The sequence below is a fragment of the Diabrotica undecimpunctata genome, chromosome 1, assembly GCF_040954645.1.
Source record: "Diabrotica undecimpunctata isolate CICGRU chromosome 1, icDiaUnde3, whole genome shotgun sequence".
Taxonomy (NCBI): domain Eukaryota; kingdom Metazoa; phylum Arthropoda; class Insecta; order Coleoptera; family Chrysomelidae; genus Diabrotica; species Diabrotica undecimpunctata.
Window position 1 is genome coordinate 55,112,184 of NC_092803.1, and position 268,866 is coordinate 55,381,049.

The following is a 268,866-nucleotide window of genomic DNA, read 5'->3' on the forward strand; positions in this document are numbered from 1 at the left end:
AAGGTTTTTCTCCAGTGTGCACTCTCGAATGATATTTTAAATAACCTTTTATTGTAAACCGTTTAAAACAAATTTCACACTTGTAAGGTTTTTCCCCAGTATGCACTCTCATATGTATTTTTAAAGTACTATTTTCGCTAAACTGATTAAAACAAATTTCACACTTGTATAGTTTCTCCCCAGTGTGCAAACTCGTATGTCGTTTTAGATTATGTGACTCAGAAAACTGCTTAAAACAAATTTCACACTTGTAAGATTTTTCTCCAGTATGTGATCTCATATGGCGTTTCAAATAAATGGACTGATAAAATGGCTTAAAACAGATTTCACACGTATATGGTTTTTCTCCAGTGTGAACGTATTTGTGTTTATTTAAAATATTTTTTTGAGCAAACTGTTTAAAACAAATTTCGCATTTGTAAGGCGTTTCTCCAGTGTGCAGTCTCAAATGTGTTTTCAAGCTTGCTGTTTCTCTAAATTGCTTAAAACAAATTTCACACTGGTACGGTTTTACCCCAGTGTGAATTTTCATGTGTTTATTTAATGAACTTTTATTGGCAAAGTGCTTAACGCAAATTTCACATTTTAATGTATTTTCTTCAACTGGTTGGCTCATATGTTGTTCTTTATTATATCTATGTGCGGGTATTGTTTTCATACTTTCCAATGTGTTCTTCTCTTGGGAAAAGCCTAAAATAAAAACTAACATATATTTTTCCGTCAAAAAATCTAGCTAAAACATACTAAATTTGACACAATTTAAATGTTAGTTACTTACGAGCAAACCCAATTGTATAAAATGAGAAAATAGATTTTTACAAAGGTATTACAATTGCAATAGTACAAGCATAATATTAAATTACAGAAATTACAAAATATGATTATTTAAACAGCAATTCAAAACAATTTTATAAGACTAAAAAATAAAAATAAATGATTGAGTTAAATATTAAACATATACATAAGTGGTTTTTAAAACGACCGGTGAAGTTGTCAAAAAGATATCAATCATAAGCGAGGTGATATGAACACTCCAATATTATTTAGAAGTTGGGGACAACTGCAAATACCATTTATGGTATTAGAAAGTAGTGTAAGGTATCTTTGTTTTCTCCGGTTCTCAAGAGAAAAAATGTTGCCAAACAGTATAATTTCTATAAATATGAAGCTTAAAAGCGAGACGTAATTTTATTTAGATTGTTTAAGCTTCCTAATCTAGATTAACACTTTGACTGCCATGTATATTCCTGAATATACAGTGGCTGAGCTCACCGCCACGTGTATAGTTTCATATAGACAGTCAATAAAGATCGTTTGGCCATGTGTATCCTACAGGAACACACTTTACGGGTATTTCTAATAGGATATAACTTAGCGTGGCTAGCGCAAATTAAAAATGATCTTAGCCTCGCAAAAAAAAATACTTTGTCATTTTTCTATTATTGTAGCAGTTGAATTATAGCAGATATTTTTATAAGTTAAACGCTAAGTAATTGTCAATCTTGACATAAAAGAGTTTATTGTGATTAATAATGGGTACAATAGATACAATAATAACACTGCACTATAAAATAAAATAATAAAACATATTTTAAATTATACTCAAATTACTATTTTAGCAAAATTCTGTACTCATCAAAAAACCTCACGTACACGGATCAATATGGATCAATACTCCTAAAATCCATGCGCTTGCTGATGTACCTTCTAGAGAATTAAAATGAGGATCTGAAGGTTCCATTGACACGAATTGGAAAACAAAATCCTGGAATGAGGACCAATCGTTGGGCGATTCTTGGCTCCAAACCAACAGCTGACGGAGGATTGCATGTGGGTCTCCGGGTTAATAAGAAGTAACAGAAAGAGCTCAATAGGCCATAATGGCTTATTAGCTTTTTTAGTGCACATTACCTCGTTGGAAGAGGGCAAAACAAAAGAGGCGGAAAACATTGGAGAACCAAAACCGGCAACCAGTACTTCTAAACCGCAGAAGGCCTAAGTAATGGGAATCTCTACAGAGAGAAAAAAATTACAAAAGGGACTGTTGAAGGCCACAAAAATGAATAAACAACAAATTCAAGATCGTACAGATCAATTTGCAGCACAAAAAAAACAGCATCGGCAGTATTGTGACATAAAATAGCTGAGAACATTGAAAAGGTGCTTATTCAAGAAACGTGGATAAATAAAGTTAAGACATAGGGACTAAAACTTGTATCTTTTGTAGGTCTGACATTAACCTAGTACCAGTTATGGAGCTCTGCATGACAGCTATGAGAATTATACTGAACTGCAGTGGGTTAGTTATACAGATGACTGTCGCGTCTCTGTACCTTCCGATTAATTCTAATGAACAACTTCAGGGGGATAAGGTCAGATTGGTTATTGAAACGAACCAGACAAAACTCCGGGACCGGATTGCATATTTACTGGACTACTCTAAGAAGGACTGGAAATAGTTATGGGTCCCCTGATCGCAATATTTAGAGCTAGCCAGGCTCTGGGACACACTCAAACAGATGTGTAACAGATTATATCTTAGCAAAATCGAGTCAATACATAGTGCACTTGTGAGAAAGAAAATCAACAACACAACATGTAAGTGGGCAACTAAGGGTACCCTCAATGGGGGGTGTATTGTTACCAAAAATTATCGAATATAGCTCTTGATGACCTGATTCATGGGCTTAACAACCAAGGAATCTGGTTCCAGGGTTTCGCAATCGACAATGTTATAGCGACTAAGGGAAATAAACTTAAAAGAACCAATGAGGTCAAGTACCTAGGGGTAACTCTGTATTCCAAACTCAATTGGGGCACTCATCTGTTGGTTTTACACAGTGATATGACTGACAGTTACTAATGGCTCAGTACTTTGGTAGAAAAAGATGGCTTTGCAATATTGTGCAAACTACCCTACAAAGATAAACGCTTCTAAATGTAACAGGAGCCTTGAATAGTACAGGAACGGCATCATTAGGGGATATCACAAGCCTCCCTCCATTGAAATTAAACATTTCGGTGGTAGCCTTTATTACCATCCTAAGATTTTAAGAAACTAATAATTTGAGGCGGAATTATGTATTGAATAATCACACAAATACTACTGGGACTATAGGTGAGGAATCCATCTCTATGATGAACTCAGATATTATAACACTAGAACTAATCTTCACTGAGAAGATTAACACAATTATGCGATTTAGAGAACAAAAAGGAATAAATATTAATGGCGACTTTATGGTTCACTGCTGGATCTAAAACTGTCCATGGTACCGGATCAGGAGTCTTTAGGCAGACATGTAATTATAATAAATCTTACAGCCTAGGTCAATATACAACTGTATTCCAGGCTGAAGTTTTTGCTTTGGTGGCCTGCATTGATGAAATCATGGATGGAAACCCCAAAGCAAAGAGAATCAACATTTATACACATAGCCAAATGGCTATTCTGGCAGTAAGCAACCTACTCACCAAATCAAAACTGGTAAAGAACTGCAAAGATCTACATAACCTGGCAAAGGATAATAAAGTATCTTTAATATGGGTGCAGGGTCATGAAGGGGTGCATGGGAATGAACCAGCAGATTTGTTGGCAAAACAAGGCTTGAGAGAAACCTTTGTTAGCCCAAAACCATTCTATGGCATCCCTAAAGATGCTACAAAGAACTAGGTTCAGAAGTAGTTGACAGAGAATCATCAAAAGAAATGGATAGTCTCTCATGGGCAAACCCAGACTAAGAAAATAATCAAGAATATTGATAGAAAAATTCTTGGACAATTTGATGAATTTCAATAAACAAGAGATCAAAACGGTCACCCAAATGGTGACTGGTCATTGTCGTTTAACAAAACACCTATACAAATTAGGTTAGGTAAATGAACCATATTGCATTCACTGGTCAACTGAGAATTAAACCAGAAAAGATGATAAAACTACCAATAAGGAAAGTGTCAGCCTTTATTGAGACCACAGGACTTATAGTTTAATGGAAAAAACAAGGTATTCTATAAAGGCCTTATGACCAAGTGCCAGAGATTAACAAGTCTCGCCTGAACTAAGAAGAAGAAGAGATGTGCGCTGTAAGTTTTCTTCTTTTTATATATCCCTTTTCTATTTTCTTTTGTTTCAAAATTGTCATGATTTATTCATGTCCTATTCTGTCAAACGCCTTATCATAATCTATTAAGTAGATATCTTTATTCACATCCAAACAGTGTTGTGTGAATACATTTAAGCTGAATAAAGCCTCTCTAGTTCCTACTCCATTGCAAAATCTGAATTGCGTGTTACTTATGCTAGGATCTAATTTTTTGAAAATACAGTTGTGTAAATTTTTCAACAAAACCTCAATATAACAAAATATCCGCAACATAACAAAACTATACTGAAATGACAGCATTACCTGTACTGGACCCAAGAGGAACACTGTTGCAGGTTAGAAAAACAAAATATGTTCTTGGAAACTTCTCCAACAGATAAGAGTATGGTGAAGACACGTAAAAGGAGGAGAGTATAAAATGGTTTGTCTCCAAGAAAAGACGTGGAAAGAGCAAAGAATTTAACAACTATGTGATGGATACAAATTGTATATGGGGAAAAGTAACATTATTAATGGAGTTAGTATAATTGCCAATATAGAAATAAAAGAATTTGGCTAAAGAAATAAGAAAAGCTGATATAAGTTTAATGATTACATGTCTGTGATGCAATTAATACTGGTATCAGTAGTATGACACAAGAAGGAAATTCATAGAGAAATCAACGAAATTTTGTTGTAACAAACAAGAAAAGTGATTATTATTTAAATGGGAATAAGCCACAATTAAAAGTTAAAGTACATTTAATGACATTTCAATTTCCACTTCGGAAATCGTTCTCTATACAAACATAGTAAATTGATATGCAACAGAAAAGTGATATGCAAACTAAATAATTTTTAATTTCGATCATTAATATTTAATAATATCTAATAAATGTAATATTGATTATTATTAAATTTATAAAAAAAAAGAAAATCAGTGAGAGATTCAAACTCTGATTATCCATGTTCAAAAGCAGAACCAATACTGCGTAGCTACCACTCTACATCTTGCATCAAACATGTAAGTTATATTTAAGTTGCTACAGCAACAGCTAGTGTATTATGTTCAGCGATAGAAAAAAGAAGTTTCTTAATTCCCTCATTATATTTATTCAAAGTATTTCTTATGATTTCGTTAGTGGTATTAAAAGTACCAAAGATATTATCTCTACTCTAAGTAAAAGATATAAGAAAAAATCCTAAATTGAATTTAAAAACATTTTATTTCTACTTCTAATTGTCTAAAGATATTATTTTAGATAAAGAAGAATATCATCATTCATTCCATGTTTAGACAATCTAATTTCTAGTTAAAAAAAGGTTTATCAACAATGAAGACATTTTGACTGTGTTTCAAATACTCCTTCCTGGTTTTGCATCCATAGTTAACAAATATTGTTCTGAAACTATTTTCTTGTGGCATTTTAAATTAATTACTATTTAAATGGGAATAAGCCACAATTAAAGGTTAAAATACGTTTATTGACGTTTCAATTTCCACTTCGGAAATCGTTCTCAAAATACAAACATTAGTAAATTAAACAAATTTTGTTTTTTGTTACTTAGTGAAAAATTCTTCTAATAATTTAATTTTACCTGACTCATCTATATTGACAATTCAGACATACCTTATACATTTTAAAGTAGACGACTTTAAAATAATATTGCCAATATTGTTGAGTTGCGTTCCTGGGACGACTTTACTTATAAGATAGTTCATTTGATTACATGAAATCAACTTTAACTTGAGAATATCCGTCAGAAAAGATCATAACATGTAATTCGTCTTTAAAAAGACAAATACATGCCTTGATGACAGTAAAATTCTCCTGTTAGTGATTCCATAGTAAATTATGAGGGAAAAACCAGGAAAAGACCTCATAATACTATCCCGACATGGTAAGTATTTGATCGTGCATTTAGTTTACCTTTAATAAACACCAAATTCCGATTTTATATGTTTGTTATTTAAAAAACATAAATGCTGTATTCTCTATATGTTACTGACTTACCAATACTGGTATTTTCCTTTTAATAATTTCCTCTTTCAATATGGGTAACCAGATCCTACTACATTCTGCCGAGGAATTCGCGACACAATTGGTCTCATTTAGCATAATTAGAGCCGCTTCTTTGATTTTTCTCTTTTTACCATCCGTTTCTTTTAGGACTATATTTGAATCATTCCAATATTCCAATCAAAAGTTTAAAAGGATAGGAAATAAATTTAACATTTCAACAACATTCAAAACAACAAACACTTTGAGATCTATTTTGTCCAAAACCAAACCTAACAATGTACAAGAAAGGACCAAGAATTGCATTTATAAAATACCTTGTGAATGCGATCAGTTTTATTTAGGTGAAACATCAAGACCATTAAATGTTAGAATAAGTGAACATCAATCCTATATTAAAAATAGAAAATTTGATAGATCTCAAATATGTAAACACGCATGGGATAATGAACACAGGGTTCAATGGAATGATTCAAATATAGTCCTAAAAGAAACGGATGGTAAAAAGAGAAAAATCAAAGAAGCGGCTCTAATTATGCTAAATGAGACCAAGTGTGTCGCAAATTCCTCGGCAGAATGTAGTAGGATCTGGTTACCCATATTGAAAGAGGAAGTTATTAAAAGGAAAATACCAGTATTGGTAAGTCAGTAACATATAGAGAATACATCATTTATGTTTTTTTAAATAACAAACATATAAAATCGGAATTTGGTGTTTATTGAAGGTAAACTAAATGCACGATCAAATACTTACCATGTCGGGATAGTATTATGAGGTTTTTTCCTGGTTTTTCTCTCATAATTTACTATGGAATCACTAACAGGAGAATTTTACTGTCATCATGGCATGTATTTGTCTTTTTAAAGACGAATTACATGTTATGATCTTTTCTGACGGATATTCTCAAGTTAAAGTTGATTTCATGTAATCAAATGAACTATCTTATAAGTAAAGTCGTCCCAGGAACGCAACTCAACAATATTGGCAATATCATTTTAAAGTCGTCTACTTTAAAATGTATAAGGTATGTCTGAATTGTCAATATAGATGAGTCAGATAAAATTAAATTATTAGAAGAATTTTTCACTAAGTAACAAAAAAAAAACAAAATTTGTTTAATTTACTAATGTTTGTATTTTGAGAACGATTTCCGAAGTGGAAATTGAAACGTCAATAAACGTATTTTAACCTTTAATTGTGGCTTATTCCCATTTAAATAGTAACAGTTTACAAAGTTATCCCCATACTTTGAAGATAAATTCTATCTGAAGGAACTGACAAGGAGTATTTAATATGGTGTAAATGAATAAGAACTTTGAAGACTAATACAAAAGTTGTCGAGATTTTGAAGTTTTATGATACAAGGATGTTTCCAAACATCAATAGACTTTTTTGCATTGTAATTGCTATTTCTGTCACTACTACCAGTACTGAGTGCTCAGTTTTAACTATGAAGCTAGTAAAAACATATTTAAGTCATAAAACTGGATGTGCCCTACTGCCAGGATACTGGAATATTGATGTCTGTTCAGATACTCAAACATTCAGATAATGTAAAAAAAAGTAGAAAAATCAAATCAATCAATAATTTGGAATGTTGCATTTTAATAAATATTTCTATACTCAAGTTGTAACATTCTACTATTTTTGACAACTAAAGATTTCAAATAATGCAATTTAAAAGTAATATATTAATGTTGTGTAAAACATAATCTATAAACTTTTATTCATAATACAGTTTTTCAAATACTTACATATTCATTAATAATACTTACAGAAATACTTTATCTGGACCATTGTATTGTCATCATTTTTTTCATTAATGACAAACCACTTACTCAAAAGATAAGTATATTAAGTAAAAAGTTATAAAAAAAATTATAAAAATGATTATTAAAAAAAATAAATAATTCATGGGTGGACTGAATTTCTAGTGTTTTGTAGGAAGGGGTGGGGGTGAACTTAAAAGAGTGGACACCCCCTGAAATAAAACTCTGGCTACATCACTGGTATTCGCCCAAAGAATGGTTGGTTTTAAGACAGTGTTAATCAGTTATTTCTTTTAGCTAAGTAAGTATAAATGTTGGCATATTCTATAATAGTTTAAAAAATTAGATGATGCATGTTACATAATTAATGGTAAAAAATAATATGTTGTTAAATATAAAATGAACATTGACTGCCAATATAATACATTCATGAATCACTAGCTGAAGCAGAATGCATTGATATATGCTTCAGGTTGAAAGACTTTAAGCCCAAGATAAGTATACTAGTACCAATGAATATTTAAAATAGTATATGAATATAGTCAAAACAGTAATTAGACCAGTGGTCACATATGGATGTGAAACGTGGACCCTCTCAACCACTGATGAAAATTAACTAAGAATATTTGAGCGCAAAACACTAAGGAAGATATTTGGACCAACCCAATGCAGCGATGGTTCGTGGAGAATTAAAATGAACCACGAACTGGTTCATTTTAATTAAAGAAGATATGAATATAGTATGCCTCACATATTCCTTGCTAGTACTCTTAGTTTATTTGCTAATACTTACCACTTGGATTTTTTGTTTGTCTTTCTTTAAATGACGTAAGTTCATGTTCCTCTTGTTCTATTTCAGTCATTATGGGAAGTTTCTTTAAGGCTGCATGTATACTTTCTCCTAGTCGTAGAGGTTCCTCCTTAAATTCAAGTTTACAAATATCAAAAGGACCATTCTCAACAGGATTATAATATATTTCTGCTGATTCTCCTTGATACGTCTCATCATTAACTTCTTGTTTTACTTCCATTTTTTTAACTTTGGTTTTGTTTATCAAAAATAATTTAACATATAAATAAATCAAAGATTAACTGAAATCACCTGAAACATCGAGACACCTGTCAAACAGCATAGGGAATAGACCTAACCCTCTTATCTATGGGAATAGACATACAATACAACATACAACAACAACGCACAACACACACAACACAATATACCATTTTTCAAAGTAAAACCAAAGAATATAGACGCTTATAGAAGAATTGTTTACTGTTATTTTTGAAAGTTAGCAAAAAGAGGGACATAGATAAGGAAAAGTGGGACGAGTGGAACGCACGTGGTACCGTACCACTAAGGAGCGGTCATGTCAGCTGTGGCTCTACCATTGCTTCTAAAATATGAAAGAGTGGGGCAATAAATGCAACTTTAGATATTTTTATATGTAGATGCCGCGTGGTCGTAGAATAGGATTAAATTTTTGCGTTTTATAAAAATTTTTAAAGAAAATAATATTATTTTACCTTTTAATAAATTAATCTTTTTAAAAAAATTATTATGATTCAAAGTTTTAATTGAAATATGTACAAATCTTAAGTATAAATCAGTTTAAGACTATTTTGTAATAATTTCACCAATATTCATTCATTGTGAAAATTATGTTTTAGATACTACTAGTTGTTATTTTAAAACAAGATTAAATAGTACCCATACAGCGTAAAAACTTTCACATATAGGTACTATTCATTAAAATGTACTGTTAAATGTACTTTGTTGTTATTGAAAAATTATGGATGAAATCGAAGTTTGGAAGTTTTGGCGAAATGTAAAATTTCATAATTTAGTAAAAAGTTTCTTTTTTTAAATTGAAATTTTTAAAAATGTTTTGTTAATTTCTGGGCAGAAAAACAGTATAATAAAAAGTTATGTGACGGTTTTTTTTTGTGTTGGAACAAACCAATTTTTAATTCAAAGTTATACAATTAAAAAAATAAATACTTTGAATATTGTAAATATCATACATTTTTAAGTTTTAAAATTAAAAATTTAACAATTTAATATATTGACAATAAAGATTTTATTGTGAAAAAACAAAAAAAAAGACAACAAAAAAAAAGTTTGCAAATCAATGGCATCGAAATTTGTTTCGGCGTAGATGCAAAGTTACCCGTTCGTACTCCTTTCCCACTTCCCCCTAACTACATATTTCATTATGAAATTTTCATGATAGTTTTAAGCCGACGGCCACGGCACCACGCTGTGAGTTTATGCAGCCACCCTCTTAAACCGTAACCAAATCGCCCATTTGAACTGCTCTTCTATAAGCGTCTATATTCTTTGGTAAAACACTTACACCTCACGATTTATACAAAATGACGTCACTTGTATTTAAAATTTCCAAAACGTCAACCTTAGAGTTCAAATGTTTCTAACACAGCTAATAATACGAAACCCGAAACACATACGGAACTGCTCGATCTTTCATAGGCGTCAACATTGTGTAATAATCAGAAAAATGTAATCATCATTATATTGAAAATTTTAGAATTATATTGATTAAATAACCAAAAACATTTGTTATTATTAATAATATAAATTTTATGAAATAACTCTTCAAGTCTTATATTGCACAAAATAATAATTTTAATTAAATAGATTAGATAATTTGTACGCAACTGATACCGGAATACTTCAAATTTTATTGACAGTTAGCGTGTGGCAAAAGTGTATAAAGTGTTGCCGCTTTTTTGGAGTAATAATTTTGTTTATGTTTTGATTTCTTACACAATTTGGTCATAATATAATACATAATTAATAAATTATATTTATAAATACGAGTACATATTAAATTTAGATTAATATCTTTAAAATCTAATTATTGTTGTGTATTTTGATTGTGCTATGTCAAAACAAATAAATAGTCTGTAGAAAGCTGATAAGCTTTCATAAAAGATAGATAATTTTGAACAAGAAATAATGGCTAATGGAAATCTTGAATGACGTGCAATTTACTAGTGTTTTCACATAAAAATGCTATATACAGTGTTTTTCATATAAGAATGCGTGCACGTCATTCAAGATTTTCGACGTCAGAACCCCAGAGCGTTGCCAAAACATCAGAATAAATAGTAAGTGAGGAATTTTTAAAATGTCAACTATTTGTCAAACTATTATTTAACAGTAAATACTCTTAGTTTTAAGACTACTGCAACACACTAAAATACATAAGAAATCATTTTAATACAAAATTATATACTCTAAATCTTAAACTTACCTCTATTTGGAGCAATAATAGTAAAAACGTCCTGCCATTATTTCTTGTTCAAAATAATCTATCTTATATGAAACCTTATCAGCTTTCTACAGACTATTTAGTTGTTTTGGCATAGCACAATCAAAGTACGCAACAATAATTAGTTTTTAAAGCTATTAATCTAAATTTAATATGTATTTATAAATACAATTTATTAATATATAATATATTATGATCAAATTGTGTAAGAAATCAAAACATAAACCAAATTCTTACTCTAAAAAAAACGGCAACACTTTAAACAATTGTGCAACACGCTGAACTGCCAAAAAATTTGAAGTAAGCCCATGTCAGTTGCGTACAATTGTGTAATATATTTAATTAAAATTATTATTTTGTGAAATATTAGACTTAAAGAGTTATTTCATAAAATTTATATTATTAATAATAACAAATGTTTTTGGTTGTTTAATCAATATAATTCTAAAATTCCCAATATAATGATGATTGCATTTTTCTGATTATTATACCATATTGACGCCTATGAAAGATCGGACAGTTCCGTATGGGTTTCGTATAATTAGCTGTGTTAGGAAAATTTGGACTCTAAGGTTGAAGTTCTGGAAATTTTAAATATAAGTGACGTCACTTTATAAAAATTGTGACGTGCAAGCATTTTTATATGAAAAATACTATACCAATGTCACAGGGATCATGAAAATGATGATTTAGACAACCAGTGTTGTAAGTTCTATTGTTTTGAAGCTATTAAATTCTCAAACAAGGTTTTTTTTCACTTTTTGGTCAAGTCCAAAAAACAAAATTGTGACTCTAAAGTGTACCACTAGTCACTAAAAAATGTCAAAAATTACCTTACCTGCTAGATTGGCAAAAACTAGCCTCGGTTTGCTAGATTTTTACCCTATTTTTTGTTGCATTTGAATATCCCTTAACTATTTTTATTGGGAACTAACCACAATTTTAATGTAAAATATCTTTCTTTAGATTTAGATGTTTCGACTTATACTTCGCAAATCCTCTTTAACATAGATTCAAATTAAATACAGTTTTTACACCAAATCAACTATTTTGAGACTATACGTCCGAACATGGCTTAACCAGTAGCGGATAGAAGGGAGATTCGGGATTTTCCCTACCCCCAAGTAAGTTTAAAATTAAATAAAACCTATTATGTGTCCTTTAGTTTGGGTTCTTTTTTTGTCGTTTGATTGGTGTTAACCCCCCCCCCCCCCCCCCAAGTCAAATATCTAGATCCGCTACTGCCTTTAACAGGAGCTCATAACATTAATTTTTTTAAACTTGGCAATAGTGAATAAATATACGGTACCTACATTTTAATTAGACGTATACAGGGTTGGCCACTCAAAGGAGGCCCTGAAATTTGTGAATATGCTAAAACAGATCGATTATTATTCTAAGGGGGTCATCTTTGTCAATCCCTTCCATCGAGTAACCCAACCCTTAAATTTTAAATAGGGAATAAACCATGTGTGACATATTGTTAAACAGGTATGTCGCTGTAGAATTCAGACATCCATATTTTTTTCAATATTAACTATATTCTTGTGAAAAAATATCAGTTTATTGAAAGTGTTACATCTCTTAAAAACTAAACGTAACGCCTAATGTTTTGCTAGTGTCAATTTTTGATCATGTCAAAAACTATATTAACTTAAACCTACAACAAATATTTTAGTTTATTCGTAAAGAAAAAAACCGTTTAGGTATGGTTTTTAAACACTTCAAATCAGCAAATTTATTTGTATATGTATATATATATATATATATATATATATATATATATATATATATATATATATATATATATATATATATATATATATATATATATATATATATAATCATCCTCTTTATCTCAAAGGATCTAGAATTCTCTCCCTGTATTATAACAGTGGCTTCTAAGTTAGACATTGTCATTGTAGTTAGTCGGATAAGTTTCTCTGGTATACCAAACTCATGCAATGATTGGTATAGCACTGTTCTCTTGACACTGTCGTATGCGGCCTTGAAGTCGACGAATAGGTGATGGGTTTCAATATTGAATTCTAATGTTTTCTCGAGAATCTGTCTTATTGAATGAATCTGGTCAATTGTTGATTTTTCTGGAGTGAATCCAGCTTGATATTTACCAACTATGCCCACTGTGTAAACTTGCAGCCTTTCGTAGAGAATATTTGCTAGTATTTTGTAAGCTGTTGTTAACAGGGTTATACCTCTATAGTTGTCACACTGGAGCTGGTCACCTTTTTTATGTAACGGGCATATCACGCCTTGAGACCATTCACAAGACATGGTCTCATTATTCCAAACAAGAAGTAAAAGCTTGTGCAGTGTCTGTAGTAGGGCATCGCCACCATTCTTGTAGAGCTCACTGCAAATTTGATCAATGTCTGGTGATTTATTATTTTTAAGCTTTTTAATGGCTTGGGCAACGTTTTCGATGGTAGGCGGTCTTTCGTTTGGGTTGAAAGGATTCCAATCATTTCGATTTGCTAGGGTGTTATCTGCTTCTTCGATATGATGGTCATTAAATTTTGCATCGAAAAATTCAACCCATCTGTTTAGGATTGAGGCCGTATCATTTAGGATGTTTCCTTCTACATCCTTATTCTTGCCTTAAACTCTTTGCGCATTTTGTTTAGATTTCTGTAGAACTTTCGAGTTTCATTTTGATTTCTTAGCCATTCTGTGCTTTCCAACTGCTTTTGCTCAAATTGTCTTTTTTTTTCTTCTATGTAATCGTTTTTCTTCTCTTCTTAGGGTCCGGTATTCTTCCTTTGCTCTTCTTGTGCACCCAGCTTGATTTATCTTTAGGTATGCCCTGTTTTTGTTATCTGTTGCTTCTTGGCACTTCTTGTCAAACCATTCGTTTTCTTTAACTGGTTTAGCTTTCCCCAATATTTTTGTTGCTTTCTCAGTTATTATGTTTTTAAATTTTGTTCACAGTTCCTCTACATTTTCCCCCACCTCCAGGCTCTCCTTTTTCCCGTCTATTTGTCTCCTATACTCTCTCGCAACGGTTTCAATGAGCAGATTATCAACATTAATTCTGTCTTGTTTCGTGTGTTTATCTTTCTTTAGGTTTGATATTCTCCCTCTGATTTTTGCCATTACAAGAAAGGGGTCACTGTCAATTTTTGGCCCTCTTTAGCTTCTGACGTCTATGAGATCGGAAGAGTACCTTGCCATTAACCAGATAGATCACATCCCTATCAGGATGTGATCTATCTGGTTAATGGTTTCGTTATCAGGGGATTTCCATGTTCCTTTGTGTATCATTTTATGGGGAAATCTTGTTCCTACTACTATCATGTTTTTAGTACTTGCAAAGTTTATTAGTCTCAACCCGTTAACATTTGACTCTTCATGTAAGCTCTCACGTCCTATAGTTGGCTGGAAAAATTGCTCTTTGCCAATTTTTGCATTAAGGTCCCCAGGAATGTTTTTCACGTCATGATACTATGGTATTCTTTAAATTTTTGTTTAGGATTTCAAGGTTTGAATCTTTGTCTATTAGTGCAGTACGTTTTATCAGTTTTTGTTCGTATTCGATTTTTCGCTGTTTTAGTTCATCTATATTGTTTTTGCCTGGCATTTATAAGTTTTTTTTTTCTGTGTTGGTATTAATTCTTATTTGAGTTCTTAGCATTCTGTGATCTCTACCACTGTTTATCATGTTTAACACTACTGTATCTAATATTAGGTTTCTGTCGTTGCATAATATCGTTAATTTTTAATTTCATTTTTTGTTGTCCCATTCAGGCTTTGCCAGGTCTATTTTCTAGTTTTTACATAACGTATTGGTTACATATAGGTTGTTTTCTTCTACATAGTTTACTAGTATTTCTTCTCTATCATTTCTTTCTAATAATCCATAGGGTTCCATTAAAATTTCATTCTGGTTTACTTCTTTCCCTATTTTTGCGTTGAAATCGTCCATTAAGATTATATACTTTGCTTTGTCTGTTGTCACCTCGGGGGAACAAATAAGGGTCTAACCACCTTCTGTTGTCTCCGGGTGCTCTGTAGAGGGCTTCGAATATACTGTCAAGAGCTCCTCTACTTTAGTCCATTTTCGGGTTATGGGCTTGGAAAATATTTATCTTCGGTGTCTTGCCTTGAAAAAGGCAAGATATTTCTTACATGACAATTTCTTCGTCGAAATAAAACACCAAGTTAAGTTGAAACAATTCTCAGCCGCAGAGTATGGAAAATAAATGCAGGAAGCAGAGCCCCGAGAGCACTAAGCTCTCGGAGAGCCCGTGAGGGACTGACTTGGCTGACTTGAAAATCACCAATATTTATATGCGCTGTTCGAGCGATAAATAGAGATTTCCAGGTCAAGAGCCAATGGGAAAATTCGAGGCGGGGCGATGCGCATCGAAATGCGTACTAGTCCACAGACTATCGCAGTCGATGTCATCCCCCCTCCTCTGAAGACTCTGAGGCTGGGAAAAATATTTATTGAATAAAAAATACTATAAAAATACATGTGAAAATACAAAAGAAAATATGCATAAAAATACAAGTAAAAAATGTTCAAAATAATTCACACAACACTGCACTACTTACAGGGGGAGGTCGTTGGTGATGACGGCATCTCAAGCTCCTACAGGTCCATCCTCGGTCGGTGTGCCAACTCCTCCAACGGGTTCGTCTTCTTTTCGGTCGTCCGGATCCCATCTGCCATATCCAACGGGGTTTCGTAGGGTACCAGTGTGCCGAAGCCTACGTGGTCGTCCGACCACTCTCGGTAAGGGGGCGATGACTGGGTCTACTCCGGGACTTTTATCGGCATCTGGGGCTTTTAACTTCGAAGAAGCCTGGCTCGTCAAAGGTGTCTACACGTCGATGGAATCAGGTCTGCAGAAGGCCTCGATGTCGGAGTGTTAGAGTATTGCTTTCTAACACTACGTGGTTCTCACCATTCTTCTCTTGACTTCATGACCTATGTTGAAGTCAATGGTGTGTTGCCTTCTGTGAATTCGAGCTGGGTCGTGGGTTTGGATTTTAACCACGTTGTCGGGCGCCATGTCACCTCGGGGGAACAAATAAGGGTCTAACCACCTTCTGTTGTCTCCGGGTGCTCTGTAGAGGGCTTCGAATATACTGTCGAGAGCTCCTCTACTTTTGTCCATTTTCGGGTTATGGACTTGGAAAATATTTATCTTCGGTGTCTTGCCTTGAAAAAGGCAAGATATTTCTTACATGACAATTTCTTCGTCGAAATAAAACACCAAGTTAAGTTGAAACAATTCTCAGCCACAGAGTATGGAAAATAAATGCAGGAAGCAATTTCTTCGTAGAATTGCTCTACTTTCTCATCTTCATGATCTGATGTCGGGGCATCAGTCTAAATAATTTTACATGATGTATAACGTTGGTTAATCTGGATGTCTATTGTTATTACCCTTTTCGGTATAGGCTTATACTGTGTGATGCTGAATGTCACTATTTTATTAATAAGTAAACCTACGCCGCCTACTGCTTGATTTTCATCTACTTTGTAGTATAGTTGGTGGCCACTTTTTAGTTCGATACGTTGCTCTCCTTTTCGTCGTACTTCTGCCAGTCCTATCATTGTCTAGTTTATATTTTTAGTCTCTTCTTTTGATTCTAGCAGCTTTTCATCCGAACTTAGTGTATGTATGTTGAATGTAGCTATGTATCATTCAGTTCTGTGATGTTTTTATAGACGTTTTATGTGTATGTTTCTGTTAGCTCTTATCGAATTTTCTTTAATATATAGTTCTGTGAAGACTATCCTTTGTTTTGCTTTAAAAAAATGTGTAAAAAAATTTAGTGCCAAATAAAAATTAATATTAGTGTACTAAAAAAGCTTCCGATGTTCGGACATTTAGCTCTACATCAATAATAGTATTATCTTTATGGTAAGCTTACTGAAATCATGAAAATGAACGACACCCATAAAAACTTTGGTAATAATACTTTTTATCTATCGTTAGAGTTATAGTTTTTTATTATTTTTTCGTGTGTAATTTGTCACGTGTGTAAAAAAATCACGAATTCGTAACCAATCCGCATGTTATTAAAAACATAAAATTGTGCAGTTTTGTTGCTATATAAAGACCAATGGTGGGCATCTACATCTTTTATGTTTGTGAATATAAAATATAAGCAAAACTTGAAGATTTTAAAATTTTATCATGTTGATTTTTAACCGGAATATTATGATAATATTTTATATTTTATTGTTTACAAACGTCCCTATTTATGCAGGTGAGCAATAAGTTTTTGAATTTTATGCATTAACTTTGTAGTTAGTAAGTATAGCACATTGTAAACGAATTTTTCATTGTGCATCAGTCATCATAAAAAAATAGTGGACGTTACAAATATCATATTGTTAACTGTGTGTTTAAAAAAGTGTTTCTAGAGTTTTAACTATGACGGAAAATTCTAAAAACAAATTTACCTACCCATTTAATAAACTGACTTACCTACGTACTCTATGGCGCACTGACAATGAAATCTAATTAACCATTTGCCTCCAAGTAGATCAATCTTTTGCTATATTCTGATTTTCAATTTCCTCAAATACTCTTTAACCCCATCCAGTAAAGACTAGGTTTCTGCGTGCTGGATACCTAGGTATTGGTTGTGTACTATCTGCGTAATCTACCGATACTTGCCTGGTTGTTGTCATGTACGTCGAAAGGTCAGTATTACCATACATTAATTTCACTTAATTATTAATTGTTACTTTTTCTTTTATCTACTTACTCTATTTATTTCCCATAAAGTACTGTCTTTCTTATTGCAATGCTGAACTCTATCCAATTGATCCAGTCGAAATAGCATTTGACCTTGCATGCCGAACTGCTCCAAATTTTATTATGCTAAACTTTAGTAAGGTGCAATAGTAGTGTAAATTTAAAATCCCGAGTGAATTCCGCCGTTGCGTCAGCCATCGTTTTAATTGAGCATCAGCTGAATATCTCCGCCACTTTCCACTTTTCGACAAAAATGCTAGGAACTAAAATTGTTACAAATGAAATTTCCTACAATTTCTTTTTACAATTTTTTTCGCGCGGTCGATATTTTTCGAGTAGAGGGAAGAGATAGTGGACGGGGAAAAGCATAATTATCGATCTTTACGACATGAATGTACACAAGCAAAAATGAAGAGAAACCTAAACTATTACATTTTGTACAATTTTGATCTTTTTAATTTTTTTGCTAAAATCAATATTTAAAGTCGTAGGTTCGTTCCTGTTTATGGCTTGCTGTTGATGACGTCACCGTCTAGGGTTCTTTAGGCTTAGAACCTTAAATATTGATTTCAGCAAAAAAAGTGAAAGTCATCAAAATTGTATAAAATATAATTCTCCCGATTTGTGTTTGTGTACATTCATCTTGTAAACTTATTAATAAACGAGGTAATTCGAAAATTATACTTAACAGTATTTTATACAAATTTATTTTATATTTTATCACCAATATGCTTATTCAAATAAAAGTCACGTTACAAAGAACATGAAAACAATTTTCTACTCAAAATAGTCCCTAGCATTATGACTTCTTCTTCTTTTTATGTGGACATGACTCTGTCTGTTTTTTAATGTGCCTCCAGTAAGTTGTAGTTCCATCGTTTTTGTGGTCTTTCTACTGATCATCTTTCTATTAGGGAACCGTCTCTTATCATTTTTACTGCTCTATTTGTTGTCATTTGGGGCTTATATTATCGTTCTATTCTTGGTGTTCTCTAACTTGCATTTACGTCGTATATCTGCACTTCTAGCTCTGTTCCATAGTGTTTTACCATCAAGTTTTTATCTCTGCTGTTTCTAACGTCCTTTTTGTCCTCACTGTGTAAGTCGTGTTTCTGTTGAGTATGTCATTATTGGTCTAATCACTGTTTTGTAAATTATGCCTTTTATTTTTTCCTGATATTTTTGTTTCTCCATATTGTTTCATTCGGTCAACCTGCCTCTGTGTTTGCTCTATTCACCTAATCTTTTACTTCTGTTTCTAGCTTTCCGTAGCTATATAATGTGATGCCCAGATATTTAAACTCTATCATTTGTTCCAGTTTTTCGTAAAGAATTTTGAATCTCCTAAAATTTTGAATAACGCTGGGCCCATACCGGTTTCTTAATATTGTTCTGAAGCTATTATCTTGTGGCATCTTATGCGTCTATATTCTTTGATAAAACATACAACGTCGCATCGGGATCAGGAAGACGGTAAGGAAATAAACGACACTAATTCTCAAGTATTTTCACTCAAGGACTCAAGGAATCTCCCTGTCTTAATTCCATTGCTATCTTCAATAGGGTGAGTTAGTTCTTCTTTTACTTTTACTTTTATTGTGTTGTGTTGGAAGATATTTTCGATCGTTTTGATTACTCTAAGAGGTTGATCTAAAAGATTGAGATCTTTTTTGCGTACAATAAGTGGATAACGTCCTTTAATTTGAGCCGGTTAAATGCTTTCTTTAGGTTCACGAAACGAGGATATGCCGGTTTGTTGTATTCTAACGATTTCTCTTGCACTTGCCTCATTATAAATATAGCGTCGGTGCATGATCTTCCCGACCTAAAACCTTGTTGTTGTTCAGTTTATTTGTTATCACTTTGGTTGTTAATTTTAGTGTTGTGTTTAATAAATTATTTCCTTTGTCATTTTCTGGGTACGATTTGTCTCCCTTTTTGAAGAGAGATATTAGGCTACTTGATCTCCATTCTTAAGGAATTTTATTTTGTTCTATTATTTTTGGATTAGTTTTTATAAAAGGCATTATAAAATATTATTTTATAATGCCAAATATAATTCTATAAAAAAAGGAACTGACTGCCAACATAAAGGATCCACTAAGCCAATTAGATTAAGTACTGTAGTTTGGAATGAATTTGATCTACAGAGGTCAAATCATTCACTAATAAATCACAATAAATCCTTTAACAGATTTTTTTAAGTGTAAGTGTATTGACAAAATTACATCCTAGATTTTATTCATGAAATTTTTTTTCTAATGAGCCAAGTTTTGTGATGAGAAGTACGTAAGTGTCTTGGTGGTTCTCCGTAAATTCTCCGTTCTAATTCATCTAAAAAATTGTTTCAATCAAGCATATGAAATAGAAATCTTTTGAACAGTCAGAAATTTTCTGTGGTAAGCACTACTTGATAATCATTATTGTTCTCCCGCCACTATATATCCTTGATGTATCCTTTCTTCTTTCTCCTTATCTAAACATGGGGCGACATTGGTCTGAATAGGGGCTAAAATATACAAACATTACAGTAAAGAAACTATTGATAAGGCTTTAGTAAAAGTCAGAATACTGGAGCTTGCGACGAGATGCTACAGAATACAAAGTCGATTATGGGATGTTAAATAATATCACAGTCGCCATATTAGAATAAATCGCATACAATCAATATTCACGATTGCTGAAGAACCAGCCTTACATTCTGCTGTAAGTTTTGTGGTGATTGGGAAATGTACATCAGCCACTGCAAAATATCACTGGAAATAAAAATATCCAGAATCATGTTTGCTTTAGCATTAAGTGTTTTATTATTATCATATATTATTTATAAGTCAGAAAGGGTGTGGCTCCAGTGGGCCGAAAATGGCCTAAAAGGGAACTCATATTGCAGTGGTAGGTGTTGAATAGCAGGATCAAGGTATAACCATACTCGCCATGGCTAAATGGATGCGCAGACATGTTCACTATATTATATCATATAATAAACATTGTAAAAAAAATATTGTAGTATTTTTCGTTAAAAAACAGATATTGTAATAGATTGTAGTGATTTGTGATGTAACAGACCGTATTCAATAAACTTTAATTGACTTACTTTATTTAAATTAAATATACTACAATCGATGTTTTTTCTATCCGTGTCAATGGCCGTAGCTGTCGAGACATGTGAATTTTAATAAAAATAAAAATATATTTAAACTGTATACTTTAAAAAAAATTGTGTACCTCGTGATAATAAATCTCATTGGTTGATGCGGAGTTATTTTTGTTTAAATAATAAAAATTATTTTTATTAACATAATAACTCTTCTTCTTCTGATGGTCAATCATTGACATGATTGACCATTATGTCAATCTGTATTTTGCAAACTGCTGCTCTGAAAAGTTTTGTAGTTGTTGTGTTGAAACACGTACGTAGATTTTTCAGTCAGGAAATCCTTCGCCTTCCTGGTCCTAGTTTTCCTTCTACTTTTCCTTGAAGAATTAATTGCAGAAACCCGTATCTTTCACTGTTTCTCATGACGTGACCGAGGTATCCGATTTTGGCTGTTTTTATTGTGGTTAAAAACTTCTTTCCTTTTTACATTCTCAATAAAATGTCCTGACTAGTAACGTGGTCAGTATAGGATATCTTCAGGATTCGACGATAAAGCCACATTTTGAAAGCATCAATCCACAACTTAAGTCCGTATAACAGTATAGGAAAGATATAACATCGTAGTAACCTGAGTTTTATAGGTACTGATAAATCATGGCATTTGAATAGCTTAGCCATTTTTTGAAATGCAGATCTTGCTTTTTCTATCCTACATTTTATTTCTAGGAAATGGTCACAATTATTATTGACGTTCGTACCAAGGTAGTTTCTATTGGTTGACCATTCATACTGTTTTTTTTTTCAATTTGCTGTTCCTTCTTAGAGATCATTATACATTTTGTTTTCTTAACTCGTTGACTGCCAAGCACGTGATAACTCGTGGTTGACTGTCTGTTCTTAGACGCCAACCACGAGTTATCTCGTTTTTCTAAATGTTTTTCGTGGCGCCGAGCAGGAGATTATTCGTGGAATATGCATGGAGATTTTATATTGAGGCGCCTACAAAAGATTATTAAAATATAGGTGGACATCAGAAAACAGATTTATTTATTATTTTTGGTTATGGTAAAAGGACAAAAACCAAAAATTCCAAAATGAAAAAGAAACATACAAAGTTCAATAAAAAATTGCTCAAATAGTCCTATTCCTGTTGATATTCTTTGAAACAGGGTTCTACACATAAAGGAGCTTTTCTTCACATGCACCACATCTGTATCTTGTTTCTCGACAATGACTACGAGTGGCATATATGCGGCAAGCTCTTGTTGGTCGTCGTTTCTTTTCTGTTGGTGGTATACTTTCAAGGTAATGAAATTTTGTTGTGCGATTTGGTGCAGCTTTTAGCAAATTATCACCAAGGAGCATCGAAATAAACATCTCTCGAAATGGTAAAGATTTTATTTTGCTGCCTGTTGACTTACGGCAGAGCAAGTATGCATTGTTTATGTATATTTCGACAATATGGAAAGCTACTTTTTTCGGCCACCTTATGATTTTTTATAGCACTGTAGTAGCTTAAAATTTGATCTGACTGGTTGACTGGTCTATACCTGACATTCCAGTGTTGTAATCCTTGATTATGTTAGGTTTCCAGGCAACTTTCCCACTTCTGGCATGGACCTCGACCATTTCTACTTTGTGCATATTTAAAATCATTAAAACTTCGCGTTTGTCTTTCCACTTACACACAATTACCGATTTATTTCTTTGCCATACACACTCGCCCTTTTTAAGTTTTTTTGAGATCACGTATTTTTAATTACCTTTTCAATTATTGTGTAAAGTACCACAGACGTATGTTTTTCTGGCTGTCATACGCTTGGCAATGGCTACTGAAATGTAAAAATTATCCATACAGACAATATATCCTTTGTCCAACTATTTATCCAGTAAGTGCAATACGACCTCTGTAGTATGTCCCATATCAACAGTGGCGTCGTTGGCTTTAGATTTGCCACAATAAATTCTAATTTTCAAAACCACTCCATGGGATTCACACAAATTATATAGTTTCACACCATACTTATGTTTTTTTTATGTACTGTCGAAAAAATAATCTACCAAGCCAGAGGATCATTGATTCATCAATGCATAAGAATTTATCGGGAACATAATTCTCTTCCATTATTTTGTTAAAATGACTGAGGACTGGCCTTATTTTGTATAATCGAATAGTAATTAAAATCTATTTCTACTCATTACTAACTCACAAAATGACATTTTTTACATAATATTTTAAGACCAGTAATGTTCAATTGATGGTAAAGTACATCTGCCCATGTGTAGCAAAAGGGCAGTTCAGTTTTGTCAGTTTTAACCCATATATTCATTCGAGAAGACCTTGTAAGCGTATTTTTCTTAATTTCTTGGGCTGCATACAAATTTGTTTGTTGAACCAACATGTTCAAAAATGCATCAGAAAAAAAGAAGTTAACCAGATTGTCGATAGTCAGTTTACCTTGATCTTTTAGCCCAACATCTTGTGTAAAAAAATTAAAAGTTGGTGGGTCATTCTCAACATCACACCATTCTTATTCGTTGGATATTTCAGCAGTTGGCTCTAGAGTAGGTTGTTCCAATTGTAATTGTGACAACGGGCTCTCGTCACTTGCTGTTTTGCTTATTGAACTTGTTGAACCTTGCTCATTTGATAGTTCATAGTCCGAGTCATCATCTGAATTATCCTTCAGGAACTCTTCCCATTCAGACACGTTCATGTTCGCATAGTTCCCGAGTTCCTTTGAAGTTAAGCCTCGGTTTCTGGATATTATTTATAAAAAAAAACCCGAAATCGAAAACGAATTCACCAATAAAACAACATCACCAACAGAGATACTAAACAACTAAACACGTGGTTCTGCAGACTCTGCTATCCTACCAGAGGTTCGACGGCGACGACAGCCGAAAACTACCAGAATCTCTAAAGTGCACGTAAAAATTGTTTCCAGATATCTCGTGGTTGGTGGGAGACCGCGAGATATCTCGAAACAATTTTTTACAAAAAAAAATGAGTGGAAAGCACGTGAAAATGTTAAAAATAAAGTTTTTCAGCATATTTGATTCAATATTTTGATTTTCATATCGTGGCGTCCTGGACCCGTTTCCTTGACAATGCCTTGACAGTCAACGAGTTAATATTCAGTGAAGTTTCATATCTATGACTCACCATATTTGCTCCACGTTACATTCTTTTTTGTAACCCTTTTAAACCTAAACCTAAATTTACCAATAACAGCAACATGATGTGATGATACGTCAGCATCGGGGTAATTTTTACCTGATAGACATCCATTACGGAATCTCTTGTTCACCATTATGTAATCAAGTTGATTCCTTATTATTTTTCCTGGTTAATCTTGCAGAGAGACCCAAGTATACAAACGTCTTGGAGGCAGTTTGAAGAACGTATTTAGTATTGCAAATTCTTCTTCATGTACAAATAGTTTTAATCTTTCTCTCTTCATTTCTCTTCTCTAGACCAAAATCACCAATTAATTTACCGATTTTTCTTTTACCAATTTTTGCGTTCAGATCACCCATAATAATATGTATATCTTCTTTTTTAATTTGTTTAAGTGAATTTATCAACAACTCATAGAATTGCTCTACCTATTCTTCTGGTTTACCGCTGATTGGGGCATATACTTGTAAAACATTTAATTTGACCGGAGTAGTATTAAGTTGGATTATTATTATTCTTTCAGAAACAGGTATAATATTTGTAACATATTGACGTAATTGAGGAGATACGATTACTCCAACCCCATACAGATGTTGACCGTCATCATTTCCCGAGTAGTATACCATATGGTTCTCAACAATACAAGCAGCACTATTTGCCCACCTCATTTCGCTTATGCCCATTATATCTACTCCAAGTCTGGTCATTTCTTGAATGATATTATGAAGTTTCTTCCCTGATAAATTGTATTCACATTCCAGGTACACATTTTGATAATCAACTCTAAAGTTTTAGAGAAACTTTTAGTGACCAGTTCTGTCACAGGGGTTTCTCTGGGTTACGACCGGGGACGTCCTATGATCAAGAGGTGGATTACCTCCCCTGCCAAATCTTGGCTTCCGTATTCCATGATTATTAGCTGTTTCCACTTTAGTTGTGTTAGCCATGGTAGCTTTACTAGAGATATCATTAGGGACCTCAAATGCAGTAGTTTCTCGTTGCCTTATGCATTCTGATGCCATTGACCACTTTCTTGGTTCTTTCGCCTTCGAGACCAATTTATCAATCTCAGGACAACAGAGTGCCATTTTACTTACCAGCTCATCCGCCCGAAGACGTTGGCCAGTAAATGGTGGATTGCTTATCCCGTCAAAGACTCGGAGGTCAGAGCCTCGTTGGTTATCTAGGAGGATGCACCAGATGACCATGATATAGATCATCATACGAGCAGGCGAGGTTGACATTTAAATAGGAGAGGCTATATGTTGCGCATTACTAGCCCATTACACCCCATAATAATTCAACAACCATAATTTCAATTTAGGCAAGATAACATCTAAACCAAGACTATTAAATTGTACTACCTTTAAAGAGAAAATTAGATGCAAAAAAAAAACTATACTCTTTATACAAGGAACCAAGCATTAATAAAGCAATTAAAATAAGGTGACTTAAATAATTGGAACATCTAGAACATTATAAAAAGATACAAGAAATAGAGACAAAACAAAAAGAAATAGTAGACAAAGCCGAAGGTAGTGGAATGCAGTTACGCCAGATATCAGAGCCATAAAAATAAAAAAACTCAAATAAAGAAAGCAACAGAGAAAGAAAAATGAAAAAATCTAAACGCTATAGTACTATACGTTCTGAAAACAGTCTATATTTACTTATTCTACTCATATTTTATTTTGCAAATCTTTCTTTATATCTGTTGAAATGTAGTTTGTTCTTCTATTCTTAATATTTAAATTGTTATAACCTCTTCTATGATATAAGTAGCAAAACATAATTGTTCCATCGTTACTCAGTTTACAATGATTTACCAAACCTTCTACTAATGTGCTTGTCTTTTTAGGAAGACATTTTCGAATTTTTGGTGGAAGGGAGACATCTATCGAGAAACATCCATGGATAGTTTCACTTCAGGATTCCAAACGTCATTTCTGCGGTGGATCTCTTATAAATGATGACACAGTTTTAACAGCAGCACACTGTATTATAGGGTGAGTTGAATATATTATTGAAAAAATGTATAAATATGATAGCAAAAGAGTTCTATTGGTGCATTATTTTAAACCATTTACTATTTATAACAAATTTATTTGTCAAAACGTCAAAACTCCACCAAACACGTATACCATTAAATTTATCCCAGAACATTAGGTATTTTGAACAGGAATCATACAGAAAAAGTATAATAATTGTCTTATAGTGCTAACATATAAATAGCAGTAAATAATACATCATACAATTGATGACATGTATATAAACAAGTAGAAGTTTCTAAAATATAAATATTCGTTTTGTTTATGAATATGCTTAAAACGTTATAAATATAATATGTAATTGCTGTTTATTTTTAATCTATTTTGACTTTTTTCCTAGAATTGAGAAATGTGATGTTGAGTTTGTTGCTTTTTCCTTCGATTAATAAGTGTTTAGCACGTAGAAATTGTCAAAAAAAAATATTTTAATAAGAGTTAATTTTACCTTAAACAAGGTTGTTTTCATGAATAAGTAATAAGTGAGTAATTAAAATTACGACAGGGATGGACTACTAATATTATAAACTTTACATAATAAAAGGCAGATATCGAGCAAAGGCAAATCTTGTCCACGTAGTTTGGCTCTCCGAGCTGCTTTAAGGGCATCTGAAATAAGCCAAGCAACGTTTTTTTAATTGGGAGAAAACTTTCTTCCGACGGAGTTTCCGTCGAAAAAAACTCGAAGTTGATGGTTAATAAAAAATTTTGTATAACGTTTTAGACTTACTTCGTCAAAAATTTTGGCTATTCGGCACGACAATGAATGTTATATACATTAATACAAAAACTAACACTAGACAAAGGACAAGCAGTTGTAAAACTATTTCTAAGCTACATTGTGGGCAAACGGCAGGAGACAGAAGGGCTCCTGATCTTAAGGGAAATGTTAAAGTGACATCTGACATATGACAACTTAGATGGGCAGTCACAATTATGGTGATCTGGTCTTTTAAAAAAATTTTATTGTAAACTCAACATTGACCAAAAGTCCAACTGTCCACTAATATAAGAAAAGTCAACTGATAAAATATGAAATTATTTTAGTTACTATATATGTAGACTGTATAAACCAGATCTCACACTTAAACATGTCAATGATAATTATTTAGGTGTTAGTTTGGGAGCAAACGCAGTGGATATAGAATGTGTATGTAAGAACTAGGTATACTAAACAATCTGTTAGAGAGTGATTGATTGACTTTTCCCTGAAAAGGAATAATTGATATTTGAAATTGAAATACTTGGAAATAAAAATCAAAGTTGAAAACAAAGTGTGGAAACTGAAGTATTATACAAATGGTCCAGTCCAACTTTCAGTAAATGCGAAAACTATAAAACTAAAAATGTCAAAGCATGACTCAAGACCAACTGACCAACCGTGGGAGATGTTAAAATATATATCATATATAAAAATTGTGAAAGTTATTTAAATTAAAGTATGAAATTAATAAAACTGTTAATTGATATACTCAGTGTAAGAAATCCAAACAGTCGAGCTGGGTCCCCTTCAAGGTGAAGCTGTAATAAATTTTTAAAAGATCGGTTTAAATTTAGTACAAATTAAATTAATTTAAGTATTAAGACAGTGATAGTTTCCATTTGGCTCTTTTGTAATTGTCAAATCTTCTAATAAGTCCAACTCTAAGTAGTTTTTCCTCCTACTACTGTCATAAAAAATAGATCAACCAGTATTGATATTAAAATTATGTTTTTTATACAGTAAATGGTGACCAAGGAGAGTTTGGTCTGTTTAAATGATCTGTGATTCTAATACTTTCGAATGGTTGTACCTACATAAGAGGCATCGCAATCATCACATCTCAATTTATAAATATGTACAACTCTTATCCAGAGTCTCATCCTGTCTTTGATCTTAATTAAAACGTAACCTTAAGTGTTGTGTGACTTTAAAGATATTTTGATGTCCTTAATTGTAGAAGTAAAAAGTTTTAATATATTTTGTAAATGTTGCTAATATAAGTAAAGGAGAAAAACCACATGTTATTTGTGGCATTGAAGCAAGCATTGTACTGAATAAGTAAGCTTTTATGCAAGTTGAAGTTTTGCCATTATTAAGTTATACTATTTAGAAGCTTATGGATAATGTTAGGATCATAACCATTATTGAATGCAATTTGCTTAAGAGTACCAAGTTCTAAATTGAAGTTTGCATTAGAAAGTGGAAATTTGAGAAACTGTAACTGTTGAAAGCAGCCATTTTGTGTTGGGTTGGATAATAAGATGTCTTATGTATAACATGATCTGTTTGAGTAGGTTTTCTGCAAATATTGTACTCTAGAGAACCATTTTTACGTGATATAGTCATATCCAAGAAGTTCAAGTTCTTGTCAGATTCTAGTTTCAAGACAAGATAGTGTTGTAGTTGTATATAAATAATTAACCACACTCTGTTCAAATTCAAATACACAATAATTATAAAACAAAGAGGCAGAACAGAGAAAATGGTAATTATGTAAAACTTGTTTGAGCTGAATTTTTGTCTATTTTAAATAAACATTTGATTAAAGTGTCTCTTATTTTGATATCTTGTATAATAATCTAATGTTCTTTATTTTATTAGAGATTCTGACTCTTTCCATGTTGTTGCTGGAACTTCTCATTGGGCCGATAAAGGTTCTACCTTAAAGATCAAAAATATAACACAACATGAAAAATGGATGAAACCTGGATCAAAGTATTATGATATAGCAATTATAAAGGTATGTATAAATGAATAATTTTACATAATGAACTTTCTTTTGTTATTAATTATCGTTATTTTATAGGACCAAAAGTCTGTAACTTTGTTTTGCAGAATTCAGAATAATTGTCAAAAGAATTTATAGAGTCTTGTGTAAAATAAACAAAAACTAGATGTTTAATATCAGTAGGTAGGTAGTTTATACTGATAGAAAAGCACTCTCTCCTTTCTCATTTTACCTAGTTATTGTAAATAAAAAATTGGCATAAAACTGGCTATTTATTTGTGGCCTAACAAAATATTTTATCAGAATTCCAAGTTTATTAATATTAGGATTATTTCAATTATTTATTAATATTAGGAATATAAAAGAAACGATTATTTTAATAATTCGTTAGTTTTATATGTATAATAGTAAATTTATTTCATGATAATAAAATGATGAAAATCCTAAGTTTATAATAAAAATGCATAAAAGAATAATATAATTAAGATATATATATATATATATATATATATATATATATATATATATATATATATATATATATACCTAAAATTTTATTTTTCGCTATAACTTTTACGTTTGTGTTTATTTTTGGACAAAAATTTACAGTTGTTAATGTAACTAATAGAGAGCGCCACCATAAATTTGCGCTTAATGTTTTTGCTCTTTAAGTTAGCTCTATTTGTGTTAAAAAATATTAAAAATACATTACTTTTACAACGAAAATGTATACTAGTTAGTAACCTGAAAATTCAACCGTTTTCGAGATAAATGCATTTTATAAGTCAGCTGCACAATAATTCTTAGTTTGATATTTGTGCGGTAAAGCACTGAATACCTGTAGATAAGCATAATTCATAGTTTATTCTTATTAAAACAACTCAAAGATGATAATGTAACATCACAAAATGCTTTGTTATATGTGCTAAATGTCGTATTGGAGAAAAGATATTTCATCTTCTTCTTTAGGTGCCATGTCTGTATTCAGACGTTGGCCGTATCATGTCCCTTTGCTATCACTTCTTAAGTTTCTATAATGGCGTTGTATTACTTTTTCTCTATTGTAAAATGCTAAAAACCCAAAATATGTGGTTTATGCAAGATGGTACACAACCACATTCTAGAGAGAAGGCAGTTCTGATCGTTGGATTAGTCGTGGTAGTCATATTCCTTGGCAATGTGATGAGATATTGATATAATTATTTAATTCATAAAAAATCCGAAAAGAATACTTGTATAATTGTTCATTATGTAAATTGTTTACCCATTTTTATTAGGACAAATAGAAACTAGAGCACAGGTATTGAATAACACATATGTGTCCTGTTTCATAATATTTTTGCTACAAATCTAACCTGAAAGATTCAGCATTTTTACAAAAACATCATCGTTGTCCTAATAACCGATATTGATATAAATATAGTAAGCACACAGGCAATTTAGTTCAGCATAATATTAGTTCGTTAGTAAATCATAATAGTCCGCTTGTTCGAGATGTATTTATAGTTACTAGTAAGCTGTAACGTAATCATATAAATAAGAAATGTTCTCGATATATTCATCCATTATACATTATAGCCACCACGTAGCCCCGAATTTAATCCGCTTGACTTTGGTGTATGGGGGGCATTAAAACAACGTGTGTCATAAACATGCGCAACCAACTATGGGAAGAAATAAATACTGTAGCAGTTTCTTTAGAACCAATGATGTTATTTTATATGAGACGATCTTTTATGGAATATATTGACAAATGAATTAAAGAAAATGGACATATCGAACGCTTACTTTGACAAAAAGTTATGTTATTTAGTTTAACTATTTTTTCTTAATTTGGTTTGTAAAAAAAATGTTTTGATTATGACTTTAATTTAACATAAAACGTAAAATGTTTGATGTAAAATCCTATTATTCTGTTATTTTGTCAAATCCTATTATTAATTATTCTGCTCATATATTTATTTAATTTAATATTTCGTTAACTATTAACTTTAATTAAAGGTATTTTATACCAAAATTTAGAAGTATTAATGTTTTTGTCTATTTTTTCTTCGTTACCTGGAGTAATTGCCTTGGATCAGAATTTTGCAGCTGATTTTTAAAATGCGATTATCTCGAAAACTGTTGAGTTTTGAAGTTATAAACAAGTGTACCTTTTTTTTGATAAAATAATGTATCTTTAATAGTTTGTATCGCAAATACAGGTAGCTTAAAGAGCAAAAAAAGTTATGTGCAAATTTATACAACATATGTGGCATAAGTGGCGCCCTCTATTAGTTCCATCAAAGTGTGCATCAAATTATAATTTCTAATATTTAAAAGTACCCAGTAAATGTAAATTGTAAATTTTTATACATAAATGTTTACAAACCTGAAAGTTATAGCGAAAAATAAAATTTTAATTTTGCACTTACCATGTATCTTTCTTAATATCAAGTATATATATATATATATATATATATATATATATATATATATATATATATATATATATATATATATATATATATATATATATATATATATATATATATATATATATATATATATATATATATATATATATATATATATATATATTATGAGACATCTGACACCTGATGTCATACCAACATAGAAACATATGATAATTATAGAACAATTATAAAAAAAAAAACAAAGATATCTATTGCGCGTCTCTCACCGTACAGCTCATCCGATTGTACAGCAAAGTATTTTACACCGGAAATTACTTAAGTGTTATTCAAGATGTAATTGTTTACGTTTTTATGTTTTTGGACGTTGACTTCGGGATTCATTAATTGTACTCACAGAACAGTTCTCAAGAACTTATTTTAAAAATCTGTCACTCCTGTATCAACCATCGACAGTAAAAACCGTATTGTTAAATTCAAATCAACTTTATTTTCGAGTGGTGTTCGAATTTTATACAATGTTAAAAAGATTTTTATGAATTTGTGCAATATTTATGACAGTCTCTGTGGATGTGAACCCTCTATAAGGGTTTACTACATTAATACACTTTTCGTCTCAAACCAGGCACCTTATTAATGAAATTTTTACGTTGTCAATGTGTAGTAAATTGCCTTGTGGTTTTTTCTAAACTAATAATACAAATTTTTGTAGTATATCAGCATTACTAAACTTGAGCATAAATGCAAAATAGTTAAAAATATGCGCCTAAATATGCACAAATTTAGTCAAAAATGTGCATTAAACATGCATTTCTTTTAGAAAATATGCAATAAACATGCATTTTTTTAAACTATGCATACTGTTAACGAAAACATATTTAACCCTTAACTTGTATTGTCTGGTCATTTTGGACCCAACCGGATAAATTTCTCTTCGTATTTTGTTCGCACAAGCGCCAAATAACAGCATCTTTTAGGAGTTCTCACAAATCATACACATACGTCAAGCTGTTAATTACCAGTCCATAAATAGTACTCTAAGTAGGTGGTTTGACTGTTTGGGGTCCATTCGACGATACCAGATACGCATATATTGTTACAACTATGGATTCGATTGTTATTGATGGAAAACGATATACAAGTGAACAGACGCAGACAATTTTTTAAACGATGATGATGGTGATATTAGTGACTTACAACTATAGACAGTGATCATCACAGTGACCCAGAATATGATATTGTGTGTGATAGCCATATTCCAGAGAATTCGATGATTAATGATCCAAGGTCTTTAATAGTGACCATTCGAGATATCAGCGATCAGAGTCCTGTACTATCAGTAGTAAGTAGTGATGATGATAGCGAAAGTTGTTAAGAATCATCAAGGTACGTTTTTGCCAAAAATGGATACAAATGGTCAAAAAATTCACCAAAGTTATACAGTTATTCACATTGTACATTTTTCTGGTTAAAAGTCTACTGCAAAAGACTGTGCCGAAAAAACGCCGTCTAATTTGTGGAACATTTCAATTAACGATGCTATTATAAACATAATTGTGGAATGCTCAAATAAAAAAATTAGCAATCTGTCATGTTTATATGATAGTGCAGCTTCTTTTGTCGGGAATACGGACTTTTTAGAAATAAAAGCACTCTTTGGACTTTTATGTCTCACGGGAGTCTTTAAATCGAATTATAAGGATGCTGAAGGACTATTTGCAAGTGACGGCACGTGACGGACTATTTGCAACCTAACAAATATGGTGTAAAAGCGATGTGTCTCTGTGATGCGAAGACTCAGTATTTCTTAAATGTCTTTATTTATGCACGTAAAAGTGAAGTACCCCATCCTCAGAAGCTTTCTGTTCCAACAATATCAGCACTATCTCTTATTGAACCGGTAAAGCAAACTGGAAAGAACATAAGTGGAGATAACTGGTTTACCTCAATTGAAGTGGTAGTTCATTGCTCGCAGAAAAACTATTTTATGTTAGAACGGTACTTAAAAACAGAAGAGATATTCCATATAATATAACTCCATAAAAGATGCATTTTATTCGTCTACATTTGTTTTTCTTCATCAAAAACAATGGTTTCTTCTGTTACTATTCAAAATAAGTATGTGCTTCTTCTGTCCTCAATGCGACATGATGACAAAATAGATGATATTATAGAAACCTGATATCATGTTTTTTTACAATTTCACTAAATCAGCGGAAGATAGTCTAGATCAGAAATACTCTACATATATTACTGGTAGAAGAACAAGAAGATGGCCATGTGCGATGTGGTATGCTATTATGAATATTGTCTCTGTAAATTCGTTAATCCTTTTTCAAACTGGTACTGACAGTGACATAACACTGAGATAATTTGTGATTACTTTGGGATCATCAATGAATAATGCACATATGCAACGCCGCATAACTCTTACGAGGTTACCCAGAGAACTTCCGGTGATAATTCGTAAAGTACTTAAACTTGATAATTTATTTACACTAATTTTTTTTAATTGCCGTATTACCAAATTCCAGTAAAAGCCTGAGAAGGTATTCATTGAATTCTTGCAGGCAACGGTAAGGGAAATCTTTTTTGGACATCTTCGTCACGGAGCAAGGCCCCAGGGTAGTGCCGAATTAACCGTGTTCCGGTTAAAACCTTAACCACCGCTCCAGAAAGGTAGTCATGTCACTCAATTAACAACTAAAATAAAAAACTAAAAACTTATAAATAACCATACCTATTACCGTAAATCAGAAAATATTTCAGACGTTAGGCCATAAACTAATAAATAATATTAACCATAAATTTCAGATCCCTGGTTTAATTTTCTCCTCTGTCCTCCTGCTCCTTTTTCTTCATCGGCCCATAGATCAGACACTGTACTTCTCTCCATTATTTCTCTCCTCTCAACATTATGTTTACCATGTTTTTTTTTTCATTCAGCTCGAAACCCATTCGCCTTAGGAAATCTTCCCTCTCATTTTCCATCTCTGACAGTTAAAAATGTGAGCCGGAGCGTCCGGTACCCCACAAACAGTACAGTGTGCCGAGGCAGATTTGCTTATTCTATTTGTGAGGGTGCTAAAACTACCATGTCTGGTCAGAACCTGCGTCGGGAAGTAGTCTAGTTTCCTGAACTTACATTCCCACTACGGCCTCTGATCGGGAATAAGCTCTTTCGTCCACCTTGCCTTTCCGCTATCACTCGCCCATTCTCTCTGACACTCTAGTATTATTCTTTCTCTCTCATTCTCATCTATAAGCATAAGCATTCCATCCATCCTCCTCGCATACACCCTCGCTCGCTCTTTGCACAACAAATCGATAGGAATCACCGCTCCAATCACATATAGAGCCTCATTTGAAACCGTGATATATGCGCTAGATACGCTGAGGAGCATTCACCTTTACGAAGTCTCCATCAGCTTAGCGTATTTTGCAGTAATCAGTACACTACACCACACGGAAGCAGCGTGTGTTACCATCGACTGGAAAACTCCATTTAGCACTTTTCTTTTGGTGCTACCTGGGCCTCCAATGTTTGGCATCAGCCGTATCAACGCCTCAAGATTTCGGTTCGTCTTCTCTATCGTCTTTTAGATGTGTACTCCGAACCTTAGTCCTTCCGACAACCAGACTCCTAGATGCTTAATGGATTTAACCGGTGCAACCTCTACACCTTCCACTATAAAGCAAAGAGAGGATTTTTCCTGGCTCCCTTTGAGAACTAACACCTCAGTTTTCTGAGGCGGTAGCTGAAGATCGTTTTCTCTGATCCACCTAATAATGCGACGCAGGGCTGTGTTAGCCGCATTAGCCATGTCCGTTTTCTGACTCGCCTTAGCAACCAGTGCGAGTTGGAAACACCCTACGCCAAACTGATGCTGGTATCTTTTTCTCTTATGAACCTGTTAGTAAAGTATCTGTCAATTACATTGACCAGGTACTCACTGACGCCCAATTCTCTCAACCTGGACATGATTTTTTCCGATGATGTCATTTTAAAGGCATTCTTGACGTCAGCAGGATAAGATCGGCGGGATAAGAGCCACCCATATCTTTGTATGCTGCGTAACTGAAGAGGCTTCTTCTTTGACTGCATCTATGGTGGACCTTTTGACCCTAAAACCATATTGGCGGTTGCTCAGCGCATGCTTTTCTTCTAGTTCTCGCTCAAGGCGGCCTTTTACAAGCTGCTCGTCACTGGTCCATCTTACATGGCTCTCGAAATGCCACATGTTGTTATATACCTTTATAAAAAGGTATATAAAAACCCAGTCGGGCTATGTTAAATAGACAAAACTTTTTCGGAATAAATATTCCATCATCAGTGTCAGGTTAATACATGAATGTATCCACTAAATATGGGGGTAAAAACCCTTTAAAAATTACTAATTGAAATTTAGTTTACATTATTTCTTATATAAAATTAAGATGGTAAAGTTACCGTTGGATTGGTAGCATGGCGACATATGACTCTACATTAAGTTGCAAGTCCTGAGACGGTATGTCTGCGAGGACTTTAGAGTTTCAGAGTGTATTTTATGAAAGAGTTGCTTTCATAAAGTCCTCGCAGACATACCGTCTCAGGACTTGCAACTTAATGTAGAGTCATATGTCGCCATGCTACCAATCCAACGGTAACTTTACCATCTTAATTTTATATAAGAAATAATGTAAACTAAATTTCAATTAGTAATTTTTAAAGGGTTTTTACCCCATATTTAGTGGATACATTCATGTATTAACCTGACACTGATGATGGAATATTTATTCCGAAAACGTTTTGTCTATTTAACATAGCCCGACTAGGTTTTTTATATACCTTTTTATAAAGGATTTTATTAAAAATTTTTTAATTTTATTTAGTTACTTTTTTATACTTGAATAAAATATCGGTTCTGAATTTACCCGATGATACCAGTTTCGAGTACAAAAATGATGATACCAGTTAAGGCTTAATAATGGTATATCAATTAATAAATGTTTTAATAATTAGATAACAATATAAATAAATTTAACAACTAAGTAGGTGATTATAATGTACTAATTAACTGTAATGAAAGTAGTAAAAAAGTAAAATTCTATTTTTTTAAATTATGGAAACAATACATCACCAAATGATTTTCAAAATTTTTCAATAATGACTTAAGGCTTCTATCTGTGTACATATAGTTGTAAATTAAGAAACTTTTTTCCACATCAACGCATGTAATGGGAGCATATTTTATTGGGAGGCATTTGTCGGTGTCAGTTTTTTGTTCAGCGATCTTTAAAATGCATAAGTAACAAAATTGGACATATTTTTTATATTCATCGAGTTATATCTCAGTTTAATAAATTTGAATAGTAAAAAATGCAATTGTAATGGCATGCGGTCACAAAATTTACAGAGATTTTTAAAAATCGAATGCACAAAATCGCATTAAAAATTCAAATCCATCTAACTTTGTGAAAAATCCATAGTATTATTAGTTTTTAAAATTTTTAATGAATTTTAGTTAGCAGAAAAAGTGAAGTTCTCCGACAAGATTAAAACCATACTTCTACCAGAACAAGATACTAAAGTACCAGTAGGAACAGCACTTGTAGTTGCAGGCTGGGGATATATTACGGTAAATACAGAGCCAAAAAATATTAAGAATTTCATAAAGTGATTTTTTAATTACATTACTTAGCAGCTTTAATATTTTTAACATTTAAGTTTAAAGTCAGTTCGAAATTGTACTTTTTATTCTCTTTTACATATTTTCTTTAAATATCTTTGGCATTCTATAATAGAAAATCCACTTACGTGGGAACGTATGTGTTAAAGTTAGTATAAATATAGTTGTCTAAGTGTTTTTTTTTTGGTATTAGGTGGATAAAATGTCGGTTTATAGCTCAATTTTTTTACCGTACGTATAAAAGCCGTAAGAATTAAAAAAAAATGATGACACCACAATTATTCTACCAGCGGATAAGGGAAATGCAACCGCGATAATGGAAAAAATTCAATATAAGGAGAAAATTAAAGACCTAATAACAAACAAATAAACCGAATGCTAAGAATAAGCTGGACCAGCAGAACTACGAATGAAGAAGTACTGAGAGCAATGAACACACGTCCTCATCTGGTCAATACTATCAAAATTAGAAAGACGTCATATCTAGGACACATAATGCGCCATAGGGAATTTGAGCAGTTCCAAGTAATATTAGAAGGTATTATTGAAGGTAAAAGGGGCATAAGACGAAAGAAAAAATCTTGGCTACGAAACATCAGGGATTGGACCCACACAAAAGGAAATGAATTAATTCATTAAGCTCAGAACAGAGACAAATTTGCCATATTGATCGCCAACATCAACAGAGAAGGCTTCTCTTCTTAACGTGCCCTATCAAGTCCCGTTGACGTTGGCGATTAACATGGCGAAACTGTCTCTGTCTTGAGCTGTTCTAAAGAGTTGCTCAGCTTTCCTCATTCCTGTCCACTCCCTGATATTCTTCAACCAAGAGGCCTGCTTTCTATCAATTCCTCTGCGTCTTTCGATTTTACCCATCATAATAAGTTGAAAATATTATATCGGTCTCCCCTTACTAAGTGTCCAAAATAGGCCATCTTTCTACATTTGATGTTATCAAACAGCTCGCGAGCAGCATTTGCTCTCTCAAGGACTGCCACATTTGTCAGCATAGCCGTCCATGGAATTTTTAGTATACGTCTGTGCAGCCACATTTCAAAGGCCTTGACGCATACATAGACGCTTTGAACGTGAAATAAAATCTTTTCTGTCTTTTTCATTTTATTCGGATCTACTCTGTATGAGTACGAGAAACAAATTCGTTAGGATTTCTGCCTAGATGAATAGACATGTCGTGGAATGCAAATTTTAGATTTCCCATGTCTTCTTTAACATCTTTATCATCGTCTGGTCATGTCTTGCAATTTTTAGAAGGCTCCAGATTAAAGCAGAAATCTGAATTTGTTTCGAAACTATCTTACCGATTTTTCTATCAGATGTCGCTATTGCGTCCATAACGAAGTCATGTTATTGTTACTTCTAATAAGACAGAGAATTTTATTTTTCACGTTAAGAGCGGCTATGAATAACTATTCTGATGAGACTTTTTAAGTCGAAATACGTATCAATAGATACATAGACGCTTTGAACGTGAAATAAAATCTTTTCTGTCTTTTTCATACCATGTGTTTTGTTTTCGAACAGTTTATGTATCAATGGCATTTAAAAGGCATTGTAATCCCTTTATGTCATCACTTAAAATAACTGTATCGTCTGCATATCTGATTGTATTTATCAGAATTCCATTAACTTTCACGCCCCATTCCAAATTATGCAGCGCTTCTTTAAATATTCTATCTGAATATAAATTAAATAACAGTGGGGATAGTATTCAACCCTGTCTGACACCTCTTTGTATTTTACATATTTCTGTTGATTTTTTGTTTATGCGAGCTATCGCTTTTGACGCTAGTACAGAGAAGGCACTTAGGAGTAATAACAAACAGACCTTATGCCAAGTTAACAAAGGATCCAACAGGATGTATAGAACTTTATTTAAATTTAAATATTCTTTAAAAGATTATTAAAGCAAATTAATTACACCTTTTAACAGTAAGATACCTCATTTTTATGGAGTACCGATAATTCAAAAAGCGAATACATCACTTACTCACCTATTTGTAATATCATGAATCACCGGAGCTCTTTTCGCTGTAGTACCGTGATTATTATATTGATTAAACTTATATATTCTTAAATTGATTATAACTAGCGATTAGCTACAGGAAAATGTTTAAGTAAAATATGAAAATAATTTATCAGGATTAATTTGAACAGTATTATAAAAATATTTAATAATTATTGCAAAGTTGGTTAAAATTCAAATACTTATAAATATAACGTAAAAAAGTAGTTATAAAAGTAATTTATAAAATTCATTTTTAGACCAATGGACCAATATCAAATATTTTGAAGGAAACCACAGTTTCAGTTACAAAGTCGGATAGTGAACGTTTAATACATGCTGGTGATAAAAAGTCAGGAATTTGTGAGGTAAATTTTATTTAAATACAGTATTTAGTGCCAATAAACATAATAAATTGATTATATCGCATATCGTTGAATTTAAGAAAAAAATATGAAATCCATTTTTTTAATGTTTAACTGCATGTCATATATAACATATTTTCCATCAAGTGATCTTTTTATGCGTTACATCAACTAGATGATAAAGCTGATGTCGTCGATGTTTTTTAATTGGAATGTAGCTTACGCAAAACATCGGGTAAAGGAAGGACAGATGGATCAAATTTTAGAAAACTAAAACCTGTTTATTTATTAAATAAACAACCGAATCTAAAAAAAAATGTAAACATAACTTAGCATTAGTATTTGTTTTGGTATAAGTAAAAGCTAGAAATAATAATTCTGAAACCTAAAAAAATATAATGCACTTTCATGCCATCGGCCCATCTCTACTCCACTGTGGAGGCGAGATGGACCACTCTTTTTTACATCTTTAAAGAGAAGATGGAAAATCTGCATACAGACACCTGTGACTCACACAGGTAGTTTTGGGTTCCTAATACTCTAACGAAGCTGTGCCAGGACGAAATGCCCGAGGGATTTAGACATTTGACACTTCGTCCCGTCACCACTTCGAGACGATCGGCATTCAACTAAAAACAGGATACATCAGGATGGAATGGCCGGTTAAGGCAAACATCTCTCTTGGTGCCCCCATTATTCTTCTTCAAGTGCCCTCTCCGATACGGAGTTTGGCAATCATCATTGCTATTCGTATCTTTGAAGCTGTTGCTCTAAATAATTGGTTAGATCTGCACTGGAACCAGTCTCTTAAATTGCGCAGCCAAAGATATACGTCGTCTCCACTGCGCTTTGTTTGCCCTGAATCTTTCCTTGGATAATTAACTGGAGCAATCGGTACTTTTTCCCTCTCATCACATGACCAAAATAGTCCAACTTTCTTCTCTTGATGGTGATCAACAGCTCCCGTTCTTTATTCATTCTTCGAAGAACTTCACTATTTGTTACTTTGTCTGTTCAAGGTATGATCCTGATGCCCTGCTATCACCCAATTCTCATTCTTTCTCCAACACATTCATCGAGAAAACCACACGCACACGAACCACCAAACACTTTCAACCCCCTACCTTAGCGAGGCTGCTATCTCTCTCGCGTCGTCTGTCTCTTATTCACTCCTATTTCGTCCTGCGATAGTCCGAACACCAGCGGAGTGCTACTCGCTTGTTTTAGAATTCTGTTGCGAGTTCCCTATCCTCTCGTTCTTTTAAAGAGAGCAGCTTCCTGATAAATTTGTAGATTCGTGTCCACCATCACTCATCCCTCATCATTTTCTCCACCATTTCTCTCACGGAATCAAACATTCTGCAGTTACACTCTCCTACAAACTTCTCTTGTTTATCCGCCCAATGCTCACACTCCAACATCGTGTGTGTCACAGTATCCGAGAGATCACAGTTAAAGCACTGATCGGACTGAGCCCTCCTAAACCTGAAAAAGTAGCTGCGGAAGTAGCCATAGCCTGTGAGCATTTGCTTAAGACAATAATCCAGCTGCCTATGCCCACAGTCCACCCAGCTTTGAAGGTTCTGGATTAGTGACTTCGTCCACTCCGCCACATCACGTGTTGCCTCCCACTCTTGCTGCCACTGACCGATTATAACTAATCTCTCGGTCAGTCTTATCTCATTCATCTCTTGCTCTCCAATGTTCCGCCCCCTGCGACTATAACTCCTGGCCTTTTCACCTGCCAGCACATGCAAAGGAACACAGCCGGTGATTACCCACAGAGCGGCAGCTAACCCAGTCCTGTAGCAGACATGCTACCCGCAGCAGACTAGTTCTGTCCACGCGTACCATGAGCCTCTTGCAAGTTGAGCTCCTTTCGGTTTTGTGTCCACCGATATAAGGGATTATCCTTCCCAGCGCAGCCATTCTCTGAATAGCTCTGCGGGTCACCCCCTTCAAATATTCCCTCCAACTCCCACCCTGCTCAGTCTCGCTCCCGCGCACTCAAATTCAACCCTATCTCTTTTTCTGTAGCATCTGAGTACTACAGCCTCCGTCTTATCCTCCGCGAGAGAAAAATCATGCTTGCTCATCCAATCCTCAACGAGGACACACGCACGCGTAATCCGATAATCCGAAGCAAGAGTTCCTGCCTGTCCTATGCCGCCACCAGCATAGCAAGGTCATCCGCTAATGTGAAGCGGGTCATACCCTCCCCATATTCACAGTTTAAAACCCCGTCATATGTCAGCTTTCACAGCATCGGACCCAGAACGGAGCCCTGCGGGACCCCAGCCGTTACATCCACCATCATACCATTTTCCTCCACAATATTCCCCTCGGAATGATAATCAGCGACCACATTCCTCAGATAAACAGGACCCTCCAAAAGTTACTTGCTTTCAAAGAGCTCATTACGTGACCCCAATGTAATGTATTAAAAGCATTTTGGACGTCAAAGAGAATCAGGATGACCCATCGATGATCAGCCCCAATTCCTCGTGCTGCCCGAAGCATATCGGTCACCTCATCCACTGTACTTTTATCCTGGCAGAAACCATATTGTCTTAAAGAAAGGCCTCCTTTAGAAAGACATTACAATCACCTCCTCTATACGTGCACATAGCATTCTCTCATACAACTTTCTGATACAAGAAAGAATGCAAATAGGACGATATTTTCCTACCTCGAAATTAGGTAGAAGCACGAGCCACGAGGTTGTCCGGGGATCCCAAAAAGACTGTGCGGCAAGAAGAGCATTTATGTGATTCAGCTGCTACTTAGGCAACAAACGGCTCAGACGTACAACCGCCTTGGGCAAGACACCATCTAGACCGAGAGCCCTGTCAGACTTAAGGGAACTCACCGCTACAGCCAGTTCATCCAAAGTAAAGGGAATCCCATGCTCGCCTTCTATCCTTCACCCCAGATCGTCCAGCTTGTCACACAGTCCCCTCCAGTGCCTCTTCTTCTCTGATCGGATCCTTCTATTCAACTCCTTCTTCCTCGAAAGGTAAGATGTATCCACACGTTCCTCCTCTTCCGCGCCCCGACGTATTCTCGCCCTTGTCAAGTACCGCTGAAGGGCCACGCACTCTCTTCTCAAGTGCTCTATTTCGACACACCACCAGTAAGGCATTCTCCCGTACGCTTAACCCCAATTTTACTCATATGGATCGCTGCTTTCATAATCTGCTCGAGGCCTTCCACCGAAGGTGTAAGACGTCGAGCCCCATGTACCTCTCATCTAATACTCTCATCATATACACCCCAATCCACCTGATATCTCCTGCATCTCGACAGGCAAGGTTTGGGTCCACTCCCAACGTACGTCCCCCGTCTTGCCAATCGAGAAGCCGATGAATTGATGCTCCGTGCCGGTATACTCCGCCAGTATTGCCCAGTCCTTGACACATCGGGTGGTATCTTGCCTCACCTCTTCCATATCAGTTGTGTGGAGTGAAGGTAAACAAGCAGTGTGTAAAAAAGTACATGACTGTGAATCATTCAGGACAAGTAGTTTTAGTCCATTAGTTAGATTATGCATGCTTTGTCCGAAAACGATATCACGTCAGCTTTTCATTATCAAGGAAAGCAAAAAATTTTCAAATTACTTTCTGGTGATACTGATTTACAAAATGAATCGAAAACTTTTGAGGATACAAATAAAATTGCATTAAATACTCTCTGATATTTATGTTTTAAGAAAGGCCGTTAGTATATGTATGTTTTGTTTATGCCGGAAAAAGAGCGTTCATTTATTATTGCTTCTACCTACTTAATCTGCAGCAGAACAATACTGTTATAGAATATAGTATCAAGTTCAACATTGGCTAAGTAATAATTTTAACTCTACCGAGTGGGGTTAGGAGCTTGAAAAAATGTTTAGAGCCTATCCGGGCATTACAGCCGCTACTATTAGAAAATCTATTAAAAACGATTAGCTGTAACTGCAAAACAGACTGCTACAAAATATGTAGCTACGTTAAACATCGTTTGAAATGTTCTAATTATGGTACTCATTGTCAAGGCCAAATATGGAAAAAATGCAGTAATTTTCAAGACATCTACAGAAATCGAGGTGCATATTGATTATGATGAGAAGGTAGATACGGAAAAAGAAATTAAGGGTGTCTTACTAGAATCCCTTAAAAAACGGTCTATAGCTAATATAAACTTATAGCCAATTAGTGCTTGCAGCATTAGTGCAGGGGACAAAATGCAACTTTGTCTGACTCCTTGTTGTATGGAGATTTCGTTGATGTAACTGTCTCAAATTTTTACGATAGCAGTTTGATTCGAGTAGAGATTTTTAATGCCACCAATATCTTTGTCATCTATTCCTATGTTTTTAGCATCCGCATTACTTTTACATGGAGTACTTTATCGAATGATTTTTTTAAGTCCACGAAGTATGCAAATGCATCTTTTATGCATCAGTATTTTTATGTTATTGTTATCTTTATCTATTAGTTTCAGCATTTTATTTGGTGTATCATTTGGACCACAAGGTTTCCTAATTTAAGCATTTTTTAAAGTGTGTCCTACCTCTGATATTATCATTTCTGGGTCGTCAGTACAATTTTGGTAGAATTCAGTAATATTATTTCTGTCATCTTCAAACAACTCTGATATATACAGTTGCCATTCTCTTCTTATGTCGTTCTAATTTACAATAATTAGATTGTTATTGTCAATTCGTACGGAAGGAACTCGCTTGTTAAATATGTTCCTTATTTCTTTAACTTTTTGTGCACATTAAAAAAGTCGTGCCTAGATATTACATCCTCCATTTCGTCGCATCTTTTCTCATCCATTTTTTTGGCTAATTTTATTTCCCTTTTTATTCTTCGCTGTAGATGTCTGAATTCTATTTCATTCGATTTTATAAGTCGACGTTGTTCCATCAATGTCAAGATGTCTTCTGTCATCCATTTATTTTTATTCATTAAGTTACTTTTATAATCATTGTTTGTGGAAATTTTGTTAACTTGGCTTTCAAATTGATTGCATAGTTCCTCTTGATTTTCTAGTTATTCTCCGATGTTCTTTGTTCTATTGTTTAATTCTTTTTTAAAGTTATCGCTTATACTTATATCGTCAAAGTTAATTATATTGGTTTTTGGTTTTTGTCATTGGATTTGTTTTAACCGTAGTTTAATATCTGCAACAAGTGGTTGTGATCAGATCCAATATCTGCTACTGGAAATGTAGTAACATTTTTGACGGCATTTCGAAAGCGTTCACTTACAAGCATATAATCTATTTGGTTTCTTGAAGACCCAGGGTTGCTGCCATTATCAAATGGAACTTTCCAAGTATATAGTGGTAACTTGTGTAGTTATGATATAGACAGAGATATAATCGCTGTCCTTGACCTTTAGGTTGGCCAAGACCATAAGGACCTATAATTTGACCTCTTCAATTTTTGCATTGAAATCGCCTATAATATATTATATTTCATGTTAATTAGGCTTCTGTAAGATGTCTAGGATTTGATCAGAGAGCTTTTTGACTTCTTCGTCATATTTCCTATCTGCATGATTCATTTCATTTTTTAAATTTCATTGTCAAGTTTTCCAGCCGCAAAGAGACTTCTGAAATTCCATGTGGATATTCTTAAATTTTCTTCTGTCTAGGTTGTAAACATACGAACACCTCTTCACGAGGTTTTCGTATGTTTACAACCGGAGAATCCTCGTGGTATAAATATAGTTTTCCCACTACTGCCGAATCTTGGCCTCCGCTCTCCATAATTAGTAACAGTTTGCAATTGAGGCTATGAGTGCAATAACGGACTAATCCCAATATTAATAAGTGTTAGAATATGGGTTTGAAAAAAAGTGAAAATTAGGATATCCACTATAACCTTATTTAAGAATATTTTTTGGTTGGAATGAATGGATTTATGTTAGATATTACTTACTTGACAAATTTGATCACAATTTTCGGAAACACACCTAGGTATATTCGATTTTTTAATGTGGGTTGGTCCACTTTGCATTTAAAATAATTTTAGTTAGTGAATGGGTTATCCCACAAAATAATACACTCGATATTGAATCACAGACTTTATTACCACAGAATATGTATAAAAACATCAAAAGTTAGAATGTCTAATCCTCTTCGTCGTCAAATGGGCCAATTACTTCACCTACGGCTGCTTGAGCTTAAGATCTCAGGTTTTTATAAAATTCATGGTGTATACGAGGTATCTTAACTGTAGGTCTCTTTTTAGCTTCATTAATGGTATTACCATATGGATACAGAAGTGGCAATTCCATTGTATTCTTGGAAACAGATTTCCTTTTATTAAGCTCCACTGTTTCAAAATAAACATCCTCATTGTTTGAATACTTATATTAAAGAGTATTGGGAAAGTCTTTCCTCAATCTTAACCATTGAATTTTAAGCCACTCTACCTAGGTTTTTGATTCGGAAACTTTTCCGTTGGAAAAAAAAATTGATTTGTCCATGTTTCTTACTGTGAACGGATTTTTCTTTCTAGCGTGCTTCATCACTGCATGCCAGTCTTTGGTTATAAATACATGTGAATGGAATTTCTTCTTTTTCTATTATACCAAAATCTTGGTCAGATAGCAAGTACTTACCAGAAACTTAAGGTCTATTTCTTCCACTGTAAAATCTGGAGATGTAGTTATATAATTGCGTAATAATGACATTTTTATATTACGATTCTGGCCGCCACCTTGGTCAGAATACATAGTCGTTTCGATTTTACGAAATTTTTTATCCAAATGAAATGCAGGATCCTAGAGGTGACACATCCCACACAAATATAAATAGGTTGTTAGTTCCATTTCAGGAATATTGAAGCAGTAGGTCCATAATTGCCGCTTGTAGTAACAAACTCCTGCAGTAAGCACAGGTGACCGATGCGTTTCTTTTTTTTTTTGCCATTTTGGTGTCTCTTTTTAAAAAATCTCGACCACTCTTCGCCTTCTTTTGAAGTTTATTTTCAATTTCGAGTTATTTAATTATACACTATTGGCTGACTTTATTTTTACTTTAAATAAATCACACTTCTTATAAGAGTCTGTTGAACGTTTCTCGAAAAAAAAAATAGGATAGGGGATAGAACAGAATATATATTTCACAATAATTAAAATTCACAATGACAATTTACAAAAAGATCCAAAAATATCAAGCCAGAATGATAGACATCTAACTATCAGCAGCACAGTGGACTAACCGCACATGGTCCACTTTGCTTCTCTAAGATCCTATCAAATATGGAGTTCCAAAACTACTTTAGTGCAGCCATCTAGTAACAAATAGAAAAATGTGGATTGGTCCACTATGCAGCTGATAAATTTCAACTAGACAGTTAATATTCTACAATAAAATAATTTTTTAATTTTTGTGGGTTGGTCCGTTATTGCACTGATAGCCTCAATTAATGTGTGAATTCTATGGTGATTTTCCTGAGACTTCTCTATAAGTCTTTAATGCAATGGTTCCCCTTTGCCTTCTGCATTCTTATGCCGTTGATCATCATTCAATCTTCGCTTATCCACTGCTGGACATAGATCTCCCTCATAATTTTCCATCTATTTCGATCTTGTGCCTCTTGCATCCAATTCCTATGACAACGTTTTAGATCGTCAGTCCAACGTGTTGGTGGACGACCTCTACTTCAGTAGGCATCATCTCTTGGTCTCCATTCCAGTATCCGCTTTGTCCATCTATTGTCTGTCATTCGAGCCACGTGACCTGCCCAGTTCCATTTGCAACCTGCCGTTGATCATTTGTTGATTAATCCCCCTTCGGCGCCGATTTCTCAACACCGGGACAAAATAGTGCTCTGCCAGTTACCAACTCATCCGCCTGAAGCTGTTGGTCAGTAAACGGGGAATTGCTTGTACTGGCAATCACTCGCAATACCCTGCTACTCACAATAAATCTGGTACCACGTTTCAGACACGGTACCCGCTGTAGTAGATATTGTAGTTCTTTTTTTCTAGGATTCTTGAGTGAGTCCATATTATTAGCTGTAAAGTAAAGTCTGCTTTGGCTTAATGCATTTCTTGTATGAGTATATCTGTTACTCCAAATTGATAACGGCTTCTTACATTCCATGTGCAAATTTTCAAATCATTGTTCTCATTTTGTTTGCGAGTTTTTGTATCTTTCATAACATGGGTTTATTTACACAGTTAGATAGTTAGACCGACGCGAAATTACCCTTTTAGATGGCCCTTTCACCTGCTCCCGTCAGTTCTAACCTAACTTTCCACTCGGGTTGATTACCGCAATCTTCAGTAGGTTTGCTCGGTTTCACAGGAGGCACCAGCGTGAACGTAAGGGCCAGCGTGAACGTAAGGTGTATTTCTCTCCACATGTACTCAGTTGGAGCAAGGTGTATTTCTCTCCACGTGTAATATGTCCGAAATATTCCAATTTTCTTGTTTCAATTATATTTAAAATTTCTATTTCTTTATTCATCCTTCTCAGAACCTCTTTGTTTGTGACGTGTTCTGTCGATATTTTCAGAATTCTTCTATACACCCACAGCTTTAATAATTCCAGTTTTTTCCTTGATGTCGCATTCAAGGTTTAAGATTCGATTCCATAAAACAAAGTCGAAAAAACATAGCACCTCGCCAACCTAACTCTTAGTTCCAATTTTAAATCCCTTGTACACAGCACTCTTCTCATTTTGTTGAAATTTTTTCCAGCCTTTTCTATTCTGATTTTGATATTATGAATGTAATCATTGTTCCCAGATATGCATATTTGTCCACTTGTTCGACGTTGGCTCCGTTTATTAGAAGATTCTGGTTATTTGTTTGGGTTTTCGATATTCTTATAAATTTTGTCTTCTTGACGTTCATTGTTAGAGCGTACTCTTTTCCATACTCTGCTATTCTGGTCACCAGTCTCTGAAGATCTTCAATATTTTCGGCTAAGATCACAGTGTCGTCCGCATATCTAATGTTGTTAATGGGAACTCCATTTACCTTTATTCCAGCTGTTTCACCCTCAAGAGCTTTTTTCAGGATCTCTTCGGGGTAGGCATTAAAAATAATTGGCGACAATGTCTCACTCCACGTCTATTTTAAATTTCTTCTGGCAGCTGTTCGTTAACACGTACTTTTGCTCGCTGTTTATTGTATAAATCTGCTATGATCCTGAGGTCGTTGTAGTCAACCTTCTTTGATGTTAGGACATTCATTAATAATTGTTCATGTCGTACTTCATCGAATGCTTTATTATAGTCAATAAAACATGCATATATATCTTGATTGATGTCCAGGCATCTTTGTATCAGTATATTAAGTGAGAAAAGAGCTTCACGCGTTCCTAGGCCTTTGCGAAAACCAAATTGTGTATCACTAACGTCTATGTCTATTTTGTGATATATTCGGTTATGGATGACTTTTGATAGTAACTTTAGCACATGTGACATCAAGCTAATGGTGCGGTAACTGCTGCATTCTCTTGCGCTTTTCTCTTTGGGGAGACAAATAAAAATCGACGTTAACCATTCTTTAGGTAATACGCCTGAACTATAAATTTGGATCAAGAGTGTCACTAAAACATCAATGTGCTTCTTATCTAGAATTTTTAGGGTTTCTATAGGAAGCATGACAGGTCCAGGGCTTTTCCTACTCTTCATTGTTTTTCATAATTTATTGTTTTTCATAATTTATTGTTTTTAATATTTATTGAGTGTAATATTTCTTCTTTTGTAATATATGGACCTATTTCTTCTGACGTGAGTTCTATGTGCTCCAGATCTCCTCTTTCATCATCGAACAGTTCGTCGATATGTTCTGCCGATCTTTGCACTTTCTCGTCCGTCTGTGTTATAGTAGTCCCATGTCTATCCAGAACCGCACCAGTGGGATTTTGTTTTCTTAGTCCTGTCAGTTCTTTAACGTTCTTGTATAGGTTAAACAAATCATATTTATTTTGAAGGTCTTCGATCTCTTTGCATTTCTCTTCAAAGTATTATTCTTTTGCCTGCTTTATCAGCTTCCTGATCTCTTGGTTTATCTCTTTGTATTTATTGTTTTCTTTGTTTTTAAATTGTCTCCGTTATTCCATCATATTGAGTATCTCGTCATTTATCCATTCTTCTTCTCTCCTTGTATAGCTTCCTATACACTTTCCGCTTTGTCCCTTTCCAATCATCTTAGCATTGAGATCACCTGGGACTATCGTGATTTCTCTTGTTTTCGTTATTCTCAGTGCCTTTTCGATATCTCGGTAAAATAATTTCACTTCTTCTTCGACGGCATTCGCCATAGGAGCATAAACTTGTATAAAATTTAGTTTGGCATCAGCAGATTTCACCAACTTCAGTAACATTAGCCTTTCTGAGATAGGGAAATAGCATTTCACCGCTCTATTAGATTTTTATTAACTATTGCTGCCACTGCGCTGTGTCTGTGTTGGTTATTCCCGCTACCGAAATAATATATTGTGGCTTAGTCTGTTGAAAAACAACCTGAGTTAGGCCACCTGGCTTCACTGATACACAGTACATCGATATTCAACCTGTTCATTTCTTGAATAACATTGTGCATTTTACCGGACTGAAACATGCTCTGAACATTCCAGGTTCCTATTCTTGTGTTGGACAGTCTTATTTTTGACGTGACAACGTCTTAAATTAGGTTGTGGCTCGGAGTCACTCATGAAAAAGTGTAACGCCCGCTCACGTCTGTTACGATGAGTCACCGAACGAGAGAGAGGCCCGCCGGACCGGCGAATGCCTTGCGTCTCTCTCCCACTCAAACATGATCGGTCAACACAGAGCGCGTGTTCCAACAGCAGAAACACTTCCTTTCATTTCATATTTCTCCTATCATCGTCCTATCCTCAACAAAAGCACTCAAATAGAAATTAGTTAAGTTTAAGTTTACATGTACAATGTTTTAGTAAACAAAATATATTTCTATAGTTAAAATTTGTGCAATTCTTATTTTCATTCAATTCCTTGTTCCTATTGTGCAATTTAATAATATTCATATCAATAAATATTCTACCGAGAAAAAGACGTTGTCACGTAAAATCTTCGCCCGTAAAACCGACTTTACAGGCAACCGATTTTTTTTCATCTACGTTTTTTTGACAAGGAATTCGCTGATTAACGACCTGAGAGTCCTTGTCTTCTTCTCCCCTGCCGGATCTTGGCTTCCGAGGGCCATGATCAGTAACGCTATTATTAGTTTCTAAAACCATGATGATTGTACTAGAGATATCCATGGATTAGGAAGTGTGGGATTTTTTATACCGGCAATCGGTCGGTGAAATTTTCGACATATCTGGCTACCCTCACTTAGTTCAGCCTGCAGACCAATGCAGTTGCCCGGGGTGTGGCACTTGAAGCCATAAGTGAGAGCCATAAAGTGTCTTATGAGGACCAGTTATCACGAACCATCTCCCATCTATGACGGTGGATGTGGTCGTGCCGATAAAAGGTTCTACCTCTATAACACAACCCTACTCTCTCTACACAGTTGAGTAGAAATGTCTAAGTACAGTAACCTGGCACCAAATTAATGTTTTCGCTTTCTGCTCCTGTATCCTCTGCTTATATAGTTGTAATCTATAATGATTTAAAGGTTTTTGCCATTTCTGTCCATTTTCATAGAACAATGTTTTTTTTTATAAATATAGTTAAAAACAGTAATACTTTGGTTAAAGTAAAAAAGACAAAATTAACTTAAAAATCAAGAAACGTAATATTATGCAATCTCAAATGCCTACTTCAGTCGCAAACCACACGCATTCCTGGACTGTGTTCTATCACGGCCGAACTAAATAGATCTGCAATTTAAGTGCATATTTTTATTATCACATAAATGCCAAACTTATTTTGCTGAATTGCCTGGAATGTTTTGATCGAATTTCCTTTACATGCAACTAATGGTTCATTACCTGATATATCTTCATTAAAATTAAAAAATTTTCTTTTAAAATTAAAAAGTTTTCTACCCGATTTTTCCAAATTTCATCTACTTATGTAAATTGATGCCTGGGTCACTGTCAAAACGCATTACCTGCGAGTATTTTGTTAATACTTCAAGGAGTAGTGGTGCTTGGAATATAATACGACCACTTTCTTTATTTTACACACCTTTAGTTTATTTACGATGACACTTAAAATTTACAGCTAATATTAAGAAATCAATGTTTGGCTCGAAACCAATCTTTTATAATATTGTCAATTAATTCCAAAAACACGTTACATTTTAATGTTGGTCGTATCTAAAATTTGGTTTAAAACTATGTCAGAAAAAACTATGAACTTTTATTCTTTTTAAAACTGACGCATAGTGTTTCTTAGTTCTATTGGCAGCTTTTTTTTTATTTATTTTGACTATTCAAATATTATTAACACTTTTTTGTTGAATCTGAATATTTTAGATTAAATTTCATTACTTATATTTACAAATATTAACATCCAGCTAACATAAAAAATAATTATAAAATATTTTAGGCTGACTCTGGAGGACCCCTAGAACTAAATGGTACACTAGTGGGTATTCTATCGTTTGGTCCAATATTATGTGATGAAAATCAACCTCCTGCTCGATACACAAACGTGGCCTATTTCCGTGGTTGGATAAAGGAAACACTGGAATCTTATGAATAAGCGGCAAGAACGTAAAATATATATGATTGAATTATAATTATCTATTAAATATTAAATATTACAGATAAAAAGCTATTACTTTGTTAACCTTAATTGAAATGTTTGATAGTATATATATATATATATATATATATATATATATATATATATATATATATACTATATACTATATATATATATATATATATATATATATATATATATATATATATATATATATAAATATATATATATAAGAATTACTGGATATTAGTGACTGTCAATATAAACAAACAACACAGTTTATTAGGGTTGCAGTCAGAAAATTGGCCGGGATGTCCTCTCTTGTGACTTTTTGTCTAGCTTTCGGAATGGTTTTATTCCTTTTTCAAGACACTGTAATAAGAAAAAGTGTAAATATTTATAAAATATCACAAATCTTCAGTGCAACTTACTAGTCGTTGAGATTATTTATAAAAGCATAGACACTCAACAGTAATAACACACACATAAAATATAAAATAGTGGACAAAATACATTTTAAAATTCTTTAAAATTTAGGTAAAAATAGTAAAAATTTTGTTGTCATCTTTTACTGGTGTGTTTTAACTCTGGCACATAGAGAACAAAAAGAAAAAATTCTATGATTAAAAAGTAATTAGGTGTACTTTATATCATATTTCTTTTTAAGAAATACTAGAGGCCCATCTTAGGTGATTTTAATTTTTAAACCTGTCTTGTTTATGATGAGTTTAAAATGAGTTTATTTAACAGCCCTATAGGATAGGAGTTCTCTTGTAATATAGATCTCAGCTTTTTTAGTCCCTTGTCTCTGAACTCGATGTGTGACAAGTTGATAACCCTAGTTTTCAGGGCCAAAACCAAATTTGTTTTCATCTTGGATGGATGTTGAGAATGAAAAGTAACCGTTTAGTAACCGTTTTATAAACTTTCATTCTCAACATCCATCCAAGATGAAAACAAATTTGGTTTTGGCCCTGAAAACTAGGGTTATCAACTTGTCACACATCGAGTTCAGAGACAAGGGACTAAAAAAGCTGAGATCTATATTACAAGAGAACTCCTATCCTATAGGGCTGTTAAATAAACTCATTTTCGGTTCTCCTTTTCCTTCGAATTTTTCTGACAACCAAAATTTTCATAACAATGAGGTCCGACAATTGACATTGACACAGAACACATCAGTGATACCATCTAAAATAACTTATGGTTGCCTAACCTACATTCCAGTTTTGACACCGAAGCTAATGAACATCTTCAAAAATGTTAGTGATTTAAAAATTACAACCAAAAATGTAAAAACGGTATCGAAGTTATACACAAAAACAAAAGATCCTTTCACAATACAGGAGTCATCGAATGTTGTTTATTCTATACCGTGTAATAATTGTAACAAAATATATATAGGAGAATCATCTCGTAATTTTCACAGTAGGGTGATCTCACATCGTAGCGATATAAAAACCAAAAAAATAAATGCATGTGCATTGACAGAACATGCATTAACGTTAAAACATGAATTTAATTTCGAGGATTCCTGTATTTTGGCAAAGGAGAAGAACCATTCAAAAAGTGTTTTCTTGGAAATGTATTTCATAAAATCGAGTACATCTTGCATCAATAAAAAGTCAGACATAGATAAACTGAGCAACATTTATTGTTACTTACTGGAAAAACATCCGAAATAAAATTAATATCTACCTGCACCCGTACCCACACAAATTACAGTTATATGCATAACATGTTGCATACCATTAAGACAGGTTTAAAAATTAAAATCACCTAAGATGGGCCTCTAGTATTTCTTAAAAAGAAATATGATATTAAGTACACCTAATTACTTTTTAATCATAGGATTTTTTCTTTTTGTTCTCTATGTGCCAGAGTTAAAACACACCAGTAAAAGATGACAACAAAATTTTTACTATTTTTACCTAAATTTTAAAGAATTTTAAAATGTATTTTGTCCACTATTTTATATTTTATGTGTGTGTTATTAATGTTGAATGTCTATGCTTTTATAAATAATCTCAACGACTAGTAAGTTGCACTGAAGATTTGTGATATTTTATAAATATTTACACTTTTTCTTATTACAGTGTCTTGAAAAAGGAATAAAACCATTCCGAAAGCTAGACAAAAAGTCACAAGAGTGTTCATTAACATCCCGGCCAATTTTCTGACTGCAACCCTAATAAACTGTGTTGTTTGTATATATATATATATATATATATATATATATATATATATATATATATATATATATATACAAAATATTATAATATTATATATATATATATATATATTTTATATATATATATATATTTTATATATATATATATATATATATATATATATATATATATATATATATATTATATATATATATATATATATATATATATATATTATGATTTGCAAATTTGGACCAATTATATGTTTAAGTGATTGAATATGCCTTAGGCTTAATTTTGCAAAAACAAAAAAATTTATTTTATTTATTTATCAATAATTATAATAAGTGGCTTTAAGGTATTCTTTAAGCAGTTGCTTTTGAGGAAAGGATGAACAATAAGAAAATAAATTAAACCAAATAATTTTGATATTGTTCTGAAGCTATTTTCTTGTAGCATTCCAAGGTAATTACAATTTAAATGGGAATAAGCCACAATTAAAGGTTAAAGTACGTTTATTGACGTTCCAATTTCCACTTCGGAAATCGTTCTCAAAAAAAATAATTTTTACTTCTTGTAAATTTTTATATCTGAATTCAAAGATTTTATTTATTGTGAAATGAAATCACTAAATAAAATATTAAAAAAAAAACAAATTAATAATGATTTAGTTATGATCGTGGTTGAACGTCTTTGTTGATTATATGGCAAACAAACCTTTTATTTTCAACAATTCTCTACTTTTTTTCTTACGACTGTAATCTGCCCGTACTCTCACTTGTTCTACACAGGCCTGCTATCTCCTCTGCTTGTCAACGTCTCTCGCACACACTATCGCCACAACAGTCTCTCCAAAAGTACCTAGACCAAACTCCTATCTCACATTTACCTAATTTCTTTCTAGTCGAAAGGATTTTTGAATTTTCACAAATATACTATACACAAGTTTGTTTATTACAGCATGTACTTTCATTGTCCACTACTACCAATCATTAGGGGTCGTTCCACAGACACCAAACACCTTTCACAATTATTATTTGACAAGAACTCTGTTAACTTTCACTGCAGGATATGAAACAAAAACAACTTGCTTCTTCCGACGTTCAAATCACAGTATTCTTCCTTTTTTTCTGGCAAAACATCACTTTAATCCCCCCTTCTCCTTTTCTCCAATCCGACACACATATCCTGCATACCACGCCATCCCTTTCGACCAATAAAATTATGTGACTTTTCAACCACAAGCTTACTGTTTGGTATTTCCAAACCACATAACCTTGGCATTTCTTACTTTTACATAAATAAGATTTTTTCTTTGTTTCCAAGTTTCTAGAGACAATACAGCTAATACTGCTTCGGTTATTGTATACTTATGCCTGGCCACAAAATTTTTTAATTCTTTGTCCACTTTCTTTTTAAACAAGAGACTTAAACCTTATATTCTAAAATTGCTGTCTTTGGGCTACAAACATTAATCGTTTATGAGAATTCCTCTATTGTTATCATATATTAACATATAAATATTCCTATTTTTTACTACTCGAGCTTTTGGTTACAATTATGTTCAAGAGATAAAATAAAAATAAAAAATCGGTTGCCTGTAAAGTCGGTTTTACGGGAGAAGATTTTACGTGACAACGTCTTTTTCTCGGTAGAATATTTATTGATATGAATATTATTAAATTGCACAATAGAAACAAGGAATTGCCGCTATAAACTCAGTTTCTCAACTTTTGTGTCAATCTAACAATTAATCAATCAATCATAGTTTACGATAATGAAATATTAGTGTACAATTATTTACCTTTATTGTTGTAGTTGTTGTAAATGACGAATCTACTCACGAATTGAAGACAAATCTCACGATCTCACGGTTAAGGTCTTACATCTTACGATTTTTAAATTTTTTTTAAATTTCAAGTGTTTCTAATAAAATGCATGGGAGGAAATCAGCTTTTTTTAAATTGTCACCTTGAAATATCCATAAATTGACTGTATTTTTGTATCAAAGTGGGCTACTCCAATTAACTCAATTAATATACACAAAATAATATAAACAAAGCTTAAAAGGTTCTTTATGCTTTGAAAGTGGTTTATATACAACTGAATTGTAATGTATATTTTACCGCCTTTAATAAATATGAAGTATAGACTAAATTTTGTGTAAAGAACAAACATTCAACAGACCTAATAGTAAAAACATATTGATTTAAGTGTGAATTTGAGATAATGTGCTGACAAAATGTTAAATCCTAAGAAAACAAAATTATGTTTTTATGTATATTCATTGTACTTAATACTCTTGGGTAAAATACCTCATATCATATATGTCTTTAGACACAGTTAATAATTTTCATTGAAGTTTAAACTATAAAGAATGTTTACAATCATTGCTCAATATTAAATGGATAAATCCATAGCAATATTATAAAAGAATATAGGTCCCTAGGTAATTTCCTAAAATTATATCTGATACTGGTGGTTCCCCCTAAAATAGGACACTGTAAGCACTCCACATTTTCACTACAGACACAGCTGACGATACTTTCAACGATTTTCAACTTTAGCGATTCAACGCGCCTAATTCTCTAGTGCCGCGCGCAGCGGACCGATCATGTTTGAGTGGGAGAGAGACGCAAGGCATTCGCCGGTCCGGCGGGCCTCTCTCTCGTTCGGTGACTCACTGTAACAGACGTGAGCGGGCGTTACACTTTTTCTTAAATGACTCCGAGCCACAACCTAATTTAAGACGTTGTCACGTCAAAACCATTTGATAAACTGGAGCAAATAATTTGTAATAAACTCACCAAATAAAATTAGGTGTGGTAACTAAATTTGCTGCAAAACGTATTTAAAGAAAATTATTAAACAAATGTTTGATCTGAGAAACGTTTCTCCTTCTTTTTTGAATTCTTTTATAAAATTATTTGAGAAATCATTTAACAAAAAAAAATGAATTTTGATAAATTATAAATAAATTAGAATAGCAACCAATAAAAAAGTACAAATAATCTTAATGTGATGAATGCCAACTTCAAGAGAAAGTTAGTTTGTAGTTTAATTTGTTTTTTATAATAATTAAATTTTTTTTAATTTAATACTAAAAAAAGAAGATTTATTTATTATTCACAAATACCCGAAAAAATGTAACAAGTATATGGAAACTAAAATACAAATGTGATATTTTGATGGTTTATGAATGAATTATAAAGAAATAATATAACTATAAATTTTACTTAGATTTTGAATTTCTGATCTTTGTTTAAATTATTATCACTTTTGCTATTACACACCATTTCTAAAGTGGTCATTTTTACCTTCATTACACAAAATTTTAATATTATCAAATTCTATAATATGATATTTGTCGATTACATGCTCTGCCAAAGCATAAGTTTGCTTTGGCAGTTTTTATTCTACAATCAGTCTTGTGGGATTTTTTGATAGATTTCTCTCGGTCTCACAAACATACACAGCTTCACACTGAGTTTAATAATTGTTACATACTACATTTGTTTTATCTAGTTTATCTACGGGATATTTAGTTTTTGAATACAAACATAAAATATACGTTTTTTTTTGCAGAAAATTTCGTTAAAAAACCTAATTTTATTTCGTGACTTACTACTTTTTTTATAATTATTCGTTCCACTTTATCAGATGATTTGTACTTTTATTTTTGCTCTTGAAAATAATTGTAACCCCAGTTGGCTAAAGTAGTGAAAAATAATTATCTAATAGCCCCTTTTGATTGACTCCAACCTATTCCGAACACAGTTTTATTTTTTCCAAACGAGTCAACTTCGTCAAGTATTTTTTTTCTAATATATATATATATATATATATATATATATATATATATATATATATATATATATATATATACTACAATAGCGATAAACGCTTGTAACCAACGCTGATCAGTTAGAATACAAATACAACTATTTGGGTATGGAGCGGAAGACAGAACACAGAAGTGTGGAAGTGTGGCTTTTCCTATACATTCGCTATTTATAACAGTAAAAAAAGCTGTATAAAGGGTTATTTATCAAGAATTTACTATAACTTGGTTAATTAAGAGACTGTATATTTAATATTATTCTAACAAAAAAATATTTAGACGGTGGTCTCCAATAAACACCATACGCTGCGTTATTATAGCGTTGCGTCACACATGGCGCATGTATGCTTTTACAGCAGTTACAGCATACGATAAGACACCACATCCATTATTTTTTATATAAAGCACACAGACGAGACGTATGGCACAAAGCTTTAGGTGGCGTAACTTATTTATTGGAGATCATCTTAGCTGTCTATATTGTTTTAATATTATTAACGTAAATACGATCCAATAGTAACTTGCTTGCCGAATTTTCGGAATGCAATTAGGATTACAGAAATGTTTTGTACTGGCTTCCTATATTCATTGAAACCAAACAATAACACATCCAAACTAAATCCAAATATTTTGACTACATAAGCGACAGTTTAAATAATGTTCTCCTACCGTTAGCAGCACCATGTCTGGAAACAACTCTACCAGAAATAATTCAAGTTCATACGCAACTACTACTAAGTATGTCAAAGCCAAAGCGAAATACCTGAAAAGTGATTAAGACTAATTCCTGCTAAAACAAATTTACTACTAGTCGAGTATATTAAGACCATCCTTTTTAGACCTAAAAACATATTTTTTGCCTCAGGAATTTTCAATAATATAATATTGAACTTATAACCGAATTTTCTACGATTACTATAAACTCTGTTGAAATTCCCGTAGCATAAGTAACCCCTGTTAAAAAAAATTATAATGTCCATGGTTTGGCAATCATTACATCATAAGAATTTAGAAAACTTATTAATGATCTTAATCTACAACTTGCTTTACCAATGTCATAGCCTAAGATCCCATTGCAGGATCACTATGATCATAACGTAGTTAATCAAACTTACATAGAATAGGAAAATACATTGATAATAGGTTGCCAGTTAAAAAGTGGCCTCAAATATTTTTAATTCAATTAATAGTGATTAATGTTTGACAAACATTTCATTTCGTTCATTAATTTTTTAAATAATATACGCTGTTCATAATGTATATGCATTTTTTATATCAAATTAAAGCCAATCTTTTTCTTAATTTAAATTTGTTAAATTCTGGTACTGAAAACTGTGAACGTAATGCAGATGCCACATTATTAAAAATTTCAGATTTTTCTAAACTAAATAAAGTATTTGAGTCCACACCAGCACATACTTGCAGAACATGGAATAAACTTACTGAGATGGATACTAATTATAGGTCAAATGATATCTTCTTCTTCTTCTTCGTCTAGCCATTCACGTCCACATCTGAACATAAGCCTGTTCAAGTCTTCCTTTCCATTGTTTTTTATTGTACGCTACTTGTAGCCAATTTTTCCCGGCAGTCCTTTTCAGATCATCTGTCCATCTCATAGGAGGTCTGCCTCTGGGTCTTTTGTGTTGGTATGGTCTCCAGGTTAAAATTGGTCTGTGCCATTTGTTTAGATCGCTCCTAGCTACATGTCCAGCGTATTCCCATTTCAACTTTAATGATTTTTGCACCACATCGGTGACTTTGGTTTTCTGTTTGTTTTCTTGTCCTTAAGTGATATACCTATACTTGCGGTTATTTAATTAATAAAACTCTTCAGGTTCATATATTTGTGAACATTATTTAAAAAACTATAAAGATTTATATGATAAATCTCTTTATTGTATGCTCTTTGCATATATATATATATATATATATATATATATATATATATATATATATATATATATATATATATATATATGTATATATATGTATTGAGATGATATTAAACATAGGAGAAAGAAGAATAGTGTTTAAAAAAAATAATTTATAAGTTATATACTAGAGAATATTATAGAATATATTTATATGAGGGCATTCTTAAGGAATTAACATTATAATGATTAGTTAGAAAAGTTTAAAAAGTATTTTAACAATGCATTTGGTTATTTTAATAATTAAGATATTGTAGATATATTTAAGTGAGCCATGTGCATAGGCAACCAAATATACTCTGAAAGTGACAGTTAACTGTAGGTTGCGAACTTAGAAGTGGGGTTATTTATTGGTTTGAGATGTTTAATTTACATATAATTACGGATTTGAAGTAGTGTAGTATGTTAATTTAGGGTGTTTAATTTACGTATAAGTTTATATTCTGATCTGAAAAGCCTAAATGTCAATAAAATTCCCAATAGAAAAGTAAAGAATCCTCTAGAACACGAAAGATAACCTTGTTTGCGAAATAGACTATTCGAGAAGATTCATATATTTAGGAAATAGAACAATTCGAATATGATTTCTTGCCAGATGATTCTGGAACATTGAAAAGATATAAATACTCGGTGATTTGGATTCAAAGAGGTCAGTAAGTCAGTCAGTCAGTCAGTCAGTAAGCAGTCAGTATATAGTTAGTCAGTTGGGGAGATTTTCAAGATAGTAAAGTCAGTATAAAGAAAAGAGGACACAGTTAGTAAGCAGTCAGTATGAAGTCAGTATAAAGTCATTAAGTCAGTCAGAATTAGGAACAAAGTATAAAGTATACAATAATCGATGATGTAGTATTAAAATTAGATAGTATTGGAAAGTATATTAGAAGAATATTGATTGGAGATTAGTAGAAATAAAATTATAATGGTTATATGGTCAATGGAGATTAGAAGAAATTAAAATTATAATAGTTATATGGTGATTGGATATTGGTATATTAAAAAGAAGAATAAATATAAATGCTATTACGAAGAAAAATATTTTAAATTGGTGGAAGCTGATAATTGGAAAAAGTAATTTCACAAAAACAAGAATAACCGAGGCTGAGAACGAAGACATTGAGTGGTGATTAAAATCTTTATTTTGGAGAACAGTTTCACTTAGGCATTCAGTGAGCATTAGTGTCATAAGAATTTCAATATTAAGAAAGTTTGTTTAACATTTGCATTGTCTATATAATTTAATTAGTGTCATAAAAATTTCAATTTAAAGATAGTTTATTTTAAATTTTACATTGGTTATGTTAAATATATATGTGTGTTTCATAATAGATACAATAAAGATAATTTCAAAAAGTGCATTTCAAACTAATTCTTTGAGAACCGCGATAAAAACCCTATATATATATACATATATATATATATATATATATATATATATATATATATATATATATATATATATATATATATATATATATATATATGTATATATATATATATATGTATATTATTAAAAAACACTCATTGCTCATTAAAATAAAATAATTTATAAATACGTTCAAATTATCGGGTATAGTGGTCTATAATAAAAATCTTTCTTTTTTCTAAATTACTCAATATTTCGCTATTTATTTAAAAGCTTCCTCAGGAGTAAACTAAAAACAATTTGAACATTACAAAAAATGGCGTACAAATACATTTTAAAACACTTACAGAATTTAAAAGATTTCGAAAATAAAAACTAACATTGAAGTATTTGAAATATTGAATGTCAAGATTAAATTGTCTTGACCAAAAACTGACAGCATCAGGCAGATATATAAATTACTATTCAAACCATACCACCCGTCAAAAATATAATACCGTACTAGGTATGAAAAACAGGATAATGTCCATTGTTGATGATAACTTTTTACAAAAAAATCTGAACATAATATACAAAATTTTTCGTAACAACGGATATCCTAAACAAATTTAAAAAAAACTGATTTACAGCACTAATTTCTATGACGGTCCCGTCCATGATTCTAATAACAAATCAATCAAATATAAAAAACTTCCCTTTATTAATGGTCTAACTCATTCTGTCATATCCATATTCAAAAATGTTCCTAATATTAGTATAGCTAAATATAATACCATGAACAGCAAACAACTTATTTCAAAAATCAAAGACCCAGTACCAACCTTATATAAAAGTAATGTCGTTTATGAAATACCGTGTTTAGGATGTCAAAGAGCTATATTGGTCAAACATCACAATGGCTAAAACAACGCATCACACAACATAAAAGTGATTGCCGCTTGAGAAAAAATACTTGCGCAGTGGTTGAACACTATGAAAACACTGGTCATATGCTAGACTATAACAAAGCTCACATTTTGGCACAGACTGATAACTACAAAAGTAGATTATTTCTTGAAATGTATTACATTAATAAAAATAAAAACACTTTATCACTTTTACACATCAAATAAATTCTTCTGACTTTTCTTTTATTGTTATTTTTATTTTTACATTTGAAATAATTTTAATTTTTCATCGTATAGCTGTAACGAACGTGCTTAAGACAATTTAATCTTGACATTCAATATTTCAAATACTTCAATGTCAGTTTTTATTTGCGAAATCTTTTAAATTCTGTAAGTGTTTTAAAATGTATTTGTACGCCATTTTTTGTAATGTTCAAATTGTTTTTAGTTTACTCCTGAGGAAGCTTTTAAATAAATAGCGAAATATTGAGTAATTTAGAAAAAAGAAAGATTTTTATTATAGACCACTATACCCGATAATTTGAACGTATATATATATATATATATATATATATATATATATATATATATATATATATATATATACTGTAATGAACACTTTTTTATAAAACTGAATAATAAGGGAGATACAACCCTTTAAAGAGGTGAATTGAAATTCTTATTTTTTCAAATATCTTCATATAAGTTATAGAGCGACGCCTATGGGTTTATTCAGGCCATGGACTCAGGAGTGCTGACATTGTCAAAGACATTGAACTTAGGAGTGCTGACGCTATATTTCGTAATATTGTGAATTGTATAATTGCAAATGTACATGTTTTATTTTAACTAATATTTTATTCAGTTTAGAATCTGATTTTATTGTAATTAGTCGTTTTAGCTTTAATAAATTCTTTTTTAAAAAAGGACTTTTGGCATTCCCAAATTTGAGTGGCGCAGTCAGTAGCTAGGTCAAACGGGCTTAACAAATATAAATTCGGTTCGTTTCAACGATTTATTGACACAATTCGGAAGTGTTATATTCCTGTGGGTGGATTGAGTAGCCCTTTATAACAGGAATCGTGTTAAGTGGACTTTTCGAGTGAATATCGAAGATACCTGCCTAGTCAAACCTTCTGAGTGAACCAGCTTACATGGAGTGGACAATTGTTCTCTGGTAAGTGCTTATGTGGTATAGAGAGCCTAAAATTCTAATAAATTCTGATTCATCAGACTCAGATTCTGACTCAAAACTCCCTATTAAAGATAATTTTTGTTCTAATTCCTCCTTAATAAATAATCGTACTTTTAATTTAAATTTTTACTTAAAAAATAAAATAAAAATGGCAATCCCACAATTAAAAAAGGAATATCTTGACATGATTCCAGATTTCCACGGAGAAAATACATTACTTCCTAGATTCGTGGAAATCTGTGAAAAATTGATTAATAAATTTTATAATACAGTTGATTCAGATGATTTTCAGAATGAATACCTTATGTCTAGAATATTAGCAAAAGTAAAAGGTGAAGCTGCTATTAACATTTCAGCATGTGTAGTTAGGACCTGGCAAGATCTTAAAGATGCCTTGCTAAATACATACGCTGATAAAAGAGATATTTATACTCTTAGTATAGAAATGTCAGAATTAAAGCAAAATAATGAAACTCCCTTTGAATTCTTCAATAAAGTCCAACATCTTTTGAATTTACAAATATCTTTGATTACTACACGTTCTAATGACCAAGAATTATTAATTTTATCAAACTATTTTAGAAATTTAGCCCTACGAGTATTATTACGTGGTCTAAAAGAACCACTTGGCACCTTCATGCGAACTAAAAACCCTAAAGATTTAAATTCTGCACTAAGTATTTTAACTAACGATTTTCAAATTTATTTAAATGAAAATAATTCTTCACAATCTAGGCAAACAAAGCCAAATTTTCAAAATAATCGTAATCCAAGACCAAATCTTAACTTTCAACAAAAATTTCCTCAAACGAACAGATCCTTTACATTCAATGAACCTCGACAAAGAATTCCAGCCCCACCTATAACAAACTCCACAAAATTTCAACAAACAAGACAACCATTAGCATCAACCTCTTTTTCAAATAATAACAGAGGAACTAATATTTTTACAAATAACAGAAGTAGTAATGTCTTTAAATCAAATCCAAATAAAAGATTTCAAGCCCCAACTCCAATGAGTACCACTAGTCAAAATACTTTTAGACCAACAAATTTTGGAAATCAAAGACGGTTCAATAATACATTTTCAAGTCAACCACAAAATACCATAGCTGAGGAGCTACATAATATTGGCGATACCGAGGAAGTTGAATTAACTAATGAGAATCATTTTTTAGAGAACAAAGCCTCGGAAAATCCATAATTACTTAAGTTGAACTTTTAAATCTGATAAATAACGAAAGTGAATTGCCGTACATTGTATTTCCTGAGCATAATCTTAAAGTACTAATACACACTGGGAGCACAAAATCGTTTGTAACCCCAGAAGTCGCTGAAAAATATTTTAAAAATTCAATTTTTCGTAAACCCTTTCAAATTTCAACAGCACTTGGAGCAAAACAGGAAAATTACTGTACTGAAATTCCCTTATCGAAAATTTTTAATACTAAAAATAAATTAAATTTAAGTTATTGCGTTTTTAAATTCCATGACTATTTTCACTGCTTATTAGGCCTCGATAATTTAAAAAAATTAAATGCAAAAATTGATTTGGCCAATAACGTTTTAATTACTTCGCAGAGTAAGATAAAATTGAAATATTATAAAGCCGGGAATAGTGGCAACACGAATTGTATAGTAGTGCCGCCACGAACCGAGCAAGTTATCAGTTTAAATGTTGAAAATATAAAAAATGGCGATGTAATTATACCATATACACAAATCGGTAAATTAGAAATTCCGGAATGCCTTACGACGGTAGAAAACAATAAGGCCATTTGCACGATTTTGAATTCTTCTGAATCTTATTTTAAATTGGATGTAACTTCCCCAATCATGGTGGAAAAGTTCGCTGAATACGAACAAATTTTAAATCCAAATTTTATTCCATAAATGCTGAAGAATTCAAATTCGATATATCTAAAGTTCGAACAGATCATATGAATTTTGAGGAAAGAAATTCAATATTAAAGTTAATAAAAGAATATTCCGATATCTTTCATGTCGAAGGTAATCAATTAACTTTTACTAATAAAATTAAACATACAATAAAAACAACAAACGATATGCCAGTATATTAAAAATCCTATAGATATCCAGAAATTTATAGGAAGGAAGTGCAAAATCAAATCCAGAACCTGCTGGATCAAGATATTATTAGACCTTCGGATTCCCCTTGGTCCTCTCCTATATGGGTGGTCCCAAAAAAAATGGACGCCTCCAAGAAACCTAAGTTTAGAGTCGTAATAGATTATCGACGTCTTAATGCTATCACACTTGGTGATAGATACCCTTTACCTAACATTAGTGACCTATTGGATAAACTTGGACGGTGTCAATACTTTACGACACTCGACCTCGCTTCAGGGTTTCATCAAATCGAGATGGATGAACGCGACATTCAAAAAACTGCATTCAATACAGAAAATGGTCACTACGAATTTTTGCGAATGCCTTTCGGACTCCGTAACGCCCCAGCGACATTCCAACGGGTTATGGATAATATCCTAAGAGGTATACAAAATGAAAAATGTTTGGTTTATCTTGACGATATAATTATATTTAGTACAAGTCTACAGGAGCATCTAGTTAATTTAAAAGAAGTGTTTCAAAGATTAAGAGAATCAAATTTCAAAATTCAAATAGATAAATCTGAGTTTTTAAAAAAGGAAGTAGCATATTTAGGTCACATCGTAACGCCACAAGGTGTTAAGCCGAACCCAGACAAAGTAAAAGCGATAAAAAATTTTCCAATACCCAAAAATACTAAACAATTAAAAGGATTTTTAGGACTTTTAGGTTATTATAGAAAATGTATCAAAGATTTTTCTAAACTTACTAAACCACTAACTACTCGTCTGAAGAAAAATGCTGAAATCAATGTAAGTGATTCAGATTACATCCAATGTTTTGAAACTTGTAAACAACTTCTCATAAATGAACCCATATTACAGTATCCTGACTTCTCCCGTCCTTTCAATCTCACTACAGATGCTAGTAATTTTGCGCTAGGAGCCGTACTTAGTCAAGGAAAGATTGGATCCGACTTGCCAATTGCTTATGCAAGCAAAACTTTGAACAACTCAGAAATCAATTACTCAACAATTGAGAAAGAGTTACTGGCAATAGTATGGGCTGTCAAATATTTTCGCCCGTATTTATTTGGACGACGCTTTACTATTATTACCGATCATAAACCACTACAGTGGTTATTTTCATTGAAAGATCCCAACTCCAAACTAGTAAGATGGCGCTTGAAGCTAGAAGAATATGACTATGAAATCATTTATAAAAAAGGATCTTTAAATACAAATTGTGATACATTATCCAGAATAGAGCTAAACGTCAATGAAACAAAAAATTTGGAAAACACAAAAAATATTTTTGAATATATGGAAACACTTAATGAACAAGCTCAACAAGATCTTAATAATGAACCAGATACAGAATCGCTGATTGTTGAAATAGATGAAGATAATAGACAAGAAGAAAATCCTGATGACGGTGAGACGATACACGCCAATGTAGAAAATCCTACCCCCGGAATTCCTATTTCCGGAAACCCTGTAAACACGGGAATTAACCAAATTTTTATCTCTGAAGTTAATTTTAATCCTGCTAGTCCCACTATAATCAAATTATTTGATAAAAGACAAAGAATTCTTGTCCAGTTCTCAAAAAACAATTTTGAGCGTGATGTTATTGATTTTATTAAAGAATATACCATACCCAAAGTAAAATATCACCTTTATTTTGAAGACCTAGTATATGAGAAATTTAGCGTTGTTATCCAAAAATATTTTAAAAATTCTCAAATATCATTTATTAATTGCACTAAGAAACTTATCGATGTTCCTATAAACGAAATTAAAGAAATAATTCAAAACTATCATGAAGGCAAGCAAAATCATAGAGGTTTAGATGAAACGGATAACCGAATTAAATCATTATATTCTTGGCCCAATCAACGAGCTTCTATACAAACGTATATTAATGAATGCGAAATATGCCAAATAACAAAATATGATAGGAATCCCATAAAGCCAATATTTAACATTACTCCTACAGCAATTAAGCCATTTCAGATTTTACATTTAGATTCCATAACTCTTGAAAATACCAAATTTCTAACGATAGTCGATTCTTTCTCTAAATATGCCCAACTTTATAAACTTAATTCTGCTCAAGGTATCGAAGTAGCAAACGCTTTGATTAGATTCTTTACACATCATAGTATTCCAGAACAAATCATTTCAGACAATGGTACAGAACTAAAAAACTCAGTCATTAAAGACTTATTAGCATTACACAAGGTAAAAATCCACTTTATCTCCTCCCAGCATCCAGAATCAAATGGTATAGCTGAAAGATTTCATTCAACTATTATAGAACATATCAGGTTACTAAACAATCAAAATGAGTATAAATCTGACCCAATAGAACAAAAAGTAAACTATGCATTATTAGCTTACAACAGTACTATCCACGCCGTAACAAAAATGAAACCCCGTGAACTAGTTACGGGACATTTAGACACCAACTCCCCATTTAACATTGACCTAGAGCAACAATTAATTAATAATTATATTTCTAATCATAAGGATAAAATGAAATTACTATATTCTAATATTAACAAAAAACTTCAAGAAAATAAAGCAAAAGTTATAAATAAAGCAAATGAAACACGCGAGGAATTACCAAAAGAAATTCCTACCGAAGTATTTGTGCGAAACAGACAAATAAAAGGAAAAACTAAAAATAAATATCAAAAAGAAAATATTAAATCCATTAATAAATTTAAGAAAACAGCAAAACTCATTAAGCGGCATAAAAATACTACCGAAAACATTCACCTTTCAAATGTAAAACGACCTAAACGGAAAACTTATATTTTTCCAGGTTCGTCACAATCGGACATACAACAGCCGAAATAAAGGATATCACCCACAACCTAGGAATTCTACCTATAAAATTAGGAACCGCAAAACTCCAAAAATCTAGTCATACATTTGTACATTTTTATAATTTAAAACCACTTGTAACTGAATATGACAACCTGAACAAGCAATTTGAGTATCTTAAAAATAACATTTCTAACAACGAATTCTTTAGATCAGAGACGTACAACTACGTTAATATTATTCAATATATCAAAAATAGCATAGAAGAAAAATTTAGCGGTCTAAATATTCATATTAATTTAACAAGAAGGAAAAGAGGCTTGATTAATGGCTTGGGTTCAATAGTAAAAGCAATCACAGGTAATTTAGACGCCGAAGATGGCAAAAAGATAAATTTAATACTAGAACATTTGAAAACTAATCAACTAAAATTAGAACATCAGATACTTAATCAATATTCTCTCAGTCAACAAATCATAGATAACTTCAATAAAACTATTCAAGATATTCAAACAAATGAAATAATCCTTAAAACAAAGATTTTTGAAATAAAAGACATTGTCGATTTTCAAACCAAATTTGAGAACGTTATTTATCTAAAAGACATGTTTAATGAACTCATTATCACATATAATTCCATACTTGATGTAATGGAGACTGTAGAAAATTCTATTACTTTTTGTAAGCTCAAAACCTTACACCCTAGTATTATCAAATCTAGTGATCTATTTCGAGAGTTACAAAGAATCTCTTTATTTTACAAAACACAATTACCATTTGAATTAAAACACGAAAATATTTTAGATTTTGAATCCATTCTGGAAATCACCTGTAAAATAGAGGAAAACCAAATTCAATATTTTCTAACAATTCCTATCGATTTTGAGAACATCTTTGATCTCTACTATTTATTACCTATACCCACACAAATTGAATCAGAATTTGCAATAATAATACCTAATACAAGATATTTGCTAAAAAATAAAAATACAATAATACCTCTTAACGACATCTGCACCCACGGTAAAATTTTCCAATGTCCAAGCCGTCTACAAAATAACCAAGAACACATATGCGAAAAGGAAATAATCTTACAAGAAAACTCCAGTAATTGTCAATATATTAAGGCAGACATCCAAGGCAATCACATCGAAATCATACCAGAGATGAACCAGTTTTTGGCAATATTTCCTATGGAGGAAAAATTAACTTTCAAATGCTTTGAAGGAATTCAAATTAAAACACTGACAGGCATCTTTCTGATCGAAAATACACAGTGTACAATCCTTTTCAGAAACCAAGAATTGTTGTTCCAAGATCGAACCTTTGGACAACCAATATTAATCACCGAGCCGAAATTAAAGTTTAAAGAGTTAAGCGTTTCACCTATGAAAATAACTTTGAAGAATTTAAAATTTGGAAAAAATCCCACAAACAGAATCACACCCATCATGGAACAAAGAGAAAATTACCACATTCCCAGCATTTGGACGATCATATTATATCTTGCCATCGTTGTAATAATCATCTACATTATTTATAAGAAAATAACGATAAGAACAAGAAAAGAAACCAAAAGAAAAGAAGACATAAGAATGTCAAACATACAGGACCCAGACGATTCCAGTTCGAAAATTCACCTCCCACAAGGAGCTTCAATCTAGGGGAAGAGGAGTTATAGAGCGACGCCTATGGGTTTATTCAGGCCATGGACTCAGGAGTGCTGACATTGTCAAAGACATTGAACTTAGGAGTGCTGACGCTATGTTTCGTAATATTGTGAATTGTATAATTGCAAATGTACATGTTTTATTTTAACTAATATTTTATTCAGTTTAGAATCTGATTTTATTGTAATTAGTCGTTTTAGCTCTAATAAATTCTTTTTTAAAAAAGGACTTTTGGCATTCCCAAATTTGTTTTAACAAGATTTTTAATTATAGAGAGTCATTACAGTTGATGGCAAATGATCAAATCTAAAACATGGAATATCTCAAAATAGGGATTGTGTCAGTTACGACTTCTATTCTTAGCAGGGCAGTATAGTTCTATATAGACTATCTTTTGTTTTGCTCTAAAAAAATTGTAAACAAATTTAGTGCTAAATAAAAATTAATATTAGTATAATAAAAAAGCTTCCGATATTAGGACATTTTTCTCTACATCCATAATAATATTATCTTTATGGTAAGCTTACTGAAATCATGAAAATAAACGACACCCATAAAAACTTTGGTAATAATACTTTTTATCTATAGTAGAATTTTAGTTTTTTAATTATTTTTTCGTGTGTAGTTTGTCCAAAAAATATCACGAATTGGTAACCAATCCGCATGGTTTTAAAAACATAAAATTATGCGGTTTTGTTGCTATATAAAGACTAATTGTGGGCATCTACATTTATTTTTATGTTTGTGAATATAAAATATAGGCAAAACTTGATAGATTTTAAAATTTTATTATGTTGATTTTTAACCGGAATATTATAATATCATTTTATGTCTTATTGTTTACAAACGTCCCTATTTATGCAGGTAAGCAATAATTTTTTGAACTTTATGCATTACCTTTGAAGGTAGTAAGTATAGCACATTGCGAACGAATTTTTCATTTTTTATCAGTCATCATAAAAAGTAGTGGACTTCACAAACATCATATTGTTAACTGTGTGTTTAAAAAAGTGTATGTTCCTAATGTTCCTAAAGTTTTAATTATAATGGGAAATTTTGAAAACAAATTCAATAAACTTACTTATCTACGTACTCCATGACGCACTGCTAACAGAGGTCCTGAATCTAATCAATCATTTGCCTTTAAGCAGATTGACCTTTTGCTATATTCTAATTTTGAATTTTCTCAAACATTCTTCAACCCCATCGAGTGAAGACGAGGTTTCTGCCTGCTGGGTTCCTAGGTATTGGTTGTGTACTTTCCGCGTAATCTACCTATACTTGCCTGGTTATTGTCATGTACGTCGAAAGGTCAGTATTATCATACATTAAGGTCACTTAATTATTAATTGTTACTTTCTCTTTTATCTACTCATCCTATTTATTTCCCAAAAAGTACTGCCTGACTGCCTCTCTTATTGCAATGCTGAACTTTATACAATTATTCCACTCGGAATAGCATTTGCCCTTGCATGGCAAGCTGCCTCAAATTTTATTATTATAAACTTTAGGAAGGGACAATGGTAGTGTAAATTTAAAATCGTGACTGAATTCCGCCGTTACGTCAGCCGTCATATTGATTTTAAAGGAGAGAGAACCGTTTTGCTCAATTTAATATTAACTTTACGACATGAATATACACAAGCAAAAATGACGAGTATGTTTGTTCTTCTATTTTTAATTAGGGAATAAACCACAATTAAAGGTTAAAGTAAGTTTATTGGCGTTTCAATTTCCACTTTGGAAATCGTTCTCAAAATACAAACATTAGTAAATTAAACAAATTTTGTTTTTTTGTTACTGAAAAATTCTTCTAATAATTTAATTTTATCTTACTCATTTATATTGACAATTCAGACATACATTATTCATTTTAAAGTAGACTACTTTAAAATAATATTACCAATATTGTTGAGTTGCGTTTCTGGAACGACTTTACTTTTAAGATAGTTTATTCGATTACATTCAACTTTAACTTGAAAATATACGTCAGAAAAAACATAGCATATAATTCGTCTTTAAAAAGACCAACACATGCCATGATGACAGCAAAAATCTCCTGCTAGTGATTCCATAGTAAATTATAAGGGGAAAAATGAGAAAAAAACTTTATAATACTATCACGACAGGGTAAGTATTTGGTCGTACATTTAGTTTATTTTCAATAAACACCAAATTCTGATTTTATATGTTTGTTATTTAAAAAACATGAATGATGTATGGTCCATATGTTACTGACTTACTAATACTGGTATTTTCCTTTTAATAACTTTCTCTTTTAATATGGGTAACCAGATCCTACTACATTCTGCCGAGGAATTTGCGACACAATTGGTCTCATTTAGCATAGAACCGCTTCTTTGATTTTTCTCTTTTTGCCATCTGTTTCTTTTAGGACTTTATTTGAATTTCATTGAACCCTATGTTCATTATTCCATGCGTGTTTACATATTTTGAGATCTATCAAATTCTCTATTTTTAATATAAGATTGATTACACTCATTCTAAGATTTAATGGATTAAATAAAACTGATCGCATTCACAAGCTATTTTATAAATGCAATTATTTGTCCTTTCTTGTTAACTGTTAAGTTTGGTTTTAGACAAAATAGATCTCAATGTGTTTGTTGTTTTGAATGTTGTTGAAATATTAATACTATTTTTTATAACAAAATTTAAAACCCACAGTATGATGGAGATATGTAGTTGATGTATTCTCAATATAGTCACATGGATCAGAGTTGTTTGACACATTCCTGAATGATATAAACGATAAAGAAGAGAAAATAACATTTATTAAAGAAAAGGAATATAATAACACACTAGCTTTCCTTAATGTTTTAATCTGTAAGAAGGATACTGGATATGAGACTCAGGTGTATAGAAAACTAACACACACCAAGAGATATTTAAATTTTAAATCAAATCACAATATTAATATTAAAAAAGAAATCATTAAATCCTTATACGATAGAGCCAAAATTACTTGTTATAACGAAAATTAATTGTTCTCGGAGGAAAAACATTTGTTAAACAGTTGTTTTATTAAAAAATTATTATCCCTTATCGTTTATAAATAAGAAATTTTCAACAATCGACCGAATAGAACAGAACAATTTAGAACGAGATCCTACAACATACACAAGGAATAATACGAGAAAAATAACAGTACCATACATAAAAGGATTATCAGAAAAAAGGATAGGAAATAAATTCAACATTTCAACATTCAACAAACACACTGAGATCTATTTTTTCTAAAACCAAACCTAACAATGAACAAGAAAGGACAAATAATTAAATTTATAAAATACGTTGTGAATGCTATCAGTTTTATTTAGGTGAAACATCAAGGCCATTAAATGTTAGAAGAAGTTAACATCAATCTTATAATAAAAATAGAGAATTTAATAAATCTCAAATATGTAAACACGCATGGGATAATGAACATATGGTTCAATGAACTGATTCAAATATAGTCCTAAAAGAAACGGATGGTAAAAAAAGAAAAATCAAAGAAGCAGCTCTAATTATGCTAAATGAGACCAAATGTGTCGCAAATTCCTCTTCAAAATGTAGTAGGATCTGGTTACCCATACTAAAAGAGGAAGTGATTAGAGAAAATACCAGTATTAGTAAGTCAGTAACATATAGAGGATACATCATTTATGTTTTTTAAATAACAAACATATAAAATCAGAATTTTGTGTTTATTGAAAGTAAACCAAATGCACGACCAAATACTTACCGTGTCAGGATAGTATTATGTGGTTTTTTTCCTGGTTATTCCCTCATAATTTACTATGGAATCACTAACAGAAGATTTTTACTTTCGTCATGGCATGTTTTGGTCTTCTTGAAGACAAATTACATGCTATGATTTTTTATGAGGGATATTATCAACTTAAAGTTGATTTCATGTAATCGAATGAATTATCTTACAAGTAAAGTCGAGCAGGAAAGTAACTTAAGAATATTCGCAATATCATTTTAAAGTCGTCTACTTTAAAATGTATAATGTATGTCTGAATTGTCAATGTAAATGAGTCAGATAAAATTAATTTATTAGAAGAATTTTTCACCAAGTAACAAAAAACCAAAATTTGTTTAATTTACTAATGTTTGCATTATGACAACGATTTCCGAAGTGGAAATTGAAACGTCATTAAACTTACTTTAACCTTTAATTGTGGCTTATTCCCATTTAAATGGTAATTACTTTAAAATGCCACAAAAAAATGCTTCAGAAAAATATCTATTCTTAATATTTAAATTTTTATAACATCTTTTATAATATAAATAGCAAAACATAATTTTCTCGTCGTTACTCAGTTTAGAATGATTTTTTAAACTACATTTACCAAACCTTCTACTAATGTGCTTGTCTTTTTAGGAAGACATTTTCGAATTTTTGGTGGAAGGGAGACATCTATCGAAAAACATCCATGGATAGTTTCACTTCAGGAGTCTCAAGGTCATTTCTGTGGTGGATCTCTTATAAATGATGACACGGTTTTAACAGCAGCACACTGTATTATAGGGTGAGTTGAATATAATATTAAAAAAATGTATGAATACCATGGGAAAAGTGTTCTATTAATATCATCGCGTGCCTTAGTCTGTGGTCCAATGAGCACGTCGATACTCATCGCCCCGCCTTTCTACCTCATACTCAATTTACGATTCGCTGATGTACTTGGAAATACACATGTCGATACGAAATAATGTGTATAAAAAGGGTGCATTTTCCAGGCAATGGGTAGTCAAGCCTTACTCCGCTTACTCCTGCTTGCCCGGAGACTCTTCTGCTAGAACCTTTTTTCAACATCAAACCAAGTTTTATTTAACCAACCCACCCAATTGAGATGTAAACGCAGAGACAACTAAGGATTCACTGGCCGAAGTCCTCTGTAGAGCACCTAGGGAGCCGATATGGAGTTATTTCTTGTGAAGACCCTAACCTCCTTATGGTGGTTATCACATAATCACAATAGTGATTATTTTAAACCATTTACTAAAATATTTATTTGTCAAAACGTCTAGCTTCTAGTTCTATCATTAAATTTATCCCAGAACATTGGGGAAGATATTTTTAATAGGAATTATACAAAAGAAATATTATTTGAGAACTAGAACTCAAGCAAAAGAAGTATAATAATTGTCTTATAATGCTAACATGTAAGTACCATAATAAGTAAATGTTACATCATACAATAGATGACATGTATAGAAACAAGAAGCACTTAGTTTCTAAATTATAAATATTAGTTTTGTTTATAAATGTTTAAAACGTTATAAGCGTCATAAGAAGAAAAAGTTTGGGTCCACGTGTCACCATTGAAGAGCAATGCGGTAAAACAAAAGTTTTATTTTTGTATTTCGAAGTTATTTTAGCACTGAATATTTATTTTTTAGGCTATTTATTTAAAATCTATTTTGGTAAGTTTGATGCTTCTTCCTTTGATTAATTATGTTTAGCACGTAGAAATTGTAAAAAAAATTTGAATAAGAGTTAATTTTCACTTAAACTAAGAAAATTACGACAGATATGGACTTTTGCCACTAATATTATAAACTTTACAAATAAAAGGCAGATATCGAGCACTCTTGTCCAAGTACTTTGGCTCTCAGAGCATCTTAAGGAGCATCTGAAATAAGCCAAGAAACGATTTTTCAACGTTGATATAAATTTTTATATAATGTTTTAGACTAACTTCGTCAAAAATGTTGGCTACTCAGCACGTCTAAATTGTTACATATGTTAAATACATTTACACAAAAATTAACACTAGACAAAGACAAAACAGTTTAAAAATTATTCCGAAGCTACATTGTTGGCAAACGGCAGGAGACAAAATGGCTCCTATTCCTAACGGAAATGTTAAAGTGACATCTGACTTATGACAACTTAGATGAGCAGTCACAAGTATGGTGACCTACTCATTTCAAAAATTTTATGGTAAACTGAACATTCATCAAAAGTCCAACTAACCAACTAATATAGGAAAAGTCAACTGAGAAAATATGAAATTATTTTAGTTACTATAATTTATGTAGACTGTATAATCAAGATCTCGCGCTCAAACATGTCAGTGATAATTTAGGTGTTAGTTTGGGAGCAAATGCCGTGTGTACAGAATGTGCATGTAAGAACTATACTTAACAATATGTTAAGGTCCATTCGCTTAGTTCGGGCATATTTTGACAGATTCATAGCTGGAAACCTACAACACAAAAGTTCCTATCTCACATTTTTAACAGCATAAAACTTTCATTATAGACTCTTTCATTGAAAAAACAAGAATTGTTACAAATAGTGGAAGTGTATACTAAACGCATAAATTTTTGGGTAGTATATATTTAAAAAATATATCGCACCTTCAGAACTATAGAGCATTAACTGCAAATAATATCTTTCTGAGATAATGGGAATTTAAAAATATTTTAACACTAAAAAATTTTTTTACTCTTAAGATATTAAATGTTAAACCAAAATTTTTGGAAATAAAAATAATCAGTAAGATAGTTTCGAAACAAATTCAGATTTTTGCTTTAATCTGAACCTTCTATAAATGCAAGGTATAACAGAAGTTGATAAAGATGTTAATAGAGACATGGGGAATATAAAATTTGCATTCCACGACATGTCTATCAACTAAGCAGAAATCTTTAACGAATTTGTTTCTTGTACTCATACAGAGTAGATCCGAATAAAATGAAAAAGACAGCAAAGATTTGATTTCACGTACAAAGCGTCTATGTATCTGTTGATACGTATTTCGACTTAATAAGTCTCATCAGAACAGTTATTCATAGCCGTTCTTAACGTGAAAAATAATCTTCTCTGTCTTTTAGGAAGCAACAATAAAATGGCTTCGTTATGGACGCAATAGCGACATCTAATAGAAAAATCGGTAAGATAGTTTCGAAACAAATTCAGATTTCTGCTTTAATCTGAACCTTCTATAAATGCAAGGTATAACAGACGTTGATAAAGATGTTAATAGAGACATGGGGAATCTAAAATTTGCATTCCACGACATGTCTATCAACTAAGCAAATTTGTTGAAGATTTCTGTTGTAGTTTTTTTTCTCCTCTTCATCCATTGCATTGACTGACATATTATTTTCTGCATTTAAATCTTCATTCACTACGCTTGCTCAACTTGTAAGTTTTTATCAACATTTTTTTCGATGATGGTATCTTCTTCGGTAATATTTTCACCGCTTGATTCATGTGGCAGTACCGGCCACCATGTTGGATCATCAATGCTGTCATCGCTGAATGCTGATAATAGTAAAGATTCATCCTGTAAAATAAAATAATTGTAAAAAGCGAATATTACTGTAGTTGGTACTGGCAACATAGGTACTAAGAATGATGATGAATGACCTAGGTATTTACAATTGTTTGATCATCACTGCCAGTTCGATGGTCTTGATCTAGGTTCACACCACTACAGCCAGCAAAACTACTGGTGATCTGAAATAAAACAAAAAGTTTAATATCCCGTAACTACAAATAAAACTAATTGTAAACACCATATCATGGCACTAGTTTTATTAATTTAATTTTAATTAGATATTATTCCCATTTAGTAGCACAGGCTTCTCGCAATCATTGGGGCAGATAATTATTTAAGTTAACAGTTATTTTAACAGTTATTTAAGTAGGAACAAATATTGAATTCTAATAAAAATGAATGCGCTACGAACATACCTCAGAGGCTATTTTTGCTTGAAACAGCTCTTCTCCACGACTTGCAGCTTTGTCAGTTAACATTGTTGATGGATTTCCATTCTTCCACGTATCTCTCTCTGAGATTATTTCTGTAGGACTATCTTCTCGGCCAACTCTTTCAAACTCTGAAATTTCTGTTTGAATTTCATTTTCTCTTGAGAATAAAGTCCCTTCTTCTAGCAAGGGTGGTAACTGAATTAAAATTTAAACTAATTAATTATCAATTTAAACTACCTATATAACTGTGCATTCATTGAAACTTGACATACTTAAATCTTTAAATTCGTGTTGCTAAATACCCAAATAATAAATAAATAAATAAAAAACACTCAGTATTAGTCGTTCCTAGGAAGGCCACCCATCAGAGGAACAGTAAGTAATTATAGGTTATAATATTGGTAATAATAATCATACTTACACGTTCAGTACACTTATTTCGGAGATCTTCTAAAAATTGCAGTCTTCTAGCACACATTTTTCATCAATATCAAACTTTTGCTACAGATTACTCAGAAATAAAAGCTACACCAAACGAAATCAAGATGTAAATGAATAACGAAGGCACAACAACAGATTAGTTGGTACTAACGTACTTTACTTAAAGGCAAAACACGCCTTTATTGGCAGCTCTTGATTGATGCATGTGTAACAGTGTTGCCATATTTACAAACTGTAGGGAATTATGTGCAAATAATGCCTTATAGTTTTGAATACGTGAAAATGGTTTGTAAAATAAAGAATTATTTGCAAATAATCCTTTACAGTTCCCAATTATTTTTTTAATTAACCAATGACATACAGCATTTAGGGGTATAGAGTGCAAGTATTAACTAATGCCTTATAGCTCCAAAAAGAGAATTTTTTTTTAATAATTCCTCATAGTCAACTCAGTTTAGGATTTTTTAGCAGTTAATGCCCTATAGTTCTCAAGGTGCGATATTTCAGTTACAATTTAACATATTGTAGTAAATATTTGTATTATATATGTATTATATAATATGTAGATATTATATAATATAGAGTTGTTTGTTTTATTTAATATAGTTTTATTGTAACTCAAATATTATATTTTAAATATACATGGAAAATTTTATGGGTTTAGTAGACACGTCCACTATTTAGAATAATTCTTCTTTTTTTAATGGAAGAAGTCTGCAATAGTAGTATATTTGAGTTATTAATACTGAAAAGTAAAAATTTTTGTGTTGTAGCTTTCCGACTATGAATCTGTCAAAATATGCCCGAGCTAAGCGAATGGACCTTACTATAGAAAAGGAGAAAGGGAAATTGAAATATGAAATTAAAATATTTAGAATTAAAAATTAAAGTTGAAAACAAAGTGTGCAAGCTGAAGTATTATACCACTGGTCCAGTCCAAATTACAGTAAATGGGAAAGCTATAAAATTGAAAATTTCAAAGCATTACTTAAGACCCACTGACCAACCGTGGGAGATGTTAAAATATACATCATGTATAAAAATTGTGAAAATGGTATATCTAAATTACGAAACGCGCCAGCTTTAGATCAATTAATCACGAATAAGCTTATTTAGCAAGTTATTGATGATTCTCTTTGTCAACCATTTTCCATCCATTCCTGAATGTAGGTCTCTCCCAATTGCTTCCATCTTTCTCTATCTTGCGCCAATCTAATCCACTGTTTGCCTGCCACTGCTCTTATGTCATCTACCCATCTTTTTTGAGGTCCTTCCATGCTTCTTGTTGTCGTCCTTGATCTCCATTCAGTCCATTCTAGAATTCTCTGTATCCACCTGTTGTCATTAGATCGGGCTACGTAGCCTGCCCAACGCCATTTCATTTTTGTAACTTCCTCCAGAATATCCCTAATCTTGGTTCTAAGTCTCGGTGTTTCTAATCTTGTCTCTCAGTAATATTTCAAGCATGACTCGTTCCATTGCTCTTTGTGTTGTATAATTCTAATATCTAATTTTTTAGATTTTTTGGTAAGGGCTACTGTCTCTAATCCGTAGATACAAACTGAGTATGCATGTGTTATACACCTTTTTATTTCAGTTTAGAGGAATGGAGGTGTTTTTTTTTAAGATAATGTTCAACATTTTCATGATATGACTTTGTATTGTTGTATTTGTGTGGTCTCGGTTCAGTATTTTTGTTTTACTGTAGTTCATGTTTAAGCCTACCGCTCCTGAAACTGCATTTAATTGTTGTAACATATCATTTAGTTTCTCTCTTTATAATCTCAAGTGGTTTAAGTATGATCCGTCGACGTTGATATCCTTGTTTTTCCATTCTAGTTTCTTAAAAACGTCTTCTAGAGCAAGGCTAAATAGTTTGGGAAAGATGGTGTCTCCTTGTCTTACTCCCCGTTGTAGTCTTATGGGATTAGCTTTTGTGCTTTCGTCTAGCTTTATCCGCATGGTGGCGTTTTCACATATTGATGATTGAAATGTCAATATTAATTAAAGTATAAAATTAATAAAACTCTTAATGGATATACTCAGTGCAGGAAAGCTAAACAGTCGAGCTGGGTTCCCTACGAAGTGAATAATATCCACTTTATCCACTATCCACTTTATCAACCAATAAAAATTTGAAAAATCGGTTTAAATTTAGTACAATTTAAATTAATTTAAGTATTGTGAGACAGTGAGAGTTTTCATTTGTCTCTTTTTTAATTGTCAAATCGTCTAATAAGTCTAACTCCAAGTAATTTTTCTTTCTACTAATGTCATGTCAAATAGATGAAGTAGTATTAATATTGAAATTATGTTTACTAGACAGTAGATGGTGACCAAAACTTGAAGAGTTTGGTCTGTTCAAATGTTCTGTGATTCTAGTAGACAACTTTCGAATGGTTCTACCTACATAAGAGGCATCACAATCATCACATCTCAATTTATAAATACCACTTTTATCCAAAGCGTTCATTCTATCTTTGGTGTTAATTAAAAAGGAACCCAAAGTGTTGTGTAACCTAAAAATATTTTGATGTCCTTAATTGTAGAAGTAAAAAGTTTTGATATTTTTTGGAAATATTACTGATATTAATAAAGGAGAAAAACCTGATGTTAAAGCAAGCATTGTGATGAATAAGCAAGCGTTTCTGCAACTTTAAGTTTTTGCTCCACTTAGGAGCTTATGGATGATGTCAGGATCATAACCATTATTGAATTCAATTTGCTTAAGAGTACTAAGTTCTAAATTGAAGTTCTCATTAGAAAGTGGAAATTTGAGAAACCTATAACTGTTGAAAGCAGTCATTTTGTGTTGGGTTGGATGATTAGATGTTTCATGTAGACCATGATTTGTTTGAGTAGGTTTTCTGTAAATATTTGATTCTAGAGCATCTTTTTTACATGATATAGTCATATCCAAGAAGTTCAACTTGTTTTCAGATTCTGCTTCTAGTGTAGAAGAATGTCTATGAAGAACCTATGGAGGTTTGAAGAGAAGAACGACGGCGAAAAACGAAATTAAAAATATTTAAAATAACCATTCAGGTAATATAGAAAATAGAGAATAAATACAAACACTCACAAAAAATTTTGTATATGAACTATAGAAAAAAAAAAACAGACACCTATGTAGAAATTAGAAAACGTGCACTAAATGTCAAGTCTGAAGAAATACTTTAGAAAAAATCGATTATGCACTCCTACAAATTCAAAAAAAACAATAAAGCTGCAGAGAATGATGAGGTTTTATCTAAGATACTAAAGTAAAAGTATCATTGAACGAAAAAAAAATAACTGGTAAATCTCTTTATCAAATGCCTTACAGACGAATGGGGAAGATCATTGGCCATACTGATATTCAGTGAAATCAAGAAGATCTGCAAAATTTTCGATGAATAAGTTTACTGTCCCAAACATATAAACTTTTTATGAGGATATTATCAAATACACAGGACAAAAAATTTGAACTATACCGTCCAAAGGAGCAGGCCGAATTCAGGAAACATTACCGTACGATAGAATACTTATACACAGTAAAACAAATGACAAAAAGACAAACCAATATATACCTTTATGTCAATGGAAATTGGCAAAATAAAATAAACTGTTGAACAGAGTACGCTTGGCTTTCAATCAACTGTATATCCAATCAACATCAACCCCCTTTTCATTTACCAGATCTGCCGTTATTTTAGAGGATATATATATATATATATATATATATATATATATATATATATATATATATATATATATATATATATATATTAGAAATGATTATTTCGACCAAAAAATAATTTATAAATACGTTCAAATTATCGGGTAAAGTGGTCTGTAATAAAAATCTTTCTTTTTTCTTAATTACTCAATATTTCGCCATTTATTTAACAGCTTCTTCAGGAGTAAACTAAAACAATTTGAACATTACAAAAAATGGCGTACAAATACATTTTAAAACACTTACAGAATTTAAAAGATTTCGCAAATAAAAAATGACATTGAAGTATTTGAAATATTGAATGTCAAGATTAAATTGTCTTAAGCACGTTCGTTACAGCTATACGATAAAAAATTAAAATGATTTCAAATGTAAAAATAAAAATAACAATAAAAAAAAAGAAGAATAATATTTCTTTGATGAATTATTAAGGTTAGTTGTTATCAAGATGAATGTTGGCTATTTTGAATATTTATAAATTTTGTTCAATATGTTACAATATATGTTACTTAACTGTCCAGTGTCCGTTTTATAATTTAAAGTGTTTTTATTTTTGTTAATGTAATACATCTCAAGAAATAATGTATTTGTTAATGTATTACATTAACAAAAATAAAAACACTTTAAATTATAAAGCGGACACTGGACAGTTAAGTAACATATATTGTAACATATTGAACAAAATTTATAAATATTCAAAATAGCCAACATTCATCTTAATAACAACTAACCTTAATAATTCATCAAAGAAATATTATTCTTCTAACTTTTCTTTTATTGTTATTTTTATTTTTACATTTGAAATAATTTTAATTTTTTATCGTATAGCTGTAACGAACGTGCTTAAGACAATTTAATCTTGACATTCAATATTTCAAATACTTCAATGTCATTTTTTATTTTCGAAATCTTTTAAATTCTGTAAGTGTTTTAAAATGTATTTGTACGCCATTTTTTGTAATGTTCAAATTGTTTTACTCCTGAAGAAGCTGTTAAATAAATGGCGAAATATTGAATAATTAAGAAAAAAGAAAGATTTTTATTACAGACCACTTTACCCGATAATTTGAACGTATTTATATATATATATATATTTATATATATATATATATATATATATATATATATATATATATATATATATATATATATATATATTTATATATATATATATATATATATATATATATATATATATATATATTATATTATATATTTATGAAAATGTTAGGTTGATCTCGGCAGTATACGGAAAATCTGCTGCCGAGCAAAATATATACTATGCATGCAATAACATCCTATGTATGCAAAATATATACGATAGAGCTCCTCTAAAGTTGAAAACAAAGATGTACAGTGACTGCTAATAGTCACCATATAAGGGTCTGAAACACGATTGTTTCAGATTATTGACAAGAAGACAATAACTAAAGTAGGCCAAAGAGCTATAGAAAGAAAACTTTTAGTTATAATTTAGAGATAGAAAAACTAAGAAATGGATTGGGCCATGGACAAAAGTCTAAGACATAGTTAAAAGACTATGTTCCTCAAAATGAAGCTGTGCCGGACATATGGCTCTATTTTAAGAAAGCTGTAGTGAAATAGTTACTAAATGGAGACTATGGAGAGAAAGAAGGATCGTAGAACAACCTAAACAGAGATGGTAGGATGATCTAAAAAGGATCTAAAAGGTGGGGTTAAATTGATACCGGCTAGCGCAGAATAAAAAAAAATAGAGATCCATGAGAGAGGCCTACATCGAAAAGATAGAGGGCTGCTAAAAAAGAATAAGAAAAAAAAGTAGAAGATTGAATGTAATCTGAAACTATTTTAATTGACCCTGGAGGACATAATTTTCGCGCCTATTGTGAAGGAAGTTAAAAGAGTTATTAAATATAAACAATTAAAAGCGTTAGATTTGGTCTAATTTGTGATTGATGGTGATAGTATTGTAGTTGTATATAAATAATTAACCACACCCTGTTCAAATTTAAATACAAAATAATTATAAAACAAAGAGGCAAAAGAGAGAAAATGTTAATTACGCAAAACTTATTTGAGCGGAATTCTATTTCGTCTATTCGGTCTATTCTAAATAAACATTTGATTAAAGTATCTACTATTTTAGTATCTTGTATAATAATTTAATGTTCTTTATTTTATTAGAGATTCTGACTCTTTCCATGTTGTTGCTGGAACTTCTCGTTGGGCCGATAAAGGTTCTACCTTAAAGATCAAAAATATAATAAAACATGAAAAATATTTCAAGCCTAATGGATCAAAGATTGAACATGATATAGCAATTATAAAGGTGTGTATAAATGAAAAATTTTACGTAATAAACTTTTTTTTGTTATTAGTTATCGTTATTTTATAGGACCAAAAATGTGTAACTTTTTTTGCAGATTTCAGAATTGTCAAAAGAATTTATAGAGTGTATCAGAATTCCAAAGCAAAACATTTTTTATCCTTTTGGTTGGAAAGAAACTTTGTTTATTAATAATAACAATATAAAAGAAGCGATTATTTTGGTCGTTCGTTAGTTTCATATGTATAATTGTAAATTTATTTCAAGATAATAAAACTATGCATGACCTAAGTTTATAATAAAAATGCGTAAAATAATAATAAAAATAATATTATTATGAGATATTCTTCTTTTGTATCTAAAAGCTATCTATTTTGTAAATATTTAAACATTCTTTGGTCTTCAATAATTTATTATCTACATGATAACTCTACAACTTGATATCTGACACCTGATATACCAACATAAAAACATATATTATGATATATGATAATATTAGAACAATTATAAAACAAAACAAAGATATCTATTGCACATCTCGTGCCGTACTGCTGATCCGATTCGACAGCAAAGTATTCTATTCTAAGTAGCACACATGATACTATAACAATCATATAGTATCATGAATAGCAGATTCATTTAGAAATTTTAAATTACTATCGTATCATTTTTGTTTTTCTGGCCAAGGCCCTCCTGAACCACTGGATGATTTCTCAGTGACTACCTGGCCAACCCATTTGAGATACCAACTATACCTGATGTCTGATATATCACAGTGAATTACTTAAATGTAATTCAATACGTTATTATTTAGGTTTACGTTTTTATTTATTTATTTTTTTACGTTCACTTCGGGACTCCTTATTTGTACTTAAAGAACAGTTCTCATGAACTCTTTTTAAAAATTCGTCACCCCTCTATCGAAAATAAAAAACCGTATTGTTAAATTCAAGTCTACTTTATTTTTAAATGATGTTATGATTTTATACAATAGCAAAAAGATTTTTATGAATTTATGCAATATTGATTACAGTCTCTGTGGATGTTCCTCTATAAAGGTTTACTATATATTTTCGTCTCAAACCAGACACCTTGAAACTTTTACGTTGTCAATGTATAGCTAATTGCCTTGGTTTGTTCTAAACTAATAATAAAAATCCTGTTAGTATAATAGCATTACTAGACTTAAGCAAACATGCAAAAAGGTAAAAATATGCGCATAAATATGCACTAATTTATCTAAACATATGCATTAAATACGAATTTTTTTAGAAGATATGTATACTGTCAAAGAAAACATATATTTAACCCTACTTGTATCCTCGAATCATTTTGGACAAACCGGATAAACTTCTCTTCGTATTTTGTTCACACAAGCGCCAAATAACGGCATCTTTATAAGTTTTCCCAAATCATGCACATGCGTTAAGCTGTTAAATAGTACTGTAAATAGGTGGTTCGACTGTCTGGGGTCCATTATGATTCGACGATATCACATACGCATATATTTTTATGACCATGGATTCGATTCTTATTGATGGAAAACGATACACAAGTGAATAGGCCCAGACAATTTTTTTAAACGATGATGATGGTGATATTAGTGACTTCCAACTATAGACAGTGACCATGACAGTGACCCAGAATATGATATTGTGTGTGAATGCCATATTCCAGAGAAGACGAAGATTGATGATCCAGATCCTTCAACAGTGACTATAAATGAGATGCTCGTTGGTTTTAAAGGTCGTTATATTATTACATAAAAATATACCTAACAAATATGGTCCAAAAGTGATGTTTCTCTGTGATGCCAAGACTCATTATTTGTTAAATGCCTGCAGGTAAAAGGTAGGTTAAATGCAGGTAAAAGAGAAGTACCCAATATTTCGAACAAAATCCCCAATATAAATACCCAATATTTCAATATTTCCGAACAAAATAGATGCACTTCATTCATCTAAATATGTTTTTACTTCATCAAAAACATTGTTTTCTTTTGTAACGAATCAAAATAAGTATGTACTTGTCCTGTCCTCACTGCATCATGATGACAAAATAGATGACATTATAAAGAAAAAAAAATCGGTTGCCTGTAAAGTCGGTTTTACGGGCGAAGATTTTACGTGACAACGTCTTTTTCTCGGTAGAATATTTATTGATATGAATATTATTAAATTGCACAATAGGAACAAGGAATTGAATGAAAATAAGAATTGCACAAATTTTAACTATAGAAATATATATTGTTTACTAAAACATTGTACATGTAAACTTAAACTTAACTAATTTCTAAGGAGGATTATTACCTATTGGTAAAGTTGAAAATTAAAACATTTACTAAAATTGGAATTTGAAATTCTTGCTAAACACAGTTAAATTCTAACTCCGCGCGTGGTGATTGGTCGGTTTAGTTCGTTTGTTTGGTCGCCCTGTTTTGACAGGTTAGAGGTTATAATTTGTTATTTTAAATGTTTGACTAGCAATACGCGCTGTTTCTTCTCAATCGACTGAATTACGATTGATTGCAGAGTGATTTAAACTAATAATTTACTTAACACTATCAACATTTGTCAATAGTATGACATAACCTATAAACTCAGTTTCTCAACTTTTGTGTCAATCTAACAATTAATCAATCAATCATAGTTTACGATAATGAAATATTAGTGTACAATTATTTACCTTTATTGTTGTAGTTGTTGTAAATGACGAATCTAAGCACTCCACATTTTCACTACAGACACAGCTGACGATACTTTAACCACACGTGTGAACTTGTATTATGACGCTTTCTCGGTTTTCCAACGCCAAGAACGCTCGAGAAAGACAGAGACACAAGCACGCACCGATTCAACGCGCCTAATTCTCTAGTGCTGCGCGCGCAGCGGACCGATCATGTTTGAGTGGGAGAGAGACGCAAGGCATGTGACTCATCGTAACAGACGTGAGCGGGCGTTACACTTTTTCATGAGTGACTCCGAGCCACAACCTAATTTAAGACGTTGTCACGTCAAAATTGATATCATGCTTTTTTACAATTTCACTGAATCAGGGGTAGGTAGATAGTCTGGATCTGAAATGCTCTACATTTAATACTGGTAGAAGAACAAGAAGATAGTCTGGATCAAAAATGCTCTACATTTAATACTGGTAGAAAAACAAGAAGATAGTCTGGATCAGACATGCTCTACATTTAATACTGGTAGAAGAACAAGAAGATTGCTATTATGAATACTGCCTCTGTAAATTCGTTTATCATTTTTTAAACTGGTACTGATAGTGACATAACACGAAGACAATTTGTGATTAGTTTAGGAATATTAATGAATAATGCACACATGCAACGCAGCATTAAATATTTGATTTTTGATGGATTTTAAATAATTAGCCGGCCAAAAGTCAAATTTCAAAAGTGACGTTAAAAATTTAAGAAACGTCCTCGAGATACATGATGGTTTGAATTAACAAAAACTAACTGTCCAAACTCTAGAACTGTTCACCATGCGCGTGCGCAGACGCAGGCGCGCGGCAGGTAGCTTGTCAATAATGTTTTGTTGTCTACGCCCAGTAATACACTTTTCACATATTTTGTGATATTCAGCTTATTTTTTAAAGTGATTGTTATGAAATTTCTAATGAACAAATACTGCATGTAGGTGAAAAAATATTTTCTGTTATAATTTGTAAGCAAATATTGTAACCAACGTATTTCTCAATGCTTACCTGAAACACTAAGGATTGACGACCGCTCTCCAACTGATTGCGTCGCTTGATTAAATCGAATTGATTAAAACAAAAGCTAGAACATGTCACCCCACCATTTATACATAAAAAATGACTTAATAAATTTATCGCTAGGGTACACACGCGCCATAGTATTAAGTTTAACCAACTTATTTACAAAATAATTTCAATTATTTTAATATGCCGGATTTACATCACGACTTTGTATGAGCCGTTAATAGGTAGTTTTACCTTATGGACAACTTCAAAGGCCTATTATACTAAAAAAATAATACTTGTAGCTTAAGAAAATGTTACTTTCTCCGTTTTTGTTTGTAATCATTAGTATATAATCAGTATATTTATGAACTTTACTAGTTTTACTAATTTTTACGACAAACTTATGTAATATTTGCCGTGTTCTTAATTTTTATTTCATTTTAGTTAGCCGAAAAAGTGAAGTTCTCCGACAAGATTAAAGCCATACTTCTACCAGAACAAGATACTAAAGTACCAGTAGGAACAGCACTTGTAGTTGCAGGCTGGGGTCTTATTAAGGTAAATATAGAGCAAAAACAATATTCAGAATTTCATAGAGTGACTTTTTAATTATATTACTTAGCAGCTTTAATATTTTTAGCATTTAAGTTTAAAGTCAGTTCGAAATACTACTGTTTAATCTCTTTTACATTTTTTATTTTCTTTAAATATCTTTGGAATTCTATAATAGAAAATCCACTGACGTGGGGACGTATGTGTTAAACTTAATTTATTAAGTTTACTTTTCTAAGCGTTTTTTTTGTATTAGGTGGGTAAAATGTCGGTTTATTTAATACATCAATTTTTTACGTCCTATTTAAGACGTATAATATGTCTGAATTAAAGTCCTATTGCAGTTAAGATTCTCTTTGAAATTTTTACATTATTACTTTACTATTGAAACAATATTTTTAATAAAATTGATCAATCCATGGATTTGATATCATGTGTCATGGATATTTGTGTCATGGTTCTAGTCATTTTTATAGATCAACGTAATTCGATTTTTTACAAACTCATTATTTACACTAATTAATATCTGAAATGTTTAAATATGGAGAATCAGTATTATTTAACCATTTGGACAAGTTACGAGAAAATATAGAAACATATACCGAAAGAATAGACCGAAGCGATAATGTGCCTTATTCACAAAGGCGACAAAAGTTTACGCCACAATGCTACTAAATGTTGCATAAATAATAATTGCAGTATATGTAAAAAATAAGCTATATATTTCAAAAAATAGATAATGAAATTGAAGAATATCAATGTGGATTAAGAAGAGGACGCAACAAAGTAGATAAAATTCTCCTGTGTGAAATAGAATAAGAAAGTTACGAATCTGTGAAATAAATATACAAAGTACTACGTGAAATGGAGATAAATGAAAATCTAATAGGAATCATAAAATTGACATTCCGAAAACCAGAGAATGGGGTCTAACTAACTGAAAAAGAAAGAGATAAGTTTAAAGTCAATGAATGGGTGCAATATAGAACTCTCTGTCATCACTGTTGTTTAGTATTCTTCTAAAAGTTATCATCAGCGTCAGCGAAATTATCGTCATATGGAAGATAATTTTACAGTAAAATTCTGGCTTATTTCCAACCAAAATAGTAAATTGAATTAAGATGCCACAAGAAGATAGCTTTAGAATAAAACTAAGAAACCGGTATCGGCCTGGCTTCATTCAAAATTTTAGGAGATTGGAAATTTTATACAAAAAACTGGCACATTGTCAAAATTCAAGGGCTTAAAGTCAGGTTTGGCATATTCAAGCAGAAGATTACAAAAAATTCTACACAGAGCCAGTTTATCCATGATCCGGGAAAGGTTACAATTTTATAGATCAAAATAATTTTTTCTTGGTCAATAGGTACATTATAATGTAAATATACCTACTATCGGCACCTTTAGCACGTTAAACACAATGGAGCTTCATTTTTATTAGTTTAGTAACCAAATTACCTCAATAACGTGTATTTAGATTATGGTTTGGGCTAATAAAATCTATCACAATTACACATAAAATATTTATTTTATCCTAAAACAAACTTATAATATTTTAAAAAATTAATAAAATGAAAAGTGTCCTAAGTCCCCATTATCGGCATTCTAAATTAAATGCACATTTCTAATTTTCGGCACATCAAAGATCCCTTTTTGCGCATGTCCAGCTGATCGTCAGTGTCACATAATGAACAATACCAAGATTCCTGTAAAGGTTTAGATGTTGAAGGTTCGCTAATTAACATGCTTTTATTTTCTTGCATTTCTTGTGTGGAAAATAGATCCTTCGTGACATTCTTCAATTTAGTCTGTGTCCTGTGATTAGAAATTCTTTTATTCAAAGTTTGTGAAAGAGCAACTTTTTTTTTCTTTTCGTTTTCCAATTCTTTCTTTTGTATGCTACGGCAGGTACCTTATCCTTTATCACTTTACGATTAGCAATATTTTCCTTAGGTGTAGGCCAAAATAAAATTTTTTTGAACGGAGTTGGAATAGATTTATCCTTTATCACTTTACGCTTAGCAATATTTTCCTTAGGTGTAGGCCAAAATAAAATTTTTTTGAACGGAGTTAGAATAGATTTATCCATAAAATTCTTGTCTAAATTCGAACTTGTCTCAGTATTAGAATCTGACTGATTCATAGATGGCGATGTAACTTGAAAAGTTTCGATTTGTTGAAGTTATTGTACCAAAGGTGGAGAAAGCTGCTGTGACGAGGATTTACAGAGGGAGAAGGGATTATGAAATTCCGTTTATAGAAGATTTTGTTCCAAAATGTGGAGAAAGCTGCTGTGACGAGGATTGACCGGAGGAGAATGGATTAGAAATTATGATATGAATATCTTCAGCGACGCCTACCGGGAGAAATAAATTTGTACAGTCAATCAATTCTGTAACATCAACCGCATCAGGGGTTATCTCCTAGGTTATCATTGAATTCGTTATTTACAGTCGTTTCCTGGTCGCCCATTTCATTATGAATTTTCACTTCTGAAAATGAGTCATTCTTAACAAAGTCGACTGGAAGGTCATTGGAAGGCTTGTTCAATGGCTTTGACTTTCATTTCCTTTCATAATGAAAGCTCAAACAATCGCAGCATATTAATTAAGATGCATTCTTCTACAACTCTTAGGGCGACTTGAAATTCTGTAGGTTATCGTTGTTCTTGTATCTTTTGACAGTTTTGTGCTCCCACGTCTTCTTTAAAGTATTCTCTTAACTGTATCGGTAATATTTACCATTTTTTGAAAAGTGCTTTCCAAAATAGGTGCAAATAAATCTTTGGTTATCTTTTTACCTTAGTTTTCCATTCTCCACCAATGCACGCTCTTTTTTTATTAAGGTTTTAATGATCGAAAGACTGCAACATCTAGAGGCTGTAAAATGTGTGTTGCGTTTGGACACAGAGCTATTAGAATAATATTATTACTACAAAATTCACTTGGATCCATCGTTAAGTGTGATCTGTGTCCGTCCAAAAACAATATAATCGGAAACTACACTTTTTGAGCAACTAATCAAGGGTGGAATATATTAGCGATGTACTCAAAAAAGTTTTCGCCAGTCATCCACCTATTTTCAGACTTTTCTATCCCCCAGTGAGCCGGTATTTTCTCGATAACTGATTTGGGAATTCTTGTATATTTAAAAATGGTTATGAGTGATAAAAGTTGACCGGAAGCAGTACAGGTAACCGAAGTTGTCAGACATTCCTTCTCGTCGTCGCTAACAAACGAATAAACTGTTCTATCCCCCTTTCTAACCAACACTTTGTCTCCCTTAGGCGTCAGGAAAAAAAGCCGATTCATTACAATTGAATACACGACTAGGATCAAAAGTTATGTTGCGATTGTTTGTACTTTCTAAAAAGGTCCCTACTTCAATAAACCATCGACGAATTCGATTTTCTGTTATAGTGTTTCTAGCACAAGTTAGGTTTTGAAAAATTATTGTAGACAGTTCGGGATGCCTTTTTAAAAATAGTTCGTACCATTTACGTTACTATCCACGAAATTATTAGGCCTTTTAAGTTCTCTAAGCAATAGCTGCACACTATCCAACAACTGCGTTTTTGTTCCAGGAAATCCACAGGCTGCAATCCGAAATAGCCATGCTACTAGTAGGTTTTCTTCTTCTTCTGTTAGTGTGGTCCCTGGTCCAGATTTCTTCTCTAAAGAAGTTCTACCCTTTACTTTATCCTGTAGAGTTGATCTGGGTACCTTTTATAACTTGCTAGCTGTTTTAAATGGCATTCCTGACTAAACAGCTACAACAGGTTGGTTTATATCTTCCGCAGAATATTGGATTCGCTTTCTCTTTTCCATTGCTAATTTCTGAATTGTAGTCTAAAACAAAGAATTTGCAATTATCGGCACGTATAGGCATGTAATATCGGCTATTTGTCCTAGTAAGTTTAAAGATTACGCTAAAATTAGCTTATATTCACTCTAATGCGTATAACCAATTATAGGTACTCCAGCCGATGATTGGATCATCTGCTAATATTTACGTACCTATTATCGGCACCCTCAAAATACTGCAAAAGGCTATAGAAAAACAGTTTTTGGCCAACAAATAATCAAAATGAACAATTTCTCAGCATATAAAACATAATAAAACGCTTATTCGATATTTTAATTAGAAATTATAGCATTCTGTAGCTTACTTAACACATACAACAAGAAACACTTCCCACGAGAGTTTGGCGCCAACTAACCAATATATTTTTAAATTGTGATTGCAGTTTTCGTCTGACAATTGACATATTGTTTATAGGCGTAGATAAAGGTCCTTATGAATTAGTGAAATACTTTCGTCCAATAATCACGCTCAAGAATTCTTATTTTTGTCGAATGTGTAGAATTACTGCCGATAATTGGGGCAGCGTCGAAAATAGGAGCGTTTACCTAAAGTATTGAATATTTACTTTTCGATAATGACATATTAGCAACAGTTGTCAATCTATCAAATTGATATTTAAATGGTGTTTAAATGCAAAGAAGAATTCAATACTGTCAAAAGGTATATACTTTGCTGTTACTCATCTATCTATTCCAAAAGTAGACGTCATTATCATCATTAGACATCAACCCACGAAAAAGAAGAATATAGAGTACTATGTAAAATTCAATTAAAATCTAATAAAATTGAATAGAACATAAGCAAAGAGAACCAAAGGCAAAAAAAAATGATGACTCCATAATTATTCTACCAGCGAATAAAGGAAATGCAACTGTGATAATGAATAAAGTTCAATATGAGATCAACATTGAAGACCTAATAACAAACAGATCTTATACCAAGTTAACAAAAGATCCAAAGAAGACTTTGAAAAACAGGATATACAGAACTTTATTCAAGTTTACAGATTATTTAATAGATTATCAAAGAAAATGAATTACACCTCGTGACAGTAAGACACGTCATTTTTATGGAGTCCCGAAAATTCAAAAAGAGAATACACCACTTAGACCTATTTGTAATATCATGAATCACCGTGGCCCTTTTAGGGCTCCAGCTTTAGGATAATGGTTAAACTTATATATTCTTAAATTGATTATAACTGGCAATTAGCTACAGGAAAATGTTGAAGTAAAATACGAAAAGAATTTATCTGAATTAATTTGAACAGTACTATAAAAATAATTAATAATTATTGCAAAGTTGATTAGGGTTCAAATATCTGTTACAAATATCAAGTAAAAGAGTTTTTATAAAAATAATTTATAAAATTCATTTTTAGGAAAATGGACCAAGATCAAATATTTTGAAGGAAACCACAGTTTCAGTTACAGAGTCGGATAGTGAACGTTTAATATATGCTGGTGATAAAAAGTCAGCAGTTTGTACGGTAAATTTTATTTAAATACAGTATTTAGTGCAAATAAACGTAATAAGCTGATTAAATCACATATCGTTGAATTTAAGAAAAAATTATGAAATCTATTTCATTTAATGTTGAACAGCATGTGATATATAATTTCCATCAGGTTTTATTTTTATGCATTACATCAGCTAGAAAAACAAGCTGATGTCATCGATGTTTTTATTAGAAGTGTAGCTTACGCAAACGTAGGGTAAATGAAGAACAGATGAACCACATTTTAGAAAACTAAAACCTGTTTCTGTATTAAATAAACACCCGAATCTAAAAAAATTGTAAATAAAACGTAAAATTGGTATTTGTTATGGTTTAAGTAAAAGTTAGAAATAATAATTCCTAAACCTAACAAAAATATAATGCACTGGCAAGCCATAGGCCCATCTGTCCTCCACTGTGGAGGCGAGATGGATCACTAAGAGAAGGAGGGGTGGACCAAGCTAAATCTTTTTCTTTTTATTAGCAATAGACTTTTCGCACTTGTTACAGAGATTAGCGACGCCAGTACAAGTTTCATGTAACCAGCGCTTAAAAAAAATACATAAATTCGGTATCAGATTCGTGACGAATAGGGTATCCGCTGTAGTAGATATTGTAGTTTTTTTTTTCAAAATACTTGAGTCAGTTCATCTCATCAGCTGTGAAGCAATGATGTCTGCGTTGGCTTTATGCATTTCTTGTATGAGTAGATATGTTACTTCAAGTTGATAAAGGCTTCTTACATTTGGATAGTTAGCCCAACGCCAAATCTCCTTTTCGGATAACCATTTCACACTCTCTCGTTGGTTCTAATCCAACTTTTCATCCAGGTTGATTATCGCAATCTCAAGTAGGGTTGCTCGATTCTACAGGAGCACCAGCGTGAACGTGAAGGTCACAGTTGAGTAGAAATGACTATGTGCAGAAACCTGGAAGCAACTCTACGTTTTCGCATTATACTCCTGTACCCTCCGCTTAGTATAATTATTGTAATCTATAATAAGTTTTTTGTCATTTCTGTCCATGTTCATAGAACAATATTTTTATTTTTTATAAATATAGTTAACAACACTGATACTTTAGTTAAAATAGAAAAGACCAAATAATATTAACTTAAAATAAACACACGTAATATTATGGCATTTCTTAGCAGAACTAAGTAGATCTGCAATTTAAGGGCATAAGAAGTTTTATTATCACATAAATGCCAAACTTATATGCCATATTTTGCTGAATTACCTGGAATGTTTTGCTCGAATGACGTTTATGGTCAACTAATGAGACATTAACTAAAATATCCTAATTAAAGAAAAATGTTGGTAAGTTTTCTACCCGCTTTTTCCAAATTTCCTCTACTTTTGTAAATTGACGCCTGTTTCTCATTGTCAAAACGGATTACCTGCGAATATTTTGTTAATACTTCAAGGAATATTGGTGCTTGATATATAATACGACCAGTTTCTTTATTTTACACTCTATTTTATTCAATATGGTACTTAAAATTTACAGCTAATCATAAAAAAAACAATGTTTGCCTCCAAACCAATGTTGAATAAGATTTGTCAATAATTCCAAAAACACGTCCACTTCAATTTTGGTCATATTTAAAATTTGCTTTAAAACTATGTCAGAAAAAACCACGTGAAATATTAAGTTTTAATCCCAAATATTAACAACGACTTTTATTCTTTTGAATCTAAATTACTTTAGGTTAAATTGTTTTACTTATATTTACAAATATTAACATATAAAAAATTAATTCTAAAATATTGTAGAGTGACTCTGGAGGACCATTAGAACTAAATGGTACACTAGTGGGTATTGTATCTTTTGGTCCAGGATGTGGTGAAAATAGAGGCCCTGCTGGATACACAAACGTTGCCTATTTCCGTGGATGGATAAAGGAAATACTGGAATCTTATGAATAAGCGGCAATAATGTAAAATATATATGATTGAATTGTAATTATCTATTAAATATTACAGATAAACAACTTATTACTTTGTTAATCTTTAATTGAAATGATTGAACATATATATATATATATATATATATATATATATATATATATATATATATATATATATATATATATATATATATGTATATATATATATATATATGTATATATATATATATATATATATATATATATATATATATCATATAATCACGTATTTGACTTTTTAAAAAAGAACTTTATTTGTTACAAATCAAATATTAAATAATAGTACAAAATTAAATTAATTTAAAATGACTACAATAACTGGACTGGTCGAAGTTGCAGCTAAGAGTGGTTCCGGGTTCCGGCATCTGAGAATGGTAATTTATAGGTTTGGTATAAAGTGCTGAATTGCTGTTCCCATGAATATTGGCCAACGGTTCGTACAAAGTTCTACTGCGTGCTCAGCGGTTTCTATGGGAATGGGATGATGAAATCAGAAGTCGGCGAACTTAAGCTAGTTTAAGGTTAATATTTTCTCATATAACAGCTCCCCTTATTAGTGAAAAGTCAATGCCATTGCTTTGACTTTTACAGAGTAATTGGTGTTTCTGCTTCGCTTTCTTGTTGGACATTGGGTCTTCTTCTGAAGGAGGCTAAGCCCTGAAGTTTCTGTCTAATGTAATTTCTGCGTGGTAATGAAGTTGGAGGCTGATCCTGGGACAAGGAGATTGCAATTTTTGGGAATATTTTGGTGCGGTATTTGCAGAAAAGGTATAAGATAACTAGGATAATAATCAGGGATAAGGTTGATATAGTAAATAAGGATAGATGTTCCTCAATAAATGATTGGCTCATAATAAGGTCCAGTTCTTCTGAATATTGGTCCAATTTGTGTTGTGCAATATTTAAGTATCTACGTTGATCTTACTGAGTTTTAGTGGTTTCAATTTTGATAGGTGACTCTTTGTCTCAAAATGGTCACAGCATCTGTAGGGTACGTTAACTGGGTGACTTCTATACGTGATATTTGTATATTTCTCAATTTGGTCTCTAGCATGAATTCTGGTACTGCCGATGAATGCAATACATTCGGAAATTAATCTTAAGATTGAATTTGTTTTGATTATTTGTGTAGTGACGTCTTTTCTTGCACATTTGATTGTTACTGGTAATGGATCGGAAATGGTTAGTAACCATAAATTTCGCTCAATTTCTTGTACATTGTAACCTTGTGCCAAGAGCATGGACATCTGGCAAGTTTTTGGTAAGTTGCTGAGAGGTTTCAAAAGCTGGGCTTCACATATAGCATCTGTGTCTATGGGATACGGAAGAATGTCTGTACACATTCTTTGGTTTTGACTGATTTGTTTGCATTTTTCGGTGTCCATGGGTAAAACATATGAAATTGAATCATCATCTCGCGCTATGTATTTATGAACAGTTGAAAGTAAATGATGAAAATCAGTTTGATTATCTAATATTGGTATTGAATATAATTGATACAAGGTGAATATTTCGGGATCAACTAACGGAATTTCGAGAACGAAAACAATTTTTGAATCAAGCTGATAAGCTTGCAGTTTTATTATGTCAATATACTGAGCTATATTTGACATATAAGTGGGTAGAGGCAATACATTATTTTGTAATGACTGTGAGATTTCTTTTAATGCGTCCATTAAGTCTATGGGCGAAATAATAGAACTATGTAGAATTTGCAGGCGAGAGAATGTGATAGAATTTAGTATATCATTTAAATAATTTTCTAAAAATACGTAGCTTTCCATTAAGGACTCACATAAATCTAGTATTTGTAATTGTGCTTGGTAAAAGGACATGTCATTATTAATGTCCAGAAGTGTAGTCTCGATAGTTTTTAAGTCTTTGTTAAAAGTTTCTTCGTCTATTTGCAATTTTTGAATTGTAGTGTTGAAAGTTCTTATAACTGAAGTGGTAACAGATATTTGATTTTTTAGGAGATTTTCAATTTGAGTTTCATCGGAATTTATCTTATTTATACATTTATTAAAGTATTCGCCATCAGAGGCGTCTAAATTTCCAGTAATAGATTTCCAGATTGTTCCAATACCATTTACTAAACCGCGTTTTAGGCGTTTATTATAAGGTACTGTGTCAGAGGTTATTTCTTTATATTTTAAATTAACGGAGTTTGAGATTTGTTTTAGCAGACTAACATGTGTCTGTACTTCGGCTTGAAAGGCAAGTTTTCTCGGTGTATCCACGTTAATAAATTTTTCTAATAGGTTTTCCAAAATTCTGTCATTGTTGGATATTGTAGTTTTGATAGAAAATAATTCTTTGTAAACAAGTAAAGTCCATTTGTCGTTAGATATTCGTATAGTTCCTTTTTCATGAAAAAATATTCCAATTGTGTTATTAATTGGAGTGAGGAGAATTTGGGATTGGACGATAGAAAGGAGTCCATAGAATCTGTAAAGGAAAATTATTCAAAATAAGGTTTCAGTCTGTCAAAATTTACTTTAGAGGTTTGGTTAGTTTTGGGGTTAAGGATAATTGCGGAATTTGTAAAAACTTCTTGAATTTCGAAAGGTCCATTAAAAAGATTATCCGATTTTGATTTAATTTGGGATTATTTTACGTAAACTTTGTCACCAATTTTAAAATCAGGTCTTCGTTCTGAAATATTCTCGTCAAATCTGACTTTCGCCTTTTCTTTCTGTCTTTCTGTTTTTGCTCTGGCTACTTTGTAAAAATATTCCATGCGATTATTCAGGTCTCGAATATATTTACTCATTAGTGTTTTTTGATTGTATAGAGTTTCTGGTGGTCGGCCTGCAGTGTGCCCAAATATAAGTTCATATGGTGTGAAACCGTGGGTTTTATTTTTTGTGTTGTTATAGCATATTATTGCATAAGGAAGTATAGTGAAGGGATGATCGTTTGGGTTCTCGGCTTGATTTGCTCTAATCATTTCTGAGAGTGTGGCATGAAACCTTTCTATAGATCCATTAGATTGTGGATGGTTAACGCTAGAAAATGTTAGTTTAATGTCGTATAATTCGCATAGATCTTTGATTATAGCATTCTCGAATTCTCGACCGCAGGCACAATGAATTCTTAGTGGTGTTCCATAGTGTTGAAAAAAGAGTAGGAGTGTCTTGACTACTGTTACTGCCTTTTTGTCTTCCAAAGGATAGGCTTGCGTGAATTTTGTCAGTTCGTCACGAATAGTTAAAGCGTAGTTCCTAGTAGGGTATTCGAATATATCCATATTTATTCTTTCGAATGGCGTTTTTGGAGTTTCTGTTATGACTAGTGGTCCACTTAAGTTTTTCCTGCAAATCTTAACTTTTTGTCAAATTTCACATGCGTTTACAAATTTCTCTACATCTTTTGTTAAATTCTTCCAATTGTATTTCTGCTTTATTCTTCTGACAGTTTCGTTTATTCCTCGATGTAAGTTGTTTTTACCGCAATGGTAATGATCTAAAATTTGAGGGATTTCGTCTTCGCTGGCTGTTTTAATTCTATTTTGACAGATTCTTAATTTTAATTCTTTGTCAGCAAAAATATAAGAAAATATCTCTAGGATAGGTAGTTCGAGATTATTTTCGACGCAATATATTTTTGATTCATCGAATTGATCTTTATTTGCAAAAAGTACAAGAAACAAGTGTGATATTACTCGTTCGGGATCAAACGGTAATGGTATAATAAAATATTTTCGATCTTTTACGGTTTTGCTGTGTACAATATTAATTCTTCGGTTACTATATTCTATGTTTTCTTCGAATATGTCATTCATTATGTTCTCGTGGAGTTCTTCAAGTTTATTTTGCAAAAAAAAAATGTAACAATATTTTTGTTGGATTTGTCTAATAAGTCTGTATTCGATGCTTCAATTTTAGAATAATCGATTATTGACTTTGTTCTATACAGTTCGATAAACTTGTCAAGTTCTTCGGACATTTTTTCTATATTTTCTTCATCAACGTCTTCGTTTTCTTGAGTTTCCGTGTCATCTTCATTCGATGCATGTAATGAGATTTTTGATTGAAAGTTTGCACAATCCTTGAAATGGTTAATCTTTATCCTTGAGAGGGCATCTGCATTTCTGTTTATTTTTCCTGCGCGATGTTCTATTTTATAATTGTATTCTTCGAGTTTTAGGCGCCAACGCGCTAATCGGCTTCCGGGATCTTTTATCGAGAAAAGCCATGTAAGGGGTCGATGATCGGTAATCAGGGTGAATTTTCGGCCAAAAAGATATGGTCGAAAATGTTTGACTGCCCATACGATAGCTAATAGTTCTCTCTCTATAGTCGAATATTTTGTTTCGGCACCGCATAATGTTCTGGAGGCATAAGCTATGGGTAAATCTTTTCCAATAGGGCCTTGCGATAGAACGGCTCCAATCGCGAATGCACTAGCGTCAGTCGTTAGTAAAAATGGTTCCTCAAAATTGGGATATATAAGTATTGGATGTGAAGTTATAATATTTTTGAGTTCGTTAAAGGCTTCTTTGCAATCAGAATTAAAAATAAAAGGTACGTCTTTTTGAAGTAGTTTCGTAAGTGGTTTAGAAATTTTGGCAAAATTTGGAATAAATCTTCTATAGTAACCGGCTAAGCCTAAGAATGATTTTATTTCTTTGGTGTTCTTTGGTTCCGGGAAGTTTTTAATGCAAGATATTTTAACTGGATTTGTTTTTACACCATTTTCTGTTGCAAGGTGGCCCAAATATGCTACTTCTTTTCTTAAAAATTCGCACTTGTCTGGCTGTATTTTTAAATTTGCTTTTCGTAACCTTTTAAAAACTTCTGTTAGTCGTGACATGTGATCATGAATAGTGGGTGAGTAGATAATTATGTCATCCATATACACTAAGCATCTTTCGTTTTGTATTCCTAAGAGGATGTTGTCCATTACTCTCTGGAAAGTAGATGGAGCATTCATTAGTCCGAATGGCATGCGAACAAATTCGTAATGTCCATTTTCGACGGAAAAGGCCGTTTTCTGGATGTCTTGTGGCTCGATTTCAATCTGGTGAAATCCAGATGCTAAATCTAGTGTTGTGAAGTATTGGCATCTTCCTAGTTGGTCCAATAGTTCTGATATTTGTGGTAGAGGATAACGGTCTTGTACTGTGAGTTCGTTGAGTTTTCGATAATCAATAACAACTCGCCATTTTTGTTTTCCTGACGCATCTAATTTCTTCGGTACGACCCAGACTGGACTCGACCAGGGCGAGACACTTTTCCGGATTATTCCTTCTTCTAACATTTTATTAATTTGCGTCTTTACCTCTTTCTTATGTATTTGAGGATATCTATAGGATTTAGTGAAGACAGGTTTAGCGTTGTTTGTTTCGATTTTATGCTTGATTTCGTTTGTGAAGGTCAGTTTGTCGCCTTCGACATAAAATATATCTGCGTATTCAGTACATATGTCTAGAACTAGTTCTTGTTCTTCGCAATTTAGATGATCAATTCTTAGTTGTTCTTTAATTATTCGTGTTCTATCTACTACGGGTTCTTCAAAATCATTTCCGTTGTAGGATAGGATTGTCTCCGAATTTTTGAAAGGTTCGATTGAAATGTCTGAAAATTCGATTGTCTTGGGCATAGCATTAGCATTTAGTACGGAAGTTAAAAATTCTCCATTTTCATCTACATGGACTAATGCATGAGGTAATCTAACTTTCTCTATTTCTTGAGCTGATAATATGGCATCTGTATTTGATAAGTTGCATTTTAGTCTGCATATTTGTTCGGTCCGGCTGTCAATGGTAATTCTGTTTTTTCCTTTTATTCGTTTTCTCTCTGGTCTTTCAAGATTTTTGTCTTGATCTCGGGTTTTTACGATAGTATATTTTTTATTTATAGGGTTTTCATATTTTAAATTTGATTCCTGTTTAGAATCTGATTTAATTTTTATTTTAGGTTCGTCTTGTCTTGTTTCTGTAGGGTGTGTCGGTGTTTTGTCTTTAGGAGGTGTGTTTGTCTCGTGTCCTACTTTGTGATGGGTGACAGTTTTAAAATTTGTATGCAACTGTCGGGATTTGAGATCTATTACGCATTCATAATGATCTAGAAAGTCTAGGCCTATTATGCCATCGAAATCAATGTCTAAATTGAAAATAAAGACTTTGTGAGGATTATCGTCAGTGAAGGGAATCAGGACAGATTCTGTTATTAACAATTTTTGATCGGTTATACCTTGAATAGTAACGTTTTCAGGAAATCTATTATGATAATTGCGTGCTGTGTTTTCTTTGAAAACAGTGATTCCAGCACCTGTGTCGATTAAAAGTTTAAAAGTGTTGGTAGCGTCGTTAATGTAATATAAATTTTTGGAACTCATTGTATGAAATGGGGTTACATGAATGTCTGTTCGGGAAAATTGAGATCCGGATGAAAGTTGTCCAAGTTGAGTGCTTGGATTTGTTCTTGGATATTCGTAATATCCGTTGAGGGGTTCGTATGATTGGGATGATGATTTTGATTCTGAAGTGAAAGAAAATCCTGATAATTTTGTGTGTTATTGGTTTCGTAAATTTTATCAGTTTGTGGATTATTTTCTGTATAATAATCTGTTTCATAGTTTTCATAATTATCGGTATTATAATAATTATCTGTATAGTATTCGTCTGTATAATAGTTAGTCGTCATTTCATCAGGGTATTCGTTTAAAACATGTGCTCTTTGGAAGTTTGGGTTTCTTTGAATAACAGATGGACGATTTTGATTTTGAGATGTAAAGGAAGGTCTCTGTTGGTTGAAATTTGGATTGTTATACGAATATTGATTCCTATTAGGGTTCTGATTGTTTTGATAATTGTTAGGTCCATTATTATATTGGTTTTGGTAACCGTGTGGCCTAGAAAAAGTTTGGTTTGGCTGTACGAAACGTGAAGAGCGGCATTCCCTATTTAGATGACCAATGCGGCCACAATTTGTACATTTTGTAAACTGAGATGAGGGTCTTCTCATTGGTTGAGAGGGTTTAGGAATAGTTGATCTAGAATTAGATTTTTGTTCTTAAAAATATGACAATTGAAGTTCGTGTCTAATACGATTGCTTGCTTCAATGAGATCTTTTGGATTACTAGCCCTAATAATTTGTCCTAGACGAGGTTCTAAACCGGTTAAAAGTGTGTTTAGGGCCATGGTATCGATTAAGTCGCATTGGGCAGTTTTTTGATCTGGGGATAAATTTGCTACTTGGATCGAGGCGTGCATTTTTGCATTCAGAACTTGTAAACGGTTAAAGAAAGTTAGTGGAGATTCGTTAGATAGTTGTCTTAGTCTTTGTAAGTCTTGTATTAAGGAGGTTAGGTCTCTACTGTCTCCGAAATGTAGATTTAGTAATTGTTTTATTTCTGTATAAGAAATTGGTTTTCTAGAATTAATAAGCTGTGCAGTTTTACCTTTGAGTTTATTTTTTACGTGAATCGTGAATAGAACGCGCTGATCGCCTGTGGCCATTTTAAAAGCACAGTCGCACGCATCTAAAAATGTAGAAAGAGAAATCGGATCGCCTTCAAATTCTGGGATAATAGAAAATATTTCCGAAAGCTTGTATGGTTCGATTTCTTGTTGAGTCTGGGAACGTGTCTCAGGCATTTTTCGAGATATTTTTAAACGAAAATGAAAAATAGAAGTATGGAGAAATATAAAATGTATCAGTATATAAGGAAGACAAAAAATGTGGTGGTATATAAAGGGCAAAAATGTATCAATATAAAAATATAAAATAATATATCAACAAAAATGTATCAAATATACCAAATAAAAATATATCAAGAGAAAATATACCAAAATATAGCAAGTAAAAAAAAATACGTCAATAAAATATCAGTATAAAATTGTATGTAAAGAAATATCAATAATTTCAAATATTAGATAATCAACTTGTATTTTCTTTTATGTATCTTGATTAATTGACTTGCAGTATAGTCAATTTCGTAAATTATTATAACAAAATTATTAACGAGATGATTCAAAATCCACTTACATAAAGAAGAACATCGGGACGCCTTGTTCTCTCTGCTCAGCTACCAGGGGCTTCACTAGGTGTTCCTTCCGTAGATTACAGGAGTGAGGTTGTTCGGAGATGCTTTCTTCTTTAAGGGTAGTCTTGTTCTCTCTGCTCGGCTACCAGGGGCTTCACTATGTGTTCCTTCCGTAGGTCACAGGAGTGAGGACTTCCGTAGATTCTTTGTTCCGTTAAGGGATGAGAATCCGCCGCTGCCAGTGAGTATACACGTGTTCTAGCAACGTTAACCGGATCCTACTGACTGCGCCAATTGTTAGATCACTAATCACGTATTTGACTTTTTAAAAAAGAACTTTATTTGTTACAAATCAAAATTAAATTAATTTAAAATGACTACAATAACTGGACTGGTCGAAGTTGCAGCTAAGGGTGGTTCCGGCATCTGAGAATGGTAATTTATAGGTTTGGTATGAAGTGCTGAATTGCTGTTCCCATGAATATTGGCCAACGGTTCGTACAAAGTTCTACTGCGTGCTCAGCGGTTTCTATGGGAATGGGATGATGAAATCTGAAGTCGGCGAACTTAAGCTAGTTCAAGGTTAATATTTTCTCATATAACATATACATAAATATATATATATATATATATATATATATATATATATATATATATATATATATATATGTATATGTATATATAAATATATATGTATATACATATGTATGTATATATATATATATATATATATATATATATATATATATATATATATGGTTTGCAAATTTGGACCCTTCATATGTTTATATGTAGGCTTAATTTTGCAAAAACAAATAAATTTATTTTAAATAAAATTTGATCTCAGGGCTCCCATCGTTAATTATAATAAGTTGCTTCAAAGTATTCTTTAAGCAGATGCCTTTGAGGAAAGAATGGACAATAGAAAAATAAATTAAACCAAATAATTTTGTGATACTACACTAATAACTTATTAAAAAAGAATAAAAAAAATTAAAGTCAGACAATTTTACAATTTATCAAAATCATATATCATATCCGCTAATCCGTATAATTGAAATTACAAATTCAATAAAATTCCTATATACATTATCAATAATTAACTTTGATAAAATGAAAGGCAGATATCGAACACATTTTTATTCATTTTCTCTCCTGTTGCCGACCAGAATGTAGCTTCGACTATTTTTTAAATACTTTTTAAAATATTTAAAATAACCCTTAATGTGATGAATGGCAACTTTAAGAGAAAGTTAGTTTGTAGTCTAATTTGTTTTTCACAAAAAAAAAATTATTTAATACGAAAACAGAAGATTTATTTATTATTCACAAATACCCGAAAAAATGTAAAAAGTATATGGAAACTAATATACAAATGTGATGTTTTGGAGGTTTTATGAATGAATTGTAAATAAATAATATGATTATAAATTTTAGTTAGATTTTGAATTTCTGATCTTTTGTTTAAATTATTATCACCCTTACTATTACACACCATTTCTAAAATGGTCCTTTTGCATTTATTACCTTCATTACGCATTTTAATGTTATAAAATTCCATAATATATGATCTTTGTCGATTACATGCTCTATCAAAGCACAAGATGAGTTTTTTATTCTACAATCACTCTTGTGGGATTTGATAGATTTCTCACTGTCTCACCATTATACACAGCTTCACACTCGGTGTAATAAATGCTACATACTACATTTGTTTTATCTAATTTATCTACAGGATATTTAGCTTTTGAATACAAAGATGAAATAAATGTTTTTTTTGCAGAAAATTTCGTTAACGAACCTAATTTTATTTCGTGACTACTTTTTTTATAATTTCTCGTTCCACTTTATCAGTACTTTTATTTTAGCTCTTGAAAATAATTGTAAGCCTAGTTGGATGGAGTAGTAAAAAATAATTATCTAATAGTGCCTTTTTATTGACCTATCCCATCCGAACATAGTTTTATTTTTTCCAAACGAGTCAACTTCGTCAAGTATTTCTTTTTTCTCTTAAAAAAGCCATAAACGCTTGTAATCAACGCTGATCAGTTCGAATGCAAACACAACTATTTGGGTTTGGAGCGGAAGACAGGATAAAGAAGTGTGGAAGTGTGAAAGTGTGGCTCTTCCTATATATTTGCTATTTATTACAGTGAAAAAAGGTGTATTAAGGGTTATTTATCAAGAAATAACTATAAATTGGTTGATTAAGAGACTGTATATTTAATATTATTCTAATAAAAAAATATTTAGACGGTGGTCTCCAATAAACACCATACGCTGCGTTATATAGCGTTGCCTCATACATGGCGCATGTATGCTTTTACAGCAGTTACAGAGTACAATAAGACACCGCATCCATTATTGAAGTTATACTTCTATACGCACGGTCGGCGTTGGAAATTTGCATGAGAGTGAATCTGTGAAACCATTACATATGTAAGAAAATGAGTAAGAGAGAAACAGAAGATATATTTTCTCTCTCTCTTCCTCTCTTGAATATAAAAATGTTCCTTTTGAATATATAATTTAATATTATATATATTATATACATATATATACATATAATATTATATATATAATAAAATATTTATTAATATTATAATTTATGTGATATGTTTTGTATTATTTATTAAATGTTCATAATTATATTAGTCTTTTGTATTTCAAAATAATAATCTCAACAAATCACTGTATGACCTAAAACTGTCACGTTTGTGTCATGTCCTCGGTAGTATAGTAGTCAGTATCCCCGCCTGTCACGCGGGAGACCGGAGTTCGATTCCCAGACGGGGAGGACTTTTTAATTAATATTATTACATGGTAAATTAAACATATATGCGTAAGTAGAACAATTATGTATATTATTGTCATTTTTAAATACTTATGAATATTGCATTTTAGTTTGTATTGTATTATTATATTGAGTTATGTTGCACTGTATTGTAGTATAATTTTTTATGTATATTATTGTCGTTTTTAAATACTTATGAATATTTCATTTTTAATTTGTATTGTATTCTTATATTAATAACAAAATAAACAATGAATTTTACTGCAGAGTATGTGTAAAAGAATTTTTGCATTCAACTCCTTTCATACATACATGAAAATAAAAATATACATTTTCATCAAAATATTGATTCAATCCTTTATTTACTATACTCCTATTACAGGTCAAAAGTTGTTTATTAATTGTTAGTAAGTTGTTATTAATTCTGTTTCTCTTTCTGCTATGTCTTACCTATAGCATTACATATGTAATGATTGTGCAGATTGACTCCCAAATAAATTTGTAATGGCGAATGCGTGTATAGAAGTGTAACTTCCACCGGCAGTCCCACTGGACTGCCACACCCGTTTTTTATTTTGATGTCCAACCCATTAAAAAATGGCCTCGAAAGACGTTAAAATTGGTTTTTTTGTATTTTTAATTGTCTGTTTTCATTTTACGTTTAAAGTAAATATTTTACAAAAAAAAACACAAAAATAACTTTTGTCCAAAAATAACTTAAATTATTTAAAACAAGTCATTTTAAAGCATTTTTTTATAGCTTGTTTAAAAATTGTTAAATAAAAAATAATAATAAATAGAAAAATAGGTTACTATGAAGTTTATTGAAGCAGTGTATATTATTCATAAATATTTATGTTTTACAACAAAAAATTATATCAAATATTACCAAAAAAAATAAAAAAATTGAAAAAAAATTGTTTAAACAAATTAGATGGTTTATTTAAAAAGTTAATTATTTAAATAAAACATATTCGTAACGTACGCAAAAAGTACATACAAATTAAAAAACGAGACGTCGAAATCTATAAACAAGAACCACAGAGAGGTAGAGTTAACAGCTCCTCCCTCCATTGCTTCCGCGAGTTTCAAACCGGTCGATTTTGGAGACCACATTTTGAAGCTTTGTGAACGATTCCAATAAAAGGCAATCTTTTTCAAATTTTGTACAATAAAACTAAAGTATGTTCTTGCAAATGACGTTAATAAGATATCTTAATTATCATAAACAAACTTGCTATCAATTAAAAAAAAAGAGGGTCTAACCAAATTGTCCTAGAACAACATTTTTTTCTTTTAGAATTGTGAAAAAATGGAGGCTGTCTAAACCTGAAAAAATAATTTTCTTGTAGGCAATGGTTAAAAAGTTATTCTAATTGTTTATAAGCCATAAATCGACATGTTTTTAAAAAATTATTTTGCAATATTAAAAATGGGTATTCTTCATCTTTTTTAAATGATATTAGTAGATTAAATTTTTTCTTTCAAAATGTATTAGTTTAAAAAAAAAGTATAAAATACAGCGTGTTTTAGTTAAAATTATTGACTTATTGGGGTTTGAATTTTAAAGAAATGACGCATCATTTGTGAACACCCTGAATTAAGAAATTTGATTTTGATATAAATTCCTGAAAGAAAAGTCCCATAACTCATCTTTATCAATAAAAATATAAAGTTTTAACCTATGGTACTTTGTACAAATTTTATATATAATTTTAGGCAATTTGGAACAGATCGCCATGTAAGGTTAGGTCTTTTTCGTCTAATCCTACTGGACTAGTATTATAATCTTTGTTTATATATTGTTAAAGTAGACATAAAAAGAATTATGACACTCATAAAAATTTTTAGACTGACGCATTTTTGTCTGTCGTTAAACTTTTAGTTTACTTTTAATTTTTTCGTGAGTAATGCATCGAAACAATATCACGAATTCATGACAACCCTTACGCTATTGAAACAATAAAAGTAGAGCTGTATTAGTATATAAAGGTAAAATCCAAGCTAGCATTGATACTTTATATTATTAAAAATTGAGTACAGGTAAAACTTAGGTACTATTGGGTTTTATGATGTCGAGTCTATATTGGAACATAGTGATATCGATATGTATTTTTTTGCTGAAAAGAAATTTAGTTGATGCAGGTATGAAAAACTATTTATTTAAACACATATTTTCCTATTTTTATTGGGCACAAGCCACAATTTTCCTTTAAAATAAGTTTATTTTGACGTCTCGATTTCCAAAGTGGTGTTTTAAGTAAAAAAAATTCACATTAGATGTGCACATTATTTGGTATATCTTTTTTTGCAAACAAGTTTAAGTGCCCATCCAGTCAGCAGCAAATATGTAATAATGTTTACCTAACTTAACCTATTGAAAGTAAACTAACTACACTTCTATTCTGAAAGTTAAAAGGATTACTTTACGCATCAAAGAGGCATTCAAGGTGACTCACAAAGAGAAAGGGTAGACAACGGAAAGTATATACTTTGTCTCAAAGTGACTAGTCTGTACAGGGTAAGATATGCAATGCTCGCCTTATAGGAATTTCACCAAGACGTTGCTAGTTTTATGCAGTGAGCAATGGTGTTCTCTATTGTCTATTTTTTAAAATAAACGGAATAAACCAGGAGTTCTCAACAAGTCCTCACGTACAATTTTATGTAATTTACAAATATCGTTTGCTAATAATTTTACATAATACTATACATTATTTTAGTTTCTAATAGTAACTTATCGACTTTTATATTTTATTAGTAGCAGTAGTATAATAAAATGTGCATTACATAAACATTTGTTTCAAAGTTTAAAATAATTCCGGTAATTTCTACTAAGTGCCAAATTTAAAATGTTATTTATGTCCTTGCGGTGCTAGTTACTGCCATAATGTGTAGGGAATTTGTAATTTTGGTTGATATCAAATGCAAATACTTTCTTCTTAGATTCAGTAATTAAGAAGCAATTAGAGTAATTCTTGTACAGAATATGTTTAAAAGCTTGATACATCCAGGGTCTTAATTCGTCTTTATTTGTTCTTCGGAGCGCGTAAACATATTCAAGTTACGATTATTTGCACCATCTTGGATACACTGTTACTGTTTTGTTATTAAATCTAACCTTAAAGACAGCATTTTTACAAAAACATCATCGTTGGTCTACTAACCGATATTGTTATAAATATAGAAAACACTCAGGTAATTTAGTTCAGCATAATATTAGTTCGTTAGTAAATTATTATAGTCCATTTGTTCGAGATGTAATTACAGCTACTCGTAAGCTGTAACGTAATCATATAAATAAGTAATGTCAACGATAGGATATTCTATCCAAAAGAATATATTCATTCATTATCCATTGTAGATACCACGTAGCCCAGAATTTAATCCGCTTGATTTTGGTGTATGGGGCGCATTAAAAAAACGTGTCTATAAGAATCCCGTAAACATTCCCAACCAACTATGGGAAGAAATAAATACTGCAGCAGTTGCTTTAGAACCAATGATGCTATTTAATATGAGGCCATCTTTTATGGAATATATTGACAAATGAATTAAAGAAAATGGTGGACATATCGAACACTTACTTTGACAAAAAGTTATGATATTTAGTATAACTATTTCTTAATTTGGTTTGTAAACAAAATGTTTTGATTATGACTTTAATTTATCATAAAACGTAAAATGTTTGATGTTTGATCCTATTATTCTGTTATTTTGTCAAATACTATTATTAATTAACCTGCTGATATATTTATTATTTTATTTAATATTTCGTTAACTAATAACTTTAGTTAAAGGTATTTTCTACCAAAATTCAGAAGTAATAATGTTTTTGTCTATTTTTCCTTCGTTGTCTGGAGTAATTGACTTAAATCAGAATTATGCAGCTGTTTTGTAAAACGCGATTATCTCGAAAAGTATTGAGTTTTGAAGTTATTAAGAGGTATACTTTTTTTTGTTGAAATAATGTGTCTTTAATATTTTTTGTCACAAATACGAGTAACTTAAAGAGCAAAAAAGTTAAGTGCAAATTTATGCCACATATGTGGCTCCCTCTATAAGCTACATCAAAGTGTGTATCAAATTATAATTTTTCTTATTTAAAAGTACCCAGTTGTGAATTTTTATACATAAATGTTTACAAACATGAAAGTTATAGCGAAAATAAAAGTTTTAAATTTGCACTTTAACACCCTGTATCAATTTTATCAACATTTTATTAAAAAACATTTGACTTAAATCGTAATATTTTAAAGTGTAGAATCTACTGTTTCTTTTTGTACATTTACTTAAGGACCATCCTGTATATATGAAGACAATATAATGTATATTTATATATCTACAGAGAAAAAAGTCCTTATTGTCTGTTTTATATTGAACCTTCTGTATTATTTCATTAATGATGATCTTCGATTGTTTAATTACTTTTCTTCTAAAAGGATGTTCATTTCAGGAAATCATTTTCGAATTGTAAATGGACAAGTAGCTTCTATAGAGGACCATCCCTGGATCGTTGCACTGCAAGCTGGTTCAAGTCTCCATTGCGGTGGAGCTCTAATAAGTGCAGAATGGGTAATAACAGCGGCACATTGTATTCCAAAGTAAGTTTCTTGATGTGTTGTAATATGACATATTTGTGAACGGTACATTAATATCGTTTAAAATAAGTAGATACTTTTAATTATAGCAATTAAATAATAAAGCAAGTATTAGTACCACCTAAAAACATTAAAAACAAAATTAACATAACATCTAAATAAATAGATCAAAAATCTCAATTAAATTTTTTTAATGAGCTTTAATATGCTTATATATATATATATATATATATATATATATATATATATATATATATATATATATATATATTATATATTGTTATGATGTTTTGTTTGTGTATAGTTTTATGAGCAATGAGTGTTTTTAAATAACATATATATAGGGTTTTTATCGCGGTTCTCAAAGAATTAGTTTGTAAGCAGTTTTTGAAATTATCTTTATTATAATTATTATGAAACACACACACACATATATATATATATATATATATATATATATATATATATTATATATATATATATATATATATATTATATATATATATATATATATATATATATATATATATACTAGCTAATTTTAAATTATTTTCAAAATAAATACCTGTGTTGTTTTTACGATATTCATCATGATATGACGCTTTTACTCTAAAAAGTAAAGTAGTTTTTGTGTCTGGATCCAATTCTAGTTGAGGTTTATGGCTCTGTAACTTGTCACAATTGCTGCATCACTGACCATACAAACGGCATAACAAAAAATACTACATATTTTGTTGCTCTCCACATTTGCACAAATCTCTATTAGTAGTTATTAAGGTCTTCCACTTGAAAAAAACTCTCAGGTGATCTCTCTTCTTGGTATAATAGGTAGTTTTCTGTTAAGTCGACTGGCACACAACGGCGAGTAAATCTGTGGTCCAGAAAGCTGCCGATCTGTGCGTGTTAAATCATATTATTACGAGGTTTTAACCATTTTATTAGTTTGTAATGTTTTTTACTAGATATACATTGGTAGTCAAAGCTGGGACTGCTGATCGTACAAAACCTGGAACTACGGTCAAGATGGAAAATATAATAAAACATGAGAAATTCACATGGAATAATCCTTCTGCACATGATATAGCAGTTATTAAGGTAAGTTGATCAACAAACATTTTTTAATATATTTTATTTTTTTTAATACAGTCTTTCTCTCGTATTGCCTATTACCTATATTTCCAATTAGCTTTATTATTTATAGGTTTATAATTTTTTGTTTTAAAAAATACTGATTTCTTTTGGATGGGACAAACTTTTTTGCTTTTAAAAATTAAATTTAAAATAAATTAAGATTAATATTATAGTCACAATTATTGTTTTTTATTGCTAAATATTCTACAGATCTTCAAAACTAAACGGTCGCGAAAAAGGAAGCGAAAGTGGAAGTAGCAAAAACTAAAGCAGATGAATATACAAATCTATACGATCAACTTGATACCAGTCAAATGCGTCTTCTTCCCGGTCCTCTCTTACCATTTACTTTCCCTTGGAGAATCAGCTGGAGAAGGCCGTAACGTTCTTGATTTCTCATTACATGACCTAGATATTCCAACTTTTTAGTTTTGACGGTCATGAGAATTTCACATTCTTTCCCCATTCTACGCAGGACCTCCACATTAGTAACTCTGTCAACCCAGGATATACGTAAGATGCGCCTATAACACCACATTTCGAAAGCTTCGAGCCGATTCATAGATGCAACAGTCAGTGTCCATGCTTCCATTCCGTAGAGCAGAACTGTGAATATGTAGCAGTTCAATAGACGGCATTTTGTTTTTAATGATATGTCTCGACTGTTGAAAATAGTTCTCATTCTAACGAATGCTGCTTTTGCTTTTATTATTCGCTGTTTAATTTCTGTTGAGTGGTCCCATTGGCTATTTAAATTGGTGCCTAGATATGTATATTGCTCGACTCTTTCGATATTCTGTTGGTTGATTGTAAGTTGAGCGTTTAGTATTGGTTTTTTACTAATTGTCATAAATTTGGTTTTCTTTATGTTAAGAGCTAGTCCGTATCTGTTGCTGACTTCTGTTATGCGATTTGTTAATATCTGTAAGTCATTAAGATTATCGGCAAAAACTATAGTGTCATCTGCATATCTAATGTTATTCAACCATTCACCGTTTATTAGTATTCCTTTCGCACAACCGTCTAAAGCTTCCTTAAATACCCATTCAGAATAAATATTGAACAACAATGGAGACAAAATACAGCCATGTCGTACTCCACGTTCTATTGCAATTTTATCAGTTAACTGGTCTTCTATTTTGATTTTGGCCGTTTGATTGTAGTAAATGTTTCTGATAATTCTAAGATCTTTGTTGTCAATTCCAATTTCTTGCATTAGAGTCATTAATTTGTCATGTTTTACTCTGTCAAATGCCTTCTGGTAATCTATAAAGCATACGTATATATCACAATTCACATCCCTGCATCTCTGAAATAGCACCTGTACAGCAAAAAGGGCCTCCCGTGTTCCCAGAGCATCACGAAATGTATCATATAAAAACCAAATCAAAAGATGTCAAAGTAAAACGTACCTTAGTCATTTCTTTATTAAAAATTGACCAAAAAGTAAACACAAACTTATCGCTTACAGTTTTAACTAAGAAATATCTTATCATAGATCCATTAAATCAATACTAGAAAATATCGACTCTTCAGTTAGCACCACAAATAAACAAAAGAACTTCTTCTTCTTTGAGTGCCTCTTCTATCGGAGATTGGATATCATTAGGGCGATTCTACTTTTATTTACTGCTGTTTTGAATAATTCGTTACTGGTACAGCCAAACCACTCTCTTAAATTTCTCATCCATGACATTCTTCTACGGCCTTTCAACTAGATGTTGTAGATCTTCCGCTGTTCTTGTCATTATCACATTATCGTCAGCATATTGATTCTTATTGATAACTTCTCTATTGACTATTATCCTTTCGTTTGCATGTGAGAGAGCTTCTTGGCATATTTGTTCGCTGTAGATATTAAACAAGAGCGGTGACAATATACAACCCTGTCATACTCCTCTACGTATTTCTATTTTGTCCGATGTTTGGTCTTTTGGTCTTTTTTTATTAGCTCGCTGATTCCAGTACATATTTAATATTATTTGTATGTCTCTGGTGTCGATGTTCTTACCCTCCAGGATTTCTTTGAGTTTATTGTAGCGTACTTTGTCAAAGGCCTTTTCAAAGTCTATAAAGTAGGCGTGTACCTCTTGGTTAACATCTAGACATCTCTGTGTTATGACGTTTAAGGCAAAGAGAGCTTCTCTTGTCCTTAATCCTTTTCTGAATCCCATCTGTGTATCGTTAATATAGATATCTAACTTTTGATAGATTCGGCTGTGGATGACTCTAAGAAATATTTTAAGCAGATGACTCATCAAGGAGATTTTTTGATGATCTGAACATTGAATTGCCTTAGTTTTGTTCGGTATGGTGACAAACGTATACAGCAGCCATTCGTGAGGTATTATACCAGTACTGTATATTGTATTGAATAGATGTAATATTATGGTTACGGATTTATCATTCAAAAGCTTTAACAGTTATGTAGAAATTTCATCAGGTCTATTTGCCTCTCCATTTTTAGCGTTTCTTATTGCGTATTTTACTTCTTCTTTCAATATGTCTGGGCCAGTTGCATTGATTATCTAAGTTAAGTTGTTTCTATCGTCTTCAAATAATTCATTCAGGTATTCTGTCCATCTTTTTATTTTATTCTCTAGATCTACAATAAGATTTCCATCTTTGTCTTTAAGTTTACCTATTTGGCATTTCTTTATGCTTCCTGTTATCTCTTTTACTTTTTTGTGCATATTGAACGCATCGTACTTTTTCTCATAGGTTTCCATTTCTTCACACTGTTCTTTAATCCACGCCTCTTTGGCTTCTAAACAAAAGAACACAATGTTTAAAAAATATACTGACTATGTACAGTTAAAGCTAAATTTAAGAGGCGAAAATTTGATCTCTACTGAATCTACAAACATACATTACTGAGGATACACTACAACGAAATATTTACATAAAAACTAAGGAAGAAGACATTCGAAAAAAATCAAAAAATAGAAAACTTTTGATCAAGAATTATTACAAGCTATTAGAAATAAATAATTTGTATAAAAAATCTAAAAAACACTCCAGTGACATGAGTATCAGTAATGAATATAAATTATCCAAAAATTATCTCAGCCGATTATTAACAAAATCAAAAAAGAAATATTTTAACTACTTAATAAATTGATAGAAATATTTGTACCTACTTCAAAGGCTCTTTGAGTAACTATTTCAGTGACTTAAGAAAAATATGCTGAGGAAATTGATACATCTCTCAATTATGTTGAAGAGATTGAGTGTGTAAAAAATACCATATATTTATTTCCAACGAGTGAAGATGATAAATACCTTCAGATCAGAAATGTAACAAACATTTGGGGAACAAATTTGCTAAACCATTGACTTGATATAACTAATAACTGTTTTAAATTAGGTATATTTCCCAATGTATTAAAACAGGTATCATTAAATCACTTTTTAAATGTGGAGATTGTAGTGAACTTTGAAACTATAGACCCATAAGCTTCACTTCGAATCTCAGTAACGTAGTCAAAAAAATTATAAAATTTCGTTTAAATTATTTTTTAAAGAAACATAATGTATTATCTGAAAGTCAATATGGCTTTAGAGAGGAAAGATCTACAGAAGATGCAATTGGTAAATTGATAAAAAATATTTGCAATTCTTTAGATAATTAAAAAGATAATTATGTGTATTTGTAGATCTCTCTAAAGCATTTAATACTATAAACCACAAAATATTGTTACATAAACTAAAAAATTACAGCATTAGAGGTGTGGCATTAAAATTGTTAGCACCAGCAAAAGATAATTGTAAATGGTAAAATCAGCGGAACCAGAACTGCGACTTACAGAGTCCCGCAAAGAATGGTGTTTGTATTTGTATTGTATTTGTATAAACACATTACCTACATTATAGACCTTGGGACAGAACATAAGTTTCGCTGAATAACAATTGAGAAAAGTTAAAAGGAAATGTCGAAATGGACTTTGTAAAATTAAAAAAATATTTTCACCATAACCACTTTAGCTAAATACTTACCGTTTTCGTCATACACCACTGAGTTACTGAACTTCAACCAACTTAAAATTGACAAAGATACAAAATTTCCAGAAGCAGAAAACATTAATTACGTTGATATTTTAATAGACAGAAACCTAAAATGGGATTATCATATCAAATTGCTCTCCTTCAAGACATCCTGCAAGGAAAAATATTTGGAAAACGAGGTCCAGAAGAAAGAAGAACATCTTGGTTAAAGAACCTCAGAATCTCGTTCAATACAACATATGTGCAGCTTTTCCGCGCTGCTGCAAATAAGATAAAGATTGTCATGATGATCGCCAATATTCGTAACGGATAGGCACATCAAGAAGAAGAAGATATCAAATATGTAGTCCAAAAATTAAACAGTTTACACTAAAAATTCAAATACCTTTGCGAGTTTCTGTCCACACGAAGATTTTATACTATTCTCTAGTGCAATCACAATTAGCCTATGGGATGGGGTGGAACCTACAATGCTCACTTTAAAAATCGTAATCGTTTTAAACGTTATATAAAATAATTGAATAATTTGAATAATATATATATATATATATATATATATATATATATATATATATATATATATATAAAAGGGGTATAAGATGTTCAGTGGACCAATTATTTACAGACAATCATTCAGCCTTAAGTAATCCAACTTTGCACACTGGATTGATTTGGCCTCCCGCAAATCAATCCAGTGTTTTCTATTTTGCGCCACTTGTTTCCAGTTGTGTCCTCCGATCTTCTTAATATCATCAGCCCATCTCATTTGTGGTCTTCCTCTGCTTCTCTTTCCTAACCATGGTCTCCATTGTTGTATTTCGTGGTTCCATCTTTTATCCTTCAGTAGGGTATTGTGTCGTGCAAAGCTCTATTTTAATTTGGCAGCATGTTCTCCTGCATTTTTTGCTTTGGTTTTGCTTGTAATCCATTTGTTTGTTTTGTTGTCTATAAGTCTCACCCCGAGCATTGATCTTTCCATCGCTCTTTGTGCTTTTACTATTCTATCCATATTAGACTTGGTGTTGTACTCCTACAAATCGTTATTATATTTGCACAATGAGAAATCATTTCTGAATTGTACCTATCCCATCATACATATTAAGCTAGAAATTTATCGATACTAGTAACAAAAAAAGAAAAAACTATTGGTTAACGTTGCGTTGATTTTTTGGATCAAAAATTTTCAATAGCCTACCATGTATCACCAAAACAATACACAACTATAAAAAAATTGTAAAGAATTAAAACAATGGATCCATGGTAATACATATACATTGCATGAATAATTAATGAACAGGCATTAATGATCTAAAATGTCAGATAAATGTTTTATTTTTAAATGTTGTGTTTCCTAGTTGTAATTTGTTAACAGTTACCATGTTACTACAAGTTGTAGTCTATGTGACACACAACTTTTGTGGGAAACTATATTTATATGTTGTATAAAATATGTAAATTTATATTATAACACAACTGTTTTGTTGTAAGTAATCTCTATTACTATATGATTACTATAAGAATTTGACAGCCAACCACTTGAGTTAACGGAGTCGGTAACAGAAATAGTGGACAAAATAACAAACAAGAACGTTTCAAGCACTTTAAAATATAAAGAAATAAAAAGCAGCTAGGACAGATAATATTCATGGGCCCTGATTCTAATTGAGATTTCGACTCAAAACATGTCGAAATTAATATGGCGACGTCGAAATGCGACTTTGCGAACCTTGTGGATTTCAGCTGAACTAACCAAACGACGTCACTAATTTTCGACTTATCGAAATTAATTTCAACTTCAAGAAAGTGGTTGAAATTTCATTTCGAGTCGAAATTAATCTGACATGACTGACTGGACTGGGAGAAGTGAACTTAGGTTCAGTTTAGGTAGGCGGTGTTTTGATCCTTGCAAGGAAAACTGAGGCAAAAAGTATTAATATGGCTGTGTTTTACGGACATTTGCTAGTTTTGGAGGAATTAGAGAGGATAGATATCCGACGCTCATAACGGAGGATAAAAAGAATGTTACGGGATACTCACAATTCTTTTTCACTAAGTGATGCTCAATTTAGGCAGCAATTCCGGCTTAATAAACAAGCTGCAAATTATTTAATAAGGGTATTAGAACCATATTTGGAAGAAGGTGTTTATGCCTCTAGGATACCCAAAATGTTTAGGGTTAGTATTACTAATCTGCAGTAAATTTAAAAATATATTAGAATATAACCACTAAGTCAAATCTTTCTTGCCATCTTTTCTTTCAATTCAAAATATAATTGAGAATGGCCAATATTTATGATTTAACAACTCAAACAAGAAAAAAAAGACGTTCACGTAATGTAAACAAAACAAACAACAAACATTCAACAAGCGTAGTGCAGCCAATAAACAACAGGGCCAACCCAAATTTTCAGCAGTGTCAAAATGATAAAGTAAATATCCCCAGTTTTAACTACAATCGAAATGAATGAGAATCGCTAGCGATTGCGACTGTCATGGCGTAGTCGCTTTTAAATTTCGACATCGAAATGAAATAGAATCAGGGCACTGGTGAAGTGTGGAGAACATTAGGAGAGACAAGAACAGGTTGTTTATCACGTTTATTTAATAGAATTTTAGAGGCAAATAATTTGGATAATTATGGAACTTAATCACATCATGAAAATATGGGACAAAGTAATTGATAGACGAATACGTGAAGAAACAGAAGTATCAGATAATCAATTTGGCTTTATGCAAGGCACATCAACAACAGTCATTATAAGGCAGTTTATGAAAAAATATAGGATAAAGAAATAAATCCTCATATGGTATTCATTAATATTGAGAAAGCATATGAAGGAGTAACAGCTATAAGTGTTACACGTATGGGAGAGACTGATAAATTTCATGTGAAAGTAGGATTGCACCAAGGCTCGGAGCTTAGTCCTTATTTATTGTCATTGGTATTGAATCAAATAACTGTGAAACAAAACAAAGACTAGAACAGTGGGGACATGCTCTTGAGGAAAAAGGTTTAAAACTTAGTATGACAAAAACAATGTATTTGGAATGTTCATTTCAATTTGAAATTATTACAAATAAAATGATTTATTTTGCATGGCCAAATGATTGTCAAAAGTTAAGTACCTAGGATCGGTCCATCCATCCATCCAATGGCGCTACAGCCCAAATCGGGCCTTGGCCTCCTTCAACAGGCTTCTCCAACCATCTCTATTTACCGCTGTTCTTTTCCATGAACGCGTTCCCAGGCAGTTCCTGGCATCCTCATCGACTTCATCTTCCCATCTCTTTTTAGGTCTTCCAACAGGTCTTTTTCCCTGCATTCTTGCATTTAATAATTTTCTGGGGATTCTATTCTCACCTAGGATCGGTACTACAGATTAATGGAGAAATAGATGGAGATGCAAGCAGTGGAATTAGGGTTGAATGCATTAAGTGAAAGGAAGCGACTGGTGTATTGTGTGACAGAAAAATTCCAATAAAGCTTTTTGAAAAATTATATAAAACAGCTTCGATACCAGCTATGATGTACGGAACTGAATGTTACAAACGATTTACCAACTTTTCTATCGCTATGTTATAGCATCAATCCATTAAAGAATCTAGTAACCTCTTCCTTGACTTCATTGTCGGTACTGAATCGTAAGACACCAAAGTGTTTCTTTAATTTTGGGAATAAGTGATAATAACTTGGTGCTAGGTCCAGACTGTAGTGAGGGTGAGCATAACAGTCCAGTTAAAATCTCCACATCACTGGATATAATTTGTGGTGCAAGAAGTCTAAAGAATACGCAAAGCAAGGTCGTTAATGACCCTGTAATATTCAAGCAATATTTGTTCAACTTTTTCGACAATTTTATCTGAAACTCAAAGCCTTCTACTCTGAACTTTATCGTCAATTTTCGTTCTGCCTTCACTGAATTCTCTCTACCATTTGCGAACATGTTGAATAGATATACATTTTTCCTCATTAACTATGATTAACTGACGATAAATGTCAATAGGTGAAATCCGTTTTGCATTTAAGAAACCTTGGCGGTAACAGCCATAGAACGATTAATCTTCAAAGGCTCCTAGGCTGGGCCGGCACTAAGCAATGCAACGAGGCGTTAGTGGTAAGGTGAGAGAGATAGAGTTGATGCGTAAGACAGTGTTGCCAGATTTATCCCAGTACGTCGCATTCTTTCTCAGCTGCATAGGGACTCTTCTTTTGCGAATGACCCTTGTATATATATATATATATATATATATATATATATATATATATATATATAGTTATATTATATTTATAGTTATGTTTTTTCCTTTTGTAGAGTAAAATAACAGATCTATTTATTTATTTAATATTTAAGACAAACAATGTTAATGAATTTTAGTTAGCAGAAAAAGTGACTTTCTCAGATAAGATTCAGCCCATACGTTTACCAGAACAAGGCACTAGAGTACCAATAGGGACGCCAGTTGTAGTTGCAGGCTGGGGAAGAACAACGGTAAGTACAATACTGTATATGACTTAATTCCATTATTAAATTATTATCCTCTTTATAATACAATTTAACTAAACTTTTTACTTGATAGTAAATCAAGAAAGATGTTAGATACGGATAATAAGTATACAAAAATTATTTATGACATTGATATATTTTTATAAACATTTTATTACAATATCTTAAGATGATAAATTATTTGACAGAGAAGCCAAAAAACGTAGAAATGTTTTTTTTTTAATTTTTCATTATCGCTATAATACGTCTTGGAATCTGTTAAACAATATTCTAGTGTGTTTTTTTCTTATTGTGACAATGAGAGATAAATTTTTAGTGCAGTTGGGTTATTTTTTCTAACCCCCAGTAATACATTAGAATCACAGTTAGTATAAATAATATCGACACTTACAAATAAAATACCTACTTTTTTACTTAAATTAATCCACCAGAGTGGTATAACGTTTGTGCCGCACAACTTGAGAGTTTGAGAAACTTTATATTATATAACACTATTAAGTGAAAAATAATATTTTTGTCGAAAAAAATTATTTAATAAGATCAGGCCACATTAAAATCTTGTGAAGATAGATACTTTTTAATCAAGTGTTCCTGGAGATGACCTTTTTCGACTTAATTCGATTCTGAATCACTTAATCGTCGTTAGTCAGATTGAAGTCGTTAATCAGATTATATCTACCAAAATTGAAAGAAAATTGGTAGACGTTCTTCTGATGCAATGATCTGAATAATTTTTTGTATTTTTGCGACGAATAAATGTAGTAAATTTCTGAAGTATTTTAAAAATAATATGGATCTGGCATGGTGGAATTGTACCACTGATACTACCTATACAAATGGATTTAAAAAATATATTATGCTTGATAGTTGACAGTCAAAGTCTATATATATTATGGATTATATCCTCATTCGACGTTCTTTTCCGTATACTAGTTTTATCCGTTGTTGTACCAGTTTAATTTAATTGTCTCGAAGGCAGCTTCTGAGCATAAAATGGTAAAAGTCTTTTTTTTGGGTTTTAGTTCTCTAAAAGTTTTCGTTTTAAAGAAATTATTGAAAAGGAACGAGATACTCAAATTGTTCAACAAGATTCAGGCTTACGTATGTTATTGGAAGACAAAATGTTTTTATACTGGCTAAATTTCTAATAACATGCCGCACATTGAGATTCGTTATCGTCAAACGCACTAAAAGTTAATTTATTTTCGAAGAATTTTATGTTTGAGAAATATTTAAAATTCCGAAGTTGTAAAAAAACATTAAAAATAGTTTAAGAGTCGGCATGAAAAAGTTTATAAGGTACCTCCCCCTCAGTCCAAATCCCTTTTAGCGATGTGGTGACACCCTCAATTTTTTATAATTTTTTAACAATATCCTTCCGTATTTCTGTGTCCTGAGCTAGTTGTTCGCCTTCGAGTAACTCTCTGTTAGTCAGTATTTTTTCGACATTAAAAGATACGATTACGACGACATTAAAAGATACAAAAAATAAAAAACATACATTCCTTAATTTTCACTCTAATGTTACTAACCCATATTTTTAATTGCAATATTAATGTCAAAGAGTTAGTTACCATACTTCTTCGAAACGGCTTGACCGATTTTTATTTAATTTTTATGTATATTCGATAAATCTGATAATCGGTCGTAATGTATTTTTCATACCTGTAAAGGGCAAAGATTGGTTCATCCCAAACTATTTTTTATTTTGTTTACAAAATTTTTTATTTTTATTTTTTTATGATGTCGCATAAAGAAATATAATATCCCTTAATTTTCACTCTTATATTACAATCCCCTATTTTGCCATAGCCATTAGTGTCACAGAAATAGTTGCCTTACTCCTCCAAACCCCATCAGCGCTGTAAGGGTGGCCCGTCCCAAACATTTTTTTTTATTTTTTGGACAAAAATGCGGTATTAAACAATACATACAACCCTTAATTTTCACCAAGACCCATTTTTTAAATAGCGACATTAGTGTGACAGAGTTATTAATGTCACAAACTCCTTCAAAAAGGCTTGACCAATTTTTATGAAATTTTATATTCTGTTGAATATACTACTCTGAAGTTTCTTCCAGGAAAGTTATTTTTTTAACAAATCACCAAGCTAACAGTTGGAAGTTTACGGAATTACCTTTTCATGTTTTCATGTTTCGAGCATGGGCAATTATTCGCGTGTCGGAAAACCGTCATCGTTGCATATTTCTTTACCGCAAAAAAAATTTTTTATCAGAAAGCATTAAATTGATTTAACTTTTTCATGCAAAATATGTTTTAGTGTTTTTTTGGTTTTATTTTCTGGTAATTTTTCAGACACAATATTAAATTCTAACGCTGCATGAAGTTCGCCAGGTCAGCTAGTTTAGAATAAAATTCAATTTGTAAAAAATGACAAAAAAAAAATTCTATTTGTAAAAAATGACAGTTGTATTAAAAAACTTAAATTATATGTAAATTCTGGTGCAAAAATTCGATTCACGCCGATTTTATACGGTAGAAGACACATTTTTGGAAATGCTACTTACAGTTTAGGAACATTAAATGTAAATAAGAAATAGAGTTTATGAGAAAAAATGATTTATTTAGAAAAACATACGGAACTATTGGAAAATTGAAAAGATAGTAGCTTTGTTGATAAAATACATTTATAACAAAATAGTGTTTAGTCATTTGTTAATAATATCCAGTATTTTTTTCTCGGGTCCTTATAATACTCTGTATACGTCTCAGCATTGTGGTAATTAAATTTTTAACATAAAATTTGGTTTTATTCATCCCATATTGTCTAAAGAGCTGCATTAAGCGCAGGCAAGTTGTTTAGGCAGGGTAAAACTTAAATTCGTCTTACCTGTGTGTCACATAGATGTTCGATTGGATTGAGATCAGAGCTGGAAGTTGGCCAATTCATACGGAAAATCCCGACGCCTTCTAAATATTCATTGTCGATTTTAGCACGGTTAGAATGCGCGTTATCGTCCAAAGAAGTGAAATAAGGTCATACGAAATCACAAGAACTAAGTACGGGCACTGTCTTTACGTTTGTTTTTTGTTCTAACATATTCATTACCAACTCCCCTTTCCATCGATACCTTGCACATTGTTGAACGTTGATTCGTTTAGACATTACAAGGATACTCCTTTTGGCAATGACATCATCTTTGTTTTTTGCTTCAACGTCTTCGCTGCCCCCTCCCCCTTCCATTGATACCTTGCACGTTGTTGTACGTTAGGCCGTTTAGACGTTACAAGCTCAGTGTCCTTTTCGTAATGCCGCCATATTTGTTTTTTTTTGTGTTAACGTATTTGTTGAGCCCTTCCCTTTACATCCATACCTTGCACGTTGTTGTGCGTCAAGCCGTTTCGACGTTACAAGCTTAGTGTCCTTTTGGCAATGCCGCCATCTTTGTTTTTTGCTTTAACGTATTTTATGAGATAGATAGAGAGAGATTTTTATTTCAATGAGGTCTGTATTTATATATTCATTATACCGTCCTCGTTCATTTAACGCTTTTATCGTTAAAATCAAACAACTATCACAGAACATTCTAAATTATGTTATGGTCGTAGATAAAATATAGTATGCAGCTCGTAACGGTTAGTTATTGGATTAATTAACATATTAGATACGTCCCACACTGTTAACATATCACAAGCTCTAAATTAACATCGGGATATAATACCGTTTTTGGCAATACCCCCGCTTACCCCTCCCCATTTACAACGACCCCTTTGTACGTCACGATCCGCGATCCACGATACGAAATCAGTACGGGCTGAAACTTATACCAGCAAAAACCATAACCAAGTATCCTCGACAGATTATTCTATCGGCAATACTGCATTGAGCAAATAGTTCTCCTTGTCTTGTCCAGATTCTTTCGCGGCAAGTGACATCAAGCAAAACCAAGATCCATTCGATAACAAAACTTTACTACAATCTGTCATTCCACTTTTCGTGTTCCCTTGAAAGTCGAGCTCTGCAGTGTTCTAGATACAGCTTTGCTGATTTGCCAGATCAAATAAGTTAGAGGTATATTTCTTAAACACAAAAAAACCAAAAATCGATCTTCGTGTACGGATGTTGCTCTCCTACTGCCTGATCTTGACCTTCTAGTACAGTTACCGTTTTAACTGATCCACTGAATGGCTCTTTTAACAGCACAACGACTTACACATAACACATGAGCGGCATAATATTGGGTACCATAATCTTGGGTTAAAGCCACGGCTCTTGCAGCATCCGTTGGAGTTAATATCATTTTAATACAGTTAAAAATTCTAAACACTAAATGTTTTAATATCAAATTGTACTGGTTGGTAAAATCAGTAAGAAAACAAATTAATTTCTTGATGGTTATCGATGTTGTAAAAACAACCTGTTTCGTTCTATTTCTCTAGACTGTTCCTCTAATTCTCAAAAGAGAACATCTTAGGCTCCATCATGCAGGCCCTCAGAATTCTCTCTCTCAATTGCGCCTTAGATATTGGCCCTTGAATGGTCTACGGGAGATTAAGAGGATAGTCCACGAATATAATGTTTGTTTCAAATTTAATGCTAAACCCTTCGCTCAAATCATGTCTGATTTACCTAAGGAACGCTTATGCTCAGCTCAAGTTTTTGCTCATGTAGGTTTGAATTTTGGTGGTCCCTTTCTAATAAAAGCCTCTAAACTTCGTAAAAGTCCCTTGATAAAGTCATACATAGCTCTGTTTATCTGTATGTCAACACGTGCGGTTCGTATAGAGTTAGTCAGTGGGCTTTCAACAGAAGCCTTTCTTCTTACTCTCAAGCGCTTTATCAGTCGAAGAGGTCTTCCACAGACTATATTCTCTGATAATGCGACCAACTTGCTTGGGGCTAAAAATCAGCTATTCGATCTCTATAATTTCTTGAAAAATAAGGAGCCTCCTCTCAAATTCGGTGGAAAACCATATCACCTCGATCTCCGCATCATGGAGGACTATGGGAGAGCGCTATAAAGAGTGCTAAACATCATATCTATAGATTATTAGGCAATCTCAAAATTACATTCGAGGAATTCAGTACCGTGCTTACCCAAATTGAAGCCGTTCTTAATTCTCGGCCCCTTTGTGCCCTCTCTAATGATCCCTCCGATTTCACATACCTTACTCCTGGTCACTTCTTAATTGGAACGTCTCTCACCTCGTTATCCGACCAAGAGTATACATCTATCCCGGAAAATAGACTTAGCATCTGGCAAAATCTCTTTAAGCTCCAGCAACTTTTTTGGAAAAGGTGGTTGACTGATTATCTGAATCGACTTCAAAATCGTCCAAAATGGTTTCTCCCATTCAAAAATTTATTGTGAGCAATGCCCGAGTGAGAATTGCATCGGTTAAAACTAAGGATGGGATTTTCAAACGCACGATAACAAAATTGTGTCCTCTTCCTAGTAAAGGATTATGTTAATGTTATTAGTTTTAGTAGAATTATTCCACGTTGCAAAAGACAGAGAAGCTTTTAAAAATGTGGTCGCCGAAGAAGAAGATTAGTTTTAGTATTTTTACACATATGTTGTTTTTAAGAACTTTTTCACTATTACTCATATTGTTTTCTATGTTGTTATAATGTTAAAGCTAGTGCTTCAACGGTGGGCAGTATGTTGTAAAAACAACTTGTTTATACTATTGTAATCATATTTAGGTATTTAGTTATTTTATCAACTTCAGCACTGAGCAACTAGTGCGCTCATATCGTCACCTCTCGGTTTAATGTGTTTGCAACCCTCTTCCTCAAAAACTCTCTCCTCCCCGCGTTATATAACTTGAGGACAGTGCTTATATAACAGGACACGGACAGTGCAAATTTGCCTCTCGCCAAGTAAGGACCGGGTGTGTTGTCGAAAAGTGCGTCAGCCACGTATGCGCTAACGGGAACCGTTCTTTTGTGTTAAAACGTATACTAGTTTGTTTCTCTCAATTCTATGGATCTCTGTTACTGCCTTCTAGCACTGTAAAGCTAATATTTGTGTTATTATCCGAGTTGCGATAATTATCAATGTTGAATCAGCCCTTAAGTTCACTATAAATAAATCGAAGACAAAATACATCTTAAATATTTTATTGCTTCAGTGGTCCTTAATAAATATTTTGAAGCAATCAGGTGTTCAACTACGCCTCTCTTAAATGTGGAAAGTTTGGTAATAACCCTCTCCAATCGAACTTAAATTTTTAACAAAAAGATAAATTCCTATTTATTATTTATAAAAAATTTATTGTTGTATATAAATTATTAATTGTACTTATACGAGGATTTCTCTAAATATTTATCTACCATATAGCATATCCTAAGTTTTAAAACTCATAAAATATGTCATGGATTAAATTTGTTGTACCTGAGCGTAATATAAAAATAAATTGTAGTAATTAATTTGAAGATTATTATAAAAAAAACTTGGGGGATGACATATTTTTAACTAACTAAATATTGAAACAAGTTTAACAATTAAAAATGAGTAGTTACTCACAATTCAAAATATTCTTCTATTCCTGTAGTTAAGTCAAAAGGAGCTATCAATTTCGAGTGTACAATTAAAGTATTTCCTTTATTTTTTCTATGTTTCTTTTGACGTCCGATGATAAAATATATTGTAATCCCAAACCTGCTAGCTCCTTTTGCTATCAATAAAAAATTGAGATTTTTGTGTATATACAAAAAATTCAAAAATTATTGTAAGTACAGTTCTCTATTCATGCCAATATTTAGTTAGTTTAGATTTACATCAGCAATTTTTTGATCGTACTTTAATGTATTAAAGTATAATGTATATCTGATTCAAACATAATTTGTATAATATATTCATTTATTTTTAGAGTCATTCCAAAACGTCGAAGATTCTGTTGGCAACCAACCAAACAGTTACAGAATTTAAGAATAAACATCTTGTTTATACTGACAGTTCAAAATCAGGAGCTGGTTCAGTAAGTTTTTTTAACAAAGCTTGGTGTAAATAGCGAGACTTATATAGTAAATATTCCATATCGTTAAGTTTATAAAAAAAGATCGTAACACGTAGAGATTTTGTGGAAAAGTTTTATATCTGTTAATAAGTTAATAATAAAAAGTAACGAGGCAGCTGATATTTTATATAAAATTATATCCTATATATATATATATATATATATATATATATATATATATATATATATGTGTGTGTGTGTGTGTAGATAGTGGATGGCATTAGAACTTGTCTATTTGCCACAGAATATTTGTATTTTTTTTTTTATTATTATTATTAAGGATAGGATAGGGATAAAAACATGGCCACTCGTTTCTTGTCTAGGGACCCATCAAGACATTTTTATTAAGACAAACTAGACTAGGTCACGGGCAGGAGGTATTAACAAATGGGGTAAAACAGAGGTTTGGATTCTAATTACATAATGTTTGTAAACACATATTTATATACACATATATACATATACACATATTTAACCATATATGAGCTAAATATCTATTTTTGCTTCTAAAACAAACTTGATTAAAAGGTTGTATATTTCTTTCTCTTGTTGTGCTAATAAAGTAGGAATGTTAGTTGGTAGACTTACAAACTTTTTCAGTTCTTGGTACAGCATATCTGTATGTGCAGTATATTTTTGACACTCTAAGAAAACGTGATTTATATCGGCTAAAGGTTTTTCTGGACAGTGAGGACAACACGGAGAATCTAAGATACCAATCCTAAACAAATGTGCTGGAAAGCGACCATGATTAAGTTTTAAACGTGATATAATTGATGACTTATATCTATTATAATCCCACGAGTTGATGTAAGGAATGTTCGTCGGTAAAACCGGTTGAAGTTTAAAATAGAGGTTCTCTGATGTAGTTGAAAATTTACTGTACTGAGTTTCCCATCTAACCCTTACATCAGCCTTATATAAATTAATAAGATCTGATGGGTTGCACATGATTACTTTCAATTCTGAGTCAAGTGCTTTTTTAGCTGCGATATCAACTGCCTCATTCCCAGCTATCCCTGAATGACCTCTAACCCAGACTAGTGTAACTCGTACACCATACTCCTGCAGTTTATATAGACTATTTTTTATAGATAGAAGAATATTATTATTATAATGATTAAAAGGAGGGCTTTTAACGGCGTTCAAAACTGAGAGAGAGTCTGTTACAATTACCGCAGATAAAGGTAAATTCATCTCGCACCAATCTAAAGCTTTGCTAATAGCTATAGCCTCTGCACTGAAAATCGATAAATAATAAGGGACTTGATATTGCTCAACATGGTTAATATTAGAAACTAAAAATGCACAGCCTGTTTTAAATCTTTTTTTTGATCCATCCGTATAGATGATGATTTTATTCTCTCCTAAATTACAGAGTATAGATTTGAAAATTAATTTTGATAGAAATATATTATCTGGATAGTTTGGAATTATAATGGTTGGTTTAAATATTAAGGCTGCAAAATTGATTTCGTAAATAGGATATTTTTTTTGACTATGTATTAGTTCTTTATGTCTCTCAGTGTCAATAAAAGCATCAGCAAGAGGGGGAGACGTTTTAATTCTCCAATATTTGTTTGTAAGATTCTGGACCACTATATTTGATATTTTTTTGACCATAAATGTACTAAACGTCCTATACTTTATTAGCTGTTTATTAGCTAAGTACTCTCTTCGAAGGCACAAAGGCGGTTCTTGTGCTTCAGCGAGAACTGCACAATTCGGTGACGACATCATAATTCCTAGACTTATTTTAATTGCCTTATATTGAATTCTGTCTAAGATTAATAAGTTTGATTTGCTAGTTGAGGCATAAATATTACATCCATAATCTATTATTGAGCGGATGTATGACTTGTAAAAAGTAAGAGATATTTTAACATCTGCACCCCATTTATATTTAGAAACTACACGCAGAAGATTGAGCCCTTTCTCACATTTTTGCTTTACGTGTTTTATGTGGCTGGTCCATAGGAGTTTATTATCTATATGGATGCCAAGATATTTATATTCTTTTACTACGGGTATAGTAAAATCACCTATGGTATACAAATCGGGTGTTTTAAGTCTGTGCCTAGTAAGACACATAACCGCTGTCTTTTGCTGTGAAACACTAAAACCCATAGTATGTAACCAATCACGCATGCAGCAAAAAATATACTTTAAAGCTGTAATACATCGTTCATATATGAACTATGGATAGTATAGAAACAAATATCATCCGCGTACTGTATAACTTTTATAGTGTCATTCATCAAACTATGCAGCTCTGCTGTGTATACATTAAATAAAAGTGGACTCAATATTGATCCCTGCGGCAATCCGTTATATACTGTTCTTGGCCCGTGGAGTACATTTCTGTGGTCACGAATATAAATTTTTCTGTTTAGAAATAAATTTATTAAGTTATTTGATACCTGTTTGCTGATACCCATTTTACACAATTTTGTTTTTAAAATACTCAAATCAACCACATCATATGCACCTTTTAGATCCACAAATAGGCATAACATGTATTTGTTATCAGATAAGCATATTTGTGCATCTGTAACCATATGGGTCAATGCATCTATCGTACTACGGCCTCTCCGAAATCCATACTGTGTAGTGGGTAGGAGAGAATTGCTTTCAATAAAATGTTCTAGGCGAAACTTAATCATGCGTTCAAAAGTCTTAGTCACACAAGACATTAACGATATAGGTCGATATGATGAGGGTAATTTTGGATCTTTAGATGGTTTTTTAATTAAACATATAACAATATTTTTTAAATCCTCAGCATAATCTTGTTTTACCCACCAGTTGTTAAAAATTTTTAAAATTATTTGTTTAGCTGAAACTGGAAGATTGTGTAAAATTTTATATGTGAAACCATCCAAACCGGGAGCCGTGCTTCTGGTTTGGTTTAATGCCAAAATTAACTCTGAATAAGTAAAACTTTTAGACATAGTATCTGAAGTAGAACAAAAATGAAAATTTTTTTGATTGTCTACATTGACATTAGAGACCGAAGGCGGGGCCAGCTGATTCAGAACATCCTCAATTAAATCTTCGTGCAATGGAGGTTTCTTTTGTTTATGATATTTGTTTCTTATAGCTTTTACACAATTCCAAATGTTTGAAAGGGGTGTAGATCTATTGAGTTGATTAAGAAAGGTTATCCAACTATTTTTTTGTTTTAACTTGAAAATGAGTTTAGCCTTTGCTGCGATATTTTGGTAATTCAGATAATTTGTAATATTTCCTTGTCTTCTGAACAATTTAAGTGCTTGGGAGCGACTTTCAGCTATATCAGAACATTCTTTGTCCCACCAATAGGGCCTTGGGACAGAAGGAATGAAAGGTTTTTTAACGGGCATGGATGCAGATGCTGCTGAAGATATAACTTCAAATAATTTTTTTGTTATTTGACAGTTATCTGAATCATTTAGAGATAAATTTGAACTGATTTCATTTTCAATAAATGCTTGAAAGGCTGACCAATCGGCACGACCGTCATTCCACTTGGTTGCCGGATTGATTTCGATAGATATGGGAGCAATTTGAAGCTGAATCTGAATAGGGTAGTGATCAGAACCTAAAGTGTCTTGATATACGGACCAATTTACCAAATCTGCCAAAAAAGGGGAGATAAGAGTTAAATCAACTGCAGAGTGATTACCATTGGGATTAACTCTAGTGGGCGATCCATCATTTAAAGTAATTAGTTCCAAAAAATCTAAAGCTTCTGTTAAATCCTTTCCCCCGCGATCTTCCGGAATAGGACCCCACCTGTAATGGTGTACATTAAAATCGCCGCAAAAAATTGTACGAGAGATATCAAACTGTACCAATAAGTTTAACCAATCTTTTTTTGTGGCTGCTATGTCTGAAGGTTTGTATACTGAAACGAAAGAAATATTTATATCTGGAATAAATACTGCACATACTTCAATGCCCCTTGAAAAATTTTGAATTATTTCACTTTCTTGGTAGTTAATTGTTTGTAAGATAAATATACCAACTCCGCCATATCCGTCATCACGACACCTTTTAATGAAGTTATATCCCTTAATATTAAAATTACTATTAGACCTAAGCCAAGTTTCGGAAAGTATGATAATATCAACATGGTTTTTATTAAGGTAATTTAACAAATTATTTTTATTAGATGTTATTGATCTACTATTCCACTGCAAAATTACTAATTGGTTTTTAATTGTTTGTTTATTAGCCATTTTTAAAGTTTAATCAGTAAAATAGTTTTTCACTTGAATCTGATTCACTATATGTTTCCATGGCATCATTTGGATCACTTGGAACAAACGCACTTTCTACAAAGTCCCGGATATTAGATTCCATGAGAGTATTTGGTGGTAATTGAAAATTTTTTTGAAATTTATTTATGAAGGAGGTAATTAACATTATAGTTTTCTCTTTATAGTCCATAAATTCTTCTCTGTAGGGGTTAGGTATAATGGGTTTAGGTTTTTGACTAGGTTTAAAAGATTTTTTTACAGGCATCGTATCTAGTGTAGGAGAGGTTGGGTGTGTTCGTTTAATTGTTTTAACAGTATTCACTTTAGAAGCTGGTTTTGGTTTTTTAAAAGTACTATTAGATGATGGACTGTCGCCAGAAGTACTCGGTAAAGTTGGAAAATTGTTATCGTTGTTTAAAATAGAGAAACGGTTATTCGTAGCCACCTTCGCATATGATGGATTATTGTATATATTTTCGGCTTCTTTAAAAGAAATGTTTTCAACTGACATAATTTGTTTTATCCCCTTTTGCTTTGCATATACAGGACAAATACGTGAAATTGAGGGGTGGTCGTTATTATTACAATAAATACACAAATTATTTTCTTTACAATCCTCTTTTGTATGACTTGTATCTGTACACTTTTGGCATCTCTCATTTTTTGATTTACATTGTCTAGCTGAATGGCCATATCTCAGACATTTGAAACACTGTACAACGGGTTGTATGTAAGGTTCAACATGAAAATTGCATAAATTTATTTGTATACATTTTGGAATTTCATTTCCTAAAAATTCTACTATTATCATTTGTCTATTTACCAAAACTACGTTTCCATCAGAGTCTATAATTTTCCTTTTCATACGATTGACACTTAATACCTGTTTGTTTGATTTGATAGCCGTTAATAAATATTCTTCAGAAAAGAAAGTATCTACCATCCTGACAACTCCTTTTTTGTGAGTGTAGAATCAAAGAAGATAGACGCTTATAGAAGACCAGTTCAAATGGGCGATTTGGTTACGGTTTAAGAGGGTGGCTGCATAAACTCACAGCGTGGTGCCGTGGCCGTCGGCTTAAAACTATCTTGAAAATTTCATAATGAAATATGTAGTTAGGGGGAAGTGGGAAAGGAGTACGAACGGGTAACTTTGCATCTACGCCTAAACAAATTTCGATGCCATTGATTTGCAAACTGTCTTTTTTTTTGTTTTTTCACAATAAAATCTTTATTTTCAATATATTAAATTGTTAAATTTTTAATTTTAAAACTTAAAAATGTATGATATTTACAATATTCAAAGTATTTATTTTTTTAATTGTATAACTTTGAATTAAAAATTGGTTTGTTCCAACACAACGAAAAACCGTCACATAACTTTTTATTATACTGTTTTTCTGCCCAGAAATTAACGAAACAATTTTAAAAAATTTCAATTTAAAAAAAAGTATTCAATGAAACTTTTTACTAAATTATGAAATTTTCCATTTCGCCAAAACTTCCATTTCATCCATAATTTTTCAATAACAACAAAAAGCATTCCTGATTTATTTTTGAAATAACAAAATAAACTTTAACAGTACATTTTAATGAATAGTACCTATATGTGAAAGTTTTTACGCTGTATGGGTACTATTTAATCTTGTTTTAAAATAACAACTAATAGTATCTAAAACATAATTTTCACAATGAATGAATATTGGTGAAATTATTACAATATAGTCTTAAACTGATTTATACTTAAGATTTGTACATATTTCAATTAAAAATTTGAATTATAATAATTTTTCTAAAAAGATTAATTTATTAAAAGTTAAAATAATATTATTTTCTTTAAACAATTTTATAAAACGCAAAAATTTAATCCTATTCTACGACCACGCGGCATCTACATATAAAAATATCTAAAGTTGCATTTATTGCCCCACTCTTTCATATTTTAGAAGCAAACCACTCCTTAGTGGTACCACGTGCAACACGTGCGTTCCACTCGTCCCACTTTTCTTTATCTATGTCACATCTTCTGCTATGCTCAAAAATAACAGTGAAAAATTCTTCTATAAGCGTCTATATTCTTTGGTAGAATTTAGGTATAAATGCTATTAACTCATTTTTTAATATAACTTCGTGGTTAACTAAACTATTGGCTATTTCTAAGGTATTAAAAATAACCTTTACCCTATTAACTCCTACCGGTTTAATGTCTATTACATATTTTTTTTTAAATTTCATCTTTAAGTAGAAAGTGCCCTATTTTAATTGGAAAATGTCTCCCTAAATTTTTATTTTTATGTTCCACAAACACATAAAATGGGCCATTATCTCCTGGTCTATAACTGTTATTGATATCTATTTGCTGAACATACCTGCTATTATCACTATCAGTGTTTTTTTCATCGGGCGGCTTATCGCCGCCCGTTTTTTCTGACATCACTTACGCCTTAAAAAACTCTATAGTATATTTGAAGAATAAGCTGGAGTAAATTCTCAGAAAAAAAAACTAAATTGTTAAGCATATTTTAGTACGTGTGCTTTTCTTACAACGTCAATATTTTAGCTTATTTTACGTTGGGTTTGACTATTTAGATAGAAATTTTTTCATGTCACATGGACTATCGTAAAATTTAAATACCTGCTATTGTTAGAACTGTGTAGGCTAGGGTTTTTCAGCTGGTCATAGACGTACTTTAAGGGTATTACATTATTTGTTTCGGTTTGTTAGATATTTAAACCATTTTCAAAGCATATTATATTTATATAAATCTGTTTATTTTAGTAACGTTATTTATGGTTATTTTTGTAGTTATGATAATGACCCATTAAATAACAAGAAATAAAGAAACTCTTAAAATACATAGGTATTTAGTTAATGGTCTTTTGATAGTTTAGATAGAAAAAGTCGATTAGCGAAAGATGGTTTCTGATAAATGTGAACGCTATCTTAAATAGTATAAATTTCGATTTTGTTTGGAAAACCAATGATTAATAAAATGGTTAATGGTCTTTAAAGAGTCATTCATTAATATCAGAAAATTTTTGTTTAGTCGATTATAAGCGAGTGAAGAGATCTGACACAGTTGTTTTTTGCAAGAGTGAATAGTGAGTTTATAGAATATGGAATTAACGTGTGATTATACACCAGTTAAAAAATTAAAGTTGAATCATTTATCACTTAACGAAAAGAGTGTTATCCTTAACGTCTACAATTATTTTAAGCAACACAATCCTTCCAATACTGTTGATAGTATAGTTGAAATTTGGCGTTGAACGCCACCCAAACCGAGACCAGGAAGACCAAAGTTGTCGAAAGTGAATGTGGATGAATTTTTCAAAAATGCAATTCATATAATGGTCCACTCATTTTTTTTTAACAAACAAATACCAACTTTAGATAAAGTTTTACAAGCCATTACCGACGATCCCGATTTACCCACAATAAGTAGAGACCAACTTTGGAAAGTTTTTCATGAGTTAAACTTTAAGTATAAAAAAGTGGGCAGACAGTCAATGCTTATCGATTCCGAAGAAATTGTGTGTTGGAGACGAGGCTACCTCAGAAAAATAAAAAAAAAATGAGGACAGAAAATAAGAACATTTATTATTTAGATGAAACGTGGGTTAATGAAGGGCATACTGTAGGGAGAGTTTGGAAAGACAAAACTATAAAAACATGTCGACAAGCATTTCTGGAAGGATATTCACCTGGTTTCAAGGAACCAACAGGTAAAGGTCGATGATGAATAATTGTTACCCATATAGGTAGTATGAATGGATTTCTTAAGGAGGGTTTACTTTTGTTTGAATCAAAAAAGACCTCTGATTATCACGAAGAGATGAACGGAGACGTGTTTGAAGAATATTTAGAACAGATGATTGAATTCATACCTAAAAATTCAGTTATTGTGATGGACAATGCAAGTTACCACTCTAGATTAGTTGAACGTTTACCAACTACTCAATGGAGGAAAGATGAAATTGCAATGTGGTAAACTTCTAAGAATTTAATCTTTGACAATACAATGACAAAAGCAGAATTATTAGAGCTTGCTAAAATTAATAAACAAAATTATAAAAAATATGTCATTGAGGAAATAGCCAAAAAACGAGGAATCGAAATACTTCGCCTACCACCGTATCATTGCGAGCTAAATCCGATTGAATTAGTATGGGCCGAAGTTAAAAGTAACGTTGCTCGAAATAATACAACTTTTAAATTGTCATGTTACTATTCTTTTTCATAAATCAATATCCGAAGTAACGACTGAACATTGGCAAAAATGTATTAATCACGTTATGGATATTGAGAAAAATATGTGGGAGCTTGATCATATAATAGATAGCAGTATGGAACCTATAATAATTCATCCTGGATCGGATAACACTTCGTCTGAAAGAGAATATGAGGAAGCTTAATTTTACATTTGAACCAATTGCCGACAACTTCATTGTTTATTTTTTATTTATTTTTTATTGCTAATATAATTTTCATTCTTATTTCTAATATTATTAGTATTAGGAATATTATTATTTATTAATAGGAATATATAAAAACTTACAGTTTTTGTGTATGTATTTTACGTTTCAGTATAATTTATTGTGTTTTATTATTTTATATTAACTGATAATAGAATTTTTATTCTTTATATGTATATCTTTTTATTTTAAACCAGTATTGGATTGGATTAATTACTTTGTTCTAAATATCCAAATAAATTTAACGCAAACTTTTCTTTTAAGATTACGTTTTAGTTAGAAGATGTGCACGCCTATGTATTTCGAGGTGCGAAGATTAGTATTCTGAGAATTTACTCCAGCTTATTCTTCAAATATACTATAATATGCTCTCCGTAAATATCAATACCAAAACTAACAACTAATTACACTTCTTATATTTTACAAGAAACAATCACCAGCTAATTCACAAAACTCGAATACGTCCACCCACCTTGACTAACGAATTCGAACTGGTATATATATATATATATATATATATATATATATATATATATATATATATATATACAGGGTGGTCCTTAAGTAATTGTACAAAAAGAAACCGTAGATTCTGCACTTTAAAATATTATGATTTAAGTCAACTTGCTTTAGTAAAATGTTATTATTAAGAAAGATACAGGGTGTTAAAGTGGAAATATTTATAAACAAAAATTTACAATTGGCTGCTTTTGAGTAGAAGCAATTATAATTTGATGCATAATTTGATGTAGCTGATAGAGGGCGCCACATATGCCATATATGTGGTATAAATTTGAGCTTAATATTTTTTCTCTTTAAGTTAACCCTAGTTTTATTAAAAAATATTAAAGACATATTATTTTTACAAAGAAAAGGTATACTTCTTAGTAATCTCAAAATATAACCGTTTTCGAGATAATCGCATTTTATAAGTCAGCTGCATAATAATTCCTAGTTGTGATAATTTTGCGGTAAAGAACAGAATACCTGTGAATAAGCATAATTATTAGTTTGTTCTTATTAAAACAACTCAAATATGATAATGTAATATCCCGAAGTGCTTTGTTCTGGTTGCTAAAAGTCTTATTGGAAAGAAGCTTTTATCTTCTTCTTTGAGTGCCGTGTTTGTATTCAGAAGTTGGCCGTCATCATTTTTACAATTTCCTTTATATCTCGCTTTTATAAGTTTCTATGCTGGCGTTGTATTACTTTTTCTTTATTGTAAAATCCTGAGGTGGGAGTCACGGAAGAAGGGCTACGAGACGGCGTCACGTTTAACGTTAGTTGTCAATAAATTCCTTTCAAACTATAATCAAATTGTATCTTTAAACGTCTTATTAATTTTACATAATAATTAAATTTACTATCAAATTAATGATCGAATATCAAATTTATATTTCAATAATAACTTAATATATTAAGTCTCACTTTGATGGGTCTGTATTTTGTTGATACGTTAGCAGGTGGGGCTACTAGCAAACTTAATTTATTGAATTATTTTAATATAATATAATTTGTTTAAAATATAAGTAATAAATAAATAATAAGGTTACTGTATTAAATGTTAAAAATATTATTTAAAAAATATAGAAAACCTGATATGAAGCTAAGTGCTAGTCTACAGTGTCAGCTCTTGTACCTACCACGTTTTTTTAAGGCCGTTTTGATGCCAGTAGACAACCCCAATGCATTATGGGAAATTTTAATATAGTAGGCTGATGTCACGACTGCTTTTTACAATTGCCATAAACTTAAGGCGAAATATGTGGTTTATGCAAGATGGTGCACCACCGCATTATACAAGGACTTAATCCGCTAGATTTTGGTATATGGGGCGCAATGAAACAACGTGTCTACAATAATCCCGTAAACACTCGCAACCAACTTTGGGAAGAAATAAATACTGCAGCAGTTTCTATTGAACCAATGATGCTATTTAATATGAGGCCATCTTTTATGGAACTGATTGATAAACGTATTGAGGAAAATGGTGGACATATCGAACACTTACTTTGACAAAGAGTTTAATCTTAATTAGTTTAACTATTTCTTAATTTGATTTGAAAACTAAATTGTTTATGACTTTAATTTAATATAAAACGTAAAATGTTTGATGTAAAATCCATTTATCCTATTATTTTGTCAAATCATATTATTAATTATCCTGTTGATATATTTATTTTACTTAATATTTCGTTAGGTATTAACTTTAAAGATATTTTATACCAAAATTCAGAAATATTAATGTTTTTTGTCTATTTTTCTTTCATTGCCTTGAGTAAATGCGGTAAATCAGAATTATGCAGTTGATTTGTAAAATACGATTATCTCGAAAACTGTTGAGTTTTAAAGTTATTAACAGGTATACCTTTTTTATGTTAAAATATTGTATCTTTAATATTTTTTATCAAAAATATCAATAACTTAAAGAGCAAAAAAGTTAGGTGCAAATTTATGCCACATATGTGACATATGTGGCGCCCTCTATAAGCTACATCAAAGTGGGCATCAAATTATAATTTCTTATATTCAATAGTACCCAGTTGTAAATTTTTATACATAAATGTTGATAAACCTAAAAGTTATAGCGAAAAATAAAATTTTAAATTTCCACTTACACCCTGTATCTTTCTTAATATCAACATTTTACTTAAGCAAGTCGCCTTAAATCGTAATATTTTAAAGTGCAAAATCTACAGTTTCTTTTTGTACAATTACTTAAGGACCACCATGTATATGTATAAAGTGCACTCGTAATTGAATGGGATGTTTTCGGTCAATTTGGAGATAAAAAAGACAAGAGTTGTGCTACTTTATCTATTTAGTGAAGACGTTTCGCCCACTATTTAATGAGCATCATCAGTTCATCTAAAAGAGTGTTATTAGCGATAATTAATTGTTTCTCATATTAGATATATCGCTAATAACACTCTTTTAGATGAACTGATGATGCTCATTAAACAGTGGGCGAAACGTCTTTATTAAATAGATAAAGTAGCACAACTCTTGTCTTTTTTATCTCCAAATTGACCGAAAACATCCCATTCACTTACGAGTGCACTTTTTTATATTAAATTAAACGGTCATATTCCTTAAAGATACATTATATATATATATATATATATATATATATATATATATATATATATATATATATATATATATATATATATATATATATATATATATATATATATATAGGTATCCTATAGGTATATATGTTCATATCCGATTCAGCTATCACAGCTACTCTTTCCATCCCAACTGAGAAAATTATTTCTCAAACTGAAGAAGCTATGTTTCATCTTCCTTCCAACCAATCCGAAGTTGCCAGACAAGATGTCGCCAGAATTCTCCATAATTACAAACTCCAGAAATACATGCCCTCAAAGTACTTTATAAAAACCCTGACATTGTCATCCTTCCTCCTGTCATAATAATTATATAACACAATAACGGTATTAGGAAATCAAACGATTTCTACCTGGCGAAACCGAATTCAAATTTTTTTTGTGGCATGTGGAATGCAATTTTAGATTCCCTTGCCGAGTAAATTATCACGCTGTTTGCTTCGCGAGTTTTAGGAAGCACAGTGGTAAAAATTTGAATTCGGTTTCTCCAGGTAGAAATCGTTTGATTTCTCTTTTTATTAATAATTATATACTAATGACAGTAAACCATGAGATATCAGATATCAACTTTTATTTGTCAGTTTATTAATGTCTGAGCCCCGTTTTACATTTTGGTAAGTCATATATATATATATGTATATATATATATATATATATATATATATATATATATATATATATATATATATATATATATATATATATGTATATATATATATATATCTGTACCGTAGAGGTAAAGGGTAGTAACTCCATTTTTTTCTAATTTGGACTTAATACTTTGGCTAAGCTTAAAATGTTCCAATCTTATTTGTGGCAAAAGATGGTATGTGAAGTATTACTGGTGGCCTAGATATTCTTATAAGAAAAAGTAGTATATCCTTTGGAGAACGAGGTAAAGCATAGTAACTCCATCCGCTGTCGGATTTGTTTATCGAGCAGGCTATTTCGCGCGCGGTAAACAGCAGTATCAGTATCTCCAGACAAGTGTTAGTCACCTTGATTGACAGAGCGTTTTACTTGATAGATAGTTGACAGTTACAAAAAATAAAAGCAAAAATGAATTCCAAAGACTCTAAAACTTTGGAAAATTTAAAAAACATGGTTGGATCGAGGATATGTGCGATTGTGGAAAAAGCAAAAGCTGAAAATTTGACCGTAGACGGTAAGTGAGGTTAAGTTTTAATTTTTATATAATCTTATAACACTAGGAAATTGTTAACATGTTCTAAAAATGTTGGTTTGTCACGTTTTATATAGTAGGTGTTTACTTGTTCTTGCTCTTTAGAGTCTTTATAGTTTGGGCATTTGAAAATATTGCTGTTGTAAGAGTTCTGACCGGTAGATATTATGTTGTTTTATTCACTGCCCAATTCTCAGATGCATAAGTACATTTATTGCTCCTTTTTTAAAGTAATTGAAATTCTTAATCTTCAACAAATATTTGTAAAATCTAATACTAATACAAAATTAATATAACCAGTAAGGGGAAAGGAACAAAAATGCACAATTTTGACGCCTTTCAAAATTTTCTATGTATTTTAAATGTTATCGTTTATTTCGAATCCTGAGAAAACTAATAAGTATTTTTAACAAATTTAAACGCAAAATGAAAGGGCCGAAAGTCCCTTAGAATGAATAAAAATTTGTTTTGAATGAGATATTTCAAATTCAAAATCACACTACATTTTCTCTTCGTTTTTCACCCCCGTAACTTATTAAAATAAACATTATAGAAGTTTTCAGGGACTGTCGTCCCTCGGTAATAAAGGTAATCTTCCATTCTGAGTTTAAATTTTTCAGAAATACTTATTAGTTTTCTCAGAATTCTAAAAAAAATGAATCCCATTTAAATATCATTGAAGTCGAAAGTTCGTACCCATCCCCTTAAGTAGTATTTTTGTAGTAACTGGTATTGTATTATCTTTCTAAGAAAACATCAACCTGCAAAATAGTGAACTTGCTGCTTTTTTTGAGAATCACACAACAATGCCTCTAATCCATTTTTTGCTTTATTCTGTGTATTGTTCTGAAGTTATTTTCTTGTGGTATCTTATGTAATTTATTATTTTAAATGGAAATAAAGCCACAATTTATTTTTAAATAAATTCATTTAAAAATAAATTGTGGCTTTATTCCCATTTAATATAATAAATTGTTCTGTGTACTGTTAACAGTTCGACAGATAGAGAAGATTAAATAAAAATAAATTTTTTTATTTACAGAATCGACGAACGCCTCTGATATTGCTCAAGCTTCAACAAGCCGTGCTCAAAATTGCAATTATTTGTCTAATTTAACTGAAGAATGTGTTAGCGATGATGATAGCGTAAAAGACCCCGATTACACAGACGATGATGGAGAAAATATGGACAGCAATAACAATAGCTACAGTAGCAATTATTTGGTAGACAATAATGGTGAATTGGAAGCAGATGATGATGAAGATGTTCAACTTGACAAAAACTTCACTGAAAATGAAACGGAAACTAATAACCAAATCAAAAAGAAAAGACGTCATAAGAAACCAGAAATTTGGAAAGTAACAAAAAGAGTAGAGGCAACATTAGGAGGAAAGGAACACATCAATAAATCAGGTAAAATTGTAAAAGCTAAAGCAATGAAGCCCCCTTGCCCTCCTTGTCGACTAAAATGTTCAGAAAAAATAGCAGAAGCTGTAAGACAGCAAATTTTTGAGAATTATTGGTGTAACACAAAAAATTGGGAGTTAAAGCGTCAATTTGTGCGCTCGCATATCACTCCGAAGAGTGTAATACGTCGTAGACCTAAAAACCATTCTAAAAGGCCGAGAGAAGTCAGCATTTCTTATAATTTTGATATAAAGTTAGATGGAGGTGTAAAAAAAATTGACGTATGTAAAAAATTTTTTTTAAACACTCTAAATATTTCAGAAACAGTTGTACGTAACGTTCTAAAAAACGACAATATGGGAGGCTTTGTGGCACAAGACCATAGGGGAAGGCATGAACCAATTAATAAAACACCAGAAGCGGTTTTGGATCGAGTACGAGAGCACATTAAGTCGTTTCCGTGCTACGAAAGTCATTATTCTCGATCCAAAACTGCCAAGAAATATCTAGAACCAGAATTGAGCCGTGAAAAAATGTACAAATTATATACCTTAAAGTGTGAAGAAGACCACATTCCAAATAATGAAATTGTTAAATTATGGCTGTATAAAAAAATTTTCAATAATGATTTTAATTTAGCATTTAAATCGGTTTCCGTGGATACTTGTGATAGTTGCGATCGGTTTATGCTACAATTAAAAAACTGTTCCGAGCAAGAAACAATAACATTACGGCGAAATTATGAACAACATCTTCAAGAAGCAGAAAGTCGATACAAAATGAAAGCAAACGATAAAAATGAAAGCAAAAAATCAGCTGGAAAAACTAAAATTATAATGTGTGATTTGCAGAAATGCTTGCCTACGCCCTGTTTGACAAATAACCAAAGTTTCTACAAGCTGAAATTATGGACTATAAATTTCACGATATACGACGCCACAGAAAATAAATCGTATTGCCTTATCTGGGACGAATCCGAAGCTGGAAGGGGTGGCCATGAAATTGCCTCGGCATTAACTAAATGGGCTATGACAGTTCTATCACAAACTGATGTGGAAGAATTGGTTATTTGGTCAGATAATTGCCCTAGTCAAAACCGCAATGTTATGGTAATGATGAGCTACTTTTGGCTTTTCAACATCTGCCCTAATTTAAAAGTAGTTAACCATAAATATTTACTGAGAGGACACACTCATTTAGAAGCTGACCAAGTGCACGCTATAATTGAAAGATCTGTAAAAAAACAGCCAACAATGCAGATCGTAACGCCTTGGGATTGGCAGCAATTAATCAGTTCCGTAGGTGCTCAGGTGATTAAAATGGACAAGGATGACTTCAAAAATTTTGAAGTACTTTACTCTCAATCTCAATCCCCATTCATCAGTAAAAAGAAAAATGCCGACAATAATAATTTCCTCATTTCAAACGTAGTCCAATTCCAAGTAAAAAAAGACACACCGACCATAATTTTTTATAAAGAGGCTTTTGAAGAAATTAGACCCAAAGAATTACACGTCGCTAGAAGAACAGCAACTGCGATCAATCTTCCAGAGCAGTTACCACTACGATATCAAAAACCAAAAGGGATCACACAAAAGAAAAAGGATCACTTACTAATCCTTTTACAATGGATCCCCAGTCAGTTTCAGGAGTTCTATAGAAATTTAGTTGTTACTACAAAAAAAGTTGATGATAGCGATGATGAATAAATGTTTTTTTATCATTTTTTGTGTTTTTGTTTGAATTTATGTAGGCACTTACTATTTTTTACAATGTTTTATCTGCCGTCCCAATATTATGTAATATATAAACAAATTTTTTATCACAGTAGGACAATATTGATTAACTAAAATATAACGTTACAATTATATAAATACATAATTTCATATGTCTTCAGATTAAGAATGGTTGCAATAATTATCTGGAACTCATCTTATTTTCCCATTATCTCAAAACTTCACTAAATGGATATACTACCCTTTACCTCTACGGTACAGATATATATGTATATATATATATATATATATATATATATATATATATATATACATATTTTACAATAACTGTTTGTCTTATACTTGTACATTTTAGAATCTTGACAAAGGCAAGGGTAATGTATATAAGAGTATACATGTATATAAGAGTAAGGAAAAAGAATATATATATATAGACTGAAAGGTTTCCGCGGTGAGTACAATTAAACCTAGAGCTAAGATTAATACTATTACGGGGATGAATTAACCTCACCAGTCTTCCGGGTTGAACCGCATTGCCGCATTATCATTGCGCCGAGCTTTCGACATCCTTTTCGACGTCTTCAGGGCTTTCGAGTTCTCAATCTCCCGAGTCCCCAAACACTACTATACTGATCGCTTATCAAAGCATTACTTTACATCACAGTAAATCGTTTTTGTTGTTGTTTTAAATCGTTTTAATACTTTAATAATTTATTTTATCAATCGGACTTTTTATCGTTCTGCTGTTCTTCTAATTTGTCTATTCTACTAGTGATTTGACTTACCTCTAACTGAAAATGTTAGTGAATTTTGGATAAACTACTCATACTTTCTACCTCTACATTTCTACGCCTCTCGTCCTCTTCTTGTCTACGCTTTCCCTTCAGTTATTTCTTTTGTCTTCTTATTCAACTGTTCCTTTTCTTGTCTGCACTTCTTCTTCACTTCCCTACGCTTCACCCTTTCTTATTTCTCTTTTATTTTTATAAGCTATGTAGGGGGTCCAAGCGTTTCCATTCCTTTATCAAAATCAGTAGATCTTGTATTTATCATTAATAGTTAATAAATATTTCTTTCATCCCAACGCTGTCACCAATGTTACACTTCTTAAAAATAATTTTATTGAACAGTACTTTGTTTACAATACTTTTACAGACTGATAACTATAAACTTTAAAACTTAAAATACAACTGTTATTCAACTGTAAAACATAATGTTTATATTTATTTTCTGAAGTTTCCAACTTCACTAGATATTTCATGATTTTTTGATCTTATCTTGAATGTTTTCGAACTACATCTTATTTTTCTTCAATGTACTGGTTCTATCTGGGATAAATCTTACCAAACTTTTGTAACAATATCTTAGCTGTACTGGAATATACAGTGATGAGTGTCTTACCACCCGGCAAAATAGCGGAAAGGATAGAAGATAGATTAAGTTGTGAGATAGTACGAGATAAACTAGTTTTTAGACGTGGCTATTTGACTTCAGTCATAATTATACGGATGACCTCGAAAATATATTATTTTAATAATTTCTGATGTTAGCATAAATGATTGAATGAATTAAGATATATTATAGTAAAAAACATTAATTATTAGCGATTTTAAATTACAAATTTTTAAGTTAGTTAATAATAAAAATAACTCAACTTAAATATTTGACTAAACTAAAGGTAGGTATGTTCGGTCCGAAAACAATTATTGTATGTGGAATTGGTGTAATAGTTAGAGACGTGGTCTATTGACAAGAAGGTTGGTGTTCAATTCACACCAAGGATAAAATTTTTGTTTTATTCAATCAAAAAATAATAAAAAATATGATACATATTAGGTAACAAGTTTTCGAAAAACTCATTATTTACAATTTACTCTTATTCCAATGTTATAAAATAGAAATACAAAATAATTCAAATTCAATTCCAGTTTTATAGTCTTCAGTTGTGAATGCCAAATAATCCGGTGAAGACTGTTTAATGTCAAATCCATCACTAAATTCTCAGTGTTAATATCAATTCCTCTGTACAGGTAATTATTTTCAAAACAATTGACAACATTGGAATAGATGTCCGTGAACAGCTGCCTGCTTTACAGCTAACCAAATCATCAAGCCTTCAGCCATCAAATAATAACAAATCGAGAAGTGTTTTTGCACGGTAAACAGAAACTTTTTATTGAAAAAACAATTCGTAAAAATGGTTTTAACGGTCGAGGAAAAAGTGCAAATTGTTGTCTAGCATGTGAATGGATTATCAGACAACATGATTACACAACAATTGTAAATATATTTCCAAATAGGCCAGCTCCAGCACGATCAACAATTCAGTCTATTATCCGTAATTTTTTTTACTTATGGATCAGTGTTCGCTCCAAGAGGAGTTCGTAGATGAAAGGAGGTAAATCCATATTTGGAACTAAGGAACACTTTGATTTTTGTGCAAGTATTGAGCAAAATCCTACCCAATCAACATCTCGTTTTGGAGAACAATATGGAATTTCAAGATTTAGAGTAGGTAAAATTTTGAAAAGACATGGATACCGTCCCTATAAACTTCATAAATCCAACGAACAATTGGTGTAATAGTTAGAGACGTGGTCTATTGACAAGAAGGTTGGGGTTCAATTCACACCAAGGATAAAATTTTTGTTTTATTCAATCAAAAAATAATAAAAAAATATGACATATTAGGTCACAAGTTTTCGAAAAACTCATTATTTACATTTTATTCTTATTCCAATGTTATAAAATAGAAATACAAAATAATTCAAATTTAATTCCAGTTTTACAGTGTTCAGTTGTGAATGCAAAATAATCCGGTGAAGACTGTTTAATGTCAAATCCATCACTAAATTCTCAGTGTTAATATAAATTTCTCTGATTAATATAGACGTTTAGAATTTTGTCAAACTGTAATGGAAATGTCATACAATTCAATGAATGCTCGGTATTGGTCTCGACGAAATCCTCGTCAGATTTATGTCGCTCGTACTCAGCGTCCTCGAAAAGTAAATGTTTGGGGAGGCATAATAGGGAATCATGTCATTGGTCCATTTTTTATAGACGGTATGTTGACTGGGCGGAAATACTTGGAACTTCTGCAAAATCAAATTGTCCCTTCTTCTTCTTAACATGCCATACACCAAAGTGCGTAGGCGACTATCTCATTACTAGAATTCTGTTCTTGGCGGCGTGACACAGCTCGCCTGTATTGTATATTCCTGTCCATTCTTTAATATTCCTTAACCAGGATAATTGTTTGCGGCCGGCTCCTCTCCTACCTTCGATCTTCCCTTGTAGGATTAACTGTGGTATTTCATATTTTGCTCCTCTCAATATGTGCCCAAGGTAACCAATCTTGCGTTTTTTAATCAATTCAAAGAGTTCTCTTTCCACGCCGGCTCTCTTAAGGACGTCATCGTTTCGAACTCTATCCACCCAAGGTATGCGCATCATTCTTCTCAATGACCACATTTCAAAGGCTTCAAGTTTGTTGATAGATGTTTTTTTCAAAGTCCACGTTTCCATGCCATAAAGCAAGATGGACCATATGTAGCACTTGACCATTCTGTAGCGTATTTCGAAATTTAGGTTTTGATTACATAGGAGCGGTCTGAATTTCACAAAAGCTTGTCTTGCCATTTGTATTCGGGTTTTTATCTCTTGTTGTGGATCCGATTGGTCATTGATTGTGGTGCCAAGGTATTTAAAAGTTTTCACGCGTTTTATGCGATCGTCACCTATGCATATTCTCGGGTTTTCTGGAGGGTTTCTGCTAATGACCATATATTTCGTTTTCAAAATGTTGATTTTGAGGCCATATTTTTTACCTATGCTATTCACCCTATCAAGTAATAACTGCTGATCTTCCAAATTATCAGTTATAATCACCGTGTCGTCCGCATAGCGTAGGTTGCTAATTGGTATGCCGTTCACCTTAATGCCTAATTCCGTGTCTTCTAATGCTTCCGCAAATATATTTTCAACATATAAATTAAAAAGCATCGGAGAGAGTATGCAGCCTTGGCGGACACCTTTCCGGATTTCAAATTCATCCGTATATTGGTCTTGATCAATCCTTACCTTTGCCATTTGGTTCCAGTATAGATTCTGAATAATTCTGATCTCCTTCTGGTCCATGTTGGCCCTATGTAGTAGTTCCATCATGATATCATGTTTAACATTGTCAAATGCCTTCTCGTAGTCGATGAAGGTGAGGTAGACATCAAATTGTCCCAGCCCTTCGTAATTCGTAATTTACCAATACCTTTCGATTCCATATGGTTTCAACACGATGGTTGTCCTGCACATAATTCTCGCATCGTCAGGGAATATCTCAGTGCGACTTTTCCTAATCGATTGATTAGTGGCTACGGAGATATTTTTTTGCCTGCAAGATTACCTGATCTTGCATTGTGATTTTTTTATGTGGGGATATATCCAAACTATATGGAATTGAAGACGATAGGCCTAATTCTCTCCAAGAATTAAGAGAACAGATCTTTGATTCAATGAGAGGTATTAGTCCAGAAACATTAGCTAATGTTAGACGAAACTTTTATAATAGATTAGGTTATTGTTCTGCTGCTAATGGAGCCTTATTCGAACATTTTTTGTAAATACATTTCATTACAATAAAATACGTTTATTTAGAATATTTTTATAGAATTTCTACCTATTTAAACATTTTTTGTAAGTACATTTATTTAGAACGTTCTTTTATGTTTGAAGAATTTTTACTTTATTTTCGAAAGTACGACATTGTTTTTTCAATAATATTTTCATGTTTTACTATAAACACTTCTAATAAAGACTGAAATAAATGTTTAGTGATTTAAAGCAAAACGATATATCTGCATAATTTCAAATTTTAATTTTTAAAAAAGTAAAACCTCCATGTTGGATTCGAACCCTGAGCGCCTGGATGAGAACATCTTGCCTTGAACTCTGATCCATCAGACTTTTATAATTATTTAGTGACAGTTTGGGTTATTGTTCTGCTGCTGTTCAAATCATAGTAGAAATTAATCTTGGTTAATAATTTAAAACTTTAGATTAAATAATCACTATTAATTAAATTATTTTATTCACATTTTTGCTTTATTGTGGTCAATCAGTTTTTACTTTATGCGAAATTAAAAAATGGAAATACGTTACACATAATAATTATGACCGAGGCGATTTAGCTCGAAGCTAACGTCTAAAGGTGTGAGACTATCGGTAGTGGTAATGTAATGTAATGTAAATTATAGGTTTCTATCGATTATTTCTCACGAGTTTCATCTCTTTTTATTTTAAAAGGTAACTGTGTTTTCTATCTCTTACGTTAAAAAGCCGGGTGGTAAGACACTCATCACTGATCATAGATACCATATAGATATACATATAGATACCATCTGTAAAATGACAAGTTGGATACGAGTACAATTATTTTATGAAAATGTAGAGGAATGGTGTGAATATGTATTTTGAAACCCCAAGCAAATATTCAAATGGGCTTTTTTGAACCTAACTACTAACAAATGTGAAGCATATTCGCTTCTTAAGAAAGAGATCCGTCATATGTCAAAATATGACTCAGATAATTCACTTTTTTATTTAAATTGTTTTATGTGTTTTTTACAAAGATCTGCCACATAAAAATAATAACAAATATAGTGTAAAAACTAAAAAGTACTGTCATTCTGCAGTGAATTATAGTTAAAAAAATAATTGTCTTTATTTAAAAATTGATTCTTTACTTTCCATAATACAGTATCTTCATTGTTTTTGACAGAAGTTAACTTTAGCAAGAGTCTACCTCTAAGTCCTGAGACTTTTTATAATCTTTTTTTTTATTTTACAAAATAGTCGCATCAACCTCTGAGGTTATTAGCGACATACATACATATAGGTACTTAAGGTAAATTTATTTACAAATTTTAGATTTTGTTAAATACATTGATATCTTTAAGGAATTTTACCAAATGTTTAATTTTACAATTTTCTCCTAAGATTTCATTTGTTGATCCGATGATGTGATTGTTCTGTCTCTGTAACTGGTATCTTGGGCACTCTACAAGTACATGCTTTACACTTAGTGGGATATTACAGTTTTCACATAAAGTGGGATTAGTGTGACCAATTATGTGTCCGTGGGTAAGTCGGGTATGTCCTAGACGAAGACGAGTAACAATGACTTGGTGAGTTCTGTTGGGAATTTTAGATTTCCACGGTTTTACAAAAGTTTTCACTTCGCGAAGTTTTGAAGTTGAACTACCCCACTGATTTTGCCACAGATTTTCGAGTTTCACTTTAATAATTAATTTTAAATCGTTAAGAACTACATCTCTCACTTCATAGCGGTTTCAGTGTTCCTGGCTTGTTGGGATGTACGATCCGCTTCTTCATTTCCTTAAAGGCCAATGTGTGAAGGAACCTACAGGAATTGTACAGTATAGTTATTATTTTGAATGGTAGCTAGTTCTTTTTTGATTAGAAGAGCAATTGGATGCTTCGTGTACAGTTGGTTAATGGTATTGATGGAACTGAGGAAATCGGTAATTATGAGAGCATTGGATATATTGCTGGAGGTAATATGAACGAGAGGTTGATAGATCGCGTATAGCTCGCCAGTATGTATACAGCTTAGGGATGGTAGTTTATACTCAAGTGTAATATTTGGAGCAATGACAGCTGCCCCAACTCCAGTAGATGTTTTAGAAGCGTCTGTGTATATATGATAGGATTAAGAAAATTTTGTTAGTTTGTTGATGAAAGTATTTTTTATTAAGGAGTGTGGAGTATCGTTCTCTCTGAAGATATTTAAGGATGTATCGGATTGAGGAATGCTTAATGTCCAAGGAGGAGGAATTTCTATAAAGTTGGAATAGGTATTTGGTATCGGAATTTGTAAAGTTCTAAGGGTTTACCTAACTCATTCGTAAAATGGCGGTTTCATGTTCCTATTTTCAGTATATAGGTTTTTAAAACGATCAGTAAATATGTTACCTCTAGATGGATGGTTTGGATGGTAATGGCTCTCCAGTTTCTGCTTGTAAACTGTCTATTGGGCTGGTCCGAAATGCTCCTGCAGCTATTCTTAATGCCGTATTTTGAATTACGTCAAGGTGGTATAATAAGTATTGGAACCGTAATCTATTTTTGTTCTAATAAGGGTTTTATAAACATGGATTAAGTAGTTAATTTTAGTTGCGGTTTAATCGGATCACGTTTCTTTGAAAATAACAAACAGTTTGATTTGCTTAGTGAAAACTGCAATCCTGTTTTCTTCCACCAGTTTTCGAGGTCATGAAGTGAGGTTTGTAAGTGACGCTGTACTGATGAGATGTTTTTTCCTGAAGATACTAATACCAGATCATCCGATTATAATCTGCCACGAACTAATCTTGAGTTTAATGCTATAATATTATTAATGACAATTAAAAATAACGTTGCGCTTATTACACACCCCTGAGGGGTGCCATTAGCTTAACGTCTTGTTGAAGATGTGCAGTGGTTGACTCTTACTTGAAAATTGCGTTGTTTAAGGAAATTTGAAATGAAATTAATGATTGTACCTCTAATATTATTCCAAGTGCGTAATGATCTGATAATATCGTAACGCTATGCTGTGTCAAGTGCTTTTGTAATGTCTATGAATACTGCAATAGTTTTCTGCTTTTTCGAGAAAGATTCAAGAATATCAGATTCTAAATTAATGAAGTTATCAGTAGTACTTAGTTCGATTTTGTCGAAATCCACTTTGCTCGTTAACCAAGAGGTGATTTTCTTCTAATATCTATAGCAATCTTTTATTAACTATTTTTTCCATGACTTTGCACATTACATTTGTGAGAGAGATGGGTAAATATGAGGAAATTTTAGTTTGTGCATTGTTAGGTTTGAGAATAGGTATAATTATCGAATCACTCCAAGAAGTTGGAAAGACATTATTTAACCATATTCGATTAAAAATTTTTAGAAGAGTACACTTAGTATTGTCTGGAAGCTTTTTCCAAGAATACTAAAGGTATATTATCGGGTCCAGGAGCAGAGTTTTTTGAAGTATTAAGGGCAAAGTAAAGTTCATCTAAGGTTAAAGGAATATTGAAGGAACTATTATCTCTATCTTCACAATCGAGCTGTTGTTTTTCTGTGATGTTTTTGTGTTGTATAAACTCTTCGGAATAGTTGCTATTACTGGAGTTTTTTTGAAGTATGTAGCAAAAGCATCAGCTATTCATTCATTAGGTTTTGTTATTACATTAGTATTATGCGTAATAAAAGGCACTTGGTAAAATTTGTTTTTTCCTGATATTTTACGAATATTGGACCAGACTGTAGATAAAGGTGTTATACTGTTATATATATATATATATATATATATATATATATATATATATATATATATATATATATATATATATATAAATATATAACTGTTTTGGATGGGTTGGAGTCAATAAAAGGGCTATTGGTTAACTATTTTTTTAATCTCGAGCTTTCAATTGTGTTTACAATTATTATCAAGAGCTAAAAAAGACAAAATATCTTACAAGGTTGAACTAAAAAGAAAAAACAATTTTTGTTAACTTACCAAATAAAAATTAGTTTAGTAATTAAAAATTACTGCTAATACATCTTCAAAATATTTAATATAAAAATGTTTTAATCTAATAAATGTTTCTCCGAAAATTTTTATAATTTTGAAAACATTTTTTTTAATACAAAAATAATTGAATTTATAAATAAGTTAAAATAGCAACCAATTACAAATAGCCTCAATGTCATAAATGCCAACATAAAATTTTTATTTATATATTTTGGCAATTATATTGCCAAAAGTAAAATTTCGTTTAAACATTCTTTTTTGTTTAGTAACAAAAAGAAGAAAATTTATTCACCGTTGACAGATGTCTGAAAAAATGTAACAGATATATGGAGAATTAAATATGACATTTTACAAGTTTTATATATAAATCATAAAGAAAGAATATAATTATAAATTTTGCTTAGATTTTGAATTTCTCATCTTTTGTTTAAATTATTATCACGTTTGCTAATACAAAACATTTCCAAAAAAGTCCTTTTGAATTTATTACTTTCACTACCTACATAAAATTTTAATGTTATCAAAATCCATAATATGGTATTTATCGATTACATGCTCTGTCAAAGCACAAGATGGTTTTTTAATTCTGCAATCACTTTTGTGAGAAATAATGCGATTTGAAAGATTTCTTCCGGTCTCCCCAACATATTATTCAGCCTCACACTGAGTACAACTAATGCTGTATACTAAATTCGTTTTTTCAAATTTGTCTATAGGATATTTAGTTTTAGAATATAAAGATGAAATAGTTTTGATGTTCTTTGTTGCTATTTTTACATATATATATATATATATATATATATATATATATATATATATATATATATATATATATATATAAATATATATATATATATATATATATATATATATTATATAAAGACCATATTATGGATTTTGATAACATTAAAATTTTATGTAGTGAAAGTAATAATTTTAAAAAGACTTTTTTGGAAATGGTTTGTATTAGCAAAAGTGATAATAATTTAAACAAAAGATCAGAAATTCAAAATCTAAGCAAAATTTATAATTATATTCTTTCTTTATGATTTATATATAAAACTTAAAATGTCATATTTAATTCTTCATATATCTTACATTTTTTCAGACATCTGTCAACGGTGAATAAATCTTCTTCTTTTTGTTACTAAACAAAAAAGAATGTTTAAACGAAATTTTACTTTTGGCAATATAATTGCCAAAATATATAAATAAAAATTTTATGTTGGCATTTATGACATTGAGGCTATTTGTAATTGGTTGCTATTGTAACTTATTTATGAATTCAATTATTTTTGTATTAAAAAAAATGTTCGGAGAAACATTTATTAGATTAAAATATTTTTATATTAAATATTTTGAAGATGTATTAGCAGTAATTTTTACTTACTAAACTAATTTTTATTTGGTAAGTTAACAAAAATTGTTTTTTCTTTTTAGTTCAACCTTGTAAGATATTTTGTCTTTTTTTGCTCCTGATAATAATTGTATTGACACAAACACAATTGAAAGCTCGAGATTAAAAAAATAGTTAACTAATAGCCCTTTTATTGACTGCAACCCATCCAAAACAGTTATATATTTGTTCCAAACGAGTCACAAGTACTTCTTTTTTCTTATATATATATATATATATATATATATATATATATATATATATATATATATATATATATAGGGATTCTACAGTATTCACTGCCTTCCCTCGCTCAACCGTTTCCATCTCTCTCTGTTGTCCCATTCTCCATCGTTTAGGCCTCTTTTACTCATGGCGTCGTCTACTTCGTTCCCCCAGAATTTTCGGGGTCGTTCTCTTTTCCTCCTTCCTATGGGGCTCCATTCGGTTATTCTCTTTATCCATCCGCTAGTTTCTCTTACATGTTCATACCACTTTAGTCTTTTTTGTTCTATGTATGTTAGTATGTCTGTTTCTATTGATGTTCTTTGCTTTATTTCGTCATTACTTCTATTATCCATTCTTGTTACTCTGCAACATCTTTGCAGGCATTCCATCTCTGTTGCTACTATCTTACTGCTGTTTTTCTTATTTATGATCCAATTTTCAGCCCCATATGTGATAATTCTTCGCACTAATGTTTTATAAAGAGTACAGAAGCTGAGAGATGCAACTGTTGCAAAACAGTACTGGGAAAATATTACCAATAGGTAAAGGAATCAAAGTCTAGGCGAAAAAGACCAGAGAGATATAGACTCATTCTGGAATAGGATAAGGGAAGATTGAGTCAGCAGCACAAGATGAAATAGGAACAGAAACTTGTACCCGAATAAATCACTGGTTTGACGATGAATGCAAAGACGCAACACAGAAAAAAAATGAAGCCTATGCAAAAATGCTTACCCGCCGAACTAGAACAAGTATAGAGAATTACCAGACAAAGAGAAGAGAAGAAAAGAAAATACACAGAATGAAGAAACAAAACCACTTAAAAAAGGAACTTCAATATATAGAAAACCTCAACAGAGAGAAAGAATTCAGAACATTCTGTAAGAACAGAATCAGAATGTTCAGCAGAAAAGAATTTAAGGCAAACACAAATCAATGTAGAAGTTTAAATGGCGATCTCTTAACAACAAGAACAGACGTACTAAACCGATGGACGAAATATTTTAACCAGATGCTTAATATAGAGGAAGAAGAAGAAAACCCGGAAGACGAAAGCTGCGAGGTAAGCGGAGCAGACGAGAGGGAGGAGGATCCACCAACGATCCTGGAAGTTAAAGACGCTGTAAACAAACTAGCCAGAAACAAATCACCCGGAATAGATAATCTCCCAGCGGAATTATATAAAGAAGGTGGCCACGATATCATAATAGCGCTACAGCAGCTTATAAAAGAAATATGGATACAGAAGTCCCTTCCCAATGATTGGAATATTGGAATACTTTGCACCATACACAAAAAGGGAGATATCTTTGAATGCTCTAACCATCGAGGAATTACGCTCCTAAATGCAGCGTATAAAATATTCTCCAATATACTATGCCATCGTATGGCACCATATGCAGAGCGAATAATAGGACAATACCAGGCTGAAATACACGAAAATAGGTACGCAACCACAAACACTACGGCCACTTGTTATAGAAAATGACGTCATCGAAGCAGTTAACGAATTTGTATACTTGGGAACGCTCGTCAATTCTGAAAATGACACTACCGCAGAGATAAACCGCAGAATTTGCACGGCTAATAGATGCTATTTTGGGCTTAATCTCCTTTTTAAATCTACAGTTATATCAAGAAATACAAAAGTAAAACTCTACAAAACAATAATACGCCCAGTCCTAACATATGGTTCAGAAACCTGGACTTTAACAAAAAGCAATGAAAACATGTTAGGATGTTTCGAAAGAAAAATACTAAGGCGCATCTATGGAGCGGTAAATGAAAATGGTGTCTGGAGAAGACGATACAACTTCGAACTCTATAGGATATACCAGGAACCAGATATCGTAAAACACATAAAGATAGGACGTCTGAGGTGGGTAGGCCATGTAATGCGGATGGAGCAAACCGACCCAGCTAGAAAAACGCTCCTTGATAGACCTATTGGTCAAAGAAGAAGAGGAAGACCCAGAACAAGATTCCTAGATAACATCGATGAAGACATGAGAAATATGGAAATACGTGCTTGGCGGAGGAAGGCGATGGATAGGGACGACTGGAGAAAAATTCTTGGGAAGGCTAGGACCCACACAGAGTTGTAAAGCCAAAATGATGATGATGAATGTTTTATAAAACTGTTTTTGTCTTCATATTTAGGTGTCTATCCAACCATACTGAGTTAAGTTGTCGGATTGCTGTTCTTGTCTGTCCTAATCTTTGTGTAATTTCTTCCTCTGTTGTTGCCTTTTTCGTGATTATAAACCCCAAGTATTTGAATTTATCATTTTCTTTGATTGTTACGTTGTCATCAATCTGTAGATCTTCTATGTCTTCTTCACTTGTAGATAGGTACTCTGTTTTCGCGAGGTTAATGGTTCGCGATGGGTCACGAGGTCTATCTATAAGTATATTTTGAATAGGGTTGGAGATGTGGAACAACCCTGCAGGAGCCCTTTTGTTGTTATGAAGTCTCCTATGATTCTTGTTTCCATTTTAATGGACACTTTATTTTCTTTATACAAAGCTTTTGTAGCTTCTATCAGTTCCGTCTGTATTTCTAATTTGTACATTGCCTCTCATAGTTCTAACCTTGTTACAGAGTCATACGCCTTTCTCAGGTCCACAAATGCCAAATGTATATCTCTATTTTTTGCTTTTTTTGTGTTCCAACAGTTCCAGTGTGTATATGTGGTCTATGCATGATCTTCCTGCCATGAAGCCTGCCTGATCCTCCCCGATTTTGCCTTTTATCGCTTGCTCTATCTTTTCTCGCAGTATCTTCCCATATAATCTTCCTATTGATGATATTACGCTTATTCCTCTGTAGTTTTCGGATCGTTTTCTATCTCCTTTCTTAAATATAGATGTCATATATGCCTCAGTCCATTCCTTTGGGAGCTGTTCTCCATTTATGGCTTTCTGAAATATCCATTGTATCATCCGGTGTAATTTTTTTGATCCGTATTTTATAAGCTCAGGTGAGATGCCTCCAGATCCCTGTGCTTTCTTATTTTTTATTTCTTTTATGGCCGTTCTCATTTCCCTATCTGTTATTTCTATTTCTCGTAGTGGGGATCTGCTTCGTCTTCGCCTGTTTTCTTTTCCGATGAATTGTGGTCTTTATTCTGTTAACAGTTCCTTGTAATAGTCCTTCCATTCTTTGTCCTGTATATTTCCCAATTTAATTTTTTCTTTTGAGTTTTGTTCCAATCGTCTAGGTACTTTCCATGACTCCGAAGTTCTTGTACCTCCTATGTATGTTTTAATATTTAAGCAGGTTCTTTCCCATTCTTCATTCTTTTGTTGTGTTATTTGTTTTTTCACTTCTCTATCTTTTTCTCTATATTTATTATAAATTTTATCGTTCTTTGTAGTCAGCCATTTTCTGTATAGTTTTCTTGTTTAGCTTTGTACTTAGCTGTAGCTTTGTTTATTTCAATTTTAATGAGTGCTCGAATGTATATGAATGAATTTTGGTTAAGAGTTGTCTAAATCCTGGAATGTCTACTGTATATTTATTTATAACGTTGATAACATCTTTTGTTTCATGAGTGTTTTCAAATAAATCAACTGTTTCCTTGAAAGTTAATATTTGCTTTTCGGTATTGAATAATTTTTTAATTGGTTGCATTAGCGTTTCTAAAGGTATTGTTGATATTTTTGTTTTTACTCTTTTTTGTTTCTGAGTTGGCGTTAAAAATACATCGTCACTAGCTGATGTCTCAATCGGGGGTGATATTGCTTCAGATACAGTTCGTTTGGAGGACGATTTAGATGTATTTTCCTCATTGGATACGCTAAATAATTTTGGTGCTGGATTCTCTTTATTTTCATTAACCGAGAAATAATTATTGTTTAGGCTGAAAGACGAAGGCTGGTTAGTTATGATTATGTGAGATGATAGTGAGATATTTGGTTTGGGTATCACTGGCATTGTATTATCTGTAGCTGATGTATCAAGAGATGTTAGGTTGGTTGTAGATAATATTTTTCATTGTGACGTTGAATTATTTTATATGTTTGTAGAAGTGCATGTTGTTGAAGGTGTAATAGCAGTCGTTTCTGTTGTAGTCACTGTAGTAGATTCGTTTTTGTTTGAAAGTGTAGCAGATGGGACAGCTGTGTCTGAGTGATTTACATTTACTGAGCAACTACTAGAAATATGGCCATGTTGTTTGCAAAGGAAACATAAGTTGTCTAGTGTCAAAAAAAATTCGATTGTTAGTATCTTCATGAGTTATTAAAATGGAGTCGGAAATTGGGCCTGTGGGTGGAGATACGTAAATATGTCGACGGAAACTGAGTATATGTTTGTATTCAGGATTGTTGGTTCCTATTCGCAAAAATGACATTGATAAAGTTGGTTTTAGCCCTAAGATCAGTAGTTCATTTTCTATTACCTTATGCGGGATAGTGGGAGAAACAGTGGATATAAGGAGTCTTTCACTTGGAATAATTAGTCTACGGACTTGAATTTGTGTATTGTTTACAGTGATGAAACCTCTGCTGTTTGAAAAAAATCATCTACGACTTGTTTGGTTAAGAAATAAATACAGATACGATTGTTGGTTATTCTCGATAAAAAAAGAATGTGTTTTGGACTAACTAGAGATCCTACAGCTAACAAGTATTCTTCTAATTTAACATCAATGAGAGAATTAAAAACTATTGCTTGTAGCTTGGATGGATAGATCGGGTTTTGTTGTTTGCTGGCTGCAGCTGAGTAAGATAGAGGTTTTTATGATAAGGATTGCGATAATAATTCATCGCTATGATTAGTGACGTCAAATTCGATTTCTCAACACCATTTGATTTTCCTAAGTACGGACCTGTTCCGCTTCGGGTTTTGGTAATTGTCTTTAACGACAAAAAACTGGTGTAGATCAATGACTGTTGATCAACATCAATGTGTTATTTATTGATGGTTTTATAAAATTCTTTGGTTATGAATTACTTATTAATAGAAAAATATGTACTCACAGAAAATGTTTTTCTATACACACTGAACTAACACTAATATACTTGATGTTAACGTAGTGGAAGAATTCTATGATTGGTTTTTAGTTAAATTTACTAATTTGTCGTCATCCATAAAAAGCATGTGTGCTTATTCGATATCAGTGCCGGACCCCATTTTTAAAATCTGAAATAATTCCAAATGGATGTATGTTTTAAGAATGTCATTAAAATCTAAATAATTTGTAGATAGTTGGTTACAAAAATTAAAAAAGTTTTAAAAATTTTCTAAAACGCTGACATAACTCAAAATAATACTACAACTCATTTTAAATATAACCCCAACTTCACAAAACTGACACAACTCAAAATAGTGCATAGTATTTTACCTTATTGTGTTTTTGAGAAAGAACCACATATCTCAAAATATGACAGTCTTGTGCAAAACGTCAAGCCAACTTTTCTTATTTATCTAATTACCAATAATGACACTTCTACCATCTGATGGCCATAGGCATAAATTAACTTTATGACGTTTTAACATAAAAACATATAAAATATTTCAAATCTGTTCACTAACATTTTACACTTTTTTTGAGATATGACGGTCTTCTTCCGAAGTAGCGAGCTATAGGATATACATAAAATATTTTCGTGAGACAGTGGAGGAATATTTACCAAGCCATATGACTCTTTTGAAATCCATAATAATAATATACCTATAATTAAGTATTTCGATAAAAAAATTAGACGAATTAAATCTGGCAACTTCTATTTTATTAAATCAGACAACTTTTATTATCACCGTTACATTAAGTTACCCTTATACCTCAGTCCACAATTTTTTTCTTCGTTTGTCTACGTAACTTTGCGCTTTTTAAAATCATAATTCACTATTTAACTGTAATTTTCATAAAAGCTTCTTAACACAATTTTTGTTGTTAAAATTTACATTCTTGTAAATAAATTTTTTCCTAATAATTGATAATCGCATAACATTTTAGGGAGATTCAGGAGGTCCTTTAGAACATAATGGTTTATTGGTGGGATTGGTATCCGGCGGTGGTAGTGAGAAAGGCAAAAAATTCATATTCTACACGGAAGTGGCATTCTTTCGTTCGTGGATAAAAAATAAAACTGGTGTCTAAAATAGGAACGATAATACTTCTTGCATCAGTAAATGTTTGGTGAAATATGTATTAATTTACTGTTGTTTGCTCTAATAAAATATGTATATAAACCCGTTGTTTTTGTTACCTTTGAATAAAGTAAATATGTGACTCATTCAGAGAAGTTTTTTTAAACTTAAATTTATTTGTTATTTTTCTGTTGTGTGGATACATTTTTAAATACTTTGCATTTTAAAGTTTATTTCGTTGGATTTAAGCAATACAGCGTAATTTAAAACTAATTTTATTCAGCTAGTTTTTTTTTAATTGTAGTGTTTAATAAAAACATACTAGCATAGTGCTTAAAAATTTGTTACTTTCCCCTATGTGGGCTGGCATTGACTCGAGCACACTTTTAAGTGCCTCTATCTAATAATATTTTAGGCCATCTGAAATAATGGAGCCTAAAGAAAACTTGGTACTCATTAGAGGAGGATAACATAAATTCAGATAAGTATAATCTTGAAAATATTTTCGTGTATATTGAAAGGATAGATAATACCGATCGTGGTCGCTTACATTGAATTATAATAGGCCATATTTGAACAAAAACTAGGAATTTCTAATATTCTTCAAATAAGGGGAATTGGTAGAAACAGAATTAAGGTGGTAGTAGCTTTTTATACATTTGTAGTAGGTATTTAAAACTTGGTACGTGTGTTTCTATTGGTATAAGCATATTGGAACCCTAGCCAATTTGGCGTCAATTTCTTCTCAAAGTCTTTTTGTTGTGCTTTGTGTTTGTACTCTTTGTGTCAGGTCTTGTTTCTGACGCTTAGGTCATTATTGGTCTGATGACTGTTTCGTAAATTCTGCCTTTCGTTTCTTTCCCGGTATTTGTATTTCTCCATATTGTTTCATTTAGGCAGAATGCAGCTCTGTTTGCTCTACTTACTTGATCTTTCTCTTCGGTTTCGAGCTTTCCGTAGCTAGTTAATGTGATGCCTAGATATTTAAACTCCATCACATTTTCTATTATTTGACCTAGATATTTTCGTTCGTTTTGTTTATTCCTAGAGGTATACCTTTTGCATACAGTAAGTGGACAACGTCTTTTAATTTGACTCGGTCAAATGCCTTTGTAAGGTCCACTAAACATAAATATGCCGGTTTGTTGTATTCTAATGATTTCTCTTACACTTGCCTCATTCTAAATACAGCGTAGTTGCATGATCTTCCCGACCTAAAACCTTGTTATTCTTCTGCTAGTGTTATAATTTCATTCAATTTATTTGTTATCACTTTGGTTGTTAATTTTAGTGTTGTGTTTAATAAATTAATTCCTCTGTAATTTTCCGGGTCCGATTGGTCTCCCTTTTTTAAGAGAGGTATTAGGATGCTTGATCTCCATTCTTGGCGAATTCTGTTTTGTTCTATTATTTTTTGGATTAGTTTTAATAGTTGTTTGGTCAGATCTGGTCCTCCGTACTTTAGGAGTTCGTTCGGTATTCTGTCCTCTCCTGGTGATTTTCTATTTTTGTGTTTTGTTAGATTTAAATATTACAAAATATTATGATGAAGTATTTGTTGGTTTAATTGAAGTGGTGTTAGAACTAGTGAATAACAATATTGTTGCTTGTTTCTAAAACATACTTTTCTGATTTTGTATAACCTTATTTTAGGCGTTTTCTTATTATTTCGTCATTAATAATATTAAATGAAACAAGTTTCAATTTGTCCTTCTTCCTAAATTAAAACTTCTGACCCTATAGATGCTCACAGACAGCTGGTAAATGGTATTCTAGAAAAAACTTTCAGTGATAAGCCAGTCTCCGGCGTTCGGTCCACAGCGACATTCGACGCCTAAATGTTTCAGTAGAAACCTAAGACTGGTGAAAACATTGAATCTTTCTTTTGGAATATCAGTTATCTCGGCTCTTTGTGTAGTCTTTTTCATTTTCGAGAAAAATAAAATCTTCTATCTCAAGATAAAGTTAAAAATAATACATGGAAATTAAAAGGTTTTGTGTTTTGTTATGTTTGAAAATTAGAAATTATTATGATGAAATATTTGGTGGTTTTATTGAAGTGGTGTTAGAGCTAGTGCACAAAATTATTCTTGCTTGTGTCTAAAACATACTTCTCTGATTTTGTATAACCTTATTTTAGGTATGTTCTTATTATTTTGTCATTAATAATATTAAATAAAACAAGTTTCAATTTGTCCTTGTTTCAGATTAAAAATCTGACGCTATAGATGCTCATAGACAGCTGGTATAAATGGTATTCTAGAAAAAACCTTCAGTGATGTGCCAGTCGCTGGCGCTTGGTCCAAAGCGACATTCGACGCCTAAATGTTTCAGTAGAAACCTAAGACTGGTGAAAACACTGAATCTTTCTTTTGGAATATCAATTATCTCGGCTCTTTGTGTAGTGTCTTTCATTTCCGAAACAAATAAAGTTTTCTAGAAAATTTACCAATTTATTCTAAGTCTTCTAAATATGTGAATTTCTTTTCTTGTTTGTTAATTGTCTGTTCTACTTTTACCTTATATATTTAATTTGTCTTTTGTTCTGTCATTCGTTGTGTTTTATTCACGTTGTTTCGTTTAATATAATATATTGGAAGTTAATTGAGCAGCAAGTTAGCAATTTCAACACTTTTTTTCTTCGTTTTTTTATAGAGGCGTTTAATTTTACTTAGATCTTTTATATAGTGGGTCAGTCTTTATAATCTTAATACGTTTTACAGACAGGTTTATAAAACTCTGTTAATTTTTCAGTTCATTTTTTAAAGGCGTTATTTTATTTTTGTTGAGAAGTAGCGATGTAGTTTTGTATTTCGGTAAGTCCAGGTTTTTTAACTCTGCCTACAGGATCAATTGTCATACTACCAATGATACTACCTCAATGATCTTGTTACCGGTCCTAAGCCCGGAAAAAGGAGGAAGGTTCTTGGGTCAGATTAGCACTTTAGCCAAGTTAAAAAACCTTGTCTTTTTTGAAAAAACATATTTTTTTTTATTTTTCGGTACAGACTATTTATGACTTATTTTAAAAATTTGCGACTCTCAGATCAACGATTTTGCTAAAACATTGTATAGTAAAGAAGTTGCGTGACCAGCGGAAGATTCTAATATTTTTAAAAAGAACAAGAACGATCTAATCGAGAATTCCAGTCAGCAGATGTGTACTTATGAAAATAATCAGGGAAATGTCTTGTAAAATTGATGAAACTTCTAGTCAAACTAATGAGAAATTAGAAATTTCTAGAAATTGTAATGAGAAATTCAGAAATGTTTACAGTAAAGTCGAGGATTGAGCTAAAAAAAAGTAAAAACGTTTTCTGGATCAAAATCGAAAGATAAAAACATAAATATGTAAAATTTATTTCTCATTACAATCAATTATGGTTAAGTCCCATATAATAATGCCAAACCAAAACAATTACAGATTCTTCTATAGTATTTATATAAGCACTATTCATATTTTTAATTCAATTAAGTCGTGATAAAATCTACAATTAGTACCACGATTTAGTATACAGAAGGTTGTGTGGTGATTTTAAACCATCAGTTTCGATTTTTGTATTCTAAAAATATAGTCGGCAATTGATTTTTGGCGTAAGTTGGCATTTTTTGCAAATCCACTTTAGTTTTGAAATTACCTGCTCTTATAGTATCTGGATAGACTTTGAGTTTATTAAGCTTCTGTAGAAGGAGCTACTAGACTGCAATAACATTAAGACATTAAGTTACGTATTTTCTGTAAATACTGTATACTACTGTATAAATATAAATGTAAATCAAAGTTCTGAAACTAAACTGACCGGCAAAAAAGTGGCCACCCTATAAATTTCCAAAAATAAAAATTCATTAGAAGTTTTATGCACTGTTTTATATTGTATACTCAACATCTTTTTATTTTTAATACAAAAAAATGGTCATTAGTGCTTGATTCTTTAGCATAATTTATTTAACTAGAAGGCTACAAAAGAAAATAATGTAGTATGGAAACGAATTACAAACAACAAAAATTAAGGGTGAACTTACACAACATTGGCTTATATCGGGTATTATACCCTAAAACATCAATAACCGTTTGCATACGATTTAGGAGGTGAAGGAACAAATTTTAAATAAAAACATGCTTTTTAACGAAGCTTCTTCTTCTTTCTGGCTGGCCTCTTTCACTTCTAACTCTACGATGAAGTTTATCCCGAAGATGTTTGATGATATTCAGATCAGGCTCCAGCTTGGCCATTAGTATTAATTCCTATTTCCCCTTGAGTAATTTGTTACGATTTTTAATTCATATTCATTTAATTGATATTTGTTATTATCATGCATAAAGTCAAAATTGTCTCAATAAATTAACCAAATATAACTACTGGGTATACTGCTCGAATTTTTATTTTTATTTATACGGTGGCCACTTTTTTGTCGTTCAGTGTACCTTCATATAGCATGGTTAAGCTAAATATTATGTTTTTATGGAATTAAACCACAAATATTGGTTGTGATTGTGATGAAAATCACATTTTTAATTAACTATTGGAAACCAAATTTCTTCTTCATTTGGAGCTATTTCTGCAAGTCTGGGTAAAATTTCTTCTTGTAGCAAGACTAACATTTTTGAATCTAAATTTTTCTTATAGAAAAATGGTCCAATAATATTTTATTAAAATATTCCTAACCAGACATTTATTTTTCGACGATATTGGGTATGGCTTTCAATAATATCCTCAGGCTTTCCTGTCGACCAAATCCTTTAATTTTGAAATTTTGGTTTATTATTGAACGTAAATGTACATTCATCCCTATTTTAAAGTTGTCTGTCTGCATTAGCCCTCTCTAAAATTTCATAACAAAAATTCCGTTCGTCCCTCAACATCTCCTTCTCTTAGTTCTTGATGACATTGAAATTTATATGAACGGAAATTATTCATTTTCAAAATTTTTAAGACCGTGGAATTATGCATATTAAACTGGTCTGCAATGGTCCGAGAACTTATTTTAGGATTTTCTACAACTGCTGTTAATACATTTATTTAATTTTGATTTTCTAAATTTCTTGGTACCTCAGCAATATTATTTGTACAGATACAATTAGAAACCACGGTCCCAGTATTTTTAAAATTTTGTAAAATCCTTTGAATTGTTGAATGATTTGGATTTGGTTTATTGCGATATCTTACGCTAAATAAAGAACTGACAATTCGCGCAATATTGCCTGAATACAACATTTTTATTATTGCTACTTTCTCCTCAACTGAATACATTTTTAATCAACTTTATTGTTTTTTAAACAATAAATCACAAAATATAAATTTTGGCAATTCAAATATTCAAATTTAAATATTGTCAAATATCAGAAACATCAATATGACCAAACGCAACATGTCATACACATTCTTGCACAGCGTGTGGCCTGACTTTAAGGGGTGGCCTGAAAAATGTATTGTTGGCCTGAAAAACACGTTGGTGAAAAACAGTTGGAAATCTCTTTTCACGTATTAAAACACCTTTAGATATTTGGGAGAAATCAAATGTAGTATACAACATTACATGCAAAGACTGTCATTTGAAGTATATTGGCCAAACAAAAAGAACCCTCAAAGGGCGTGTTATATCTCATAAAAGTGACATCAGATGCAACAAGAACTCTTGTGCTCTCAGTACTCACTCTATCTCTCTTAGCCACCAAATCGACTTTGAGGATATTAAATCTCTACGAGCTGAGAATAATTTCTATAAGAGATCCTTCCAGTAATGTGTCACATATTAAGGGAAAAACTCCATAAACAGACGTACTGACATCGATAATCTCAGCATCATTTATCACTCCTTACTGTTAAATAATCCTTAAAATCCTTCTAGTTAAATGTTATATTTCATTAACTTAAATTATGCACACCCAAATCCCATAAAGACATGGCCTAAATTTTCGGTTTTTGTCCTCTATGAAAAAAAGTAGCTAGCATCGGTTCTACTTTGATACTTCTTCAATCCCTATTTTCATTTCAACGAGAACTTTAGCAATTTTCACACTTCGCATCCGATGTAAAATCTTTTCCAAAAGGAACCTCATGGTGAGTTAAATAAATTCATATCACAATTCATTTCATTAACATTCACTAATTCTAGGTTCCCCAACACAATTTCGTGTCAATGGTCTCCGGTATCTTATATTACCAACTTTCCTTTCTAACCATCATCATCATCAATTACGCTACAACTCTTGTGAGTCTTGGCCGCGTTTACTATTGCCTTCCATGTTTGTCGGTCTTGTGCCAGTAATTCCCATTGTCGCACTCCCATTTTCTCTAGATCTTCTTTGACTGCATTTTTCCACCTTTTTCTAGGCCGCCCTACAGACCTTCTTCCCTCTAGCCTTTCCGAGAACACATTGTTAATAAGGCGATTGTCGTTACTGCGTATCACATGCCCTGTCAATCTAAGTCTTTCTAATCAGATTTATATTATTATAAAAAAAAATTTTGACTTTTGTATTCTGTCCGGCCTAAAGAGTATTTTTGTTATCAGTTGATTTTTCGTACTAAGTCTGATTTCCATACATAGATAGAAAGCCATATTATTTTTTGTTTTTCTCTTCGTAATAGTTGAGCCCTCTCTGTCAAAAATGGTGGCTTTTTTAATTGCTTTGGTGTCTCCAACAATAAAGCTAACTTTTTTTGTAAAAATTTTTTTTTTAAATTGTTTACTAAGCTCTAATTAAAACAAGCTACTTTTTCTCCTGGCTTCATGTTTCGATATATTGTACATCAGCGATAGAATAGAAGTATTGAATTATATTATATTGTTTTCCTGTAACATACTGTGACATTTTTGGCACTTTTTTAAGTTTGTATAAAATCTAAAAAAATTTTAATGTGTTTTTTACTGTAATTTTATTGTAGTTACTAAATGTATTTTTTAACAATTAAACCTATGCATTTGACATTGTTTGACATCTTTAAATGACTTTACAATCATTAGAACTGAGAAAGTGCAGAAATTACTGCACGAAACGTTTTCTATTAAAAGATTGAAATAGTTTTTTCTCCTTGACCGATATCCTCATTTACAGTGAGATTTTAATCTCACTCACATTGTGTATTTAAATTTAGACGGTCGTACTCCTTTCAATATATATGTATGTATATCCCAATTTAAGAATGTAAGCATACTATACACTATATTAAAAAAATATGATTTTTTCTTTGCACAATTTACCAACTTAGCTATAATATCGAATAAAAAGTCAAATATAAGGCGAAAAAAAATATCCATTAATTAAATAAAATAAAATAATATTAATAAAATAATTATAAACCATAAGGAAGTACGTAACACTTGTACATTGTGCAATAATTTATAATAATTACTATTCAGTAGATGCTCAAAACTTTTATTATCATGTATCATTATCCACTTTGATTATGCTTAATTTTTATTTAAAAATTGCACTTTATCAATAAGTTTAGAGAAATAAGTGTATCTGCTGTCTATATTCAAAAATACTAATACTGCTGGTAGTATCTGTGCACGTAGGAATATTTTAAAAGTCGTTTCACTATCTACGGATAGTATAATCTCTCGAAGCAGGTCATTGGTCCCATAAAAACGTTCTCAAAAATCTGAACCATCAATTTTTCTTCGAGGCCATGAAATTAAGTGGATCTCTGTTGTATCGGGCGAATACTTCTCTTTTGAATCCGTCAAAATGTTTTCTGTTAAGATTGTTTTGGTGTTCTCGCCACGGCGGACGGGATTTTTTAACTTGTAGACCCCAATGGCATGTGAAAATAGGCGAAAGAACATGGAACTCATAGCCAGCTACAAACATTTCATACACCTGAAACAATCCAACACGAGTATGATATTAAAAGGATTATTTAATGAATTTCAATATAATTAATAAACATATTGTACTCAGTGCTCGCCATATTTTACTGGATAAATTACAAGATACCTTACAAGCAATATTAAGTGACGGACCTGATATGAAACATTTTTTATCGTACTATTTTATAAATGTACTAAATGAATTGTAAAACTTTAAATTTGTACTAAGCTAATGACACTTTGAGGTTGAGGTTGATGTTGAGGCATAAATAAATAAAAAAATATTGAGATTTAATTCATATATCTGTATCGTTTTAATTACAGACGACAAATTATTTATTAGATTTTATTGTATCTTAGGTTTCTGATTTGAGTGCAGAAATACCTTTATCTTTAACTAGTGTTCAATAAGAAAAGGGGATGAAGGAAATAAATAAAATTCAAATATGGTGAATATAATTAAATATAATGGTAACAAACTTTACAAAATTCTTACACGTATAAACAAATCAATCTAATATCAATGGTCCTATCTCAAAAAGCTTAGCTTTAACAATTAACAGATACTAACGTATCGAAAATTAACAAAAGAAAACCTTACAAATTAATTTTATAACTTATTTCATTTTAAACTTTATGTCTCTGCAGTAATATCCCAAAAATACAGATTTAAATTTAAATTCTAAAATATCTCCAATATTCTGCAATGTCCCTAATTTCTTTCATTGAAAACTTTGTAGCTAAACTCCTTAGTTTGGTCTGCTTACACGGAATATAGCCCAAACGTCCTAACGATCCTCCTAAGAAACCTCCTTGTCTATGATTCTCCTAATGAATAATAACTGGTACCACACTGCGCATCCATTTGTGATGATGCTTTTATTATGGTATTGTAATGTAATATTGTATGGTTTATTCATTAGATATCTATTCCACAATATACTGTTTAGAAGAGAAATGCCTTTCCTTCTCATTCTATTTTTTTCCTTAATTACACTGTCTATTGTATCATTATTTTAATATTTACTCACAGGTATTTATACGTTTTACAGGATTTAATTTCTTGACCTCTTTTTGATATTGGTTCTGTTATTCTCCTTCAATACTTATGTATTCACGTACATCATACTATGCGATGATTATCTGGTTGTTGACCGCAAAGGATAGAGTGTACAATATCGAAGCTGTATAATTGTATTAATTAACTTTCAGAGTTTATCAAGATAGATAGGTAGATAGTGAGTAGATAGATTCCTTGCCTTCCGTTTTTCGATTACCTGCTACAGAACGAATATACCATCAGTGCACGATCTTCATGCACGAAATCCATTTTGTTCTTCTATGTCTTCATATTCTGATTCTATTCTTTCTTTTATTATTCGACCGTACAACCTCCCCACTGAGCTGATAACAGTTATTCCCCTATAATTAGAGCATTTGCGTTATCCTCTTTCCTTCACATTCCAATCATCAGGGATATTTTGTCCTTTTAAGCATTTGTTAAATAGTTAAACCAGTATATCATGTAATATTTTTGGTCCATGCTTTACCAACTCAATTGGGATGTCTCCAGGTCCTGCTGCTTTACCGTTTTTCGATCTTTTGAGGGCATCGCTTAACTCTCCGGTTGTTATTTCAATTATTTGTGTATGTTCGGATATTTCTTCCATTTCGACCTCTTGGAATTTACATCTATCCTCTGTCAGTAAGGGTGTTTCCACTGTTTTAGATCTATTAACTGTAAGTTAGATTTTTCCTTTTCTTCACTCCGGAGAGACTTTATCACCTTCCACGCTTGCCCAACTCTTGTTCCACCCATATACCTATCCGCCTCTGCACATCTTCGATCCCACATCTCATTTTTACTTTTCAGTACTTCTCTTTTTACATCTCGGTTAAATTTTTTATATATGTTGTAATCTTCTTCCTTTCTCGTTGACTTTTATTTCTGATAAGCAGTTTTCTTCTTGTTTACTAACGTTTGCATATTCTCCGACCACCATTCTTGATTTTTTGTTTCATGTGTATCTTTATACCCCAAAGCTTTACTTGTAGCCTCATGAATGCATTTTTTAAGTTGCTGCTATAATCCTTTCGCTGATATATTTTCTCGATCCACATTTTGTAATTTTGTGGCCAGTCGTAATTTGTAAAGAAATTTCGTTGAATCTCATTTTAAGCTTTCTAAGTTATATTTAGGGGATGTTACTTATTGTCCCTTTTCTATATTCTGTACCTGAGTGTTATTTTTTTTGCGATAGTTAACTATCACATTGGCCATAAGTAAACGATGATCGGATCCACATTCTGATCCACGGTATATCCTTACGTCAGTTGTTTTCAGCTTAGAAGTTTGACGTTGGATTACATAGTGGATTATCGAGCGCATATTCCTAGTCGGTTGTATCCATGTAAATTTGTGAATGTCTCTATGTTGAAAAATACCATTCATAATTTTGAGAGTCATTGTTTTACAAAAATCTCTAAGACGCATTCCGTTGTCATTGGTTATTTGTTCTCCATATCTTCCTACGACTCTGTTATTTTCTTCTCTGCCTGCTCTGCCGTTTAAATGTCTTGGTATAAAGATTTCACAGTTTTCTTTAACTTCAGAGAGTATTTCATTCATCTTGTTGTAGAAATCGTCTTTACTTTCTGGATCTGCATCTTCATTTAGGGCATACACTCCGACAATTGCGATGTTGTGCCCATTCTTTTTTATTTCCAGTATTAGCAGGTGTTTATTTACTTCGGTCCACGATTTAGTATTGTTTTTAAGATTTTTTCGAATGGCAATAGAGACTCCTCTCTTAGCTCTGTTATCTTTACTCAATTCACTGTAGATATGTATATATTCCCCTATCTCTTCATTTCCTTTTTCCTTTTGCTTGGTTTCGGTGAGAATACATATATCTATTTTTCTTTCCCCTAATTCTTTGAATACTTCTGCTTGTTTGGTTCTAAGTCCTTGTACATTCCATGTGGCCAATATCATTTTAACCATGTAGCCTTTTCCGTTGCATTAGTCGTCTTTGTTTTAATCCATCCTTTGTATTCCGAGGCTTTTGGTATACATTTTTAGCGTTTATTTCTTTTGACAAGGGATGAGTTGCTAGCCCATCGCCTCAACCCGGGCTTGGAACCGGCACCGGTGTTTACTGAACTACTCAATCCACCCAGCACTTACCGGAGGCGGAGTAAAACTAACATTATGTGTATAATCTAATCTCAACCATATATGTGATCTTTAGATTCATCAGTAATATCTTCGCCTAGATCCGTAACTACTGGTTCCATGGTTATTTGAATGAAGTTATCAAGGCTTTACATATTCTGCTCTTCTTTCACTAGATGCTCGACACATTTTATTCACGACTGTAAGATCACATTGCTGAAGGCACTATTAAGCAAATTTTTTACATAATTTACTTTGAAAGTAACATTGTTCCTTGCTACTTCATTATTATTTGAGCCCACATACGTTCTATCGAGTTTAACTCACGGCGGCAATCGAACTACAATTACGCCTTGTTCTCGCGCCATTTCATCTACTACATATTTAATATATTTATCTTAATAACACCGTGCTAAGTTTAGTAACTCGATTTTTAAAATTGGTTCATCGAATTAGATATGTTGTTTAGTAAGCCAATCCTAAATCTCGGCTTTTTTTCATTCAGTGGTTAAAAACTGTTCTAAACGCCGACAGTGATATTGATCGTTATCTATAACTATAATAGATCCTGGTTAGCTTTTTAAAAGAATATCTGAAACCCATTTTTCATAATGATCTGCATCCATTTCCTCATGGTAATCTCCAGTCTTTTTAGAAACAAATGCATTTAAACCTACTCCAACAAAGTCGCTACCAATATGGCTAATAATAAGACGTTTTCCCAAATGGAGCTTTTAAACCTGTCGACAAACCAGTTAGGAAAACTTGTCGTTTGCTTTTCACCTTTAAATCCTGCCATATATTTGTCACAGTATGTCCTTCATTTCACTATATTTCATCTGTATATGTTTTTTTCATCTCTTCGAAATTCTGTTATTTGTTTCAGATATATTCTACGCCATAAAATAATTTCTTATTTTTCAATAGGGGTACCATTCCTCTTGTTCTTTCTTTTGAAATACCTTTAAAGTTCATTCCGCGAAAAGTACGTAACAAAACACGTCTTGATATTTTTGGAATATTTTCATTAGATTGAAGAAGCAGCAATTTTTTTATAGTTGGTAATTCTTTTTTAAAATTAAATTTATGTACTGCACGACGAATGGCTTGTTTATTTGTATTATCCAATTTTATTTGTTTTCCTTCCTCTTGTCTCAAACATCAAAGTATTATTATCCCAAGTCCCTCAAACATATTATGTTATCTTACCCGATCATAGTTTTTTCTTCGAGTGTTAAATTGTGACGTTTATTTTTGATATACGGTTCAATATACTACTGTCAGTCATATTAATTATTCGTCACCAAATTAAATTAAACTAAATTACTCACAATTCACAAAAATAAACGTAAAATCTCCTTCACTAGTGATAATACTACAAACAATTATGTTCTTTGCTTGATAAAACTGACGTACAGATACCAGACAATAAAATTGCTACTCGAACAATGGCGTTGTTTTCAGTTACGTCGCCGTAATTTGCGATGTTGTTGATCGCAGACATTATCTACCGTTAAAAAAAGATATTAACTACAACATTGCAGATAACTTTAAGTTGAATCATACACGGTAACAACGTTACATTTTTCTTAGATCCCAAATATGTATTTGCAAAAATATTTAAAAAGTTTAAAAATAGACCAGTCAAATTATTGAAATTGAACAGTCAAAAGAAGAAGGTTTTTGTCAATTGCTAAGAGTTTAAACTTTGTTTATTAAATAATAATTAAATAATCTCCTTTTCTCGGAACAAAAATATTTTTTCCATAGGGTAAACATCCAATTTTACTGCCCTACAAAAAATAATTAAAACATGAGTCACTTTCTACGATTGTGATATATGATTGTATGTAGGATCTCTGGATTGATTGGACAGCGTCTGTTTACATTAGGAGTAACTAAGGTATGGTAAGGCCATGATAACTTTGTCAAATTAAATTAAAAAAAAAATTGTATAGCTAGAACAGAAAAATACATAGTTAAACGGGTAGATGGGGGTATTCTTAATTACCTGACTGTTTCTAGTATACCCATATCCTATAAACCGTTCATCGTGTGGTGGTACTATATCTGGTGCAATGTAAAATGGTTCATATAGAAATTCAAAATTGGTTACGGGGTGACTAATATGTACATCATTATTTTCGTCCATAGTTGTCTGCCACCTAATAAGATAAAAGAAATAAAATATAAAAATAAATAAAACAAGATTTAACATAAGATACAGAAATATCTACAGAAACACACAAATCATAAATTACTTTGTTTATTCAACTGAAAGAACCGTAGCTATTTAGTTTATTACATATTAATAATTATGTGAATCGGGAAACCACGCAACATAAAAGAATTAACAGATAGCAGTAACGTTTAATCATCTGAATAATAAATTGTGTTGTTACAAATATGGTACTGCAACATTTGGTTAAATAGATTCTAAAGTAAGAGATGCTGAAAAATAGATATAAATATCATTGCATTAAAATACCTGCAGCCTTTTGTGTAGGTTAAGATATTTTTTTTATTCTTACTTTAACCCTCCAGCGGACGAGTCCGCTGCTTTACCTTATATAACTTTTCTACTCATAAAAATACATTTTTTTATGAGTAGAAACGATTTGCGGAATTTTCTGCAAATTAAAAAAAAATACATGGAACTTAAAATATTACTCTCCGTAAGGAATCGCTTATAGTCCTTACAGACCTTAGCCGACTAAACGTATATATTTTTTAATAACTTTATGGGCTATATATTATATATATATATATATATATATATATATATATATATATATATATATATATATATATATATATATATATATACAGGGTGGTCCTTAAGTAATTGTACAAACAGAAACCGTAGATTCTGCGATTTAAAATATTACGATTTAACCCAACTTGCTTTAATAATATGTTGATATTAAGAAAGATACAGGGTGTTAAAGTGGAAATTTAAAATTTTATTTTACGTTTGTAAATATTTTTAGACAAAAATTTACAATTGGATGTTATTGAGTAGGAAAAATTATAGTTTTATACATACTTTAATGTAACTGATAGAGGGCGCCACATATGTCACATGTCTGGCATAAATTTGCACTTAACTTTTTTGCTCTTTAAGTTAGCTTTATTTGTGTTAAAAAATATTAAAGTTACATTATTTTTCCAAAGGAAATGTATACTTGTCAATAACCTCAAAATTTAACCGTGTTCGAGATAATCGCATTTTATAAGTCAAATGTATAATAATATTTGTGCGGTAAAGCACTGAATTTCTGTAGATAAGCATAATTCATAGTTTATTCTTATTAAAACAACATAAAGATGATAATGTTACATCACAAAATGCTTTGTTACGGCTGCTAAATGTCTTATTGGAGAGAAGATTCTTCATCTTCTTCTTTAGGTGCCGTGTCCGTATTCAGACGTTGGCCGTCATTATGTTTACAATTTACCTTTTCTATCGCTTTTTAAGTTTCTATACTGGAGTTGTATTACTTTTTTTATATTGTAAAATGCTGAAAACATAAAATATGTGGTTTATGCAAGATGGTATACGTCCACATTCTAGAGAGAAGGCAGTGAGAACATACATTATGACTTTAATTTAACATAAAACGTAAAATGTTTGATGTAAAATCCTATTATTCTGTTATTTTGTCAAATTCTATTATTAATTATCCCACTGATATATTTATTTTATTTAATATTTCGTTAACTATTAACTTTAGTTAAATGTATTTTATGCCAAAATGCAGAAGTTTTAATGTTTTTGACTATTTTTCCTTCGTTGCCTGGAGTAATTGCCTTAAATCAAAATTATGCTGCTGATTTGTAAAATGCGATTATCTCGAAAACTGTTGAGTTTTGAAGTTATTAACTAGTATATAATAGTAGTATATTATCCCTTTTTGTTTTTTGTTAAAATAATGTATCTTTAATATTGTTTGTCACAAATAGATGTTACTTAAAGAGCAAAAAAGTTAAGTGGAAATTTATGCCACGTATGTGGCATATGTGGGCGCCCTCTATTTGCTACATTAAAGTGAGCATCAAATTATAATTTCTCATATTTAAAAGTACCCAGCTGTAAATTTTTATGCATAAATGTTTACAAACATAAAATTTATAGCAAAAATTAAAATTTTAAATTTGCACTTTAACACCCTGTATCTTTCTTAATATCAAAATTGTATTAAAGCAATTCGGCTCAAATCGTAATATTTTTAATGTATAGTCTACTGTTTCTTTTTGTAGAATTACTTAAGGACCTCCCTGTATATATAGAGTTTGTTTTTGTATGGGAACGATGGAACAAAGTGGTACAAACATTTTTCTACAGTAACCGTTAGAACCAGACAAGAAAATATAGTTTCCTATCTTCTAAGACTGCTTTTATATTGTTAGGTAATGAGTGTTTTTGTCATTCACTAATATATTTAGTGAAAGGCAAAAACAGACACTCTATTAAGATATGTGTTACATTAATGTCGCAGTTACATAAGAGACAAATAGAGCGATTTGATTTGGAGGTTAGGTAGCTCTGAGTTAGTCTGTTATGACATAATGTAAACGGGTTAGGTTAATAAACAGCTCGCGATTTAAATTTATCTCGCACCAAGATTCGGTTGAGGGCTTTACGATGTGTAGAGTTTATTGTAAAAGATACGTATATAAATGAGTCCTTGCAGAATTGAGTGAGTATAGTTCTCCAGAGTAAATACTGCAACTGGAAGATAATTTTAACTGTTAAACAATGTTCGGAGTTATAACTGCTGATCCCACACCATCAATAGTTTTGGATGAATCTGTATAGATATGACAACGATCTGGAAAAGAAGCAGGTATGTTGTAAAATAATTGAATAATTATTGCATGGGGATCTCAAGCTTATTGCATTTAGAAAGAGTTAGATCACATGGATCTAACTTTCCTCACCGGAGGAAAGGTCCAGGGGGAGGTGTGACTGTATTTGTCTGATCAAACAATTTTTCGGAATTGAATAGTATGAAGAGAGAGAGACATTTTCTGATTCTCCCGTAAAAGGGAGGATTCGTCCTTTGTTTATTGATATAAGTTTCTTCAAAACGTTCAGTGATAGTATAATGGAAAGTGGGATGAGATTTTATAGCACATATGGATGATGCGTATGTTAATGACAAGTACATTCTTCTAAAATTTAAAGGTTCTCCGGTTAAACACTGTAAACTTTTAATGGGGCTAGTATACAATGCTTCTGTAGCTTTTCTTAGTACTGTATTTTGTATGACTTCTAGTTGAGCAAGGAAAGTCTACTTTGCAAATAAGTATACAACTGATACATAATCGAGTTTTGATCGTAATAGTGATTTATAAATATCAATCAAACTTTTAAAATCTGCGCCCCAATCACGATTGCACAGTGTTAGCATTAAATTAACAAGATTGTTTAATTTGCATAATATGGTATTTCCACGATAGTTCCTTATCAAAGATCATTTCTAAATGCTGGATATTGTACCATTTATCTTAACTTTAAATTGTCTCTTGTTAAGAAAATTGTGAATAAAATATAGCATGTTACTTTTGACACCCCAATGACTAAGTGTGTTAAGAATGCCATGCCATGCCAAACGCTTTTGTTATATCGGGAAGGACAGCAAGACATTTCTGTCCAATTGCAAATGATTCATGTATTTCGAACTCCAGGTCTATTAAATTATCTATGGTGGATCTGTTCCTGCTAAAGCCGCTTTGTTCATTGATTATTAATTTATTTTATTTTATAAATAAATAAATAAATATTTATTTATTTATTTTTCAAAAACCATCTTATAATTTACCATTTTTTCTAAGATTTTGTACATTATATTGCTACGAGAAATTGGCCTATAGGAATCAGGATCAGTTCGTGATTTATTTAGTTTTAGTAATGGAATTATTATCGCCTGCGTCCATTATGTGGGAAACTAATTATTTGTCCATATTCTGTTATATAGGTTAAGAAGATATTTTTTTCCATTATCTGGTACATTTTGTAAGAAACTAACAAGAATATCGTCTGGTCCTGGTGCCGATTTTTTGCTGCTACTTAAAGAGTAATTAAATTCTTTCAAGGTAAACGTTCAAATCATCGAAATCATCTTAGTATTGATAAACTTTTTAGAAAAGTTGTTATTGTTGAAGTTCATTTCAAATTGTTTTGCTAGTAGTTCTGCTATGTCATTATTATATGTTACTATCTGTTAATTTTTGCATAGGAATGGAATCCTTTTATGTGTATTGCTTTCAGATATTTTTCTAACATTTTCCCATACGGTGCTTATAGGGATATTGATATTAATAGAAGACATAGATTCTTGCCAATATTGTTTTTTGTTCTTTTTAGTAATATATCTAGCTTGAGCCGATAATTTCTTATATTCTGTGGTGTTTTAGGTATTTTTTGACGTTTTAATTTGTTAAAGGATTTTTTATATTTTTTTATTATGTCAGTACACTCTGCGTTCCACCATGGTAATGAATTTCTTTTATGTAAAGTTTATGTTTTAACTATATGTCTTTCACCAGCAAGATGGATTAGTGATATAATAGCCCAGTCTGGTTAAAAAAAAGGTGGAAAAATGTTTCGCAGATATCTGAAGCTTTTAAGACATAGGTGGGGGATACTAGATGATGAATAGATGAAAAGATACTCCTAGTTTGACCTTGCGTTTTTTTTTAAGCAATAATTTATGGTCACAATTTGATTTTTTGTCTATAAATTTTTTCCCTTATATTTTAAATAAACAATATTTATGTCATTTTTTTGTGTCAAGAATATCTTTATTTTCCCGTTTTTTTAATTAAAATTGATAAATAATTTACAGAGATATTTGCAAAAAAGCAGTTTTTTTTGCAATAATTTATAAATTTTATTAATTATTTTATTAACAAAATAAAATGGTATTAATACATTTAAACATCTAGGATTTACCATCTTTTAGATTAGTGCGAAATTTACCCCCGATCAGTCAAATATTTTATAAGTTATTTAATTTGTTTATCCCTGAGGCTAATTATTTAAACTATTGAGCTTGCCCTATGCATGATGCTAGACACATTCAGCAAATTTCATAGGATTCTTTAAGACTTAGACTATCTCAAAATTTAAATGCATATTGAGTTTTCGTCGAAATTATTTACAAAATAAACGTTTGAAAAAGGGGTATGTTTTTTACTTATAAACAATTGGAATAACTTCTATATTTTTCAAGCTACAGACTTCTACGTACAACCATTGGATAGCTGGTAAAAAAAACTCACATTAAAAAATAAAAAACCTTCTATGACCAATAGGAACGAAGTTAGTGACTATTTTTAAAAAAATCATATCTCCATTGTTTATAAACATTAAGAAATAAATTTGCACAAATTTTGAATGAAAATCTAAACTTTATATTGAAACTTATAGCTATAAAATTTATCTAATTTTTCGAAACGACGGTACTTTCGAAAGATCGACATAGGAAAGTGGAGAGGATATCTGTTTCAGCTCCGTTTTTTTTTCGGCATCGGAACTACAAATTGCAACACGTAGGAAAAATTTACATTATCTCGGCTTCCTTTGCAGCTGCAAGCCTCTTTTTTTTATTCTGGGGTAGCTCGTCGAAATATGAATAACTACATAGTTTTCACTGGCAGGAAAATATGGGAAAACTCGGAAAAATTGAGTCCGTTTAAAATTCACCCTAAATACTTACTTTTTTTTAATTTGGTCGAATAGTCTGTCGCAGTATTAATAATGATGACATAATTTTCACCCCTCATAAATCTCGGAAAATCCCGAAAAATCAACATATGTTTTTTCATTTTATATCAATGTTGTAATAATACTTATATATTTTAATAATTAAATTTCAGGTAATTTTTTACACATTATATTATTATATTCCTTATATTAATTATAATTGTTTGTATTTTTATAATTAACAATATTGATTTTTATTCTATTTTTCTTACAAATATGATATATAATATTAATCTAATCTGCCTTAAGTGCTTTGATAAATTAAGTCGATTTTTTCACTTGCCTTATTAAATTTTGCAATGTTTATTGAACTTTACTTTTTTTATTTTCTTTACATACATTGGTCTAAAAGTTAAAATTTGGTTCATTTATTCGACTTCACTGTCAGGTCTGAACCTTTTTGTTGCAGGTTGTTTGTCTTCACTTATTAAGTCAGTCTTTCCATACATTAACATATTAATGGGCGATCTTAATGCCAAGGTGGGTCAAGGTAAGGTAGGAGAACAAGTAGGAAAATATGGGCTTGGAAACAGAAATGACACAGGAGATCGATTGATTCAATTTTGCCAAATTGAAGACTTCGTAATAACAAATACCTTTTTCAAATTACCTCCTCGACGGTTATATACATGGACATCTCCACAACATACCAAAGAAAAAACAGTGAGAAATCAAATAGACTACATTATGATAGCAAGGAGGTATCATAATGCTGTTAAATGTACTAAGACGTACCCAGGAGCTGATATAGGCTCAGATCATAACCCGGTAGTTACTGTGATAGAGGCGAGACCAAAAAAGATTCGAAGACGACACAGAAATGCACTAGATTTAAATAAACTTAGAAACAAAAATATACGACAAGAAACAGGAGAAGAAATAAATGAAAACCTCCGTTCAGTGCAGCAACAAATTAACGATACAAACAACGTTAACCAAAAATTAAAGTACATAAATAGAGCTATACAAACAGCAGGAAAGAAACATCTTACAAAAACAACAACAAAGAATAAAGGGTGGATGACACAAGATATACTAGACTTGATGGAACAAAGAAGAAAGATGAAGAATTAGCCAGACAAATACAAAGAAATAAATAAACACATAAAAAAGAAAATAAAAGAAGCCAAAGAGAAGTGGATTAAAGAACAATGTGAAGAAATGGAAACCTATGAGAAAAAGTACGATACGTTCAACATGCACAAAAAAGTAAAAGAGATAACAGGAAGCATAAAGAAATGCCAAATAGGTAAACTTAAAGACAAAGATGGAAATCTTATTGTAGATTTAAAGAATAAAATAAAAAGATGGATAGAATACCTGAATGAATTATTTGAAGACGATAGAAACAACTTAACTCAGATAATCAATGCAATTGGGCCAGACATATTGAAAGAAGAAGTAGAATACGCAATAAGAAACGCTAAAAATGGAAAAGCAAATGGACCTGATGAAATTACTACAGAACTGTTGAAGCTTTTGAATGATAAATCCGTAACCGTAATATTAAATTTTGCAGCGAGGAGCTAAAACAGTTTCCCCTCCACTTTCCTATGTCGATCTTTCGAAAGTAACTTCGTTTCGAAAGGTTTTAAGTTTCGAAAAATTGGATGAATTTTATAGCTATAAAATTCAATATAAAGTTTTTTCATTTTCATTCAAAACTTGTGCAAATTTTACTTCTTAATGTTTATAAACAATGGATATATAATTAACACAAAAAATTGTCGCTAACTTCGTTCGTATTGTTCATAGAAGGTTTATTTTTTTTGTTAAATGTGAGATTTTTTACCAGCTATCTAATTTTTGTACGTACAAGTCTGTAGCTTAAAAAATATAAAAGTTATTACAATTGTTTATAAGTAAAAAACATACCCCTTTTTCAAACGTTTATTTTGTAAATAATTTCGATGAAAACTCAATATTCATTTAACTTCTGAGATAGTATAAGTCTTAAGGAATCCTATGAAATTTGTTAAATGTGTCTAGCATCATTCATAGGGCAAGTTCAATGGTTTAAATAATTAGTCCCAGGGATAAACAAATTGAATAACTTTTAAACTATTTGACCGATTGGGGGGAAATTTCGCACAAATTTAACGGACGGTAATTCCTCAAAGTTAAAATGTATTAATACCATTGTGTTTTGTTAATAAAAAAATTAATTAAATTTATAAATTAGTGCAAAAAAACTGCTTTTTTGCAAATATCTCCGTAAATTATTTATCAATTTTAATTGAAAAAACGGGAAAATAAAGATATTCTTGATATAAATAAATGGTATAAATATTGTTTATTTAAATTATAAGGGAAAAATCTTATAGATAAAAAATCAAATTCTGACCATAAATTATTGTTTAAAAAAAACGCAAGGTAAAAATAGGAGTATCTTTTTATCTATTCGTCATCTAGTAACCCCCACCTATGTCTTAAAAACTTCAGATATCTGCGAAACATTGTGCCGTGAATTCGATGATGTTTGTATAACCAGACTGGGCTATAAACGAATTTAGAAGTTGATCTATCTGATGATTTCCGGTGACTTCTTTTAAGGTATGACAGTTCTGTTCTATAGATTCCATTTTGAAATTTGAGTTGTATTAATATCTTCATAATTATTATTGAAACAGACTTTGGTAGGATAATGATCACTTCCATAAAAAAACTGGATTACATCCCATGAAAATTTTGATGATAGTACAGGCTCACATAATGACAAGTCGATGATTGTCCATCATTCAGCAAGTTTAGGTTTTTTAAGGTAATTATGTTTTCTAAAGTTTACCTTTGGAATTTATTCCGAGAGATTTCCATATTGCATTGTGACTATTAAAATCACCAACAATTATTCTGGGAGTGGGAATTTAATTTAATATAATATTTTTTGCGGAAAGGACACTGATACTCGTACTACTTCTAATTTACTATCGATAAATAATGCTTCCGATTCATATTTTTGGTTAACATATGTAACAACTCCTCCACTAGCAATATTTGCGTCATTTTGTTTTTTATGAAAACAACAATAATTCTTTATATCATAACTATGCTGCCCTTTCAAGTTTGTTTCAAATAACAACCAATAATAATGACAACAAAAAAAAATTGATGGCGAGATTATTGAACATAAATGTTTAAGCATTTCAAAACGGGTATAGAACCCCTTAACATTCCATTAAAGAATTGGATCGAAGATTTTAGTTTCTTTACCGAGATGAATTTGTTGTAGTATCGCTGTCTTGATAAGCGACATCATCTGACTTTGTCATTTTTTGTATTTTGTTTACTATTTTAGTGCATTTGACCTTTATGATTTTTACTGTAAAATACGGCTAAATTGTTGTTATCATATTCATAAAGTTGGGTGTATCCGTTATGTTTGTAGTAAGCTAAGAGGATTAGGCGAGCTAGAATATTTTTCAAAAAAGTCAAGAGTCTGTTCATATGTTAATTTAAAATTATTTGACATATTGTGAAATATTATTTTTGTTGGCATCATCATTTCCTGAATTGATATGGTAGTTTCAGGTTGCCTTTTTTGTTTCTTTTTGGTTGGTTTTGGGATTTTAAATTCTTTATTTAATTCTTCAGTAGGAGATGGAGTAGTATTGATTTCCGAAATTGTCCTCTTGTTGGTCGTCGACTAATATTTAAATATACAATTAGTTTCTATAAGGATAAGAGGTATTAAATTCGTATCTGGCTCTTGGTTAGGGGGAGGTTCGGTACTAGAATTACTGACGTGAACATCTGGTTACATTTCTAAGGGTGATTTGTTAGACTGGGAGGATCCTTGTGGTTGTTGTTGTATTGGTTGTTGTGGTTGGTGGTCGATCAGAGTGGAATCATTTTGTGGATTATGACTCGAACATAAGGGTTTATCTAAACTTAAAAATATGCGATACCTACGAAGTTTGTTCATATGTAATTAAGAAAGAAGCAGGTAGGTCTATATGTACAAGTGGTTGAATATATGTTTGTCTTCTTAAACTGAAGACGTGTTGAAATTTTGGGAGCTGACTACCTATTCTAAGGAAGGTTAAAGGTGACCTTAATTTAAAACACAATTTCATTAACTCATATTCTATTAGACTGTGTGGAATAAAAGGGCAAACATCAAATAGTAATAGTCCTTCGTTCGGAGTTATTAATTTTAGTTGTTTTTAAATTTTCGTCTTTTATTGTTATTTCAGTTGAACTGGACATACAATTTTCAATCAAGGATTCGTTGGAGACATATACATATTCTGTTATTTGATAGTCTTGATGCAAATAAAATATTCCATGGATGAACAACTTTACCAAGAGCTAATAAGTACTCTTCTATTTTAGTATCAGGTAGCGCATTAAATAAAATGGCTTGATTATTTTAAGGAAACTGAATTAAAATATTATTAAGGACAGCAGAATATGATACAGTAAAACCTCCGTTAACCGAAATAATTGGGGGGGAGGCCGTTTCGGATAACAAGAATTTCGGTTAAAAATAACATTGTTTTTTATAATATTCTTGATCACAATATTGGTATTAATAAATACTATGAGTTGATTTCGTAATGTTTTCTAATAAGTAAATCCAAAATAAAGTAATAAAATTAAGGAAAATGAACAAGTTTAACATGCTTTTTTAAAGAAATCTGCTATTTTTTTTTGCGTTTTCGTTTGACAACGATGTTTTTCTCTCCCTTCATCGTTAATTTGCAGAACGTCATGAGTTTGTCTCATTCGATTGTTCGACGAAACGTAAAGCAATCTGAAAAGGACAAAACTTTATGTAATGACAACAAAAATTAAGAATCTAGTCGTGTCCCTAACTAATTAGAGCTACTGTATAAAATTCTTCTTAGTTATCTTCTTAGTATCTCTTCTTAGTTAATTTCGTCATGTCCCGGCAAATTTTTAATGACAGGTTTAATTTCTTTTGTCGTTTTCTTACCATTTTCTTCTTCAGGATCGTCAATCAAAATCTTATCAAAAAGTTTGTTCCAGCATTTTTCCAAAGTTGAAGATTTGATCTTGGCCCACGACTCAGCTCACCAATAAAAATGTTTTATTGTTAAAGATTTGAGAATTTCGGGAACACTTTTGGATTAATTCGTCTCCTGTAATAACAGATATCTTAAGAATGCTTCTCTACTAATGTCTCTTGAATGTCTCTATGACTTCCTGGTCTAACGGCTGGATTAAGCTTGTGACATTCGGTGGCAAAAATCTGACAATTGTCACCATTTTGTAGATTTTGACGGTGAGGGCGCATTGTCAACAAGCAACAATGCTTTGATGGGAAGGTTTTTTGATTTTAAAAAAGATTTTACACTTGAGACGAATTCATTTTCAAACCATTCTAAAAATAAAGTGGTCGACATCCATAAACATTTTTGGCTTCTATACCTTAAAATGCCTTTTCGAAAATATCTTTTAGAGCTCTTGGTTTTTGTGATTTCCCAACACACATAAACATCAATTGGTGAGTGAAATTAACGGAATTGTTTACGTTTTGCGACAAACATTTACTTTTTATTGACGAAATTATTGAAACTGTCAGCCGTTTCGGTTAAACGATGATTCGGTTAAAAAGGTTTCGGTTAAGGGAGGTTTTACTGTATTTTGTTTTGAGATTGTTGCTTGTCAGTCATGACTGTTAATAAATGTTTGAGGTCGGATCTGATATCATTTGATAAATTCATTAGTACTTAATTAAACCAGTTATAGAACCGGAAATGATTCTGATAACAGGCCTTTCGGCCTAACTTAACAAACAATATGCTTTGAATTGTTTTTGATAATAAAATCAGATTAACTCACTGTTCTATTCCGTAACGTAGCTGCACTAGATACGATCACTTATTGCTTTTGTTTAAGTTTATTTCGATATAGATTATTTTAAAAAAGACAATTTCTCGGGACTGAAGTGTAAACACAATTGTTATTTTCCTTTAAAACGAAATATTTACTTTAGGGTTACATTTTCTTTTTTCGTTGTAAACTAAAATTAAAAGCAAAATACAAAAAATGCTGTTAACCCTTTACCGCATAAATTTTTGTTTTTTGTCAAAAATAAATTCTCAGATAAGAATTTTAATTCTATTTTTACGTAAAAATATTTTAAAAAATCTAGCTACAAGGCAAACTTTATTGACGAAAAAAAAAATTAGCAGTAGGGGAGACCTAGGAGAGTTGTGACAAATTTTACCTTATGGGCCATATCTCGGTCAAGAAACATTCCACAGGTATGATTGATATGAAATAATTTAGTGCTATTCTTTCCGTTTTCAAAATAATTACCAAAATTTTTTAAATTGTAATGTTTTCTGAGAAAATCAACCAAATCAAAGACCGCTCCCGTTGTTACAACTCTCCTACCACCGAGGTAAGTTGTGACAGGTACAGGGGTGGGTTATGACAGCATTGTATTGAATCTGTTAAGATATTAAAAATAGGTGTTAGATTTAAAATAAATGAATCCAACATGTTTTTTAGGAAAACATACTTTAATCGTCCTTTAGTACAAACTACAACAATATTTTAACATTTTCGTAACTACCTAATTATATCTTTTCAAGCAACGAAATATGGCATCGCTTGAGAGAAATCACTTTATTATTATATACAATCAGTCTAAAAAATTTAATCTGATTCACAATTATGGCAAACGTAATGCAGTTCGTCTCCAGTACAATCTACGTGTGCCCAGCCTTTACAGTCTAGGCATTGAACCCACTTCTCTTTCGATCTGCTGTCTGCATAAGCTTCAAGGCAAACCAAGCAAAAACAATCATTTTCGCTTTCTTCATCGACACTTGTTCTCTTCTTTTTAAGACTCTTCTTGGTTTTTTTAGGTTTATTCTCTCCTTCGCTAAATACACGCTTCTTAACGTTCTTAGTCTTCCTATTAGCCTCTATAGCGGCTATTTCGTTCTTCGTGGGAGTGCCAGTCAGGAAAGCAGATTTGATTTTACGTCGGTTTGGTCGGCTGTTTTTTCTTGGTGGAGCTTTTGGCAATGGCCTAACTGATTCTGGCGAGAAGACATTAGAAACAGTGGTAAGTGGACTAGGGGCTGTAGATGTAGATGCAATTGGTTCAATGGCATTATTGTTCAGAACTGTGGTATGGGCTGCAGACGTGGAGGCAACAAGTTCATTGGCATTATTGTTCACAACTGATGAATGGCTTGATGGCATGATCTGATCTGCAGACGTACCTGGAGTAATGGCTGGTGCTACATCATTGTCAACTGCACCAGTGTTAAGATTTGGAGTTATGGTCCTTTTTGCTGGATTGTCCACAACTTCTAAAACGGTTTGCTCTACTTCTGAATTGGGACGATCAGTGACTTGACTTGGCAAGAAATCAGCTTCTCCAAATATGTCTGTGTTAACTGGCCATGTTCCAGTTGCAGCAAAACCAGCGCTCATATTCTTTGCAGTGATTGCTACATCAAATGAAAACTTTTCTATAGACGGGATATCATAAATTGTCATGACTTTCCCGGCATTGCTTCGCATCCAATTGTCGCAAGCTGTATTGATTGCTTTTTTTAAAGGCCCAAAAATAGTACGATTCAGCGGCTGTAGCTTGTGCGTACAATGTGGTGGAAATGTTAGCAAAAGTATGCCATTTTCTCTGCAGAATTCAATGTTCTTTAGAGCTGTATGCGAGGAATGATTATCAAGAAGCAACAGAGCTCTTTCCTCTTTTGATGGTCTAACATGATTTTTAAAATGCTCAAGAAAAACATGAAAATCATCCTCTTTCATCCAGCCTGATCCATTAGCTGTTCCGACTGAACCAGTTGGGCCGTCCCGAATAAAATGGTCTTGGAATCGTTTACGTGGAAATATAAACATAGGTGGTATATAATTACCTATTGCGTTTCCAGCTAAAGCCAACGTTACCATGGTTCCCCTTTCTGCCGATGTTATCGCACTGACTTGTTTTTCACCGCGTCGTGCTATTATCCTATCAGGCTTTTGCACGGTAGTGATTCCTGTCTCATCGACATTCCAAATATCTTTTGCCTCAAGTTTATGTTTGTTTAAGACACCTGTGTAATTATCAAAAAAAGCAGCCACATTAATTTTATTAAAACTGGTAGCACGAACAATGCTAGTGGCTTGAGGCAGTCGTAAAGTTAAATTGGGATGTCGTTGCATAAATATCTTGAGCCACACTTCTCCTGCTTTTTCATTTTTCTCCCATGACTCTGAAATTTTTTTATTAAATTTTTTGGCTAACTTATACGCAATGACTCTAGTTTCTTTAGTTGTCAGCCCATAATTATATGCTGCACATGTTAGCAAATATTCGCTTAATATATTCTCTTCTTCTTCTGTAAAAATGGTTGGAACGGTATAACCCATGGACGGAGCTTGGCCTTCTGGGTTTGCGTGGTAAACCTCTTTCTTCTTAATGTATCTTGACAAAGACATGTAGTTTAAATTGTAAGAGGCCGCAGCATCTCTTAAACTTTTACCTCTTAACCTAACCTCTTCAAAGGCCAGGTCGTAGATTTCCACACTAGCAGTACCTCTATCAGTTTTTCTTGTATATTTATTAGGCATTCTGAAACAAAAAATAGCCATTTAATATGCAGTATACTACAGTGACACACGTAGGCTTGCTCTGGAGGCGGTTTTGCTTGGGCACAGAATTTTTTTTGTATTGTTTTTGAAAGTTACATTTTCTTACTATTCTTTATATATTTTTATATGCAGTAGGAGGGATTTTAACCCCCAAAACCCCCCTTTGTGTGCCACTAATATGCTATTATACACATGTGCCTACTAACACAGACAAATATTTAAAATTAATACAAAAACATTGTGGAAATAGTACAGCAGAAAAATGGAGAAAGATAGGAGAGTTGTGACAGACTGTCACAACTCACCTAGGTGTTTAAAATAACGACTTGGTCCGAATAATAATTCATATTTTCCGAACACGATGCATATTCAAAAGATCATTACAACGTTTTGAGACTTGAATAACCATACAACTTAAGAAAAAATAACACAACAATGCACAAATACTAGAATATTATATAAATTTAAATAAAATTTTGAAGAAAAACTTACTTTTCGTATGTTTTTGGGCACAGACGTCAAATTTACACAACTGCACTTCGTTCGCCGCATGCTAGTATTAAACCGAGTAGCGTGTCTGGAGACTGAAGAACAAGCGTTGTTGCCAATTCGCTCACTAAAATAGTTGAGGAGAAATCGTCCTTGTCACAACTCACCTCTGTCACAACTCTCCTAGGTCTACCCTACTGTTGATGTTTTGGTATCGAATCTGCTAATTTGTCAACCACGTTGCTACTCATTCTAAGATTTGGTGCTCCTAGTGGTACAATATTACTCTGGGAACCAGCAAACAAATTAAAGTCATAGCTGAATCCCGAAATACCACCCAGTACAAAGTTTTTGAAGCCCGACTTACGTGGTTTTTTTGAGTTATACTGCTTTAGCTGGCTTCGCGCTTTTGTTGGTATAATCTGTTCGTCTACAGCTAGATATTCTTCTTTCGGAACCATGAGTAGTCGGTTCAAAACAGGTCTAATTTTGAATAATCTGTCATGTCCAGGCTGATCATTTTCAATCATGTCATCATTGGTATTGAAATGCAAGAAACGTTTTATTTGTTCGAATCTGTTAAAGCTCATCACATCGCTAACTGTTCGGTGGCCAATATTGGCATTCCAATAGTGTCTTGTTGATGGAAGTTGAATTATCTACATGTAAATAGTAATTCCTATAAATTGTTCTATTTCATATTTTTTTATATTAGCCGGTTTACCTGGACGTTGTTGCCCTTAATATAAATTTGATTGGTCTGTGATATGCTCTATAAGACTATTAGGAAAGAGAAACTTAAAAAATTGGACTACCGGAGTTTCAAATTGTAAAATCGAAGAAGGTATATTTTCATAACCAGTAAATTTTGTATCATTTTCTGATCTTCTCAGATTTTCTTTCACCCAATTATAAGATTTCTTCCTTTTATATCGTAGTCTTTCAGACAAAGGGTTATCATCATCTGAGGAATCTGAGGATGTGGCAGAAATGACAGTTTCCTTAACATTGCTTGGTAAATTTTCACGCTCCTCATTGTCACTATCTTGACACAATATCATCTCATTTGTGCCGTATTCATCGGAGAGATCTGATTCTTCACTATTAGTACTATTTGGAATTCTAACTGCATTCATTGTACCATAAAAGAGTTTCGGATCCATATCTACAAAAACAATTAATGATTCCATAACTTCATAGTGTGCCATATATAGCACAAACCCGTTTTGGGGTTTTCGAGAGACTCAACATTCTTAATTTTTAGTACTTACTTAAGCAGATATCTAATATCACAATCCAATAAATTTCAATTTCATTTTTTCTCGCCGTAAAAAACGTTTTTACTATGAAAAATAACCTCTAACTTCAAGCACTGTTTCACGTGGTTCAGAATTTCAACAAGAAATTTCTAGTAAATCTTGAATATTGCAATTATATTGAAACAATATAATATTATAGAAATACAGGATACATAAATAGTTTAAGAAAATTTATTTCATTTTTAATTTTTCATTTTGTTTGTGTAATTATATTTAGCTTATCCGCTGAAGGGTTAATTGCAGTTGCTGTCACGGGTGCGCCAGCAAGTTGTTATATGTTTCCATATCTCTCATGTAAAGGTTAAAAGGCGATTGCTCAATCACTTTTAGGATTTACCAGGAACTAGAAATTATATTAAGGGTTTATTCTCTCTTGGAACATATCATACTTTTTGGGTATTGTTCACCAAGACAGAATTAGCAAAAATGAGGAATTATATATTTATCATTCTGCATTAATTGAGTAGATACAGATAAAAAAACTGTTTTATTAACTTACCTTGAAAAATTTGTAGCATACTGATTATAAATAAAGACTTTATGGTGAAATGGTCTGGCCAGTCCCTTAGTCGCCATTCTTATTAGCTCAGTCTTATTATGGGGAAACATCACTCTCTCGTCAATTTCATAAGTTGGCACAACAAAAGCACACTTTCTTCCCTTCTTACATACGTCATCATTAAAAAACACATCAAGGCTCTCAGCCATGTTTCTGCTGGGGATTATATCGACATCAGTAAGGAAAACGAATTTCGTTTGACAGTTCTTCCGAGCCAAGTTTCTCAGATGATTCTGAGGATACGGTAATTTGGCTCTCCATTGATTAGCACCCTTGTGGAGGTTTCTAGTTAAGTGTTGAAGTATTTCTATTGGACTATCACATTTCGCTTCTCTAAGTTTTTCTATATCTAGGTTGAACCTCTTCGGTTTGCGGTCCTTGGTCAATGCTAGATGGAATGTTACCTTATCGTTAATTTTTTCATTACATTTTTTTAAATACGAGATATAAAACAGCAAAGCATTGAGTTCGTCTTCGCTGGCCGCAAATGTTGCGAGAGATATAGGCCCATTCCAGTGGTTGGCAACTTCTATGATTGATGGTAGCTTATCCAGGGAGCCCTGAGTCGCTAGGCAGGTTTTGTAGACGTTGCTGAGGATTATGTATCTAAAAATTTAACAACTTTAATTTGTTTTTCTCTGCATTATATTTAATTTCAGTTTATCGGTACTAACACTATATTTCTATCTGAAGTTAGGATGAGATCAATATATCGATTACATTAAGGTAATATACAAAAAATTTTTGAAGAAATTAATCTAAGGAAAGAATATATATAGAAAACATAAAGTTTTAAATAAAAAAGAGGAGCTTTATCTCAGCGCTGAGCTTGCCGGACAAATACACCATAGATACCTTAGTTTGTCCATTTAAAAACCACTAAAAGAGCAAGTCGTGAAAGGAATTACTATTTTGTGTGTTCAGATACGTAGAGGGGTTATTTGGTAATACCCCATTGGAGTCTAACATCTATTAGCTGGATATATACAGGTGTTGCATTAAATAAATAAGCAACTATTTAACTGACCATATGTACAAATTATTGTATATAAATTGGTATCTTTAAGTAGATAATGGCCGTGGAAGGCTAGCTGTTAGTCTAAATTTAATGTTTTATTTCAATTTCTTGCTGTAAATACGAGTAGCAATTGTACTTAAGTTATTAAACTAAATAAAAAAAAGAGTCCTATTCATCCAAATAAACCTATTTCCTAGGATATTCTAGTTGTCAATTTTCGCTACGCACCCAAAGCATCAACCTAAATATTGTTTTTTAGTGGGCTACTTAAATAGTTGCTCATTAATCTGAAACCCGTGTAAGTTCACCGAATAGACTATATTAATGTTGGCGCAGGAAAAGTTATACTACCTGCTATCTATAAGGTATAAAGTTAGCAATCAACTAAAAACGAATACTGCTTAAAGAAATAATGTGAAGCCTCAAAACTGGATTGATAATATAAAGACGATCACAGCAAGAAATGAGGACAAAAGAGAACATCAAAAACAACAAATGGATATTTGCGATAAAAAGGAACGGAAAAGGACAATCAAAATTAGTTACACACATACTACTTTACAGTGAAGTAGCATAAGAAAACAGGGCCTAAGAAGGTGCAGCCTTACTAATACACCAAAGGAAACAAAATCACATCAAAGAGTGTCAATGCGTATCAGAAAGTATTGTAGTAACAAAAATAAGAATGGAGAAGAGAGACCTGAATATCATCGGAGTATAAGGCCCAAAACAAAGTGATATAACCGGTGAAGAAATATACGTATTTGAATAGACGAATTACTTTAGCATGGGCAGCCTTTGGAAAACTGCGAAACACACTTAGGGCCAACATACCAATTAGCCTCAAAAGAAAAGTATTTGACCAATGTGTATAACCAGTCATGACCTATGGGGCGGAAACTATGACTCTAACCAAGACTACGGCTTCGAAATTGAGAGTGGCACAGAGACGAATGGAACGATCTATACTGGGAGTGACGTTGCGGGACCGAATAAGAAACAAAGATCTGCGAAGAAGGACGATTGTTTGTTGATATTGTTGATGTTGTAGAACGCATAGCGGAACTTAAATGGAATTGGGCAGGCGATGTAGCAAGAATGCATGACTCACGATGGACGAGTAAAATTACACATTGGGGGCCAAGAGCAGACAAACGTAGTAGAGGAAGACCACCTACACGTTAGGCTGACGACAACAGGCGTATCACGAAAAATTGGCAACAAAGAGCACAAAATCGCAAAGAATGGAGGAGTTTAAGGGAGGCCTATGTCCAGCAGTGGACGTGATAAATGAAGGCTGGATGATGATGATGATGATACGACCCAGAAAATAACACGCCTCAAACAACTAGGAAAGAATTTTATGACGAACTATAACAGGTAGTAGATCAAGTCAGAGGGAAGATGATAATACTGGGGGATTTTAACGATCGAATAGGAAACCAAGTGAAATCTATAATATCAGTGCTTAAAAAATATTAAGTCATTAAGAAAAAGGAGAAGTTTGTAATCTAAATAAGAATACCTTCTAATACTTACTTTTCTCCTAAAACAAAATTGTCAAACATCTTATACTTGTGTTGGTTGTCCCACCGGCCTAAGTTTAGGTCCAGAGAGGAAAAGGCATCATCCGGGATTGATGGCGACTCCTGGTTGCACTTCTGGTAAACAACTTTCTGTATAATTTTCTGTTGCTGCTTCGGACACTCCTGAGCGTACATAAGTTTTAAGGTCAACATCACATTGTATATTGTCAGGCAGACTAGGGCAGCTATGCTCATGTTCCACAACCGACATCTTCCCTAAAATGGTTCCCTATCTTACTACATTTATTCAAGCAATTAAAAAACTATCAGAAAGGGAATAACTGTCATGCAAAGAAAAACGGAACACTTTTTGTTTTTGTACAATTTGTGTAATTTCACTGTCAAAGTACTTCTTATTTAAAATAAGTCTTATTTAGCTTTTGGCAATTACTCTTGTTTTGTCATTATAAATTATTATTACTGCCATATGAGACGTAATTTTTATATTAGTTAATAACTTCAAATGGTGTATCTTTCTGCAGGTAATGTTTTTAAACAATTTAATATTGTAAAACCAATAATAAAGTTGTTCTTCTCGCAGAAACGCAATTGAGTTTTATTTAAAACAGACTTTATAAGAAAGAAGGTGATAAAAATCAAATCAACAGTTCCGTTCGAAAAATCATTAACTTTAATGGTCCAATACCCAGTCCTTCTAGAAATTCCGATATACTTCCAATCATTGACGACTTTTTAAGATTTTCATGGGCTTTTTCATGCTGAGATACATCTAGTCAGACAGTAATATTGAATGTTTGAATCAACTATTTTGTTTATATAGAATGCCGGTATATATACATTCTGACAGGGGAACTAGCTTTACTTCACAAGAATTTATTAATTATTTACATTCTAAAAGAATATCTTTAACTAGAACAATACCATGTAACCATGAAGGAAATGCTCAAGTCGAAAGATACAATGGAGGTATATGGAAAGCGGTGAATCTAGCGTTGAAAACCAAAAATTTAGGCATCACTAAATGGGAAACTGTTCTACCAAATGCTCTGCACTCTATACGGAGTTAAGTGTGTACAGCAACCAATTGTACACTCCATGAACGATTGTTTGCTTATCAACGAAGATCAACTAGCGGAACTTCTATTCCTTTATGACTTTTGACAGTTGTCAGTATTCAACATATACATATATATATATATATATATATATATATATATATATATATATATATATATATATATATTGGCTGTAAAGTTTTCCTTTATATAAAATAAATAAATTTATAAATTTTTTACGAACTGTCATAGAAATACCTTTTTAGGCCATGACAAATACTCTGCCAAATATTTTTGGATATGAGATTATCTAAGATTTATTGTTAGAATTTTGATACACACGTATATGCATATCAATGTTGGGTATATGAAGAAATATTTGGACTAATTGTTATTATTATAGACTCGTACGGCTAGTATGCAAAATATGACATTCATGGTAAAATAACAATTAATGAACTAATAACAACCCTTGGAAATATTAAAAATTGAAAGATGAAAGGATAGATAGGATAACTTACACAATTAATTAAATAAAATTGGCAGTTTGTGAAAAAAATAGGTCGAATACTGATCTTAACTGCAAGAACGCCAAAAAAAGCAAAAGTATCAACAACATAAGCTAAAGCACACGGGTATTAAAATCTATGCGATCAACTGAATACCAGGAAAGATGAAACAAAAATTCATAAAATGTTAAAGCATAGAGCAAAATTAACCAAAAGATTTCGATCAGATTGGACGTATCCGAGGCAAAAATAATAAAATACTATCTTACGAAAAGGATATTAGAAAGCAATGGAAAAATATTTTCATAATACATTAAACGAAGAATTTGACATAAATTAACGGGGACGAGAAGTCACCAAAATAAAAAACGAGGACAGTATTTACTCAAGCACTTTCGATGTAAAGAACTGGTAAACCAGTTTGACCAAATGATATCCTTGGGAAGTATGAATAGTCTTAGGAAGAAAAGAATCAAGTTGTTTAACAGGTCTGTTTAATATAATTTTGGAAGTGAACAAATGCCAGATAAATGGAGGAGCCCTATATTAGTACATGTTTATAAACATAAAACAGTTCAACAATACACAAAGTACAAAGCCATAAACTACTTAGTGCACCATAAAATGTGGGAAAAAGTATTAATAAAGGGAAGTGAAGAAACCGGAATTGGATTGATAAAGATAGATCAACGACAAACGTAATTTTCATTAAAAGGCAGCTGTTATTTATTTTCATAAATCTCAGGATCTGCTAAAGTATCTGTTAACATTCACTTGAGTTTAATGTATGCTGATGATTTAGTATTATTAAAAAATACGGATGATAAATAATATTTGGAACAACAACTAGAACAGTGGAGACAAGTTCTTAAAGAAAAAGCTTCAAAACTTTATAACTAGAAAGACAGGGGTTACTACTTATCATCATCATGCAGCGTCTACTCACAGTCCACAGTCAGACATAGGTCTCCTTAAGGTTTTTTCATTTTCTTTGTTCAATTTTCTTTGTTTATCTCTCATCCTGTAATCATGCTATATGCCCTGCTCATATATATTTAAGTCTTGCACTGTATTTGAAAACATTATCCACCTATGACTTTCTACGTATCTTCTTGTTTCTTACCCTGTCTCTGAGAATTAGGCCAAAAATTGAGCGCTACATTGTTTTTTTTTTTGTAAGATAACTTTTGTGTAGCGAATAGATACTTTTCTACGATCCCAGTACAATAGATCTACTTCACTGAAATGACCCTGCCCAGGCGAGCCATGCTTTACTATCAACACCTTACTAAGAGAAAACATCTCCAAACACTTACTTCTTTCAAAATCTAGTTATTTTTTGATGTTCCTCTCTGATAAAGAGGGCAGCAGCGATCATTAGTATCAGTTTAACACGCAGAGGAAATTATTCTGGATCGACTTAAAACTGAACTACCACATGCATGACTGCAGCAGTTTAAATGGTTGTGGTACTACGATGGGGAAAGCCCCTTAAAACCACCCCATTACTACTCCCCAGTTCATTTATAATGGCACTGGCATATAAGAAAAGTACTGATCATGGTCCTCGGACACCAAGATCCGACAGGAGAAGACAAGCACACAGTCCTTCCCAGGCTGTTATCCAGCGAAATCCCTGTGAATAGGCACATTAGAATAGGCACATGGAATGTGAGAAGTCTCTAAAAGCCCGGTAAGACACAATACACTATACGTGAAATGATAAGGCTCAACATACCAGTTCTTGGGACAAGCGAGATGCGCTGGCCGGGGCTGGTAAATGCAGGATAGATGAGCACGGCGTATTCTACTCCGAAAAAGAAGGCAATAACCACCGAAATGGCTTAAAATTTATTGTACACTAAGAAATATCTAATTGTATTAAATCTGTATATAAATCTGTTATATTTCGTGTCATCATAATGCAATTAAATTTAAAGCCAGTGGATATTAATCTAGCCTTAATTTATACGCAAACAGCTAGCAGTAGTGAAGAAGACATAGAGAACTGTTATGATGATATAAAGAAGGTAATGATGAGTTATCTGAAAAATAAAGATATTATTATAATAATGAGGACTTCAATGCCAAACTAGGAAAAGGTAGACAAGAAAACATTGTAGGCAATTTCGGATTTGGACAACGTAATGACAGAGGAGATCGTTTTGTAAAATTCTGCAAAGAGAACAATGTATGTGTGACGAATACATTCTTCAAACTACTCAAGGGTCGTTTATACACTTGGAAGTCATCAGCGGATACTAAAGACAAGATCATATATTTTATTAATCAGTGACATAAAACTGAAATTTAAAAAAGTAAAACGCCAACAACAACCGACTAACTAAATAAACACTGACTATATTCGAGATAATAGCCAAGAAATTATACACGAGATAGAACAGAAGTTTGAAAAATCGGAAGAAACACATAACGTCGAAGACCGCTGGAATCTGATTAAAACCATCATGTAAGAAACAACGAAAAAGTATAAAACTAAACCGTAAATAATAATGAATGGCTGATGAAATATTGAGACTAATGGAAAACAAACGAAAACAGAGAATACAACAAAATCAATCATGAAATTAGAAGGAAAATCCGAGATACAAAAGAAAAAGGGTAACTCTGCTAATGTCTTGAAATAGAAGAAGTACAGAAAAAATGACATGTTTAATATGTACAAAAAAGTATGAGACATAACTGGACCATATAGGTCAACTTCAAGTAGTTTACTTAATAAACAAGGAAATATCATAGTCCATAAGTAAGATAAACTGGAAAGATAGAGGGAATATATTGAGGAAATGTTTGATGACGAAAGAACAGAAATTTAAATCGAAAATGTGTCGACTGGTTCAAACATAACCTTCGACGAAATGGAAGGAGCTATACAACTGTCAAAGAATAGGAAAGCAACCAGTTCAGATGAAATTCCCAGCCAAATAATCACTTAACAACGATAAAGGCAAACATTCTCTTCTTCTCTTCTCAACCTCTTCAATAAAATATACGAAACAGGGCATATACCAACAGAGTGGCTACTGTCAACATTTGTAATGATACCGAAAAAAATAAATGCCAAACAATGTAGCGACCATTGCACTATCAGTCTGAAGAGCCTGTATTGAAAATTTGTTCAAGAATACTGCACTTGAGAATTTACAAGAGAATAGAATACAACTAAGCAAAACAACTAAGCGAAACACAGTTTGATTTCAGAAACAACCTTAGAACCAGAGAAACAATATTCAGTTTGCAGGTCATGGTTAAAAGATGTAGAGATATGCAACAACCTGCACATATCGGTTTTATCGACTTAGAAGAGTCTTTTGACCGGGTCACCCACGACAAACTGCTCGGTGTCTTGAACTAGGTGGGAATTGATGACTAATACCTCCGTATTATCAAAAATTTGACATCAGTGTGCAAACATACGAATTGGTCAGAATCAGAAAACGACGGAAACGAGGAGAAAATACGACGTGGGGTGAGGAAAAGGTCAAGAATTGGTGATTTTTCTTGGAAGGAGTAGGAGACGAAGACAAAAGAAGATACCTCAGACAAGACATGTACAGGAAGGGGTTTGATATTAGTGTAACCCAAGATAGAAACTTATGAAGAAGTTAGGAAAGCCGAGACCGCATAGAGAGAAAGGTGAAGATAATTATGATGAAAGTCAATATGTTAGTGTGAAACTAAATGTAGATATTGAATTTTGTAAAAGTTACTAGAAAATAAAGCAATACTAAAAATATTCATCGAAGATAATAGTCTGGCAAATATAAAATGAAATATGAAACTATAAATCACAAATCACGCGTCGTAATTGGTTAAAAGTAATCACGTGTCTATAATGCATTCTCGGAAATTTTGAATTCGATCATTGACGACGCCTAACAAAATATGTTTTACTTGCCGGTCACTTTACATTGTAGGAGTAGAATATGATATTTCTGCTTATAATTATAAAAATAATACATTAGATCTAGTTAATAAAATAATTTTTCATTCACATTAATAATGTGTAGACTGTGCTGAAGTCGACTATACCTATCCCTAAAGATGTGAAATACTTAAATTAGTATTTTCTTTTTATTTTAGAATGATATTCAATTAGTTAGTCTGTCAATAGAAAGAGTGCTAGCAACCGCAGAGCTTGTTTGGTTTGTATACGCATAATGTCTTTTAAAAACACGCCTACACGTGTTTATTTGGAAGAAGTTATACATCAAGTGATGCATGACATAAATCGTATTATTACAAATACAATACTCCCCGCAATTAATTCTACGTATTGCGTTTACCAAAGTAAACAGAACGAAACGCAATTCTCGAGATTAGAAGTTTATGTCTGAGAAAAATTTAATTCTCTTGAGTCTTAAATATCCGAGACGTCTATTTAATAACGGAATTGATCAATGTCCTGACATTATGTTAAAATATGTTTACACAGCAAAATAAAAAGACAACAGGTGAATCAACAGCTGAATTAGCAGATTGCCGCAACTACACAGCGAAGCAACCACTTTAATTTTATAAGCATTAACAAAAAACTAAAAATTCCGTCAAAGGAAGAACTGGAATACAAAGTAAACGTTTAACTTACTTGGTATGAAACAAAAATGACACAGCCCAACAAAATAAAACAAAATTGGTGCTTGAGAACTAACGAATTTTAAATATTTTTGATGCTATGATTTTAAAAGTGACTTCATTTTCATAGTAGTTTTTTTTTGGAATCGATGGTATAATTTTAACTTCGCTCGAAAATATATACAAAGGCACCTGGAAATCACCATACGGACTTACAGTAAATATGATAGATCATTCTATTGTAAACTCAAGACACCAATCCAATATAATAAACATTCGCACCAGAAGAGAAGTAAATGCGGGTTCTGATCACTACTGGATCCAAAGTAGGGTAAGTGCCAGAATGTTAACCGTTTAAAAAAGGAAATAGGTTCTAAACATGAACGATACAATGTAGAAAGACTTAAAAATACAAACAAAAACAGAGAATATAAATATTTACAGAAGCAGCTGAAGAATTACTAGGTATGAAAGGTAAACAAAGAAGAACAAGAACAAATGACTGTTTTTACGAATATAAGATTATACTAGAGAAAAAACGGAGCATATTTATTAATGCAACAGGGGTACAGAACCCGACAAGCAGAGGAGAAATATGTTTAATTACGCAAGAAAGAATATAAGAAGAAGAACTTCAAGAACTATAAGATCTAAGTAAGCAAAAAGGAATTAAAAAAACAGAAGTAAAGAGATAAGGAGGGTAATATATTGACAGAACAGCAAGAAAAACTAAAAAGATGGATTTCCTGAAAGAGACCGAAAATGTTTTAGATTATAATGGATAGATTAGATGTTCGTTTTTAATACTTCATTACGATATTACGCGTATAACTCATTTTATTATTTATTTGCTGGATTATCGTTAAAATAAAATTCATGAACTGTATGATACTTAAAATTAAATTTTTTATAAAGTAAGCGTACCGGCATAGTAACAATACCAAGACACGATAAAACAATATACAAAATTACCACCTAGGAACAGCATTGCACATTATTAATCAATAACACAGAATAATGATTAAAAGTTCAATATAGTTACATAAGTTAAAATGTATACACTTACTTGAATCATTTGGTATTATTCGGCACCTGATATTTCTGTACTAACTTCTACATTATCACACTAGATTAGATACCTGGTAATTAGAATAACACTTACAAGAGATGTTTATCATCCACAAACGTTTATAATTGATTGTAGTTTTATTTATTAAACCTACAAACAGATACTGATGGTTTTAAAAACAGATAAATGTGTATTACGAGTTAAAACGGGGAAGCTCGCACAGCGTTGCCAATCGAATCGATATTTTTATATAATTCACGTATACCTAAAAAGTTCGGTACATTTTTCTAAATGATATAAAAGTAAAAGGTGTTCTGATTACTATACGTTAAATACTTCCTAAATCATTATTTACGGTTACTGGGAAATATGTTCGAAACTAACAAAGTATTAGATCGTATGTGTTGCATGGAATCTAAATATTTCATTGAAAACTTGGCAATGTCCTCAGAATGACGCATACTCTTTGGGCATCCCTTTACCCATCGATTTCCTATTGTTTTGGTATTTCAAAGGGAAGCTCTTGAAATATGTAGTGTTTACTACCTATGACTTCGTTTTTTAGAAAGCTCTAGAGGATTTTTGCGGACAAAATGTTGATTGATATCAGATGATTATATGCGTCTGTTTTGTGTATATAAATTATATAGAGATCTCTTGGGGATATTATTACGATATTTACTTAATTAAGTACACTAGATAAAAATAATATTGTCGCTGTATTAAAACTAAAAACAAAAATTAATTTAATTTAGTGGTATAACCATTAATTAATAGTTAAAGATGGTACTTTATACGAGGTATCTTATAATGTATGCACGTATTTTTTGGATTTGCATTAGAAAGCACCTACATAATCTGGTTTTAAAATGAAAAGGGTCTACTATAATGGATAAGTGTATCAACGTGTTGAAAGTTTTAGATGGGCATGCGATGAAAATGAAAGATTCCGGATAGAAACCAAAGAAATGGTCAAGAAATATCCTATGCTCTGAAAAATCTACATTTAGCGAGAGTTTTCGGTTTTAGCTTATGTAGAGGAGGTGCTTTGAATTAAGTAGGGACCTTTCAGTACTTAAGACGGACTGGGCTGAGAGAAGGCTAATAGGGAATGTTCCTGCAGATAGGTGGGATAGGTACGAATAAGGCAAATCCAAATAAGTATCCGAAGATGAACTGGTAATATGACATTGGGCAACAGTAACGTCATTACTGTATGAAAGCTTTGGGAAACTAAAAATCCCGATTATAAGTCAATCGGCTGTGACACTGCGATGGACAACTTCCAAGCCGTCTTGTCAAGGTGGAAAAATATGACTAAGAAAACACAGTTTTGACTGGCGAGTATTGAAATACAAAGACATATGCCCCAAGTGTTTAGAGCACCTACTGCCAAATCCCATATCTCGAAGAAGGTAGGTCTGTCTAATGAATTCTGAGAAACACAAGAACTCGCGTATTAAAAAAAATCGTACAATTGGATGTAGGCACATACAATATGTGCTAATATGTGCTTAATAAAAAATTATAGAATTGGAGGAGGAGCTTTCTAAAATAAAATGGGGTATAATGGGCTTGGCAGAAGTTGGATGAAAAGGTGAATTTAAAATTCAAGTTAATTAGGGAAACACACTGTATTAAAAAGGTAAAGATGATAACAGCAACAACGAAGTAGGAGGATTTATAGTAAATAAAAGGATTACCGAATATATAAGCACATTTAGAGAGGAATTTCAGACAGAGTAATCTACATAATATACTTGAGAAAAACACGACAACTTAAGATAGTGCAAGTAGATACACCTACATCAACGTATCCAGAAGAAGATATTTTACGAAGAATTAACAAAGGCCCTTGAAGAACGTAAAACACAATTAACAACAATGGTCGGAGAATAAAAGTGATACCATATAACCTTATTGAATTACCTGGAATAGAAGAATCTATTTACGATGAACTCGTTCTTCGATAAAAAAATACAAAGAAAATGGACATGGATTCGACCTAATGGTCAAGTAAACAATGAAATAGACTACATCCTTTTAACAGAAAAGTCTACTATACATGACGTAACAATACTTAACCACTTATTCTTACTTGTGATATTCTTACCTCACAAATTCATGAACAACAAAGAATACCAATCGCACAGAATGAATGTTCATAACCAAAAGTCCTTATTTATTCTTTAAACAATTAAAAAAAAAACCAATATTTACAACTTCTTATGGGACAAATACACACAAATTAGAAATGTTTGGAAAGGTTTTTAAAGTAGCTGCCTATTGTGACGTTAAAGCTTAGGTAGTCCGCTGTGCTTCATAAAAACGATTTATAATCCTCTTAAATAAAACAAATTTTGGTGTATTTCTTTTAAGTTTACATTAATAGAAATCTTCAAATATTATTTATACGCGTACATAAAGTATATAATATAATAAAATATCGCTATTGGCATTAATTATTTCAGTGTAAGTATTTAGCTAAAAGATTCTAAAAAGAAAAAGACCTAGGACTTAAATATTTTGTGTTGGTATCACGTAACGTCACTTACTATGACGCGGACGACTTGCATCGGGATTTATACTGTACCAACTGTACAGTAGACTTCCAGAAGAACATGGCGTATGACATTTAAAATAAGGTATTATTCAATGTAACATGTAGGTCAAATTCAACTAAAATAATAAAACTCATTTTTTAAAACACTTCATAAACAACAAGTGGACAAATATGCATACCTGGGAACAATGATTAACTCCACAAATGATTACAATCAGGAGATCAAAATAAGAATAAAAATGGCTAGAGAAAATTTCAACAAAATGAGAAGAGTGCTATGTACCAGGGATTTAAAACTGGAACTAAGAGTTAGGTTGGCAAGGTGCTATGTTTTTTCGACTTTATTTTATGGAATGGAATCTTGGACCTTGAATGCGACATCAACGAAAAAAATGGAATCATTTGAGCTTTGGGTGTACAGGAGAATTCTGAAAATGTCATGGACAGAACACGTCACAAACAAAGAGGTTCTGGGAAGGATGAACAAAGAAATGGAAATTTTAAATACAATAAAAACTTAGAAAATTAGAATATCTCGGACATATTACACTTGGAGAGAAATACACCTTGCTCCAACTGATTATGCAGGAAAAGATCCAAGGAAAGAGAAGCATAGGGAGACGTAGAATGTCATGGCTGCGCAACCTGAGAGAGTGGTACGGATGTACATCAAATGAACTTTTCACAGCAGCCGTCTTAAAAGTCCGAATAGCTATGATGATTGCCGACCTCCGCCGCGGAGATGGCACTTGAAGAAGAAGATAAATAACTAATAAAAGTTGATATCTGATGGTATATGGTATAGATTAGTAATTATAACTGTGTGTATGAGAAAATAAAACTGCTTTTACTATTTTCTACCTTACTATCTTCAACTGCCACTGTATTAGAGGTAGAGTCTTAATAAAACATTTTGTATAAGGGTAACTGTTTGTATGGGAAAATAAAACGGTTGTTTTTACTCTTCTCTTTATAATTTCATCATATTTTCTCACCTATTAGACCTTCCTAAGACTTCAAATAATTATTTCAAAACCAAAGTAAGCCAAATCGATTCTGTCCTTCTTGATTTATTTTTAAAAAAGTTTTAAAAACATAAAATGACGTTTGTTTAACGTCATTTTATAGCTAAATAAGTGGATCAAATGAACTAAAACAGTAGAGGTGAAGTCGTATAAAACATTTTGAATTTACAATTAAAAAAATAAGACAGACAGAGAAGTGACATGAGATTTTTATTATAATAGATATTTAACCAACAAGTGTATTAATAAGGGCGATTAACAATTGAGATATTTTAACGCGTGAGCGAAGCGAGCACGTTAATGTTCGAGATTGTTAATCGCCATTTTAATTCACGAGTTCGTTACAAAACTTTTCCGTCGACCGTACTTTTCAGAAATAAAAATATCTTAGTTTAAATTTTTATTTACTTAATGATAAATAATGACCTACAATGACAGACAGCCTACTTACAGCGGTAACTTCATTTTAAAGAATTTTTTAGTGGGAATATAAATAGGTATATGTTTGGTTGCCTACACCACAGTTCACTGCCAATCACAGAGCGTTAAATGTGGTTAAATTAATTTATACAAACAATGTATGTTGTGTTGCCTATAATGAAATCGTTCATTAATAGAAAATCATTCATTAATAGGGGTCATTAATCAATGATTTTGAGGGGGTTAAAATTATTCATAAATGGACGGTCGACGGAAAAGATATTTAATGAATAAAACTCATAATCAAGTCATTTAAAGTCAATTGCTAATTACTACTAGATTTAACCAACTAATTTAAAATTGACAATTATAATTGCGTCACGGGTATTTGTGAGGTAGAAGTGACGATCTTTGAAAAATAATTTTACCAAATAACTTTGAATGTATGTTACTGTATTTACAAGAAGAAACCGAACAAATTAGGAAATAAATAAGGTAATATATTATGAAATTAATATGGAAGTGGTTTGTATAATAATTTTTATTTGCCGAAAAACCTGTTGATAGCGGCATTATAAAAAATGATAAATCTATTAAAAACTTTTTGATTTCATACAACATTGTGTGTGGATATAAAATGTGGACACAGAAAGAAGAACACAGAAAAGATATATTAGTGTACAAAATTTGGTAATTATTTTTTAAAATGAGACCCCTCAAAAATGTTTAATTTTTTGTGAACTGTGCCGGAAAAGTAAAGGAAATCTCAATTGCTGGAGACTAGTAAAACTGACCAAATATCAAGAAGAACAAAAAAAAATTTGAAAATTTATAGAATAATGTTACGATAAATATTATGAGTCATAACATATTATTTCTAACCCATTCGTCTTTTCTAGATCATAAATATACCTGCCGGCAGAAATTTCTAGAGCCATGGGTCCCCCTACGATATAAAAAACCTGCTTTTGATGGAATTCCTTCAATGGAAGGTCATCGATTCTTCGCCGTAATTCCAGAACTAATGGTTATTTATATATATCGTCGCTAAGATGTCAAAACCCCGTATCTCAATTTTCGATGTTTTTGCGTTTTTTGTGTGGCCTATATTAGGAAATCGAGCTGCATCGATTGAGAAACCTCTTATTACAAAGCATGTGAAATTGTACCTCCGTCACTCGAATTCAGAAACCTTGTATCTCACATGTTGTACACGAAACCACGTAAGTCAACACGTGTCTGAAAAATTGTTAAATACTGAACCTTTTTGTGCATTTATATAGGTTTATAAGAATTATAACTGTTTATTAGAAGCTATGGTAAGTGAAAACATCTTATTACTTTGTTTTAATAATACGTAGACGCATTGTTTTACGTTAAACTATTATTATTCCAAAAAATTTAAGGTTATGATGACTCAATTATTTTATTTCAATTGATCAACTGAAGCAAATTATTTAAATCAATTAAGGAAAACCAAAAACTTGTCAGTTGGTACAAGAATTTCCAAAATAATGTATTACAATGAATTTTTAAATGAAAAAAATTGTGATACGAGGTTTTGTTACCTACAAAAATATAATCAAGTATATACAATATCTATTGATTTACGAGGTTTCTTTGGAAACAAAATAAGTGTTTTTTTGTTTTATTTTTAGGCAAGCCGGGCTTCGAGAATGGTCAAATCAGCACTAGAAAGTCTAAAAGCGAATTCTGATATTGACCAGAATGAAAGTTACTACCAATCAAAATTCACATTCTAAAGAGGAAGTCGCAGAAGAGCCGTCATAAAGAAAATTGGAAAAAAGCAAATACAGGCTTTGAACAAGTTTATGAGACCTTTCGAAAAGAATCCTTCAGTTTCCAGCACATTGCTTCTTCATCACTCTGTTCACAAAACATTCAAGTACATTCCTGTATTATTTTGAACCCAAAGAGTACTGCTATTTAAACAGGATCTCATTTAAAAAATGACACCCAAAGCAGATGCCTGGCTAGTATTAGTATAGAAGATAATGGTATGAATGTTGATGTGAAGGACAGTACTGAGGTGGAGAATGTCAGTAGGGATCTAACTTTGAATATAGAAAATATCAGTGAAGCTGCGGAAAATCGACACTATAACACCGACATTGAATTTGAAGAACCTTTCGAAGGATCACAGTCAAGTTCAGATCAGAACGCAGAAATAAATTTAAAGCATTCCTTAAAAACTGCCAAAGATGCCCTCCCATTATTGCCGTTCATCAACGAGTAAACTTTATTTGGAAACAACTTTTCAATCATATAAGGAAGTGTATGACGTATACAAAAATTATGAACCACAATCTGCTGTCGGATATGATGTTCTCTTTAAAGAAATGAAAAACACAAACATTGATGTGTATCATCCAAGGAAGGGCCAGTGTGATTTATGTTTTTCGCATAAACTGGACAATGTAGAGCAAGAAGATTATGAATCGCACATTAGCCAAAACGATCGCGCTAGAAAGGAAAAAAACAAGGATAAAGAAGATCCGTTGGAAGGAAAAGTGTGCGTATTTACGATGGATGTAAAAGCGGTCCAACTTGTCCCTATCATCCCAGAAGGCATGGTATACTTTAAACAGAAACTAGCATGCCATAACTTCACCATCTATAATTTAACAAATAATACGGTAGTTTGTTATGTATGGCATGAGGAAGAGGGCAAAACAGATGCCAACTCCTTTACATCTTGTATAATTGATTTTTTAAATGAAGAGTTAGATGCCCAAGAAAAGGACACACCAAACATTTTCTATAGCGATAGATGTTCTGCACAAAATCGCAACGTGACATTGGCTAATGTATTTCAGCATTTCTGCAACGAAAATGATACGGTAATTATACAGAAATATTTAGTTAAGGGTCACTCGCAAATGGAATGCGCTAGTGTGCACTCCATCATTGAAAGAAAGAAAAAAATGCATTTATTCACCATCCAATTGTGGAAATAATTAAAGAGGCCCGTAAAAATTCCAAAAATCCATACAAAGTAAAATACATTGATCACCAATTTTTTAATGACTATTCCGAAATTAAATATTATTCATCCATTCGTCCAGGGAAAAAAGTGGGAGATGCATGCGTGAATAATCTGAGGGCTCTAAGGTATTCCAGAGATTTGCCTGTCCAATTCAAACTAAACTTTGACGAGGAGTGGCAGTTTTTACCAGTTCGCAAAAATACAAATAATGCAGGAATCGCAAGAAAAATGTATAATGACCATTTGCCCATTACAAAAGACAAATTTAATCACCTGCAGTCTCTTAAGACTGTTATTCACCCAGATTATCATGGTTTTTATGACTCGTTGAAGCACTAAATTTTGTTTGTTTTAGAAATATGGAAAATAGTTGTGTTTTAATAATAATATTTGTTCTAATAATTATATAATTATATATTATATAATTATTATTGTGAAATAAATTAGTGATATTGTAGAAATAAAGACTTTAAACTTGTAAGTGTTATAAGTGTAGAACCTTTGATAATAAATAAAGACAATAAATTAGATTAATAAAAATACAACAATAACCTAAAAAATTAAGATGAAAAGACAACAAAAATTGCAAATGTCTTTATATTATTTACATATTTTTTAAAGTAGTCCAAATTTTTGATCTTTCAGAACAAATTGACTGATGTGCACGTAAATAAAAATGTACACTTGACATTGTTGCCACTTTTAACTTTTAAAAACACCTAAAAATTTTAATTAAAAAATTTAATCTAACTAAACCCATATACATATAATACAAGACAGACTGATCGCTGCAATAGCAGAGCTCGGCAGAGAAAACTGACAAAGCAGTCCCTGCATCTCTTTCTAGTTTGCCAGGTTTATCGACCAAGTGACTTAAATGACCATTGAGAAGGTCACATGGTCGATAAACCCGGTCCATTAGACAGAGATGCAGGGAGTGCTTTGCGTCAGTTTTCCCTGTCGCACGGGGGGAATGCGACTGTATTGCAGCAGTCAGTCTATTTTGTAATATTACACAACCAAACCTAACCTAACAAAACTAAACCTAACTATATCTAACTTAAAACTGCTAACAAACCAGCAATTTTTGTTAAAATTAGGTAATAATAAAATGCTTTAATCTAACCTAGTCAAACTCAACCTAACCAAATCTAACCTAAACCTGCTAATAAACCAGTAACTTTTTTGTTAAAAGTAGGTAAGAATAAATGGCTTAGTGTAAGCTAACCATAGACATATAATACAGTCCCGGTCCCTCAGTGCGACAGAGAAAACTGACTCAAAGCTGTCCCTGCATATTTTTCTAATAGACCGGATTTATCGACTACGTGACCTTACCATTTGACATTTAGGTCACGTAGTCGATAAACCCCGTCTATTAGAAAAATATGCAGGGACTGCTTTGGGTCAGTTTTTTCTATTTTGGTTTTCTATATCTCAAAAAATACACTGGTGTTTTTTCCATTCCCAAAATTTCTCCTCTGATGCAGCCCCCTTCTCTCAAATAAGCATTTCTTCCTTTTTATTGGTCAACACAAATATCCTTAGAAAGTCTTTGAATTTCCCGTCGTAATCATTTTACCTGTTTCTAGGAAATTTTACCCTCCGATTTCTAAATACTTGTTTTGCCTCGATCTTAATCTCTGCTAACAATCTCCACAAAACCCCCATGCATTGTCTACCCACTTTCACTTACAAATCGTTCTTAGAATAATTGAAATTTAAATTGGTTATACACGAAAAACTTAACACTGGGCAATTCCAATCTGTAAATAATTTTTTTTTCGATAAAACCGACAAATAGGTACTTTACATAATTGAATGCAACAAACAAATATTTGAAAAAATATTATTTTACCGTTTTACAAATTGACAAATTTGATGTACACAAGATATTATACAGTTAGATACAGTAGAACTCCAATTATCCGGACTCCAATTATCCGGATCGCCAATTATCCGAATCAGATTGAGAAAAAGAAAAAATCAAGTTTGTATAGGCGCCACGTCTTGACAGAAATAAATATGTATGCAGGAAACGTGGCGCAGTAGTTGACCCTTCTAACTGCGAACACACTGTAGTGTTGTAGCGATAGCAACGGGCTATAGGGAGGGGGCGCGATGACCCACGCTCGCGGCACCTGCTACATAGTCAGTCGTTTAGTGTTTCTTCAACCTGCAATAGAGTGAATTGATGTGTTGACTTGTCCGTGTTCCTTCTTCTTCTTCAGCCTTAAGTAATCCAACTTTGAAAATAGGCCTCCCCCAAATCAATCCAGTGTCTTCTATTTTGCGCCACTTGCTTCCAGTTGTGTCCTTTGATCTTCTTAATGTCATCAGCCCATCTCATTTGTGGTCTTCCTCTGCTTCTCTTTCCTAACCATGGCCTCCACTGTTGTATTTCGTGGCCCCATCTCTTATCCTTCAGTCGGGAATTGTGTCCTGCGAAATTCCATTTTAATTTGGCAGCATGTTCCCCTGCGTCTTTTACTTTGGTTACCGTGTTCCTTAGTGTTTTGATTATTGTGTTCAGTGAACTACGATGAGTTCTAAGAGGAAACGTGTGGTATTATCGTTGGCCGATAAAATTAAAATTATCCGGAATCCGACTTTTAAGGTTGAACCAGATTGTTATGACCCTGAGTTTGTATACAATGCTGATGAAACGGGCCTAAACTGGAAAACTTTGCCAAAAACTACATTTACTTCCAAAAGAGAATCAAGTGCTTCTGGTCACAAAGTAAGCAAAGAGCGCGTGACTACCCTTAATTGTGCTAACGCAACCGGAAATCATAGATTACCCCTACTCATGATAGGAAAATCTAAAAATCCCAGGGCATTCAAGAATGTAAAAAAACTTCCCGTGGTCTATAAAAACCAAAAAAAGGCTTGGATGACTGCTACTTTATTTACAGAATGGTTTGATGAAGTGTTCATACCTGAAGTCAAAAAACATCAATAGACATTGGGAAAAGAAGGCAGCAAGGTGCTGTTACTTATTAATAATGCACCCACTCATCCCCTGAAAACCTGCTAGAAAGAGAAGATGGAAGATTTCGAGCAATGTTTTTGCCACCAAACGTATCGAGTTTGCTGCAGCCGATGGATCAGTCGGTTATTGAAACAATGAAGCACCATTACAGGAGGCAATTGATTAGGAATCTGTTGATAGAAAATAAAAATAAAGAATGCATTCTCGCTCATCACAAAAAAATCAATTTAAAAGATTGCTCGTATATGTTGGCGGAAGCGTGGAGTATGGTTACGGCGACATTGAGAAGGGCTTGGAATAAATTGAAAGGAATTTCAACAAAGGAGGAACTACAGAAAGAGAAGGAAGAGAAGCAGCGTCAAAAAGAAGAGGAAGAGAGAGAGGAGGAAAATGACGACGTAACGGTTGAAGAAATCAGAGATATCATCGTAAACATTCCCAGATATTCCGAGTGCAGTGCAGAGGATGTAGAGGAGTGGTTGTTAAGTGATTCTACGGATCCCGGATTCCAGATTCCCGATGATAATGAACTCGTCCAATGTGTTGTGACAGCGGAAAGTGATGACCCGGAATCGGAAGACGAGGACTTTGCTACCGAGCTAGAAGTGGGGCCGACTGCGAGTGAGGCATTTGTAGGGCTAGACACCGCGCTTAAATGGATGGAGCGGCAACCAGAGTGTGACCACCTGCAACTCCTCACCGTCAAAAGAATGCGAGACTTGGCGGCGCGGAAACGATTCTAGTCAGCAAAACAACTGACTCTGCCTGATATGTTAAAAAAATAATTCATATTACTGTGATTCAGTATTGTGTGTCAATATTACGTAATGTAAACTTTGTCATTTACATATTGTTGTGTATACTGTATTGATTTTCATAATAAATACCGTATATGTTCTTCATTGTGTTTTGCTGTAATTACATTTCTTTCCTGGAAAAGGCCTTTTCCGAGAAAAATCCAATTATCCGGATGTTTGATTATCCGGATCGGGTCCGGTCCCAATTAATCCGGATAATTGGAGTTCTACTGTATTTAGAGTTCCCTTCTTCTTCTTCTCTGCCTTTATTTATCTACAATAATATATATATATATATATATATATATATATATATATATATATATATATATTAATTCCTTATTTAATTAATTGCTAACATTTTCCTAGCCTGGAATTATTGAATGGTTTCTCTCCTAAACGTTTTGGTTGAATAGCGAATTGACTTCGTCTACCTTTAAGTAGGTCAAGTTCGATTTAATGATGTACTTATATTTTGCACCAGTACGATAACCTCTTGTAAATGTAACTTGATAACCTCTTTACCGATGAACACATCGCACACATATTGTTTTGTTTGTATCGATTATGTCGCGGTTTTCTTCACGTGGTAATTGAAGAGGACGAAAACATTTAGGATAGTCCAGGTTTGGTAGCATTAGAATAGAATAGTAAGCAATATTTGGTAATTTATTGTAAGTAATTTTTATTAATTATTTGTTAACTTTTTAAACTCTAGTAAAAAGATAAAAAACAACTCTGTCTAATGTATTGTTTTTCTTTTAATATTGTTTATTTATCATCTTATATTATTTTCTTAGGACTTGCTGTATTCATATAAATCAGCTACATTGTTAAATTTTTAATTATCACGATTATTGTCATTAATATTGTATTTCTATATGATTCTATCATAGCTTATTTCTGTAGGGAAACATTTTTTCCTTCCGCTCAGTGTTTGCCTTTAAGTTAAATATTTCAATAGACTACCATTAGCAAAAGCTAAGACACAACTATACACAAAATTATTATATCCCATTAATACATTAAAAGGGAGATAATTGTGCACAAGGAGGTATAACAATCTAAGATATCCTCTTATACGTTTCTAAATGTTCATTTTGTTTTTATGTTTTATGGTAAAGCCAATTTCTTTCTTCCCCCTCTTATGAGCAAGAAAATATTGATTTGAGTTCTGTTTAATAACTTTCTTCTTCTTCTTCTTGTGCCACTCCTATCGGAGATTGGAAATCATCAAGTCTATCCTGACCTTGTTTACAGCTGACCTAAAGAGTTCATTAGTGGTACAGCCAAACCACCCTTTCAAATTACGCAGCCATGACATTCTTCTACGGCCTGGATTCCGTTTTCCTTCTATTTTTTCTTGCATTATATTTTGAAGTAATGCATATTTATGTCCTCTCATCACGTGACCAAAATATTCGAGTTTTCTTCATTTGATCGTTGACAAAATTTCTGGGTCTTTTACTATCCTTCGCATTACTACAAAATTTGTAACTCTTTCAACCCAACTTATCTTCAGCATTCGACGGTAGCACCACATCTCGAAACTTTCAATATTTTTTATATTGTTCTGCTTGAGAGTCCAAGCCTCTACACCGTATAATAGCGTGTTAAATACGTAGCCCCTTAGCATTCTTAATCGAAGATCTCTGTTGCACAAGAATTTTCTCATCTTTATGAAAGTGACCCTGGCAATTTCGATACGTCTTTTTATTTCATTGTTTTGGTCTCCAGTTTTATTTATTGAAGTACCCAAGTATTTGTAACTCGATACTTTTTCAATTTAAATGCCGTTTATACTAATATGTGTTGGTTGTGTCATGTTCTTACTGAAGACCATATACTTAGTTTTTTTGATATTGATACTTATGCCATCATTGTTGCAGGCAATATTTATATTTGTAAGTAATCGTTGTAATTCTTCTACTGTTCTTGCAACTAGTACAGTGTCGTCTGCGTATCGAATATTATTTACAACCTCTCCATTGATTACGATTCCTTCATTTGCTTGCAAAAGGGTTTCCTGGCAGATGCTTTCACTATAAACATTAAATAGCAGCGGTGACAAAATGCATCCCTATCGTACTCCTCTACGTATTTCTATTACTTGTGATATCTCATTTTCTATTTTGATGTTAGCTTTCTGATTCCAATATAGATTGAGAATTATTCGCAGATCTTTATTATCTATGTCCTTTCTTTCAAGAATGTGTTTTAGCTTATCATGGCGTACTCTGTCAAATGCTTTTTCAAAATTGATCAAACATGCATGTACTTCCTGATTAACGTCTAGGCATCTTTGTGTAAGAACATGCAAACCGAAGAGAGCTTCTCGAGTACCTAATCCTTTTCTGAACCCCATCTGTGTATCACTCTCTGAATCCAACTTTTGATAAACTCGGTTGTGGATGACTTTTAGAAATATCTTTAGTAGACGGCTCATTAAAGATATTGTTCGATGTTCTGAACCTTCCTTTGGATTGAATTTTTTGGCAGTGTAACGAATGTAGACAACAGCCACTCTTGAGGTATAATACCAGTTTTGTATATTGTGTTAAATAAGTGCAATATTATACCTATTGAGTCATCATTCAACAGCTTTAGCAATTCAGTAGGTTGTCATCTGTTGTCCTCAAACAATTCTCTTATGTATTCACTCCATCTATTAATTTTTTCTGTTAAATATATAATAATCTTTCCGTCTTTGTTCTTAAGCAAACTTATTTGATGTCTTCTTTGAGTTCCTGTAATTTCTTTTCCTTTTTTATGTACACTGAATGTGTCATATTTTCTTTCATAGTTTTCCATTTGGCCTTCTTTATTCTTTGTATTTTCTTCATTTTACGTCTTTCATCCATTAATTCTAGTATGTCTGGTGTCATCCATACCTTGTGTTTCTTTGCCGATCTGGTTAGGTGTTTCTTTCCCGTAGTTCTTATTGTAGTGTTTATATACTTAAGTTTTTCATCTATGTTGTCTGTTCTGCGGATTTGACTTTCTACTATTCTGAGGCTGGTGTTTATTTCTTCTTGCACTGTTTGTCGTAGGTGTTCACTTTTTAGCTGGCTTAAGTCTAACGCTGGGATGATGGTTTTTCTTATTTTCTTTGGTCTAGCTTCTATCACAGATACCACTGGATTATGATCCGAACCGATATCAGCTCCATGATAAGTTTTAGTAGATTTCACGGCATTACGGTATCTTTTTGTCACCATTATGTAATCTTTTTGGTTTCTGATTACTTTTTCTTGAGTGTGTTGAGGTGACGTCCACGTATACAGTCGCCTTGGGGGTAATTTAAAAAATGTATTAGTTATTATTAAATCTTCACTTTGACAAAACTGAACTAAACGGTCACCCCTTTCATTTCTGTTACCTAAGCCATATTCACCGACATTTTCTCCAACTTTACCCTGACCTAACTTGGCGTTCAGATCGCCCATTACTATGTTAATGTGTTGTCTCTTTGTTGTTCTCATTGCCTCGTTTAAAGTAAAGTTTAAGAACCTAATGTTTATCTAATATGTAGCTTATTTTTACTATGTATTTTACATAGATATTATCATATTACACATCATTCTTCTTCTTTAGTTTATTGGTCTTTATTGATCTTGGATATTTGGCCAGCTCATTGTCGCGGAATGAGCTTCCTTATTCACCTAAAGTTTGGAGTTACTGCAGGACAAACAGAACAGTGGGAAAAGCTTTTCTCGCTCTGGGGGCAACTGTTGAGCATTGCAGAATCTCGAAATATTGCCTCGGATAGGTATAGTGAAAAACCCAGGTGATTGCATGATGTTTTACTAGAAAAAAATGGTTGTGTTGTTTCTTTACCTAGATTTGACGTATCCATATATTTTTTAACATATTATTCAAATTATTTATTATTATATATTTATTTATTTTATCCATTCATTTAATATTTACTTTTCCCCATAACTTAATCTTCTGAATATTCAAGAAATATATTAAGAATTTAATAACAACCAACTGCGGGTTATAAAGAAGGGTTGTAAGAGATATACGTGTTGGACACCTATTTTTAACCAGTTCAATATGTGAATCAAAATTTTGCACAGTGTTAATATGACATTCAAGAATCACATGTAAGTCTGCTAATTGATCATATTCACACATAGCCCTATTTTGAATAGGTGATTTGGAACTAAACAGAGACCTGTACGTATTTTAATGACAGATTTTATATGTCTTCTATCTGTAGGGAAAACAGGCTGTAGCTGTTGATACCAAATACCTTTATATTTGAAAGATTCGTTTCACTCTTATTTCAATTTAACAAAGTACAATTAAAGAAAAAAGGAAAATGTTAACCTTTTTTCACCTTTATCCGATCTACTTTGGCAGGTGAATCAGCTTTTTATAAAACTCAGAATATACTGGGACGCAAGCAATGATAATATCTAAATTAATATTGTTTGCCTCTTGTATCGTCGGTATACTGCAAAAAACCAGGTAAATGTGGGTATATCGAAATCGAGAGAAAACGTTTTTAAAGTTTAGTTTTTTATTTTGAATTAAGCGAACGCCTTGTTTTTAATATTCGGTATTCTAGTAAAAAAATGAGTATATCAGAAATTGTATTCTATCATTAGTTTAAAAATGTTGAGACAGCTAGCTGTTTAAACCTAAATTTAAGATGGAAAATTATAGGAATATGCAAAAGGCCTATGCATGAGTTAAAAGAAATGGCCAGAGACAGAGATCTTTGGAAACGGACAATACACGACATTACGATGACCACTATACTCCCTCCGGGGGGTCAGGATTGAAGAGAGAGAGAGAGATATTATTATACAGTATCCTCCCTCTATAACGAACACGGTTATTACGAGGTTTCGCTTATAACGAGATACATTAGATGTCCCGTGAAATTTCTATTGAACTATAACCGTCTATAGCGAGGCAAATTTGGTAATAACGAGAGAAAATAAGATCCAAAAACGTGTTTTTTACGTTTTTAGTCCGGTCATGGCTATAAATAAATACCTTTTCAAACAGCCCCTCAATAAACTTAACTGCAGCCCGCAATAAACTTCTTTACAATGAATAAATACAACTGTTTCACATCTTTAGAAAATATGATAGAATGATACTGGACCATTTAAAGCAGTTAAAAATAACAGAGTTCTTAAAATTGCAGAAGCAATAGTTTATGTTATCCTTGAAAATAATAAAGGATAATAAAAGTAAACAACTCTTTTATGTTTTAATATATTTCATTGACAATAAAAGTAAATAACTTTTTTTGAAAAACGCCATTCAAACAATATTTATTAGCATCTTATATTGCTCCGAATGGCGTCACTATAGGAAGTTAATGGTTTAGAAAACTACAGATTCATATGTATGTACAGTATTATGATTGTCTGACATAACGAGATCGGCTTATAACGAGGTAATTAGTCTGTCGTCATTTCAGTTCTCGTTATAGAGGGAGTCTACTGTATTTGTTTCCACTGATGTGGCATAGACCCTACTAATAAGAACTTACCATAAAACTTTAAAAATAATGACGAAGCAATATTGGGAAGGATTTTTATCATTGAATGTGAAATTTTATCTAAGCTAGAGGATTTATCCTTTTTGTTTAAAATTTATTATACCCCTGCCATGCCATAGAGATGCATGCCATGCATATGATCCTTGAGTATTTTTTGTTGTGGATGTTCTAGTTTTATAAAAACGAATAATTTTGGAAGCCACGTTAATAATAATAATAATTAAATCATCATAATTTACCTCTCCCCTGCAATTGCTTACTAATGAGTTTTCTATATCCTGATAATATTGACCCCAGTTATCTTTTTTATAATAATTTTGATTAAAGATTTTTAATTGATTAATTTACTTCAAATACCTAGGAGTATTCAATTACCTAGGAGTAGAGATCACTAGTGACAGGGATATAAGAACAGAGACCACAAGGCAAGCATCAAAAGCGGCAAGAGTAAGTGGTTGCCTCCGAGAAACCATATGGAGAAACAAATATCTGACCATGGAAAGCAAAATGAAAGTATACAAGACAACAGTAAGACCAATCCTAACATATGCAGCGGAGACAAGGACCGATATAAGAAAGACGAAACAACAAATCAACAATATCGAAATGACAGTATTAAGATCAATAGCGGGCATATTATTAAGAGACAAACAAACCAACAGAAGTATACGCGAACAATGCAAAATTCAAAATATTAACAGGTGGATAAAAACAAGAAAAAAAACTGGAACGAACATGTAAACCGAATGGGACCAGATAGATTAGCGAACATCTGTAAAAACAAAAAGCCGTATAGCAGAAGACCCCGAAGGCCGCCAAAAGGTGGAAAGATAATGTACAGTCAACAACAACTGAAACAGAATAAGAGGCAGACAAACAGGTGTAATCCTAGTAGCGCGAAGAAGAAGAAGAAGATTTCCCATACACTATTTGTAGCCAATACAGTAGACGAAATGATCAGATCCACTGCGGATCGATTTTGACCTAGTTGACTCAATCCTGTAAAATTTTCTTCAATTTTCCTCTGTAAAAATTTTCATAATTTTACAATTTTTATCAAAATAGTTACCTCCCCACAATGTATGATTACTATTCGGATTTTCTATGATTACCAATGTATTATATCTTTAAGACCATTTTCTTATATCTTAATGATTGATGGGTTATATACATTCAGAATTTGTATATATCATATTCCTCTAAGAGAATACCTAAAGCTTAGACATTTTTATGATATTTTGAATTACCTATCTATTTTAATTCTGCTATGTATATTTGATTTTATAAAAGTTGCAATTCCCCGATAATTATTTTTACGATCATCTCTATTCAGTGCTTTTCAGATAAAACTATCTACCTTAAATAACTTTTGAACTTCTAATTTTTAGGAAAAGCGCACAAACACGTCAATTAATATTTGAAGGGGGAGACATTGCGTCATATTAAAGCTTGCTGGGAAAGGCACCCTCTCACCCCTGTATCATCCCTTTATTTTTTTAAAATACTTTCCCTTTTTTATTTTATATTTGGATTTTCCTTCCTTTTTGTGCTGATTTCAAAAATGTATAATACATTCAGCTTGAATTGATTAATTCATGAGATAGAGAATTTTTCTTTTAACAAGATAGTATCTCTCTCACCATAATTAACTTTAACGAAACAGGTTGTAGCATAATTTAAACTTTTTAAATATTTAACCATACTGTTTGCAGTACCTTCAAAAATCAAGAAACAAAAAACTTAACTTTTTATTAAAGTTCTATTAAAGGTTTTCGATATTTGGACGTTCATTTTAATCGGTTAATATAATAGTCCATAACAATTGGTTAAAGTTGTAACAGAGTATTTTGATACTTGTGCAATTTGATCGCTGAAATGGTTTACACTTTGCAAAAAAGAATTAAAATTGTAGGTTTATACTACAAAAATAATAATTGTGCAAGCTGCTGCTAGAATTTTTAATGAAACACACCACAATAGACATGCAACTTATAAGTGTGTGATTGAACTGATGCAGAAATTTAGAGCAACAGTGTCAGTTTGCAATAAAAAACATAATCGACAGTGACTCGTAAATAACGAGGTAATCCAAGTAGCCGTTATAGGGCAACTGAGCTATAACAGTCACTGTCAACAATAAGAAGAAAAATCTACAGCCTTCCGAATCAATTCTCCAATAATCAATTCTCCATAAATTTAAGTTTCATCCATATAAAATTAAAATGGTACAAGATATAAATGAAAAAGATTTTGATCGTTGTCTCGAATTTTTCGAATTAATGACACAATACACAATGCGTCATTAACAATCCACAATTGTTAAGCAATATTTGCTTCTCCGATGAATGCTCATTTTCATTAACTGGCTTGGTGAACAGACATAATTACCGATACTGGGCTGTGAATTTCACATACAGCATCCTCAAAGGTTAAACGTATACTGTGGTATCCTAGGTGATCACATTATCGGACCATTCTTTATCACTGGCAACTTAAATGCTGTATCGTATCTTGCGTTACTTTGCTTTACCTGTGCTTTACTCCACACTTTGCTCTACCTGCGAGACAATTTTTAAAGGAAACTATCCCGCTCGTTGGATAAGTAAAAGAGGACAGATGACGGATTGACCACCTAGGTCACCGGATTTAACACCCCTAGACTTCTTCTTATAGGGATATATAAACACAAAAATGTATGCTACTCAACCAGAATCTCTAGATGATTTACAACAAAGAATAGATGATGAATGTCGACAATTAAATAATACAGACGTGTTAAGCAATTTCAAAGAAGAATTACAAAATAGATTGTACTATTGTATGGAAGTGAAATTCAGTTTTTTTTCACTAATTATTTTAATTATTTTTGGTAGTGAAATGTTTATTCTAAATGTTTGTAATAAAATTGTTAAAAAAATATTTTTGAAGTTATACTTCTTTGCGCGCGTTCGACATTATAAATTTGTACGGGAGTGAATCGGCAAAATCATTACATATGTAAGATATAGATATATATAATTATTATTATTTTATATTAATTCGGTAGATATATATATATATATATATATATATATATATATATATATATATATATATATATATATATGGCCAAAGTCTTATACAAACAAATATTCTTCCTGAATCTTCTATGATTCGTAACAACCTTTCCATTTTTGGAATACAATAATTAAATAATCACAAACACAAAATACGACCAAAAAACTGAAATCTTAATAATGTTCTTGTCAAATAATGACATTGATTAGCCACCTTATTATTTTAAGGTTACTGGTCAAATGAGTTGAAGCGCGGTATTTAGAACCAAATGTCGCGAGTTCGATCCTAATGAGGGAATATATTTTTTTAATTATTATGTTCTGATTTTTGTCACTTTGGTTTTAAAAATCAAAGAATGGAAAAATCATAATATCTTTTTTAATATTGTTTCGATAATTTTATACATTATTTAATTTTCCAAACTATTTTATTTATCATTGAATATTTAGTACATTATAGTAGTCATAGGCGTAGAGATGAAAGGGACAAATATAATGATTGTTATTTTAAATTTTTTTATGTATATGTTTATATGTATGGAGATAAATCTCAAAAAAGGTCGATTTTATTTTTAAATTAAGATTTTTTGGCATATATATGATACTAGTGACGTTATCCATCTGGGAAGAAAGAGTTATTCTTTCACCGAAAGTTAACTTAATAAGATTTTCACAATTTAGAGGGGATTTTGAAACGGTGCCACAAAGAATCTAAAAAATCCAGGGACATAATGATTTATACAAGTGCTTTCAAATAATATATTAATTTCTTCATGGTCTCATTTAAAAGTATCTTACAAAATGGCACCAAGATGCAATAAATAAAACTGATTCTTAATTAAGTTACCTAAAAATTTAGTAATTCAAGTTTTAAGGTTCAGAAAAGAGTTGTTTGGGTCTCCTCCATTCTGCTTATGGGGTTATTCTATTTTAATTTTTCGCTTATACACTGTACGGTATATTTTCTTCTAATGTCTTCGCTTCTCTTTCGATCTCTCAGCGTATTTCCTGTAACTCTTCTCAGTACTCTCACTCTCATCTCTGCCGTTTCCAGTAGCCTTTGTATTGTGACTGTGTCGGGTCTTGTTTCTGAGGCATATGTCATTAGTGGTCTTACACTGACTTTATAAATTATTGACTTCATCTCAGTGTTAATGTGTATGTTTCGCCATATAGTGTTATTAATTCATCCTGTCAGTCTATTTGCTTTTTGTACTTGATTTTTCACTTCTTTGTCCAAGACTCCATAGCTGCACAATGTAGCTGCACATTAATAATAATGATATTTTATTTCCATTACTTTTCATCAAAATATTGAGTCAATCCTTCATTTTCTATACTCCTATTACAGGTCAAATGTTGTTTATATAAAGCAAACGATGCACCATATACCTATATACCTAATTCTGTTTATCTTTCTGCTCTCTCTTACCTATAGCATTACATATGTAATGATTGTGCAGATTGACTCCCATATAAATTTGTTACGACGAACGCGTGTATAGAAGTATAACTTCTACCGGCAGTCCCACTGGACTGCCACACCCGTTTTTTTATCAATCCAGTTTTCTTGTTTTTATATTTATTTTTCTCAGAAACTAATCACTTTAAACATTATGTGTTACACATCTTTAAAATTAGTACAAAGAGGAGAATCCAAATATCAAATTAAAAAAGATGGAGTGTGCCTTTCCCAGCAAGCTTAAATATGACATGTCTTCCACTTCAAATATTGATTGACGTGTTTTTGCACTTTTCCTAAAAATTAGAAGTTTAAAAGAAATTTAAGGTGGAGAGTTTTATCTGAAAAGCACTCTATATTATAAAGTAATTAACGCTACAATAAAAATCCGGTTTAAGCCAATTTTTATTTAATATAGTTATGTATGGGTCAATTCTTTGATAACATTTACCAGACTCTCTATTATTATTAACACTGTGCAAATTCCATTATCTAATTTGAGGTATAAATTTGTAACATTATTTAGTCGGATTATAAAATTTAAAACATGAGATCTATCAGAGTCTTCTAACTTTCGTGCTAGATTTATTATATCGTCCAAGATATTAGAATGATCCCTATCAATGCGATATGAATTAACTCACTGAGGAGTTATTCCCCTACTAGATCCTTTGATATAATCAGAAACATAATATACTCTTTGGACTTGTTTCTATTATTGGAGTTGTATTATGTAGTTCACTATTTGGACTGATGAAGCATTCTTGACAGGATTTTTTATCATATGTTTGTTTGTATCTGTATTTTTCTTTTTTTGTAATTAGTTACTACCTCTCTAGGGGTACTCTCTAGGTCAGTGTTTTATATATAAATGGGCTTATACTCCCATACAACCATTTTTTAATGCAGGAAAATCCTGATTGTACTTTACAAATGATTGGTTTTTAATAATTTGAGGAAACGATAGAATATTTAGACATAATATTTGACACACAATTTTGACAGCTTATTCCACAGTAATATTTTTAGTTCATGTATAGGTTTTTTACAGACGTGCTTGATGTGATCGATGAGATTTTAAGAAAAATGTTGTTTTGGAAGGCGATATTTCTTATTTACGTAATACAGCAATCATTTTGCCAAAAAGATAATCATTTCACAGTTGGAAGGAGTACCATGGTGCATCTTTTTGAATGGAAATGGAAAGATATAGCTGAGGAGTGTGAAAACTTTCTAGGACCCAAAGGATTTGCAGGAGTGCAGGTAACTTCGAATTTTAAAATCTTAATATACTATTTATATTAGTTTCCTGTTTCCTTCAAAGCTTTTATCCTTTGTTTGATCTTTTAAAGATTCATCTTTTTATACTACTCTTTTATCTTCTTCTTTATACCTTTCACTAGAATTGTATCATTTTAGATATCTCCTCCAACGGAAAACCAAATTATACGAATAACCAGAGCGAACAGACCATGGTGGGAACGGTACCAGCCCGTTAGTTACCAATTTATATCCCGTTCTGGAACTGAAGACGAACTTATTGATATGGTACAACGTTGTAACAATGTAGGAGTTAGGTATACAAGTTATATAAACTGATCAAACTAAGATAATATGTATGGTATTCTTTTAGGATCTATGTTGACGTTTTAATGAATGGTATGGCTCAAAAGGCTGGAAAAGGTATGGGAGGCAATTCTGCTTATCCCAGTATCATGTTCTATCCTGCTGTAACTTATATAAGGGATGAATTTAACAAACCTTGCACAGTTAATGACTATAATGACGCAAATAATGTTAGAAACTGTCAGTTGGTTGGTTTACCAGATCTAAATCAGGTAATGAAAAACCAAATTAGAAAAATATGCTAACGAGAAATTAAACTCATAGTTCGAATTATTTACAGTTGTTAATTTATTTACATTGTATTAAATACTGTTACAACTGGAATATACTGAAACCTAAAACTAAAAGCGTGCTCTAAAATAATAATAAACAATATAAGAGTAATTTCTAGAAAAATATTAAATGTCAGTGACAAGAAAAACACATATTCTAGATTTCTCCAGATAAAACGTTTCTTCTTTTTAAGATGCCTTTTTTATTTATTGAATGTTGGCGATAATTCGGGCATAGTTGCTTCGATCTTGTGCGGCTCTGAAAAGTGCACGGGCGTCGAGGTTTGTTCTTTCCCTCATATTATTTAGCAGTGAGTATTTCCTTCTCTCGATGCCTCGTTTCCCTTCCATTTTTCCCTCCATAATAATTTTTAAAAATTGGTACTTCAAATTTCTAAATATTATATAGACCCAAGTAGGCTGCTTTTCCTCGCTTCATTGTTGCAGAAGTTTTCTTTTTGTCCCTATTCGGCGTAATACTTCGGCGTTGTTGGTTATATGATCTGTCCGAGGAAATTTTAAGGATCTCCTGAACACACATATTTTGAAGGTCCCAAGGCGATTCATGAAGTAAGCTTTTATTGTTAAAGTCTCTACCTCATAAAGCAGCATAAATGTTATTGCTAAGCAGAGTTCTCATATTCATAAATGTTGCTTACTCTGCCTATTTTTGCGAGATATATCTTGACATGCGAAGTTGATTCGCAAATGCGATTGTAGACTATCTAAAACTGAAAGGGAATCAGTAAAAATTATGGAGTAGTTGGTATTATTCTGTATTATAAATTGTATAGTTTCCATAATGGCAAAATCTTCTGCTATAAAAATGGATGTTCTCTTACTCAATTTAAATGTACGTTGTACCTGCAGTGGAACAATAAAAACCACACATGTGCCACAAGAATCTTTTGATGCATCTGTGTAAAAGCTGTATACATTTGGTATTTTTGCCTAATACTTATTGATTATTTCATTATTAAGATATATTTATTCAGAATATCTAGGTATTGTTGCCCGAATATTCAACGATAAAACATTAATCATAACTTTAATTGTTGTAATACTGAAGTCTACTGTGCATCCCGAGAGGCGCACACTGAATTAGTATTTATTGAGGGTTCGTTGACTGCACATCGGTATATTGAGGAAATTTTTGCGAATCACGCAGTACCCTTTTCTCAATATATCGGCGATGATTTTCTATTAATTCAAGATAATGCGCCACCCCACTCCGCAATGTATGTTAAGCAATATTTAGAGGAAGGTGGTATTAATAAAATGAACTGGACAACGTGTTCGCCGGATCTGAACCCAATAGAGCACGTTTGGGACTTTCTTGGTAGAAATAGTAGAGGTTGCGAAGTCGCAAAAGCCTCAATTAACGAACTTCGCTTGGCTCTAGAAGAGAAATGGCAAAACATCCAGCAATATGATATTCGCAACCTCATAGACAGCATGAGCCGACGTGTACAGGCAGTTATAGAGGCTAGGCGAGGGCAGTACAAAGTATTAGGTAATTTTTTAGTAGTTTTTCTTTTTTATTTGCGTACTCAGGTTAAGTTACATTTAAGTTGTTTTTTTTTATGTTTTGTTATTGTTATCATTGTTCATTAAAACCAAGATTATGTCGTTGTTTCTAGATCCTTCACATAATGGAGGTGAGTTTCTGTTTGTAAAGTATGATCCTTTAAGCTCTTTAGTATTTAGGATAGAGATTTTGTAACTAAATGGTGAATTTTTGACTTCACACTTGATCATCATTTTTTCTGCTAATAATTGTCTAGGTTCAACAGTTTCTACTCTTAATGTTTCTATTGGAGTGAATTTCATTGCACCAATGCAGAGTCGCAAAGCTTTGTTTTGTAAATTATCTTATTTTTTAGGTAACGTATTATTTGAACAGACATATAGAAAGCTATCATAATCTATAATGGATCCTATATATGATTTATAAAAAGTCATGGCTGTTTGGGCCTCCGCCCCCCACCCTGTCGTCATAATACATTTTACGAAGTTTAATCCCTTACTACATTTTTGTAAATGTCTCAGTGTGTGCTATAAAGGTTAATTTTTTGTCTAGGGATCTAGTTTAATTTTTATTTGGTTGCTTAAAGAAAAATTAATGTCATTCAGTTTTATGGTAGTACAATTTGGAATATTGTGTCGAGTGAAAATGACCACTTTCGATTTATGTGGAGATAAATCAAAACCTAGATTACGTATGTCCTGGACGAAAGGTATAATTGCTTTGTTCAAACTTTTTAAACTTGTATCATAACTTCTTACATATGTGTAAAAGACGAAATCATCACGTACTGAATAACATTTGCATTAGGTGGAATATCGTGTAAATCATAAGTATATATATATATATATATATATATATATATATATATATATATATATATATATATATATATATATATATATATATATATATATATATATATAAAAGTAATGGCAATAAAACCGATTCTTCTGGTAAACTCTTTGTTACCAAATGATATTCAGACATGATGCCGTTATCTTTTCTGATTGCTATTGATCTATTTATGTAAAGTTTGAGTATGGTGTCTGCTACTTCCTCTGGAACTTGTAAGTTGATCATTTTATTTCGTAACATAGACCAGTCTACACTATTATAAGCTCTTTTTATGTCAAGAAATAATAAAGTTTGGTGGTTATTTCGAGAAAGACATGACTGTATATCTGTCACCAGTTGACCAACAGCATCGCCAGTCCCATAGTTTATTTGAAAATCGAAGTGACTTTATGAAAAGCATTGGTGTTATTAAACCACCATTCTAATCTGTTTTAGACAATTTATTCAACAACTTTTAATATTACGGTAATAAAGAGATAGGTGTGTATGATTCGCTTTTATCTGGGTTTTTATCGTGTTTCAGAAAAGGCACAACGACAACTTTTTTCACTCTTTAGTACTTTCACCGTCTATCCAAATATCGTTCATTATTTGAGCTAAATATATTTTAGCATTAATTGGTAAATGATAAAGCATAGGATACCGAATTTCATCATATGCAGAAGAGATATTTTTTCTATTATCTAATGCGTTTTCTTTTAAACCTATAAACTCTAAAAATATACGATGATTATTCTTGTCTTGTTCTCGTTTGGTCATTAAATGGTTGATATTGTTATGCACCAATGGCTAAGCTATTATGTTAAAGAAATGATCTTGATAGTTAAAGTTACAAGGTTTCTTAGTGATTGTAGTATATCTCTGGATTTTTTTGCTTGGGCCCAGAGCTCTGTAGATGGATATTTTTGTTTAAATTAGCACACCACTTACGCCAGTTATATTTAGCTTTTACTTTGAGATACTTCTTAACTCATGTCTATAACTTCTTTGTTCATTAAGTAATTTTCAAAGTGCTATTTATTTTATAAATGTTCAGTTTATGTTTTCTTTCTCTTAGGAGCCTTATTTATAGGTATCTATCCAAAACTGTAAATATAATTTGTATTTAAAGCCGCAGTGTAGTCATTCCGGAGGCTAGTTTTTGCTTCTAAAAAGGTTTAATTTTGTTCTGTCATAAATTTTTTAATTTTGTTCTACTTAACGAATCTAGGACAACTTTTTGAAATAGATTTATGCTGATCACTTTTAAAATGCTTACAAAAATTATCTTGGGGACCCCTTCATTCATGTTTGTCATCTTTTGTACTGCGACAATATTTTGCTACATGTTCATGTTCAAGATACTTATAGCACTGGATAAATTTATGTATATATGACTCGACTCGACTCGTGAGTCAGTAGCATATTGCTTTCAAAAGTCAATAAAGTCATTAGCCTGAATATATAACCTTTATCTCCGTCTAAGACTATTTTTCTTTTAAATCTAATAACCTCAGTTATAGTAACTATAGGTATTATAAGAAATGTTTCTATTATACAACTTTTAATGACAAATACCTTTTTGAAAATCTTATCTCTCCTGTAACTGTTACAGGAGATATTAAAAGTTTCAAAAAGGTATTTGTCATTAAAAGTTGTAGAAACATTTCTTATAATACCTTTTTCTTTGCAATAAATTATTAGGAATAAATGCAGTTAGATTATGTTCATTTAAATGTTCGTCTTAAAATAAGACGAACATTTAATAAAAAAATCGAATAGAAGAAGAATACCAAGATATGGAAGCCGAAGAACAGGCTGGTTTTCGTGCAGGTCGATCTACAATAGACCATGTCTTCTCTATTACTCAGATAATTGAAAAGAAAATTGCTCGTGGCCAAGAAGTCCATCTGACGTTCCTAGACCTTAGGAAAGCATATGATAGTATCCCGCTTGATAAATTATGGGAGGCACTGGGGAAAACAAATATAAATATTTTTTTTTCCTAAGTTAATGGCACTGGCAAAGCCAAAAGGCCAGTCAAGAAAAATATAAATATAGAATTGATTGAAGCAGTAAAAACGTTGTACTACCAACAAACAACAAGAATTAAAACAGGAAATCTGATAACACCAGGATTCAAAGTGACTAAAGGACTAAGACAAGGATGCTGTATATCCCCAACATTATTCAAAATATACCTCGAAGCAGCACTCAACAAATGGAAGAAAAAATGTACGAATATGGGCATACCACTAATAGACTTAACTTTGTACACTCTGTGCTTTGCGGATGACCAGATCATCATCGCACATTACTCTGAAGACCTTAGTTACATGATGCGAAAACTATTAGAAGAGTTTACAGAGTGGGGTTTGGAAGTGAATATGGAAAAAACTGAGTACATGAGTATCGGAGGAGATCAACATAACCTTCTCGTAGAGGAAAATCAAGAGATCAAACTATGTGCTAACTACAAATACCTAGGAGTAAAGATCACTCAAGACGGAAAATTAGATGCAGCCATTAAGGAACGAAATACACAGGGAAGGAAAGGCATAGTCTTACTAAACAGCGTACTATGGGATAAAAACATCTCTAAAGACAATAAAAGAAGAATATACAACACCATAATAAAAAGTATCACAACATATGGATGCGAAGTGTGGCCCCTAAAAGACAGATCAGAGAAAATGCTTAGAGCAACAGAAATGGACTTCTGGCGCCGCTCGGCGGGAATCTCCAGACGCGACAGAATAACAAACGAGAGAGTCCGAGAAATCATGGGGGTTACACATAATATTGTTGATGACATCAAAACGACACAACTCAGATGGTACGGACACGTAAGGAGAATGCCGGGGAATAGAATACCAAGACAAATTCTTGAATGGCAACCAAGAGGTAGGCGAAGACCAGGTAGGCCTAGAAGTTGGAGAGAAGGAGTTGATAAAGAAATCAGAGAATGAGAACTGGAAGACGATCTATGGAACGATAGAATGAGATGGAGATTGGAAATCGGAAGACGTCGAAGAACGTTGTAAACCGAAATTATATATATAAATGTTCGTCTTTTATTGATTTATTGCCATTTTTCATTGAAGATTCTTTTATAAAAGGTATAAAGTAATTTTTAAATAATTTTTTTGTGATACATGGTACACAGCCAGCCACAGGAACTTAGTTTCCTTGTGGATTTTTTATTAACTTTAACCCAACACGTACCCTATTCTTACATACACTGGCTATACTTGTTATATTTTGGACAGCAACAACCTCATCCTTATTTGTTTTTTCGATAAAGATATACACTTTATTAGAATAAAGATGAGCTTTTTGCAAATTAAACAATTTTTTGAGTAGCTCCTTATCAATGACAGCATTATTTGTTGTATTTTGAATCTCCAAATTATATTCCATAATCATATTGTCCAATCCGCCTTCATCAGGAGGATCTTCTTCCACCATTGTAATGAAACTAAAGTCAATATTATTTATAAACAACACAATTTTACAATAATTACGCACAAACTTTTTATCTATAGATAACGCGTTAGTTTTCGATGAATCCGAGTGGATACGTACTGGACGAAAGATTGAGCACAACTGCTTAGGAAACTTGTTTACAGTAGACTTCTCTTACACGTTTGTTTGCAATGTTTAGTTTTCGTCCAATTTGAATGCGGTAAAGATAACCACCAAGAACTGCGAACAATGGGTGTCTTACTGACATCTAGTTTATAGTACATTTATATTACGTTTATAGTACGTTTATAGTACGTTTATAGTACGTTTATACTACGTTTATAGTACTTTTATAGTACGTTCATAGTACGTTTATAGTACGTTTATAGAACGTTTATAGTACGTTTATAGTACGTTTATAGTACGTTTATAGTACGTTTATAGTACGTATAGCTTGCGATACATTAAGGGCTTCCTTTTGGAGACTGTAAGGACGAATCGAGAACACGTCCTTGAATATTGTTGATAATAACTAATTTTAGATGACCAGAAGAGTCCTTTCAGCTGACACAACACACTACCTGTTACGAAATTTCTCAACCATTGCTAACATTTGACTTTTACTGCGGGTCTTCTTGTTAAACACGTCGATATTTTTTAGTCACTAATTTTAAACTTACATCATTATTCCGTTCATTTCCGCATGGGCGGAAATAATACTCTACTATTGTCATTTTCTCCTGGGTTTTGAGATCCATTTTCACGACGGTTTTAATACTAGAGCACTGTTATAACAATTAAGAACAGAATACCTTATTTCAGGCAGTTAGTTATCGAAAATTTTATATATTAAACAATTATAATATAATTACAGTATGTAGCTTCACTACCGCCTAGAGCTTTGTTGAATTCATTATAAAAGCGGGTTCTACCCGCTTGTGATGTTATTGCCTTTATTACATTAGAACAGAAAAAAGTTTTTTTGCTATCAATTTTTTTATTAATTTTTAGAGTCTTTATAGCGTCCGAAAAAAACTTTTACAATATATAGACAGACTATTGGATTTAGGAGTAGCAGGAATAAGAGTGGATGCAGCAAAACACATGTGGCCTTCAGATCTTAAATATATATACGATAACGCCCAAAATTTAAGTACTCAACACGGATTTGCCGAAGGAACACGACCGTATATTTATCAAGAAGTTCCTGATTTGGGTGAGATTCTAAATAAAATATGAAAGAAAAAAATATAAAATTTTCTTTATTTTTAGATGTGGTTTTTGTGTAATTTAGTTATTTATTTCTATATATTTTTCTGTTGCTTATCCACTACATTTCTTACCATAGATAATACTGTATTCACGTATGGGACGTAACGTTTTAAATTAATCATGTTTTATCATTATTTCTCTTCAGTGCAAGTAGACTACTACTTCATTATATGTAACGATTTGGTGTCACGTGATTTCTGATGAAAACTAAAGCAGTCTTTGAAATCAAAGAATGGAAAAGAAAAGTATTTTTAAAGTGGGTAAACATTTATTTCCTAGCTAAGGGCTTTCGACTTACAAAGCCATCTTCAGAGCTATGGTCCAGTTTTTAAAAGCTTCACCACTAGGAGAGATCTCATTTGGTAGAAAAATACAGAAATTTTTCTTAAAGCTGGTTCTATATTATGATATTTTATTGAAAAACTCCAAAAAAGACTGTGTACAATGGATTCCAAAAAAGACGTTAATAAATTTGGTTATGGTACGGCTGTCAGAACCCGATCATTAATTGGAGTTAAAGCAACATATTTTATTTGTTGCTCTGGGAGCTAGATTATTTTTATGTATTTTTTTTTAATTATGTTCAAATTTTTTTGTTATATCTTGAGTTAAGAGTTTCAAATTGTACTTATAATCCTCACATAATAATATTATCCTTAAAATAATGGGGCGAACTTTCATCACCTAGGTATTAAAAGACTCTTTTAGTGGCATTGGTTAAGTCAATCGGTAAGGCAATGAAACTTAAGGAGTCAAGTCTGCCACATTATCAGATACCAGTAACACTTTGTAAGGTTCGTCACTTTCTAATTATGATTTAAAAATCAATAGTTTTTTATAATCACTAATAGTCAGACCATTCATATTACCGTCAAAAGAATTTCAACATTATAAATATGGTAGAGTGTGCGTAGAACGAAAGATTCATAGCTACCCTAGGAGAGCGTCAGACTTCATTTCGATGTAGATAGTCAAACGAGGATGGCGGGTTAGCTTTTTGTAACGAAAAGTCGTGTCAAGAATTTAGTTTAAGATGTATTAAATTTGAAAAATATTGGTTTTTTATTTTTTTTTATCTATTAGAAGGGTGTAAGAGTGTATTTTGGTTTGGTTTTTTTCGTTCTGAGTAATAATTAACCCGGTGAAATTTTAACACGTTAAGCCCCGGATAAGTTTTCTGTCAGACCGGAACATTTTTTAAATAATTTTGAAATAAGAATGTGTATAACTATTTATTTCTATTCTAAAATAAAAAAAAATACATTTTTTTAAGTAAAAAACAACATGTACCAACACGGTACACACGGTCTATTTATAATTATTTTTGTAATTTGTTATAATGTGGACCATGTGTGCCACATTGGCTCACCCCAGGAAGATAATCAAATACCTTCTCCCTAAGATATTTTAAGTTTTAAAATATAAAAACAATTTAAGTTTTTCAAAGAACATGTATGAATATTCACAAAATTCACTTAACACACATTTATATGCGGTAGTAACCGCACATGCCGGACAAAAAGTGTACACCTTTTTGGCATTCTTCATCGCTAATGTTCTTCCTTCACGGTTCGACAGTTCTTATAACATACTGAACACATTCCCCTTTTGTCTTTGTCGTCCAACGTATGCAGAGTTGTTAAAGTGTTTTCAGAAGTTGTTTGTGGCATTAAAAGACTTTGAACAATCTGTTCACGGAACTCAGTAATTGAGGGAGTTCACAATTGCGGTATTTGTTAGTAATTCTACAGCCAATTTACGATACCACTTTATACTTCGTTGAACAGGGGAATTATATGCAGCCTTTTGATCCGACACATCGATAAAAGATTTTACAGAATTATAGTCAACAATGGTCGATGGTTTGGGAACAGGTCCACGTTTTGTTTAAAGATATATTATCAAAGGAATATGCTTGGTCATTAAACACAAAACGTCCCGTTTACCTTTTCATTTTCCGATAACTACTTTTGTATTACTCTGTAGATATTTCATGTCATCTCTTTTTAATTTTGCATCGACTACCGCTTTTGGATTATGTTTCCTATTGGCACGTAATGTTCCGACTAAATGGGTTTTCCTATTATTTAAATCATGGGCCAAGTAAACACTCGTATAAAAATTATCAGTATATAAAGTTCTGCCTGTATCTAGAAGCAGTTGCGTAAGTTCCATTACCACTCTGGATGCTAACGACTTTTCAGATGGTTGCATCTCTTTTCCACCGTACACTTTTACGGCGTACGTATATCTGCGACGCAAAGTTTAAACAATTTGTGTCTTTTTCAAGAATGTATTGCAAAAAATTAAGTCTATCACAAAATGGCACCATATTTTTGTCAATACATAACGATTCTGTAGAAGTATATATTTTCTGAAACTTTTCATTTAGTATTTAATAATAATAATAATAATCGTTATCTCTCGTTAGCTCTCGTTATCTGAAATGTGAAAGAAGTGTAATATTATTTCAAATCGACTTCTACTTATTTCACACATTTTAGAAACTTCATTCTTGTAAAATAAATTGTTACTCCAATAATCTCTGAGATCGGGTTTTCTGTCTAACCCCATCCAAATAATGAGAGCCAAAAATCGAAGCAATTCTTCTCTATCAGTTGGTCTCCAGTAACTCATAAGCGAATGTTTAGTTATTGATTCATTTGCAATACCAGCAATTATTGTTTGTTCGGTGTATTTATTAGTTTCAGTAACCAACAAAACTTGCATTTGACGGTCGATAAATAGTAGGTAGAAATCTAGTGGTTTGTGGTCTGTCAGTTTTGCAATTTCTTCCTGATTTATTCCTGAAGTAAAGGATAGTTCGAACTTATTGAGATCATCTGGATTTGGCACATCGCTCTATGTTATTTTATTTCTTGATATAACATCATCAATAACAGCTTCCAGACTAACGTTTGAAGATTCAGCTTTTTCTGCAAAGCAAAAAAAAAGTAAACTACAAACAGAAATTGTGCATTCCTAAATAACTTACCTATCCTTCTTGTATTAGGCTTTTTTTGGTTAGAACTAGGACCTGTAGTAAATTCTTTGCAATTTTGTGTTTGTTTGCAAATTTTTGCTTTTTTTCTACGAGACTCATATTCACTACTATATGAGTCTGAAGACCCGTCAGTAACATTTTCATTGAACACTGGATCGGCATCGGAATCATAAAACGTACTTTCAAGCATACTGATATCACTAAAGTCACTCTCCTCAGCAATTCTGCGAAGTTCATCTTCCGATAGTCCTTTACGAAACATGATCTTCTTTTTTAGTTCCACTTTTTAACAAAAACCTGAAGAGAAAATAGTCTTAGCCTCGTTAGACGTTCGAACTGATACTGATTGAAGTATGTTAGAAATTATAATCTAACCTGTTTGTGAACACGTGGTTTAACGGACCAACCTCTGATTTTGTTTACCACAGACCGTTTACACAAATGTATACATAAGAAAGCACGGCAAATGAGATCCTCGACGAGCCACAGCTTTAGGAACACGACACTTCGCTGTGGCCTGATAGGTACACACGGTCCCAGATAAAACTAGAGTGTTTGCCAGTATGGTACACATGGGGTAAACGAATACGAAGCAGATATAAGTGCTACAATCAATGACAAAGAGGTAGAAGTAAAGACCAAAAAGCTTAAAAGCAGAAAATTACCTGAAACAGATGGTATACCCAATGAACTCTTAAAATATGGAGGCCCTGAACGTGCAAGTAAACTGTCACAATTATTTAACAAAATCTTAAATGACACAGAAACACCAGAGGAATGGCATAAGAGCATCACAATCCCCATATTTAAAAAAGGACAAAAAACTTACCCACAAAACTACAGAGGAATAACCCTCTTAAATACAACGATGAAACTTTTCACGAATATTCTTAAGGACAAATTGAAAATCATATCACTAATGCTGAAGAACAACAAGTTTTTACAAGAGGGCGGTCTATAACAGATGCAGTATTCATAACAAAACAAATAAAAGAAAAAGCTATAGAGTTCGGCATACCAGCGTATATTTGCTTCATTGATCTGGCGAAGGCGTTTGACAGGGTTTGCCTGGGAGACATTCTAAATATATTAATAGAAAATAAAACACCGACCAACATAACAAAGATAGTCCATAACCTAAATAACAACAATGTAACCAAAGTTAGAGCAGGAGACCAATTCACTGAAAATATTCCAACACAGGAAGGAATTAGACAAGGCGACAATTTAAGCCCCTTATTGTTTAACCTACTCATGGGCAAAATTATAAACAAAGTAACATCTCTCAATCTCGGATACAGAATAAGCAACAAAAGAATTGGTATGGTGTGTTACGCAGATGATGCAGCAATTATTGCCGAATCAAAAGATGATCTTCAGAGACAGCTCTTTCAGTTCTTTCAAATAAGCCGCCAACTAAATATGACCATTTCTACCAACAAAACTAAATGTATGAAAATAGCAAAAGATCCGCTCAGATGCAAGTTAGTGGTTGAGAAGAACCCCATAGAATAGGTGATGCAATTCAGATATCTGGGCATAGATATATCAAGCACACACGACCCAGTAAAAGACCTAAGGAATCAGATCAACAAAGCAACCGCATTGTCGGGATGTCTCCTGGAGATAGTCTGGTCAAATCCGTATATGCACACAGATAGTAAAATTAGAATCTAGAAGACTTGCATACGACCGATCATGGCATATGGCATAGAAGTGCGCGAAGAGACCAACAAAACGAAACAGATACTAAGGGTTGCTGAAATGAAAACGCTAAGAACAATAGTGGGAAAAACTAGAAGAGACAGGGTGAGAAATATAAACGCCAGAGAGCAGTGCAAAATTCAAGATATTGTAAGATAGAAAAGGCAGCGTAAGAGGATGTGGTACAATTATGTAAGACAAATTGATGAGAATAGACTCCCAAAAATTGCCCTAGAAAAGAAGCCGCCCGGTTTAAGACCTCCCGGAAGACCACCTAAAAGATAGAGAGATAGTTGGCAATCTCCCAGGAAATTAACCAGAGGCAGCTTCAGAATTAAATAAATTGAAAGATCTCCAAAAAGTAGAAGAAGAAGAAGAAGAAGAAGAAGAAGAAATTAATAATTAAAGTAACCATTACAGCAATATAATACGCTTTGGGAAGTTATCTTGATACTTTACTGGCGCCCACAATTTTATTTTTAGTTCGTCCTTTACATCACTACTCTTTTCTTGTTCACTTATCCTTAATTCTATCAGTTTGTCATATTCATTTTCAGGTTACTGTCTTTTAAACGCATGCAAATGGTCTGAATCCTGCCTGAGATTAATTGGTTATCATCTAACATAGCCTGCTATCCCAGCTGCTTTAAGTCTCAATATTGTGTTGTGAGCACATCTCTTTTATTTTTGTTACATTGGCCACTACATCCGCCAATCCTCCATTCTTGTTAAATTGGTGCTTTCAACAAAAGCCCACATATACAAATTGTTTTACACCTTGGCAGTAAAATTAAAGACCTTATAAATTTTTCTTAGATTTGTTAAATATATAAAACAATTTTAATAAACAGTGCAATATATTTTAGGAGGTGAAGCTGTTTCTAAATTCGAGTACGTAGATATTGGAGATGTCCTAGAATTCAATTTTGGAGTTCAGCTAGGAAACATTATCCAAGGCAACCAACTACTCCACATCCTTAAAGATTGGGGGTCACCGTCTTGGTACTTGGTAAAAGCGCAAGATGGTGTTGTTTTTATAGACAATCATGACAACCAAAGGCTTCAAGACACTAGAATTCTTTCATTTAAGAAGCCCAAATTGTATAGAGCTGCTAATTCTTTTATGTTAGCACATCCGTTTTTCACCCCTAGGTTGATGTCTAGCTTTTTATTTGAAGATCATGATCAAGGGCCTCCTTCGGATGAAAATGACGACATTACTTCACCAGGTAAGCTGTTTAAAAATCTATTTTTCTACTTTATTTATTCACGGTAAAAAACCTTTTTTCCTATTTAGTATTCAATCTGTTACAGGTATCGTGATACCTTGACTTCTGTAGCGACAAGTTAATTACGAATAATTAAACTTTTGTATTCAAAAATTAAATAAAATAATCTCATATTAAAATTTACAATTTTGCAATTGAAATGTGTTCCTCAATGACGGTTTTTTTGTATATATTACACGGACCGATGCAAATGGTGTCTCAATGATTACTAAAAACTAAAACTCAATACAGAACACGCGCTCTTTGTTTTTAAAAGCCAGACCATAAACTTTTATTATCGGGCTGGTCGTTATATCAATTTCGTTTCCCATAAATGCAACGCACTCAAAATGTATAATTAAAGTGTTGAGCATATCTAATATCTGTAGTAAATAAACATATTGAAAAAACAGATTTCTATTTCTTATATATATAAACCATTTGCGAAAATGTAAATTTTAATATGAGATTGTTTTTTTTTTAACTTTTGAATACAAAAATTTAATTCGTAATTAGCTTGTCGCTATAGCCTTTTTAAAAACAAAACAAAACGAACTTTAAATTTATGATTGGGTATGTATCAATTCTCAAAAAAAAATAGTGCTAACTGTCATATGTCAATACTAAATTTTAAAACTTTGAGAATAATTAATATGACAGCTAGCCAATCCTTGACATTTATAATTTTACTTATTACAATTTCTTAACTTGTCTTAAAAGCAATTATTGGTGGAAAATCTCTATTTTTACATTTAAAGTTTAACAAAAAAAATTACCTGAATTTCACTAAATGTTATTTTTTTCCCTTAAAAGTTCTGGGGCTGGAACTGGACTCAAATTCACTGCAACACAAACAAATGCACTGCGAAAATAGTCTGAAATGACCTGGGACAAACAAAATGGGGGTGGAAGCTGGGTACTGGGACGCAACCTTTGAAACTTGGCTTCTTAAAAACTCAAACGCAATGGAACGATGTGGGTATCTTTTTAAGTTGTTGTAAACGCCGTTCTTCAAATCCCTTAGGTGAGAGACGGCACGAAACAAAAAGAGTGATTACTCTTATTTAAATCGACACATTACATTCGAGTATAATTAACTTTTTTTACAAACAAATTTGCCGGTTACTTCAGACTACTCACGCCGCGTCTTCTCTCTATAAAATCTCAAACCCAACTTCTTAAATTTCACATAAAACTTCACACTGCTACCATAATTCACATTTTTCTATGACAAAAGACAAAAAACGAAAAAATATTACGAATTTGAAGAAAAATTTGGACTGACACCGAAACCGAAACTGAGAGTGAGAGTCTTTTAAAAATCGTTTACCCAACTAAGTATAAACAAAGCATAAACCAACATATTCCTGTTTAGTTGACGCGCAAAATATCCTAAAGCGGCTTCACGATCAAAGAATACCGAAGAAATAAACATCTGTGATATATAAACAAACTTTAAAATGTGTTTATTATCAACTCCAGCGACGCAAAAGGATTAAAAATACTTTTTCGGTGTTTTAACATATTCAAAGTGATTTAAAATGCTACAGGCTTTCTTGTAATTAGTTTTTCCTGGTCTTTTTGTTCCTTTTTTATTTCTTCTCTTATCTTTGTTACTACCATGTAATGATCGCTGCCAATACCGGGTCATCTGTGTACTTTTGTATAAATTACTTCTATTATTGCATTTTGCATTATTTTTAAGTATACCTTTTATATATTATATATTATTTTCCTACATAGAGTAGATATATTATTTTCGTGATTGATGACACCCTGTGCGACATTTATTTCTTGGTCATATTCATGTATTTCCTTCTGGCACGGATGACCATGATGATCCGTGCTTCTGGTAATAATATTTAAATTAATAGAAGTGTTATTTTCTTACATTTGTACATTTTTTTACATGTGTACATTTTCTTTTACTATGATATTTTTTAAATATATCATTATTAGAAAATTTTGTTAATTTCTAGTACAACAAGATGTAATTCTAATCTCCAGGATTCAGTCCAGATGGATCATGCAACAATGGATGGGTCTGTGAACATCGGTGGCATTAGATCTACAATATGGTCAGGTTCAGAAATGTGTGCTTGGGTACAAGAATTACCAATTGGTGGGACAATGGACAGAATCAGATAGCTTTTGGACGAGAAAATCAAGGATTCATAGCAATGACTATAGGTAGGTTCGTATTTAAGATTTCAAGTCCTTGGTAATAGGTAGCGGTACTGCTTAAAAATAATAATCATGTGCCTCTTTCTTGTTTCCATTTACATACATATTGTAGAAATTATACCGTAATTTTGTACTTCCGTTAGTTTTAATGATATTAGGATCTCTTTATTATTTATATGACATGTATTCTGTATTTTGTGGATGCTTTTTTGTATAATAGGTTAGACGATACATGTATTTGAACTTTTTTCAAAATTTGAAACTTCTTCTTCTTTCTTCTTTTATGTAGGCTTTAAAGCCTGTTTCCTGTTCAATATTAGCCTTCTAAATTTTTTAAATTGTCGCACCATCTTTGCTTGGTCTGCCAATACTTCTTCGTCCATTTGGTGACATCTCATGCTATTCATACTATCCTATCATCTGCCATTCTACTAATGTGTTCATTTCACTCCTGTTTCCGTTTTTTCACCCATCCATTTATGTCTTCTATATTGCATGCTCTTCTTATGTTTTCGCTTCTCTCCCTATCCAACAGAGTTTTCCCTGATATTCGTCGGAGTATTTTCATCTCTGTTGTTTCTAGTAATGGTCTCGTTTTAGATGTGTCAGGTCTTGTCTCCGCCGTGTCTGTTAATTGCTGCTTTATAGATTCTTGTTTTTGTGTCTTGTTTTAGGTGTTTCTTCTTACAGATTGCGTCATTAAGAGATCCCTCCGCTTTACTTGCTTTTATGCTTTGTTGTCGTACTTCTTCTTCAACATCTCCGTAACTAGTTATATCTATTCCCAGATATCATTTTTCAAAATTTTTTATCAAAATTTTAAACAAAAATGTAAATTAATGTCAAAATTTATAAAATATCGTTTAAATGTTTATGTTACCATATGGTAACGCTGGCCATTTGCCGGCATGTGTTATGTTGTCTAATCGTAGGTCTTTTGTATATTCCTAATTTGATCGATCCATCTTGTTGGAGATCTTTTTCGTGATCTTCAGTGTCTGCTCTTATAACATGTCCAAAGTTATGACTTTGCTGGATAGCCGTTTGCTAACTTATGGTTCATTTAAAATTAAAATATTTGTCCTTTGCTCGGTCCAAGTACTTCGTAACATTCTTCTCTAACAGAACATTTCAGTGGCGACTATCTGTTTTCTCTCCGCTTGTCATAGGGTCCAAAATTCACATTCGAGTGTCAGTATTGGGAACATTAAGCAGTTGTTCAACCTCATTTTTAGAGTTCGTAAAATTTGAGTGTCCTTCCATAGTTTGGTCATCTTTCCTAAGGTGACTTTGGCCTCACATCTACGTTTTATTGATTTCTGTAGCGATCCTGTGTTTGTGATCAATGGTCCCAGATAAAAATTTGAGCTCATAACCTCAAACCGGTCAAGATGATTGTTATGTAGTCTATTCATTATTATGATCTTTGTCTTTAATACGTTTAGCTGCAGACCAAATATTTACCGCCGTAACTTAGGTACATAAATAAAAAATAGCGACAGTAATGATTATAAAGCACACTCAGTGGTACTTTTATTGACCACTAGATACAACATTTGAATTTGTTTTAGAGGGAGATATTAATGCAATCCTACAAACTTCTTTACCACCTGGTACATACTGTGATGTAATTTCTGGCGATTTAATTGATGGTGAGTGCACAGGCAAGGTGGTTGTTGTGGACCAAGAAGGAAGAGCTGACATTTATTTGGATGTAGACGGAGAAGACTATATGTTGGCCATACATATTGGGGGTAAGTATTGATACTAAATACTACTGCTACTAAATATTTTGTAGTAGGCTATCAGCAAAAAAAAATCACTTCGATTTTTTATAAAATGTAAAGTTTTTGGGTTAATCGTGAAAAATCGATTAATAACATTGGAAATTGTGAAATTTTCAATCAAGAATAGGTGTAAAGAGTAGAATACTACAACAATTTTGTATGAAATAAATACTTGAAATGTTAGACAAATATTTAGTGATTTAGGCGCAGTGCCCGACGATAGCGCCCTGGTGGTTATATACGTTGATTACTAAAAATCCTTAAAATGTTTAATACAGAATCCAAATTAACAACTATAGGTCCCTTTATTTAAGCCAAAGACAAGCGACAAAGTAAAAAGACGCATAGCAATAGCAAACAGTAGTAGTTTGCTATTGCTATGCTATTGCCATAGTCTAGTCAGGATAGCATTTGAACTCGCATAGCGAGCTGCCCCAAGTTTTATTATTCAAACCTTTAGGGAGGTCCATAATAGTGTAAATTTAAAATTACGACTGCATTCCACCGTTGCATCAGCCGCCATCTTGATTTTAAAGGAGAACCGTTTTTACTTAATATCTCTGTCATTGTCAACTTTTAGACATAAGGGTGAGGACCTAAAATGTAGCAAATGCAATTTCCTACAATTTCTTTTTAACAAAATTTTTCGAGTGATTGATATTTCCAAATTAAGAAGGAAATAATGATAGGGGGGAAGTACAATTATTTAATCACGTTTATTATTAACTTAAACAAGCTTAACAAGCAATATAAAATAATATCCCGTAGCGACGAGTACATGTCGTCGAAGAGTTTTACGAGGAATTTGGAAGTAGACGAGAAGATCAAACAGGAATACAAACAGCCATTTCAAAGAAGATCATGAATGAAAGTTCCGAACTAATGCCAGAGATAAAGTTAGATAAGAGTCGACAAGCGTTGAGAAAAATGGATTGAATTTAATTGAATTAAATTCAGGAAACTGTTTAATATATGTTTGCAGCAGAGAGAGGTGCCCAAAGAATGGAACAATGCTATAATCATCATGTTGCATAAAAAAAGAGATAGAACAGACCTAGAAAATGATAGACCTATTAGCCTCTTGAACCACATATACAAGCTCTTCCCTAAATAAAAATGTTCCTTCGCGTAGAAGATATATGTTTGAATTATATCAGCTATGCACATGCACAGATCTAGATATTGTGATTTTTATTAAAATGCACAGTATAAGATGGGCTGGAAACATTGCTAGGATGTCAGATAATAAATAAACAAAGAGATTGGCATTATCAAGCTCAGGGGATAGAAGAAGTAGCGTACGACCGCGTAGAAGTTGGATTGATGATGTAGAAGATCTTAAGATTCTAATGGTAGAAAATGAAGGAAAGTTGCTAGGAATAGACGGGAATGGCGACAGTCTGTGAGCAGGTCAAGATCCACAAATGATTGTTGAACCAATTATAATGATGAGTGACTTAGGTACAGTAATTTAACATGGAGAAAACAAATATATAATCCTATGAGCTATACGTGGACTACAACTTTTAGCGCCTAATATACCAGACTCTATTCAATACGACAACCATCTGATTCAGTACAAATCTTATTCTAATGTTTAAACTCATAATATAATTATGTTTACTATACCTGTAGTCTTCTAGCTTCAGCTGAGTACTGAGTAGTCAGTAGCTTCAGCAGAAAGAATTTGTTTAAGTTAAAAATTATTATCTAAACATTATTTGAGAAATAGTATGAAATATGACAAATTGTCTAATTTAGCAGTCAAGACTCAAAACATAAATTACAAATCCTTACTAGAGAATCTTGGCAATATACAAAGCCGATATTACATTTTTGAAAAAATTTGTAACTACGAATTACAAAATAAACACAAGTTAAATACAAAATAAACATCTTTTCCCAATTCGGTTTGCTGTTCAATATTCTCCCTAAGCCCACTTATATTTCTTTCATTATCATGAGTATGTCACAGGTTTGATTTGAAGATATTTGGTTTATTGACCTATTGAGTAGATTTCGGAACACGTACCGAAAAAAAGGGCCACCCTAATGCGAACTTACTGTGTACGTCGATATTAGTCCACACCATTCACACTTTGGTAAATCACTAAACAATTTGTAAGCTATTTTGTAGTTCCATCCTTCCATCTACATTTCTGCCTGGTGTACTTTTTATAGATATCAATACGAGTAAACTATTTTAGTTAAGCGTGTCAATACTAGATGGCGCAACAGATTCATTTATTTTTATTTGTATTAATAAGAAACGAGAATTTCAACATTTTTATTTCTAAAAAAGAGAAAGTAATGAAATTTATATGTAAATACCTATCATAAAGCAAATATTTGTCTCGTACATCATTTTTTGTATCTATTACATGTAGCATTTAGATAATTTAAAAATCGCCAGGAGCGTAATAAGGTTGAGAGTTCCATGTATTTATGTAATAATATTTAATGCTGTACCGACTTATTGGAACTGCTCGATAACTTATTTTCTAGCTTTATTACCGTCACTACTTCCGCTTTCCATCCTTGGGATATTAGGAGTAATTAACGCCATAATATTTGATTACTGAATATTGTTGCAATATCCTTTTCTTCTAAAACCATGTTTGTTGGGATTATTATATGATATATGAATTAGTATAATATATATATAAATCAACAAATCATCTAAAAATTTTTATTACGGTAAACCGTTGATTGAATATTTCATATAACATTTCTATAATATTTCAATCAACGGGTAGATAAACAAAACGGCACACGGTATTTCAGATATTTAAAAATGTAGATAATAGGATAAAAACAAATAAAATATGCTCCTCGACAATGCAGATAATGGAATCCATAAAATGTATGTTATTTCTACAGTTAGATTATTCCAAACTTCAATGGGAATAATATAAATAAATATTCGTCTAACAGAATTGTACATTTGGTACAAAATATAATTTTATATTAAATATTCAGGAATTAAAAAATATATTTGGGAATACTTCTTACAAGATTCTATATCGTGCACCGTTGACTATCATTTTATTTGGGAATATATTTTTTGAATAAACTATTCTTAGGGGAAAGTGGTCCACATTCGGCATATTGGCCTTGAGAAGCCAAATTTGAAAAAACTGTTTACATAATTCAGAAAACAATATTTTTTTATGAAACTGTAACTTATTAGGAACTTGTTTGAAAAGAGAAAAAAATCTAGACATAAAGTTGGCTCATATTTTTGTATTTTTAAATTTTTTTACAATTGGCCGAAACTACCCCACATAGGGGGTAGTTTCGGCCATATGAAGGGGCACATTCGGCTATATATCAAAATACACTAAAAGTAAATATGAGTAAGGGAAAAGTACCTACCTATAAACTTAATTAAACATGGATTTTATCTTACGTTTAAACCAGAAAAGTTAACATTAAATTTGTAAACACTTGATGTTCTTGCAGTTCCATGAGTGGAAGAAAAAGGCAAAATAGCTGCAATATATTTTTTTGCTATTACTGCAATGTCTTGGACAATGGGAAACAAGAAGTTGTTTGTATTATTTTTGGGGCGCAGAAATTTGACCTCGTAATCCTCATCTTGGAAAGAAGTTATTTGACCTACATAAAAAATGTCTATTTTGGAAACAAGAAATTTTACAAGAACAAAATTTCCGGCGCCAATATTTTCATTGTCAGGGGTGGCTTTAAAATCTTCAAAATCTTCTTCGCCGTCGTCTGACGAACAATCTTGCAAAACTACGTCAGGGCTAGACTCGCTTGACATAGAAATATTTCTTTTCCTACTCACTGTAATCAAATCTTTTTTTACTGATGCCTTATTCTGTTTTAAACTTAGTTTCCTTTTTCTCTCTGCATCTAAACTTTGTCTTTTTTCGTATTCCGGCGTGTCTGTATATATTGTTGAATGTGCTTTTCTCTTATTTATTTGTTTTTTCTTTTCTTCAAGTTGTTTCTTTGGATATGGTCTAATTTTACTCAGTGTGTTAGTCGATGTGGGAAGAACTTGAGGCGAGCCTGGAGGTGTTTTATTAATAATTTTTTCTACTATTCAGCTTGATGTCGAAGGAATTTGCGGAATTGTTTCGGTGTTTAATTCACTTTGTATGGTATCAATAGAACTAACGTCTTTGTTTTCCATTAATGGTTTATCGGTTACCTTGCTTGACATAAAATATGTATCACTGTGTCGATTTATTGGCCACAGACCAGTATTTTTAAACGAAATGGTTATATTTTTAATTGTGAATGCACATTCATATGCCTTCTTAGCCAAGCGCGCCACATCTCGAATTGTAAGGGTTTTTGCAGGATTTAAAAGTAGCCAGTCATGCTGAGCTGTAGCTAAATAGGACTTAAACGGTCCAAATACGGCAACATTTAGTGGCTGAGTTCTATGTGTCGTATGATGTGGAAAAGATAGTAAAACGATCCCCTCTTTTCTATATAATTAAATGGCTTTCACAGATATGTGGGATTCGTGGTTGTCCAAGAGCAGAAGTACCTTGCTTTCCACAGAACATTTAACAGAATTTGCAAAGTGTTTTAGTACTTTTGGGAAAAGGTCAGACGTCATCCATACTTTCTTATTCCCTAACGCCATGGCAGATGTTGGGTATTCGTCGCCTAAATATTCTTCAGGGTTTCTAATTCTAGGATACACAAAGACTGGTGGTACTGCTCCACCAGCTGCACTAATCATCCCTACGAACGTCACAAGTTCACCTCTCTCCTGTGAAGAGATAAGAGCCACTTGTTTTTTGCCTTTTGGGGCAACAACTTTAGCAGGTGGCATAACTGTCGTTATGCCAGTCTCGTCCAGATTCCAGATCTGTTCCGGCTTAAACTTGTATTTTTCCAGAACACTGGCATGCTTGGTAAAAAATCTTCTATAAGTGGTTTATTAAAAGCCATCGACCTACTTATACTTGTATTTTCGGGTTTGCAAAGCGAGATATCGTTGTGATATCTTTTCATAAAGCAACGTAGCCACTCCAGACCTAAAAAATATTTCTTTAGCTGCTTGAATTTACACATATACAAATGAAATAAACTAACCTGCCATTTTATTTAACTCCCAACTGTTTGGTGCTGTACTATTCGGTAGAGCATTAGCAAAATCATAAGCCAGTTTCCTTATATCCTTATAGTTTAAGCTCGAACTCTTCATGCAAAGTAAAAACTTGACGAGCTGTATAATTGCTAGTATACAAAGCCTCCTCTTCACTTTTATTGCCTGAATCAGCCCATCCAGCCATAAGCTCTTCTTTCGTTTTTTTTCTTTAAAAGGACCTTAATTCTTGACTGTATGGTTTGTCTTTTAACTTGATACTCTTGGGCAGCCTTGTATTGACTCAAACGCCCTGTAAATACGGCTTTAATGGCCAATTTCATGGTATTTTCATTAATGTCACATAGTGTTGCCCAAATGCAAGAACAAGACGAGACTTAGACAGTTTTGGTCTTGGTCTTGCGCCAATACACCTGGTCCTGGTCTTGGTCTTGGTATTGCGCTCCCGGTCTTGGTCTTGGTCTTGCAGCAAGAGTCTTGCAAGTCTTGCAGTTACCCATTAGCCTATTGCTATTTATTAAACGTTACTTTAGATCTTAGAATAACGTAACAGAGTAAGTACATTTTAAGCTTGAATTAACATAGCCATAATAAGGACCAACCAAATTAATAAATGTCTAAACAACTGACACCGAGTGGGGTTTGAAGCCACGATCTAAGCGATCCGTGTCTATGCTCTAACTAACTCAGCTATCTACAATGCCCCACGGAAGTCAATCTGTTTCTTAATAAACGTTTGCATTTACTAAGCTTACATGTGCTAAAACATGGTTAAAACACAAAAAAAATAAATTAATGACATAAGCATGCCTGTATTTTAAAGTACATTTTCTGGCTAGAAAGGGATTGATGGACATGACGTGCAAAAAATCCACATATATGTATCAAGGGCACATATTTTTTAGGTGATAAGATAACAAACTATAATCCACTTATTAAAGCAAAATAAATGTTTTTACCAATCTTATCTCTACTTTTATATAAAAAACTAACTTGAAAAAATAAAGAATAGGTAAAAAAACAATGAAAATCAAAATAAGTTATTTTAAATTAAGGAGATACCTACTTAATAAATATATTAATTTACCAAAATAAAGTAGTAGGTACATAATATATGTAAAGGTAATAAGTATATTGTTTTGCATGTCCACTTTTTCCAGCGGTTATTAAAAAGCTTGTGATATCTCCACCGAATTTTTGTTTTTCAGGAAGAAATATTTGTAATTCCTTTTTGTGGAAAGATATTAGATACTTCCTTAAATCTGACGTGTTTCTGTTGTTCATTTTCATTTTAAACTTTCTATGTAGGCACAATTTACACAAAACAATTTGGGATGCATGAATTATTTCGAAAAACTCATCAAATTTGCTTTTAGGTCTTTTGAATCTATAACTCCAACGCTCACTACTTCAACTAGAACTATTTGAATCTTTGTCCCTCATGTTAAATTGTAAACTTGTCACTCCGGAACAACAAGGATTAGATGAAAAACAATTATTACATTAGACTCAAAGGAAAGCTCAATTGGGAATTGAGGGTCGAAAAAGTAACGACTATACTAGTAGTTACTTTATGTTCGGTACTATCCAATACCGTATTTTTATAAGTATCTAATAACAAACCGAGAATTTTATATCGTTACTTCGTTATTCTAAATACTTCGGTATTTTGTTTACACGGTAGGCAACATTATCTGTTATTAATTTGTCTCGTTACTTTTGAATATTAGCCACGCTCTTTCAGCAAATTTTGTTTAACCGAATGATCTCATCGCACACTCAGCAGAAACAATTTATGGTCTTATGCCGATAAGATTTGTTTATTTAGATTCCTCCTGACTAAATTATAATGAGAAAAAATTGAATTATTAAGTGGGTGTCAGTAACAATTATATTTTTTATTAGCTAGGGTGACATATTTTAAAAATTATCGATACGATATTACTGTCGGCGTCGCAATGCAAGAAGATTATTTTTATGATTAGAGGGGGGCTATTCTCATAATATGGACAATTAATTTCAGAGCGAAGAAGTCGTCTGCTGGAAAATAATGTACAAAGTATTTTATTTTTACATTGTAATTATGACCTCTGAGCACGTGACAAATGTGTTTTTTTAATGAATATTTTTATTCGGTATATATGTTTATGGTATTGTTTGTAATTCCAGTTTTTCAAATTTTTATTACATATTTTTGCGTCTCATAGAGTCTTTAAGCATATACCCGAACTACTATACTCGCTAAAACCACACTCAGTCCTAACTGCAAGACGCAAGAGTCTCGCAGGCTTAGTTTTATTCTTGCTTAAATCTTGCACGGTCAGTCATGGTCTTGGTCTTGCTAAAATTAGGCGGTCTTGGTCTTGGTTTTGCAAAAACGCAAGAACAAGACCAAGACTGCAAGACCAAGACCGATTTTGTGCAACACTAATGTCACAGCGATTGGTTTTTTTTGTGTAATTCCTAGGCATCTAGAACAAATTAGTAAACACAAATTATTACTTATTTAGATATAAAAAAAGATCAATATACAAATAATGTACGTGTGGAACATTCGGCTACTAGCTGAATCTTCCCCATAACAGTTAGCCGAAACTTCCCCACATGCTCTAAAAACAATATTAAATAAAATTGAAAAACTAGGCAATGTTTTGAAGGTGATGTTTTACTAACATTACAAAAGTAATAAATGTTCTATCATATGCACGGCTATTGGTAAATATACTAACAAAAGTAACTTATAAATTAAGCAAAAAATTAAACACATAAAACTTGATATTGGCGCCTAATTTAAACGTAAATCGGATATATTGGGAGTAGCCGAATGTAGACCACTTTCCCCTATATAGAGGGTAGCACCATTACAATTGAAATACAAGTATTATCAAAGAGTATAGACTCATATATTCGTTTATATTCTGGGGTATAATGAATGGATGAAAAAAAAAATAAAATAACCTATAAAAATTACAAACTGCGGCGATAATAAATATTTATATACAATATACTATAAGCACAGAATAATAAACAATCAGAATGCCCACTCTGCTTGAAAAAATAGCACTGCGCATCTCGTTCGCGCAGACGATATCAGCCATGTTTTAAACGGAACCAGTGCTGTTCAGTGACATTTTTCTGGTGTGCATAGAAAAATTAACCCGCTTTAATTTATTTACGGCAACTATAGACATAATATGCACTATTTTATTCGTACTTTTAGTTGAAGAATAGATTAAATTATTTCAATTGTACTAAATTATTTATCTCGAAAAATTTAAATTACAGTTCTGTCGTAGCTTGTCACAAATTTCTCAATTCGAGTTTATGTTTCCGTTTAAAATAAGGCGATCGCGTGCTGACAAACTTCAAAGGCGGCATCTGAGAGTGAGCATTCTAATTGTTATTTACATAACACTATTAAAGTGTTTTGATGGTAAAGGTTTCAAAAATGAATAACGTTGTTTTATATAAATATGACTAGTAACTTGGAAAAACTTGGAAAAAGTAACTAATGGTAAATCGTTAAAACTTCGCTTCTGCAAAGGAGTTAAACTAGAAAAAATAAAAAAATATTATTAATTATTTAGATTGGGACTTAACATAAAACTAGGCACGGCCATTTTCCAACATTTCTTTCCATCTATAAAGAAAACTTGTTGTATGGTTTCACAGCTCACCCATATCTGGTAACCATTGGTAAAGGTGTCTGCTCAGATTCTAGAAGAGGGGAAATAAGGCTTCTAGCTGTTGTATCAGTTTGACTATGCCTAGGTGAATTACTAATAACGGTTGCATTATTATTGAAATTTGGAATTCCAGTACTATTTTCCTCCACCTGAAGGACCATGCCGTCACTTACACCAATATTAGGCAGGCGGGTGGGTGCAATATATGTGTTCTAATCAACACCCAATTGATTGTAGAGGATACTGTAATTAATCAAATGTAGAAATTAATTAATCAAAAGTAGACCAAACCAAAGAAATTAATATACGGATTGAAATAGCACGTGCATTATTCGTTAAACTTAAAAAGTTTCTTTGTTGGCGGGATATAAGGTTAAAACCTAAGAATGCTTCGGTGTTACGTACTCACTACTTTTCTTTATAGTTTGGAAGCATGGACATTAAAACAACTGCATCTAAATAAGTTGGCCGCCTTTGAATTTTAGAGTTACAGAAGAATCCTACGAATATCATAGACTCAAAGAATATCAAACGCAGAAGTTACTAGAAGAATAGGAAATGAAGCTGAAATAATATTGACTATCAAAAGAAGAAAACTTGAGTACTTAGGCCATGTTATTAGAGGGCAAAGATACTCAATATTGCAGCTTATTATGCAAGACAAAATTCGAGGAAAGCGAAATGTGGGAAGACGAAGAATATCGTGGCTTAACAACTTGAGGAAATGGTTTGAATGCAGTAGTCCGCATAGCCATGATAATTCCAACCTTCGATAGAAGATGGAACTTAAAGAAGATCAAAATTTAAAGGCGTTTTCTGAATCACTACACTATCACTCACTTCACTTCTAGGTGTTTTTTTTGCAAAATTACCATTTTCATAATAGTCTAAATAAATCATACCTGATTCTAGGTGTAATTTAAAACATACAATAGGCTAAAGAAATGCCTGTTGTAGTAGGAGTATTGCGGTAGGTAAAGAGGAAATTAGTTAACTTTAATTTTCACAATGGTTAATGTTATATTTTCCAACCATGAAAATAAATTGCGCTCTAACGCTTTCTTTGCCGTTTGGACCTTTCTCTGCTAGCCCATTTGATTGTGGATGATATGGTGGGGATTTAATTGGTTTTATACCATTACTTTGACAGAAGGAAAAAAAAGGCCTATTATCAGAAACTAGTTCTACCGGTAATCCAAAAATGGCGAAAACATTTTAGTACTGACTTCCCTAGCTACTGTACCATTTTCTATTAATCTCACTTATATCCGTTTAGACTTATTATCTACTAAAATAAAGAAGGTAAATTTTGCTTTTGGAAAAATCAACATTTACCCTATAGAAATTACGGGGTGCTAATGCCCATGGTATGTCATCTCACCTATTAGGAAAATTTTGAGTAGACTGACAAATGGTACACGATTGAAAAAATTTCTCTACACTTTCATTCATTTCACCACCAGCAATAGGATCGCATTTTTAGTCTTACTATGCCTGTATGTTTTTTATGGAACAAATTAATTACTCTAATCCTGAGTGAGAATGGAATTACTACTTTAGTGTCTAAAACCGAACAATCCCGTTCAACCGAAAAGTTATTTCTAAGTTTAAAATATATGTAGTTTTTAATCATCTCCCTGTACAGGGTTTGGCCATCCCGATAGGTTTAAGTCAACAACTTTGGATAATAAATTATCCTGCTTGGTTACTTTTGCTACATCTTCAAAACTCAAAGATACTTCACTTAACATATTAAATGAAAATATTTCACCAGATACCTTAGTACTATCCTTACAAGGTAAACGAGAAAGGGAATCTGCATTGGAAATTGAACTTCCCTTCTTATATTCTATGGTAAAATCATATGCTGACAGTTCTAGTTCTCGACGCGACCGTTGCTGAAATGTCTCTCTTCGTTTTCAAAAATGTACATCAAAGGTTAATGATCACTGACAAGGGTAACCTTTCCACCATATAACTATTTATTAAACTTACGAAGAGCCACCATTATAGTTAACGCTTCCCTCTCTATGTTTAAATAAGTTTGTTCCGCCTATGATAAGGTTCCAGAGGCAAAACAAATAGGCCTATCCTCCTTATCAACTCTGTGACACAGTACAGCTCCTACTGCAAAACCACTACTGTCTTAAGTGACATATATTGGAAGTAAAGGGTTATATAAGATGAGTACTCAGTTTGACAAAAACCTTCTGACAATCCGTTGACAAAAAAAAATTGACTCACATAACTTGTACAAAGGACCTATTTTACGTGACAGCATAGGCAAAAATTTAGAATAATGGTTAAGAAGACCTAAATATGATTTGAGTTCCGTTAAGTTTTGGGAGATTTAAGTTTCTAAATACATTTATCTTTTTCTTCTGTAGGGCGTACCTCTAACTCATCAATTCAATGGCCCAAAAATTCAACACTTGTTTCAAAAAATTTACATTTGCCTTCATTAATTTTTACATTTCCCTTTATTAATGTTTATATTAAATTCTTCTGGGCGTGAAAGAACATTAATAACATTATTATGACAATTTTCAAGACATGTACCATAAATTATATGCCATTATATAGCCATATAGCATTTGGTTTACATTGAAGTAAATGTATGGTCACACATTTACTTCAACGAAAATACCGGTAACTTGACTTGGTTTTCCGGCTGGAATTTTTTAATTTGAGATGCGCCCTAAAGTGAAGTATAAAATGTTTTTTAAACGTGAACTTTGTTAGAATAACAGCTCTGTGCCAGTGTTTTTTAAAATCTTTTGTTTTTATTTCTACACTTTACTGTTAATATGTTTTTTTACGTACAATGTGACGGGTTTTTCTAGTGCTTCGCAGTAGTTTTTATCCATTGTTTTCACCTTTAAAGTAATATTTTTCTTATGGTTATACATGAATCCGACTACATATGAACATTTAAGCTAATATTACAACTATAATATTTTGACTACGGATACTAAGAGAATGGTGTGTTTGTTTTACACCTTAACTTTCTTCACTCACCATTCGTTGAACTGATGAAGCTTGTAAATTAAATAAGCGAAACGTCTTTAAATATAGGAATGGAACTGTGATTTCCTTTTATTATTTCTCCTTTGACCGATATCCTCGTGACTAAAAGATTTATTTTTTTTTTGGAACCTACTTATTGTATATATATATATATATATATATATATATATATATATATATATATATATATATATATATATATTATTGTGATATTTAAAGTCTTGGTGCGCCAAGCAATAATTAGCTAATTAATTTTTTTGATTAATTAAAATTATTTAAATGATATGATTATGACTCTATCACAATTTTTAATTCTTTTATCTCAGGGTTAAATTCGTGCTTCAATATCTATGCTATTACATGTGAAAGGTAAGGTCCAGAGAATACCGGAATAATAAAAAACACATATGATCTAACACTATATATTGAAATAAAAATAATGAAATAATTCACACTCAAAAGTTTTCAATAAACAAATCTCATATAAGGATTCTCAAAATTTTGTTCTCCGTACGTGAACAATCAAAATTAATGGTACAAACAATATTCATTGAAAACTCAAAATCCCAAACTATTCTAACTCTCCTAATCAAAATATTTATATCCTTTCTAAATTACGTGTAAAAATTGTGTTATCAATAAAAGAAAAAAACTGCAGAAAACAAAAATATCTCTCTCTGATGATGAGTGGTCCAAATCCTTGTTCCTTGTAGACTGTATCTTCTAAAAAAACTTCTTTTGCCATTTGCTCCGTGATTACATAGAGTTCTTTACCATCGACCCTCTTAAAATATAGGTTATTTTCTTGTTCAGCCCTTTGCTTTTCTCTTTCATTCAATTCTTCCTGATTTTCCCTGATTTTGGCCAAAGAAAATAAGCCTGCTTCTTCTCTCATTATGTTCATGCCTACGTGGAGAGTTTTGTGATCCTCTTTGCGGAATTGTTCATCTCTCGTCAACGCATCAGCCAAAATATTGTCCGTTCCTTTGATATATTTAAATTCAAAATCATATTCTTGGAGTAAAAGAATGCCCCTATGAATTCTATTATTTACCAACCTATTATTCATTATGTGTATCAACGCTGCATGGTCCGTTTCAATGGTGAATCTTGCCCCAAGTAGGTAAAAACGTAATTTGTTTACACAAAATAACACACTGGCAAACTCTAATTCAGTAACGCTGTATTTTCTCTCATACGTTTTGGTTACACGGGAAACAAAACATATTGGCACCTCTATATCGTCTTGTATCTGTGATAACACCCCTGCAAATTTTTTTATGGAAGCATCGGTCCTGAGAATGAAAGGTTGCTCATATCTTGGGTGGTGCACCCTTACAGCTGTGGAAAACGCTCCTTTTAAATTTTTGAAAGCGATTTCTTGTTCCGTTCCCCATTTCCATCTGACATTTTTCTTAAGTAATGCTATTAGCGGTATTTCTTTTGTACTGAGGTCTGGTATCAGCTTTTTGAAATAGTTTACCATTCCTAAAAATCCCCGCAAATTTTTAAATTGGTTGGCCTAGGGTAGTTGTTTATGACTTCAATTCTATCTTCTGCAAGACTAATCCCTTTTGTGTCTAATTTGAATCCTAAATACACTACCTCTTTTTGGAAAAACTGACACTTTTGAATATTTAATTTTAATCCGGCTTGATCAAGTTCTTCGAGAACAGTATGAATATGTCGTAGATGGCTTGTTATATCCGGTGAGAAAATTAATAAATCATCTATGTAATGTACAACAAATTCTCCATGCCTATTTAAAATTGTGTGTAATGCGCGAACCAAAGCAGCGCATGCACTTTGTAGTCCAAATGGTACTACCCTAAATCGGTACACCACTCCGTCGATAGAAAAAGCGGTATAATTTCGACACTTTTCTGCCAAAGGTATTAACCAAAAACTGTGTTTCAAATCGATTTTGGAGAAAATGTGTGATCCTGTGATTCGTCCAAAAATGGCTTCTATGTTCAAAGGCGCTTCGTATTGCGCGATTGTGTGCGAATTAATGTTTCTTGCATCTAAACATAATCGCAAATCACCATTTGATTTTTTTACGCATACTATCGGGTTGATATATAGAGAGTCACATCTTTCGATCACCTTGTCTTTGATCATATTTTCAATTTCCTGTCCGACGCTTTGCCTGTATTTATACGGGATTGGATATGTTTTCGATTTAAAATTTTCCAAGTTTTTAACTTTAAAAGAATGTTCATAATTTTTAGCCACTCGGCTTTCTTCATTAATAAGATCTCCATAATTTTCTAAAATCTTCTCTATTTCCTTCTCCATGTTTTCTCCACATATTATTTTTCTTTCATCCTCAGTTTGTTCACATGTGTTCACTGTTCGTATTACTTCTTCACAAAATTCTGGATTCTCGTCCATAATTGCCATTTCTTCTCTGTCCTCTTCCGTTATTTCTTCTTCTATTTTTTCTTTATCTTTAATTTCTATCTGGTATTCCGAGCACCATGCTTCGGCTCCTTCCATTTTTCTGCTTATAACTTCCTTTTTTTCCTGCTGTCTTTTCGAACTCTTCTTCTTTTTTTTTATTCTCTTTTCCTCTTCGGATTGATTTTTTTCTTGAGCTTTCGATTTATCCTCTACCGTCATATTGATTTCTTTATGTTTTTCTTGTCCATTTATCCTTTCAGAAAATTTTCTCCTATCTGTTTCCTTTTCTTCTTCTATGTTGTCTGGTTCTGCTCTGATTTCCAGTTGATTTTCCGAAAAATTGATGGTGATATGTTTTTCACTCAATTCATCAATTCCCGCTATCATATCATGATTTAGATCTTCGATCACCACACATTGCATAATATAGAATTGGTCTCCCACTCTGATCCGTACTCCTAAACCTTCGTTTACTGTCGTCAATTTTTTATTATTTGCACCCACTAAAGCAACCCTCGGAATCTTATACACAAATCTGTCCATATTTAATTCTTTTACTAGTTTTTTATTGATTAACGAAATTTCCGATCCAGAATCAATCAGAATTTTAATCGCTTTATGTTTTATAAATGCATCTAAAAAAATTAGCCTGGAATTAGAATTTTGTTTTTCGTTTCCCGCCAACTGTATAAACTCTCTCGGGTGACAAAATATACCGGAGAGTTTTTTACTTTTGTTTAGTGGGTGCCTTATTGAAAATCCTGTCTGGATTTATTGAATACTTCTTCTTCCTCCTTTTCTATTGCCACATGATTCATCTCTCTTCTGTTTTGTCGTTGGAATCTCTGATTATTTCTATCGTCCCTTTGTTCGTTCGTATTCCTATTCGGAGGATTTTGTGCATCTCTATTCCTGTTGTGATTTTCATTTGTTCTATTTTGTGTATCATTCCGGTTATCGTAATTTTGTTGTCTATTGTAATTATTGTAATTTCTCGGCCTATATTCGTTTGTTGATCTGGGATGTCGGTTTCTCTGGTCATAATTTGATGAATACCTTCTTTCCGGTACAATATTTTGATCATGTTGTCTTCTATTTCTCATTTCTTTTCTTTTCGCTTCTTTTAATTGAAGGAATTGGCACAAACTATCAATATCTTGATAGTTTCTCAAAATCACGTGATCTTCCAACGTTTCCTCAAAATGTCTGCTGATCATTTCTACCAGCTGTTCGGTAGAATATTTGTATTCTAGATATTTTGAATTGTTATATATCTGCAAAGCATATCTTTCTTCAGATATTCCCATTTTTTCGTGATATTTTCCATTCTGTAGCTCTTGGTTGATTTCTCTCTGTTTATTTTTCCCCCAGAAATAGTTGAGAAATTTATTTTCAAAATCTGTCCAATTTTCAAACTCATCTTCCTTGCTTTCATACCATAACGCTGCTCCTTCTTTCAAATGGTTTCTAATTGTTTCTTTGCAATCGTCAAAATATCTAATATGTTGTAATTTGGTTTTCAAATTTTTAACAAACGGTACTGGGTGTGTTTTCCGAATATCCCCGCCAAACTGTATTTTTATGTCACCCGGACTTTGGATGAGTACTTCTCTCCTGTCTCCCATATCTCGTTGTTTTCTGATATCCTCAATTTGTTTTTCTATTTCTTTCTTGTCTTCTTGTAAAGCCATTTCAAATTTTGTTTCTAACTGTTCTAATTCCTTTTTCTGTACAGTCTTAATATCTTTCATCTTATTTTCTACTTTCTTTTCTTGTTCTCCCATTTTCTTTTTAATTTCATTAATCTCTTCTATTTGTTGTATCAGTTCTTTCTTTATCCCCTCAACACATCCTTTAATTTCCTGTTCATAGTTTTGCAAACGCTGCTCTATATTGCTCATTGTTTGTTTTGTTTCCCTTTGATTCTCTTGTATTTGTTGTGTCTGTAATTGCATTAGTTGTAATATTTTCTCTATTCCTGATAATTCTTTTTTCTCCTCAACTATTGTAACATTTCCTTCATTATCCGATCCTTCTTCAACAATTGTTTCCTCTTCTCTGTTATCCTCCTTCCTTTCTTGCATTTTGCTTTGACTCCTTGTGGTCGACATGTTGTTTCTTTTCGTTACTGTTTTTGTCCCCTCCAAATGTGAAATTTTACAACACTCTATATGTTTCAGAACACGACAATATTTCTCCCCAAATGTATTAACTTTTCACGACAAATATCAAATATGCAATCAGTAAAATTCAAATAATTCCAAATAAATATCAAATGTACGATTGGTAAAGAAAATAAAATCAAATAATTCAATAGCAGTAAATATCCACTAACTACAATCAATCAATAAATCAAATTTATATTCCCTGGAAAATTGTCAAAATACTTTCAAATTCAAATTCCCTCAATGTTATATGTTTTTATCTCTGGATCACCTGTACTTATTCCAGATCTCTTTCCCTTCCTTCAAATGTAAAGCTGCGATATTTTTAAGCCCCACGTTTTGGAAGCCAGTTATTGTGATATTTAAAGTCTTGGTGCGCCAAGCAATAATTAGCTTATTAATTTTTTTGATTAATTAAAATTATTTAAATGATATGATTATGACTCTATCACAATTTTTAATTCTTTTATCTCAGGGTTAAATGCGTGCTTCAATATCTATGCTATTACATGTGAAAGGTAAGGTCCAGAGAATACCGGAATAATAAAAAACACATATGATCTAACACTATATATTGAAATAAAAATAATGAAATAATTCACACTCAAAAGTTTTCAATAAACAAATCTCATATAAGGATTCTCAAAATTTTGTTCTCCGTACGTGAACAATCAAAATTAATGGTACAAACAATATTCATTGAAAACTCAAAATCCCAAACTATTCTAACTCTCCTAATCAAAATATTTATATCCTTTCTAAATTACGTGTAAAAATTGTGTTATCAATAAAAGAAAAAAACTGCAGAAAACAAAAATATCTCTCTCTGATGATGAGTGGTCCAAATCCTTGTTCCTTGTAGACTGTATTATCTCCTCTCAACCGCTCCCTATGTAATCAGCAATCTTACAACAGATTGTTGCAAGTATATCGTCCTTAATGATCTCCTTCAAAAGCAACAATCATTCAAATTATGATAGCCTTTCTCCTCTCGATAAACTGAATCTCTCGTTGGCCCGAGTGAAAAATTGACTCTTGGAATATCTTCTCTTTACGATAAACTGAATCTCTCGTTGGCCTGAACAGTGACTCTTGGAATATAAGTAGGAAAATAGGACTTACAATATTTTGCTGCTTCAGCTTCTGTCAGATACACTAACTCCACAAAAACTCACTAACATTCAACACTACTGCTTGCTACTTCTTGGGAACCACCAGAGAACAATCCCTGTTCCTCTTACAGACTTGGAAAATCAACTGATCATCTTTTCTCTCTCCTTAATCTCGCTAAACTTTTTCCTACATACTTATCCCACCTTTTTTCAATCTCCGCCAATCAAAACTCGTCACAATTCCCCCATTTTTTCATTTCGATAACAAACAAATTTTTACCTATAATTATAAAATTTCCTAAAACTTATTTACAAATAATATTTTCTATAATTCTTAAAACTAACAAAAACCTCTTTCTAAAATCTCTTCTATTTGTCTCTAATCACTGCATTAATGTGGTTCAATTGTCTTTGGATTTCACTTAAAATTATGCGGGTCACTCAAGTATAACAAAGAAATAATTTATGCAAAGCTTACATTTTGTTTAGTACAGGTAATCCAAGATTTTAATAACTTTCCTTCTCCGAAATGTTTGTTGGATATTATCCTACTTATCTGAATTATTTTAATGTTTTTGAACTTTGAAATATTTTTAAACAAACCAATATTTTTCTCGATTTTACATATCATAACAATATATATATATATATATATATATATATATATATATATATATATATATATTACACATCACACCACTTTTAGAACCTACACATAAAGTACAATAAAACAAAATATATGCTACTTAATTAAATATAATAAAGTTAGTGTTAAAATCTCTGAAGGCACATATTTATTTTATTTTAAGTATATATTGTAATAATATGCAATATTATTTACTGTCTCCTTGAGAACTAATTTTTTAATTACAAGGGACAAAGTACAACCAACTGCTAGATATACAAATAGTTTATTACATACATATACTCATCTTAATGTCAATCATAATTACAAACCGAAATTACATAACAATTGTTGGATAAATTTTTTGATGTTACCTACAATTTGTGTTAGAGCATAAATTTCCTCATTTTTATCCAGAAATATTGGTAGTGGTAAATAAATTTTGTGTCGTATGAGTATTAGTCATAATATATTCTTAACTATTCCTGTCTAAGAGTTTTAGGACAAAGGGCATACGCCAAGAAAAACTTCCAAACAAAATTTATATTACAAGGGAGTGTAGATTTTCACTTTCGGTATTTTCTAATGGTACATTGTTTTCTTAGATTGGGAGGAAATATATTTAGGGAAGCCAGAAGCCCACAACCGTACTTATACAGCCATACAGCCCAGAAAAAAGGTATTGCTGTGACTTTGACTAAGCCACAGTTTAATGCTAAAAGAATTATTAAGCAATATATTGTAACTGAGTTGTATGGACCTCGATAACCCAAATCTCTATGTTTCTTGCAGTGGGTTCAGTGTATTTAAAGTTTAAATTATTAACAATTTAAGGTCAAAAATGCACCATGTTAAGAACTTTCGTCTACCAGTTAAAAGTAAAGCATTTCGAACCGATTTGTAGTTAATTATTTGATAAAACTTGCTTTACTTACTTTAAAAGTTTTAAAATGGCGATTTTCGATTGTTGATTTACTAATTTGTTGCTTAGAAAACCGCAAAAAACTCAAGAATTCTTAATTTTTAATAAATTTTAATAACGATTGTAAAAATATAGTATACTGTTAATAAAAATTATTGCATAAAAAACGATCTTTTAACAAATTACAGGTAAGAATGTTCAGGGAACAACTAGTTCAAAAAAATGTTAGATGTAGAGGAAAAGCAAACCTATAATAAAGACAGGACATGCACTGTCCAAAGTTAATATAAATAAAAGCAAAACATTTTTCGTGCCGTAAGTCTTGTTACAAATGTGGCATTGGTAACAAAAAAAAAATAAAAAAGTGCTGTAATTTTAACTGACAAAAGTGGCCTTATTTAGCGTGGCGCCCTATGACATTTCTTAAAAAAATTCGTGGCCGGCAATGTGTTAAGAATTTTCGAAAAAAAAATTGAATTAATATCGTTAGAACGATTTTTATTGGAAAACATAGAAATAGATCACTTACGTTTGAATTTACAATAAGTTGTTGTAATTAAAATTGTTCATAATATTTCAATACGATATTAGTTACCTACATTTATAAATATTTATCAAATTACATGTTTGCAATAATTTTTTTTCCTAATTTCACGTTTTTTAGACAAATAAGTTATTGTAAGCTTATCTGTAAAAATGATCTATTCTTATGTTTTCTCTACAAAAATTGTCCTTAAAACATCGTATTTAAAAAAAGTGTTTAAATAATTTACAATATTAATTTAAAGTTACGTTTATTAATAAACGGCCTATTCGTCATGTACGCAAAGGGTACATTCATGTTATAAAAAGAATTGTCTAAATCCATTAACAGGAACCGGAGATATTATATAGCTCGAATTTGAATTTCATAGTTCATTTTTAGACATCGCCGATTTGGAAAAAGGGATTAACTTCGTCCAGAATAATCGTAGGACAACTTTTTTTTAATTTGCCAGCTTTTCGAATACGAAAAATAATTTTTTCACAGGTAGTACCAAAACGCTTATTCAAATTGTTTAAAAACAAAAAACTGCAATGTTTTGTTTTGGAATTGTTTGGGATAAACAAATTTAATAACTTTTTAATTAATTAACGAATAACTCTGAAATTGTACCACATTTTTAACACTATAAGACCCAACTTTCACCCAATATTAAGTCTGAAGGTTCATTTTTGCAATAGGTATTAACATTTATTGAAAATTGGGACCCCAAAAAACATGCAAAAAATTTACTACTCCTGCCCTCTGGCTTTCCCTTAAAACCAATCCCCTCGTAGAAGAAGAAAAGAACAAAAAAAGATTTACCAAGAATCTGTACGTTGCAGAAAAAAATATTTCAAATAAAAAATGTATAGAGATATGAGTTAATTTTGAAAAAAAAGTAATCAGTACTTTTTGTGTAAAGCAATTAGTTCTCTCAAAAATAACGCTTGAAGCGACCAGTGATTTTGATGTCAGCTACGCGCGCGAAATCAATTTTAAATAAAATTTCTATCAATTGGACGGTAAAAATTCGATATCTTTTAATCAGAGTGTCCTATCGGCACCACAAATCAAAGCGTAATAGGTACGATACTTGTATATAAACCATAGACTGTCTATGATATAAACACACAAATTTGTCGAATTAATGGTTCAAGAACAAAGAGAATTACAATAAAGTTAGGTTAAGATAAACAGCGAGGCAACCACGATGCGAGCGAATTGTGGACAGTCGACACATACATTCGGCGTGCATTCGGCTTATTCGTTTCCTTTGAAGTTTGTCACAAAACCGACAAGTGGACGGATAGGCGTATTTGCTATTCGGGTATTTGCTTATGCGTGTGAATAAAGCAAATAATTGATAAATGTACCCTCCACACTTCGTCTTATGCGGGCGAATATGGCGCATAACGAATAACACATAGCAAAATGTGGTGCCGCCAGATGTATGAATTATACAAACATTTTCAGATCTATTTAAATTCACTATTACAATTTTTTAACGTAGATGTATCTATAGAATTACGAATTTGTAAGGGGTTTCAAATCTGAACGAATATATAAGAAATTATTTTATATTTTTTAGTTTCTATTAAAAACATGAACTCATTTAGATTTAGTATATTGTTTAATTTGTTTTATTAACAATTACATTCAAATAATTAAAAGTTTCTCCTGCTTTTGGGCTACATCTTCAATCCTTATTTTTGTCGGTTCTATTTTTTAACTGACTTACGTGTATTTTTTCCTTGACGATTTGGTAATCAAAACATTAAACAGCTAATAAAATTTTTATATTTCTATTATGTGATATTTAAAAAATAAAAAATTGTAAAATTTCTTTATAAAAGATATCTTTATTAGACAAAGCTTTTTTAAATTAATGATTATATTATTGTTTAGATAAAAATACGTGGCTTGTTTTTAGGTCAAGGACCGTGTAAAATTCATTCATATATTATTTAACGACAGTGATGTGTTTTGTAGTTTAGTAGGGGAGTGGGGGCGTGATGTGATCACACGCACGAAGGTGCGGTTGGTGGATTAGGGGAATCGACTTTCTCTCTCGAAAAATAACATGAAAGAAGCTATGGTTCTCGTTATTCTTACAGATTTAATTAACACGAGAAATGGCGAAATTATAAAGACTAAAACTATAAGGTTTTGAAAAAATTAACAAATATAAAAATAGCAATGGCAAGGACAATCAAATTAATAAATTATTATTTATTATTAATAAATTATACAAATATGAATATGAATTTAATTTTATATGCTCCCATTTCTCCTATATCGGTCCGAACGGTATCAAACCACTTCCTTTGTATTCTGCCTCTTCTTTTCTTCTCTTGTTCTTTTGCTTGCAGGACTCTCAGGGCGTTTCCTTCTTTTGTCATTCGTAAAACATGTCCCAACCATATAACTATTTGTGCTCTGATTTTCTGCATTATTTTGGGTCTCTTATAATTCTCCATTAGCTCCTGGTTTTTTCTTTTATGCCATTCCCCATTAACTTCCTTTATCCCACCACAAACTTTTCTCAGGATTGTCTTCTCCCAAATTTTTAACTTTTTTCTTCTTTTTAATTAGTTATCCAAGTTTTACATGCATGCAATAATGTTGATGTCACTATTGTTTCATAAGTTCGAATCTTGGCTGCCCCGAACACGTTTTTTGCCTTCAACAGTGCGTTTAGTAATGCTACTGCTTCGCTTCCTTTCAACAACCGTTTATCTATTTCTCTCTCAACTCAAATTCTGTTATCTTTTTAAAATTTATAATCTGCCTCATTCGTTCATAGAGTGATCCATTTATTTTCTTCTGCATTTTCCCGTCTCATTTCTATCTACTTGGTTTTCTCTTGATTTATAATCAGGCCATATTTTCTGCTTCTTTAAACTTTGTTAACATTTTTCAAAGTTCTATTCTTGAACGGGTCAGAGTTACCACGTCATCTGCGAAACCTATGCATTGTTGCCTTTTCTTAATCGTGCTGCTTATCTGGATCTTGGCTACTCTAATTATTTTTCTAGAACTAGGTTAAATAAGTCTGTTGACAGGAGATCTCTCTACTTTGATCCTCTATTATTGTTAAATGGATTTGAAGGACTTCCCTCTATCATGACTTTATTGACTGTATTAGTTAGTCTCATTTTAACTAATCGTATCAGTTTCTCTGATATTCCTAGTGATCTCATTGTTTTGTACAGTTTGTTTTGTGAGATGGAGTTGCACACCTGTTTAAAATCAATAAAGAGCTTATGCAAATCTAGGTTTTATTCATTCATTCAACGGTTGTTTTGTAATAACTTAAGGTTAAAAATTTGATCGATCGGTTGTTGTTCTTCCCTGTCTGGCTCCAACTTGGTATTCTCCTATTAGCTCTGTTACCTAGGTTTTTTAATCTACTATCATTTAATATTTGCTAATACTTTATATACAACTTCTAATAGTTTGAATCCTCTGTAATTTTCAAAGATAGTTTTACCACCTGTCTTGTTAATCTGGCAGATGGGTGTTGTGTTCTATTGCTATAGAATTTTTTTTGATTTTACAAATTTTTATAATAAGTCAAGCTATCTTTTGCTGCAGAATAATTTCATCCTACTTTTAATATTTATGTTGAAACTCCTCTTTCTTCTGCACTTGTATTATTTTTTGAGTATCTTATTACTTCTATTACCTCCTGCTCTGTCGGTTCTTGTGTTTGTTGTTTTTCTGTTTCTTCTTGAGTTCGTTGTTTCATTTCTGTTCCTGTTTGGTCTTTATCGTTTAATAATTTATCGAAGAAATGCTCTGCTCATCTCCTTAGTTTTTCTGTAATATTATAATTATTATTTTCTGTCTCCTAGTAACACACCATCTTTATTTCTGCTACATATTGTACTTTTATTTTGTGTGACCTGTGACTTTTTACTCCTTGATTAAAATTTCTGACTTCTTTTTGAACATCGTTGTCTTATATTATTTTTAGTTGTTTTTACAAAAATTTTCTCTCCTTTTTTTCTGCATAATCATTTAGCTTCTTTCCTTTTGGTTATATAATGCCCTTTACTTTTTTTGTATTACTTCTAATATTTTCCATTTTTGTATTATTCTTTTGCGCTAGTATACTTCTGTAGTCCTCATTAAACCAATGTTCTCGATTTTCTTTTTTTTTTCTCAATGTAGCTGTGATCTGTAGCTCGTGGCTGTTTGTATTTGTTCCCATTCCTCCTCTAGGTTTCCCATCGTAATTTTTCCCAATCTCTTGTTTATTTCTTTCTCTATTCTTTTCTCTATCTCTTTATCTTGAGGCTGCTCTACCTGGTATTTTGTGGGTTTTTGATTGTTTGGGAATTTCTTGCTCAAGTGTGGTTATTGTTAATATATGGTAACAGCTTCTATAATCCGTCACTAATCTATTGTGTGTTTCTTTCAAACATGGTCTATTTGGTTCCTCGTTTTCCCATTAAAAGAGATACAGTTTATTTTATGTACATCTTTATGGTCAAAATGTGTACTTGCTATTTTAAAGTTATGTTCCATTGAAAATTCTATTAGTTTTTCCATTGTCATCACTTGCTTTATGCAGACTCTTACCACCTGTTTCTACTACCTTTTTTTTCCAACTTTCGCATTCATATCTCCTACGATTATTTTTATGTCCTATTTTAGGACTTTCCCTAATTTCCAGCGTTTTCTGTTGAAGCAATCTTCAGTTTTTAAATCTCTAGCTGTCATTGCATGTTCGATATGTTTTCTCTATGACCGTCTTGGTGTATTTTGTTTTCTTCTCGTGGGTGGAGTTCATTTTTCTATCTTTTTCGCCATCTATTTTCAGGCCTTCTCTGCAGGTGTCCATACCAAATTAGTATTTTCGCTTCGATAGTGTCTATTATGTCTAGGTAAATTTCCATTTCTCTCCTAATGTCTAGTTTCTTACCATATTAAGTCTAGTGAACCGGCAACATCGTCACCAAAAGTCCATTTTCAAGGCCCCAATGTTTGATTTGTTTCTAAGATTTATTTCTCAGAGTTCGGCGCCATACAACCCAGTACTCTCTATTGAGTCATCATTGTTTTTTAAATTCTTCTAGTCTATCTGTTTTATATTAGGTCGGATATGTGGAAGGTAGTCATATATTTGAAACTCCAAGAGAGCCAGAAAACAAAGGCATCAAGGTTCTTGCATCCAACCTCATCCAGCGCCTCGAAGACATACGGTATCACAACCAAATTTAAGTAAAACTTTAGAGAAAGCTTCTCCTAGATCAGTTTCACTTAATGAGCTTAGATTTGATTGTTTAGCTGAATAATAAATTCTAAATATTCAAGTTATAGGTAGCACTGTTCGGATGAGATAATAATTTAGAAACCGAGTGAATTAGTGTTATGATTATTGTTATATTATTATTATTTTATATTTTATATGTGTTTAGATATTTCCTATTGGTCGTCTGTTTGTTTTATATACTGGCCTTTATATACAAAAATACCTTTCCTTCGAGAATTAATTACGTTTTACAAAAATAAATATTATTAACAGTTTTTTCAACATTTTACTTGATTTTATTATTATTTTTATTTTGTTTTCGTGGAAAATAAGTTTATCAGACACGCATCCACACAACCACGGAACAAAACTCTTAATTTTTACTCCACACTTCAACCATTTATTTACCATCGTCGATCGAGAAGAATCGGACAAAGGGGGATTAGAAATCAATTCGATATCCTGATGTTTACATCGAATTTGTGTCCACTTATTTTATTTTCTTTTGTTGTTTTATTATTCCACAATAGTCCGTGTAGCTGTCTAGTGGCTGATCTTGCTAGGTCAATCCTAAACCAAATTTAACTTAAAGATGCAGTAGCAGTAAACAAACCAAGACACGTTATCAACATTATGAATATTACGAGGAGCACTCCCAAATCACGATTTACAATGTATAAACGTACATAATATCCACCTCATAAACTATATAAATAGACATCGTATACGAAACTCAAGTATTAACAGCATACCATATCATTTAGTAGTCCTTGTACGTGGAAGAATTGCTTTGTTGGACCACTGTTGTTCTAGTGATAATATTTTAGCCAGGGCGTGCGTCAGGGAATTATAGTGCTTGAATTTATTCATTTATATTTATAATAAATGTTATCATTTATACTTTATGATCAGAAGAATAAAAAAGATAAAATTAAATTAATAAATGTTAGAATGAGGTTTTCCAACAACATAATATGTGAATTCGTTATTGTAATGCATTGAATTAATAAAATTAAATTAAATATGTAAAAATTGAATTAAAATTAAATGTAATATCTAATGGCGGTTTTCCACCAAAATTTTGATTTATTGACTTAAGTAAGGCCTCTGGCTGAGTTCAAAATAAACAACTGATCGAATCCTAACATGCAACATAGAAAATGAAAGGGGATGGGATAAAGATAGACAAAACAGATTTGTAGAATTTATTTTTTCGTTACTCCCTGCTTTTGATGTTATTTGGACTCCCAAGTATTTGTGGCTTTTTGGTTTTTCTCCTGCTAGTAAGTACTCGGTTTTTTGTATATTAATTTTAAGGCCCCACTTGGTGTACTTCTCTTTTAGTTTTTTAAGCATAATAGTCTATATCATTCTCGTCTTCAGCTATAATGGCTTGGTCGTCAGCGAAGTCTATCGTGTATAATCTCTCAACTTCGATTGGGATACCCATATTGCAGCATTTTCTTCTCCACACTGAGAGCGCCTCATTCAGATATATTTTGAAGGGTGTAGGTGCTATGCAGCAACATTGCTTTAGACTTTTACTACTAGGAATTTCTCCAGTTAATTTGTTTCCAGTTTTATTGTTTACTGTCATATTTTTGTAACGCTGTTATACTGCTTTTATATTTTTGTTGTTTATTCCTTGTATTTTCATTGCTACCCAGAGCATTAAAAGTGATACACTATCGTAAACTTTACTTTACTTTACTTTTACACTAAAAGTCTAGAGGAGGCCTATGTTCAACAATTGACAACTCAGGGCTGATTGATGATCGTATACTTTTGTCAGGTCTATAACAACTACATGCATTAAATGGTTTTGAGTTAATCTTTTCTTAATTACCTGCTTTATAGAAAATAGGCTGTCTATACAGGATCTGTTTGCACGAAAGCCATTTTGATCTTTTACATCTGTCATCTCTTTTTCAATTTTATTATTTTTCCACATACGCTAGTAATTCATGTAATACTTGTGGGCTGTGTTTTAGTAATTCATTCGGTATATCTTGTGGTCCGCATGATTTTAGATTTTTTAGATTTCGTATTGCATCTTCGACTTCCTGTATTGCTATTTCATCGTCTTCATCGTATTCCATTTCAAATGTTGTTGTTATGGTGTTTGTAAATTGCGATCTTGTGTCAGTCAGAAGTTGTGAGTACTGTTCGGTCCAAGATCTGTCTTTTATTAAATCTATTCTACTCACTTCTTTTCTGTTTGTTCTCAGGTTTTTTACCGTTTTCCGCGAATTTAATTATTAAAACAAATCAATAAAGTTAAAAATGAATTAAATAAAAGATTCTATCTACATATAATTTTAAAAGGTTTGAATGAAGGCATGGCTTAGAGGTTAGGTATGTTAAATAAAATAATTCAAAGAAATTATAAGACCACTGAATATTAGTAAAATATTCAGACTATTAAGAATATTAGTAGAATATTAAAAGTCGCCCCAATAAAAAATTCAACTCGTAAAATTGGTTTATAAAGTAAAATTCTACTTGAAATACATGAAGTCATATCCATATCCTCTACTTCTTTTATTTTAAAGCGATAACTGATTTGACAATCGGAAATACCAACACACAGTTTCTAATTAGTTGGAAGTAGATGAAAGTTAGTAAGAATACTGATTAAAGAGAATATTTAGTTAATAGAAAAGTTGAGTGCCCACTATTTGGCGCTCAAAAAGAATAGTGAAACAAAACAGAACGTTAGCAAATAAATAAAATCAAAAGAAATTGCAATAAAATCATTATTTACAGAAAAGAGAACGCGTAATGAAATGAAACTATCAAAATACAAGAATAAACAATAATGTATTCTGTATGAAAACCGTGTAAAACTGAGTATGATTTTCGATATAATATTGCTATCAAACATTGTTCTGAAGCAATTTTCTTGTATATTCTATATCTTAATATAATTTACTAATTTTGGTGAAAATGTTTATTTTGGTGTTATTATTCTGTTTGAGACAATAAAATTAATTAATTAATTGATTAAACGTCAAAATAAACATTTTGAACTAAAATTGTGCTTTATTGTCAGTAAATAAAAGTTGATAGCTATAAAAAAATATGAACTGGAGAAAATGGCTAATTATTTACAAAGCGCAAGGCTGAAAATTGAACTGAGTATTAACTAAATTATAGTAAGTCGCAAAAATTATTGGCAAATACCAGTCAGGAAGATGTAGAGATAATTATGGATAACCTCATTCTACAGGAGCTAACACAGAGGAAATGAAACACAACTTGCATGGACAAAAACAGAAAGAGAGAAATATCAAGACTAGGACAGAGATATGATATAACAGTTGGGTAGAGAATACGTTACAGAGTGACAATTAAAAAAGTATGTATAAAGGAGTATATATCCAAGAAAGAAGTACTTAAAATGCTTGAGATTATAGAAATATGATGTGTTAAACATGGAGCAAAAAGGAGAGGGAGAACAAACAAATGAAAATAAGAAAGATAAAGATATGATCTAACTTAAGTTTGAGTAATACCAGGGAAGGAAATATTAGATTGTTATAAATGGAAAGATTTGATGATGATTGTTAACAGACATTAACAGTTTTCGATAAATGTCAGCTTTGCGTTGCTAATGACAAACCATCAAGCCTTCTTTTTTTAGTGATTTTATTACAACTATAACTACTACAGCTGTGCATAATATTAATTATTACTCAGAGACTATATTTATTACCCGATGAGTAATAAACCTCATAATTCCATAAAAAAATTATTCTAAAAAGTATAAACTATTATCGAATGATATCATTATTTAACTAAAATTTAATATATTGATTATAAAAATAAGTATCTCATTATTGCTGATAAATAGATAGTAAGGTTAATATCATATCATTTTCTTATTTCGTATTTAGCAGTTTTGAGGTATATAAAGGTACTACGGTGATAGCACAGACGATATTATATCTCGTCACAGTTTTCCAGCTTTATATAGGGATAGGGGTCTCTCAATTTTTTATTGCTTATGTTTCACAAACTACCGAATATTTTTAAAATAAGTTACGAAAGCATACAATGTATTACAATATAAGGTATGTCATATACCTTTAGCACTATCTTTTGAAGTCAATTTAAGATCAGTGACGTAATCAATGATGTTATTACATTGAATAAAAATTGAATTATTAAAAAGTTGAAAAGTTAACTCCAAACATCAGAATATTTTTATATCAGATTTAACATGGAGGGTATTGGGTATTAATATTTCTAATAATTGTGTTTCTATTTTATCCTCAATACTAAAGAAAAAACTACATAAATTCTAATCGTATACTATATGAAAAACTGTTGGGTACTTGTTGCAATGTTGCATACTTAAAGTCTATTTTTTCGAAACTGACAGCTTATTAAAAATGCAACTCTTCAAATAGAGGTTAAAGGTTACATTCAAGGCCATAAATCATTGCCGTACGGA

At 32.0% G+C, this 268,866-nt stretch overlaps 7 protein-coding genes across 10 annotated transcripts in view; 5 read left to right on the forward strand and 2 right to left on the reverse strand.

Moving 5' to 3' along the window:
* The window catches only part of LOC140449379 (uncharacterized), an 18,645-nt gene extending 9,643 nt beyond the window's left edge, over nucleotides 1–9,002 (reverse strand). Inside the window, exons 1-2 of the mRNA XM_072542531.1 lie at nucleotides 8,667–9,002; nucleotides 1–690 (exon numbers count right to left, since the gene is read on the reverse strand). The exon at nucleotides 1–690 is cut by the window's left edge and continues 1,565 nt beyond it. Of these exons, the coding sequence (XP_072398632.1) occupies nucleotides 1–690; nucleotides 8,667–8,904 (928 nt within the window). The 5' untranslated portion in view covers nucleotides 8,905–9,002. The remainder of the gene's footprint in view (nucleotides 691–8,666) is intronic.
* An 8,294-nt stretch (nucleotides 9,003–17,296) lies between these two features.
* Nucleotides 17,297–52,105, forward strand: LOC140449387 (trypsin-1-like). The gene is made up of 6 exons (XM_072542542.1): nucleotides 17,297–17,409; nucleotides 26,040–26,187; nucleotides 28,811–28,949; nucleotides 36,856–36,969; nucleotides 39,304–39,411; nucleotides 51,884–52,105. Exons 1-6 carry the CDS (start codon nucleotides 17,337–17,339, stop codon nucleotides 52,037–52,039), a joined length of 738 nt encoding a protein of 245 aa, XP_072398643.1. The 5' UTR covers nucleotides 17,297–17,336; the 3' UTR covers nucleotides 52,040–52,105.
* Nucleotides 52,106–70,739: 18,634 nt separating this feature from the next.
* Nucleotides 70,740–95,853, forward strand: LOC140438973 (trypsin-7-like). The gene is made up of 6 exons (XM_072528609.1): nucleotides 70,740–70,868; nucleotides 74,398–74,545; nucleotides 84,068–84,212; nucleotides 88,380–88,493; nucleotides 93,733–93,840; nucleotides 95,625–95,853. Exons 1-6 carry the CDS (start codon nucleotides 70,796–70,798, stop codon nucleotides 95,775–95,777), a joined length of 741 nt encoding a protein of 246 aa, XP_072384710.1. The 5' UTR covers nucleotides 70,740–70,795; the 3' UTR covers nucleotides 95,778–95,853.
* Nucleotides 95,854–108,599: 12,746 nt separating this feature from the next.
* On the forward strand, nucleotides 108,600–160,390 carry LOC140438978 (trypsin-7-like). The gene is made up of 6 exons (XM_072528614.1): nucleotides 108,600–108,729; nucleotides 111,041–111,188; nucleotides 112,148–112,280; nucleotides 120,698–120,811; nucleotides 127,665–127,772; nucleotides 160,167–160,390. The coding sequence occupies exons 1-6, from the start codon at nucleotides 108,654–108,656 to the stop codon at nucleotides 160,308–160,310; spliced, it is 723 nt and encodes a 240-aa protein (XP_072384715.1). The 5' UTR covers nucleotides 108,600–108,653; the 3' UTR covers nucleotides 160,311–160,390.
* Nucleotides 160,391–167,566: 7,176 nt separating this feature from the next.
* LOC140449395 (beta-1,4-glucuronyltransferase 1-like) lies at nucleotides 167,567–236,426 on the reverse strand. 3 transcript variants are annotated; one of them, XM_072542570.1, is made up of 5 exons: nucleotides 236,404–236,426; nucleotides 192,572–192,834; nucleotides 189,955–190,620; nucleotides 173,305–173,458; nucleotides 167,567–168,128 (listed from the first exon to the last, which is right to left on the reverse strand). In XM_072542570.1, the coding sequence occupies exons 2-5, from the start codon at nucleotides 192,811–192,813 to the stop codon at nucleotides 167,919–167,921; spliced, it is 1,272 nt and encodes a 423-aa protein (XP_072398671.1). In that variant the 5' UTR covers nucleotides 192,814–192,834; nucleotides 236,404–236,426; the 3' UTR covers nucleotides 167,567–167,918. The 3 variants fall into 3 exon arrangements, with proteins under 3 accessions (XP_072398671.1, XP_072398656.1, XP_072398663.1); XM_072542555.1 differs by lacking the exon at nucleotides 236,404–236,426 and adding an exon at nucleotides 199,806–200,013; XM_072542562.1 differs by lacking the exon at nucleotides 236,404–236,426 and adding an exon at nucleotides 199,664–199,775.
* LOC140449415 (alpha-amylase-like) lies at nucleotides 221,715–237,811 on the forward strand. Of its 2 annotated transcripts, none has more exons than XM_072542589.1 (6): nucleotides 221,715–221,917; nucleotides 222,074–222,231; nucleotides 222,288–222,492; nucleotides 229,391–229,595; nucleotides 235,226–235,588; nucleotides 237,635–237,811. In XM_072542589.1, exons 1-6 carry the CDS (start codon nucleotides 221,741–221,743, stop codon nucleotides 237,691–237,693), a joined length of 1,167 nt encoding a protein of 388 aa, XP_072398690.1. In that variant the 5' UTR covers nucleotides 221,715–221,740; the 3' UTR covers nucleotides 237,694–237,811. The 2 variants fall into 2 exon arrangements, with proteins under 2 accessions (XP_072398690.1, XP_072398683.1); XM_072542582.1 differs by having other exon boundaries at nucleotides 237,607–237,781.
* On the forward strand, nucleotides 237,703–243,068 carry LOC140448042 (alpha-amylase-like). The gene is made up of 3 exons (XM_072541121.1): nucleotides 237,703–237,817; nucleotides 239,383–239,565; nucleotides 243,061–243,068. Exons 1-3 carry the CDS (start codon nucleotides 237,703–237,705, stop codon nucleotides 243,066–243,068), a joined length of 306 nt encoding a protein of 101 aa, XP_072397222.1.
* Nucleotides 243,069–268,866: the final 25,798 nt, after the last annotated feature.

Excerpts from the sequence above, each read along its gene's own strand:
- LOC140449387 (XM_072542542.1), top strand. The coding sequence starts at position 17,337 with ATGTTGATTTTTAACCGGAATATTATGATAATATTTTATATTTTATTG. Across the intron at positions 28,950-36,855 it reads ATGATATAGCAATTATAAAG|TTAGCAGAAAAAGTGAAGTT; the intron begins GTATGTATAAAT and ends AATGAATTTTAG. Across the intron at positions 36,970-39,303 it reads CAGGCTGGGGATATATTACG|ACCAATGGACCAATATCAAA; the intron begins GTAAATACAGAG and ends ATTCATTTTTAG.
- LOC140438973 (XM_072528609.1), top strand. The coding sequence starts at position 70,796 with ATGTTGATTTTTAACCGGAATATTATAATATCATTTTATGTCTTATTG. Across the intron at positions 70,869-74,397 it reads AAACGTCCCTATTTATGCAG|GAAGACATTTTCGAATTTTT; the intron begins GTAAGCAATAAT and ends TTGTCTTTTTAG. Across the intron at positions 74,546-84,067 it reads GCAGCACACTGTATTATAGG|AGATTCTGACTCTTTCCATG; the intron begins GTGAGTTGAATA and ends TTATTTTATTAG.
- LOC140438978 (XM_072528614.1), top strand. The coding sequence starts at position 108,654 with ATGATGTCGAGTCTATATTGGAACATAGTGATATCGATATGTATTTTT. Across the intron at positions 111,189-112,147 it reads GCGGCACATTGTATTCCAAA|ATATACATTGGTAGTCAAAG; the intron begins GTAAGTTTCTTG and ends GTTTTTTACTAG. Across the intron at positions 120,812-127,664 it reads CAGGCTGGGGAAGAACAACG|AGTCATTCCAAAACGTCGAA; the intron begins GTAAGTACAATA and ends ATTTATTTTTAG.
- LOC140449395 (XM_072542555.1), bottom strand. Across the intron at positions 190,621-192,571 it reads AATTTTGTTTTAGGAGAAAA|ATACATAATCCTCAGCAACG; the intron begins GTAAGTATTAGA and ends TTAAATTTTTAG. Across the intron at positions 173,459-189,954 it reads TATGCTACAAATTTTTCAAG|GTGGCAGACAACTATGGACG; the intron begins GTAAGTTAATAA and ends TTATCTTATTAG.
- LOC140449415 (XM_072542582.1), top strand. The coding sequence starts at position 221,741 with ATGTTGTTTTGGAAGGCGATATTTCTTATTTACGTAATACAGCAATCA. Across the intron at positions 221,918-222,073 it reads AAGGATTTGCAGGAGTGCAG|ATATCTCCTCCAACGGAAAA; the intron begins GTAACTTCGAAT and ends GTATCATTTTAG. Across the intron at positions 222,232-222,287 it reads TGTAACAATGTAGGAGTTAG|GATCTATGTTGACGTTTTAA; the intron begins GTATACAAGTTA and ends GTATTCTTTTAG.
- LOC140448042 (XM_072541121.1), top strand. The coding sequence starts at position 237,703 with ATGGTCAGGTTCAGAAATGTGTGCTTGGGTACAAGAATTACCAATTGG. Across the intron at positions 237,818-239,382 it reads ATTCATAGCAATGACTATAG|AGGGAGATATTAATGCAATC; the intron begins GTAGGTTCGTAT and ends AATTTGTTTTAG.